The sequence below is a fragment of the Coturnix japonica genome, chromosome 4 (genome assembly GCF_054131305.1).
Source record: "Coturnix japonica strain WE chromosome 4, WE-NBRP24, whole genome shotgun sequence".
Taxonomy (NCBI): domain Eukaryota; kingdom Metazoa; phylum Chordata; class Aves; order Galliformes; family Phasianidae; genus Coturnix; species Coturnix japonica.
This window is the reverse complement of record NC_140666.1, coordinates 48,221,532-48,505,723: the sequence shown is the minus strand read 5'-3', so window position 1 is coordinate 48,505,723 and position 284,192 is coordinate 48,221,532. Positions and strand designations below refer to the sequence as shown.

The 284,192-nt window shown below is 41.7% G+C and overlaps 5 protein-coding genes and 2 long non-coding RNA genes across 26 annotated transcripts; 3 read left to right on the top strand and 4 right to left on the bottom strand.

Annotated features, from left to right (window-relative positions):
• Positions 1–32,597: 32,597 nt before the first annotated feature.
• Positions 32,598–56,794, bottom strand: G3BP2 (G3BP stress granule assembly factor 2). 3 transcript variants are annotated; one of them, XM_085545149.1, is made up of 12 exons: positions 56,627–56,794; positions 49,405–49,523; positions 45,712–45,793; positions 45,078–45,251; positions 44,859–44,949; positions 43,830–43,932; positions 42,831–43,011; positions 41,817–41,915; positions 38,231–38,333; positions 36,692–36,820; positions 36,408–36,526; positions 32,598–35,500 (listed from the first exon to the last, which is right to left on the bottom strand). In XM_085545149.1, the coding sequence occupies exons 2-12, from the start codon at positions 49,497–49,499 to the stop codon at positions 35,228–35,230; spliced, it is 1,449 nt and encodes a 482-aa protein (XP_085401275.1). In that variant the 5' UTR covers positions 49,500–49,523; positions 56,627–56,794; the 3' UTR covers positions 32,598–35,227. The 3 variants fall into 3 exon arrangements, with proteins under 3 accessions (XP_085401275.1, XP_015717274.1, XP_015717275.1); XM_015861788.2 differs by having other exon boundaries at positions 56,643–56,794; XM_015861789.2 differs by lacking the exon at positions 41,817–41,915 and having other exon boundaries at positions 56,643–56,794.
• A 231-nt stretch (positions 56,795–57,025) lies between these two features.
• On the top strand, positions 57,026–79,973 carry USO1 (USO1 vesicle transport factor). 12 transcript variants are annotated; one of them, XM_085545138.1, is made up of 26 exons: positions 57,026–57,168; positions 57,568–57,654; positions 57,868–57,932; positions 62,795–62,874; positions 63,897–63,908; positions 66,553–66,653; positions 68,185–68,287; positions 68,440–68,495; positions 68,676–68,796; positions 69,719–69,897; positions 70,334–70,474; positions 70,609–70,697; positions 70,939–71,093; positions 71,358–71,563; positions 71,860–71,880; positions 73,839–73,949; positions 74,158–74,276; positions 74,766–74,947; positions 75,210–75,331; positions 75,936–76,074; positions 76,361–76,524; positions 76,836–76,922; positions 77,445–77,531; positions 78,213–78,311; positions 78,485–78,700; positions 79,075–79,973. In XM_085545138.1, the coding sequence occupies exons 1-26, from the start codon at positions 57,103–57,105 to the stop codon at positions 79,150–79,152; spliced, it is 2,886 nt and encodes a 961-aa protein (XP_085401264.1). In that variant the 5' UTR covers positions 57,026–57,102; the 3' UTR covers positions 79,153–79,973. The 12 variants fall into 12 exon arrangements, with proteins under 12 accessions (XP_085401264.1, XP_085401263.1, XP_085401271.1 ...); XM_085545137.1 differs by having other exon boundaries at positions 71,352–71,563; XM_085545145.1 differs by having other exon boundaries at positions 57,467–57,654; positions 71,352–71,563.
• Positions 79,974–113,123: 33,150 nt separating this feature from the next.
• On the bottom strand, positions 113,124–119,889 carry AREG (amphiregulin). 2 transcript variants are annotated; one of them, XM_015861842.3, is made up of 6 exons: positions 119,741–119,889; positions 119,496–119,654; positions 117,241–117,424; positions 116,634–116,792; positions 114,915–115,017; positions 113,124–114,368 (listed from the first exon to the last, which is right to left on the bottom strand). In XM_015861842.3, exons 1-5 carry the CDS (start codon positions 119,781–119,783, stop codon positions 114,930–114,932), a joined length of 633 nt encoding a protein of 210 aa, XP_015717328.1. In that variant the 5' UTR covers positions 119,784–119,889; the 3' UTR covers positions 113,124–114,368; positions 114,915–114,929. The 2 variants fall into 2 exon arrangements, with proteins under 2 accessions (XP_015717328.1, XP_015717327.1); XM_015861841.3 differs by lacking the exon at positions 119,741–119,889 and having other exon boundaries at positions 119,496–119,734.
• LOC107313519 (uncharacterized) lies at positions 119,587–121,882 on the top strand. Its single transcript, XR_001555021.3, has 3 exons — positions 119,587–119,676; positions 121,514–121,571; positions 121,653–121,882. It is a non-coding gene; the product is annotated as an uncharacterized LOC107313519 (long non-coding RNA).
• Positions 121,883–131,028: 9,146 nt separating this feature from the next.
• EREG (epiregulin) lies at positions 131,029–139,220 on the bottom strand. The gene is made up of 5 exons (XM_015861843.3): positions 138,960–139,220; positions 133,864–133,947; positions 133,316–133,439; positions 132,617–132,763; positions 131,029–131,435 (listed from the first exon to the last, which is right to left on the bottom strand). Exons 1-5 carry the CDS (start codon positions 139,003–139,005, stop codon positions 131,375–131,377), a joined length of 462 nt encoding a protein of 153 aa, XP_015717329.1. The 5' UTR covers positions 139,006–139,220; the 3' UTR covers positions 131,029–131,374.
• Positions 139,221–152,398: 13,178 nt separating this feature from the next.
• Positions 152,399–187,152, bottom strand: LOC107313487 (methylenetetrahydrofolate dehydrogenase (NADP+ dependent) 2 like). 5 transcript variants are annotated; one of them, XM_085545136.1, is made up of 10 exons: positions 186,985–187,151; positions 184,732–184,916; positions 183,684–183,806; positions 180,241–180,393; positions 179,382–179,489; positions 174,689–174,781; positions 171,317–171,442; positions 155,590–155,710; positions 154,793–154,945; positions 152,399–154,521 (listed from the first exon to the last, which is right to left on the bottom strand). In XM_085545136.1, the coding sequence occupies exons 1-10, from the start codon at positions 187,110–187,112 to the stop codon at positions 154,467–154,469; spliced, it is 1,245 nt and encodes a 414-aa protein (XP_085401262.1). In that variant the 5' UTR covers positions 187,113–187,151; the 3' UTR covers positions 152,399–154,466. The 5 variants fall into 5 exon arrangements, with proteins under 5 accessions (XP_085401262.1, XP_032300452.2, XP_085401261.1 ...); XM_085545135.1 differs by lacking the exons at positions 152,399–154,521; positions 154,793–154,945; positions 155,590–155,710 and adding an exon at positions 163,494–164,621 and having other exon boundaries at positions 184,754–184,916; positions 186,985–187,152; XM_015861800.3 differs by lacking the exons at positions 152,399–154,521; positions 154,793–154,945; positions 155,590–155,710 and adding an exon at positions 163,494–164,621.
• A 9,267-nt stretch (positions 187,153–196,419) lies between these two features.
• Positions 196,420–282,786, top strand: LOC107313364 (uncharacterized). 2 transcript variants are annotated; one of them, XR_014945360.1, is made up of 4 exons: positions 196,420–196,512; positions 248,294–248,406; positions 280,642–280,681; positions 282,558–282,786. It is a non-coding gene; the product is annotated as an uncharacterized LOC107313364 (long non-coding RNA). The 2 variants fall into 2 exon arrangements; XR_001554963.3 differs by lacking the exons at positions 280,642–280,681; positions 282,558–282,786 and adding an exon at positions 250,783–250,926.
• The last annotated feature ends 1,406 nt before the right edge of the window (positions 282,787–284,192 follow it).

The window sequence follows — 284,192 nt, the reverse complement described above, 5'->3', positions numbered from 1 at the left end:
GTGGAGAAGAAAACAATCAGCTGTGGGTTTAATGTGAAACATGGTGTTGCTGGACATCTCCATAGACACTGAGGGAGAAAAAGTGTGATTTCACCAGCACAAGTGGAGTTTTGAGGGAGGTTTTTATAAAGAAACAGCTTGTGGCCCATAGGAAGCATGGGCAGTGTCAGCAGGGTTTGTCACAGTTCCCTATAAACAGCATTGGGGAAGTACCCATTTCCCAATAGCTTGTCTCAGATGTCGAGTTCAGCCTGAAAACAGATGTCAGTCTGACATGGTTTTCGTTCTGAAACACAGTCTGCGCTCCTCCCAAAATAGTCACACAGGAGTCGTTACAAGAAACATTTGTCATAGATTACAAAAGACCAACCACAAACCCGTCCCCACCATGCCCACTGACCACATCCCTCAGTGCCACATCTCCCTGGTTCCTGAACACCTCCATGGACAGTGATTCCACCACCTCCCCGGGCAGCCTGTGCCACTGCATCACATCTCTTTCTAAAGGGATGAAATTGTTCCTAATACTCAACCTTAGCATCTCCGCAACCTGAGGCCATCACCTCTCATCCTATCACTGTTACCTGGGAGAAGAGGCTAACCCCCCACCTTACCACAATCTCCTTTGTATCCCTGAAGTCTTCCCATCTCAAGAAACAAATTAGTTTTGGCTTAATCACACGGATGTACTCCATTTAATACCATGATTTAATGACAGTATTTCTCTGTTGAAGTAACAGCATCATACCTTGAAAGCACAGACACAACTATTCCCACTATAGTTCCTTTCTTCAGTTGTTCCCATCCCTCTTTGTAATTGGAGATCAATTTTTCAGCAGCACACAGAGAATCTAATCCACAGTTTCCCTTAGAAGATAAAGGCACTTTGGCTGCAGATGAAAAGAGCAGAGTACTGAGGAGAATGGCGCATCCTCACAGTGATGTGTGCCTGTGCTCCTTAGAAATAAACTTTTAATTGTCTTTGAAAGAAGAAGCAAAGCTGACTTAAAAGTACATATGTTTAGTGACAGTGATGAGTACAACTTTGTTTATCCTCAACTAAAAGTGAAACGTTTTCTAACCATTGCTCTGAGAGGGTTGGATTAAGTTTTTGTTTGGCTCATTACTTTTATTGATGTCAGAGGCTCCTACCCCCATACGCTTCTGTGCTTTTTAAGGTAGGAGATTCAATTATTGCCAGAGTTATTTAAAGGCTGGGCAAACGAGCACTCTTGTTATACAGGGATTAACATTGCTAATCTCTGTCTTTGCACATGAGAAGATATAGAGGTCAGCATAGCCAGCAGATTCGTGCATCATCATTGCTTGAGGAGCTGCAGTGATGGACATGGCAAGTCTCTTGCCAATAACTCCAAAGAGCTGCAACACAGCTAAGCTGCAAAGCTCCACAGCTGTTTAATTGGAAACTCAGCACCCAAATGATCTATTTCTATGAGAAAACAGCTTGTTACGATGAGATTGTATGCCAAGAAATATAGTTGCTTTGACTGGGTGTTTAAACAAAACAAAAAAAAGCTTCCAATCCTCCAAATGGCTAAATAAGTGATAATCTGAACACAGAACTAGGCCACTGACTTTGATTTAATTCTTTGTCTGAGCAGAACTGCATTTTGTTATTTCTACAAACTATTTTGATTTCAAGAAAGGAAGAGCTGGGTGAAGAAACACAATGACACAGGGAGTCACTGTCCCTGAAGGTGTTCAAGAACTATGGTTAGTGGACATGGTGGGGTTGGACTTGGTGACCTTAGAGGTCTTTTGTAACCTTAATGATTCTGTGCAGTCTTTCACTCAGAGCATGAAGCACAAAATAAACTCTATTCTCCCTTAGTGAAATGAAACTTCTATTTTGTTTCAGGCAGAGCAGAGATGGTTCAATCTTCCACAGCTGCAAGTAATGCAGCAAAACCAATCTACATACTGCAACATCTGCTCAACACAGGGACAGTACAACAAGGACTTTGCACTAATTACCACAAGTAAAGAAACTGAAAATATTTAAGTCATTGAAAACACACACAATCACAGAATCACAGAATGACCCGGGTTGGAAGGGACCTCAAGGATCATGTAGTTCCAACCCCCCTTGCCTGGCAGGGCCACCAAACACACACCTTTACTAGATCAGGTTGCCCAGGGCCCCGTCCAAGCTGGTCTTGAACACCTCCAAGGACGGGGCATCCACAACCTCCCTGGGCAGCCTGTTCCAGGGCCTAACCACTCTCCTAGTGAAGAACTTCCCCCTAACATCCAACCTAAATCTTCCTTCTTTCAAGTAGAGTTAAGTTCTGCGTAGATGTGAAGTAATGGATGGTCTGAAGGGGAAACTAACAGAAAATCAGAAAGTCAGGAGAGATCCACTACAGAGGGAGAGAAATAGGGGAGGGGTGTTACTAAAGAGGCTGTGTCAAAGCTGTGAAATCAGTTATCATAGTTTGTTTGTAACGTTTGAGTTTGTTGCTTTTTTTTCTCTCTCTCTCTCTTTTTTTCATTTTTTTTTTTATTTTTCCTCTTTTTTTTTTCCATACTAAGTAATGGTTAGCCCAGGTAGCCCAGAAAGAAAGATCATCTTTTTGGTTGCAAGTGAACAGTCTGTGCTGATGCACACAAACATGGAAATCATGTAATAAGCACAAGAACTGTATCATATCTGATGGACTTGTACCTGTAAAAGCTCAAGTAAATTCAGAATTGTTGCTCATAATTCGGAAAGATTTTGCAACAGATAACTTCCTTCTGCACAGTTGTCTGATAGTTCATTTTAAGTAGGATTGATTAAGAACTCTAATTCCATTTCTGGTTAGATAAATCAAGGCTTCTGGCATGTTGTTTATCCAATATCATGTGCATCCAAGCTTAAGAAAGGAAGTAATTTGATTTACTGCTTATGTAGTAGGAGTTCCATACCACAATATAAACAGTGAAAAGTAGAGAGGAAAATAGGAAAAGAATTGGTTGTTTAGGTCAAATTTAGATAGGCACAGAAAAACTGCATTATTTCTCTTAATTTTTCAGTATTTCTCAAAACACAATTGGTTGTCAATTTTACCACTACATACAAAGAGGGAATCAGTGTTATCTCATATCTTAATTACTTACTTAATGCTCCATATGAAATGGGACAGAATAGTCTTTGGCAACAGAACTGGCTATATTTCTGTTTTGAAAAAGAATTACTAGAGGAAGAACTGTTTTAGATCTGAATTTGAATTATATGCTGAAGGTAGTAAATCTAGAGGCAAAAAGTGCTTTGAATGAGAGGTAAAAAAGCAGTGAAGTTCACTACATGAACAAAAGGAATAAGAACAGCAAAGGAGGGGCAAATGACTTCATAAAACCTTGCTAAATATTCTCATATTTACAGAGGGGAACTTGGAGCATTAACCTAATTAATAAAGGAGGAGTCCTGGTGCAAGATGTCAGAATCATCATTCCAGAGACTAAGCAGCAAGGTACTGATGTAGAGGGATAATGGGCAGCTTAAGGAAATTATTTAAAAGTCTAAGATGGAAACATTTTACAAGCTTATGTAAGTATAAAACAAATGCATGTTAAGGCTGCCACTGCCATTTTGACTGAACTGGGGCACTGCAGCAGCCTTCCCTGGAGCGGATTTTATTTGAGATTACTGTTAATTGCCTGCATAGTAGAATAGTGTACACTTCCAGACTGTCTGGATTGCACAATACCTGAAATGAGCTGAAAGTAGTTTGGAAGGGAGAATTTTGCATTGGAGAGCACTTCAGAAATAGAGAAATGGTCTGAACATACACAGATTAAATTCAATAAATTTGAAGGCATTAACTAAGCGCAGAAGAAAAAAGAAATTCTAAGTAGAAAATTAGAAGTATCTAACAGCAGCAAAAAGGGTCTGAGGGCTACAGGAGCTCAGTAGATTCTTCTCAGATCTGTAGTATCTGTTAAAGACATGGTTCCAGCCAGCAATGCACTGACTCCTTTTATTTATTCCTGGTCATGGTGAGCTTAAGATAGCTATAATTTTTATCTTTCTTTATCAACTAAGGCAGGTATCCAGTTTTTTAATGGCCTTCAGCAGTACAGACTGGCTTTCAAAAGCCATGAAAAGCAGCTAAAACAGCTTTAGCAGTATTGTATGGCACAAACCACTATAGGCCAACAATAAATATAGACTTACATCCAAATGTGCTTGCAGGGAGAAGCTCTGAGCTAAATTGAGCGGAAGTATAAAACACGTTTCAAGGGTTTTTTTTGTTTGTTTGTTTTTAAGCTGGCTAGCAAATTGAAAGATGATTGAAACAATCTGACTCACTTTCAGGACACACATCCTTTTCAGGTCAAGCATTGGCTTTCCAATTCCAATAAAAGCGTGTAATCCATGAAAAAAGAATCACTTCTATGTTTTTCTTCATTTCTTACCCTGCCTGAAATTGCAGTGATTTTTCTGTACGACCTTGGCCCATCGCTTACTTCCAGCCTTCTACTAGCCTTTAGAAAATGCCTACCTAGTCATTATTGTTTAGTTGGAGTGTCAGTGACTAATAGCAATGCTTTTAATCTTCACAAAGCTCAGTGAATTAAGACTTGCAGTGTCCTTGAGGAGAGATGAGTAAAAGCAATCTGACAAGCCATGAACAAAACCCGGGCACTGCCCATGTAAGCTTAGATACTGCTGACAAAAGTAGAAAGACACAAACACTCTAGATACCAGCTACTGAAGCCTCCAGCAGTGTGTGGTTCATCATTTGGAGCTGATTCCTACTCATTTCTAGGTCTTCAAAGAGGCCAAGCGCACATTTAACTCTTTAATTCTACCTTTTTGTTTTGTTTTGTTTGTCCCCTTACAGGCAGATTTGTCAAGAGTTACTTTAGCATGATGACAGTATGTGTCACCACTGCTCCAGACTTCCTGCATTGCAAGGTTATCTCCAGTTCATTTTACGCACAGTTATAAAGCTGTTCACTTCTGACCATTTATGAAAACATGGAATCAGACAAAAAGATGCCAGCTACCTGAGAACATTCATCACAGTCATCTGTAACAGCATGCTTCAGCAAGGAAAAGGGAATCTCTATTCTCTGCACCATTGGACAGCAACTCTTCTCATCATCAGCAGGAAAGGCATGCTGGAAAGCAGATAAAACAGAAGAGATTTGGTGTTGACTGTGCTCCTGAATGCATGTACCATCTTTGAAGCATCAGAAGCATGAAGTGGTTAAGGGAAAAGGGAGCAAGGTCTGGCATGGTGATTCATTCCATGGGAACAAGAGGAAAAGTCATGTTTGGTCTGTAGCTTGCTTTTCAGGATAGCTCAGCTCTGCATTTTGCAAAGTCCAGGTGTGACCATAGTTTTTTACTTAATACAGGTTTTCTGAATTAGCTGATGGTTGAAACGTTTGCCACTGCCTGTAGTGGCTGAATTCTAGGGGCTCACAGTCACTCATGTAGCAGCACTGGCTTAGACATTAACCTAATTAAATCACTGCAGCATGCATGCTGCTTAAGCAGTTCCTATACTGATTTAATTAAAAGCAACTGAAATCATTATTCAAACTCTTCCTTAAGCAGTTCATCTGTGATTGAAGAGAATATTCCCTGTTCCCTGCGCAGTGTTATACCGAGGCTACCTGGGCATTCATGCTTATTTGTAGCTATCCTGCCACCTTGCATCGCATTGAGGTAACTGGAAAACAGGGCAGTGAAGTGCCACACCCAGTGTCTAAAACAATCATATCGTTATCAACTGCCTTTGCTGCTGTATCAGCATTATGGTAAGAAACACCACAGAAACCTCACTATGCAAATTAAGGTTATAAAGGTTGGATTTGGCAATGTTGGCAAGACTCTGATGCTAGTATTGTGCAAAACAGTGAGTAATGTGAGAATATTGGATCAAATGTTCTGTATTTATATTCCAAAATTATGAGGGTAGAATCAATGAAACCAAAAAGCAAAAAGTTTAAAACTATGGAAAAACCTGTAGGCAGATATGTGTTTGTGTGAATATAAATATATATGTATATGTATATATAAATAATATTATGTATGCACATGCTACTGGACTAACCTGTAGAACTCTGCCATCAAGGGTATGGATATTAAGAAGTGAATTTAAAGGAGGTATCTATTCTGATCAAGAAAAAAGATCACAATTATCTCAAGCAGCTTGACATATAAATCCATCCTTAATGAGTACTACTAGTTTTCATGCTTCGTTCCAGATAATTGGAAAAGTGTCTTTGTTACCTGTAAGTATATTTTGATCTTTACCTCCATCTTAAAATCTGGTATGGTTAACTGTGCAAGTCTAGATAAACTGCTGTCACTTACCCCATTTTCTTTCATATAACAATATTAGAATACTTACCTAAACAGCTCATGTGTCTTCAGAACACATCTCTGTGCTGGAAGTAATGAGATGTAAACATTTTCTTTCAGAAGATGACCTATTTAAAAGTAAAATGTGCTGGGGGAGGAACGGGGATTTGTCTTCTAGCGAGGAACCTGACATCTTTTTACTAGCTTTGTTATAACACATGCAGTTTGAGAAATGAGAAAAAGCATTTGTACTGAAGTTGGCTCTTTCTGTGAGTTTCCAAAATCATTTTCAAGCCTCCTCATCTGTGGTGTTGAAGTGAATAAAGTGGGATGTGTTGTACACTTCAGTCACCACTGCCTCCTTCTAGGGATTATTTTTTCTTCCTTTTTGTGTTACTTTGCACATGTATGATAGTAAATCACACCTGAGATGCTAACTTAAAGTTTGTGCAATGATGTGAACTCAGCTGTTCAATAAAAGGGCGGACACAGCACAGCAGCTCATCAACCTGAGCATTCTCATATCTATGGAGAACATATGTGCATATTCAGGACAGTCAGAAGTCAGTACTAGCATGTACTAAAAGCCTGCATGACAGGAAGCCAGTGAGAGCAGCTGCAGTTCAAGTTTCTTTTTTCCCTACAACCATGTCTGAGGCTCAGAGTTACAATCTATTATCAAATACAAACGTTGCTCATCTGAGATGGGAGTCACCTTGCTTAACTTGGAGACCCATGACATGGTTTTGCTGTTCAGAATCAAATGCTAATCACTATAATAGAAAGCAACCATAGTTTGCTTTCCCTTCCACTCCCACCTTGAAAAAAGCACATGAATAGTGTTTGTCCACAACTCACCTTGAAGGTTTTTGTCACAGAGCAAAACTGGTGTTTGTATGCGTTGGCATTTAGGCACAGAGACAAGAGCAAGTGTACTCCTCACAGGCAATCTATGCCCTTTCCAGGCTGTAGCTTACCCTATGAAGGGTCTTACCAGCTCTGCTTATTGTATACATCTACAAATACTGAAATATTTCCATACACAAATGCTAAGCCTGAGTACTATGAAAGACACCAAGAGACAGAACAGCAGTGGTAACTGAGAAACTAAGTTGATGGTGGCAGCCTTCCCCACACTAAGGGCAGAGCACATTCTACACACATACCCATCCATCTCTGAGCTCTCTGCCATCTCACCTCCCTGTGTCCCAGGGAAGGGAAGAGAGAGAATTAAGCATGTCAGTGCCCTAATCTGATGGGAGCATGAGTCTTCTGCAAAACTCTGCTCTGCAGTTCTTTCTGAATGTGCTTTGTGTCTTCTGTAAAAACTTGAGGCATCGTGAGAGCAGGATGCAAGTTTGCTGTCATTGATGAAGTGGATAAAGAATAGCTTTATGTTCTTTGAAGTACAGAACACACAGCATATCTAAGAGCATAGAATAAATTGCTCAATATATTGGAGATGAGAAAGAGTGTCATTAACTTAACACACTAATGCACACACACAAAAATCCCAACAAGGTTAAAGGGACAGGAAATTTAGCAGAATCATTTATTCAATTTTCCCCCCACCACGAAGTGGCAAATAGAACTGTATTATTGCTGCAGAACACCATGGGAATTTTGATGCTGACTTCATGATTTATAGAGTAAATATTAATAATACACCATTATTATTAGAAAATAATGAACTTGAACCATCCCTACCCAGTAGCTCCATGACCTTTGTTCATTTACCTCAAAAATAGCTGGTTTAATTTATAGAAAGTTAGGAGAAAGTTTCAAATCTGCATAAGGCAAGCAAATGTGCAGCATAATTTTAAGACAGAAATTGCTATTTGAACTCCTGTGAACCATTCATACTTGGAAGAATGCTGAGTGATTGTTCTGGTGTCTCTGCTAGCAAGTACCATTACACAAGCTAGCTTCTGTCTTATTATTTTCTGTTTCTGTAATTGCTATCCTAGTAACAAGCCAAGCAGTCTTCGCCCAGCCTTGCTCACAATGATTTAACCAGGCAGCACATCGCTGAGTTCGTCTCTTCCCCCACTGCATGTTGAAGAATTAAGTCACGTTCACAGATCTAATTCCAGCTATTTGTTTTGTAACCCTACACAGCACTCAATGTCAGGCAGCTACAGAAAAAAAATGCCCAAACAATAAAACAAAAGTACAAAGAACAGCTTAATACTACAGCAAGCAATTAAAATGGCTCACTCGCTTTCTCACTTTCATTCCTCAGCAACCATCTCACCAGATTCCAAAGAGAAAATTAAACCTTTGTTACTGCCTAGTCATCAGGCAGGGCTGGATAAAGGGGACAAACATTTCTTCACTTATTTCCCATTTAAAATTTAATGGGAAGGATTTATGTTTATTTGCCTTATAAAAAGTAAACATGGTAGCTAAGAAGCTGACACTTCTAATTTGCAGGAATTAATTCTATCAAGCACATGACATTCAAATAGGAGTTCCTTCAACTGAAGATGAATGAAATACAGTAGATGTGCATGCAAGAACTCTACCCTGGCCATACTCAAATCTGCCCTAGAGACTGAGTCTAGCTTGCTGAAACTTGTCCAACACCTTCTGTTTATTTTTCTCTCACCCCTAACTTCCATTTCACAGTCTTTGCCTTGTTTGATAAACTCCTTTATAGAAGGAACACGAGCCCTCCTATGGGGAAAGCACTTAGTGCACTGAGTCATTCTGTAAACGGATGTATGACAACAGCACTTACACAGCTGAAAGTCAGAAAGACCATGGGGTTATCAGAACTAATATTTCCAAAACTTGATCCCTGTTGTAAGAGTTCAGTCCAAACAGCTTTCACTAAAAATATGGGATAAAAAAAAATAAATAAATAAAGTTGGGAAGGAGTGCACACAATGCATTGCCTCAAAGAGAGGCTAAGGCTCCCATTGGGCTTCACACTGCTTTGGTTATTTCCAAATCTGATATTAAGATACAAGTATTCTACTTGCAGTTCTGCCTCCTAAGGCATATCCCTTCTGCCTGACTTGTCAGTGAACCCCAGCTGGGAAAGCAGCACTGTGGTTGTGGTTGCACTTCTGAGATGCTCTGCACACTGACACAAGCCTAAACATGACTCCCTGGGTTGGGTGGAGAGGGAGCGACCAAGTTACAAAACACACCCACAGATAAATGTTCGGAATATGTTGATCTTCATGCAACTTTTTCTCAAGAGAAGGTGATAGTAGAGAATTAGGAGTCTTCAAACCCACCTTGAGCCCATGTCCACCATACTGGATGCACAGCCCACCATACTGGTGCACTGCTCCACAAGGCCCCTGCAGTACTGAAATTAAGTTAGCATTCAGCATAACACATCAAAAGACAGAGCCAAGGAGCATCTCTTCCCCTATAAGCTGCATGAAATGTGAATCAAGGGGTGATAGAAAACCAGCTCTCTAAATCTGATCTGTAGCTTCCATTGAATTATCTTACCCCACTAATTTCCGCAGCCTTTGTTTCTTTAAAAAGGTACCACGAGGAATGCACATACTTTGCATCACAAAATGGAATCCCAGAGAAGCTATTACAGTATTAATGAGGACTGGGTTTACTTAGCCTACAAAGTTTTCCCTCTAAATAGATAGTTCCCAAAATAACCACATTTCAAAGGCTTTAAAAGAAATGCATCCATAGAAGTTGTTCTGAAAAAGATGAGCCAAACCATTCTCTTCATCCTCATGTCCCTTCCAGAACTGGATATTTTCCATGCCACCCTCTCATTTAAACGCATTTACTTTATTTTTAAAGTGGAATGTTTGAAGGTGCATCTCTTCAGCCACAACAACCTCAGTGCTGGCACAAGGTATCAAAATCCTCTATGGGATACTGTTGTGGGATATTAGTGCTACGATAAGCATTCTTCCATGATGCTTTGGTCCAGGACTTCCTCAGCTATTTAATTTCAGCTTTTTAAAAATTGAGTGCCCTGTAGAAGGAAACTGAATTAGAGTGAATGCAATAAATGCATTCATTCATCGTGCTTGGCCAAAATAGCACACAGAGATTTAGAATAAAATGACCCTTGTCTGTAGCAGACCATTACAAGCACAGGCAGAATGGTTTTGCCTAGAAGGATAAAATGCCTTTTAACACTAGGAAAGGGGTGAGGGGAATATCTTGATGGGCATGGAAATCAGTTTGATCAGAGAAAATAATTAAAATGCTTCTCCTAATAGGAAGCAGGGAGAAAATGGGAAGTCAGAAGCGTATGGAGGCAAGAGCAAAGTGAGCTTTTATCATAAGTAAAACACTTAGTGCTCTTCCCTTCCTGTCTCCCTTAAGAAGAGTTCAAATAATTCATCGCAGAAGGAATCTGAGAGGAAAAAAAGCATCACGTATCTTCTTCCTCATCCTCCACTGTCCCCAGTTGTACCTCCTTGAATGATAACACACCACTCCAGCCCTTATCAATTTCATCCTTTCAGCACTTTTATAATGTACACTGCTTTTCTTCCTCCCCTCCCCTTAAAAATAACTCTGAATTTGGTCTTCAGATGGACCAAGCTGACAAGGTTTGTCAGCTGCCACATGCAGAGCCAAGATTTGCAGCCAGAAGACCAAGTGTGTTCTGGTCTGCATTAAAAAAGGGATGGCCAGCAGGGAGGTGACTGTCCCTCTCTACTCAGCTCTTGTGAGGCCTCATCAGAAGTACAACGTCCAGGTCTGGGGGGCCCAGTACAGGAAGGGCATGGAGCAATTAGAGCAGGTCCTGGAGGGCCACTAAGATGATCAGAGGGCTGGAGCACTTCTCTATGAAGAAATATTGAGGGAACTGGGATTGTTTAGCCTGGAAAGGAGAAGGCTCTGGGAAGACCTCATTGCAGCCTTCCAATATTTGAAAGAAGCGTATAAACAGGAGGGGCTTGACTGTTACATGGGTTGATAGTGATAGGACAAGGGAGAATGGTTGTAAACTGAGACAGGGGAGGTTTAGGTTAGATATTAGGAGGAAGTTTTTCACCTAAAGGGTGGTGATGAATTGGAACAGGCTGCCCAAGGAGGCTGTGGATGCCCCATCCTTGGAGGCATTCAAGGCCAGGCTGGATGTGGCTCTGGGCAGCCTGGTCTGGTGGTTGGTGATCCTGCACACAGCAGGGGGGTTGAAACTACATGATCATTATGTTCCTTTTCAACCCAGGCCATTCTATGATTCTATTCTGATAATGAACCCATGGGAAAACAAAGAAGGTTTTTGGTGAGACTGTAGATTCAGAGCAGCTGTCACATCCAGGAAATGCTACTCTGCACATCGGCAATTAACTTCTCCTGAAATTAACTTTCAGATGTCACAGCTACTCTGTCCCTTCAGGGAATGTTTCTTTCTGTTCTTCCCTTGATCACAAGTTCTCTGACAGGACTGCATTAAAAAGTTATGTGTGCTTTTTCAGACTGTTTTTTCCATGCCCAAGATCACTAGACTGCTGACATCTTATATACACCCCACCTAGCAGAATGCAGGAAATGTAAGGTAGAGATGCACATGAGATGTATTGAGCTGTGCATGCGGCTCCCCGTGAGCAAACCCAGGTGCCTGTCCTTAGGCAACCTGCAGAGATGTGCTAGTATGGAACCTGGGATCCTTCTCCATGCTCTGAAGAAAGAGAGTGTTTTAGCTAAAAGTGTTTCTAAGCATTACAAAACCAGCCAGCAAATTGAGGAATCATGTATTTTAGTAGGAGCTGATCTCCCATCTCCTGCCACAGGAGCAGCATTTCAGAGGACACTTCACTTCCATAGCCCTCTGCTTTTGAGAGCAATAGGATGTAATGCATTTCAGGGCAAAGTGCTTTCTGAAGAGGCTGTGGCATGCTTTCCAGATGGGCTGTGCATTATGCCTCCATGCTGTTAGCATACACTTCAGCAGCCCTGCCAGCTACAGGAAGCTGCTGATGTGCTCACTTGCATGTTTTAAGATGTCTTACGCTGAGCTGCCAGATTTCAGACAGAGGTTTTTGTTCTGTGTGCCAAATATTCCTTAAAGAACACATACTCCATTTTTTCTCATCTGATTCTTGTACTACTTACAGGAAATTATGTTCTAGTCCGCTGCAGAGGAAGATTACAGTTGCTGCTTTTTCCTGAATAGAATGCAAAGTTAGACAAACATCTGGTTAAATCGCATCTTCACATCAAACACTCGCTTCCCATGTTTGTCTGTTGGTACTCTGTAAGCTGCTACAGATAATTATCTATCTGCAGATGTCAGAAGCATGCACTGACCTTGTTTCCAACAGCAGGTTGTCATGGCACATGCCAACTTGGTCTTACACCACTGTCTAGACACAGCCAAAATTAATCTCAGCCTTTTCTGACGCTGTTATGGGAACAGTGAGTCTGTAATACAGCTCTTCAACCCATCCAACCCAGGGCAAAAGAATTGCTTCAGCCTGAACTAAAAATGAACCCAGACAACAGAAGCATGTCACCATCTTGGGCTGCTGCTGCCAAGTACAATTATTTTTGCCTTCACATGTCAAAATGATAAGTGTGGGACTGTTGTTTTTATATTGTAAATAGAAGTGTGCTCAAGACTAAAAATGCAAAAAGCCACAGACAAGAGTATTCTCCATCTCCTCCTTCCCCATAGCCAAGAGCCATTGAAGTTTAGTCATATATATAGGTATATCTGCTTAATTTGATCTTTCTTACAGCTTTAATTCCCACCATTTGTACAGTCAAATCTCCATCCTGCTAGTCACAGAGTACAAACACAGTACCAAGATCCCATTTCCCAGTATTGTCTGTGCTCGGAGCTTCTGAGCTAAGCCTCAAGTTGAGCAGTACAAGAATTGCGAAAGCAAAAACAACAGAACATGTAGTCAGCTTTTGTGCTCCTGTCCTGAGTTTAGTTCTCACATAACCCATCACCATATACAGAAAAACTACATTCAAGACCAAAGCATTTAAGAATTGCTTGAAGACTATTCATTAATTTGATTTTCCTTCCAACACACATAGCATATTTGTAGTAAAAAATTGCCTTTAATTGCCTTTAAGGTTTTTCCTTCCCTCTAGTCTGCTTACGTACATACACATGGAAGAAAAGCTAGATCTGTAACACCAGTTTACCAGAGAATTTGAAACAAATACTCAAACCCACATATTGTGTGCTGAAACTCCAACAACGCACCTGAGTGCAGCACACATGGTGCTTACATCAGACACAGCTGATGTGTCTGATGACCACAGGCTGACCTGGTCTCTGCTGCCAGTTCACTAGGTGACACTGGAGTTCTTTGTGCAAGAAAGGGACATTTCCCTCTTCATAGGATGAAAAAAGATGTACATTTCTAGAGTCCTTACTGAGTTCAGTAGGGATTTTGCTCAATAACAACTTGAATGAGTGAATGATCCATTTCTGTTTGTCATACGATATACAAGTGATCTTATACATAGGTATATATTCTTGATTCACCCGTTGCTCAAAACATCTCTTTAAAATCCCTATAGTATCCCTTTAAGATTACATGAGATCTGTATCATAAAGCAGCTCATTTCACTCCCTCAGCATTTTCTCTTCCATACCATACATTTGGCATCCCAGACCAGGTGGTTCCTAAGTACAAACCTGCAAAGAGCAAAGTTTGAGGCACCAATGCTGAGCTCTCATGAGCATCAAGCCAAAGACAAAGATAACAGTTAATGTAGATTCCCATAGGACAGGAGGGATGAGATACCAATACCAAGTCACCTGCAGCATTGCTGCACAAAGGATTAATCCACCACATTTTTATAAGACAAGAAATCTTTCTATCAAGGTAATGAAGAACATTCAACTATCCATCAGCTGCACCATCAGACATTTTGAGCTCACTGATGTTGGAATGAGCGGTATAAGGAGCGCACACCTTAGCAAAATAAATCAAAGCTTTCCCAAAGCTGGAAACTGGCTTCTCATCATTCCCCTCTCTCACCCAGTGGAGGGGAAGTAGAGCTTTATCAAAAATGGTAATTCATTACACTTGGGCTGAAGCATGATGCAGTGCAAGAGCACAGCTTTTCCCCTACTGTTCTAGGCTTGCTTTCAGAGGAGTTGTGCCTGTTTTACATCAGTCAGAACGCGACGAGAATCGGGAATTCCATCCTTACTGCTTTTGTTGCTGAGATAAATGGCCACGGTTTGCTGCTTTCCCCATGGCTTACTGCAGATATCTGCTGCCAGTTCAGGCTGGCTCAGCACCAAGACCTGACACACAGCAAAAACACTTGATAAATAGCAACGCTGCAACTAATCAGCTAACTTAAAAGGTTTTTTGTGCTCAGAACTGTAAGCAATTGGGAAGGTAGCAGCCCCAAAGCACATTGGGATGCCTCTTTCTATTAGTGCTTTGCAACATTTTACTCTGCAGCTTTTAAACAGGAAGGAGATGACTTGAGAAACTGAAGCAATGAAAGGAAAGGAGGGGGTAAGGGAGGGAGAAAGAAGAGAAACAGCTAATTGCTGTAGAATGCGTAAACTTCAGTAGGCAGCCAAGCAAGACACATCAACATGTCACATTTACACAGGAGATCTGGTGGCAGTCAGCTATAGAAGAGCTGCAAATACATCATTGGCATGCAATTGAACTCTTTCATAAAGAACAGTCCAGTTGCAGTGTTTGAACCTTCATAAGGATTCACAGTTTTATGACTACTCCCAAGAAAGTCATTTGGGCCTTTTTCTGCTCATTCATCAGAGAAGCATCTCCATAAACATTTCATACATATTAGTCAAAACATCACAAATCAAATACACATCCCCATAGGGAAATGTTATTTTCCATTGATACCAGCGTGGGCAGTACAATTCACTTCCTAAGAGTGTATAGACATGGAATAAAGTCGTGAAAGAAAGTTTGGAAGAATGAATATACCAGAAATACTTTCTCAAACTATAAAGCGTGGGAGGCAAAAGCATTCGGTCCTAGCCAGAAACACATCAGCTGTTCATGTCATGTTGGGAAGCATGTAACTTGAGAAGATGATTTTGGCCCCAGACCTGAGCTTCAGCTTAAAGCCTGCTTCCATGTGAAAACGCAGATTCACAGAATCACTCCATACTTTGCCTAAGCAGCTCTAAGTGAAAGCTTCCCCTTGAGAAGCAAGTCTGTGTAACTAAACTTTTTCCCTTCCACATTTCTTTTTCTTCTTTTTGTGAGCATACAGAATCACTGGCTGATCAAAAGCAGATTCTCCTCTTGGAGTGGGAGAGAAAATACATTAACAGGAGGAGCGAGACTTCATCTCATGCCATCGAGGCAAGGTGTGCAGTGTGGGTACTTGCAGCATGCAGAGCTTCATTCTGCTGTCAGCTCACCTGGGAGAAATGCTCATTAATTTTCAGGAGGACGCTTCATCTTTGGGATGCACACAAACTTGGCTCAGGTGGCAGCCTCCACTTCTCAACACTGGCAGTTAGAAAAAACAAAAGCAAACTTCCTGCTTGTCAGCTGCTGGGGTTTGCTTCAGGGAGACACAAAGGGAATTGCTTTGATTTCACTTTTCTTTTTTTAAGCTGTCTTTTAGGACCAGAACTGCATTTTAAAATACTTGGAACAAGTGCCTGACTAAAAATAGGCTTTTTGAGAAACTGCTCTATAAAGCATGAGTGCCAGAGTCCTATTGCGAATGAGAACACCAGCATGTTAGGAGCCTTAGGCCTGTTGTGACAGAGACATTCCTTGGCCACTCAGCTGCCACTGGAGATGGCATGAGAATGCCTCTCCTTAAGGGACAGCTGGAAGCAGCTGTGGGAGAGGGGAGCACTGCCACAGAGCAGTAACTCAGCCTAGAGCCCAGCCCCAGCTGTGTGAGTTAGGATTTTCCTAATGGATGGGCAGCATTTTCTATGGTGGAAGGAGAAGCGTTACAACCGACAGATGGATCAATTCACTGTATTAGAGTGACTTTTTCAGCCATGGTTATGAGAGCACCTCAACAGACACCTCTTTTCTTTCAATAAATTGTTTACCCTACATGAAAACCTTGATGCTACCAACCACTGAAGAACTAATGTGACTTCTCTGTTTAAAAATGCTCTTTTCTACAAGCTCAGTGGTACCTACTAGCAGTGACTGCCAGCAAAATATCAAAGTCTGACAGCTCTGACATGCACAAACTTTTATTATCAACTGAAAGGAGTGGTTTCTCAACTAGACTGCACACTGATGGACTGATCCGTGGGCAAACAGCAATCCATATCAGAGGTCTTCATTTAGTACCGCATTTCCCTCCTCCTCTCTTTCTGGAATGCTCACATCCTCACTTCAGTGAAGGGAGCATTCTTTTATAAACATCCAGACCACATATTTAAGTAGCTGTTTAACCAGGGCTGTGCTAGTTCCTAAGTCAACAGCATCTCATTGGTGCATGCAGAAAACTAGGAAGACTATGATAAACCTTATAGGTGTAAAATCCAGAAGCATCACAAAAAAGATGCAACACAGAGGTGTAACAAATCGCTTTCTTACAGAATGGAAAGAGACATTTCTGTTGAAATACACATTTCATTTGGGTTCTGAGTTCAGTGCTTCAGAAGAGCATCAAGTTGTTTCTTACCTAGAACCCCAATTTGGAAGAGGTCTAAGGACAACTGCAGCCATATTTATTGGGATCATAATAATCACAATAACGGGATACCAAACACATACAAATATTCCCTTAGTAAAACTGAAAGGCTGGGGATAATTTTCTTCTAAAGAAGAAAACAAAACAAACTTACAGAGAAGTTGGTTATGAACCACTTTCTAACTCTTATGGACACAAATGGTAGAAGACAGCGGGTGTCACAATGAAGAAACCAGAGCCACTACAGTGACAAAGGGGAATGGCATGAGACTCCACCTCTCCAGGTGCACAGATTCTATCACATAAATTGATCAAAACTCGTTTAGTTTTTGGGCTTCTGTTATCTTCTTGCTTTAGATGTGCTCATAAGGTCTTCTCTCTCATTGACAGACTGCTAGAAAAAAGAATTCCCTTCCAGAGGAGCTTGAGACACTGGTGAAGAAACACTCCCTGGGTTCTGTAAGACGCTAAGCCTATTACTCAGCAGCCATGAAAAGAACTCAGTCTCAGATCCCGCTGCTGAAATAATGCTGTAAGCAAAATGATGTTGTCATTTAATTGGGCCAGTCACACAGTGGTTTTTTTGTTCTGAGCCTTAGACAAAGAGTAATAACATCACAGCCCAGCAAGAATTCAAACAACTCTCTTCCTCCTTTTGCACCTCAGAAAAACCTCGAGGGGCCAAAGTCCATGGGCATGTGAGGGTCAATCAGTTCATTGCCGCCTGGAGAGCAGCAGCTGATTTGATTCATGCCCTAGGAACCCCATAGGGAGGGCAGGGACAAGTGGGAACTGATTAGGAATATATTTAGCAAGAGAGAAGGACACAGAGGTGTGAAGTAACCCTTCCCTTGCATTCCATATCCACAGGAGTGCTGTGTCTAGTTGGCATACCACACTTCAAAACATGCTGTGGACAGACAGGATCTACTCCAGAGGAAGTCCACGATAACATCAGTCTGGAAACCACACTGCATGTGAGCATGGATGGAATAGAGAGGTAAGTTCAGCCTAGAGAAGACAGGCAGGACTTAGCTTTGTAGTTACATAGAGCAAGAGGGCAGGAACAGCCTATGTACTCATGTTCCCTTTAATCAGGGCAGATAAAGGTGCACCTAAATCACAGCAAGTGAAATTTAGGTTGAACATCAGACAGATTTTGTAGCTGCAAAAATAATGAAGTATCAAATGAACTGCCCGGGGAGATGTCTGTGCTTTCAGAACAAGTTAGGCTTATAGGTGGAGCTAATTCTGCTCTGGGGTAGGAGAAAAAACAGGATTGAGCTTGTAAGATCTCTCTGAGACTTATCACGCAGTCTGGAGGTAGCACTGAGCAGCTTCAATCCCACCTTTCTTCTACAACAGAAAAGGGTCCAGCTATGTTTTTAGAACATAGCTCTTTTCACCAGCCCTATATCTGCTGTTGCATGTCTAATCCATCCTCTGCCTTTCCACTACCTCCAGAGCACAGACATCAGTTTTAGGCCCTTACACATGCTGCACATAGTCACTGTTCCCACTGCTTAGTTTCTCCTTAACTTGGAACTCAGCTACTCCAACAGCTAAGGGGCATCAGCTCACTTATGAGACCCCAACAGGTTACACAGCCCATTCAACTAGTGGCCGCTTGCGTGGCTTTGTCCTTTATTGCTTCCATTTCAGATTAGAGGAAAACCTTGTGCACTGTCGCTGTTGTTGTCCGCTGAAATTAGCAGACATAAATATGCAGCCTATCCTGCACCACACTGCTAAGCTAGATATCAGCCCATCAACACCATCAGGGCTACCTGCTGTCCTCCCACTGATGCTCCCACCACAATCAGGTCAAACGCCACACAGCTTTTTCTTTTAATAAAAAATAAAAGGGATTGGGAAGCAGATGTTTCTTTGCCTGGGAGACAAGAGCTGGTGTGCAGAGCTTTGCCCAAGGGCAGCTTCCTCTTTGCTAAGCAAGTTGCATTATTATCAGTTGGTGGTATGAAGCATTTCTGTTCCTGCTCTGGAAGTTGCCCTTCCTCAGCACTCTGTGGTTGGGCTGTGTCTGGTGGCTGATAACAGCCTCACAGACAGCTGCTACAGGAGCAGGAGGAAGCACATTAACAATATGGTTGCGTTTTCTCAACAGCTGCTTTCTGGAGCAGAACGTATAGGAAATACCCTGTACCCAGCTGTAGACTTTCTGTCCCCACAAGCTTTGGAAACTTGTTTGAAGTCAGCTTTACTGATGGATTATGGGCGACCAAACATACATATCTGCCAGTCCCACCAAATCATTCTGTTGCTTCTGGTCTTGTTTCTTCTTGAAATTTCAGATCTGGGAATCCTAATCCTCCCGGAAAAAAATAAATTGGACCGGCTAATATGTGCATAAGCATATATCACCTTTAAGGCAGACAATGCACTCTCCAGACAAAAAATAAAATAATAATAAAGCACTTGGATCTGCAAGCATGAAGCCTGCAAGACAGGTTTTCCTTTAACCCACTACCTGATAAGTGGAGAGCTTCACCACTGCTGTCAGAGCTCCCTACAGCAATGGCTATAAAGAACCGGGATTTGGCAACAGCTTTGTCATCTGCAAGACTACCTCTTTGATCCTCCTTAGCCTCTGTAAAGATGCCAGCATCTCTGCAAAACAGAGCGGAGCTGCTGCATAAGGGCAATCTCTTTCTCACTTCCTTTCTGACTGCACTAGATTTTTTTATTATTATTATTTTTGCTTGGTGGCATTTAATGAAACTCTTGTTGCAATCACTACCTCTGCATATCTCCTGGACTACATGAAAGCAAAGAGTGCAAGTAAAGAGCAACATTGCATTTCTAATGTACACACACCAGAGCAGACACTGGTTGCTCCATGCCCTATCACAGATATTTCCTTTTACTGCTCACTGCATTTTCAGTACTAAATAACATTGCACAACAGCTGGAAGAAAAAAATAAGAAATCCCCTTGTTCTTTATGCTTCTCTTAACAGGTTTTAAAAGGAAAAGCCATGTCCAAACTACTGAGCTATACTTATCTGGAGAACATGAAATCAAAGCTTCCCAACATGAGACCTTACAGTTAACATCCACCACATAATTAGCCCTTTCTTTAAGGACATGTGTTTTTAAGTGGGAGCATCTTTGGAACTTCTGAATAGGTATTTTTAGCTTCAAAAACAGTTTGGCCACACAAAGAGATGCCTTTGTTCTGTTTTGGTATAGCAGCCAGCTCAAGGGGTTCTGGGACACAACCAAAGCTCTCTCCTGTAACTGCCACAGGATTTGTCCTCAAACAAACCAAACTCTTTTGTTGTTAATGACTTGTGTGGGAATGCATCCCTTAGTTGATAGCACATTATACATGACTCTGAGTATTCCTTTCTTAGGGACAAATGAAGCCTCTTTGCCTAGCAGTGTTTAAAAGATGGCATTTAGAGAAGACAACATTAGGCTCCCTTGCACCCAATGCCAGTGGTAGTTTTGTATGTGGAAGTTGGCTGCATATTCTTTAACAGAAATTAAGTGAGAGGAAGTTACTTACAGAATTCATTGTAAACATATCACAAATTAATTGGCGCAGACTTAGCATGTGACCTTAACTACCAGGCTCCCATTGCTATCTGTACTTATTTTTTACTGTTTTTATTCATTATATATAACTAAGGGGAACATAAAGCAGCCCCGCAGCATTGTAGTCTTGGCTGAAGTAACAGCACAAGGTGCAGTGGAAGCTCTGGCATACAGCACAGTCTATAGCTGGATAGAAATGCCATCAACTGGATTGCAGTGTGCACACCTGCCCTATGAATGAGGACAAACACTGAGCAGATTGACATGGAGATCAAGTGTTGTTCAATATTTAACTACATGGTAGCAAACAGCAGAGGAGCCAGAAGAACTGTTCTGTCCCTCCCCTCCCCCCAATACTGCAGGTAAAGAACAGTTCACCTCATATTTGAGTAACAGGAATTTCCATAGGGAAATTAGATGTCTAATATGTTTTTCATGTTGAGATGCTCTTCACACCAATGCTGTGAAACCAGAAGGAGATAAAGGGAAGCCTTCTGTTCATTTTTTGAACTAAAAAAAATCATATCTTTCCAATTTGGAGAGAAGGATGTTGTAGCAGAACCAAGTTTACCATAAGAGGATCTCAGCAGCAGCTAAATGCTGGGCATATATACCCCAGCATCAGAGCAGGCTGTCAACAATAGGACTCCTTTGGCACTATAGAGCAGCTCATCATTGGAGCGCTACAAGCTGCATGATACAGCACTTAATTTCAGACAGGTGGCAGAGCTGAGAAACCCCAAATCTTCCAGGAATGACTCTAATTAACTTCTGAGTATTTCCAAAGTGAACTGTCATTTCCCTGCTGGGTGAGTGCTCATCTGGGCTGCTGCAGACAAGGCATCAAGCACTCAGCCACTTCCTTGCACATAACCAGTGATAGGACCAGCAGGGATCTGGTAAGGCTTTTGGCCTCCTACTGTGCTTAAATTATGATTTAATGCTGAAAAGTTGGTATGGCAACCAAATGCTTGGCAACCAACTACCACAGCCAAGGAACAGGCTCCAGAACTGGGCCAAATAAAAGCATTGCCCAGTTTTCTGCGGGCAGACCCGTGCCCTACATACAGTTCTGTCAGTGCTTTTCTGTGAGTGAGAATGACATCATAAGGAAGCATTATTAATAACCTGGGCAGGTCTGCAGGGAGTGCATAGCCAAAGTTCTCTGGAATACTCCAAATGGACCCTGGCGCCTCATCCAGGCTCCTTTTGCTCCATCCACCAATTGCTGGAGGTTGCCAGGAGACAGCCGTGCTCCGCACTAGGGCTTGCCATTAACTGCCATTGTGCTTCCCCTGTCTCCCTCCTGCTCCCTCAATGACAGGAGCCTGGCAATGCCCCACTTCTCCTTCCTGACACAATAACTTCTTTTGATTTGAGAGTTCTCAAAAGACTTTTGCTTTTTCCACAGCAAACTGCTGAGCAAAACCCCAAACCCACACCAGTGCAAACTTGTATGCACAGTGTGGAAAAACAATGCAAGTGCTTTAAAGATAGAGGTGACCTGAGCGGAAGCTGGGGAGATAAACAGAAGTACCATATCAGATGGAGTGACAGCTCCTCCTTCCTCTATAAGCACAGTGTCTGCATCTCCTGAAATCTGATGTATTTAATTGCTTTCTTTATAACCCTGTATGGGAAACTTGGATATGGACTCAGTGTCAGCCAATACAGTGCGACCTTCCCAAGTCCACAGGCACTGGTGCCAGTGTCTTAGTTCAGAGCTGGGCTGTTATGCAGGTAAGAGAAGCTAATCAGTTACAGGGCTGCTATGCCAAGTACTGTGAACCAGCGATCAGACCGTACTGCCATTCAGCACAGCCTTTCACAGTCAGAGCAGAAATGAAAAGATGCAGAACTACCTACAGAAATCTTCCAGACACACAAGAAGCATAGCACAGGTCCAGCACAGCTAAACTGGTCTCCTGGTGTATGGATGGGGATGTTTATCTGTTCCTCTCCCTCTACCTTTAAGGAAAGATCCAAGCTACAGAGAAATCAGCACATGGACAGCAGTAAAGTGAAGAAGCATAAGGAGGTCCGCAAGCACAGAGACACACAGCCGAGGCTTTGTTCTGCTTGTGTTTACTAGCAGGGCAAACACTTCAGCATTGTTTCTGTTGGACAAACTGTAACTGTCCAGCCAGGGAAGATCTAGTTCCAGCTGGTCAGAGCTGTTTTCATTCCTTACCTCTTCCCCCTCCCTCCTCAATAATCTATGGATCCAGGAAAAACAAAGCAATGACAAGCTGCCCATTGACTTCTTTCCCCGCCTCACATTGATACTGAGCTAACAAGTCTGTACCTCTATTTCAAGTAGAACTGATATGCTTTATGAAGTGTAGCTTGAAAGGTCAACTCAGAATTGACTGACTCAAAGCCATTAAGGGCCTTCTGCTCAGTAACATTAGGAGCAGTGGAGAGTGCAATGCCCTTTTGAAATCCCCACCGAAGCGCTCTCAGGCTGCGCTGCTCATGCAGCAGTTTGATACTGCTGGAGCACAGCTACACAAATCTCAGAGCTACCAACTAACACCAGTTTTGCCTTTTACAGCATCTGAGGAACAAGTAGTGCTCAGCCACTCACCACTCAGTACCTGGGTATTGAGAGATGACTGGGAGAGAACTTCCATCTCAACAATTTCCCATTAGCTGCATTGTTCTGATAATGTGGCAGTTTCAGAATCTCTCCCACTAACCCCAGTGCTGTCTGGGGTGCTGGCCCTTCTTCAAGGGCCGAACTCAACCATCAGTTCCTATTGGTAGCCTTAGTTAATTAGAACAGAATTCATCTAGATCAGTGCCACTTGTGATCTATAGTTCATTGGTAACTAACTCTTCCAATTGCCCTTCAGGTGTTCAGGCCCTCTCAGTGTAGTGAAATGAAGAGGACTGGAGGAAAAAAATAATATGCAAGTGCAGAGAACTTCACTGGGGAAAAAGACCCGTGCATACAGAACCAGCAATCGGATCTGTCCCCAAAGGCAGACCCAGAATCCTGAGAGCATAGGCAGCCCACCCCACCAGAACCACACCCCAAAATGCATTTTCCAAATCATCTTCATTTTGCCATATGGCATTTTGCAACTTTTTTCATTCATCCCTTGTCGGTAAGTTGGTTTCTCCCCTACCAAAATGTCTCCAGAGAGCCAGAGAAACACACAAGCTTTGCAGAGTGTGGATTAAAACTCAGTTCATGATGTCACCCTGAACCTTGACTTTTGGTTCCTGGTCACACAATAGGACTGGAAGCTGAGTGCACAGTTCACATACATACAGATTGAGCTTACAGATGTTGCTAAGGAAGCACATTTCCAGGACTACAAAGCAGATCACGGAATCCAAACCAACAAGCACAACACAAACCCTAGAGTTTCTTATTTACTGTCTTCACTCCTGCATCACTGTTCAAATAGAGTCAGAGAAAACAGGCTTAAAACACCTTGCATTTTGTGTGCAGAAATTTCGTGACCCAGAAATCCATTTTTCCCCCCGTTTTCCCTGTGAGTGCTGAACAGGGATGGCAAGCACAACCAGGAGATGTGTGAGGTGAGCTCACACCAGCAGGGCACTGCCTGCCCTCCCTGCTTGTTCCTCCCTTTAGCAAGAACACTACAGATAAGCTTCAGTTGATCTGAAGGGAGGAAGTTACTGCCGGATGCAGAGTCAGGAAGGACAGCAGCCTATTGCACAGAGAAACAGCTCTAGTGGAACAGTTCTCTTCCCATGAAGATGAGAAAACAAGGCTGTTAACCCTCTGAGTGCTGTCTGTGCTAGGTTCTCCACCTCAGTCATTTCAATGGTAAGGGAAGAGGCCTTCCCTTTCAATGGAGAAAACAACGGAAGCTCTCTGATGGCCTGAGCTGACAGCAAAGAGAAGTCCCCAAAACCTGAAGCAGGGATTTTATACCTCAGTGTGGCAGGTACTGAGCCCTTCCCTCTGCCCTTGGCTTCCAATGTAACCTTAATTGATACCTTTAACAGATATCACATACAAAGTGTTGAGGGGTCAAGACCAGGAAGCCAGTGCAGACAGAACAGCCTTGGTTCAGTCATTAAGCAAAAGATAGGGGCAGGGGAACAGGAAGAAAAAAAGAAAGCAAAGGACAGGGCAGTACTCTTTGTGTGTCCCAGAGCAGGCCTTTGCCTTATTCACTTACATCTGCTGTTTGCTTGGTGGGAGCTGCACCTTGTGATTGGCCTCTATTTTTTGTTAGTATTGTTTTATTTTACTTTCTTAACACTATGGGTCTGAAGTTCTCTGGGACTTGCTCACCATAAGGAACTCATGCTCACTGACCAACTTCACACAACCAGCCACTTGTTACCTGATGAGACACTTCACAGTTAAACATTCTGATAAGATAAGGGTACATCAAAGGTGTGACTCACTACAACAGCCTTTCCATGCTCCTTTGGCCTTGTCCCTGAAGCACTGCTGCTTTGAAGTATAGGTACTTACAGGAGTCCTTCAGGGAAATCTCCATCTTGTGTTACATTCCTTTATCTATGCCTGTACCAGAGATAAGGTACAGCACCAGCATGGGCTGAAACATGCTGCAGTGACTTAGCAGCACCAACAGCCACACCTCTGTGAGGTTCAGGTCACCCCATGAGACAGGTACAATGCCCCAACAAACACAGTGACAGCCTAAGCAAACACCTGCCACATGGTCACGTGCCCCAGAGCTTTCTGTTTATTCATGCAATTTATTACCTCTGCTGAAGGCTACACTCCTCATCCCTTCATAAAAACAACACTGCACACAAACATCAGCTGTTGCAGGATGAAGGGCAGCATTTCTCAAGGGCTGAGTGCAAGTAGGGCAAGCCAAACCTCCTGATTCCCTTCCCCCCATTGCTTGCAAGTGCACTTAGACATCAGTTCAGTGGGAAGGACAATGAGCACCAGCTGCCATCAGTCACAGAAACATCTCCTACCTGGATTTGCTCCTGAAGAAAGTATAGGACTTGAGGACCGTGGCACAGAGTTACCAGCACTTACACTACTTCAAGATCAAAAGAAGTATTTTTTTTTACAAGCAGATTCCAAGGACAAAGCAGCAAACATAACACATAGCCTGGGAACATCACACAAGTATAAATCTACAGTAAAGAATGCATTAGATAATACAATTACCTTGAAGGAGAACAGCACAACCGAGGTCACAAAAACACACCATCTCCTATCACTGGAGACCAAGCACACCTATCTGTCCTTTGCCCTTTTATGCTGTTTGCAGTCAGATGGGATGCACCTGCTGTGAGAACCCATCTGTCATGATAGGTCAATGCCCTAGAGGAAGATGGGCATTAGAGAGATGCTCACACCATTATACTGCAGTTTTTGTAACATTGGTTGCTGGTTTCGTAGAATCATAGAATCATCAAGGTTGAGAAGACCACTAAGATCACCAAGGCCAACCCTCCTCACCACACCACTAACCATGTCCCTCAGTGCCACATCTACCCTGGCATGCCAGGTGAAAAAGAGTGGAATCCCACACACTTCCCATTTGAAAGCTCAAACCAAATGGTGTTATCTCCATTCTCATAGTCTGTGCCACACAGACTCAATCTATACCAAATGGTATTTTTTAATAATGTAAAATAGATCTGGACTGAAACACATCACCGAGCCCCATTTTTTTTGTGCCAGAGGTTCAATCTGAGCAGCAGAGTCATTTTGCAGCTATTAGCAAGTCTTCCCTTCTCTGGCCTTGATATGCTTTCTGAACAGGCCGTGGCTAATTAAATAAGGTGATCTGTCCAGCTTTCAGGTGGCAGAGCTGGTGGCATCTCCTGGTCATGGAGGTTGAATGGTATGCATCATCCCATGTTGTGCAAGCTTTATTATTCTAAAAGCCAAGTCACCCATGTAAGAAACCAGCCCAAAGCAAAGGTGAAGGATGTTTCATGCTTCCTGAGCTCAAAGTCGCCCCACACATCTCTACCCAGGAGACTGAAAGACCTCTCATTGCCGGTGGTTTGGCAGAGACTGGAAGCTACAGGTTAGAAAACAAACAAACAGCAAAATAATCCTTTGAAATAACATCCATATTCAGTGATGCAGAGAATGCAGTGGTTGAGAGGTTTATTTCTTGGGTAATGGAGAGGAAGGTGCAGTTCCCTTCTTGCACTGAGCACATTGATACAAGAGGTGCAAAAAGCAAGAGCTGCTTCACTTGGAGAAAGGAAGGAGGGGGGAAGTGCAAAGCACGGAGACAGATCACGTAGGCAGAACAGGAAGCTCCGCCAAAGAGGAAATACTGGAACGCCATCTTACAATTATTTTTTCTGTGAAAGTTTGGGCAGTTCAAAGAGGTGAAACAAAGGCAGTTTTCTGCTGAGTCAGCGACCCAAGCCCATGTTCTGCAGCACGTGAGCTCTTGCATCTTTCCCCAGTGAGCAGCCACTATGTGCAGCAGCTCTGTGCCACTGCAGGGACTGAGGCACTCCTGAAAACATGCCCCACACACAGCTCCTTCCACTTCATACCCAAGGCACTAATAACCTGGAGTAATCACAGGCACATAACTCCTTCCTTCTGTGAATTAAAATCATGACAGACATTCAACTGTAGCCTTTCTTCAAGCATTCATGGCTACTGACTGTGAATGAATGACAAGGGGAGGATCAATAAGCACTTTCTAACCCAGACAACTGAAGTAACTGTAGCTTCATGGGCCTCGGTGGCAAGTGTCCATTTTGTTTGTTCAGTGCCAGGGGATCTGTAGTGCAAAAGCAAATGGCCTCCCTAAAGCTAATTTGGATAATCCCATGATCCCTGCAACAACAAAGAGACCATATTTCCAAGCACAAAGATGGCCCTGTAGTCAGAAGCTCTGAAGCTGAAAGACTCTTTGTTTTGTGCAATCAGCATCATCTCTGAGTTTCCTTAGAGCCAATGCAGAGAAGACCTCGCAGCAGCCTCTATATTGCTGAGCGTGAACCTTCGTTGTCCAACGTGTGGGGCTCCTCCAGTACAGAGCGTGGTTGTTGTAGGACACAAACAGCTCACATACACACATGCACAATCCAGCCAACCTGCTTTTATTTGCTGTGGGGCTTCAGGGAAGTCTATTATCCATTTTTGCTGAGTGGACGGTTGTTCCACTGCTGGTGAAAGGCAGTTTTCAGATGGCCATCAGTGGTGATCTCAATCTGATGGGCCAGCAAAACATTGCATGAACCACAAAAGAGTTTGCTTTCCTTGGCAGCACGCCCAATTCTGTCATATTAGTGCTCTGCCAACAGCCATTGTCCTTGACAAGTGACTCTGCACAGGCAGAACAGGATCCACTGCAGCAAAAAATCTTCCCATGTCCTACATTGCTGGCATCTCTGGAGCCTGCAGAAAAGTTCCAATATCTGCCAGGGCCAGAGAATTCATGTTCCCTGGAATGCAGAGCTTTTCAAAGCTTGATGGCAATGATTTGGTATTGGAAAAAGCCCCATCTAGGAGAAATTAGCCATGAAATATAAGCGAGAGGGGCCTAGGCAGGCTGTGTGGAGGCAACAAATGTGATGTGCTGCAAAGCGGTTGGCCAGCTCGAGCTGAGGCCCCGTCAGACTGCTTAAATATTGACAGCGAGTGTTTTTCTTTTAAGAAAGGAAGTGAAAGAACATTGCGTGAGTCACAGAAAAGTTCCCCTATGCAAAATCAGAGCTGAAGGGGAATTTCTGGGAGGCAGTGAGAGCAGACAGCGCAGAAGTGGCATGGTGGTCCATCCGCCCCCTGGCTCCTGTATGGGGCATTCAGCCTTTGGGTAGTGATCTGCTTCTATAGACAGACTCTATCTCAAAAATGGGCTGAGGAGCTCTGTAAGTACCAATTTTCACAAGGGAATGTGATTACCTGGGGGCATTCAGGTTGTGTTTGAAGGAGGTGACTTTCCACAGCAGCGTTAATGGCTGCTGCCTGGGAACATGCAACTGCTCAGCCCCAAAGAGGTGCCCTGGTGCACAACACCCCACACTTCTTTGGTAGTCTCTTGAGCTACCTTGAAGGTTTTCTCATAAAGCAAGAAGATAACAGAGAAGCCCAGGAACTGGTTTTGCTCCATTTATGTGACAGAATCTGTGCACCAGAACAGGGTGCTCATGAAGGAGACCTGAGTGCCACAGAAACACATTACACTTGTAGGTCTCAAATATAAATCTATTGTTGCTGTGCTCTGATATCTGCGGTTTCTGCTGGTCTTCACCTTGATATTTCCACTTCTCTTACTCACATGTCTGTGCTTCCTCTTCCACCCCAGCAGACGGCCAGCGAGTTTTGCACTGTGTAACTGCTCCTTATAAACTGAGAAAGCATTGTCCTCTTTGGAGCTGAGAGTCACCCATGCCTGAAACAAAGGTACAATTTCCAGAGGCCACTTGGGATTTGACTGTTCAGTTAAACAAACAAATGGAACATCCCAGTCCTTTAAGGTGTTTAGGAGAAATTCCTCTCTAAATGCAGCAGCTTAGTGAAGTACAGAGGCACATTATTAGAATCATAGAATCACAAGGTTGGAAAGGACCTGTAAGATCAGCTAGCCCAACCGTCCTCCCTTTACCATCCCTACAGCAAACCACTAAACCATATCTCCTAGCTCCCTATCCAGAGGCCTCTTGAACACTGCCAGGGATGGCGACTCCCTGGGCAGCCATTCCACTGCCTGACCACTCTCTGAGTGGTCTCAATATATTTTCATGTGGGTTTTTTTTCCTATTTTTTTCTGGAAAACCTCAAGATACTAAGTATGTTAGATTGGTAGAAACTTGACAGGTGTTAAACATAATACTGTTTCCCACTGAGGGAAGGTATGCCATTGGTTTGAATGGTGCTAGGTTCTCCAGCTATCCTGGTGCTTTGAGGTGGATGTCATAATTGTGTCACTGCTGTAGGCCCATCTGGCAAAGGATTGTGACTGAGTGTGGTTGCTGCCATGGGACCTGCTATGTCTGCAGTACTTCAGAACTGTCAGACTTTGCCCCTTGGTGCTGTGAGTGAGTGGTCCTGGCTTGTTCTGCTCACTGATAGCCACTATTTTCCTTAACAGTGTATAAAAAGTAGGTAACTTGCTTGGAAGAAAGGTTTAATGGAAGATGAACGACGCTGCCTATTTTGAAGTTCTCTAGGATATTCTTCAACAGTTCAAGGAATGATTTGCACAGCTTTGAGGTTCACTCAGTAGCCTGGGATTGTACAATACATCTGTCTGGTCATTCCATGCTGTTTCCTTAGACTCTGCAAAGCTGTCTGGTTTACATGATAACTCCATCCAGATGCTGGCCTACAAGGAGCACTCACTAGGCAGAACAACCCTCTGGTCTTCTGGATGCTAAATTCCTCAGATCCATTTTGCAAGGAAGGAACATAGTACCCCAAACAGTAGCGATTCTGCAGGAAGTTCCACATCTTATCAAGCAGCTCCCTTAGAGCTGCTGACACCCACCCAGCAGTGACATCAGGCTTTGTTTGTGCCAAGTATTCATGGTGTGGGAAAGGGGCAGTTTGGACTCGCTCTACATTAGGAAATTTTCCTGCATTCTCATGCATGCACTCAGCAGGATGCAGCTTGGGGTGATTCTCCATGAGAGGTCATAAATTTGCCAGCGGTCACGTGCCGGAGGCCAGCAGGAGCACTGGGATTTCTGCAGGAGTGGGAGATTTCTGTAGTAGTCTGAAACTTGCTATGAAGCTATTTTTATATTGACCCCTTGTTTTCCCTGCAGCCGAATGCACAGCTCCCCTTCCTGTCTCCTTGCTGAGCTTAACAATCTCCTCTGGCTCTGAGGCCGGAGGCTGCCTGTGCTGATAGCCATAAATGCTGCCCCAGAGGGAGAACTGCCTATAGTTCTCCACACAGGCTTACAAAGCTGCTGCATCAATAATGTAGCTTTCATTAGGATCATCTCCTGTGGTTTCTCAGCAGAATTTGGAGGACATCAGGCTAAGCAAGGAAGGTGCACAACTGGAAGGTGTGCTGTAAGCCCGATACCTTATATATAGGCATAAAGATGTCTTCTCTCTAATGCAGTTTTCTAGCACAGTGGAAGTATTTCAAAGCAGGAACATTTGTCAGCGAGCCTTCAGCTGAGAGTATGTTCTTAAACTGTGATGTGGGGCATCCACGCTGTGGTTCCAGTGTCATTGCTTTGGCTTTTTCTTTGAGTTGGCAGATAATGACAGTGCTGATGTGATTTCCTACCTGAACTGAAGGACAGGCACATGTCCTTGGGAGCAGCTCTCTTAGAAGACAACTAGAATTTGGAACTAGGAGCGATTGCTCTGCCAGACAGCTGCTCGTAGCAGCCCGCTGGTTTCCGCACGCTGCATTTCCTAGGGAGGTGACACCACCTGCTGCCAGCCTGTAGAGCTGCTGCTTCTCTTCCCATCGCTACGGCCATCTGCCGCTAAAATTCCAGCAGAAAATGCCAGACAAAGCATCACGGGCTCTGCTTTCTCCCATAATATTGCCAAGTTGGCAACATCCCCAAAGCATCCCGATTAATTTTCCCTTCAAGGCCTTCTGGCTCTGGGGAATCTCTGGTTAAGGAAACAAAGAATTTGTTGTTCTGACACCTAATACAATGGTAGCTCAGTCTATTGGCTCTGGGATGGATGTCCTTGGTTAAGGATACTAAGTATTTGTTCTTCTGATACCCAATGCAATGGTAGCTTTGTTTAGAGCTTTGTTTAGAGTTGGCGTTTGATAATAGTAAGAAGAACAGAACTGGCCAGAGAGATGCATCACTGTGTGCTGACCAGTAATTTCTACCTTCAGTTTTAGAACTTACAGCTAAAATCTCTTTAAAAGGCCCAATGTCTCTTATCAGGATGGCCCTAAAACATAGCTTCATGACATAACATAGCTCCAGAAGAAGCATCACCATTAAGTTTTGAGAGGCTCCAAAGACGTTTGTGATCTACATTAGCTCAGCATCCCACTTCTAAACAGGAATGCTTATATATGGATAACATTGATGCATTATTTAGCTAAGGGAAAGTACTGGGTAAAGACAGCTTTCCTCCTATGTCTGCAGCTGAAACTGAATTAGAAAACATCAGCTAAGAGCGTTGTGTCATCAGCTGCAGAAGCCATCCTCATCTTTAAGTCCTGTACACACGTGCTTTATGTTGCTCCAGCCACTCAGAATGAGTGCAAGGTACACCCCAAATGGCTGTTCCTCCCTTTGCAGGAAGCCAAACTGTAGCGCTGGTGGTACTCTGCCTTTGACAGCCATCAACAGCTCCTACACTCCCTTGCAGCAGTACCACCCAGGACCCATCCAACAAATGCTTTCACACAGATAACTTTGTATGCTTCCTTATCCATTGAAACCTATCAACCATGAGATGCATGTGGATTTGTGACTTCATTTCAGCCACATGAATACCAAAACATTGGTAAGCGCATAAGTACCTGTCACAGGTACAACCAGCTCCTGGTTATCCTTGTTGGTTTCCAGGTACCACCATCTCTATCAACTCCTTCCCAAGCCTTTGCACTCTACCTTATAATCCAGTGTGAAGGTCTGGGTGGTTCTGGGCCTTGGGAGGCAGCACGGAAAGGACTGTGTCTCTTTGACCATCTCTGACCCAGCAGCTCTTGTGGTGCTTAGGGCTGCTCTCAGAGGTTTTAGCGATGTGGACTGGTGCTCTCTTCAGGTTCTCCTTTTTCATTCTGCTATTGCAACTCGTGCAACTCTGTAACACTTATAAAACCTCAGAGCTGCTATAGATAGCAGGCAATATTCCACCAAGACAAGTACTTGGCAGCAGACACAGCACACAGCAGCAATCAGAACCTCATCCAGACCACAGCTGCTCCATAGGGGTCCCATGTATTATACATTGCTTACCAACAGCACTGTGAGAACGACATTTTCACCAGCCTTCCTGGGCAAATGCTGGCATGACCAAGCCACCCAACACAAGAAAGGGTTTAGCAGATCACTTCCAGCACAAGAATCAGTTCCTCAGCATCACGAATAAGTAACGCTGCTGACCAGAACAGCAACTATAGATTTGTTTCTTGAAAGCACGCAGCACCCATTCGTCTCAGGAAGGTGTTTTCTGTTCAGCAAGGATTGAAGCAGTGCTCCATGGCAACCTACAAGAGAATCTTCAAGAGAACTCGGGACATGGGTCAATGCTGCAGACATCAGTAGTTTATTGGTATGTTCAGTCAAAACACATTCAGAATGGAAACTTAAGAATACTTTCCACCTGCAACAATTAAACTAGAATCTACGAGCATATAATGCTTGACACATTACAGCAAAAAGGATGGTAATCCACTGTTGTAGAACTATGAAGCCAGAATGGTCAGCCAAGTTGGTCAAAATAGAACTGTAATGACAAAACACTCCCACTACCCACAAACCAGCAACAAACAGCAATGGTCAAATCCCTTCCTTTGCTCAACGAGGTACATTTACTAAAAGAGGGTCAAGAACATGTAAGAGTCCACAGTACAGCGATGAACTGTCACCATGTAAACTTGTCCAGATGATGTTCCAATCATTGCTCATGTCACTTACACAAGAAGCAAGCCAGAAAATGGGGTGGCTCTTAATACTTTTTGTTGTCGTTGTTCGGATTATCCCCAGTGCTATTTGCCATACAAATGAAATGGGTGGCAGCAAAACACCATTGTGCTACAAAAGGAAAAAGAAAAAAACATCCCTACACAAAACACAGCATTGACAAACTGCTAAGTGAAGGCAGCAATTTGTCCAAAGGCTTCGAACACAAGTAGAGCTGTGTGCTGAGCAGTTCAAGTACTACAGGTTTCCAGGTAACAGCTGAACACGTCAAAGACTTTCAATGAAATACTGAAATACAAGAAAAAAAGGAGACAAAAAGAAACGTGCCTCAGAAGAAAGAAATGTTTATCAACATAGCGCAAGACTTATCATTGCGCACAGAAGACCCTGGGTCTGGGAGAAAACAGACGCCACTTCACTTTGCCTGATGTAGAAGTAAAATATGTGCAAAATCTCCCAGCTGACTTGAAAACAGCAAGGGAACGCAGAATCCAGAGACAGACGAATGCTACGTCCCTTCTGCTTTTGCTTCTGATTGGAGTTTTTGAGGTCTTCCATGTTTAGAAGCAGCTTTAAGTGGTCACGCTGTCACACAGATTCGCATCAAACACACACCCATCTCTTTCACTCTGACGCACCAGAGCCTAGTGCTCACTGCCCACCCCAGCATGGAGCCCAAACACACTGCCTGCTGTAGCTGATAGGAATGCGCTCCAGAATGGCATCCAGAAACAGACCTCTCAACCTAGAAAACTCACACTTGAAACTGAAGATGATGTCTCCTTCCTACCCTTTAGTCCCGGAGCTACAGCGTCAACTTCAGCTGAGAGTTATGTGCAAAATGAGTTATAAAAAAAGTGTAACTGGAAAATGCGAATACTCAAGAGCTGCAGTGCTGTTGTCTGAAAATTGCAGTAACCGCATTGATATGCTCACCAGTACAAGGGACACTCAGTTTTACTGATCATGAGCTGGCCAAAAACGTTCATCATTCCAAACTGGCTTCTGAAACGTCCCAGAGAGATCTCACTCCGTTTTCCTTAAGTTTGACATTGATTAAAGAGAAGAGACAACCTGGAGACTATTAGATGCCTTCTTCCTCCCTTCCCCCCCGCTGCAAAAGAACAGACGAGCTTGTTAATTGAAGAGCAAGGTGGATGGTAATTTCAGCAATGTTTACTGATTGACAGATACTGTAATTTTTAATACATTTTTTTCCATGATTTTTTCAGATGCGTTGCAGCCGATCGGCTTTGCAGGACAGTAGTTCATACACTACACTGTACAAAATCACCAGCGAGACTGGAATGATGTATTCATAGAAGGCACCATCATGCTTGTTACATTACCAGAGAACTCAAATACAGTCAAGACAATTTTCACCGTACAATGCTTATCGAAGGGGAAAGGGGAAGGAGGAGTGTGTTGAGCAGCCATCCCTGTATGAAGAGGGGCAGATAGAAAAATCTGACGTGAGCTATCAAACTCATTAAGTACTCAGGACTACGGCTTTGAAACTCTAGGTTCTGTTTAGTTAACGGTTAAATGGATTCCTTCTGGAATGAACTCGTAGTCTTGTTAAGGTTTGTGTGTGTGCATATGTTGGTCACAGCAAGCAGGTTGGATGCCCGCACCATTTCACAAGCTATTCTGTCTGAGTAAGAGAAAGAAGGGTTTTTGTTTTTCCTCCGATGCCTCCTGCAGATGTCAATACACGAGTTCAGAGTTACCCAGTAGTGCATTCTGATGAGTGCGTAAACAAGAGTTTGTTTGGAGCCAAGTGTTCTAAAAAAAACAAAACAAAACAAAAAGGCAAGCTTCTCCGATTGCACAAATTGCACTATTTGTGTTTCCAACAGTAACAGGCAGAAACAGTAACACTTACACAAAATGTGCAGCAGAGGGCTTTGACTGTAAGGACCTGAATTTTATTGGGCATGTCCTTCAGTTCACTTTTGTTGCAGACAGTTTACTGTTGTGTTGTTTGTTTGTTTTAATCTTTCCAGTCCTCAATTCTCCAAGTCAACATTTATAAATTAACAGTGTGACTTCTGTTGTGAAACTGGGGAAACAACATCCGCTTTAATTTAAACTGGAAACCAAAGGATGCTTTCACATCAAAGAAATGATCAGAAGGGCGGTGTCACATTCCAAAGCCAAAAGAAATGAACAAGAATGCAAACACGATGGATGATGTACCACTGCCGGGACCGTCTGCTTGCGGTGGAGTTCAGCGACGCTGTCCCGTGAAGCGCCCTTCCATCTGCCCGCTGCCTCGTCCAGAGCCGAGCTTCTGCGCCATGCCACCTCTTGGAGGGGGTCCTCGGCCATCGCGGTCGCGCATCATGCCACCACCCACTATTCCACGGGGACCCCCGGGGCCTCTATCATTGCGCCGAATATCCCTACGGTCATCACCTCCGCCTCGGGTCTCTCTCTCACGAGCGGCTCTTGTTTTTTTCTCTTCTACGTTCAAGCGAACCTCACCCCGGAACATAATGGGCTTACAGAGAAAATATTCAAGGCACACATTAGTCACCAGTTCACAGCATCCATTTACACAACGAATAGAAAACACCACATCCACTGCATGCCTCTGGCTACCTTAACATGTCACACACAAATACTAACAGTTGCCTGCAACACATAACCTCAGCCCTAACTGTCACCAAGATTAACAGAGGGCTGGAGCAGCTCTCCTGTGAAGAAAGGCTGAGGGAACTGGGCTTGTTTAGCTTGGAAAAGAGAAGGCTGTGGGGAGACCTCATCGTGGCCTTCCAATATTTGAAAAGAGCATATAAACAGGAGGGAAAATGACTGTTTACAAGGGTTGATGGTGATAGAACAAGGGGGAATGGTTGTAAACTGAGCCAGGGGAGGTTTAGGTTAGATATTAGGAGGAAGTTTTTCACATAGAGGGTGGTGATGCACTGGAACACGTTGCCCAAGGAGGCTGTAGATGCCCCATCCCTGGATGCATTCAAGGTCAGGCTGGATGTGGCTCTGGGCAGCCTGGTCTAGTGACTGACAACCCTGCACATAGCAAGGGGGTCAAAGCTAGATGATCTTTGAGGTCCTTTTCAGCCCAGGCCATTCTATGATTCTAAGAAACGGAACACAATTTTTAATTCATAAGCAAGAAACAAGGAATTAAAATTAAAAGAACAGGGGTTGTCTTTGGTCTTTTAACTTCTGGCTTTTGCCTTTCCATCTCAAAGCTCAAGAACCTGGCAGACCAGTTTAGCTCCCGAATGCCAGAAAGAAGAACCGCTGTGTTCTCTTTACCAGTTCCTCAAGTCACATCTACAAGTAACCATGCTCCTTTTTCTCAGCCCCAGGAACAGATCACACTACATGGGTGTTAGGGCATTCAGCCTATCCTTTGATGGATATTCGGTGCCAATACTTACTTTTGCAACCAAAATTCTCTGGACTGGCTCAGAATCATCAAATACCACAAAGCCAAAGTTGGGCAGTTTTCCTCCAACTCCTTTTGTGTTGATGCGGAGTTCAACTACATTTCCAAAGCCTGTGGAAGGGAAAAGCCACATGAAGAAAACCCATGATTTACCAACTTCTGCTTCTCCTCAGCCAATGCCACATACAAGTTCCTTTGTGAGGCTATAGGTGAATGCTACACGCCTCTCTGACACAGCACATCTGTTTTGTTTGTTAGTCTGATGTTGGTACTTACTCATGAAGAACTCCTTCAGTTCGCTCTCGTCAATGTCATGTGGCAGGTTCCCAACAAACAGCTGATGGCTGTCTGGGTAACGGATTATTCGGCGATTGTCCGACTCATTTTGCTCCACATCCCCTCTCCCTGTGTAGGCGGAAAGAAAAAAGCAGAGACACTGCAGTTAGAATTAGTGCACAGGCTCCAACACACCCATCTGTGGTCAGCACCAAGCATGTGCACTCAAAACGTTCTCTACCTTATAGTGAAGAGGAGCATTGTACCTATCATAATGTATTAAAATAATAATAAAAAAAAAGATTTAAGTCACCTCTTATCAATTACTTCACATAACAACAGAACCTTTATTTTGTCATGCTTCTAGACCTCTCTCTTATCTTTCAACTTCTACCTTTTTATCCCAAGCAGAAGTGAGAGTTCATAACCACTTTGGCTGAAGTACTTTTAGCAGCAGAAAAGGCTGCTCACAGACTTACTTTGAAGAGGAGATCATAGAGTAGGATCTCTACCATCGGTTAATGGAGATTTCATCTCTGTCCCATGCCACCCACCCAGTAAGATCACAATCAAAGGACTGAGGCTCTGGTACACATTGTCTGTATGATTTTTGTTATGGCTTTGTTGCCTTCACATCCAATAGTAGGAAAAATGTAAACGTGCAACTTGATTTAGCCACAACTTGCATCTTCCAGTCCCTGCTGCACATTACATATTGAGGGGGTAAAAAAAAAAAAGGGGGGGGGGGAAGGAATGTTAACTTGTAACATATGTTATGGTTCTTCTAGGTGCCTTAAATCCTTTCAGTTCAGTATTGCTTCCATGTGAGGAAATGCCTGCATTGATCAAAGCCAAAAGCAAACAGCACTTCTAAGCCTGACCTTGGTCAAGGTTTGGGGCATTCTCACTGAACGCCTCTGTTAGACCAAATGAATCTGAGCTGGTTGAAAAGCTTACAGCTGCTGAGGCTTAACCACTGCTGCAGGCAGCACTTTGCAAGCTCCTGACAACTTTTTGCTGGCACTTGGAATAGTTGTAAACATCACCCTCTTCTTTGTAACCCATGACTCATACGCACATTTTATACCTCTGTTAGCTACTCAACCATCAATGAATGATTCTGGCCCTGGGCTGAGTACTTTTTGTCCACCACTGAGCAGACGTGACCAAGTGACCAGGTCAGACTGAAGAATGCCACTCAGAAAACATTCATCTTCCAATACCAGTTCTAATATCTGCCAAGTCACAGGCAACTTTGCTAGCAAAGCCACCCTGATACTCTGTATCAGTCAGAGAATGTTAAAGTGTGACTGCTCATAGGTGAGGACAAATACAAGGCATCCAAACCCAGAACAGGCAATTAAGCAAGATGGGAAAATGCATGTATCATTCCCATCTCAGACTCAGGATCACTTGCCCTATTGCCAGTTGAAGACAGTAGGAATGGACAGTTCACGTTTAGTCAGATACAGTAGTTACAAAAAGATCCCTCAAGGAGACAGCACTCCAACCCAGCTCCACAAAGCCCCATGAGCTGACCTGGTCGAGGTCCACGGGGTGGAAATCCTGGTCGTTCCCTTGGGCGCTGCTCACGCACACGAGGAGGCTGAGATTGAGCTTCGGGTTTTGTTTCAACTCTTGGCTGAAACAGGAGGAAAACAGCTATTATTCAGTACCGCCTATTAAAGAAAAGCCCCAGCAAAAACAAAATGAAAAAGCAACACAAGACATAGGTAACTAGCATGCAGAAAATGAGCTCTGGAAGACATACAACCAAGTAAATGTGTTTGGAAATACATTTTTTCATCTCTATAAATTCCTCTGTACCAATCCAGGACTGCAGTGGTCAATATCTCTGCTAAAAGGTTCAAAGCAAACATCTCTCAATCAGAGCATTTCCCCAAAGCACATCTAATGTTTATTTTCCACATGTGACCAGGCACTCAGAGCACCCTGTGATTAACAAATCTCTTGACCTGATCGGAATAGATCAGATACGGCTTCCTCATGCCAAGCTCACACTTCACGGGCTGGAAGGGATCTCAACATAGACACAGAGATGGACAACCACATGGTCTGTCTCAGTCTCTGAGGGACTATAGTGATGAAAAACAATTAAGGAAACTACCAAAAGAGAGGGTAAAGAATAAAAGGAAACAAAAAGCAGCACCTTCTGAAACACGGTAAGGATTTACAATGCAACATAGCCACTGGATAGCAATTGGTTCAGACTGTCTGCTGAGGATGTTCTTCAACTTTCCTAATTTTGAGACCATGGTGCACAAAACACACCCTTCCAATTCTCAGGAACTAAAACACACATATCATACTTTTGCAATCAAAAAATACTTCTAAAGATATTTTGAGAGACAAAACTGCCAGAAATGTTTCTATGTGAACAGCTGGATACTGAAACAACATACAGCATTTAATTTCAGGTTGTGCACTGCAGCTGGTGCTCTGCTGGGGTCTTAAAGAAACAAATTAATCCATAGGAATATGAGGACAAGCACTGGTTTCCTAGGAAGATGATTAGAGACAAGGACAATGGCTGTAAGGCCCTGACTGCCGCAGGAAAGGAATTATATCATGAACCTCCCTTTTCCTTTGAGGACACAGAGCATTTGCCAAGTCACCAATGTCCTTCCACTAAATCCCACATACAGCCAACCTGTACTCACCTGTCCTGCATTTCACCTAACTTCTTATCTATTACATATTCTCTCACCCCTAACTGAGCTGTGCATGCCATTTGGTCCTCTATAACTGGTACCATCAGTTTTTACAGAGTTCTCTGGCACTGCTTTAAGAGGAATAAGTAAGCAGCAGTGATTTGCAACTCAACTGCACACAAAGCCACAGAACAAAGACTTCAACAGACAGTCACGATAAAGGAACCACCAACCAGCTTCTGGGCCTTTGAGAACAGTGAAGGAAAAGATGACTTCATTATCACCTGGAGCTCAAGCAAGGAGGGGAACAGACAATGGCTATGCTATAGACACGGTACTGGCAACAACAGCCAAACCAGACACTAATTTTGGAGCTGTGATGAAGAGGAGGAAGGGGCAGATAGAGCAAGAGAAGAGGAGGCTCTGGAGGCTGGGTCAATGCCATATTTCATATCTTACAAGGTTTAAAAGCTTTTCTGCAGCGAGTTGCCTCCTACAACACGAGCATATGCATACAACAAAGCAACCCGTCAAACAAAGGAAAAACAAAAAAACAAAACAAAACAAAACACTGAATGAGATCCAAAAGTCCATCACCTCACTTGCATCACAGCAGCTGGTTTAGAAGCACACTTCTGATTCCTGCTGCACCATCTCCAAGGTGAACATGGACAACAGAATGTACTGAGGGCTATTCATTCATCACTGACCTAAAGGTATTATAGATTCGGTACTATAAACATGCTAAAAGCTTGGACCATTCTAAAACACAAAAAAATAGAGCAGCTTTCAGCTCTCTCTCCTCCCCTGAATATGGGCGTTGAAAACTCACATTAGCCTTAAAAGATTTAAAGCCCAGTTCTGTTTAACACACAAGCCCTGCTGCAGGAGGGTCTATCCAAAGTCTGAACACTTCCAAGGTGATGAAGGAATGTAGCCCCTAAACAGATCCTTCCTTGCTCTCATCATTTCCCAGCCACAAGAAAGAGCCAGGGAGCACCTCCAGCACAGTCAATGAACTAATGCACATAGAGAGGCAAAACAGCTGGAAGTGCCATAAAACTTCAGCAATGAGGAATGAAGTAGAGTGACACTGGAGAAAAGAACAGAAGGAACAGTTCAAACTGCTCTGTGATATCACTGACGCTGGTAAGAACTGCATCCCAAAGGAGCTACCCACCCACTGCTGCAATCTATCGTCCCTGTTTTGTGCAAAGCATCTGACATAAGCAAATCTGAGAGGATGGGGAAGTGCTACCACTGATATGTAACTCCTTGATCAGAGCTAAAGTAATAAAAAGGTGCAGAACACAACAAATTGCAGAGGGAGCAGAAGGATTTAGGGGACATCTATGACTTGTAGTCTAGTTTCTTGTACTGTTTCTTGTCCATTCTGTATGAGAACAAACACTTCTTTTATTACTCCAAAATCACCTGAACAACTCAAAGCTCTGCTGAAGCTGATAAGACAGGTTTCCCTACAGCCATTGCTTGTTTTCTACAACAGCCCTGGAGGAGCAAAAGCAGCACCACATAAGCAGGGATTTGCCTTTGTGTTTTCTGTTTTAAACATGCACTTAGCTTAAGGGTTCTCCCAGAAAGATCCTTCTCTGTCAGTAACAGAGAAGAACTCAGAGCAAAAACTGCAGCTGCCATAAAACAAACCAGCTGCTCTACTGAAATTACAGTCTTTGTACAGCATTAGACGAAAGTACCACAACATACAGTGCTTCTGGAATATGGCATTGGTAGGAAAGATTAAAGCATGTTGTTTATTTGGGGAGTTTTGTATGCATGGAGGCAGCTCAGATTCTCAGAGCATGTCACCAACTTGACACGTGCAGAACATAAACTATTGTCCAGTCAAAGTTTATCTTCTCTCCCCTCCTTTGCAGATCAGCCTAGGAATGGGAAGACAGGATTGTCCTGTCTTGTACCCTTCTATCCCCCACACAGTCATAAGTTGGTACAGGGTTCTGTGACATATTAAGTATGTACGGATAATGGAGTCCAACATACTTCCGTAGACAATACCTCTTTCAAGGCAAACTTGCACCTTCTCAGCAAGGATGCACTCTCTTTGAATGCTGGGGCACTTCTGCCAAACAAATTCTCCTTTCACACATACTTTAGGAAAGGGCTGCTATGGGAATAGTTGCTTAAGGGTTTTTTGTTTGTTTTCAAATCATATCCCAGTAAGGTAGATCAAAAAACAAAAAAGGAACATCAAGTGACTGACTGTTTCCACATGAGCAGTTTTTAACGTTACCATGGTCACACCAAAGTTACACCTGTTACGTGCACGTGCCTTCCACTTACAACAAGGTGAATGCATTCACATTTAAGACAATTAATTTGTGCAATGAAAGTCAAACAAATCGATCTGTTAATTGAAAAACGGAAGCAGTTTGTAGAAGTAATGAGACAATCCAAGGTGTTCACAGATGGGTTACCTGTGAGACCGGTGCTTTAACATGGGGCGGAATTCCAGAGGAGGAAACAGTACCACTAGGAGGCAGGTTTTTACTGGTCACTGAAGCCCAAGAGAAAGCCTGCAGGAAATGCAACAAACCTAGGCTACTAATCATGGCAAACCACTGACATTCCTACAGGGAAACTTGTCTGCTGAAAACATACTTTTGGTTCATAGCTGACTATTTAATGTTACAAACACATAGCAGGATTTGCAGTTCAAGCCATTTGGAGACTCCAACAGTAACAGAGCAGGGTGTGCAGCTCTCACTGCCACCACTGAAACAAGCTGGGCTCGCTCAGCATCCCCAGCTCACTGCTTCCCTAGCACTGACAGTCCTGCAACGTTCAGTGTCTTCTGCCCAAAGGAAGAGAGCAGATGCCAGAAGTTAGAAATAAAAACAGCAAAGAGAAATAGTTTTGAAAAGATACGGGAGACTGATGTCGGAGCTAGAGAATGACCTCTCTCCAGCTGTCATCCACTCCTCCCATCTCTTTCAGCTACCTCCACGTTAATATATCAGATGGCGCATGGCATTTCTTAAAATTAGGCATCCTGCTTCTAAGGGAGACAATGAAAGCCTTCAGGCTTTTTTAAAAACTATACTATGGGTCATTTTCCAAGTGCCAAAGCATCATGGGTTTGGTTTTTATTTTTAATTTTTTAAAAGGAAGAGCAGTGGTTCCCATTGCATGAGTTTTTTTCATTGGTGGTGGTCTGGGTTGTTTTTCTAGTATACCTTAACTACACATTTAAAAGGGTTAACACATGCATAAAATCACACACGCACAGAACATTTCATTTATAATACATAACTTGAACAGCATTGAAAAAGAACTGGTTTTTGTGACATTTCACAATTTAAGTTGAAGATTTAAATCTAGACAGTTTCAGATACTGAAAAGTGTTTGGCCACTCAAAATGACTAAGATCAGAGCCAAACCTTCTGCCTTACCATCTACACAAAGAAACACAGATACGTATTTTAACTGACCTTTGGTGGTTCTTGGGGTAGTGAAACAGGTTCTACAGGAGGTGGAGAAGGAGACTTCTCTTCCAGCTCCTCAAGAGCCTTTTCTTCTACCTCAGTCTTCAGCTCTTCAGGTTTTGTTTCCGATTCCAATTCCTGCTCAGGCTCATGAGATGATTCTTCCAGTGTCTCCTCTATACCATTGCTACAATAGTCAAATACATTTTATGCAGCTTTTCAATTGCTTCCCTCTTATGGCTTTTTCTTAAAGTTATACAGCAGTAATGATTGATGTTACAATGATTGATTTTCTAGTTGCTACCATATGGTACCTTTGTATATGATATTGTATTAAGTTAAGCTGTAATCTTATAGTTGCACACTAAGCCAGACTTTATTTCTACTAATGTGAGGACATTTTACAGTTTTCTGCAAAAAAAAATAATATCTGAAAATTAGACACAGAAACCCTTGAACGAATAGATGATTAACTCAAGAACTGTTTCTCTTCATAAGGAAACCAGACAGCCAGTTCTGGCTCTTTAAAAGCAATGCCAATGTGCTTCAAAAAGCACTTAAAAAAAACAGTATATTCTTTCAGGGCAGCTTCTCAAAAATTACTTTTCCCTTTCAACTTCAAGCACCAGCTAAACTGAGGAGTAACCTACCATTAACCACCCTCACATTAAAACACTTGTTCCTACAGATTATAACAAATCACTACTGTGAGCTCACATAATGAAGACGACATTAAGTATGTACATAAACACACTTATTGCCTTTTCATCTAGTTTCATGTTTGAAACTAGAACTGAAAAGTAGTAACAGACATGAAACCTCCCCTCCTTTCTCTCTCCAGTCACAAAATCAGTATTTCAAATGTGATGCTGACACAGCATAGATCATAGCAGTTTAAGTGCAGTTTCCTAGACTACCCAATAAATCACATCCAAAGTCTAAACCCAAAACAATTCTATTGTTTTTATTATAGAAAACAATGCTACAATGAAATGGCCTTCTTACGTGACAGGATGATTTTCATAGTAGGTACTGCTTGCATTTTCTTGCACAGGTTCAGGTGATGGTTGTCTTTCCTCCTGTTCTTCCTCCACCTCCTCTTCAGACTCTGCCATGAAAGAAAGAATCCCTTGAGCACCTCTGCAAGCATACACAAGCCTCACATACAGTACAAGCACTCTGAACTAGTAGTAAAACAAAATCACACATCATCAACAAAATAAGGCAAAATGAGCTGAGAAGAAAACTGAAAGCTCCTTCTGTTCTTTTAAAAGGCTTTGATTTTACTGTTTTTATGAAAAGGATACCCCAGAGATATACCACTACTACTACTGTGAGGAGGGGTTAAAGACCTTTTAGAACAGTAGGACACTTTCATATGTTGTCCATAGAAAAGAAACATTATTGCCCCTTAAGATCACAGTACCTAAAGCTAATAAAGTAAACCTCAAACACAAGAAGAATTATTTGTCTAAGATGTTCTGTTCCATGCTGTTGAGATTAAATAAATCCCTGAAGTTGCCCAGTACATCCCGGTTGTACACTCCTTTGATTTGTTTTGGCTCAGCAGACTAGGCAAGAAAAAAAAAATCACCCAGAACAATAAAGTCAAGTTCAGCTTGAGGACAGAAATGAACCACTGACCATGATGATGATATGGGAGTGAACTACATTTCAGGTTTGAAACATCAGTTACATTTTATTTGATTGACCACAGAAATCTAGTCTACTAAACAACACTCAGATGTAGCAAAACTACTACTGCTCACTACAACCCTTCTTCTCCAAGTCTTGTCCACCCCAAAAGCCAGTGTAGTCTCCAAAGAAATAAAGTGTTAACGTAAGACCTCCGTTTTCCAGTGTTGAAGACAGCAGATAGTCTCAATATTATCACCTGCACTCTCCCTTAGCCACATACTACACTACATGAGAATGGACCAATTCGCATCTTTCCATGTCCTCCAAACACTCTGAAAGATAGGCAAAGTTAGAGGAACAAGACCAACTCTACACCACAAATACAGTTCTTCTCACCTTCATCAAGTTCTCCTTCAGAATCCCCAAATACTTCATCTTCATATCTGAAGATATCGTTATGTACATAGAACTTGTTTGGAACAGACCCCTGTAAAAGAGCAACACACACTTTGTTGCATATACAATGCATCAGCACTCAGCAATGTGAATGGATTGGAGATTTAAGCTTTGGGGCACACGCCATTTGAAGTTAAACATGATCTTACAGCTACTTACCTCTGGAGCAAGTACAAAGGTCTGCATGAACTTCCTCATGGGCTGCCCATTGTTGGACAGCTCCCCCATGACTTGCACCACCACCCCATCGCTCAGAGTGGCATGAGCATCCACATGACGAATCTTGGTGTGGCACTCACTGAACTGCAATGACATCACCTTCTTGTGTATCTCCTGGAAACAGACAGTTATATTTTAGCTACACTGAGCTCTATATAGCTTTGCACCCAAGTCTCAACAAACAGAAAAAGCCCCCCCACTGAAGCTCAAAAGGAAAATGCAGGAAGCCAGAAACATCTTTCACTGCAAAGGATCTACCTGAGCTCAGGGAACTGTTATTGCAAAGTTTTTCATCATGATTCAAATAATGTTCAGAGCAGTCAAAAAGGTTACCCTTCCTAAATATATTTTCTGCATCTGGATGAAAAGCTGATATATCAAACATAACCCACAGCAACAGCAGCAGCAATCAAGAAAAAAAAGCCATAAAAGATCCATATAGGTGTCTAAACAGGAGGCACTATTGCAATGTGCTATTTCCCAAATAGGAGAGGCAAACAAATTGTTTAAAAATTAAAAACTACATTAAGTTCTGAACATTATTAAGGACTCCAGGCCCAGTGTTGATACGTACAGCTTGGCCATACACTGCTTCTTGTGGCTTCCCGCTAGCATCCAGTCCTCCATGGACATAAGAAGAATTCCTGCCATAAAACCTGCAAATTAAAAGATAGTAAATATCAATGAAGGAAAAAAGAAAGAAAAAAAGAAAGAAAAAACAAAAGCCAAGACCAACAAGTATTTTGGCCACCAGTTACAGATATCAATGTATTTGGAATTTCAGCAAAATTCAAGATCAATTCCAAGATTACAGAAGGAAACAGAGTTAAGCATTCAGCAGTCTTGTTTGCCCACTATAACTGAGCTGGCTACTTGGTCTTGGAGTTCCCTGAACATTAAAACCATCCACCTGTGGGAAAGTAAATTCTTACAGTTAGATAGGAAATGTTACATTATTTGCACTCGCTGCACAATAATATACAAAATTTGAAGCATCACTTCTTACCACCTCTCCACTGTTAAACTTTTAGCACAAAGCTCGCATTCCATGTTTATGCCACCCAGCTGACAGCAGTGGCTTTTTCACCTTGCACAGAGCACATGCCTACTGAGCTCTTAAACCAATAAAAAACAAAAATGAAAACCATTTCTTGACCCAATTTTGGACTTGTTTTCAAAACCACTTTCCCCTGCCCTCTGCATCATACACTTGCTTCCAATATTTTTCTTACATTTCAGGGATATTTTTGCACCCTCTTTCCACTTTCAAGTTCTGAGTCTTGAAATGCCTAAGTCACATTTTGCATTTTTACTACCAGTTTAAAAAACATGTGACAAATGCATAATACTCTGTAAGTTAACATTAATATTAGAGAAGGCAACAACATAATGTTGTGTTTCATTTCAAATCAAGCTTTGCCTCAGGAATGACCGTGATGAGGTCTCAATCCCGATATTTCACCACTTCAAAGGATTCTGCTAATACCCACACCTTGATGCTGCTTGGTTTATGAAATAACATTTCCTTTTTGTATTTCCATGAACTATTTATCACACATATAGCAAGAATACGAAATGTTTGTCTCTGGCTAAGCAAGTTGTGCACAACATCAGCATTAAGACAAGGAATCAAACATGGGAATGTGTTTATCTGCCATTTCTTTTTTTATCCCACTAAACCCAAAAAACTCCTTCCAGTTCCAATTTCCTACAAATATCAAGCCAAGACTACAACTGTCCTTAAGTGTCCAACAAGTAATTAGAACATATCAGACTATTTCCTCTGGTACCAGCTGCATAACCGTGGCTTTAAGCATGCTCTAGGACTCTTTAACATAAATAAGGTTCAGTTGAAGCAGCATGCAGGCAGGTGGGAAACCACCCTTTAACTCTCTGATGGTCAGTGTATCCCACCAAGTACCTCCACAGGGAGACCAGTAGTTCTAACTTGCTTTTAAGGAACTGCTCAAATTCTCTGTCAGGCAGAAAACGTAACAAATGGGAATTACAGATCAGGAAAGGAGGCTCTACTGAGTCCCCAGATACATAGAAATATGCACTCTCTGCATGTCCCTTGATAAGCTTTGGAAAACAACAGGTGACAGACACTTGGTGCATTTCCCTTGAAGGATAAATCAAGAGCATTAACACTTGCTGCCAAAATCTCTTGCTCACTGCAAGAATTAATCCTTTGCTTTCACCATCAGGTTCTGGGAAGCCATGAATTCAAAATGTTTCTATGGCAATGTGCAAATTGTTGCTTGAACTCACAGCAGGAGGAAGATCAGAGAGAAGGTACCCTCTCAGAAGAGCATCACACAGACACAAGGTGTGGCCAATGAACACAAGAGGCAAATGCCCTCAACACGCTGAGTGTCTCTACTCACTATAGTGACACCCTTTTGCCTCATGTGCAGCCTGCTACAAATTTTATGCCACCCTAAACTGGAAGTATCAGCCCACATCTAATACATACCAGGAATGCCATCTCTACGATGGTCATGTAGCAGGTGTTAATGTCAATGCAATGGAATTAATGTTGCATTAAAGGGGAAGCAGGGGCAAGGCAAATCTGAAATAGCTGCCTGCTCTTTGGCTGAAGCAGCCAGAGGACAAACACACCAGCATTATTTTGCTTTCTAAAACAAAACACATGCTCTCCTCTTCCAAGTCCTGCTAAGGTTACAGTTGCTATCATTACAGGTAAATGCTTTTGCAAACAAAACAGACTACTTTCCATAGTGAGTTTGAGGTACGGGTGATTTATCCCTATATTCAACCATCATTGAAACAAATGTTACAGAAATATAAGGGCAACCTCCCAGCACAATCAATAAAATTCCCCTTACACCTGTCATACTAAGCTGTAAAACACCATATAAACATCTCATCATCTCTTTTCTGTCTCTTTATGCAAATACTTTTTGGGTTTAAAGGGAAATGACAGCACACTTCACAATAAACTTGTCTGATCAACTTGGAGGTTTCTACCCTTCAGCAATTACCTGGCTGTTCAGCTATCACGAGTTCAATTGCATTCTTCGATGAGGGTTTAATTGTTGGTGTTATCACACCCTTTCTAAGTCTCTTAGAAGAATTTCAACTGCCTGATCTTCACAGGCAACTGATGTTTAGGTATATGGATAAGATCTTAACTGCTGACAGAGACTACAAGACAACAGTCCTTTCCCAGGCCATCTGGGGAGATGCTCCAGAAATGACACATAAGGAACACAACTCTTGGATAAGAGAAAACTGCAAGTCTATACACAGGTACCAGTGTGTTACATGGATATATTTGTTAGCTGCTGTCTAACTCTTTTGTTCAAGGGTTGGGGCAAGGAACAAACCTGCGACTAATGAAAATGCTGCTTGTGTCTCCAGTTAAGACTACAAAGCATAGCACTTGGAAACATGCTGCTCGGGCAATCCTACACCTTAAGATCTACATTTAAACTAAGAAAAAAAAGGAAACACTGCTCCACAGCAGCTCAGTGATTTAAGTAAAAATGATAGCATCCATTTTCCCTATCTCACTGCTCCAGATGAAAAGAGACATTATTCACAAGTCTGAAGGCTTCAGCTTCCCATCAGGGAGCTCTAACTTCTTCAACAGTTCCACTTCTCCACAATCAACCTGATGTTCTAAGAGAAGAGAGATCCAAACAGTAATTGCTCTAAAAACAGCAGCAATAACAAACACTGGCAAAGCTAACTTCACCTTTATCAGAAGTCTGTGTTGCTCTGAATCCAAATGTGGAAATGCAAAATCTTAAGTGGCAAAATGTACATAGGCAATAAGAACCATAAAAAGAAGGAACACATCTGGAGCAGCACAGGTAAATAAGATTTCTGTATGTATCAATGCCTTGTCCAGGCTCTGACTTCTATACTTAGATCTCCAATCATGACCTAGGCAAAAACTCCAAGGGACAATACAACATTCAGTATACTGAAACAGAGCACGTTTGTCTCAAGTGCAGCATGCAGGTGCTTCACCTGTAACTTTCCTACCTCCACATTACCATCTTAAAGCTGAGAAACAGCTCACTTATCCAGGCAGGAAATACCTTGAGAACAACCATACATCTTTATAAATACATCTTGTTCTGGAATCTAAAGGGTTTTTCTGTAACGTGTTTTCCAAGAACCCAGAAGTTAATCAGGTCAATTTCCTGCCACACTCAGAAACCACTGAGTATCAGATTTTTGATAAAGAGCATGTGCTTCTGTTCAAAACCATTGGTTACTGTTGTGTCAGAGTTACCTGTGCAGGAAATCAGGAGCTTTATTGAGCAGAGTGTAGTACTGTCTGACGAACTCCCGCCCTACAAGCAGGGGACTGGGCTTCTCCATCACCATTTCTTTGGTACACAGGGTCGAATGCTGCAATTAAAAATATTCCTGTTAGCTTGAAGACAACTCTATATACCATAATGGCCTTATAAAAGAATGACCGTAGTGATATTAGAAGTCAAACAATTACATGAATGAATTCAAAATCCGCCCCCAAAGTTTGGATTAAATATACAACATATGCTGGAGTAAATGTTAACAGGCAGGAATCTTTACATCTTATACTCACTGAGAAGAAACAGGGAAAACAAATGAAGTTTTTGCTCAGCCCCTTGTAAAAGGGGCACTTCCTACCCTGTCCTAAGATAAAGCTGCCATCACACACATAAAACAAAGACAGCAGCACTGATGTTCTGAAGCTATGCAGGCTGAAGCACATGCCCCAAAGAGTGGAAAAAGAAACCACTACATGCTAAGGGTGACCAAAGCATTACGTATGAGTGGTCCAGGACGACCACATTTTGTATCTGTCATAGAATAATCATGAAGGTCGGAATGGATCCTAATGTGATGAGGGAGAACTGGGGAAACAAACAAACCAACCAACCAACAATGCAACAGAACACATGCACTGAGATAAAAACTATTTACTAAGACTGAAAAGGAAGAAATAGCAGTAATGATAATCTTATATAAACAAAACAAGCAATTGCTCAACACCCGCCAACCAATGCGCAGTCAGTCTCCAAGCAGCGGCAGCACCCCTTGACCAACTCTCCACTGGTTTCAAGCATTTTCTGCTACACATACAGCACAAAATATCCCTTTGGCCAGTCAGGGCCAGCTGTTCTAATTCCGACTCCTCCCAGCTCCTTGTGCCTCCCAGCCACCTTATTGGACACGACAGTACAAGTAGCCAAAATGTCCTTGGCTCTGTGCAGCACTGCTCTGCAATGACCAAAACATCACTGTGATATCAACTCTGTTTTTCTCCTAATGCCATAACAGAGAATCCTACCAGACACTATGAAGAAAATAATCTCTGTCCCAGATGAAACTAGGACATATGTGAGTAGACCTTCCACCTGCAATTCCTGCACACCGGCTGCTATTTTCTACCTGGAGGCATGATCTTATCATGGTACACAGTGGTAATGTATCTCCCACCCCAGTCCTCTGCTCTGCAGGCTTCAGAGTCCAGCACTCTCAGTTCTCTCTCTCTAGATATTCCAGTCCCCATGAACCTAAAATAAGATTTGTTTTCTTATGAAAATAACCTCAGCTCAGCAATCAAATCTACGGGCCATGTAAAAGGTTGTTCACTCCACAGCTTGCCAAAGGCAGAAAGCACACAAGGAGAAATTTAGAAATCAACTTCAGCTCAAAAGAGCCCGTAATTAAAGGTGAAATGCACACAGGAGTATCACAAACGCATCAGATTTGGCATCAACAGGACCTGATGAAAAACAAAACACCCAAGTACTTTTGCTGATGGACTATTAGAATAACCTCAACCAAGCCACAAACAGTACCTCAAACTGTTACCAAACAACACGAGTCAGAATTGCCCTCAAAGCAATGTTCTCAAAACTCACAGGCAGCAGGCAAGGTCTGGAACACCAGTTCTGAACATGGAGATAAGAAATCAAGAAATTTATGTGGGCTTATCCAGAATTTTGAAGACAATCCTCCAAGAATCGGGAACATGGAATTAACTGGGACTTGTGGGAATTCCCAAACGACATTTATTTTTTAGGTATAATTACCAAAATTATTTCCAAGAATACAACTGAGTGCCACAGGCTTGAGCCATGACCATACTCAAAGTAGCATCTAGAGAAACTCAATGTGAACTGTGTGATGATCTAGCTGACCTGACTCATACAACAGCAACGGCTTGCACATGGATGTTCTACTTAAAGGCCAACCTTAAAAGAGTAAAGAAACAGGTGACACAACCCTTTTCTGCTGCCATGTCCCCAAGGAGGTAAGAGCACAGTGCCACAATCACCACAAGCACTTGAGAGAAAACACAGGGACGGAACTTCCTAATTTCTTTTCTAAAAACCAGAACCTATTAAAGAGCCAATCACAGCCAGCACACATCCCTATGAATACAGCATTCAGCACTGTACATATGTTAACAAATTGCTGCATACCGCATAGAGAGCTGAAAATGCCTCTGGGTACAAAACACAATAACCTGGGAGGGAGTTCTTACACCACACCAGATCCATATCACAACACAAATTTTTCCTCACTGAAAGCTGTGCTATTTCAGGAAAGGCTACTGAAACCTTGCAGAAAACCCGAGAAAGACAACTGCAAAATGATCACACACAGCAAACTCTTCCTGTACAACACAGAAAAATGGGATCATATGTTGCTGAGAGAGACGTGTTCAGTCCATCCCTGCCCATGTTTCAAGTGAAAGGATTTTTACATCACAGAATACCACTGTTCAACACGATCCATCTGTATAACTCTTCACCTGTTTCAGCATTATTCCCTGCACCAGCTCTTCAAAGATTCTTATAGACATAGAAGAGGCTTAATGAACCTCTAAGCCATTAGAAGGCAACCACTGCTCGTTATCAACCAACACGGGTCCCATGAACCCTGGTCTACTGAAGATTTACACCTTGGTTGTACCCAAGTAGTGCTGCACCTCCTCAAGGCCCTGGACCCAAGTCCTAGCAGGCCTGGCCATTTGGGAGCTGAATGTATCTAGGACATTGAAGCCAAAACATAAACTGCCTAAGTGCCAACAAAGGCGATTGCTGATCTGCACCAACGTTAACAGACAGGGCTGAAACCAGCAGTTAACTCTATGTTCTGCCGGGCACTAACAGAAGCCACAAACATAAACACACTCTACAGGAGCTCTTTTTCTAGTTTTCGGATAAATACTTGCAAATCAAGGAGTAACAATCTGAGCAATCCAGACTGTAGGACAAGGATCCGCCAAAACAAAGGATATTTTCTTCTGAAAAGCAACACCAACTACAAATGAAGGATGGCGCTGAAATAAGTATTATCTCTGTGACAGCAGCAGAGCTACATCTGGTCACATTCCTGCACAGGGTTACTGCAGACTTCCCTCAGCTCTGCGAAAAGCGCCCTTTGATGACACTGTTAACAGATAAAGGAATGAGACATAGCTCAGTTAGAACAATTGTGCTCAAGTGGTTGGCTATCGAGTGTAGCAATAATTGCTCAAGGGCACGCTGAATTAATGGCATGCATTCAGACTGTCATCATCTTTCAGCACAAAAGTTCAGTTTCTTAAACTGTGTTTGTTAATCCTTCATTTAGGAATGGAAAACAAAACAAAACATCAAAACAAAGACCGTACCATCCATCCATTTGCAAGGGAAGGCAGCGACAATTTGTTTCTGAAGAAGTACAGTGGGACACAAAGTGCAGAGCAGTCACAACATCCACCAACACACATCTTACCTATCACATCTCCCATATTAGGGAAGCTTTTGTTTTTCCTCAAAGCAAAGTTTCTGTTACAATTTTCCTTAGCACGTAGAGGCAGCAGTGTGACCAGGTACATGTGACAAGGCACTGGGGTAGGTTGGAGACCTTATAGCTCTCTATAACTTCCTGAAGGGAGGTTGTAGTGAGATGGGTGTTGGCCTCTTCTCTCGTGTAATCAGTGACAGAACTAGAGGGAATGGTTTTAAGCTGCATCAGGGGAGATTCAGGCTGGACATTAGGAAGTATTACTTCTCAGAAAGGGTAGTCAGGCATTGGAATGCACTGCCCAGGGAGGTGGTGGAGTCACCGACCATGGGAGCGTTCAAGAAACGTTTGGATGTTGTGTTGATGAATATGATTTAGCTGGGAAGTATTGGTAACAGTTGGACTAGATGATCTTCTAGGTCTTTTTCAACCTTGATAATTCTGTGATTCTGTTATGAAGGTGACATAGTAAGGAGATGCAGGCTTTGCTTTATTTTATATATTTATTTATATATATATATATATAATGTGTGTGTGTATATATATATATATATATATATATATATATATAATAGATAGATAGATAGATATAAGCAAATTAATGTTTTTGATGCACTGACAGGCAAGTTTCATCTTCCATACTCTGACAGCAGCAATTCTCCCATGGCTAAAGGTACAAGGACCTACAGCTTCACAAATATCTGCAGCAGCGAGGCTTGTTCTTGCATTCTTGTGTAAAGATTGATTACTGTGTTGGAACATACCATTTAAATTGAAAATAACATTTGGCAAAACACTCTTGAAAATCAGATGTTACCTATGCAGAGAGCAAAGTTCCAGAAGGTATCACACTGCTTTGCACCCAGCAGCAGTAAAGGTAAAAAAGAAGGAGAGAGATGTTTTCTCCATCTTGGACAGGTTTCTCCTAAACCCAAACCATCATAAGAGGTAAAACTGGGGCTTCCAGAAGGCCGAGAACCAACCACAGTTATGAACTGCTTTTCCTAACATAGACAACCAAATAATGCCTTAAAGAACATGCTTGCTGCTGTGATCCATGTGATACCCTACTGCTGCAATACAGTGCGTGAGCAGCCACACCTTGAATAAAGCAAAAAACTTTGCTGCAATGGTCAGCCCAGCTGGCACACACAGCCCTGCAATACTGGGAATATTGCAGGCAAAAGCAAAATAAGCACTGACCAAAACAATACTGAGAACACAACTGAAGGTCCCTGCCAGCCCTGTTCATTCCTGAAAGCAACTTCTCCCTTCCTTGCTCTGCAAGGTAAGTACGCATATCACCCCCCATCTGCAAGTAAGTCTCAGTGAACCTCAATAATAACTCAGATAATTACTTTGCTTTATTATCTCCTTTATCAAATCCAATAGGATCTGAATTGGCTGAGCCCCAGGGCAAGGCATGCGGCTCTTTCCAATCAAGCTGTTCTGCGGTGAGTTTTGTTTTATGTTGCTTTTTTCTTTCATGGTTTTTTGAGAGGAGCTTGATGGCGCTGTGTATTTTAAGCATATGACTATCAAGACCATCCAAAAGAGCCTACATTCACCCAAATAACAGCAACAACAGCACCTGCAGTCACTGCCACCTCCCCCCCAGGAAGCCCCTTCAGCTCCCTCTCTTTGGACACTACCATCCAGCAACAGTTTCTGTGCCTTCCTCCTGGTTTGTCACCAGATACATCCATCAGCCCAATATGTTGCTCTTCTCACAGAATCACAGAATGACCTGGGTTGGAAGGGACATCAAGGATCATGTAGTTCCAACCCCCCTGCCTGGCAGGGCCACCAAACATACACAATTACTAGATCAGGTTGCCCAGGGCCCCGTCCAACCTGGTCTTGAACACCTCCAAGGACGGGGCATCCACAACCTCCCTGGGCAGCCTGTTCCAGGACCTCACCACTCTAAATAATTCTCACATAATCCCTCAGTTGCAAAGATCTTCATTTGTCAAATGCTCTCAAAAGAAATGACATCCAGTGTCACAATTGCTACAAAGAGAGGGAATAATCAAATTCAACATTGAGTGTTAAGATGCTGTTTGTTCAGTGTATGATCAGTACCCTACTATACTCTCTAAGCTCGTCTGTAGATGTATAATTTGAAACCTCAGTTTTATGCAGAACAACATAGCTATAAAGCCATAAAGACATCAGTAAGATCAGTATATTGAATGGTTCGCTCCCTGTGCTCTCTCTCCAGTTTAAGCTGTGCTAAAACAGAAGAGATTTTATGCTGCTAATGAAAAATTCATACAAAACAGATCATAGTTCCCTACAATGAGCCAAAATCTGCCAGCTGGAGTATTACAAGAACATTTCCAATGGTAAACAAGGATTACACTCAAGCTACCAGAGCCCCGAACAAGTCTGGAAGCAGGATGGTGTTCCCTTAGGAATAAGAAAGCTTCCTCAAGCCAGGTACGACCCTGCAGACACATAAATGGTCACAATGAACACAGAATGCCTTTTTAAGTATCAATTAACTCCATCAGTCAAAGCAAGACCAGTTTGGCAGTAACATCTTCTGAGCTAGGAATGTAAAGTCGAGAATGTGGTACCTGTTCATCACAGCATAACACAGATCTTCTGCCAGGGGCTTGTTATGCTAACACAGCTCTCCTAAAAGGGTTGTGCATGTCCATAGGAGGGCTCACTTCGTGACTGCATTGCACTGTGCCACACAGCACTGAGCAGGGCAGCATGGCTACACTGCAGAAAAACCGCTGTCACTGAGGTGGAGACTGACCTTATTCTGCTCCTGCTCCCAAATTTACAGCATAAAGAAGGGAAACAGAAAGACCCTAAGACAGCTGAAAGCACTTTATATGAACAAGAAAAGCATACTAGGAGTTCTCTTTGCCTTCACATCCCTCCACCACTGTAGGTCAGAGAACAGAACACTGTAGGCACATAGGTTGCACATCAAGAGCCTGCACAACAGCTGAGCTAAGAAGAAAGTACTGCACCCTGTGTCTTAGCAGATCAGAACCACTTCAGGCATCTTCACGCTTCACTCTGCAACAAAACAGAATGCTGGCACACTGAATTGCATGTATAAAAGGCTCAAAGACTGCCAAAAATCACAGAATGACCCGGGTTGGAAGGGACCTCAAGGATCATGTAGTTCCAACCCCCCTGCCTGGCAGGGCCACCAAACATACACCTTTACTAGATCAGGTTGCCCAGGGCCCCGTCCAACCTGGTCTTGAACACCTCCAAGGACGGGGCATCCACAACCTCCCTGGGCAGCAATCATAAAAGCCATAAAATGAAATAATGTTTCCTGGGTGAAATGAAGCCATGGCCGCATCTTCCCCCCTCCCTCCCCTCTATCGCACAGGCTCTTCTGGTGCCTGGCACCCCACCACCGTAGCAACGCCAAATCTCCGTTTTAAGGATGCTGCTGCGCACCCACGGAGCTGCGTGATGCAGCTCTCCGAGGTGAAGGGCAACAAAACCCTCGAACACACCGCGCTCTGCATAGGAACAAAACAAGAGGCCCTCATAAACCCACTGGGGGCGTAGGGATCTTCCCCTAGAAGCCACCCATAGGGCTGGAGAACAGAGAGGCACCCCCTAGCCATTAGAAGAAACGAAAACTCCAGCCCCGCCGCACGGCCGAGGCCCGAAGGCGTCGCATCGCGAAGGACAGAGCGGCCCCAGAAGCGCTGCGGACCCCGCGCTCCGTTCACCCCCACCTCGCACGATGCTCACCCGGGGAAAGAGACTTCGGCGTGCGCGGGACCGCGTCGCTCCCCCCGGGGCCTGCTCGGGGCCGGCAGCGGTGTCACAGGGCGGAGGGAGGGGCCGTGCGACGTGACGTCCGCGGGGCGCGGGTCGGATCTGCGCTTCCGCCGGAAGTCTGTGCGCTAAGATCACCGACGGCACGGGGTGCTGCCGTACTTCCGGCGGAAGTCTCGTCTGTAGGATAGGAGGGGTCATTGGGGGGGCGGTGCTTCCGGCGGAAGTGCCTTGGAGTGGGCGGGGATATGGGGATGATCGCTGCGCGGTGGAGGTGCCGCCATTGTGGTCCCGCCCCCGCCGGAGGACACGTCGGCGCCACGTCCCGACGCATGCGCAGTGGCCGCTTCCGGCGCGGGGGTGGCGGCGGGGCTGGGAACGGTGGAGCGGGGCAGGGGGTGTGCGGGGCCGGGGGGATCGCGGCCGAACCGCCATGAACTTCCTGCGGGGCGTTATGGGGGGGCCCAGCGCCGGGCCGCAGCCATCGGGAGCCGATACGGTGAGGGACATAGGAAGAGGGCGGGGACGGGGATCGGGCCTGGAGGGGCCAGAAGGGGAGTAAACTCTTGGAAAGGGCTGACAATAGCAGGACACGGGGAAATGGTTTTAAGTTAATAAGAGGGAAGATTTAGGTTGGATGTTAGGGGGAAGTTCTTCACTAGGAGAGTGGTTAGGCCCTGGAACAGGCTGCCCAGGGAGGTTGTGGATGCCCCGTCCTTGGAGGTGTTCGAGACCAGCTTGGACGGGGCCCTGGGCAACCTGATCTAGTAAATGTGTATGTTTGGTGGCCCTGCCAGGCAGGGGGGTTGGAACTACATGATCCTTGATGTCCCTTCCAACCCGGGTCATTCTGTGATTCTGTGGGGCCGCGCTGTGACCTACGCCCGGTGCTTTCCAGATCCAGAAGCTGTGCGACCGGGTGGCCTCTTCTACTCTGCTAGATGACCGACGAGACGCCGTACGCGCCCTTAAAGCGCTGTCAAAGGTGAGCAGCGGGGATCTCAAGGCGGGCCTGGAGTTCCTTGGGGGTGTTCGTGGGAGGAGATCTTGGGAAGGTCCCTTGACGGACTCTTAGAGGGGCTTCCTAAGGGAAACCTTCTGGGCAGCAGCTTGTTTACATAGATGCTTGGTTGTGGTGCTGATAGCGTTGTTTGGGCTTAGAGCTGCCTGTTGCCAACCCCATGTTTTCCCCTTGCAGAAGTACCGGCTGGAGGTGGGCATCCAAGCCATGGAGCACCTAGTACACGTCCTGCAGACTGACCGGTAAGTAATACTGCTGTGGGTAGGGCTCCCATTGGGTGCCTTCCTTCTGCTGATAGAGATAAATTCAAACCTTTTCCTGCATGGTTACACAGCTGGAAGGGAATTGGGCTCTTGGGGGCTTTGTGGTGACTGTTTATGGTGAACAGTGTGATGAGAGTGTACCTGAACAGAACAGAATGGGTGGGACTGTTAGGGATGGGAGGAGCAGTTCTGGGTCAAACAGCAGCAAACTGCATCTCCGTGTTTCAAAAGTGTTTGTCTCACTCTATAAAAGGGGTAAGTGTAGGGTAAAACTAAAGTTACAGTATTAATTAAAGGATTTGAAACAGCCCAAACCAACCTGCTCTTGGACAGTTGGTAGAATTTAAGAGTGAGTAATTATGTCAGCAAATATGGTTTTATTTTTCCCCCACGTTTATGCTATTGATTGAATCACTACGAAGATTCTGTTATAAGGAATATTATTTGTAAAGGTTCAAATAAGAGATTTGTGCCCCCTTCACATAGAATGGATAGCTACTAATATAGTTATTCTAGTGTAAATACTAGAGGTGAATTAGAATATAGCTTTGCAAAATAGAATATGCTGTTTGGAACTTAATTTGTTTTACTGTCCATCTCAGTTTTGTACACTGCTGTATGTGACAGCACCCACATGGTGTAACTTCAGAGCTCTCTGTGCTACTGTGATTGGGGCCTCAACTGTTGCATACTTAGGGTGGCTGCATTGTGATGCTGTCAGTCTGAACTTGAGCATAAAGCTCCTTTTTTTTTCTTCACTTATTTGTTTTTAAAATGTCATAAAGGCATGTATGGGATACTTGCACGTGTATGCATGAAAAGGAGAAGTGCTACAACAAACAGAAATCAGGAAAGCAGTGATTTGGTATCTGGAAGGAGTCCTCGAGAACCTACCTGACAGTGGCATCCTGCTTTGCTTAAGCAGAAACCCTCCAGTTCTCTCTGAGGGCTGCTGGCAGCCAGGCTCACCTGGCAGGTTCCACCAGCTGGGAAGGAGCTATGGGCCGGTCTAAGAATGGTGCCTTGCTACTGCTGTTCCCTTGGCTGTCTACAGCTCATGCCTTCAGCTTTAGCTCTACAGCTTGTCGGATCAAACAGTACCAGCAGAGATCACGAGAGCAGCAGTTGCACAGAGGAGAAGTCCTTCAGAAAATGAGGCCAAGGAGCTGCCTTCATCCCCTGAGCTGCTCATCAGGCCGGATCTGAGCTGTGAGGCGGAGTCAGAACGCTACTGAGCTCCTTGCTGTGGAGGTGTTGGACAGAACTCTCCTGGGTACAGACATGGAGATTGTCTGGACTTTGTAGGGCTCCAATTGCTCCTCCAGGATCAGTGCTTGCTAGGTTTCTGCTGGGATGTGTTGTGTGACTCAGGCAGCAGTTTAAAAAGCAGTGAATATGTCTTCATTTTGGGGGTTTTCAGATGGGGAAAAAAAATTCTGCTTACCACAGAACTTTGATTGAACGTGTAATAGGAAATTAATCTATAGAGGACCATCTGGCCTGTAGGTTGTGTTTTGTTTGAGAGAAGCTCACTGTGGCTTTGTGTCTTGACATGTTCTGGTGTGTGCTGGGGTGCAGAATGCAGCAGAGCTCTGTGGTGTGTGTGGGATAGAGCTGATCTGCAGAGTGCTGCAATGTGAGAGCAGTGACAGGTGCGCCTGTGCTTTCCTATTGGGTGTTTAAAAAGAATGAATGGAATGGTTCAAGATGCACAACTGCTGTATTGCCAGCAGCATTTGTCTTGCTGTCATATATCATATGCCAACATATCAACAACTTATCAGTAACATATCAATAGCAACGTATAAGTTGCTCCTTCTCTTGAAACATGTAGTGGGGGCTGCATCAGATTTGTGTAGTTTCTCTTTCGTTTGCAGCTGTTGGCAGCTTCCATTGTTTCACAGCCTTTATCCTGGAATAGATACTGCACCACTTTCCTTAGTTTAGTAGAGGTGTTGTTCTACTTGTTACACCGTTTCTTGTAGATTGCCTTAAGCTCTGTCTCCTGCTTGGGCTGAGATCTTAAGTATTTAAACTCATTCTATAGAAAACAGACTTCTTGGGCTGGTTCTTCAGCTTTGTGCATTGGCCATGTGGGAACGTGGTAACATTCGAGGCATGTTCCAGGCTCCTTCACAAATGAGAGTTCTTTTTGCAGTGTGAGTTAGGTGCTATGATCAGCTGGAGAACCTTCTCCTTGGTGCCTGTTTGGGCATTGCTACATCCCACCAGGGACTGTTAGGAAAGAAGTTTGGCACCGTCTGTTGAGCAGAGCAGCTCCACTTAACTCCTGGTGTGTAAGAGGACAGCAGAGCACAAAATTAACTTGGAATTTCATTCTTTTTGTTCTATTTATACAAAAATCTTATTTTTTTAAAATTCACCATGATAATTCTAACTGGTTGAAACCTAATACCTGAAAGTATTCTCTATTTACATAGGGTATGAACCTCTGTTATTTATGTGCTTTAATTTCCTAATGTTCAGAGTTGTGGTATGCATTTTATTAAAGTGGCTGTAAGAAGGAATATGTTTGTTGTTAGTCCTCTCCTGGCATGCTGTCATCGGTGACAAGACAGAAGCACTCTGCTTCCTTCTACTCCATGTGAGACAGGGTGGAAATTCATGGAAGGAAATGCCTTTGTTTTAGAAGAGGAAGTAAAAGCTTTTGGAGGTACCCTCCATTGGCAGCACACCATATGGACACCTACACTGCCATGTGGTTCTTTGCTGTAATTTGCGAATTCATGGGGAACTGAGCTGACATTGTAGTCAAGTGCCACATAGAAGCCCCTAGAACAAAGGGAGAGTGCTCCAGTGGCTTGTTCTGGATTGGTGCTTTGCAGAAGGGCTGTGTCTTCTGTGGATGCTTGAGACAGTGGAGGTCAATTTATTGACTGAAGATTTTCACTGCAGTGCAAAAACTGTACAGTTTCAGTGTGAACAGAACGATCAAGGGAATACAGATATATGTGATGAACAGCAGATGGAAGCAAGGCAGTGAATAGCAAAGATGTGATGCTACCATCCCAGTTTTGTTCTTCCAGCAAGAAAAATGAGGCTAACTTCTTCCATATCTGTATGATATTTGATTATTCTTTTGTAGCTGCTGTGTTCTCTCTCCTGTGTGAGAAAAGGAAAGCAAAAGCAAGGCTGACACTGCTTTTTATTTCCCCACGAGTCTCCAGGAAGTAATTTCCATGTTTTTTTGCAAATGTGGAATTGTTTCAGTCACAGGAAAAAGAAACCATGGGCTTTGTTATACTGTGTTGAACTGAAATGTCAGTAAAGGTGAAAGAGGAAACAAGCAGCCAGGCAATGGAAGTGTACCTGCTGGTTGAGGCTGCTTACAGAGACCAAACCTTCCTATATGTGCTTTGACAGAAGAGATGCTGCTGTTTCTCTTCTTGATTCCACTACAGCCCAGCTTAAAAACTATTGGTGTGAGTTGCGTGACACTAATGGCAAGCCAAAATTGCACATGTCACCTGAGGATGACAGCAGGGCAAGGTTTCATTCACAACTTAATGTCATTGGACAAACAATGCTGAGAGTTGATGGTTTCTGGCTTTTGGTTTAGTATGAGTGAAATGTAAAGGGAGGTGATTTGTGTCTTTGAGAACCCACTAAAGCCTTCACTGTAGTGATGCAAGCAGTATTGTTATGGATTGCTTCATTCCATCATCTTTCAGCTGGTGGGTCACCTTAGGTGTGCTGTAAATGTCATTCTTAATTAGTGGCTTAGCAAAGATAGCTGACCTCAATTAGGACTGGCTTTTAAGGCTGCTGGTTGGACAGGTTGTTTGTAGAGTATGCTGCAAGCTGGCACTGCAGCTTCTTAAAATGCAAATACCACCTTGGTGGTGCAGAAGCCTTATATTGTATGTTTTGCAGATTAGTGGAAACAATATGTGAAAGTTTCAGTGAGATCATGTTGTGACAGTACTCTCCTGATACTATGTGAGACATGGAAATAGCTGTTGGGTTTGTCCTGATGTACCCTCAGGTGCCTTCCTGTGTGTGTCATTGTTTCAGTTTGTTTGGACCAGCCATGCTTCAATGCTGTTTGACTGTTCGAGCAACAAAGCAAATGGCAAAAATGGTTACTCCCTCTTCTGCCCCTCAGTTCTGTTCATGTTTGTTGTAGCTCTGGATTTACAGATTGTTTGGATGCAGAAGAAAAAGGACTCTACTGAAGAATCACAGAATCACAGAATTGTAGGGGTGGAAGGGACCTCTAGAGATCATCGAGTCCAACCCCCTTGCTAAAGCAGGTTCCCTACACCACGGAGGACTTAGTAAGAAAAACACGTTGGTGTCAGAAAGTGAGTTGATGGCTGGAGATGATGGATGGGCAGCCCAGCAGCTTCCTGAGCATGTTAAGAGCTTGCAGACCTGTAATGACTGAGGTGGGCTGAGTTGGTGATCCTGGTACAGCCTGTTTGGGAGATGCTTGGAACTGAATGATGTTTGAGGTCCCTTCCAACCCAAGCTATTTGATTCATTCTGCACTATTCTTTGATTTCATTCTATGAATTCCTATCAGGGGTTTCTCCCAATGTACAGAGGAGTAAGTTGGAAGGGAGGCTCAGGATGGAATATGTGCTTCTAGTGACAGCTTCTGTGATTGTCCTGAGGGTTTGACTCCATCTAAGGTCTGGACAGCTCATGGTTGGTAAAAATGTAGTATTACAAAATAGCTGTCATCATCAGCTCTTCTTGCTTTCAGTAATGCTGTTAGGGGGACTGCCTGAGCAGAAAAACAATGCTGTAGAGAAGAAACAGTAAGAGATGTTGGAAATGAGTAAGTTATTAAAGAAAAGTGGTTCTTTTCTTCCCAGTTCAGATTCTGAAATAATTGGATATGCCTTGGACACGCTCTACAATGTCATATCGAATGACCTAGAAGAGGAGGAACAAGGTAAGCTGTGGCAGTAACAGCTGTACTCACTCTGAGGATGCTGTGTTACCGTGTAGCTGTTACGGCAATGCAAAACATCTTTGAGCAGGGATTGCATTAAAAGTAACGTTGGAATTCCTGCTGATTAATTTTAAGATCAATGTTACATAAACACCAGCCAGGCTGGAATGGGCCCACAGAGTTGGTCAAGGCTGGAGTACGTGTGGTCCCCGTCCATCCAGCCTTCATTTTCAAAGGTCCTTCTTGATCAGCCTACAAAGCTGTGAGGCCAGTAAGCATGGGAAGTAACTCCTTGTTCTACAGATCCATCTGTGCTTTGCAGAAGATGATATTAGTGAAAAAATCATCGTAAAATTAAACACGTAGACTGGAGCTGCGAGTGCCCAAAGTGAGGAAGACCCAGATAGCTTGTAACATCTGCATTTGCCACAGCCTTCTTGGGTTCCAGTCACCTGTTTTCTGTGTTCACTCTGAGTCATTTTTTCAAAGGGCCTTTAACCAAATGATAAATATTCTGATGGCAGTAGATGAGAATTGTCCAATGTGCACGGACTTCTGCCAGCGTACTGGCATCATGTTATGCCATGTGTCCTTTTGCGGTGCCTTCTACAATATGTTATCTCTTGGCTTAGGTAGCTGCAGGATGTGTGCAAACTGAAGTATTTCATGTGACATATTATTGCAAACTCTCTCTCCAGTTGTCAGTTTTCTTTGCTTTCCTGCCCTTCTTTTCCTGCTCCTGGTAGTGCTTTGCTGCTGAGCTCCTTTGGAGAATATTACAGCATTCTCAGTAAGGGCTAAAAACTTAATAAATTTGGGTTTCATATGTGGCAACATCAGTACTGGGAAGAGTGTGGGATGGTTCTTTCTAACTCCAGCTGAGAGCACTCCTGGATCATTCATCTTTGATGTAGGAGGGGGGGCTATTCCAAACATCAGTGTTGTGCTGCTGTTGGTTGTGCTGTTGGAATGCTGCTCAACTTGTGAACCTCTCTCTCTTTTCCCTTTATCTGCACTGACAGACGATTCTGAAGGTAAAGGAACCTTTACTTCTATAAATGTAGCACTTGGCTTGTAGCTTTAGTGCTGCTCACACCATAATACTCTATGCTGTTAGAAAGGACACTGCAAGGACCTGCTTTGAGGTTTGGTGCTTTTTGCACTCTGCTCTGCAACACAAGCCTGCCTTGGAGCCAAAGCGTGTTCCCAGTTTGATTTCTTATGCAATTGGGGTATGTCAAATGTCAGCAGACTTCTCGAGATTGGAATAATGACAAATTATTGTTCAGGATGTCACAAAAGTGCACAGACATGCAGTTTCTTTTTCCAGGAAGCCTCAAAGTTTGGCACAGATCCTTCCCAGTGTCCCTTTTAAGTGATGCATGGTGAAATAGTGCTCACCTCTGTCACAAACTGACCTCTAACGCTTTGTAGGATGCACCTGGGTTTTGCTTGGTGCTATGTGTCTGGGCTGGAGGTATTTTTGCATGCAGTCTGTCCTCCCTTTTGTTACTTTGTTCATATTGCATCCACCCCAGAATGTGCAGCAGAGCGTTGCTGCTTTTCTGTCCCTATTGTAAGCAAATTGCTTGTGTATGCTTCCTGGTAGGAATACAGCTAAACTAATCAGAAAAATGGTCAGCTCAGCCTAATGACAGACCAAATAGGAATTTCTTACCCATACTGGAGTCCATAGGAATAGATACTAGTGTCCTGAATCACTGTTTCAACCCAAAGGAAATGGGGTTGACTGGATTAAAATTATTTTCTTGGCACCAGTAGAAAAACACTGTCCTCTGGTTTCTGCTTTGCTGTTCCCCTAAGGAGTGCAGAGCTCCAAGGTCACTTGCAAACTTTGACCCTATATATAGCCACTCAGCTGCCAACGACTTATTGGCAGCCATGAATGCTACAGCTGAAATGAGAGGGGAAAAAAAAACCAACTCCTTTTGCCTTCAGCTACCTCAGTCAGCCCTTTGGATTTAGTCAGAAACGTGGTGGCTTTGCTGCATTTCTTCCTATGCTTGCTGCTTTCAGCTGTGCTGCACCATGGTTACATCCACAGGCACAGGGCAGTGCTATAGTGCAGGATGCATAGCAGTGTGGTTTTAGGGTAAAACATTCAAGAGCTGAGTAGCAGTGCCTTTGCTTAGCCTGAGTTGGGATTGTATGTGGGTGTGTCCCTGTGTTGCTCCCCAGCAGTTACTTCACATGTGCTTAGCCCAAGTTTTCTATGCCCCTGAGAGTGCAACAAGCAACAAGGCCTTCTGTTGTTAAACCCAACAGAACGCTCAGTTCTTAGAGGTGGTCACTGGTGTCGCATGCAGCTGAATGCCCATCCCTTTTTGGTGTGACTACTGCTGTCTTTGCTAGAAAGCTGGAGTCCCAGAAACAGTACTGGAGTTGAATTAAATATATTTTCCCCATCTAAAATAAAAACAGAATCATAGAATGGCCTGGGTTGAAAAGGACCACAGTGATCATCTAGTTGCAACCCCCTGCTATGTGCAGGGTCACCAACCACCAGACCAGGCTGCCCAGAGCCACATCCAGCCTGGCCTTGGATGCCTCCAGGGATGGGGCATCCACAGCCTCCTTGGGCAACCTGCTCCAGTGTGTCACCACCCTCTGTGTGAAAAACTTCCTCCTAATATCTAACCTAAGCCTCTCCTGTCTTAGTTTAAAACTGTTCCCCCTTGCCCTATCACTGTCTACCCTCATAAACAGCCATTCCCCCTCCTGTTTATATGCTCCCATCAAGCATTGGAAGGCCATGATGAAGTCTCTCCTGAGCTTTTTCTTCTCTAAGCTAAACAAGCCCAGTTCCCTCAACCTTTCCTAATAGGAGAGGTACTTCATCATTTTAGTGGCTCTCCTCTGGACCCCACTCCAAGGGCTCCACATCCTTCCTGTACTGGGGGCCTCAGGCCTGATCACGGTACTCCAGATGGGACCTTGCAAAAGCTGTGTAGAGGGGGACATTCACCTCTCTCTCCCTGCTGGCCACCCCTTTTTTAATGCAGCCAGATAATCTAAAATTCTCTTTGAATTTGAATGTGGTTCCCAAAGTGGAAACTGCTGAACTTGCCCACTAGTAGCACCATAAAAAGGTTTTTGGATGGATGGCATTCATCACACTGGCTAGAACTCTCTCCACGTGACATATGCTTTGCCTTTCCCATTCAGTGCTGAAAGATCCCTACAAGGAGTCCTCTCCCAGATCCCTGGAGCCTTGTGGAACCATTGGCACTTCATTTTCCCTGTCTGCTCTCAGAACTCCAAGTTCTCAGAACACCCAAAAGTGTGTTTGGTTTTAGCTCTATCAAGAGACTATAGGGCTGAGAACTGTGAATTTGGATAAACAGAGATGGGATTTTTTTTCCCTCCCCTCTATCTTTCTACTGAAAGTAGTTACTTTCTGGTAGACTGCTTTCTTCCTTGCTTTAAAACAAAATAGCTCTCAAAACTTGTTAAGAGCAAGACAGGCCCCATCTCTTTTTATGCACAGCTGTTGCTCTGTCTGCTCCAAAAGTTACTTAAGTGTACCAACATTAGTACTAGAGAAGTGACTCAAAGCCTTGTTTGTAGTTCATGGCTCTGTTTTGTAGACAGAGCAAAACCCACGGCTGCCTGAAGTTCCTCTAATTGCATGTTGTAATGCATTGTTGGTGATTGCAGAGGAGAACTCGCCAAAACAAGGTGATGACTTGGGGAGTCAGTTCACAGAGATCTTCATTAAGCAGCCAGAGAATGTCACACTGCTGCTGACACTCGTGGAGGTGAGTGACAAAATTACCTTTGGGATGCTGTGGGATACATGGCATTGCACAGAAAGGTGCATTCTATCATCTCCATGAATGTGATTTTGCCTCTTTTGATGAAGCTTTTGTGTCAAATGTACAGCACTGTTTGACCTCACAGCAAATGTGGGGTTGCAGGTGAGTGAGATATGTGACTCAAATAAAAATCATTCCAGATTTAAAGATTAATAACATGGAAAGCTTTTTAATTATTTGATGAGAAATAGTAAAGACTGTTGGTCCACAACCAGCTACTGCTGTAGCTTGTGCCAGGATATTATTTGAGCTGATCAGTAAATAACCAGGAGCTGATGGCTATGAGTGCTGGGATATGGTTCCAACTCACATCCCACTGAATTCATGCTCAATGACTGTTTTCTTACTCTTAATTGTTTTTTTTTTAAAAAAAAAGTTCTAAACTAAGTTTATCATAGTATCACCAAGGTTGGAAAAGACCTACAGGATCATCCCATCCAACTGTCCACGTATCACCAGTAATTCTCACCAAACCACTTTCCTTGGACACCTCCAGGGTCAGTGACTCCACCTCCTCCCTGGGCAGATCAGCACTTTCAGCCAACATGGTGTCATCTGCAAACTTACTGAGAGTGCACTCAGTGCCCTCATCCAAGTCATCAATAAAGATATTGAACAGAACAGGCCCCAGTACCAACCCCAAGGGAGCAGCACTTGTGACCAGTCACAAGCTGAATTTAACTCCATTCAGGATCACTGTCTGGGCTCAGCCCTCCAGCCAGTTTTTTTTTTACACAGCAAAATTTGTACCTGTCCAAGCCACGGGCTGCCAGCTTCTTCAGGAGAATACTGTGGGAGACTGTGTCAAAGGCTTTGCTGAAGTCTAGGTAGCCCATTATCAACAGCCTTTCCCTCACCCACTAAGTGAGTTGTCTGTTCATGGCAAGAGATGAGGCTGGTCAAGTGGGACCTGCCCTTTGTAAATCCATGCTGTTTGGGTCTGATCCCCTCATTGTCCTTTGGCTGACCAGGGCTACTGTTTAAAAAAAACAAAACACAAATAAATAAATAGGAAAGAAAAACCACATAGGTAGAGGTTATAGTTGGAGCTTGCCGGTTTCAATTTGTGCGGTGTACAATGGCACATATAGCTGACACACGGTGAAAATACATCATATGATGGTGGAGATCTGGAAGTTGGCATTAGGGTTAAGTCATTGATTATTTTTCTCTGCAGTTGTCATAGTTGAGCGTCCTCTATACTAGCAGTACTATGCTGGCAAAATAAGGCTGCTTGTCTCAGTTAGTGATCCAGTGGCTGACCTTAAAGTGAAGTTGTAACACTAACAGAGAAGCACAATATGCTCAGTGAGGTGACCCATTGGAGTGTAGGGCTGGTCACTGGCTGTGGGAGTGTGAATTGACCTGGGGAGCTCAGCATTGTGGTGACGGCTAGAGCACTCATTAGTTCTTGAGCTTTCTCATTTTGATTAGACCTAGCTTTGACATAATGTACTCTTCTCAATCTGCAAAGGAATTTGATTTCCATGTCCGTTGGCCTGGAGTGAAGCTCCTCACCTCTCTCCTAAAGCAGCAAGGGCCTCAGGTACAGCAGATCATCCTCGTCAGTCCCATGGGTGAGTGCTGCAGTGTTCTACTGCTGAGCTTTAAGCTGGAAACTCATCAAATGTGGTGGAGGGTTAGAGGAATCTGAAGTGTGGAGGTACTAAAGACCTTTAGCAAGAAAAATCCACAACTTTTGCACTCATTTCTAATGTGTTTCTTGCAGGTGTGTCCAGACTGATGGATTTACTAGCAGACTCCAGAGAGGTTATACGCAATGATGTAAGTACAGAGCAGCAGCCATTTAGCCTTCATCATCAAAAGCTGTTAATTATATGGCCATGGTGGGTGGGATGCAGTTCTGTCCTGTGATCCTGTCTTGCTGTAAGTTGTAAAAAGTGATGTTCTATAGTAAACTTGGTAAAACTTCAGTGTAATCACTTCTCCCCTCTGCCCACAAAGGGAGTCTTATTGTTACAGCAGCTGACAAAAAGCAATGCAGCCATACAGAAGATCGTTGCCTTTGAAAATGCCTTCGAGAGACTTCTGGATATTGTAACAGAAGAAGGAAACAGTGATGGAGGTATAGAAATATCTGAAGCTTTTACACAGGCCTGTGTTTCTGCCTGAGTTCACAGCCAAATCTGTTATGTAGGGGGAGAGAAAAAAAGGGTTAGAAGAATGAGCAGCAGAGATGCAGCATATGGGTATTGCTTTGTTTTTCTTCACAACGCATGATTTTGCCATGAATTGTGGTTTGCTGCAGGATCTGTTTCAGTACAAAGCTATGTCTCTGCTCAGTGATATTCTGCAGAAGATTGCGTACCTCTTCTCTCCCAGCTGAAATATTGCAGCTATGTTGGTATGGAAGGACTGAGCAAATCAAAGTTGTTGTTTCTGGGCAGCTAATAATTGCAGGAAACTTGGTATGTCAACTCCTTTGCATTGAGAGCTTGCTGCTTTCCCCCTCCCACATGTGTGCTCCTCCCGCTTGTGCCTTAATGAGGGCAGATTCCCAGCTGTGCTCTGCAACAGCAGTGGGAGGGGTGGAATGTGGCAGCTGCTCTGTGTCACCCACTCTTAGGTTTGATACTGCCATGTTCTCTAACACCTGCAAAGGCCAAACCTTTGTCCTTTTTATGAAATCCAGACTGGAAGGCATCCTAGCAGATTGACACTATTAGTGTTGTCTTCCAGACGGAATTCTCTGAGAGTTTATCAGTGTGGTCTCTTTGGTAAAACAATTTTTTGCTTCAGCCTTGCAGAAGAGCCAGAGTTATAGTTTCATGTAAAGTATGCCAGATCAATATTGATATATTTCCTATAGTGATCTTTGATTATTTGTTAATACATGTGATTCAGTTCTTGATCAAAATGGGATGCTCCTGAGAATGAAGAGTTCAGAAGTGTGGGCTCTGTTCCTTCTGGAACGTACCAACAAGTGGAGAAACAAGTCATTGCTCTGCTTCATCTTGGATTAATCTTTTCCTTTGTTGTCTCACCAGGAATAGTGGTGGAAGACTGTCTCCTCCTTCTACAAAACTTACTGAAGAATAACAATTCCAATCAGAACTTCTTTAAAGAAGGTTCCTACATTCAGCGCATGAAGCCGTGGTTTGAAGTTGGCGATGACAACTGCGGTTGGTCTGCACAGAAAGTAACGAATCTCCATCTCATGCTGCAGGTAAAACACTACACTTTGCTTCTGCTACCAGTATCAACAGATGTTTTCTCTGCATTTCTGTAACAGTGTACCCATATCAGTGAGATACCCCTTCCGCTGCAGGTGCTGTTTCCAAATTGTGACCTTGCAGTGGGTAGCGTGTCAAATAACTTCATTACATGTAACTTATGATACAACAGTGATTGGAGTTAAGTGTATCACCAGGGGTGTTTTATACAGAATCCTCCTTTATGAGTTCATATGCAATTACGATGAGCTAAGTAGTCGAGCAGCTACAGCCTCACTTCTTATTACTGAATTGCAACATCTGCGCTGAGGTCACATACTTCAGAATTTTGGAGAGCAACACCAAACCCAGAATCAAACAAGTGAATTTAGTTCTGTTTTGGAAGCTCTTGGGCTTTCCTCACATATGCACCTTTCTTTTTCCCCCCAGCTTGTTCGAGTGCTTGTGTCCCCCACAAACCCCCCAGGTGCTACCACCAGCTGCCAGAAGGCCATGTTTCACTGTGGGTTGCTACAGCAGCTCTGTACCATCCTGATGGCAACCGGAGTTCCTGCTGATATCCTGACAGAGGTAAAAGGGAGCAAATTTTTCCAATACCAAGATGTCAGGCTGAATAATGGTGTTGTGTGTAGATCATTGCTTTTACTGAACTACAAAATATGGAGCTATTGACCTGTTTCATTTTTTCTCTGCCCTTTTTGCAGACCATTAACACTGTGTCAGAGGTCATCCGAGGGTGCCAGATGAACCAGGACTACTTTGCCTCTGTGAATGCACCTTCAAACCCACCAAGGTAAGGGAAGAAATGTGTGTAACTGCTGGGTAATGATGTGTTGCACAGGCATTGGTGATGTCCTGCAAAGGACTTGTACATTCAAGACAAGACAATAGCCAGGTCATTTGGGGGCTAGAACTGGATAACCTTTAAGGTCGCTTCCACCTTGAGCAATTCTATAGTTCTAAGACACTCATTCCTCAGCCATTGTTTCCACACAAAGTTCTGTCCTGATGGTTTTCTTTTCCATTACCAACAGGCCTGCCATCGTGGTGCTGCTGATGTCTATGGTGAATGAGAGGCAGCCCTTTGTGCTCCGCTGTGCTGTGCTCTATTGCTTCCAGTGCTTTTTGTACAAAAACCACAAAGGACAAGGGGAAATTGTCTCAACGCTTCTGCCATCTACCATTGACGGTATGCAGACGATCACCTCTGCAGTGAAAGTTGTGATCTAGAAGAACTTATTACTGAATCAGCTGTTATGTTGTGCAGAATTATTTCCTTGCAATTGAGCGTCAGATCCAAGCACAATGATTTGGTTATGATTTCTCTAAAACTTGAAATACGTGGCCTTTAATTTTTCTGTGTATTAACCTTAGGGTTATGTTGTATATACTGAGCTGATTATCTGGCTTATGCTAATCTGCTGTGTGCCTCTGGCCTCTCTGGCAGCCACAGGGAGCTCTGTGTCAGCTGGACAACTGCTCTGTGGGGGCCTCTTCTCCACGGACTCACTCTCCAACTGGTGTGCTGCTGTGGCCCTGGCCCACGCACTGCAGGAGAACGCCGCTTTGAAGGAGCAGCTCCTGCGGGTGCAGCTGGCAACAAGCATTGGCAACCCACCTGTGTCGCTGCTGCAACAGTGTACCAACATACTCTCACAGGTACAGCACTTTCCAGCCTGGCCTTGGGCTGAAACTCCACATGTTCAGGAAAAACATTCTTCCTGAGAAGGTGCATTGCAGGAAGGGTTAGTGTCAGCCTGATGGGAGGGAGGTCTCTCTCCTTCTGATTTTAGGACTTGCTTGAAGCCCCCTATACTCATGGGTGGGGAGAAGAGACATATTCTGCTTTTCCATCAGCAGAGCCTGGCTGGTGGTGCAGGGGATTCAGACTTTGGTGAATGTTTCTGCAATGTGTTTTGCTCCTAGTTCCTGAGTAACATATGTGTAACTTGCAGGGCGATAAGATCGACAGACGGGTATGTATCTGTTGGCACAACTGTGGCACTTCCTTGCCCAAAGTGGCCTTTTCTTTTGCCTTGGGTTTGCTGGGAGGTTTCCCTAACTGCTCCTCCATGTGTTCCCACTCACAGCTCTGTGTTGCAGTTGGATTTGGTGTTTCCTGGCATAGTCATAACCATTTCTTTCTGTGTCTTCTGGGGTTGCTCCACAACACTCTGGGATAAAGATCTTGGGATACATGGGTGCTTTCTTTCCACGGGGCGTACTCATTCACCACCTATCCACCTCATAGATGGACTTGGAAGACAAATTACAGCTATTACACAAATCACAGTCAAAAATGCTGTGTGCTCAGGCTGGCTGCAGCCAGCAGTTAGTGCCATCCAAGTTGAGAATGTGCTGCTGATCTCCTGGCTTCTAAAGCAAACTTGTGCTCAACCTGCACTGAATCTACCTTCTATATTGTACATAGATGTATGCTGTAGTGTTTTCTATAGGGCAGGAACTCTGGGGAAAGGAGTTTTCAGCTGTTTTGGGCCACTCTGAGGTGCAAGGAACACCTAATAGGGAAAAATGAACAGTCTGCCTCTCCATTAGTTAGTGGAGCTTGCAGGTTGGGAGCATTAGGGCATGTTCTTCACAGGGGTTTCTGTACCATTCTGAGTTACACAGTCGGCTGTGCCATGGGGCTGTTAATGCATCTAATCAGTATGTATCAGTACAGGAATGGGGGCTGAGATGATGAAAAGGAGCTCTGTGGAGAAGGACCTGCGGGTCCTGGTGGCCAACAGTGTGCCCTTGTGGCCAGTAGTGCCAGTGGCATCCTGGTTGACCAACAGCTGAGTAGCAGTTGACCTTGAGACAGCAGTGTGCCCTTGTAGCCAAGAAGGCCAATGGGACCCTGGGACACATTACAAAGAATGTGGCCAACAGGTTGAAGGAGGTGATCCTCCCCCTTTGCACTGTGAGGCCACAGCTGGAATGCTGTGTCCAGTTATGGGTTCCCTAGCTCAAAAAAGAAAGGGAACTGCTTGAGAGAGTTCAGCAGGGGGCCACAAAAGTGGTTAGGGGCCTGGAGCATCTCTGTTATGAGGAAAGGCTGAGAGACCTGAGGCTGTTCAGCCTGGAGAAGGCTGAGAGGGGATCTTTTCGCTGTTTATTAATATCTAGAATGCAGTAGTCAAGTGGACGAGGCCAGGCTCTTTTCAGTAGTGTGCAGTGACAGAGCAAGGGACAATGCGCAAAGCTGCAGTACATTTCCATACAGACGTGAGGAAGAACTTATTTATTATGACAATGACAGAGCACTAAAACAGGCTGCCTGGAGAAGTAGAGTTGTCTCCTTCCCTGGAGATAATTAAAACCTGCCTGGATGCTTTCCTGCTCAACCTGCTGTAGGGAATGGGCTTTAGCAGTGGATTGGACTAGGTGATCTGCTTATTATGTACACCAAGCAGGCGGGTGCTGTGCAGTGCCGGTGGCTGCATTCTGTATTGTTCTGACATGACTCACCTGCATCTCTGGAAGTCAGGGGGAAGACGATGAAGTCTGTTCCAAATGTTCTCCTGCCCTTGTGCACAGTGTTATGGACAGTGCTTCTTACATTGAATCCTCAGCTGAGGTTTTGCACCTCGTTCTTTCCTTACAGAGCTGTGTGTGTGTTCCTTCATGTTACCCTGGTATTAATATAAATGCAGAACTAATTGGTTATGGTTTTCTCTTGATGCTAATTTGTATTGAGTCACATTTGACATTTGTGTTGCTTGTTGGTTTGCACTGAGAACAGCTAAAATGAATGAGTTCATACTTGTGTCATAGAGCTGTGCTCAGCAGAACTAACAAATGGGGATTGTCAAAGGTGTGCCTTGTGTTTTTTTACATAACTGAAAAGGTGAGTTGTGAATTGTTGCAGCTCTTTGCGCAATAGGAGCCTTTCATTGTGGGAAGAGAGTGATAGGGATTTTGTTCCTTTCAGGGCAGCAAAGTGCAGACCCGGGTTGGACTGCTGATGCTGCTCTGCACGTGGCTAAGCAACTGCTCCATTGCTGTCACTCACTTCCTGCACAACCCAGCCAACGTGCCCTTTGTATCCTTGACCTGTCTGCAGGTTAGCATCACTTGCCTGAAAGACACTTGGATTATTGCTGTTAAATGTTTAAGTCAGTGAGTTTACAGGGATACTTGATATAAAAGCAAATGCACTGGGGCAGGAGCTAGAAGCAAACTTTGGAACAAAGTACTGTGTATGCACTGTGCTTATGGAATGTCTCCAGCATCCTTAACGAGAGCTGCAGCTGACGGGACAGATTGCTGAGAACCTGGGAGAGGAGGAGCAGCTGGTGCAGGGCCTCTGTGCATTGCTGCTCGGCATCTCCATCTACTACAACGACAACTCTCTGGAAAACTACAGGAAGTGAGTGTGGTATGGGAATAAAAGCAGGATGTCAATGAGGGGCAGATGGTGCTTTAAGGGTTAGGAATGTTTGGGTGACTGTTTGCCATCCGTGTTCATGCAGATTAGTGGGCTCAGTTTGGAGGAGGTCATTGCTCTGCCTCATAGCTGTGTGCTCTTCAGCTGTGAGCAAGTGGCACACTGAGCAATGTCGACTGTTGAATGCTACTGTGGATAGTCACAGTTGTTACTGGAGAAACAACTGTTCTGTTTTATTGTTTCTCTCAAGAGTAGCGCTATAGAGTAGAATCATAGACTCCATGAAAAGGTTTGAGAAGACCTCTAAGATCACCAAGTCTAATTGCCAACCCATCTCCACCATGCCCACCAACGCAGCCCCTCAGTACACATCTCTATGGTTCTTGAACAACTCCAGGGACAGTGACTCTACAAGCTCCCTGAGCAGCCTGTGCCAGTGCCTCACCACTGTGACGTGTCTCCTCTTTTCAGAGAGAAGCTGAAGCAGCTCATTGAGAAGAGGATTGGGCGGGAGAACTTTGTTGAGAAGCTTGGCTTCATCAGCAAGCATGAGCTGTATTCCAGAGCTGCACAGAAGCCACAGCCTGGCTTCTCCAGCCCTGAGCAGATGATGTTTGATCATGAATTCACCAAACTGGTGAAGGAACTGGAAGGTGAGAGACACTGCTGATTTCTGTATTCTTCATTATGGCTCAACTGCTGTGTGTCCCATTAGCAGCAGTGTGATGGAGTTAAAATGCAGTATCTTCTCTTCTGTTTTTTAAGAGTGTGTGATGTGACCACTGTGTTTTCTCCAAAGTACACACTGTGTTTATCATTTCCTGAGCTGAGTTACACTGGGGGAGGCTGGAACTGCTATGAGGACAAAACAGATGAATGAAGCAGGCTGTGGCTGACGGCAGCTGTTGTTGGCAGGTGTCATAAGTAAAGCTATCTACAAGTCCAGTGAAGAAGATAAAAAAGAGGAGGAGGTCAAGAAGACCCTGGAGCAGCATGACAACATAGTGACCCACTACAAGAAGGTTATCAGAGAACAGGTGAGGAGCAATGGCACCATGCTCTATGCTCTCGCCTTTCAAAAGGTGATGGCTAAGGTGTGGCTGAAAGAGGGAATAGTTGAGAAGTAGAGCTAAGTAACTTCTCTTTAATGGGGACTGCAGTAGCTCCCCGTAGCTCAGGGACCTGACATGGCTGCAACCTGCAGCAGTGTGGTTGGGGTTAAGTAACACCTTCAGACCTCCACTGAGGTTTATTGAGCTTATTCTAGCTGCAGATACTTCTGCTGCTTCTGAGGCTTAGTGAGCCAAAAATGTGTAGGCTACAGTGGGTGCAAAGAAAAACCCAAGGGCAAGATTTCTTATCTCCTTTCCCTGTCCCTGGTGTCCATGGTATGGGGATGCTGGAGCACTCTTCCAGAGGTCTGGAAGGAGTTAAGCCCTATAGCAAACTGCTGCTGTATACCCCCAGCCCTTTACCCCAAGAATCCTGTCTGGATTGGCATGGAGTCCTCCTTTTCATTATAGGCAGCACTAGCATCCCCACTGAACAGTGCTTTGCATTCTGGGAAAGGGTTTGCTCTTCTTTTCCTTCCTACAGTGCTATATTCCAGTAATACTGCAAGTGCTCTCTTTTCTTTTCCAGGATCAGGAGCTTGAGGAGTTAAAACAACAAGTTAGCACATTAAAATCTCAAAACGAGCAGCTTCAGGTGACAGTCACGCAGCAAGTGTCGCAGATCCAGCAGCATAAGGACCAATACAACCTCCTTAAAGTGCAGCTAGGTATGCTTCAGGAGGAATAATGAACAGTGGCCTCACTGTTACTGGAGATCTTGTGTAGGTTGTGGCAAGCTATGAAACAAATACATCCGTCAAGGGTTGACAGTGACAAGTGAGAGCTCTGTATAGGGCTTCTGGCAGCACTTAACAATTTGCTGTTGCTGCGTTCTGCACTTAGGATGGCTTATGTAGCTCTGTGAGGGGGAAGGAGGAGGGAAATGAGTCCATTCATTTCTGGGACAAACACTTTAAATGATGTCACTGACTTTTGTTACAAACTTTCTGCTAGGAAAGGACACGCAGCACCACAGTTCCCATGGTGACACAGTGCAGGTGAATGGCATTCAGCTGGAAGAAGTGAGCAAATTGCGAGAGGAGCTGGAGGACTGGAGGAACAGGCATGAGCAGCTACAGGGGCAGCTCAAGGAGAAGGATGCTGTGATTGAGAACCTGGTGAGAGCCAAAAAGCTGTCAAGAGCCAGTAATCCCAGCAGAACTGGTAGACAGGGCTGTACTATGTTTTTTCCATCTTTTTTTTTTGGCTTTATACAGTGAAGGCCATCTCTGTAATGGCATCGTGCAGCCATAGCTGATGATAACAAATATGGTGAGGGATGGCTCGAACAGAGACTTCTTTTTGTTTCACACTGTTCCTGAGAGTAACCTGTGAGCTGTGGTGCTGTAGGATCTCACTTAGTGTTCAGACAACAGAACTGTGTTTAGTCTGTGTAGCTTTATGTTTAAAATTCCTGTTGCTATTACAGAAGTCTTTGCAGCTGGAAACGGGGACAGAACAGTCCTCACAGCTGAGCAGCTCTGGAGGCATGGAACACAGTGCTGAATTGCAAAAGGTGAGTGGTGTGCTTTCAGCAGAGCTATGTGAGCAGAAGTAGCTCAGGATTGGACAGAAGCTGTGTCTGGCTGCAGAGCTAAGGATGGAGTGCTGAGCACCATGGTGCCACTGATGGCCCTCTTTTTGGTGGTGATGCCAATCTCAGAGCATTGAGATGGCGTACCTAAAAATCAAGTAACTTTGGCCAAGCAGCTTCATGCCATCAACAGAAATTCAGCTTGCACGCAGGACTCAGGAGAATCTTTTGTTTTCCACTGTGAAATATTGTCAGGTATTTAAAGGAAAGTTTCCAAGTGTGAGATTCACAATAGAAAGTAAGTTCCTGCATGCCTGTGGGCTCCATGATTTCAGGTAGCTGCTCCTCAGCAAATACCTGGCAGTGTTTCAAAAGTGGACTGGACATTCTGATTGGGAAACCAAGGCTGGGAAGCAATTGCCCTGGTAGATTTAAATTAACAGGAGCCTGGTGTGAAGAACTACTATCTGAAATGAAACATGTATTTCTTTTTGTTTCCCAAAGGAATTGGAGATGCTCAGGACTCAGATCCAATTGCAGGCTGCAGAGATCTCGAAGCTTCAGACTGAGAACCAGAAGCTACAAGCCATGGTACCAGTGACATACCACTTTATTTTTCCTTTGGGGACAAAACGTTCCTGGTAGCTCTTCTCCTACACCAGCCTTGTGACAACACGCATCAGCAAGGAATTTCAGTAGTGTTAAATGAAGCAATGGATGATCTAGAGAAATCCTGAGGTGGGAGGAGACCTGACTGCAGTCAGTGCTCTGTGAGGGTGTTGCTGCTAGTGGTTTTAATACAGGAATCAGTTATTCAGTGCTTCGAGTTTATACCATGACCAAAACACCAAAATTCTCCCATTACATTTTTGTACGGATATTCTCTCAAATATCTGAGGATATGAGTTTGGAAATGGACACATGACAGTTTGGCCAACAGCAGCTGCATCTGCCTGTCTGTGCAGACCTGCAACTGCTTCAGAACTTATGTAGTTGTCTGTTTATTGAAAAGATTTCCCACTAAAGCTGTAGAGAATAGCTTAGAACAAAGTGATTGTGTCCTTAGCACCAGCCTATGACATCACAAGATGGGTGCTGAAGCTGAACACTCATTAGCACACTGCATGAACACACTGCTGCCATGATTCCCATCATATCCAATAGCTAAAGCTATAGGTCCATGGGCATGTGCAAAACTGGAAGGATGGTATTGTGGTGGTTGTGCTCGAGCACAGTGTGAGGGTGCTTCTGATTCCATCTTCCTTTCTGCAGCGCACAGCCGTAGATCCTTCGTTGGGTGCCAGCAGTGCAGTGGCATCGAGGAGCTCAGAGAAGGAGGGCCGGCTGCTACAGGAGCTGGGGGAGCTGCAGGTCAGTCGTGAGCGCAGAGCCATCCTTGGGCCTCAGCTCACTGCCATGGCCATGTAGAAGGAGGGGCTGGGGCTGGGGGATTGTACCACCACCGTTGTGCTTAGGGCAATACATGGGAGGTGTACACCTCTCCTCCGTGGGGAATTTCAACGTGGTGGTTGTCCTATTTCCAGAGTGAAGTCAAAGCCCTTTCAGAGGAAAAAGCATCACTACAGCAGCAGTTGGACTCTTCTAGCAGCACGGTAGCCATCCTTCAGGATGAGAAGAGCAAACTGCAGCAGGAGGTGGCTGAAGCCAAGAAGGAGCAGGATGACCTGCTGGTGCTGCTCGCTGACCAGGACCAGAAGCTGTCTGCCCTCAGGAGCAAGCTGAAGGACCTGGGGATGCCGGTGAGCAAACAAGGGAGTTGAGTAAGATCTCAGGCAGCCTGGGCATGGCAATACTTTAACCAGTCCTTTTTGGTGCCTTTTTGCTTTTGGGGAGGTAGCAGTTGATCTGCTTTGGCTCCAGCTGTATGAATGAGATGTCAGTCTGAGGAATATCTGTGGCAAGTGCAGAGCTATCACTGTAGCTGAGGAAATTTTCCAGATATAGGACAGATAGAGGAAAGCCACCCCAGCAAACACTGAACAGTTGCATTGGTGACACTGCAAAGCACTGCACAGAACTGCATGGAAAGCTGGAGTGCTCGTGGCACTCATTGTTAAATGTGAAGGGTAGCAGGGGGGATGTCATTGCTCACCACAGATCACCTTAATTTCAGGTGGAGGATGAAGATGACATTGAATCTGGAGATCAAGCAGATGAAGATGAGGATGGAGATGAAGAGGAGCAGGACTGACGTTCCGTTGTGTGTCACCATGGACATAGGATGGCCTTGTTAGTGGGGGGAAATCTGTTATTGGTGTACAGAGCAAAATATCTACGTGCAGGGAGCAGAGGGCAAGTGGCAACTGCTGGGCTGAGCGATGTTACCGAGGTGTTGGGAACCTCTGCGGAGTGAAGCAAATAGACACCGCTGTTCAGTTCTACATGAGCACCCCATGTTGTTCATGTTTAGGAGTTGCTATGGGCAGTGCTTGAGGCATGGGATGGCGATGGTGCTGCACAGCGAGTTGTCATGGGCAGAGCTCTGTGCATTTGTCTGCGTTCTGAGCTTCTGGAACTGTTAATTAAATACAGAAGTGTTTGGTTTAACTGCTGTCCCCTGGAGTTATTGCCTCTGCCCTCAGCATGGAGCTCCAGAGTAGTTCATGGCTTCCTTTGGAGAGATGGAAGGATCAGGGCAGCTGCAATATGCACTGCCCACAGCCATCCCCAGGACTGGGTCTGCAGATCCAGGGTTGTGGCTCCAAATGGTTGTTGATAGTGTGGTGCCTCGGCATGTAACATGGCTGCGTTTGGTACCTATATGGGAGAGGTTCCATGGAAATCCACACCAGAAGGGTAGTAGCACTGGTAAGGAGAATGTCTCTGGAAAAACCAAGAGCAATATACTTGTCTAACGATCTGATGTGCTGCCACATCGGCATGAACGTCAGTAGACATTCTGTTGGCTGCTTCAGGAAGGAGATGAGAAGTGCTCTGATTGCTATAACTAATGGACTCTTCAAGAGCTAATAAAAGATGAAATTAAAAAAGAAAAAATTAATATTGAATAGATCAAACGTATCAGTTTCATTTTTGGTAACAACTGTCAGTGTGGCCACTTGGAGTTCATTGAATGCTCTTGTCCTGTTTTAATAAAATATATTGTAACACATGTATAAAATAGTCTAAGATGCAGTCAGGCATTAAGATGAAAATAATATAAGGCACTGAACTAAGGTATCTCTCAGCAAATGAGCACCCAGTGGCAATGGCTCAGCTTTGGCTTTTTCCAGTCATATGTGCTGCTGAAAACGTCTCTTTGGGACACTCACAGCAGCTCCTTAAGCATAGGATGGTTTGATGTAGAACAGAGACAGGCAGATATGTGACTTACTATTAATACATCCTGTTTGTGTGACATGAGATGTTCAGAAGGAGGGTTCTGAAGGTGGATACTTCCTTTGTGCTTGCTGGAGGAAGCACCAACTGCAGAAGGACCACAGATGAGGTGCTGCAGTGCTGCAGCTCAGCGTGGGACAGCGTTCTGGGCACAGTGATGCTGAAGGAATTATGGCCCAGCAGTGTGCTTAGGGATGGGCCAGTATCTCCACTGTCTGCTGAGAGTTCTGAATGGGCCTGGTGCTCTCCAAAGTTCTACAGCAGTCATGACTCCAGACTGCACAGAGCTCATGGGGTGGTTGCTCGCTGCTCCTGCTGGTACTTATCACGAAGGTGAATGCTTACCCAGCGTGGCCGCCAGAGGTCCCGGTGTTCCCACACACAGCGCAGTGCCCACAGCTGGAGGAGCCCCGGGTTGGTGCTGAGAACTCCTGAGATGGAGCTCCAAAGATTCCATGGATGTCAGCACTCCAGAGCTTAATCGGTGTCGACTTTTGGATTTAAACAAAGCCTGGCTGCAAAAGCAACTCAAAATCCCAAACTTAAACCCTGCTGCCCAAGGCAGGATAAGGACATGTTCCTGCACACACAGCTGACCTTGGGCATCTCTCGGCTCCAGTGCATATGGAGGAGATCAGAAATGTCTGCATTTCTGATGTGTTTGCATCACAGACTGCAGTGAGGCGGTCCCTGAGCACAGCACTGGGTGCAGCTCCACTCACATCATACAGGCCTCTGGTGTGGATGATCTATGCTTCTGGCCATGACAAGGAGAGCTTCAAATCCTGTGGGATGGAGATCACTCCTGTTGCTCCAATAGAGGCACTACTAGTGGCTCCAGGAACATAGTGCCATGCAGGACCATGTCAAAAGCCTTATATAGGTCCAGGTAGAACTGTATCTTTGTGGCAAAGGACTGTAGTGTGTCCTGGAGATGCACTTATAACTTAAAGAATGTGACTGAAACACTGCACCTCGGAGATGATTTTGTGTGTGTGGATACACATATCCATGACTGCACCTTTAATCTGTCTCTAATTAACATTTATTGCTATGGCTTCAGGTCAAAGGAAACACCTCCACGGTACCTTCGTGCTAAGGAAATGTGTTCACAGTGCACAAGGGATCGCCAGGAACAAACCCAATATTGCAGCAGGAGGCTGGAGCAGCAGTCACCAGGCAGAGCCTGGAGGAGAGTGACCCAGGTCCCAGGAGTGGTGTCACGAGTCTGCTCTGTGTCCTACAGCACTGCTTTGTGCCACCTCTCCACATGGGTGCCACGTGTGTCAGAGCTGACCCAGGTCTGAAGAGCATAATTAACTGAAACAAAGGGCTGTCATCAGATGGTGTTCAGGTATACCCAGGGCTTTTCCCATGGCCCAGTATTGGGTTGAGGGCACATTTAGTGTAACTGTGCACCTAGTGTCATTACAGAAACATTCATCTTTGGGAAACATAATTGACGCTTTGGAGCTGATGCGCCATGAAGGTGAAATTAAGGAGAGGAATAACACACTGGAAATGTTTGGGCAACTTCCTTCTGGCACAGAACCACGTTTTGTGACCTAAAAGCAGTGTTCCCAATAGCCCTGCATGGGGCTGTGGGCCAGTTACATTATTGATAGTTTGATCCAATTATCTTGTTCCACCCCCGTTGTGTGGGGACCTGTCCTGATGCTGACACAGAATGAGTACAGCACCTTATTTCCAGGCATGGGAGATCTCAGGTGCTCCTTCCATCCAGAAGGGTTCTGCATTGTTGAGATGGACCTGGATGATCCATACTCACTGACTGATGTCTGCAGTCACTGGAGTTGTCTGCAAAGCAAAGGGTCAGCAGTGACCTACAGCATCTGTCAAGGTCAAACAGGAGAATGCCAAACGAGTCCCTTTTTCTGTTAGCACAAAGGAGAAGAGTTACAATGATGTAAGATAACTTCTTACTCTGTTGGAACTGTACTGTGCAGTGGCCTTTTAGGAGCAGTCCCTGAGCTTGCATGTCCTGACAGCAGCACAGAACATCAACCGTCCGTCAGTAATTACAGCAACAGAGGGATTGAGATCAAAGGATGTTTGGGAATGATGTGGCACAGCAAACGTATGGAAATCAGAGGGTTTATCTCTGCATCTGTCTGTAAAGCTGACTGCTCTCTGGCTGTAACATGCCCTGGGAAAGCAACTCTGCCTCATTGCCACTGGTCATTGCTTCCAGGGTATGTTCCATCCTCCACCTGTCAATATTATCCTATCAGCTTCCATCATGGGTTTATCTCATGTTTTCTCATTAGTTAATCACTTTACCCATGGTGCCAAGCTCTGGCTGCAGCCCATGCCACGTGCACTCTCTGTGCCATCACTCCATAGGCTTCCTGTGGCAATGTCTCCTGCCCTGGAGAACCCCACTCGTGGCCAGGGAGGTCCCTCCAAGCCCTAACCTGCACCAATTCTCCTTCTGATCATGGACCACATCTTCCCGATGCAGAACAGTGAAAGCGTCCTGCAGTGAAACACAGGGTTATTGTTCATGAAACCTGTGCTTCTCCAGACCTTTAATTAAGTGCTGAAATGTTTGCCTGACTTAGGGCATATGAGCACTCACCTTTGTGCTACAGCACCCACCAGCACTCTTCTTCCAGTGCCGAGAAGCGTTAAGTGTTAAAAACACATTAAGAACGTGTTTGATCCTTCACTATCCTTGGTTCCTCTCATATCCAAGTCCAAATGCCTTATCACAAAGCACTCACCATTCCTTTGAAACTACAGATCTTCTCTAATCGCCTCTTTCTTTCCCGTAGTCTTGCTGGTAGCTATGTCTGAACGTTGCCAATACAGTAACCATCCACTTGGATTTGTTTGCCATGTTGAGGTGGGATCTGTCACATCTGGAACAATTTATAGAGCAGAGAGGGCTGAAGATGAGCTCTGGGCCTTCCTTACACTGTGCTCATCCTTGAGGCATTTTTGCTATGAGCATTTCTTGGAGGTATAAGCCTGGTAGAGGAGCAGCACAAAGAACTTGGGTTGATTGAGTTTCTCATAATGGGGAATGTCAGATTTTACAGTTGCTGTGTCCTGACTGCTATGTTCAGATTCATCACATTCTGTGCATGTGTGTGTGGGGGGGGGGGGTGGGGTGGGGGTGTTAATTCTATGCCTACCTAATGAAGAGTTTCTGAGTCTATAATAAACCAGTGGTGTGGATGTGAAATGTGTGCCAAATGCCCAACTTGTACCAGTAGAGCAGCAGAACAGAGTCAAAAGTGTGCAGACACAGCAGGGATGCATTGCTGATGTTCTCCTGTGGCCTTTCAGTAAGCAGAGCTGGGCCAGGACACCCAGCTATGTAGTTCTCCTGTAGGCTCATCTGCTTTGTGTGTCCACTAAAGCAGAAGAGCTCTTGTGTTGCAGTTTGTTGGCAGGAGATTGCTCCAACAAGGTCTCCAGTTTAGCCATTTCCTCACTAGATACCCAGTTGTCCAGGAAAGCGGCTGCTCCAAATACAGAAAGGCACCGGGAGAGTTGAGCAATGTGCCCTATAGACCTGTGTGCCCTGTTATCACGAGGCTGTCCCTATGACTTCATCCAGTTACCGCCTCCTGCTATATGTGTGGCACTTTGGACTGACTGTCCAGTTCAGTCCTGGAAAAGTACTGTGAGCAGAGCTGTGGTACAGACCATGCTCCAGGGTGGAGACTTTTCTCCCAAAGCAGATGCAACTGTTTGTTGTGTAACGATGCCTATGAGGTTGTGCAACTCCCTCACATCCTGGGAGGACTCGCTTGATGGCCAGGGTCATTTCACTTTCTGACATCTATCAGGAATTCCAGGCCAGGGCTCTAACAAGCAGCAAGTGACCTGGGATCTCGTGGCTGCTGAATACCAAAATATCAGTAGGAGGTCTCAGTCCTCCTCCTCAGAGCAGTATCTGAACCACGGGTTGCTCCAAAAGCATGAGACTGTGACCTGGAGCCAATGCTTGTGCAACATAAGTCACGAGATCATCTTCTGAATCAAAACATTAGCTCTAGCCCCCAGGTGACAATCCCTGCCTCAGACCTTAGGGAACACACACAACATTCCTTCAGCAGTTGGGCATGGGCATGAGGGGCACCTCATTCACCTCATGTGGGACCACTGAGGGCCACTACGTGCATCCAAACATGGGTGACTCCTCCAGGGAAACAGCTGTGTAGCTCCAGAACCTCTTCATGGAGGTGATGGGCTGATGGTTGGACTTGATGATCTTAGTGGTCTTTTCCAACCATAATGATTCTCTCTTTCCATGATTCAGCAGAACTGACCTTGCTTGGATGATGTCGCTGGGCGAAGTGAACACAGGGGAGCCTGGTGACTGTACCTTATAGGTACAGTTCTGTAGCTAAGATACAAAACAGCATCTCACCTTCCCTGAACCCATCCTCACCTCTGCCCTACACTGATCCCCAACAAAGTGGTACCTGCACCAGTCCCACCCAAGCCTACAATCTGTAGTGACTCATTGTCATCTAATCGTATTTATGCACTTATTGACCAGATAACTCTCCATTAGACTAATGAGTCATTCCTTTACGCCCACCAAATGCATAGCTGGGAGGATGCTGCATTCTGCTATTTGGAAATTAAGAGGAGAAGGAGAACATCATCAATCCACAAAATATTTCCTCCAAAGAAGCATCAGGGTTCTGCCATCCCCTATAGATGTCTGTGACCACCACAAGGAGAAGAGCCTAAAGTCACCATCCCCTCCTTCTCTACATTAATGGGAAGTTCCCAGCCGAGCTCTGTGTCGCTGGCTTCTGCTTGTGGTGGCAGCTCCATGTTCCACATCCAGGGAGTTGGGGTTTCTGTGTGCTATAGGGAAAAACAGAGGCTCCAATGACTGCTGAAGAGCTGCTACCACGATGTGGTATGTTTCAAGTGGGCCAACAGAAAAATGCTTGGTGTAATGTAGCTGTATGTGTGCACAATCCATGCAAGCATCTCTGATATATGACATGGGGCGCTGTTGGTACTTTCTGGCTTGGCAATACTTTGAGAGCTCCTCAGAATCCCAGAAGATGGAGATTTCTGACCATGGGATGAATCACTGTTTTTTTCCTTAATACAGCTTTCATTTCCCTGAGGCTCAGAGCAAAAACTTAAATCAGTTTTCAGTAAGGAAGTGTCTCTAGGATAACATTTGCTGAGAAAAAAATGTGGTTTCTCACCTGAGACCCAGGTGTTCTGCTTTTTACATGCTTGATGTGGTCTACAACAAAAGGCTGTAGCTGAACGTTCTTTTGATCTCTTGCAGTTGTGCTCTGTGGCCAGGGAGTTGCAAACAACCAGTGCCCTGGCGACAGAGGGGAAAGTGATGGGAGAATTTCTGCTGTCATTCTCTCTAGTGCGTTCTGCTGATGGGTCCGGAATGTTACATCAGAGCATAGTTTCACACTGACCATAGCTTCACACTGACCACTGTGCACAGCAGCTGCTTCCCATAGGCAGGCAGCCCCAGGCTCCTCCAATTGGTGTCCGGAGCAACAGCCTCTGGGCTCGTTGGGGCGATGCTGCGTTGCTGTACTGCATGTGGGCCCTTAGGGGGTGCTGTTCTTTCTTCAGTGAGAAGCAAGGTCCTAGTAAATCCAGCCCCTAGTACGGATCGTGTGAGACCATGCAGCTGCTAAATAGCTGCTGCTATATACGTTCAGTTTATCCACTGTGGTTTTCTGCACTTCGGTGGGCTCTGAAGTACTGAGTTATCTACAGAGATGGACGCCAAAGTGACCTACGTTCCTGTATGGAGCAGATGGTTCCAGGTTTATGTTTATTTTGGGATAGTAGAGAAGGTGTCTTCTTGGAGATACTCATTTAAAAGGAGATTTCTGAAACAATTCAGATGAATCCAGCCCTGGGGATGCTGCTTGCTCTTCCTACCGTGTGTGAAGAAGGGCAGGCAGAAGCACTGTGCTTTGAGTTTGAGCTGTGCCACTGCATCCCTCTTCCCACAGGTCTGAGAGCTCCAGGTGCTGTCAAGAGCAATTTTTTTTTCCTGTGAACTGTTCACCTGGAAATGAAAGGAGGAACCATTGCTAATGGGGGAAACCACCTCAGGTGCTGCAACGCCCACCCCACTGCTGGGCACTGTGCCTGCCCTTCTCTCTGCCCTCCAACAAGCTGGGACAAATGCCAGGCATATTTTCTCCTCCTATTGAGGGAGCACACACAGCATCTACCCGGACATGGCTTCCCCATGTGTCTGACACTGTAATCCCCCCTTGAGAGCTCTACCAGCGGCTTTGCTTCCTGCAGAGCACAGCTCCCCCAACACTTCCACTGCCTCCAAAGCAAACAAGAAACCCGCACAGCTGTGCCCAGTGATCATCATCGAAGAGAAGACACAAGAGGCGCAGCAGAGGAATGTGCTGTATGCAGACCTGGAAAAGTGAGTCCGTGACCAAATGCACGGATCTTCAAACACTTTCAGTCCAACATCACAGCCCATTGCTCAGTCATCTGCAGTGGCACTGCCTTTGTCTCTATGGCAGCTGTGTGCTGTGGGAGAAGTCACACTTAAATGCAAAAGTCACAGCTAATCCCTGAATCTTCATAGAATTAGAATAATAAACTGACCTGAGTACTGCTTAGATTGGCTGTGTGGGTGCTAGCACCCAATTTGCTGTGATGGGAGCAGGCAGAGATGGCAATGATGCGCTAGAGGACATTCAGTTCAGATGTCAGGAAATAATAATTCTCTGACAGAGTGGTCAGGTTCTGGAATGGGCTGCTCAGGGACACTTAGAGTCACTGTCCATGGAGATGTTCAAGAAATGTTTCGATGCCATACTAAGTGACATGGTTTAATGAGAAATATTGGTGATAGGCGGATGGCTGGACTGGACAATCTTAAAGGTCTTTTCCATCCTTGGCAATTCTATGATTCTGCGATGCACACAAAAGGCCTCTGTGTGCCCTTAATGTAAGTTGGATCCTTGAGCCAGGATCCCCATTACATGTGCATCTGCAAGCTTAGATAAACTCACAGCATCACTGTACCAAGGCAGGACGGCACACAAACCTGCCATGGTGGCTTTGTGAGAGCTGGGCAGAGCTGAGATGAAAGATTGCCATGGTCATGCACTTCTGACTACACAGGACCAGAGCTGAGCTGCCCGATGCCTTTTGGCTCCGTTTATGCTCTTTTTGCTCATGAGCTTTGAAGGAGAAAATGGAATGCAACCCCCCTGACCTAACTCTTGCATAGACAGAGCTGTGCAGAGACAGCTGGTTGTGCTCTTGCAGCCCAGCCATGGGAAGCAGTACTGCTCAGGCTTGCAAAGCAGCGTGAGAATGTGTACGTGCAGTCTGCAGCCTTCTTCCTCATTCCCAGTTTCCTCCGGTGCAATGGTTTGCTGTAGTTGGCCTCTTCCTGCTCCATACCTGCGATCACCCAGCGATGCGCTGATGCCAATCGCTGCCTTTGATCCGTTCTCCTTTCAACTCACACTGCCATCTTCTCCCTTGTCTTCCTGCAGGCTCTGCTCCAAGCAGAGCCCATGCAGCTGCCACATCACTCATTAGTGCTAATGGCCATTGCACAATGCCCAGCTGCAATGTGGCTGTACAGTGTGCTAGGAGTATATCTCACCTAATACAGTGCAGGATTGCCACCAATGTGTTTAAATGGTCATCCCTTGATGCAGCCTAGGGACTGGCTCATTCACAGAAGCCATCAAGAAGTCAAAATAGGAAAAAGTCTTTGTGGTGTCTCTCTGAGCTCTGTCTGCATCTGAGCTGAATCTGCATCCCTTCTTGCAGGAAGCTTTGCTTCCCCACAGCCAGCCACTGCTGTAAGGGTGCTGGTGTGAGGCAGTTCTCACTGATGAGGGCACACTGGGGAACGTGTCCTGAATGTGGCTGAGTGAAATGAGTGCTGGGCTGAGTGATGAAGGCACAGGGCTGTGAGAGTCTGATGAATGCTACTGTGACTTGGAAACAATGGAAAGTATTAAATAAGCCCTAATTCCCTGCTGGCACATGGACACACTATAAATAAACATTGCAGGCACGCAAATAGCGCACAGCTCCCAGGAGCTGGATCACCCTGCTGAAATAGCAGAGGTGTCTGCTGCTCAACAATGGAGGGATTATGTAGGGCCAAATGATGCAATTCATCTAGATGCACACTGTACGGCAACATAATTGTTGGAAACCATAGTGTTTGCTCCTTCGCAGCCATTCCCAGAAGTAATTCCTGCAAGGAGCACACACCCAAGGCAGTCAGAAGTTCTGGAATGGCATTCTTGTTGCTCAACACCTGGTTATGCAGATAGAGGAGAAAACAGAGTGACACCTCAGCTGGTAGAGCAGATAAGGGTGTGAGAATCCACTTGCTGGCTAGCACATGAAAGCATGATGACCTCGCCCCATGTCCAGGATTGCTCAAGCCAAAAGAGATGGCAGTGTTGATACATACATGTTCGTTTATAGTCAGAGGGTAACGCTCTTTCCAGTGTATGCTGCTGCCTTCAGACTTTAAGCCATGAATGGAGAGAGAGTGCAGTGCCTGTTGAGCAAAGCGCTAGTAAACTTGTTCACAGCTGCTGGCAGAGCAGGGTCACCAAAGTTCTGTCTTTCATTATTCCATCCAATGGAAGACTTTCAGATAAACCCACATGCAATTACAGAAGGTTGAAGTAACAGGTTTTCTTCAGACTGAGATTGGTGGCTTTGCTGTATTACTCTCCTACAGAGTGAGTGGATGATCATCCCTGCATTACATCGAAAGGAGAACCTCCGGGTCATTGGATCAATGTATGTATTCAGGCTCTTCCTAATAAAGTAAAGCTTGAATCAAACAGCATTTTGTGCGTGCCCTCAATATTTACCAGGAATGGTCTCTGGAGTTCTTATTTTGGTCCACAACCAGAAGAAATACCAGTGAGTTAATTTACTGACCAGCAGATGTTGACATCTGTGGCTCAGGAATTGGAAAGGGGACAAGGGAGATGGCACAGCGCTCCTTCCTCCTTATCCTAGCTGAAGTGCAGAGATCACCTTGAAAATATGAGGTGCAAAAAAATAGGTGGAGGATAGAAGCTGGGACAGGTGATAGAAGGGGCACCCAAACCCTTGTACCAGCGAAACACAGTGAGGTTTTGGAGCTGATACCAAGTCAAGCCTCCCCCAGGAAGGAAAGACGCTTGCAACAAGTGCTGGTATTTGTCCCAAAGCATCAAGGAGTCCCTAGGCTGTAGGCTGGCCTGCTGCTCCAGATTTTATATTCTTTATTAGCAATGAATCAAAACCTTAATTCCCAATCCTGGCACATGTATTTCAAGTTACTTGTCTGTGCTCTGAGGAAGAGACAGTAAAGGTGATGAATGAAGAAAGCAATCTTTGACTGATTTTTCCCTTTCTGATTATTTTTAGCCATTCTAATTGCTGCACTTTAACTGGCCAACGTAAAATTATATAGGGGTCCCCTGTCAGTTATAACGTGAGGCTATAACTGAACACTGCTGGATGCCTCCAAACTGTAGAAGATGGACTGGAGCCCCAGAGATAATGAGGTTCTTAATTTCTGATGGAAGAAAAAGATCTTCAGGTATCTGGATCTGGCTTTCCAATGTCTTCATTTCAAATGTATTAACAAATTGAGTCAGGGGCCACATCAGATCACATCCAGACTTTTCTATTGTGGATTTGCTTCAAGTGAAATCAATGGCACTGTCTGGTAAGCAGATGTTCTTTGGTGATGTGCACAGAGGTGTTCAGTGAGAGGGCATTTCAGCATGCAAGCAAGTGTGCGTTGGTGGGTGTAAGCAGCACTGGGTTCCTTCAGAATGTTACCTATCCATTAGCCAAGATAACGAGAGAGTAAAGGAATTATTTAAGACATCATGACATTGTGAAGGAAGATATTCATTGCAAGCTGGCTGAAGTATGGACAGGAATCCCTGACATACCCACTTGGAGACACCTTCAGTGCAGTAGATTAAACAAGCAGTTTCTCCCTCGCTGTTAGAAGTGTTATGGAGGCTACTAGAGCACAGTCTGGGTAGCAGTGATTCAGAGGTTTGATTCAGGACAAGCACTGCTCCTACTTCAAACAGCTGCAGATGGGTGCATGGTTATTCAGACCAAGCAGCCAGGGGCTGTTGACATCCATCTCCTGTCCAGGGCAAAAAATCCCCATCTATAGCTTTTTAATGCTTATTGTCCAGCTCTACTCAAAAGGCAGAGCATGGCACAAGTGTCCAAGGATATTCATTTCATCAGAAAAAGCTGTTTCAGTGAGAATATAGATTTTAAATAGTCCTTTGATTTAAAAATAATAAGATATATTAAATCAGTGGGAATGTTTGGGTTTACCCCCAAAACGTTGCTCTGCTTGTGAGGCTCCACCCTGGTATCACTATGGTTGTAGATGCTCTCTGTGCACTCTGGGAACAGCAGAGGTTTCTAGGGCCATTAAATATTTCTGTGCGTGACTGATGTGCACTTTCTTCTGCTTACCTGCACTGCTAACGCACTTTCCCCAGGAGATGGAATGTTTGCTGTACCAAAATAGCAACAGGATGAATGAAAGTTCAGGCAAAGCTATATATAGAAAGGGCACCAGGTTTCACCGTGCGTACATGAGCTGCCTCACACCCACTTCCTCATCTGCCATTAACCTGGAGAGCTGAATGAAATCGCCTTTCTGCACTTCAGAAGAACAAATAGCAGAACAATAAAGAGACCAAATTGCTACAGAAAGTCACTGAAGTTCTGTGTAGGGAGGATGGAGAGACATATATTATACATACATGGAGTGCTGTGCTCCAAAACTAAGGTTGCCAAATGGTATAAATATCAGCAACGCTCACTTGCGAACCTGAGGGCAGAAGAATGAAAATACCTCGGGTAGATTTTCACCTTTCCCATTCCTCTTTATCAGTCCCTCTGGCGCATGGTGTGGGGCAGAGCCAGCTGCAGCCAATCTCTGCTGCATGGTGCAACAGCCGCCATAAAGTCTCATAAACCCTCTGACGACATCACACTTCCTGGTGTTTCCTCCAGACTGGCACCGTCCAGGAGATCTTTCGTGGAAGGATGTCAATAGTCAAGAGCTGACATCTAGATAAAAAACAAATAAAGCTGAAGGATGTGGTTGAGTCAGGCCAGATGAGATGGGGTGGAATTTACTACTTTTAGTCTTGGTTGTTGGAAATGGAAACCAGACAAAATCTCACAGAGAAGAAGCTCCTGTCCAAAACACAGGCTTATGAAAATGTAACAACGAGCCAATAGGTTGGTTTTGTTATTGTCTCTGCATGCGGTCTGACATCTGCATGTGCAATGGGTTGTCCTTTTCTCTCTTTATTGAGGTTATTTGGAGGCTGGCATGTATAAAACTAGGCCCAGTTGGAGTTTTGTGCAGTTTCCAGGTGCAAATGTGATAATGAGTAACAGGAGGCAGCACCACAACGTGTCTCAATGTGTCTCGCCTGCCGATGGGAACCACACACCATTTGTGCACAGCTGTCTGAGCAGAGCTCCCTCTGATCCTTATCATCTCACTCCCAGCGATGGAAGTAGCTGTACGCAGAGGTTGGTGGAGTTTTTTTCTTTTTCTTTTTTTGACTTGAATAATGTTGAGGAAATCAACTGGGAATGCTGACAAAACAGCTTCCTGCCTCCTCTCTGAGCAACACCAGGTATTTGTTCAGCCTCCTTCCCATCTGTGTGTATGGCACCAAGGCTGGGTGGAGGTGTGCTGCTGCACTGCTGCTAGGATTGAATGTGCTGGGTCAGAGGGTCACTGCCAGGCACTTTTCTCCCTCCTCCATCCCAAAACTTTGCCACAGGGAAATTGTCAGATCGAGAAAAGAACGGTAGCAGTATTTATAAAAGTGCTGCAGTGCAAAGCTGCTTATCCAGGGCTTGCACTGCTGCATTCAGTGTGAGCAAGGAAATAATCTGTCTGAGAAGGTGCTGCTGTACATGAAAGCATCTGCCTGCAGCTAGATCCATCAAAGAGGAGATCTGTGGATTGATCTTTCCAGTATGACATCTCCCATCTGCAGAGCATTCCGAGGTTCTTTGATTGGCCCTGCTGTTGAGCATGACTCCTGCAACATGATGAAACAGTGCATTGCAAGGCACAGCTCCACCAGCACTGCCCCACAAGCAGTGCAGAAAGTCCTGAGGTGGAGTGGTAGCAAAAGTAGAGCTCTAGTAACAGGGACAAGGGAGGAGCACGTGGAATGCTATGAGCAAAGGTAATGTGTGTGGTGACATCCAGCACTGGGAGCAGCATTTCCCACTCTGCTTTTAGTGGGAATCCCATCTATCTGTCAGGGACAAAGGCTAGGAGTCAACCTGTGCCCGCAAAGCAAACAATGCCACAAATACTGTGACTTCTGCCAGTGGAAATGTGAACTCTTATTTATCATTTCTGCCTCTCCATTTTGGTTCTCTGCATGCATGGGCACGTTTCTGCATGTTTTTCTTGCATTTGCAGTGGTGTCGTGGACAATCTTTTGCTAACTTATGATCCACAATAAACTGAGCTCTGCTGGCTCATAAACAATGGAGATGGAAATCAGTAAGGATGTAGGAATAAGATTAATTGAATGAAGTCAGCTAGCAAAAGGACAGCAGTGACATGTTGGATTCAAGTTGGATACTGGGAAAAATTTCTTCACAGAAAGAGTAGTGAGGCATTGATACAGCCTGCCCAGGGAGGTGTTGGTGTCACTGTCCCTGGAGGTGTTCAAAAAAAGGGTAGATCACAGAATCACAGAATTATCAAGGTTGGAAAAGACCTAGAAGATCATCTAGTCCAACCATTACCAATAATTCCGAGCTAAATCATATTCATCAACACAACATCCAAACATTTCTTGAATGCTCCCATGGTCGGTGACTCCACCACCTCCCTGGGCAGTGCATTCCAATGCCTGACTACCCTTTCCGAGAAGTAATACTTCCTAATGTACTGACTGATGTAGCACTGAGGGACATGGTCAGTGGGAATGGTGGGGATGGGCTGTGGGTTGGACTGATCTTAGAGGCTTTTTTTCAACCTTAATGATTCTGTGTAATTTCCACGGTGACCTGCCATGGCTATGTCAGTAGTCAATGGATAGTAGAGGATGTCAAAGATATGGACACTGCAAAACACATTCCCTAGGGCTGAGTCTCTGAAGGCTGAACAGCCACATCAAACAACTTGGGACACGGTATGCAGCATGTCAGTTTGCTGGGGACTGGGCTTTGCCACAGGACATGCTAATACCTTACTAGAGGTCTGAAAACCCTTGGAGCAACCACAACAATCTGCATATCCTCCTCCAGGAGTGGATTTTATTTGATGTCTAAGGACATTTATTTAGCGCCATTATACTCAGCCTCTCAGAAAGCTCCACTCAATCATTATGCTATCACAATATGACCTCTTGTGTCACGGCAAAGACGTACCGAGACATTCCCTGTGTCTTTAATTTATGGGAGGGGAACACGTTGTTTCCTACAGATCCACTTCTTCTTATCACCCAGTTTACTTACAGGTCTGATCTTGACTCCTCACCACGCCCAGGTTCCCATTGACTTCAAGGAGCAGGATGCTGTGGGGGCAGTGTGGAAGTCACCCAGTAGAGGTCTTGAAGAGGAAACTGCTGAATTCATCAGCAGCAGCATTTACATAGATCCCGAAGATGCTAACAGATCTGCAATGGTAAGCACAATGTGCTGCACCAACAACAGTGCTATGACCAAAGAAAGAAGGACCATTCATTCATTCAAGAAGAGCCCTGAGCTGGCAGACAGTGCCCTGGCCATTGGCTGAAAGCTTGTACCTCACGATGCCCACATCGTGGGCAATGCATGTAATGATTTGATGGAGAGACAAGACTCCACCTGAGTGTGCAGTACCAGTCTTCTGTGCCAGGGCACTGCTTCCCAGCAGAACTCCCAGTGGTGCCAGCATCATCTGCCTTGAGTGCCCTGAGACAGACCTCAGAATTCATTCTTGGTTGCCAATGTCCAGTCCTGTGGGACACTGCCTGCTGTGGGACAACCTGACTATGGTGAATGCTACATGAGTACACACAGAGAAACCACTTAGTGTGCTACTTCATGGTTGTGAATTCTGATTCATCCTAAGGCACATGGATGGTCCCGAAGAGCTCCTTTCCTTCAGACCCCCAAAGATAAATGTACTGAGGTGGTATCAAGCACAAGGGAATATAGAGGTGACTGTGAGACCAGTCAAACTGAAAAATCCATCCCAGGCAACGGCTTTTGGACAGGCCATGCCAACCGAGGCTGTCTTCTAACACCAGTCCCCAGACCTTGTCTTCCTGCTCCCTATCAGGAAGGATATCCAGACATTACTCTGTCACGAAACGATGTACAGCAAATAATGATATAAGGTCATTTGGTGCAACTTGTGCAATCGTGGCTTGCAGAATGTCTGCATGACAGTGAAATCCTTTCAACTCATGGATTGCAAAGCATTTCAAGGAGAAATAGAGAGAAACTGATCCTTGAGGTATTCCTGTAAAGGTCACACGTGCAGATCTCCACCAGCCTTGTCTCATTCCAACTTCCTCTCATCCACAATGGTGTCTGGTTCAAAGGAGAACCTTCTCCCTATCCCACCCAGAGTAACAGGCTCCTGCTGTGTAGGGATCACACAGCTTGCAGGAGGCAGCAGAGCTGGTGCTGTTCTCACAGCTGGCTTGCCCTTCTGCATTCCTTTTGGCCCAACAGTCTTTTGGCCCAATGCATTTTGCCTCTTTTCCTACAATGGAGAGAAAGATGGTATCACTGTGCCAAAGAGAAGAGCTGCGGGTGGGAGGGAGGAAGGGGGACCACGACCAGGAGGTCAGCAGCTCCATCACTCAGAGACAGCTCTGAGAGACAGGAATCACTGAAACCAGCAGAGCAGGCCTGGAAGCAGTGCTTTATCTCAGGCAGGTACCCAGACTGACCGGCTGCAGGTTGGAGCACTTTGCTCTCTGTTTCTCTTCACTAATATAAAGAATTTGAGCCAAGGGTAAGAATTCAGATGTGTGTAGCCCAGGACTGAGATACTGCCATACGGAGTGACCCTGAGCATCACTCCGATCTCACACAGCTGGAAAAACCTATGAGGAAGTATGGAGAAGAGGAAGAATGGGAGATGCAGAAGGCTTAATAATCTACTGACAAATGTGTTATCAGAGCACATCTAATTTGCAGCACAAAGTTAGGGCACAGGTGCTCTGCCAGTTGCTAGGAATGCTGAGGAGGCTCCAAAGGCAGATCAGTATAACCATTCTCACACACTGAGCTCACTGCCATGCTGCACAGGCTGCCAGGTGGTGGAGTTCACCCAGAGCTGGTTGGGTCACACATTTCTTCAAATAGAGCCACTGTGGAGGAAGTGGGATGCTTCCTGTATTTGGGTACCTTTGGAAGTAGCATGTCTGTACAGCACTCATTTGGCTGCCTTATGTGTATGCATGATGACAGAGCCTCATTACACACACGGGCAACATTTTATTTCTGCCTCCTTTCCTTCACAGGACGGGGCCTGCTCCAAGGATGAATCAGAGGGGGACTATTGTCTAGAGCATCCCATCTTCCACATCTGGCTTGGAGCACCCTTCTTGCACTGCAGCTTCCTCCCTCCTACTGGTGAATGTTTCCAGGGTCTGGTAGAGGATATAAAGAACATCCACACTGTAACCTGGCCATCAGGAGAGCTCAAAGCTGGAGGTTGTCTTCCCTTCTCTGATCTGGAAACTGGGCACAGGGAGGTGAAAGCCAAATCAACAAAATGCACAATTGGCATCCAATACATTTGGATGTTATGGTCATACAGCGACCACAGGCTGCTGATGTCTCCTTCTCTCAGAGGCAACTGCAGGACACCGGATGGTCTCTCTGGACAGAGACAGGGCTGAGCTTGAATCCGCAGGAAAATCCCTTTGATCTCTGAGCCCAGAAGGTTGGCTGCAGCACTGCAGGTGCTCAGTAGAGCTGGAACTGTCCCCAGTGTGGGTCACCACAGCAGCTACAGGAGTGTTTTGTTTCACTGTAGCCATGGTTGCAGCAGCCCATAAATGTGAACATTTCCATTCTGGAGCACCCATGGAGTGATATAGATGTCCCTGGTGCCGCAGGGCTATTACCACGCAGCATGGTTATTTGGTACAGCAGTGACACACCACTGCTGGGTATGCCAGGCTGTGTGTGCAAAGCAAGGTGTCATCCAAGGTTTATGAGAGGAAGGAGTGTTCTCACCTACTCAGGAAGGAAATTAGGTGAAAGGTGGAGGTTCCTCCATTTTCTCAGGGCACAGAAACCTGGGGTTTGTGCTGGAGTGAACTGTGAAGTGCAGAGTGAGGGATTCCATAATTTATCACATTAATGATACATGCAGGCAGTGGTCTCAAGAAGTATTACTCAGCATCTGTAAAGGAGGACTCCTATACCAGGAGTAAGAGTGAGGGTACAGCCTTTGCCCACTGATGTTAGTGAGAGCACAGGAGCCTTTGGAGCACCTTTGATCTGGCAATGCTCCTCTGCCCCTCTTCTCTCTGGTTCTCAGGATCCAGAGCTGCAGAGATGACACTGACACAGTGCCGGATGGCAGAGCTTCCTGCACTGACCCTGTCTGGGAGGAGATCCTATCTCCTGACAAGTTTGTCTAGCCGGATAATGACAGTAATTAGCCAGGAGGCAAGGGGGCGGATCCGAGTGTTCTGCATGAGTAAGAGGGATGTTTTATGGCATGGAATTAGGAGGAGAATGGAAACTGTTAATATTCTCAAGAAAAGGAACTGGAATAGCACAGAGGATTGAACCTGGCAGATTCCCCAATCCACAGAGTGGACAGCTTGGAAAGAAAGGTAATTTTGTTCAGAAGAAGCCCATACTAAGCCAGAACCAGCACTGAGCAGCAGCATGGTGACCCTTATCAGTACCCTGCAGTTATGGAGCAGCTCAGTGGGGCATGACTCCCACTGCACCAGTAGATCATCACCTATCCTTATCTCATGTTGTTTCCAGTCAAATATTTGCAAAGTGCTCACATACCAGGCAGATAACAGCCCACAGACATGGAGAAAAGAAAATGTTTAATTCAAAAGGGCACAACTACTCTTCCTGCAGAAAAATGCCTTTCTCTATAAAGCAAAGGTGAGACATTCCTTGCAAACAGGTAGCCCTGGTGGCAAGGCGATGCAGTTTTGTCTCCTTGGGGTGCTGCCAGACACAGCGAAATGATAGTGTGGAAAGGAGGAATGTGAGATTTCCCCTTTCATCATAATGGCTGCTTTGAAGCCTAATTATAGCCATTTGAGCACTAAACCATTCTCCATGATGTTGCTGATCGCTGGATTGAAATGCACAGCCAGTCAGGGTAGTCCTCTGCTGGAACTGGTGGTGTGGCTCACACCTTACAAAGGAGTTTGGAAAGGGCATGGAGCAGTGGTGGGAGTCCTGTGCCCAACATCCTCACTGTGCCGAGATGCACCATGGCAGTGTGGCCACTGCATGGTGGTGCTTGGCATGTAGACTCTTGTTCATCACTGGCAAAAATGCGTAGCTGACAGTGGTGCTTTGTTGAAAAATAGAGTTTTGGAGCTGAAAATTTGCTCTATCAAATAGTATTACTGTGGCCTTTGTATCTGTTGTATTTTCCATGGAAATAAATGGGGAGCATAACTTTCAAGCAACCTTTCTATGTGGCCCAAGATTCACTTACTGTGGTCTGAGCAAGCCAAAAGGTTGGACATCCATGCACATGATCACGCTGTAACATTTGAGAAAGCAGCATAGGTTTACTTCCTCAGCTTATTTGGATATACATACACTATGGCAATGCAGCTGCTCTGGGACCAGCTGAGCCACCTCTGTAGAGGTGGTGTCCTCTGAGGGCTGGAGCAGGAACAACAACTGCTGTCCTAACGTGTTCCCGCTGCTGAACCAAAGCCCTCACCGAGATCATGTCCTGTCCAGACATGTCTGATATTTGTTCATGCAGGCAGGGATCCATCCTTTCTCAAGTGCATCTTTATTTTCCTTCTGCAACAGGAGAGGAGCACAAACTGAGACGTGCACTTGCTGAAAGGTTGGGAACAGGAAGTGCTGATTAATTTTCACAGTCACTGGTTTTGATGAAAAGTAGGAAATGTGAATAACAGCCTTTTGCTGCAATTTTGGCATTAAAAAAATGCCTTCAGGCTAATGCCAGACTTCATGCTGCTTGGAATGAAGCCGATGGCATTCAGTGGAATGTACAAGACAAAGGCTTGGTTCTGGGAGTGCTTCATTTTGTTACATTTCCCCCTTCAAAACTAAGCTTTGAGAAACCACAGAAACAGCAGCACCATTAATTTAATAACTAATGACTATTAATATTTTCACATCAATCTTACCTTTAAAAGGCATCTTACCTCTTCCTTCTCGACATCTTCTAAATGTTTAGGAAAAGACCTTAATTGAAAATGTTTTGAGGAATAGAATCAAGATTATTTTTCCAACCATAGTTTTCCCCTCTATTCGTTTCCTACTCTTATTTCATCGGACTATATACTCGTGGAATCTTTAAGGTTGGAAGAGATCTCTAAGGTCATTCAGTCCAACCATCCACCTACCACCAATATTACCCACTAAACCATAACCCGTAGTACCGCAGCTTTTCCTTTCCTACCCTTTCCCTGAAAACTCCCAGAGATGGTGACTCCATCACCTCCCTGGGCAGCCCATTCCAGTGCCTGGCCACTCCTTCCAAGAAGAAGTTCTTCCTAGTATGCAACCAATTCCTTTGGCCTTGTTTTTCATCTTCTCTGATCTGCTACTGCTTCCATGGAGGAATGTGCCTGGTTGTACCGAAACTCTGAACAGCAACACCTGACCTCAAGAGAATGCAGATGAATAGCTGGACACAAAAACACCTGAGTGTGAGTGAATCTGGTGGCACTTTGCATATGTATGTGCATATGCATGTGCATGTGCACTGCTCCTGCCACCTGAAGTTCAGTCTTGGCTTTAACCCTTGTGGGTTACAGACCCAACACCTATATAATGATATGGAGTGATTGGAGCTAATATAAAAATGTGATGGTATGACCCCAAACATGCTACACTAGCGTTGAAAAATAAGGACAAATTTCTCTGTTTTCACTTCATACAACAAATCTATGTTGTGTATTTGAGCATCTGTGATGTTGCAGAAAGGGGGCCTGATAGTCCACTGTCATGGCATGACCTCAGGGTTGCGAGATACTGAAGTGTTCAAAATGAGCTGTTCTTTTAGAAGTGGAATTAATGAATCTCAGTTCTGTGGATCCCTCTACTCCATCCAAGGAATGGAACACTTTCCCTATGAGGACAGGCTGAGAAAGCTGGAGCCATTCAGCCTGGAAAAGAGAAGGCTCCAGGGAGATCTGAGAGTGTCCTTTCAGTATCTAATGAGGGCTATAGGAAAGAAGGGAGCAGACTCTTTAGTAGGGTCTGTTGTGACAGAGCAAGGGAAAAGGGTTTCAAGCTAGAAGAGGGGAGATTTAGACTGGGCATAAGGAAGCAGTTATTTACAGCGAGGGTGGAGGGTCACTGGCACAGGCTGCCCAGAGAGGCCCGTCCATGGAGGAATTCAAGGTCAGGCTGGCTGGGGCTCTGAGCACCCTCATGTAGCTGTAGGTGTCCCTGTTCATTGCATAGGAGTTGGTCTGGATGACCTGTATGGGTACCTTTCAACTCAGATAATTCTGTGGTTCTATGATTCTATGATTCTGTCCTTAGTTGTCCCACCGCCACGAAACCTCTACTCCTGTGTAAAACTGAGATGAAATTAGTCAATGTATTCAACAGTTATGCTGAAGAGACTGACAAAGGATGAGACATGTAATGCACTCATAGCAGCCTGAGCTCCTTTGGAATCTGAGCTGAGAATGACCCAGACAGCCTCTGCCCAGCCCAGTAATTATCACTGCCAGCAGTAAATAGAAACACAATATAAACAACTTGAGTTCATCTCCATGCAAATATTACATTGGTATTCCATGTACAAGCATAATGAATGTTGTTGGGGATATACAGTTCTGAGATTGATTTTATTAACCATTCCTGTGGGTGATAATGAGTCTATTGATACCTGCATTGTTAAAGACAGTAAAGATCATGTACAGAGTGGAAATAGTGACACAGGTTTCAGAATCACAAGGGAGAGATCCTATGTCACTCCTAAATGTATCTGAAGAAGCTTGCCCTCACAGTGATGCCACCTCCCAAATAAGACAATGCTTTATGTTTCTTTTCTCGTGGTAATTGTTCTGAGATCTTGGTTTTAAAGACCCATGTACTAATACTCTGCCGTTTTTACAGGTATCTGTTCGTTCTCATGAACACATCACTGTGGAATTGGTACAAAAAGAGAAGAGTGACTTCAAGAAGGGAGTAAGTGTGAGTAGATGACCATCACTCGATGTCCACAATCATTACTCAGAAAAAAAAAATCTAAGAATTTTGGTGTGGTTTGGGACCTCAGACCTGGGTTTTTGTAGCTGATGTTGCTGAATGGTGCACTTCTGCTCTTAGCTCCACAGATACAGAAAATATTCCCCTCTGGCATTCAGTTCACAGGAGGACCTCGGGCTTTTGTTCTGTAGGGATCTACCACAAAGTCTGGCTTTGCTGAGCACCTCTCTGCTGCTCACATCAGCAGAAGCTTCTGCCCACACCTAAGTACAGGCAAACCTGGGGGCTTTGAGGTTGGTTTAGGTGCTGTAATTCTGTGTCACCTGTGGAAACTTTGATTCTGATGGCTTACACAGAAGCATGCCATAATAAAGGGGCTGCTTACATGAGCAATGCTTTGTTCCTCTGTATGGTGCAGCGTGGGAACATGATTTGGGTACCTTATAGAATCATAGAATCATTAAGGTTGAGGAAGACCTTGAGGATCATACAGTCCAACTGTCCACATACTAACAATATTTCCCACTAAATCATGTCCTTCAGTGCCACATCTCCACTGTTCTTTAACACCTCCCAGGATGGTGACTCCACCACCTCCTTGGGTAGTTTGTGCCAGTGTCTTAAAGCTCTTTCTGAGAGGAAGTTTTTCCTAATATCCAAACTAAACCTCCTCTGGTGCAATTCAAGGACATTCCCTCTCATCCTGTGGCTGATATGGCCATGTGGTGTAGTGCAGAGAGATGACAAGGAGGCAAGCAACTCTCATAAAGTTATGTGCTAGGGTAGGAAAATCTGCCTTAATGTTGGCCTGAAATTTCTGTTCAGTGAATAAAGGGCAGCTGTTGGACTTGGGGTGGGACAAGGAAAGTGCCATGATTTTTGGAAGAAAGAAAGACCTACTTATCCCAATGTTACATCTGCAGAGGCCCAGGAGGACCAGAACAGCCACACCAGTCTGCTCCAACTCAGGATATAGTTCTGGATCTCTGGAAGTCAATGTTGAATGTCAGTGCCTGGGCTACTCAAGGCATTATTGTCCATTTCCACACGATTTTTTTTTTCCCTCAAGGAGCCCAGCACCAGTGTTTCTGCTGACCTTCTGTGTTAATGCACCTGGCATGGTAAGCTCTCTGAATGTACTAGCAGCAGGTTGTGTCTTGCTGGCATCATTCTGTAGGGATATGAGAGCTGATAAAAAAGCTTAGAATGGAAAAATAGGATTTCTTCAGGCTGAATGGGAGAGAACTCACTCTCATCTTCACTGTGCAAACAGTGCAGATCTGTGCCTTGCAGCATATCCCCACTGCGTGGCCATGAAGCAGCTCCACAGCATGTTCAACCAGCTCTTCTACCATACCTCTAGGCTGCAGCATGCTGTCATTATTATATCATGCGTGCCTGAAACGTCTCAGCAGAACTAGAAGATAGGAACCGAAAGATGTGTTGCTGACTTTGCTCCCACCAACCAGCAGCAGAAATATGTGGTTCCTGGGTGGCTCTTTGAAGGCCATGAGGAGAGTCAGACTGAGACCTCAGGAGCATCAGAATCTTCCTGCAGTACTTCTTTAGGAGTTCTCTGCTGGAGAGCTGAGCAATCCCAAAGCAAGAAAGTGTGCAGAAGTTATTGTGCATACTAAGTCTTTCATCAAGTGAGTTCAGCCCGTGCCACAGACGAGTTTTGTCTGCTTTACATGTGTGGGAGAGCACATGCATGCACACTGAGGTACACATGTACCATTGCTGAATACACTTCTGGTTAGATTTCAGATTCAGAAGGAAAAAGAAACAAGAAAAAAAAAAATGAAGCCTGGACAAATGCAATAATAAACACAACATATTCTCCAAGAGTCCACACAGCCGCCTTCATGGGAGAGCAGGAATCTGTCTATAGGATGGGCCCTGTCATTTCTATTAGGAGATAATTTCTTGCACTTTCCTCATTCCTTTCTCCTGAGTAATACCTTCTCCTGTAAATAGAGGAGAGAGGGAGGGAAAAGGAAACCAAGCAGCTTCTTCACTGCCTCACTAAACATGAATATCCCCAGATGTCATGGGCACAGGTAAATCTAGGTAACGCATGACAGATTTGGATTCACTGGACCATGACCAAAGCCTATTAATCCCCTATTTGCAGGTCACCCAGCTCACATAGCTCACTGTGGCATAAGGAGGAACGTGGCCCATGGAGCAAAGAGAAGTCAGGAGGCACAGCATCAGCCCTGCCACATCCACATGAATCCAGTAGAAACTGAATGCTTTGGCATTTCCAAGTGGAAATCCCTGGTGCAGAAAGCACTGTTCTTCTTCTCTTTCTCCAGGTCAAAGCTAACATCAAAGAAGAACTTAGAGGATTACATAGGACTAGAGGGAATGGCCTCAAGTTGTGCCAGGGGAGGTTCAATTTGGATATTAGGAAAAACTTCTTCTCAGAAAAAGTGGTTGGGCACTGGAATGGGTAGCCCAGGGAACTGGTGGAGTCACCATCCCTGAAGGCATTCAAGAACAGTAGAAATGTGGCACCAAGAGACATGATTTAGTGGGCAATTTGGTGGTGGGTGGGTGTTCGGACTGTATGAGCTTAAAGTCTTTTCCAACCTTAATGATTCTGTGATTCTATGACTGCCATCAGCAGCAGAGCAACACTGTGCTGATATGCAGAGGGATTGTTTCTGGACTGCCCACCTCGTGAGTGTCTTCTCATCATCAATCAAGTTCAGAGCTTTACCATCTTACCTCCATACCCAGACCTGCAGTAGTTCTTTATTACCTCCTGCTGAAATCAAAAGCCCACTAGTATCCTGCTGGTGTCCTTCAAGTAGGTCCCGCTCCTCACACCCACCCCATTCCTGGAATGCATCCTAAGAGACAACCCTAGGGATCTGCATACAGACACAGTCATGGGTGAAGCAACAACCAAACAAAACAACACAGCTCAGTGCAGTGCAAACCTGAGTAAACTCTCACATTAAGAACTGAGGCTGGAGATGAGTGGAGCTGTCAGACCTTGCTGCTTCTCACAGCAGTGACACATTTCTGACTGTACCAGAGGTGAGAGGATTGCATCACAACTGCTGAGAGTTTTCGGAAATCTTCAACATGGCCTCCAGCTTTGGCCCTGTTGGAATCAGTGGGAAAATGCTGCAGGTACCAACCTTAGGGTGTGCTCCAGGCTTCTGAAGACTGAGCAAGTATTTCAGTAGGACTTCTACTGTCGTCTGTGAGACTTGTACTAAATGATGTGGTTATTTTTGGAATAAATAAAATATGTTTGATTTGAAAAGGCTGCGATCAGACATTTCTACATTTCTTTATTCCCAGGCCAGTTTCATAGGGCTCCCAAAGAGGTGTTCTGAGCAGAAGAGGGAAAAGTAGCCTGCTCCCTGTGATGCCTCCCAGCTGGAATCATGGTCAGAGATGAACAGCAAGCACTTTACAAGCAACCCTGCCTGCTGGTCCTAGGACAGATTTCCCCTTGCACAGCCCCTGGTTTTGCAAACCCCCAGTGAGGAGCCTTCACCCTGAGAAGTGCCCCAATCCAATGGCAGAAGTCAGCTGAAATGGAATGGCAATGACAACTCAGAGGCTATGCACATAAGGGCAAGTTCCTGCTCACATCAACTCAGGTCATGGTTCCTCACTGTTCAGCTAGAAGCTTACAAATTCCAGATCAGACTTAACTTCCCTCTATCTGACTTACATCCCTCTGTCTTCAGCATCTGGATAGCTGCTCCTAAAACAAATCCCATTCAAAGGCATACAGATGTCAGACACTGTGATATGACAAAGGAGAGAGGTCCCGCAAAGCATGTGGGTTTCCTTAGTTTTTTCTTGTTTTCTGCTGGAACCATCCACCTCTGGGTCTTGGGGAGGGTAGGACCTGGTTTATTCATGTGGCTCTTGTCTGTGTGTTAAGCTCCTTAAGTAAGGCAGACTGCTCTGCCATGTGGGCACACAGCTGGACCCCAAAGAAGGAAAGGATTTTGCTATTCCTTTAGGCAGTTCTCCTTTCACTGGCTCTTTAATTTCAAGGCCATTCATATTCCAAGCCAATCTGAACTAAAAATAGGATTCCTTGCTCAGAATGGCAGTGGCATGGCTCACCTACTGCTGCATTCCCATCTCACACTGCATCGTCACACCTCCGGCTAGGGGAGTGTGCTGCAGCAATCATCCACAACTATGTGCTCTTCGAGCAGGTTTTGAAGCTGTGCTACCCCTTGGAAGCTCCCACTGCTTTTTCTTTCATGTGCTAATGCACTTTGCTGTCTTATCTCCTCTCACATCCTTGGGGCACACCTCTTTGCAAGGCTGTACACCAGCAACCCAGCTAAGTGGGAAAAATCACAGAGATTCGGCTGTCCTGCTTCACCTGTACACTTCAGTCCAACCTGCAGCTCTCAACTGAACAGTGTGCTGTTTTCACTTGCATTCAGGAAGAAACTATTTGCCGCTGGAAGGTGTTGCATCCTTTGGCTTCCACCAACAGCCGCTCCTCTTCAACGCCTCACAAAATGCAGAGGTGTGGGTGGCAGACAGACCTCCTGCCAGCTCTAGTTCAGTGGATCCTACATGAGGTTTAGTTTTCTTTTTCAGTGCTCTTTTGCATTTTTGCGCACCACTTTCTAGTTCATGGATGTCTTTCCTCCTGCTGGCCGTGTATTGCAGCTGACTGTCATTTATTTGCTCTGATAAGGGGTTAAATATGCACAGGTACACCTGGGCGTGTGTTTGTGATGGAGGTGGCAGAGATACTTTAAAGGAAGCACCTTCCTTTGTTCCCTTAATGATTCATTCATTGGGAGTGTGGGAATTAACCTATATAAATTTTTTGCTACTAGGTAGATACACCTAGATCCTGAAATAGCGGATGGGTGAGAACCGGGTACAGAGACTGTGTATTGCCTTGGTAGCAGAGAAGGAAATAAACCCATGTGGCAGGCTGGGAAGCACTGACTGCACAGTATTTCTCACGGCGTGGTCTCATCACTTCGTTTTCCGGTGACTCACCAAATATCCTACAGGGCTGTGAAAGATCCTCTGAGAAATATCTGGCTTTGCACGACATCCTCAGGCCCTCATCTGGGGGGCTGAAACTGCTCAAGGTATATCTAACTGAGAGGATTCAGGTTCAGCAGTGAGCATGGCAGCTGTTCTTTGGCTGCACAGCACTGGGAGGTGGGGTTGAGACTGCAGCAGAAGCCCAAATAAGAAAAGGATGGGCTAGCCCTGGTTTACTCACTGGAACTCAGGGTACTTCCACATCTGAGGAGAAGTGCAGGCTGACAGAAACACAAGGCACGGGCTGAGAGTTGAGGTTCCTGGGGAATGCATTACAACTGGCAGCCCAGAAGGGTACGTGTGTAAGAGGGAACACGCAGAGAGAAACCAGACAGGACAGAAACTACAGTGGAGAAGAATCAGAGAATCATTATGTCTGGAAAAAGACCTCTAAGATCACAAGCACAGCTCCAACCCATCCCCACCATACCCCCTAACCACGTCCCCCAGTACCACATACACATGTCTCTTGAAGACCTCCAGGGACAGTGACTCCACCACCTCCCTGAGCAGTGTGTGCCAGTGTATCACCTCTCTTTCTGAGAAGAAATTGTTCCTAATATCCAACCTGAACCTCCACTGGTTGAAGCTATTCCCACACATTCTGTCACTGTTACCTGGGAGAAGAGGCTGACACCCACCTTGCCACAACTTCCTTTTGAGGAGTGTATGGGAGACATAAGGTCTTTCCTGAGCTTCCTTTTCTTGAATTGAATTATCCTGTCATTCCTCGTTAGGCTTGTGCTCCGGACCCATCACAGCTCTGTTGCCCTGGACATGCTCCAGGGCCTCCATATATTTCTTATAGTGAGGAGCTGAAGAAGTACTGGGATGCTGGGCTCAGGTGGGATGAGCCCTTCCTGGCAGACTGTTGCCAAGAAACAAATGCCTCCAGTGTCTCTGCTCCCATGGCCCTGTATTTGTGCTCAGCAGCCCCAACCACACCAGCTAGGCCTCCGAGCTGCAGTCGACCACATTCAACCAAACAGCGTACCTGTGGGCTGCAAGCGCCCTTTGGCACACATCAGGTCATGGCAGGAGGCGTGTGGGCACAGCAAGCCAATGCAAAGTGCTCTTCTATGTGGCATATCCTGCTTCACCCCAAGACATGTACGAGGTCACCGTCTGCTCACCAGTGTGCATGGGTGATACCATCTGTTTAAGCAATGCTCTCCTTGCTGTGAAGCCAGCCCAGGTGCTTTGCATTGGAGACAGTTTTTCCAACAGTAATTAGCAGGGTGAAGGAGGAAGCAATTGCCAGGCATCTTTTTGCATGGGTCGTGGCATTAGCAGCAAGAGGCCTCATCCCTGCTTCCTCCTCCCCCAACAGCTGTGGGCCTCCCCACACCTCACTTTGGTGGCTGCTGCACAAAGCCATGTCACTAACAGGACCTAGGCTCTGTCTGCTGCCCCCTCTCCTTCCCATCAGAGGAAGGACATGCAAGAACCAGGAAGGAGGGTCTGCTCACTGCTCCTCCTCGACACCAGGCAGATGGGGACGCTTAGATCTGATGCACACGCATATGAAGTACTGACATCTTTAGGGTTCCTGAAGAGCTGCACTCTGAAACACAGCTATAAGACCAGTGTCTACAGTGATTTCCTCCCTGCTGTGATGGGAAGGTTCACAGCACAGAGATGAGTGTGATAACCTTGCAGCCGATCCGTCACAGCCACTCTGAAGGAAGGGCTGCAGTGCCTCCTGTTGTGTTATCGGTGCCATCAGCACAAAGCAGGTGAGTTCAGCTCTCACGAAACAAGAGCCTGGCTTGTCTGTGTTTTGGCAGATGTTGACCGTGATAGTTCTGCAGCTGTGATGGTGACAAGATAGCGGCTGGGAGCACCGTCATCACTGTTCCACTGATATCTCCCTTTGTCCTGCTGCAGCCCAATGAAGGGCTGACCCCTCGTTGGGTCCCCAAGGAGCAGCTGTTCTATCTCGGGACCCACAGATCACCCAGTGCCATGCTTCTGATGCGTGAAGTGGCTGTCCTGCAGGAGCTGTGCAGGAGGAGCTGTGGGAAGAGCAGCCAGAACTGGTCCCACCAGCCCCGGAGCATTCCTGCCCTGTGCTGATGCAACTGGATCCCATCTGGCAGAACAGCACTGCTTTCCAAAGAGCTCCCTCCATGTGGAGCTGAACCTGGAGATGGCAGTGACGAAATGTGGGCCAAGGGATGGAAGGCCCTCGCCAAACGATAAAGCTGGGAGTGTCTGATGGAAACAGTGCTTGCTATCAAGTTTTCTGCTCCCAGGACTTCATTTTGCTTCAGGTTTACCATTCAGTGCATTCAGTCCCTATGTTGAGACCATGGGTTTTGAATCACAGTGTTGAACCATATGCAACCACTTGGGACACAGAATTGGGAATTGTTGGAGAGTGTTGTGCAACACAGAAGTGAGACAGGAAAGCACTGAGCTATTTCAGTGGCAATGCTCATCCCACTCCCACTCAGGATTTAGTGCATGGCAGCTTTACACGACACGCTCTGCAACTGAGGATGGACTAAAATGTGTCCTGAAGATGAAGCAGCTGAACTGTGAGCACTGTGTATGTGTGCTTCAACACCAGGCAAAGAGAGAATTAGATCAGATGGTGTGGGTGGCTGAGAGCTCCCTCCATCACTGCCCACCATCCCTCCCCAATTGTTCTTGCACTGTCTTTGCTACCAGGCACACACTGTCAAACCTTGTGCTGTGTGTTTATTAGCACTGCAGTGATTTCTTATGTAAATTATACCAGCCCACAGTAAAACCAGTTCAGTTCCAGTCTGCACTGCTGGGATGGACACAGAACAGAGAAGAACCAAGATGCTAATGATGCTTGTGGTAGGCTTTTTCTTTCAAAACATTAAAGCCAAGGACCCTGTGTAAAGACATACAGCAAGATGTATCCCCAGCAAGCAGAATCGCCCTTCTATCTGCAGAGACCTCTTCAAATACCAAATTCCAAGGGCTACCTATTTGCAGGTGCCATCACACAGCTTGTACACACAACAGCACCTAATTAGAGGTTTGAAACTGAGGAGCAATTTTATCTGTGGATCTCGTAACTCTCAAATCTCTCTTTGAAAGGCATGGTTATGTAGCTGATGGTAACACTGCTTTTCCATGAAGAATATCACAAACAAAAAGACTGCAAACGTGATCAAGAGACATAAGCAAGGAGCCGTAGTTTAAAACTAAAGGGATGTTACTGTGTCTCATGGCAGGAGTATTTGCTGGAGAATAAAAATGCAAAATCCTGTACTCATGGCCTGTTTTTCCTAGGTCTGACATTGTTTCTCATCTCACCCCTTTCCAGCTGACATCCCAGGTGCTGCTGCCTTGTTCAGGCAATGTGTGAGTGCTTGTGCAGGACACCCCAGCAGGATTAAACGCACAGCTACTGTTCTTGAAAAGCTTTCATCACAAATGAGAGGGACTGGGCCCTGGGAGGACACTATTGCCTGAGCTCTGCTGTGGTTTTACTCCGTTCCGCTCCACCCAGGAGCTGTCTGCCTTTCATCCCCAACAGTAATCATCTCTGGGCGTAAGACAGGAAAGTGCCTTTTGGCTGGGAGAGCAGCCAGATCCACGGCAGGCAGATCCTGCATGAAAGCAACACAGACAGATAGCAGCGGGAGCCGCACTGACTCTCTGCCTATGGAAATCACATCTGAAAGTTGCATTTGCAACTCTTTCTTTGCATTTTCCGTGTGCGCCTTTAATCATTTCAGAACATAAATCACGCTACTTAGAGATGCAAGGGCAGAGGATGCACAAGGAAGGACAGTCTTGTGACTGAGATGTGGGAGAGCTGCCGGGTGCATTTCAGGTTCGACCACCACCACTGCATCTTATCATCCCAGTGGTGAAACAGGGAGTGCAAGGCAGATCTGGCAATGCTTTGTACAGTTTGGGATGGTTTGGAGGTGCTCAGACCGTACGCTGATCAGAGCTGTTTAATTGGATAATCTACCAGAAACACTTCAAAATACATCCATTGCTTTGGACACCTCAAAAATCACTCCTGGTTCTGCTGTTTGTACCTCACTACCTGCAGTACTAGAGTGATCCGTGTGGTGGATTGTGAGGAGTCTGAAGTGCAAGACTTAGGAGGGAGCTTGGATAGTTCTGAGATAGTCTGAGAAGAGGAGGTTCAGAGGAGACCTTATGGCTCTCTAAAAGGAATTTGGGGTGAGGTGGATGTCAGCCTCTTCCCCCAGGTAACAGTGATAGAACGAATGAGAAGGGCCTCAAGTTGTGCCAGGGAAGGCTCAGATTGGATATTAGGAACAATTCCTTTTCAGTAAGAGCAGTGAGGCACTGGCACAGGCTGCTCAAGGAGGTGGTGGAGTTACTATTCCTGGAGGAGTTCAAGAACCATGGAGACATGGCTCTGGGGGACACGGTTGTTGAGCAATATTGGTGATAGGCGGACAGTTGGACTAGACGGCCTTAGAGGTCTTTCCGAGACATGATGATTCTATGATCTCCTTTCCTAAGCAGGAAGAACCTGATACCAAACACATCCTTGCTGAGCTCTTACAAACAACAGGTTTGCCTACGAATCGATTGAATCTGCTAGTGACTGCAGTCTGATATCTAGATAGAAACCTACCTCCAACTTGGTAAGGAAAGCTACACTGAGACAAAGAAGCTGTACTTCAAAGTCTTCACCAAAGCATCCATAGGCGGGAGCCTACCAGCAGATAGAGGTAATGACGGTGTTACCTGGCTCAGCATGCCCAGAAAGATAGTTTGACATTTACACTGCAGAAGACACAAACCCTGCTTTTTGGCGTTAGCCCAGAGCATAGCGAGCCAACAAGAGCAGCTCCCTCTGACACTCACAGACACAGCTGCCACAGCTGAGCTACTTCCCCAGTCCTAAGCAAAGCCAGACCTGCACTGAAAGGGGATTACTCACCGGAGGAAGGTGTAACCAGCAGAGGAACGATAGGTATGCAGAGCTTTATTTGCAAAATGAGAAGGAATCACACTTTGCTTATTAAAGGATGTCTGACCCTTCTGTCAATGATTTCTCTCATGTGAAGGGCCTCTGCTAAGCACAGTTCCCTTGCTCCAGAAGCATGCTCACTTACTGCACTGACTTGTCAACAGGAGCTCAAAGCAGCTCAGAAGATGGAACTGCTGGAAGGAGGGCTGCAAAGCTCACGGGTAGGCAGAAAGCAGTTCAGCTCATAGACAATCACAAAGCATGAAAGAACTCCCCAAATCCACACCAGGGAAAAAACAGTGTGATGAGCTACTCAGTTTTCTAAAAGATCACAGAGAATACGACACACAGGAAAGGAGAAGGTGGTGCGCAAGCAGACATGGTCCTCACTGTACCAGAATTCCAGGATGCTGAGCTAGATACAAAAAATGCTTTGCAAAAGCAGCCACGTGCACAGAAAATAGTGCAAGAAACATCAGGCAGCTGCTCCAGGTCTCACAGGGGGCAGCTACAAAGATGGGTATTCAAGGCCAGGTTGGATGGGGCTCTAGGCAACCTGACTCAATGATTGGCAACCAGCCCACAGCAGTGGGTCAGAACCAGCTGATCTTTAAAACCCCCTCCAACCTAAGCCATTCAACTATTTTACAACTTGGGTATAAATGCTCTCCAGGCAGAGTAACATCACCACCAAAAGGCAAAAAATAAATAAAATAAAATAAAATAATAAAATAAAATAAGTAATAACACGGGGGAAAAGCCTACTGATAAAATGTGGGACCAACAACCCATGCTTTCTGCAACAAAAGGAACTGCAAGCTGAGAGAAGCAAGTTGAGAGCCAAATGGCACCAATCCTAAAGAAAAGACCTGGCTGGGCAGGAGCAGGGAACACAGAAACTGATCGTGCACAGCAGTAGAGTATGGGAGCAGAGCTGTCTGTGTAAGCGCTACAACAGTGCTGGATGGGACTGACACACAGCAAAAGGCTTATCTCAGACACAGCTGCCCAACTAACAGAGAATCAGAACATAACCCAGATCTTAAGAGATGAACAGGAAATTCACATGTTGCACTACAGTGGCCACACTGGTGTTAAGCATTAGAAGTGGGGAGGGAAGAAGGAAAGCACATCTCTCTTGTGACAGTCTTGATTTCACCTATTGAGTAGCAAACCCAGTATTTGCACTAGAAAGAAAACAGAAGGCAGAAATGATGGGGGAAGAAGATCCTCACGGCTTTCAGGTGAGAGGTGTAATCCATTCCCAGGCTCACTGTGCTATTGCTCAGCCACCACCGAGATTAGGCTTGTTTACAGAAAGCAAGAAGCTTGGCATGACTTATAGCAACAGCTTTCCTTGCCAGAGCCCTAATACCAAATGTCTGCGGAAAAGCTGTTCGGAGAAGTGCTATTTACTTTGGTAATGAGGTGAGTTCCCTGGAATGTAGCATTGCAGTGTTCCCAGAAGATGTTGCAATCCACTTACCTGTGCCTCAGCTATGCACCATACCACACAGGCACTCAGAGCATGAGAACTTCTCAGCTGAGCCAGGAGACCAAGGACTGATGCTCAGATCTTCCTTATAGCACTGTACCCCACACTCACAACAAGTACACAAACTGGGTCTCCATTGAAAATTTACCTGGTGTTTGGTTTCTTTATAAAGTTTTCCTAGCTACCACGGGCTAAGATGTAGAAATTAACTCCAACAAGAGACCGCTTATAGGAGACAGACCCTACAAGAAGGCCCTCATAAATCCACTAAGACCATGAATTTTATGAACTCATCCCCTAGCACCTATTTTTGGGCAGCACTGACCTCAGAACCAGAGCTCTCTCCTGGTAGCACCTAACAGGAATATCAGCTTGCAGTTGGACTAATGATCACCTGCAGAAAAATTAGAGGTAGACTTTAGAGACCAAGGCTTTCTTGCCTCTCAGAGTCATGGGCCCGGGGCTACTCTACTCTTCCTCTTTTAGGATGGAATCCCAAGCTGCTGCTCCAATCCTTTGACCACACAGATGAAAGACTCTCTCCTACTCAACAATCCCAGCTCTCCACTCATTTGCTGAAACTTCCATTTGAAATTTTGCTCCCAATAAGTTAGTTCACCAAACCCCTCCCTGGAGTCCAATACCTGGAGGATTCCTTTGTAGTTGAATTAAATGGACTTCCTACTGAAACAAGTACTGGTATCTGCACATTTTGTTTACAAACAACCTGCATTCCCATGAGAGCACTGAGCTCTACTTTACACACTGTAGTTCTTCATAACCTTGTTTCATGCTCTTAGAAGTGTTGAAACTCACACTTAAAGGAGAAACCAATCTCTAATTAGAAGTGTTTACATGTAATCCTGAGAGCAAGAACGAACTCTTACCACGGTTAGATTATGTAAAAAGTTTAATTATAAAATAAATAAGTTTGTTATAGAAGCATTAAATATTAAATACAATAATAAATATTTACACATTTACAGATATGTCTTAACAATTAATGGTGTTGCTCTGCTACCAGAAGAATTCTGCTCTGTTTATACAGAACATTCACTCTTCCAAGAAGAAACTGAACTCAAACACTACTCTGTGCTCCAAATTTCACTGACATTAAGAAACTGAGGATAGCTGGGTCAGAAAGGTTTGAGGTAAGTCAAGTTCTTCGTATCATAATGAAGAGCATAGGAGATCATCGCATGCTGAGTAACAATGCCTGAATTTAGTTCTTCAAAAGAACTGATTTTTGGTCAAGTTCTCATATTGTCAGATCTGATTAAACTTCTCAACTTCAAGTGCTGCTCAAAGCAGCACCAAACTTCTAGATAACAGAAGCATTGCATTTCGGCCAATGGATAGATGCTGTAACATTAGTGTCCAGACTTATCAGCTTGTTTGAGCACATGTATTCCTTCAGAGACAGAGTGTCAGACCTCACATCTGTTGTCTCAGCATCTTGAGATGAGTTTTAACTCTGCATCACAGACACACACACACAAATTGATAGCTCCATTCACACAGTAAATCCTACTGGATTCAGAGGGAATACCTTCCACACATACAGTAACAGAACCCAGGTGTGGTTGACAGACCTGTCACCAACACCCTGCAAGTCAGAATTAGATATGAAATTCTTTGAAGCAGATATCAACAGGGAGCACAACAACAGCAGAATTTGGTTTTGTCCACTGAGGTCTAGTGAGATGAGCTCTTCCCTTTTCTGCCAGGAATCTTCTCTCCTCTGTCTTGCTCTCCTGGGAGCCACAACTTCTGCCCCTGTGAGCTAGAGCTGCCAAAGGAGACTTGCTAGCAGAAGAAAGTCCATCCACATACAAGCAGAGTCTGGAGGTCCAGCACCAATAGAGAAAGCTCAGGAGTAGTCTCCAGCAGGTCTTGATAGCAGCCCTCTACCATTACAGTGGCAGCTCCTTCCACATTGTTGTACCAAGCTGTAGCAGTTAACTGTCCTCCCCAGCAAGTGATTCAGCAGCAAATGACACATTGGGCATCTCCCTGCAGCAGCCTCTGTTTTGATGAACCAAGGCTTAGTGGCAACAGCTCCAGCCCAGTGTCCAGGTAGATGTGTCAGGCAGCCAGAGGTCCCCTGAAGCTTGGCAGTGGCCACATCAGAGTTGTTCTGTAAGGGGAAGACCAGGCACGTCAACTATCACCCAAGACATGAGCACTCTGCACATAAACAGGAGCAAGCCTATACCCAAGGCAGGCAGCTTTGCCTTCGTCTGCAGTCTCTACACACCAGAAGCTCCCTAATGCCTTGAGGTGTGGAAATGCTGGGTACTTCTCTTATGAAGGTGACAGTCCATCTGTTGCTGCACCATCTCATGATGGAAGGCTGCCTTGGTTTCTTACACTAATTGACCCTGGTCTAGAGATTAGTTTTGATTCCCCAAAAGGGGACTCATTTCAATAGAGCTTTCCATTACTGGAATGGATTACTTCTCCTTTGGTTTTTTGGCTGTTGTCTTAAAGAGTGCTGTTCAATTCACACACTTAAAATCCAGTCATTTTGGGTCATACACATGTAACCTACATGTTTCAAGGCAATTTGAGTGCTAGACAAGAAGAGAAAGATAATGCTAGCTTTGCTAAACACACATGGAACTCTTGCACAGGCAGTTCCAGCCTGGAAAAAACAAAACAAGTTGGAAGTTGGCTCACATACCTGCTTTCTCCTCATTTACACACCAATATGGCCATTTCTGTTCTCTTGTCGAAGTTTTTTCCTTTCTTCTTTCTCTTCATACTGAGGACACTTTTTCCTGACCCTGTGGAATTGAAGCGCATAAGATATGATCATTTTAAAGCCTGATATCCATCCATCCCATGCTCTGTAGCTAAGTCCTTTGGATCCTCAAGCAGCTCCCAGGCACCAGGAAGCTTTGAGCACATCAGTGTGAATGTTTAACTACTCAGCTACAAGATGTATCCAATAGCTTGAAAACATCAAGGAGCCTTGGGTTAAGCACAAAGCTTTGCCACGCATAGCTGGGGCTTCCTGATGCAAGAACCATCAGGTAGCAAGAGGCTGGGAGTGTGCAAAGCACAGGGAGACTTTCTGGGGGCCAGATTTCCTGAAGGCTAGAGCAAACAGCTGCAACATGCAGAGCACTTTGCCCCTTCCCACAGCAGGGCCCTGGGAACTTCAAGGGGACAGGAATTCAAATGCACGTGTCTCATGGATAGATCAAAAGCCAGCTGCTACCAGCATTTCTCATTGTTATGTCTTTACTGGTGTTCCCAATTGACCACCCAGCTTCTCTAGAGGAAGGTATAGTAACATCCATCTCACTGTTTAAGCTTGTGAGTGTTTAGATCATGAAGAACCAGAACCACTATCCTACTGCATGGCTTGCTTCAGCAGAGAGCAATATGCTCATTCTCACTGCACTACAGAACTGGTTCTTTCTCATAGCAGAGTGGAATGAGAGTGTTCCTCCCAGTGTGCCTCAAGTTTAGATCTAAATATGAAGCAGCAAAACAAATGCACACCTTGTTTCCTGAAATGCAGGGACGGGTACAGCATGTACCAAATTCTGTCAGTGTACTTTGAGATCTAAAATTAGACTGCACTTCTGAGTTCCACCTGTACTACCCAAGCCCTGCTGCAGTGCCAGACCTGGAGGATCTGCACAAATCCTGGAGAACCAACTGAAAAGCTGCAGAGGCACAGGTGATCAGAAGCTGCTGGATACTGAATGTCAGCAGGTAAAAGAGTTTGATGCAATGCTTGAAGCATGCACTCAAAGTTTTGGATTTTTACTTCTTTCACAGCAGGACCTTAGGTTATCTACCATGCTGCAGCTGTAAATCAGACAGTTGCTTCCTTATTCTTAGCAGCAAGCAGTACAGCACTTCAGACTGGCAGCACTTACTCCCCCCATGTGATACCCCCACAGTGCAAGTATTTAAGCTCAGCAGCCTCCATTAATTAGTGGTCAGCTGGAGCACTCCTTCCTTCCAGCTGCGCAGCCAGGTGTTGGATCACAGCCACACACTGAGCAGCTACATTCCTGCTGGCAGGCCTCTTCTGCAGAAGGGTTGGTAAATGCACTGCTGTATCAGCATGAATGCTCCTCCTCCAGCTCCTGCTGATGTTCTATAGCACTAAGTGCTCTGGTTGTAGTGGGAGCAGGAAGACTTGTTTTAGAACTCAGCATTCACAGGTTGGCCATAGCAAAAAAGGAGGAAATATGAACACTCAGCAGCTTACAGACTTCTCAGACCTTCTGCTCTCAAGACACATGCAAGCCAGAATAAGAACTCATGCTTCTGGAGGTCTTCCACACAGGAAATTCAGATAAGCCACGCATATTTTGCAACTGCTGGACAAAAGTCCTGCTCATGTTTGAGCCAGACATATACTAAAGAGCATAATACTTACTGCACTATCACAATGATAACTACAGCAAGAAAGCTGATGCTGGAGAGCAGGACAGCTACCACGACCAACACAGTCTTTGAGTAGTCTGCCACATCATTCTTCCTTTGAGTCTTCATGAACTGTTCACCACAGCGCTCACCAAAATAATCCTGATAACACCTGCAACAAACATAAACACAAGTTCTTATCAGCTCCTATGCTGTCTGGAGCCAAGGATGCCCACACACAGTCAAGTCTGACTTAGACATCCTCACAGTTGCAGATGAATCTCAAGATGCTCACTTGGAGCATGCTCATGGAACACAGTCACTGCTCTAGCAGAAGGTTTGTCAGTATTTCAACAAGTTGAGATTAGTTTGGGCGTGATGTCCCAGCAGGACACACCTTTCCATTCTTTAGGTTCAAGTTTATGACCAACCGATGAGTTCAGTGGCTTGTTATGCATCTCAGATTCCATCAGCGCTTAATTTACATGGCAGAAGATTCTCAGTCAAAATACTGTAGGAGATGTATCTAGGCCAAGCTGACACCAATGTTTCCCTCTAAGCCTTTCTATGCCACCAGCACATGCAAACCACACCTCAGTCACACACTGCACAGAACTTACTTGCAGGTTGCCATCTGAAGATGATGTAAGTACACACATTCACCGTGGATGCAGAAGTTTTTGTACTCCATTTCACAAGGAGTCCCTTTCTTTTTGTTCTTCCCTTTATTCTTCCTCCTCCTCGGTTTGCCAGCATTCTTTTCATTCCCCCTCTTCACCGGCTTGGGTTTAACCACAGGTTCCACTGAAAAGGACAAGGTTGCTCAGTCTAGTATTGCAGAAAAGCTAGATGCTGTGAAAATGCTATTACAGCATTTGGGAATCATTGCAGGAGAGCCTCTGAGCAGGAAGCAGGGGAAACAAGTGAACAAAAGCAGATTGCGTCACATCCAGAACAGAGACAACGGGCTTCAAGGCTCATGGAGCTCAACTCTGTCACCACATCCTGAGCAATGCAGACAGAGCAATGTGAGAAGATGGGCTGGGAAGGCCACCAGAGACAGAGTGAAACTGTATAGGTTCAAGCAAGGACCTGCGCTGGATATTATGAGGTTGCACTGAGCCAAACCATCCCCTCATTTTATATCGACTCAGACACAAGGCTAACCCACTCCATTGCTCTAAACTCTCTATTTGCATCAGTGATGAAAGGCATTGTGAGCTGCTAGATAGTCCTGGGCACTTGTAGAGGCACGACAGCCTGCTATCCCACTTATCAGACTTGTTTCTCCCAAATAACCTGCAGTGCTATCCTCAGCAGAAGAGATACTTCATTTCCAGTTCTCCTACTTTGAGAGAGATGCCAAGTGCACCAAAGGGTGAAAGCAGGATCATCCACAAGAGAGAGGTTATTTGTTCTGCCACTTGCTGTTGCCCCTCATTATCTCAATTAAATTTCCAGAAGAGTGTGGTTTAAAGACTGGTGGTGATTCAGTAGTCTGTGGATTTAAGGAAGGGCAATCATCTTCCTTGTAGATAGAGAACAAGGCAATCACCAACTAAAGAATATAAGCTACATAGCAACACAGCTCTGCAGCATCATTATGGAGCAGTTGGGCCCATAAGCAAGTTATCTCTTTACTGCTACCCATAAGGCAAGATCTCCCAGAGGGATGCCACACTACTCGAGAGTGGCAGTTAACCAGGTAAGTTTCAACAGGTCTCAGAAATAGCAGACAGCTGAAACAGTCTTCCCAGCTGCTTCCTTCTCCATTGTGCTACAGAGATAAGCATAATGGTTTCTAACTACTTCATAGGCCTATTTGTGTAGTGACAAGAAGAGATCCTGCAAAAAGAAACAAGGTGTAGCTCACTACTGTCTAGACAGCAATCATTTTAAGTTCTAGAGCAACAAGCTTGGCTTGAAGTCACTTAAAAGCAGAACTGCCTTTAGCAACCAGAAGTCTGATTCAAATGGTATAAGCTATATTAATATGCAAACCAGGAGCACTGCTCCTGCAGCAAGGTTTCCTATCCCTAGGACTGTGAATTCACAGCAGAGTCCTCTCCTCTGTCCTGTTCAACCTGATGCTGAGGTTCATACTTGGATAATTGAGGTTGTTCCCATTCCCCTCTTCAAGGCTCAGGTTGTCAGTTTGATCTGTGCCCTGTATGTAAGCTGCACAGCAAAGAAAGCCATCCACAGCTGAATCATAACTCGAAGGATGTACAGATAAACCTCCTGCCAAGTAGAAGAGCTGGTCTACAAACCAACCACCTTGCTAGCAAGTCTGGTTTCTGTGCAGTTATACAACACAAGTCACCGCACCAGTAGTTCTGCTGGCCTAACTGCTCTCTGATCAGATATTCCTGCTCCCCTTGGAGGCTTCACACTCCCAAAAAACTGGAGCGAGCATCCACGATTCCAAGTCAGCATCTGGAGCAAAATCCCTCTGGTCTCATCCACATTTCAGGGTGTTCCTCCAGCAGCTGAAGCCCATCCCTGAGGGCAGCAGTACCTACCTACAGAGCTCTGCAGAAGAACAAATCCCTTGGAGGCTGAGGCTCAAGAAGCACCTTCATGGCTCACTTTACAGCCACGCATCCAACCAGACCCTCCTATCCCTGCCACATCACTGCTTGGGGAGCTGTTCAGGCATCCTCGTCATTCACGAGCAGCTCACGACACACGCACACATTTTTGCATGGCCTAAAGGACGCTTTATGAGCTCATTTAAACCCCAAATTTGGGACCGAGCAGCACGCGGAACCCCTGCCGGTGCCTCCAGCCCGGCTGACAGGATTAGCGTGGAGCAGCGGCACGCTCAGCCCACGCGCAGCCCTCACGCACCTCCACGCCCCTTCCCGAGGCTCACCTCGGACCAGGTCCCCCACCAAGTACTGGTGCGCAAGCGGTGCCTCTTCGTACTCCTCCTCCTCGTAGTCGGAGCCCGGCACGGGCTCAGGCTCCCTCGGGCCCCCGCGCCGCTCGGGCTCGGTGCCGTTGGGCTCGGAAGCGGCGGCGATTCGGCAGGCTGCGGGGACACAGACAGAGCGGTGAGCGCTCCGCAAACACATCGCCATCCCCCCTTCCTCCTCCTCCCCGCCCTCAGCCACACACCTGCGAGCACGGCCAGCGCGGCCAGTAGCGCCGCGGCACGCATTGGGGCTCCGGGGGCGGCGGAGACGCGGAGAGGACGCGGGAGGAGCGAGGACCCGGCGGTGCACAGCGCTCCATAAGGGCCGCCCGCCGTCGCCACCCGCTTTATAGGCGCCGAGGCCGCGTCACGGGGCGGAGTGGGCAGGTGAGGGCGGAGTGCAGGTGAGGGCGGGTGAGCAGAGATGGAGTGTATCTTTCCAAAGGCGGAGATGTGGACCTGGGGTTTGCTTTGCCCACGTGTGGGGTTTGCTCTGTGGGTATGGCCAATGAGTGGTCCGCAAGACCTTCTTTCCTGAGACCTTCCTGCCTCATGATGTGCTTTCAGGATGGGGAGAGTCAGCCTGCCCAGTCAGTTTTCTGTTTTCCCATCCTTTGGCCAGAAAGAGATTGAACAGAAACAGGCGCAACGGTGCCTGTTGTGAAAGGATGGGGAAAATGGTTCCAAACTAAAAGAGGGGAGATTTTGATTGGGCATAAGGAAGAAGCTTTCTGTGATAAGGGTAGTGAGGCACTGGCACAGGTTGCCCAGGGAGGTGGGGGAAGCCCCATCCCTGGAGACATTCAAGGTCAGACTGGAGGTTCTCCGAGCACCTGATGTAGCTGTAGGTGTCCCTGTTCATTGCAGGGTAGTTGGACTAGGTGGCCTTCAAGGGTCCCTTTGAACTCAAATGATTCTAAGGTTATATAAATTTCACATAATTTTTATCCAGATCAACATAAGAAGCACCGCAGCTTTCAGCCCGGCATTGTGCTTGGCATGCTGCTAAGCAACAGAAAATAGCACCCAAAGTGGGGGAAAGGTTGAGTGACCCAAGTGCAAGTGGCCGTTAGCTGCAGTGTTTGGAGAGCAAACATGGCATATCCCGTGCCTGACTCATTCTACTCTCCTCCAATCTCTAACCAATGGCTCTGCTATGCTGGCAGGCAGTGGCAAGGAGTTTGGCTCAGCACGCTCTGAATTTCTCCAGCATTTCCCCTACTTCCTCTTGCAGTTTATCCTCTGTAGCTTCTCCTGGGAGGGGACACCCCCCCAAAGGTCACCCCTTCTGGGGACATGCAAGGTAGGGTCCCTCAGAGCCTCAGTGCTCTGCCACACATCACCTATACAGCTTCCATTGACTGCAGAGGGACCCAAAGAAAGAAGAAGATTCTGGAAACTGTGTTGGGTTTTGCCCCCGGCTGAGCTGCTGGAGGACATCCCCAGGAGTGGTGGAAGGAGAAGAAGCCATGAAGGAATGCAGGACTCTCCCCATGGGCTGTCCTGCTGCGATGGTGCAAGGGCTTGCCTTCAGAAGAGTGCTGGTTCCCTGTGGGTGCAGAGTGCCACCTACTGAGCCACTGCCTGAGATGATCCGAGTGGAAGTACATGCCCAGGGTGTGAAGTTATGCATGTTCAGCCGTCAGACAGGCAGAATACATAGATGACATTTCCCTTGTCCTGACCCCACTACTGGGGGAGCCACCCTGCTCCCACCCTTCTCTGCCCCTGTCCCTCACCACCATGCAGCAGCCCTTGGGGTGTGGGCAGGACTTGCCCAGTGACACCAATTCTGACGGCTGCTCAGCCCTGATGGGGCATCATGTCCTCCAGAAGTGTCCATGTGACAACTGCGATCTCATTATTCACTTTCTTTGCTTTTGATAAAATCCCAGAGAAATGCGTGAAGGGAAAGGAAGTTGCTGCAATTGCTGCCCATTAATTTTCTCTACTGACATCAAATGTTTGTTCTGTAGGGGCGGGCACAGCTGAGCTGGGTGTTTGAACATGAGTTATCCTTTCCCATGCATCCAGGTGAGAACAGGTGGAAGGGGGATGACTCAAGCGGTGTCTGTCTGGGCAGCTCATGACTTTCTCTCGACTTCTGATCTGCAGATGCCATATCTTCTGCTATCAGCAGCCACCTCACAAGCTGGGAGAGGGCTTTGAAGTGTGCTGTGCGTGACTCTAGTTCCTGCTGATGCAAGCCAGGAGTGCCATAATAAAGGGAACGTGGAAGCCCAGCCCGGATGCTGAGGAGGAGGGAAGGGGAAGGGCCCGGATGCTGCACCTCTGCAAATCAGCACAGATCATGCTCCCCTTTGCAATACACAGGCATTCAGATGGCTGTGCATTCCTGCTCTGAAAATCTTTAACAACAGTGTTGCCCCTGAGATGGTGACAGTTCCACAATGCACCCTTCCTTTCCCAGACACCTGTGCTGGAGCAGAGCTTGAATGGATAAAACCTGTCCAGAATGGGAATAATATTATAACTCATGTGATGGAAGTCTTGCACAGTGCTGAGAGGATGTTTGGAAGCTGCCTGCTGTGAGCACTCTGCTACCAGCTCTGACTGCTCCATTTTCCACCCAGCGTGCACCCAGCAGCTCTTATCTGACCCAACACATCCTCCAGTTTGTGTGCAATTACTCAGCAAATCCTTTGGGCAGATTCTGACCCTAGCAATCACTTTAAGGGCCAAAGCAGCGAGCTGGATGAAGCAGCATGGATTTACACCAGAACAGCTAGCCATCCTATGGGGGGAGCACTAGAACTCGCTGTCCGTTCCTCCATCTCCTTGGGTGATCCACTCACTGGAACCTTCCCTAGCAATCTCAGGCTGTCCTGCCCACATCCTCCCGGAGACACCTCTCCATGATACCACAGCACAGCGCCACTTCCTGACCACGCTGCTCCAGGGGAGGCACAACAAGGGGTAGAGGTGTTAGACAGGAATCCTAAAAGGAACTTGGACCTCAGCTGTTGTCGTCAGCATGAGCTGATGCACCAGTGTCCCTTTGGCCCTTCACTTTGCACATCAGTGTTTTACCTGCATCCTGCATGCAGTTCAATAGGACAAGAGGTAGAGACTTCAGGTTGTGCCAGGGGAGGTTCAGATTGCGTATTAGGAAACATTTATTCTCAGAAAGAGTGGTGATACACTGGCACAGGCTGCCCAGGGAAGTGGTGAAGTCAATGCCCCTGTAAGTGTTCAAGAACAATGGAGATGTTGCTCTGAGAGACATGGTTGGTGGGCAGTATTGCTGGTAGGTGGACAGCTGGACTGTTTGACCTTAGAGATCTTTTTTCCACCTTAATGATTCTATGATTCCATGATTATTATATATTGAGAACACCATGTCACTGGTAAATGAGCATCCAGTCTCAGCTCGGACAATATGTGTAACTATGTGCACTGAGGCTGTTGAAGAATTAATGTCTATTGTTGGGAAAACACAGGTTTTTTCTTTCTCTAGTGTCTTACAGATTGAGCTGGAAAAGGCTGGAGAACAAAAAGTCAGATAAAAAAGCCATACCACAAACATGCAAAGAAACAAATAAAACCCCAAAGTCCTGCAACACTGCATTTTTAAAAGCTAAAACACAGTTGCCTCTATACTTGCAATATTAGTTACGTATCTTCTGATTTCTTTATCCCATGCAACTTTTGCACAATATCACTTTTTTGCACACTGTAACTTTCTGTCAGCAAAAGCCCTTAGGTGGTTACTAATTATTTCACGTTGAGTGCAGCCCCTTCTTTGTAAGGAGTACTGTGTGGCACAATCAGAGTTAAACTCAGATGCTGGTTTTCACAGCAGAAGGGCAACATCTTGTAGCCACAGCCATCACTTGGGATAGGTGTCAGGATGCACTAGAAGAACCCTGGCTGTGAGAAATCCATCCCAGATGGAGCACACTGGTGCCAAAGCAAGCTGCAAGGGATGGATTGGATAAGTGAGTCTGTTAATGGGGTGAGTACTGCATCCCATTTCTCACTTCAGTGACTTGAGCATGAAGTCACCATGAGGTTATCAACCTCTTTGAAAGCACACAGCATGTGAGTGAATTGCATGGTGCTTAGCATTTTGGGGGACTCCCACCTCACATGAGGGCTGGGAACATGTGACCAAAATAGACAATGTTTTGCTTCTGTGTCATGAGTTATTTCCATTAGAGAAATAAAGTACATCATTTGGGAATTCTCCTTTGGAGATGCAGCAGAACTTTCAACTTTTTACTTGAATCACCTGAATTACCCAAACCACAGCGCTGCTGGGAAGGGGATGGCATCGGTAGCGTCACGCCACAGCTGAGTGTTTCCCAGTGCCCTCCCACCGGTGCATCAGTGGTGAATTTTCTTTACCTATGTGAAGTCATTTTGTATGTGAAAAAACAATGAATCACAAAGAGAAGCCCAAAGCAATTAGAAATTCCTTTCCTCTCACCTATGCCAAAGTGGGATTTTTTCCCCAGAACTAAGCCTGGGCAAGCCTCCTTACGCACAGCAATGATTACGTAGGTTGCTCTGGATTTTGTTTTGGTTTCTCTTTTTTACAGACCATGAGTAAGCAAAGAAGCTCAGGAGAACACTCTACTTCATGAGCACTTTGTTATGCTTCCTTGGAAATTCCATTGTGCTGGCAGTGCCTGAATTAGCTGCAGCTCCCGTGCCCCGTGACGCTGGCTGCCTCCAGCTGCACACATCCATCTGTCAGCAGTGCTCCTCATGTCCCTTCTTCCTTCACGCTGCATTGGTCGCCAGCAGGCTGGAGCGTGGAGCCAGTGCCTTCCCAGCAGAGGACTGCTGAGACACCGTGTGAGTAAGGCCTTGTTTGCATAAAGATGGCACAATCATGCACGAAGGAGGTTTCCAAAGCACAGTCTCATTTCCTTTTGCTTTTGTTTTGGAAAAGCCTGTATTCTTGAAAGTTCTTGTACTTGTTGGCATTGGTGTGTTACAGAGTTGTCCTGTAATGCTTGAGCTTTGGTGAAAGATTTTCCCCCCACCCTGAGAGGTGTCTTCTGACATCTTCGTTCACAGTGTACCTGCTTCAATGGTAATGAATGGTCTCTTCCATTCTTAACACCAAAAAGTAATTCCCAACCTTGCTGAAGTTGTTTGAAATAAACATATTTCTGTAGAAAAAGAGAGAATTTAATGAAATTTGTCTAAATTTAAAATGTTTTAGAATTTAAATATTTAGAATCATTGAGTAATAGAATCACAGAATCACTTGAGTTGGAAGGGATCTGCCTAATTCAACTCCGCTGCAATGAGCAGGGATACCTACAACTACACTACAACAGGTACCCAGAGTCCCATCCAGCTTGGCACTGAATGTCTCCAGGGTTGGGGCTTCCATCACCTCTATGGACAACCTGTGCCAGTGCCTCAACACCCAGACTGTAAAAAATATCTTCCTTACATCCACTCTGAACCCACCCTCTTTTAGTTTGAAACAGGTTCCCTAGTACTACGAGGATTTAACGGTCCTCATTTAACAATCCTATTAGGAATTAACAATAGACTCTGTAGAGCACTGCAGCCAGAAGGACATTTCTCCCCACATCAGTAGAATGCTGGAAAATAAAGCTAAAAGCACTTAAAAGAATTAGATGAACTGGAAAACATGCACAAGGCTTCATATGGAAACTCAGGAATGGCCATACGGTTTCCATTCAAGAGTCATGTTTCAATATACAGACCCACACCGGTGCCAGGTACTCCATTCTGCAGGTGTCATGTATTGCACACCGTGTGCTGTGGTAAGCAAACAAATTAAGAGTGTTGGAGGGAACTGAACAGACTTGAATCCAGGCTCCCTAGGGCCTTACAGACTTCCAGTCACAGCAGCCTTGCACAGAATATTAGAAATGCCTCTACTGGAACAGGCTGCCCAGGGGGGTGGTGGAGTCTCCTTCTCTGGAGATATTCAAGACCCGCCTGGATGCCTACCTGTGTGACATGGTGTAGGGAGCCTGCTTTGGCAGGGGGGTTGGACTTGATGATCTCTAGAGGTCCCTTCCAACCCCTACAATTCTGTGATTCTGTGATGCTATTTGCACACAAGCTCCATCCCATTCCCACTGCTAAATAGGAGGTCTACATTTTCCTGGCATGTTCCCACAGAGGCAGAGATGTAGTCCTATGCCATTGGCCCTGCTGGGTGGTTGCTCTCACCCCCTGCTCTAGGCTAAGCTTGTATGGGAGGCATCTCTCCATCAGTGAAGAGAGGAGACTCAGCACTGTCACTATTTGAGTGCCACCAATGGACTGAGCGACTTCTGGCTGAGCTCATCACCGAATCCTGAGAGGACACAGTGACTCCCACATTTTCAGACTGTGAGCTCGAGCCGTTTGTTTTGAAGTGGATGAATTTGCAGGAGGGTTGGCTGTGAGGTGCCCAAAATCTATCATTCTGCTTGGCATCACTGTCAGACTCTGCTGAGGATGAGCTGAGTTTTGATATACTTGCAGTGTTCAGGAACAAGCCCTTGGTGGCTGCACAGATCTGCTGCCAGGCCCAGGCTTGGGAAGACAAGACTTATCTGGGTTATATCAGGAACCCAAACCCTGCAGCAACAATTGGGTTGGGAGGCCATAGGAAATAAATAGGGAGGCCATTGGAGATGCATGTCAGATAAGGATGGACAGCAGGCCCATATCTTCACCTATGGGGTAGTCTGACTTTCCAACTTCCATTTCCATTTTGTGTAACACTGAAATTTTGGAATTATTTTTTCCATGTGGGGTTGGTAATGTTGCAAATTTTGCATTGACATAATGCACAGATTGATGAACATTAATGAACAGAATGTTCTCTGCTGTTTGGGGGCACAAAATGCTCCTTTTCAACAAGACATTTCTGCATGTTGTTCCTTTCTGCCAGCTGGCTCCCGGTGGCAGGACAGGACCTGGTGCACAGCATGATGCCGCATGCCAAGAGATTAGGATCTGCAATGGGAAATGTCAGTCTGCGATGTGACCACTAGGTGGGAACAGAACCAGAGGCAGAAGATTGGTGGGTCTCAGCTGTTCGGGAATACTGATTAAGGAAAGCCTTTTCCTTTTGTTTGTCTGATTTGACATCATTAGAACCTTTCTGGTTGAGCCTCCCAGCTGCTGAGGGTCTGCAGTACCCTTGGTTGCAGTGTTCTCTTCCCATTCCAAAACATGTTATGAGGGAGAAGGCTCTTGGAGCAGGCTTGGGAAAGGTTTGTGAGCGTCTCTCAGCACTCCATGGAAAATGATGGCTTGCATTCCCTCTGCCCAGACTTCCCTGCTGGTGTAAATCTGATCAGATCCTCCAGCATTTGACCTTGCTCACAAAAGTGCTACTGTCTTCCTGGCATCTTCCTACAAGGGCTGGAACTTGCTGCCTTTTGCACCACTGTTTTAAAAATGCTTGTTATTGGTATGGATGGGCCAACTGGGAAGGCCAAAGGTGCATAAATTTTGAGAGGCACTGAGTCCTCCCATTTGATATTGACTTTATTATGATGTCCTTTTCACAATAAGATGTCCCACCAACTTTTCTTGCCCTTATTTAAACCCTGTTCTTTCCTGATTTTCTGACACCTTATTATAATGTTCTGGGCTGGTTTCCACTGTCTCCCTCTCAGAAGCAAGCTGACAGTTTACTCACTTCTTGTTTCATGCATCCCAATGGAGATCCATCTACCATTAGCTAGCTTATCTGCTTAAATAAGCCCTGTTTCCCCCTCCTCTCCTGTCTAAGTGGCAGCAGTTCCAGAAGAGGCAGCTAAACTGGCTTTTCTTCCTCATTCATGTGTGGCTTATACAACTATCTCAGTTTCCCGTTATGATAAAAAGCACTGACCGTCAGCCTGAAAAACCAGAAGAGAAAGAGCCACCATCACAGGACCACTGTCTAACATCCATGTTGAATCTGCTGCTGGACCATTACTGCATTTCTTCTTCTAAATTCCTGCTGCTTTTCATACTAACATCTTGATGCACTCTGCTGACTGGATCAGAAGGATCAGACCAGCAGCCACCAGGGTGGGGCAGAGAGATTTCCCAATATTTTTTGGTCAATTGTTTTAATCTCTCAGTTTGCTGGGAAAGCTTTTAATCACACTGGATGGAATTATGTAATGGGAGTGTTAGAGTAATTTAGGTTTGGCACCAGCTTTATTAAAAGAACAATGACTATTTTTGCAAGATGAAACTTACACACTTTTCCTTCCTTCCTTCCTTCCTTCCTTCCTTCCTTCCTTCCTTCCTTCCTTCCTTCCTTCCTTCCTTCCTTCCTTCCTTCCTTCCTTCCTTCCTTCCTTCCTTCCTTCCTTCCTTCCTTCCTTCCTTCCTTCCTTCCTTCCTTCCTTCCTTCCTTCCTTCCTTCCTTCCTTCCTTCCTTCCTTCCTTCCTTCCTTCCTTCCTTCCTTCCTTCCTTCCTTCCTTCCTTCCCTCCTTCCCTCCTTCCCTCCTTCCCTCCTTCCCTCCTTCCCTCCTTCCCTCCTTCCCTCCTTCCCTCCTTCCCTCCTTCCCTCCTTCCCTCCTTCCCTCCTTCCCTCCTTCCCTCCTTCCCTCCTTCCCTCCTTCCCTCCTTCCCTCCTTCCCTCCTTCCCTCCTTCCCTCCTTCCTTCCCTCCTTCCCTCCTTCCTTCCCTCCTTCCCTCCTTCCTTCCCTCCTTCCTTCCTTCCCTCCTTCCTTCCTTCCCTCCTTCCTTCCTTCCCTCCTTCCTTCCTTCCCTCCTTCCTTCCTTCCCTCCTTCCTTCCTTCCCTCTTTCCTTTCTTCCCTCCTTCCTTTCTTCCCTCCTTCCTTTCTTCCCTCCTTCCTTTCTTCCCTCCTTCCTTTCTTCCCTCCTTCCTTTCTTCCCTCCTTCCTTTCTTCCCTCCTTCCTTTCTTCCCTCCTTCCTTTCTTCCCTCCTTCCTTTCTTCCCTCCTTCCTTTCTTCCCTCCTTCCTTTCTTCCCTCCTTCCTTCCTCCCTCCCTCCCTTCCTCCCTTCCTCCCTTCCTTCCACCCTCCCTCTCTCCCTTCCACCCACCTACCCCTTCCTTCATCCATTCCTCCATCCATCCATGCCTTCCTCCATCCATCGTTCCATCCATCCATCCATCCATCCATCGTTCCATCCATCCATCCATCCATCCATCCATCCATCCATCCATCCATCCATCCTTTCCTCCATCCATCCATTCCTTCCTTCCCTCCTTCCTTCCCTCCTTTCTTCCCTCCTTCCTTTTTTCCCTCCTTCCTTTCTTCCCTCCTTCCTTCCTCCCTCCCTCCCTTCCTCCCTTCCTCCCTTCCTCCCTTCCTTCCACCCTCCCTCTCTCCCTTCCACCCACCTACCCCTTCCTTCATCCATTCCTCCATCCATCCATGCCTTCCTCCATCCATCGTTCCATCCATCGTTCCATCCATCCATCCATCCATCCATCCATCCATCCATCCATCCATCCATCCTTTCCTCCATCCATCCATCCCTTCCTCCATCCATCCATCCCTTCCTCTCTCCCTCCATCTCTCACCCCCTCCCTCCATTCATCCACCCACCCATTCTTCCATCCATCCACCCACCCATCCATCCTTTCTTCATCACAAACAAAGATGATTGCAGCTGACCCAGCCCAGGTGTGCAATGAGTGCATGACCTGCAAGCCTTTCCAGCCCATTTCAGCTCCCTTCCTCCCTGTGCCCCAAATCTGCCCTTCTCACGAGCAGTGCTGAGGTGAGGCACTCTGTACAATCAGACTTGCCTCTGTGCAGCTGACAACCAGCCCTCCAAATATCCTCCGGCCCTGTGATGTAATCCAGGATCACCACTGAGTCTTCCTCTGGCTCTCAGCACACTGGTGGCATTGCTGGCTGACACACTGCAAGGAAACCCACTGGGGGGACACATGATTCACAGAGGCTTCAGATGCCGAAGCACCTCCAGTGACATTACCATGAAGTACGCAAGGCCAGACAGTCCCTGGCCAGAGAGAGGTCGGCCTCCTGAGCTGCTTGCCTGCACTGGAGAGATGGAGGTGGTGCCAGCAGAAACCATGGGAGGAATGAGGGAGGTTCACTCTCAGAGAGAAATTACCTGGGTGTGTCAGAGGACCAGCCACGCGGTTGTGGGACTGGTAGCCGCAGTCCAGCTGGCACGCCGTGAGCTGGCAGCCCGGTATGCAACCTCGAGCTCACTGCTTACTCAATCATATGCAGGAGGGAAGAAAATGCAGGATTTGAAGAGCTGCTATGGGCTGGGATTGAAATGAGCAACAGGTAGGTGGGGAAAGCCCAAGCCAAACTAAGGCAGTCAGCTCAAAGTTGGACATTAAAAAATAGTTCCCACCAGGGAAGGCTGTGCAAGCATGGGGCTGTGCCTGCCATCAGCTGTCACCCGGCAGAACAGGTTTCTCTGTGACATTACAAGAGGAGAGAGGAAGTGAAAAGCTGAGGGGCAAATAATGAGAGCTTGCGACATATCACCCAACTAGCAGGGATTGACCTGAAGTGCTCTTCTAACTGGGTACCAGGGAGACATGTACTGCCTTGACACAAAGGCTCCAGGAGTTGTTGGTACCTCTGCTGGAGGGACTATCAGTGCTGGAAGGTGAACAAAGCACACACAAAAAGTGCCTTAGTGCCAGGCACAGCACTGAAGGCCATCAGGGCTGCTCTCCTGCTATGCACTGCCAGAGGGATCTGCCATAAGTAATGTCAGACTGTGCACAAATTGCATCTTTGTGTTGCTAAGCAGACTTCTTTCCTCCTCATCGCTGCATGCACTGCCCACTGAGGCACCAGGGGAGGAGAAGCACAACAAAAGCAGGCAGAACCTGGGCAGAGCTGTTCCATCAGGGCAGAGCTGTTCCATCAGGGCAGAGCTGTTCCACTGCAGCCTGGCTCTGCCCTACCACACCTTTACTTTGGTGCTCATCAGTGGGAAGATAACAGAGAAAGTAAGGCAAGGTCAGGAAGTGAGTACTAAGCTGGGGAGCAGCAGAGCTGTCATTTCAATGACTCATCTTTTCCAAAGGAAAAGGTTTCGTCACATGTCAGGACACTGGGAAAACCCATCCCACATTGCCTCCCAAGTTCCTTGGACCACTTGAACAAGAGCTCAAGGCCTTGATACAATTTCCCTCCTTCTGTTGGTTTGCTGTGTGTAAAAGAGCTTGTGGGTCTCTTCAGTGGCAGTCAGCGACTGGCTGACACAGAAATGGGATGACACAAGACAGGCCTAAGTCCTGATGTCTCCAAGTTCACATAGAACTGGACACCATCACAAAAAACAACAACAACAACAAAAAAAAAAACCAACAAAGACAGGCACCCCCTTTTCATTTGCTTGACCTTAACAGCAATTAAGACAGGACAGCATTTAAGATGATAGAGAAAGAGGTGGCTCTGTGATCAACTGGGCAAGCATCAGCTCTACCTACAGGCACAGCACCTTCTACAGTAGCATCCTTGCTTTGCAGCATCTCACCCAAGCCAAGCTTCACTTTGATCAAAACACACAGACATTCTGACTTTGTCAAGAGCTTTTATTTACAGGTGTAAAATTGTTCTGAGCATATTCACAAGAATAAATATAAAATTACTCTTCAGAGTAAGAAGACGACTTTTTACAAAAATATATCTCTTTTGCACAGAAACACTGATGCAGGGTTCTTATTAAGAAATATTATTTAATAAAAAAATAAAACACTGAAAACAAAATGCTTGACCTATACTGATTGGAACACCAAACAATTGAAATTTGTAAAAGGATATAAATATCGTAAATATCATTAATAAAAATAACATTTAAATAGATGTGGACTGAGTCCATTCAGACGAACAGAATGCTGCAGGAAGTCACATTTTCTTCTACAGGGCACCAACCTCCTTGTAGTCACTAGCATTGGTGCGTCTCTTCTTGTTTCGGTACCTGAGAACAGAGAGAAGTGTCACTTCTGGAAAGCCTGTCATCCCAAGGGGTTTTTTAAGGAACAAATGGAGGGAAGGAGGGAGACAGAACTCAACATGACCTCTTTGTGTTTGTTCCAATTCTAGCATATGGGCTATGCCTGTTCTGAGATAACTTGCATGCAGAGACTCACGTCTAAGCTTAGCCCTGAAGATTTTACACCTATGTTGAAATCTTGCTGCTGGTAGTGGGCTGTGAAATCCTGCTGCATCCTTGCCTGCACTAGGGCTGAGTGCCCCAACCAACATTGCCATTTTCTCTGAGGTGTGATGTGCCATGGAGACTTCAGGCAAGGAGGATGAATTTAGGCAGCTACCACCTACCTAACAGATTTGTAAGTTGTAGACTTCCCTCTAGAGCTGTTCTGCCTTGCAGTTAGTTATTAGCACAAAGAACAATTCTTGTTGCCCTTGTGTCTGTTGGTAGAACAGATTGTTGTCCTATGTGCTCTGCAGCTGGCAAAACAATGCTTGTCATATGGCACAGTCACCACAGCACAGCAGATAGCGTTAGCTATGATAGAATGGGAGGGAATGGCATCAAATTACACCGGGGAAGGTTCAGGATGGATAATAGGAATAATCTCTTAGATTATTACCACTCTTAGAGAGTGGTGAGGCATTGGAATGGGGCTGCCCAAGGAGGTGGTGGTGTCACCGTCCCTGGAAGTGTTTAGTGGAAGGACAGACATAGTACTTTTGGACTTGATTTAGTAGGCAGTACTGATGGTAGGTGGATGGTTGGACTGCATGATCTTAGAGATCTTTTCCAACCTTGATGATCCCACAATTCTATCCAGCTGATCTACAGTTCCCAATGACCAAGGAAATGGCATTACCAAGAGAAGAAACTAGAGCTTTCCCACTCCCTGCCTGCTCTCTCATCTACTCCAGCACGCTCTCTAAGACAGGAGAATCAACCTGCTCAGTGATCCAGCAGGGTCAGAGAGCATTAGCAGGTACTTGTGCCCCATCATGACCTAGCCTTCTATTTGGGTTACGCAGTCAGTACATGGTTTTTTTGGATCATGCCAGCAGGTTTGCTTAAACTATTCTCAATTGATTGCATGGAGATAAGTACTTCTGTCCAACTGAACATCTTATTATATGCACACTGCTGAACTACAAAGAAAATGCTCTTACCTCCTGCAGATGTAGTAGCCTGCGATAGAGCTGGCGACGAGGAAAAGCAAAACGAGGATGACTGTCAGTGCCACATACTCCGTACTGAGGGGCTGACGGACAAGTTCTGAATGCACACATCTGACACCAGAGAAACCTACATCGCACCTGAGGACAAGAGAGACAGAAATGGAGAAATTGCCACAGAGTTACATTTCAGCACTCCACAATGTATGCTCTGCTGCTGGATGTTTCCTTAGGGACAAGCAATTCCAACTTCTATGGCCAAACTCCTTGTGGGTCTAGGAATGCAAATCCTTCAGGTAAGTGAAGAATACCCTTAAAGTGCCCAGAGGGTCATTTTTTAGGAGACACCTCACTGCCTTGTATGCAATCTGGACCTCTCACTATTGTAAATGAAGATGAACAATAGCAGGAACATCACAATGAGTGTGCCATGCCTATGGTGGGTTGGTGACTAACCTCACCTTTCTCAGACTCTCACTCTGGTTTCACTGCAGCCAGCTCATATGCTCCATACTTGCTTAAATCCAGCTGCGGTTTGTTAGAGATACACTGCTTCTCTTTAAGTTCTTGTGAGCATTTAAACTCTTTGCTGGGCTACTGATCGCCTAAACATCAGCAAGATCAGAATCACAAGCAGTTCATCCCAAAGACTACGTCAGGGAGGCCACAGGGCATGCTGTGCTCAGTCCTTACCTGCAGTAGTGCTCATCTAGGTCCACTATGTACACACACTGTCCATGGAAACAGTAGTCCTTCATTTCAGGCTTGCATCTGGTTATCCCAACTTGAGCCACACGAGGACTGTTCTCTGTCTGGACTGCAAAAAGATTTGGTTAGCATCTCATCAGCTTCATTTTCCCTTTCCCAAACAACATGCAAGCATTACACGTCCAACAAGGCTACCAACAGAGCTGCAATGCAGTGGGTACTGCAGCAGATGAGCCTTTTGGATAGAGTTATACTTAAACTGACTTCTCCCTTACAAACCCCACATCAGCTATTACTGCTTTCACAGCAGTTCTCATCTAAGACACAGATACTACACTGAAAAGCGATACTCAAGAGCATGCAGGCTTTAAGAAAGTTCATGTTCAACATCAGCAAATGCTGTGTGGATGTTGGGAATGTGGTTCAACAGTAATCTATGGGTAGAGCTGAAGTGTTTTCCAAGGGTCACCAGCTCAAGGAAGATGGCAACCAAACACTTGCTATTTGCAAAGAGGGCTGTGGTGTACACTTACCTAATGCTGTTGTGCAGTTTTCCATTTCACCAGGTGCACATAACGGGATCACTGTTGTGCCCATGACTGCTTGCAATAGGTAACCTATGAGAAAACAAAATCGGAATAAGGTTCCTATTGACTACAGTTATGAATAGGCATGACAAGTCTGCATTCATCACAGGAAGTAATCAACATGGAGAACTCCCGGAGTCATGGCTGACCCCAGGCAGAGGACTTCCCAGGACCCAGCAGTCAGCATGGTAGTGCTGCAGCATACACTGAGGGTCAGTACTTGGCCAGGCTCAGCGCCCACCATGGTCTGTCCAAAGGAAGATCAATGCAAAGCTACTCTTCTGCAGGAGACAGCTTTCTCAGCCTTGCTGCACCCTACCTGAAACCCTGGCCAGTTCCTGCACTCACTCCTCTCCGCTATTCAAATGAAAGTCCACTTAGAGAGAGATACCATGAGACCTCAAAATCCCTCTATCTGCTCAATGGATTCAAAAGATGTCAATCCAGTCACAGGTGCTGGGCCACTGTCTCTCATCTGGGGAGGGCCCTGGGCAGAAATGAGGACATTGCTGTCCTTCCTCCACCACCCACACTACAGCAAGAAGAGGATGAGAGGCAATAGCCTTAGGTTGCACCAGGGGAGGTTCAGGCTGGATGTTAGGAAACATTTCTTCTCAAGAAGAGTGATGAGGCAATTGGAATGGGCTGCCCACGGAGGCAGTGGAGTCACTGCCCCTGGAGATGCTCAAGAACTGCAGAGATGTGGCAGTGAGGATTGTGGTCACTGGGCATGGAGGGGATGGGTTGGGGCTGTACTTGGTGATCTTAGAGGTCTTCTGTGATCATTATGGTTCTGTGATTCTAAGAACTGCAGCTCAGCAGGCCTGGTGTATGTACCCACCACACTAGGAGGGCCTGCACCATGCAGGCAGAGGAATCTTGCTGCATTTCCCTTCCCAGGCCCCTGCTCCCCTTCTCCCACAGATGCACCTATAATGTATTTTGACATCTTTTGGACTGTCCTGTGATGCTGCACAGGACAAGCTTTCCAGTACTTGAATGAACATTTCCAAGAACCATCTAAAGGCTCCAAGGCTAGCCCACAAGAAACAATGAATGCTTGTCCCAGCTGAGCATGAATCCACTTTGGGGACATCTCTGTTGTGGTCACAAACCAACCCATTCAGTCACCAGCCCCATGCCAGAGCAGCCTGCAGTTAGTGTCTTTGGGCTGTTTGCCTCCATTAACTTGTCAGCTCATGCATGCCTAATAGATGGAATGTGCCTTCATAGTTTCTTGATCACTCCAATTATTAGAAAGTTTCATTACCCCTCAGTGCTAGATCTACAGTGATTTAGGAATTTCCTACAGCTCATCCATTTCTGGGTGACTGGCAGGGCATCCCTTAAGATGTAGTTCAGTTAGATGCCAGAAACACAGAACATCCGCCTCAGATGGACAGAGCCTTTTTTTTGTTCTAAGCATTATTTCCTGCACAGCCAGGTTACCACAGGGCTTTAGAGAAAGGATGCAGGCTGGGTGCACCCAACCAGAGCCACATCAAGAGAGCAGTGACATGAGGGACCATAGATGAGCATGCCGGAGACAGCTGCTTCTGTTGCATGACTAAGCAGGAGCTGCCTTGCACTCCAACAGGGCAGGACCTGAAAGTTTACTTTCAGGGTGGGATTTTATTATTATTATTCTTTTAATTTTTATGTATTTATTTTCACAGCACTTTGTGTTCAGTACAGATTTTACCAGGAGAAGAAGGTAGCTGGGTAGATGGGTTTTAAGCCAGCAGGTCTCTGTTTAGCCTACACACTTCTGCTTTGCCTTGCATGCTTCCTCCATCTGAGTATGATCTGAGCAGTACCTTTTTAGTCTAAAGTTCTCTGTCGGACAGATACCAGAACATAGATGAGAAACCGCAATCAAGGTGGACTAGAAGTACAACTGAGAGGCAGGTCAGCCCCTCTCTGTGCTCAGAGCACCAACAGAGACAAAACACTAGACTACATAATCAACAGACTAAGGCACACCTGCTCACACAAAGCTGAGCAATGCCTGCCCCATCCCAGCAGCCAATAACCTCCACCTGACTGTGGGTATAGGCCAGAGGCTGGAGCACAGGTGTGGTATTTGCTGACACCCAGCAGTATTTTCGGCATTTGGGCAAAGTCCTTCCTGCTCTGCACCATTACATTTTGCCCTTTCCCCCATGCACATATTTTTCCTCTGACATCAGTGGGAGGGGGATCCTGCTGGAGGATTAGGGCTCCACATGCTGCAGTAACAGAGGAATACCTTTCCTAGAATAGTTATCAAGTGATGTATATCAAACGTAGGACCTGGGAGAGGTATTTATATTTTTATTCCTTCACTGTTCACTAAGTAAATACTGCACAGGGTACAAGATAACAGTAATGAGGTTGTTGGTATTTATTAATGCCTCTCAGGAATGCCAGTGCTGTGCCGCCAGCACGCAACACCTGGTCAGGTCCTGTGGGTATCACTCTAAGATTAACTCTGTTTCTGGAATGGGGGTATTGCTGCTGTTTGCTGGACCCTTCATGAAGGATGAAGGAGAGACAGAGAGTGGAACCTCAGCTTCCTGAAGCCTTTACCAGAGGTGATGTGCTATACGGTAATTACCAGGTCAGCCACTATGGCTTCCAGCTACAGGATGAGGGACATACGTACAGGACTTACAGAATAAAGAACTAGTCTCTCTGCAAGATTCACACCACTTTAACAGGGAATTGTTAGGTTCCTGAGAGGTGCTAGGTCCCTACCATCACTTGATTTGGCTTCATTCACCCCACAAGATCACTGGCCATGTATTGATTCACTTGCAGAAAATTCCCTAATGCTATTTCACATTTGGCACCTCTGCGCTCCCCTCAAACACATGTCACTTGGGTTGCACTACCAAAGAAGCGCCAGGCACAGCGGTACCCAGGTGACATCCCCCTGGTGGGTCTCAGCCCATTTAACTTGGGGGACGGATCCAGATGGATTGCCATTATCTGGTTTCACACACTCAGAGCTCACCTGACTGCCTAAGGCCTTCTTTGTGCAGAGTGAGCAATGAACGAAGGTCAGCCTGTCCCACAGCCTCTGTGAGCACCACTACTACCACCACCCAAATTAGGTGCATCACCTTCCGTCTCTTTCTGCAGTGAACCACTGTGCCCTACCCCACAACTCTCCAGGCCATGTCAAACCAAGCAATTCCTTCTGGCAGCGAAGGCCAGGTGGGGTGGCTGTGCTCCAGGTGAGGATTACAGAGCCATAGGGCTGGCAATGAAAGCCTTGCTAATGGCTTGCTCTGCTTCAACATGCATCTGTGCAACTCTGCCCTTGCAACAGCATCTCTGGAGTTTGGGTTATCTGTGTACGCTGAACACATGCCCTGGGAAAGGGGAAGCAGTCATTTGAAATAATTTTAACCACTGCAGAGAGAGCACACCTCCCCATCTTCATGCTTGGGATATAACACTTTGCTTCTGCTTAGCGCCCAAGCTGGGATGTAACTGTACTGTATGGCCATGGTCAGCAAACACATGCCTAGCACTCCTCTTCCTGGTATGAGAAATGCCAGTGGCACAGGCATGTCCCACCATGTAAAGATGTTGTTTGCCCTCTCTGCCTCCCACTTCTCCATACTCTGTGTACACATGGTGGTAAGGAGAGATCCAAATAAATCCCCCCCCCCTACAGCAATGAGCTGAAGCACCTGTGCATGTCACTGGGAAGCAGTGTCTGCACTGCATATTGCACCCACAACTTCAGAACTGCTGACTCAGAACCACGGATGCCCTAAAGCAGCCCTGCAGACAGCAGCCTGCATGGGAGTACCATCACTCCAGCAAAGCCCCCATAATCACCTTGTACTCTGTGCCAGAACTTACCCTTATGAAGAGACAATTCAGATAATTACTTATTATGTGCACCAGTCATTTCAGCACCACTTCCACTCCCGTGCAGACCTGCACACCAATGACTGGATTCACTCACCACCCTTGCTCCCAGCATGGGACAGAGGGCCCTACACTGCAGGGGAAGGAGAAATCCTCTATTGCTTCTTGTCAGACACACCACCTGCTGCCATCTTCTGTATCTTCAGGTTCAGACACCTCTGCAGTCAGTTCAGACATGGCATAAGAAACCACAAAGTTCCCCTGAGCCAGTGACAGCCTGGATACGGAGCTGATGATGGCCACTGGAATTAAGTCCTGCCTTGGGGCAGTGAAGCTCTGCAGCCTGACAGAACAGCAGCCATCAGCTGGAGACAGACTTCCCAGCTGCATCACAGAGTTCTGCTTGGACTGCTGACCTGGGATAGAAAGGTAGTGAAGTGCTCCCAGCACTTGCTATGAGGCCACCTCGCTGTGACTAATCTGTCCCCTACCATTAGATTCTGTGCCTGCCCCGGAAATACATCAATCTGTACACAAATCCATGAAGACATACCAGTTCCTTCCAGTACCAGCTGTGCGCAAAGCACGGCTGAGTCACAGGTTAAAAGAGGTTTAACCTGCTGTCACTGCAGCAGCTGAGGCATGAGCCCTATGGAAACACCTGGCCAAGAGGAAAGACAGAAACTCCTGCTGCAATTGATCTTGGAATTGGCCTTGGGAGCTGACTGACCCATTGCCTCAGACTCTGAGCCCAACACTGCAGGCATGAGAATGTGCTTTATGATGAGAGCAGAGTGAGTGCTGCAGGTCTCAGCCCTGCCTCAAGTGTTGCTGCATGCAGCGTGTGTCACCGTAAAGGGTCACTGCTTCACAGCCCCAGTGGGGCTGTAGGATGGAAGTCAGCTGTGTGCTCTGGGACTCTGGGTGCTACAAGGATGCGCTTTTCGGAGGAGCTTGCTCCAGGTAAGGATGTAAGAAGCGGCAAGGCAAGGGGCCCACAGCCTGCTCTGTGGCAAGCAGAGGCCCCTCTATTTGTCCCCAGCACTGAGCTCACCCAGAACAGTAGGACAGGACGAGAGGAAAAAGCAGCTCCTGCTGCCGGGCAGGGAAAAGGGAACGAGCACACACCTTCCCCCATCACATCGCACCCCTGTACACGCAAGATTCCAGGCACTCACCGAAGAAGAGCATCAGACTGCGGGATCGAGGACCGCCGGCGTCCATCGCTGTCACTGTCTGAGAGAAGGAGGAAGAGGAGAAGAGGGAGGAAGGCGGCGGCGACAGAGCTGCGGAGCGCTGTGGGGCAGCAGCGCCGTCCCGGTCTTTATGTGCGGCGGAGAGGCGGGGCGGCGAAGTGATGAAACCCTGCAGGGCTCGGAGCAGGTGCTCCTCCACACCAGCTTCCTCCCGCGGCGCATTCCGCCGCCTCCTCCCGTCCCCCCGTGCCCGGAGGCGATGCCCCGAGGAGGATGGGGGCACCGTCGACCCGGACCCCGCCCCCTGGTGCACGTGCTGCCTTTATCCCTCTTTCGGCAAACATTGCTGCGGTGGCACACCTGGCTGTAAAACGGGCTGCCAAGCGGGCCCAGGGACTCATAGCCACCGCTGAGGGCAGCGTTGCTGGGGCCGGGTACAATGGTGTGGGTGCCAGAGCAGGTGGGTGCAGAACCACTTGGATGGGGCCTGGGGATGCAGCATACCCCCAACACTGCCGAATGTTGACCAACAGTGTTGGGAAGGCAGCCACAAACTCGCTGCCCTCCCCAGTCTCCCACCTGCTGGCATTTCCTGTCACCCCTCAGCCCACGCGTGCCATAAGCCTGGGCGGTAGGCACAGAAATGGTCCATTAGGTTCCAGAATAGGCCGTAGGAATGTAGCACCTCACCTCCTCCTGCTGGGATGGCTGAAGGGCACCGTGCCCCTCCAGTGCTTGGCAGCGTGGGCAGCTGCTGTGCCAACTGACCAGCACTTGGCTGGATCTAGTTCTTCCTGCATTCTGCTGAGGGCAGTTGCTGCACTCCATTGGTAGGTGAAGCATGGTCTCATTGTCTGCGTCATCAGAGTTGGGGGATACGCCACCCCACATCTCTCTGTACACGTGTCTGACAGATGAAACACTTTTTGCCTGAACTGCTCAGCTGTGGGAGCTGTTTCGTTTCCTTTTAAAGCCACACCATTACCTTTTACATCAAAAAAGGTAAGGTTATACCCTATTTATTGTGGAACTGATAAGCCTACCTCATAGTGTAAGGAATGTGACTGTTGATAGCAAGGTGCAATTAAATAGCTGATAACTCTGCTATTCATAGTTTTTCTACTGCACAAGTGTTACTGATACAACAGAGTTCACTACAGAAGATACTGGAGAACATGACAGAGCATGTCTCCATACTCAGATTCCAGTTCTAAGAAATAAACACATTAATTTTGGGAGTTTGGGAACAAACCTGGTACTTACAAGTCACTCTTCTGCTTATCTTGGGAACACTTTCTTAGATCCACAGAAGCGTGGAGATGCTGAAAGTAAAAAGCTCAGTGTGTTACTACTGCATTACGTCAGCACGGCCTGTTAACTATGCAAACATAAGAGTTGGCAAGATTGGGTACCAAAAGCTCTGCATGGAACCAAAGTTCACTCTGTGAGGAAATGGGACATAATGTAACCTGAATCATTTCCCAAGTCCATTTTTGTCCCTGCAGTGCTATGGCCCCAATTCGATCACTTCATTGCATTAAGTTGAGCAGGTGGTAGCTTTTCTGATGCCACATGACTGCTTTTGTTGCTTCTTTAATTGGGGCTGATCCCTTTTATTAAGCACTTTATTGTCTGCTCTTTTGGGGCTTGCAGTGAGTAAAGGAAGTAATTGCAATCATAGGAAAACGTTTCTGCATGTGGGCATTTTCCAGGATGCTTTAAAAGCAACATAATTGCAGAACTTCCACTTTATAATTAATTTCACCCTTAAATTCCTGTGTGATTTATCCTCTGAAAAGAGAGCATTTAATTATAGTTCTGTACCGGTATCCAGATACCAGGTAACGCTGACACCACTGAAGCCATTCATTGGAATTTCCTCTTTCAGATTTGAATCTGTGGGCAACAAGTACCACATACAGATCTTTGCTTCACCTTTCTGTAATTTTCTCTGTCTTGTGGTTTATGTTTCCACATCAGCCATCCCCACTTGAATGATTCACCATCCTCTTCCCCTGTGTGGAGGTGCCTCTTTGGATACTGACTGTACACACTCTTAAGAGCCAATGTTCCAGTTGCTACTCTTCACACTGAGTAGTACCTTTCTACACCAATGGATCCATTGTAAAGCAGATTTGTTACATCCCATGGATCCAAGGAAAAAAGCAGAAGTTAGATGTACATTTTCCTTTGCTTGAGAATGCATTTCTTCATGGTGATTGGCTGTAGAAGAATACGGGTGCATTCCTAATAGTGAACTGTCACTTTATGTATGTGTTCTTGCATAACCAAACCCATATATGACAGATGACTCCTACTTTCTGTAAAACCCACATCCAGTTTTAGGCACTGCCATTCTGGGTACTGATCTGCATTGCTTTTTGTCTGTCAAGAATACAACCTATTTCTAAAAGCAATGTATTTTTGTTAGAAAGTGTTTTTGAAAATGGAAGAAAATCATAACCTTGCCTTGAAGCACTGCATAACTCTACATGAGAAATAAAAAGGTGAAAAACACGACCACAAATGCTGTAAGAAGTCATATACCTAATTGGGATCCATACTTGAGATAGGCTGCAGGAAATGGAGTAAGGAAAAAGCCTTGAGCCAGACTTACTCTACAGAGAGGTCAGACTCAAATCTACGTCTGTGATGAATCATTTAGGGCCAGTGTACTTAACCAAGCTCTCCAATAAACGATGAGAGTTCAAAATGCTAACCCAAGGCTGCAAGTAGCTCTTCCTGGAAATGCAGGGTGAGGTCAAAGCTCCCGGACAAAAGACATTTTGCTGTTATTAAAATAACAATCACCCCAAATTCAGTGGTGTCTTGGGCAACTTCTTGGCTCAGCATTAAGCAGAAACTGAAACAGAAGCAACAAAGAAAAGAGTTCTAAATCCTGTCAATCTTGATGCATCTCAGAAGATGGAAAGGTAAAGGCAAAGGCAGGTATTCACTCTGCTGGCATATAGGAAATTTCCATTCCTCTGAGCAGCTCCTGAGTGTCCCAACACATGCCGCCGGCAGGAAGAGCTCCTTAGTGCTCATCTGCTGTTTTCCCTTTCCTAATTATAGCTCTCTGCAAAGTAGTTCCTTCATCTCGAAGGAGGTGGCAGCTTCTTTCATTCACAGGATCTTTTCATGGTTTCTGTCTTGACTTGCTGCTAAGCAAACCTTTATTTGTACCCATGAGAAGGGTGCACCAAACCAGGTCTCATCCATGCATTCAGTCAGTTTGGACCCTTGCTCCTAATTATTTGTTAAGACTCTAATTAGGACCAAGGTGGAAGAGGAGTGGTTTCCCCACATTGGGTGGCAAGAATGAAGCTACAAGCCATTCAGGTTTCTGCCTTTCCCCCCTTCATTTGGACTCACAGCTGATACTTTCTTACATGCATTCAGCAAAGACTCAGAGAAGCATGATGCCACACTTCTGAATTGCCTTCCTTGTGATCTAAATGCATTTTATTGTTAGCAAACAGCAAGCACACCATGAAATGACAGTGTGTTGCTGTCAGCCAACCTCGTGGCACTTCTGCTTGATGGCTCTGAGCACAGTAACACTCTGGGGACTGAGAAATGGCAGCGAGAGCCACTGCTGCAAGGTTGTGTGACTCAGCTGCACTCACTGTCTCCCGTTGGCTTTCACCACAGCACTCAGCCCAAGCTGTGGGCTCTGCATTGCTGCCCTCCTTTTCTCTCCTGTATCCTCGCCACGGACAGCCTAGGGAAGGCATAGGGCAAGGAGATGCTCCGTGTGAGTGTTACCATCAGAGGGTAGGAGACAGCTTGCTGTGGCCTCTTCATTTTGTCTGTGACTCAGTAGTGAGTGCCACTCGCACGCTTGGCCATGTGCATGGAGATGGGTACTCTCAGCATGAGGTGTGGTGCTGGGGATGATGAAGTAAACAGCAATTCACTGGAACCAGATCAGCCAGCACACATTCCCAACGCAGAACCTAGGAAAGAGGTACAGGTCCATGGTGTATTTGTTTGGCCCAGTGATGGCTGCTAGGCACGAGAGCAGATGTGCTTAGTGGAATTCCCCCATCCACTGGCATTAAGGGACACTCCTATTACTGTTCTTATAATTACTGTTAATCATTACTATTACTGCAGTGACCAAAAAGAAAGCAGTCAGGATCAGGCCGTCATTGGAGCAGCATTGTCATGGAGGGATGATGAGACAGCCCGCCCCAGGGAACCCATAAACATGGTGCCCAATTTATCATCACAGTCACATTGCTAAGTAGGACACTGTAGTGCCCAATGAAGCTCTTCTACAACCTGAGCAAAAACAAACCACAACATTCCCTTGGGCTGAGCTACAGCAGCCTCGTTCGTGTCTGCTTGGAGCCAGGTTGCTGGCATCATGCTCTGACCAAGTGTGGCTGGAGGGTAAAGGAGCTGGCCAGGAACATCTCTGGATCTCAGCACTCAACAAGATGTTTCCCTTCTGTATTTTCACTCTGCTGGTGCAATCTGCAATAGAACCCCATATTCTTTGGTCTTTGTGAATTTCACATCACCAGCTCCAAGAGCCAGTTGTGAGTCACATGGTATGTGGGAAGGTCCAGGGTTTGGGTAGGAATGAGCAAGAGTAACTGAAATAATCTTCCAGTCACCTTCCCCTCCCATCCACAGTCTGAACACAACCTCAGGTATCCAGCTTCCCTGGAGATGATCTCTAGGTGATGTACAGAAGGAAGGGATGAGAAAGCTGGGTCACGGGCTGGGTACCAATGGGGAGAAGCTGCTGGCATCTGTACAACTGAGAAGGGTGGAGAGCTCCATCCCACACAGGATCTCTTTGCTCCGACATTGATTTCCTTCCATTGCATTCCATTCCAATGTTAACTGAAGCTAAGAATGAAATGCACTCTGGGAAACACTGGACAAAACTACAGAACACAGTTTTCTGAATCCAGTTCAATTCCTCAGCAAAGATGGTCCCTCTGAAGGGTATTCAGAGAACACAGGCATCCCCCAAAAAAACCTTTTTGTCCTTTTTAAAAAATTTCTTTTAAGTTTTGTAGGATTCCAAATAGAGGCTGTGCATTGGATGCTCTGGATGAGACAATCTCAGCCACCAACTTGCAGCATGCTTACAGTGGCGGTCACCCCTTCATACATAACACATGTTCCAGCTCCACACCCAGATTAATCCACCTTGCCCAACCAGGTGTACAGGCAGCCTGACATCAATCACAACACAGAGCATTAAGCTAGCACCAGAGATGGCCTGTGCTCAGGTGGAACATGCCAGGCAGCAGAGCTCATGCAGAAAACAGCCCAACTTTTTGCTCCATCCACACCTCCCAGCCCTCCCTGCTTTGTTCTCGTAACATTCCCCTGCGTGGACCAAGGAGAGCAATTTCCAGGAAGGACTACGGTATGCAAAACTAATTGCCTGTCTTTCCAAATCAACCCCTTTAAAGGGCACGTGGGTTAGCTACATCGGAAAAGAGGTCTCTGCGCAATTCTCTCTCCTCTCTCATAGAGCACTCTTACACAATGCACTGCACACGGTGGCATGCATCTGATTACACTGGAGCAACTCTGATGACCATGTGCAGTAACCATGTGACGTGCCAGCATCGCTGACTGCATTGCAAATGTGGGAATCGTCCTTTACGTAGATCTAAATAAGGCTGGAGCCTCTAGGCAATGGCCTTCGATTGTTTACAGTTTTCATAAACAGGATGCTAACAATTTGTAAATATCCATTGGAAATCCATCAGCTGTGGATTTCCAAATTCACAATGGACCAGTTTAGTATGTGCTCATCTGCAATAAATCTATCTCTACTAAAAAAACTTCACTGTTAACATTGTACGACCATTTCTGGCCACAACAAACTGCTACTAATGGACCTGTTAGAGCACGTCCAGAGGAGGGACACTAAAATGACAGCAGGGATGCAACATGGAACACCTTCCCTATACGAATAGACTGAGAGAGCCAGGGCTATTCAGCCTGGAGAAGAGAAGGCTCTGGGGAGACCTGAAAGCAGCATTTCAATATCTAATGACAGGTAATAGGAAAGAAGGGGACAGACACTTTAGTAGGGTCTGTTTTGACAGAACACAGGGAATTGCTTTTAAACTAAAAGAGGAGAGATTTAGATTGGATGTAAGGAAGAAGTTTTTTACAGTGATGGCAGAGAGGCACTGGCACAGGTTGCCTAGAGGGGTGATGGATGCCCCATCCCTGGAGACATTCAGGGTTAGGCTGGAGGGGATCTGAGCACCCAATCTACTTGCAGGTGACCCTGTGCATTGCAGAGGAGTTGGACTGGATGGCCTTTAAGGGTCCTTTCCAAGTCAAATGATTCTATGATTCTAATTGCATGTATCAATAACTGTACTTCCTAGGTTCCACACATTGATTCTGGAGTTGGTACATTTTCAGAACATTTCCTGGGGAACACAAAATGAAAGAAATAAAGCCCAATTTTTGTCATCATTTTCCATATTCAGCAATAGCAAGGGAATTACATAGCTCTAAACTCCCATTGCTATACCTTACCTAGAGGGTTTGTTTGTTGCATTACCTTTTGCTCTTCACAGAAACTTCCCTTCGGCAGAACAGAGATGGGGACACGTGAGTGTCCAAACTAGCACATACACATGGAAAAAGTCTGTTGCTCTAAAATTTTCTTGGGACTTTCTTGAGTGTTGCAGAATAGGACATTTGGGTGGTCAGTGAGTCAGGATCTGCCTGTAAACTGGTACACTGTCATTTCTAGCACAAGCATGACTAGCCTACTGCTGGGTTTGCATTGATACAGGGCAGCCTGACAGCACATCCTCAGCTCCAACACTAGTGCCCTCAGGAACTGTAACTCCAGGCAGCAGCTGTGATCAGTTAAGATCAGGTAAAAACAAAGCATTCAAGAAATAATAATTGATGTAACATTCAATGTTACTTGAGTGCATGAGCGAGTCCCAAGAATATACTGTTGTGAAGCCCTGATGACACTTGTTCTGCGTATTGCACTATGAACTCACCTAGGCTTCTGATAGCTTTGCAGATAAATCAGGGGGAAACTATCTTACATGCACTATGAATGTATCTCCAGCTAAGAGATGAGATAATAATTCAGTGCCCTTGGAGAGATATGAGAAGCATTTAAAGCATAAAAATAGCTCACCTTTCCCTTACCTGGTAAACTGATAAACAGAAACAGTACTGCTCAATAGTGCCTAAAAGTCTGACGTAAGCCTCTAAAAGCAAAGGAGACTGGAAGTTGGAGCAACCATGGTGGGAGGGTGTACAGCTCCAGTAACAGAACATTGCAAATCAGCGTCCACCAGGTGATAACATAACACAGTGCATGTGATGAAAACTGCAGAGGGGAAAAGCATTCTTAAAACCACTTGTTTCAAATTACTAACACCTGAAACTTTCCCTCAGCTGTTTGCAGGTGGGAGAGATGAAGGAGGTAGGCAGCAAAGCAAAGGCAGATGGTGTGGCGTATGTGAAGGGGGGTTCTAATTGTAGCCACCACTCTGTCCCTTGGATGCACTCACTGCCTGCTGAGAGTTGTCATGGCTCTCTCAAAGAACCAAGCTTTGCTTTCTTCCAATGCCTGCTTCCTCCCCCTTATCACAGGCAGGTAAGCCTGTACCTCGTGCCACAAACCCTGAACCTTGGTAGCCTGTTGCCTTACAAGAGATGGGAGAGCTGGGAGGTCTACATGGGTAGACTGATGTTGGAGCTACTACCCAAATCCTCATGAGATGTGGAAATCCTTGTCTGGATCTTCATTGTATCATATGGAATTGTAGTTCTGTCTTATTTGTATGACAGTATTATTTTGCATAAGGCTATAATCCTCTGGGAAGTTTAATTTGTGGGCTCAGGTTTTGTGTAGGGCATGAAAAAGCTCTGTGTGTCACTGACTTCCGTTCTGGCTGAAAACAGAGGTTTTACCTCTGCATGCAGCAGTCAGCAGTCATTAATTAGGAGGCATTTGGGGCTCTGTACTGCATCCTTTGCTACAGCTGTTACACACACAAGAGCAGAACTCTGCACACTGGACCAACCCATTGCTGGCAGCCAAAGGCAGGAACCAGACCAAAGCATGTATGAGGCTTTCAGGACTCTGGTCTCCCAGGAGGTGTTCCTTACATTATTTTTTTGAGGATAATGCTATGCTTTCTGCAGAGCTTTCTGTTTGAAACCAAACTCTTCATGGACAGGCATTTTTGCAAGAAACTAAAGACAAACTTGCTGTTCAACATTATCAAAATCCTTGGGGTGTAAGTCAGCACCTCAGCTTTGAACCAGCACAGCGTATGTATAGACATTAAAACTGAAATTGCTCTATCTTACATATGGATAGAACATTAGACTTTGTGAATATTTGACTGTATATTTCCATGTCAATTCTGTAGGAACAGGAGAGGCAGAATCAACACACACAGCAGATTTCCCTCTAGATTCTCCATCATTACAGCCACCACCTGCCTGCTCCAAAGCCTAGTGAAGCTGATAGAAAAATGACCAGCATTTTGCCAGGCTTGTCCAAACTATCCCCGTATTTAGGAAAATACTTGAGTTCTGTCTTCTACATGGGGGTTTCTAACCTTCCAAGAATACGGCGAACATGGTTCCACCTCTGAGGTGGCGGCTGCACCTCTTATCATGCTCCTCCTGTGTTCCATGGGGCTTCATAATTGAAAAAAGGAAAAACATACGCATTAATAATCCGATAGCACTCAAAAGACAGAAATGCCCGAACACCCAAGGATGCAGACAGTGCAGGTAGCCCAAGTCTCCACCCACTGAAGTGAGCAGAGTTTTGCTGCAGCAGCACTGGGAGCCAAGCCAGAGCTAAAAGGGGAATCCCAGATGCCCACCTAATGATTATTTCTCTTAATAATATTCTCTCTAAGAAGTCTTCCAGTGGAGACATTCAATTTCTACATTTCAGAAACGCTTAATGGTTCAAAAATCAACCACTGTCTAAGTGGTGCCTAAATACCCTTTTCAGAACTTTCCAGGCTGCAGTTTGAAAATGGCATCTGAATTACAAGAGTGCACCGGAGCAGTTTATAGCTGTTTCCCACACAGGTGTATCTTTCCTCTGCCTCAGTGAACTGAGAGGTCAACCCTGCACAAACACGGACCAGCCCAGCTACCCCCAGACTCCGTATGGTTTTGCTGAGGTCATGGGCACTTCTGTGCTGATTCCAAAGCACGTGTACATATGTGTGCAAGGTCGTGCCCCCAGACTGCGTCACTGCCCATTCTTACTTGGAACAATCAGGAAGAAACTCCTGGTGTTTCTTGGCTCCTGCACATATTTTTCATGCACAGGGGAGCACCCAGCCCATAGAGAACATTTTTTTGCTGCTGTAATCTTGATGGAAAAAGCAGTTGGTGATGGAGGAAGGCATTCAGATGGCTGAGAATTGCCCAAGGGAAGAGAACATTCAAACATATTTGCACATGAGAAATCACGAACGTGCCACCAAAAAAGTCAGGAGAAGCATTAACAAGGTGAGGGGAAAGGGCAGGAGAATTTCCAGTCCCACAGCTCCCTGAGAGTCTGCCACTTTGTAATATACCATCCAGTTTCTCCTGATTTGTTTTGCAGGTTGGAAATTACAAATCTCAAAGGTCCGTTAAGCTCAGTGCCTTTTGCCAGGCTTACATTGCCTTCATCATCACATTCATGTTTATCTTGAAGTTCACAGTTCTGCCTCTTGCCATGAGGGCTGTGAAAGAAACCAGCAGGAATTCCTACTTGGAGATTTCCACAGCCACTACTCTACCTGTCACAGCCATCACTGGACTAGTTTCTGTGTGTAGACCCAGATCTGAACTGATGTTAGACAAAAGGATTGAATGTCACGGCACAGCCACCAGACACTCAGCTGGGAACTGCAGCTGCAGATATTTTCCTCACTGGAAAAACAAAACAGTATTAATGCAGGCTGGATATTCTTTTAGATCTGTGTTATTCAGCATAAGGGCTTGCATACCAACACCAACACTGCATGAGGTGCTGTGCCAGAGCTGCAGCAACTACACTCAACAAACCAACATGTGAGATGCTGAGAGTTTCCAAAAAGAACAAATGCAGATAAGGCCATGTGGCACCTTCTTCATGTTTCGCTGGCTGAACACCATCCTTCATACAGACATTACTTCAACCTTTTCAGGTTGGATATTAGGAAATATTTCCTCTCTGAAAGAGTGGTGAGGCACTGGCACGGGCTGCCCAGAAAGGTGGCGGAGTCACTGTCCCTGGTGGAGTGTTTTAGATCTGTGGAGATGTGACATTGAGGGACATGGTCAATGGCTACAGTGGGGATGGGCTGGTAGTTGTACCTGGTGATTTTAGAAGTATTTTCCTACCTTAATGATACTGTAGTTCTATGATTCTATGATATATATAATGCCATAGTCTTGAAGGGGGAAAAAAGGCACAAGAACTGTTAATCAAAAACAGCATGATCTGGTTGTTTGTAGGTTAGCAAACCAGGGATACACTGAACACACCAGGTCCTCCCTGTTATGCAAAGACACCACAGCACCTGCTGAGCCTATGGGTTGGCCCATAGCCTTCCAAATTGAGATTGGTATTTATTGGACAGCTTCCTGGAGCAATGCTCATTCACATCTGCCACTGGGCTCTGTCAAACAGCTGGCAGAAGTCAATGACATGTGGTTCATCAGGGGATTTTTCATAACAATGAGACACAGACAGACTTAGCCTTATGTACAGAATTTACATGTCAAACAAATTAGCTTTGCCTGAATTAGTCAGATGCTCTCACAAAGCATGGAGCTGTGCGCTTATGTCGTAGCCTTGGCTGTGCTGTTTCTCAGAAGGAGCTACAGAGAGGCATCTGCACAGCTGCAATGAGTAGTGCAGAAAGATCCCAGAGCTCCTTGTTAATTAGACTTGTTGTCACAGTGGGGGGGGAAAAAAAAAAGAGACCAAAAACTCCCAGAAGATGGAACTCCAGAGCCAAACTGTATAGTGAGCATTTCGAACTGCTTTTGCCCTGCTTTGTGAAATTCTCAAGCAAATTTTTAATTTTCTTTCTTCCCTAAATTGAAATGTTAACTTGTCTGATTCAGTCCATATAGCAGTCTTTTGAGACTGGCTATGCAACAGCCTCAGGGTGGCTGAGGAAACTGCTGCTCCTACGCAGGTGTAACAGCCAGACACAGACCATAACCAACATTTACAAATGAGCTGCAAGGAGGACTCCATGACAGGGGGTATTAGATTGACATTTTTCTGTGCTACTTTCTGACTATATTTTTACTTCCTTTCCTATGAGATTATTTATCCAACTGATGTAAGGAAGGCAAAAGATCTAAACTTTGGTCTATGAAAATGTGACCAAAAGTGCTAACAGATTTCCATCCTTTCACTAATGAGAAACACAGCAGATGGCAGCCCTGCCACAGGTAAACTCTTTTTCAGTCTCTTTCAGGCCCTACACCTCTGCTGTTTCCCTTACCAGGTCCAGGGTGGGTGGCCTGAGGGCCCAGGATCTATACATGTGCCTTGCCTTGTGGGACTTAGGTATAGTAACTTCGCTTTTCCAGGACTGTTTCCTCCCTCTTGTTCCATCTGACTTCCTCCAGAAGAGGCATTCTCTTCTCCCTGTGGTTATCCAACCTCACCTTTCTTGTAAGGGTCCATCTGCCTACATGGCCATGAGCACATGAACCAAGTGAAACACAGCTCTCCATCCAGGAGTCTGTGTCAGACCTCCAGTGGGTGGGTGCTCCTTCTATCTGCAAAGCAGCTCCAACTTGAGCTAGGAAGAACAGTGCTCCAAGCAATGGCACAATCAACATCTTCATCTTCTGCTCAAACAAGAGGCATCAGCAGCGCTGTGACATGTTCTTGTCAAAATCTGCTTCTCACAGAGCCTTCTCGCTCCCATGCAATTCAGCGAGAGTAGGAGCAGCCAGTCTTGTCATAGTACAAGATTTTATTGCTGTCATGATAATTAACGACTACTTACAATGAGCTTTTAATGAGTACCTGCACTCTTTTTTTCCCTCTGTTTGTTTGTTAACTGGGTCATAGAGGTGTTCCAAATGATTTCCTGGATTTACAGTACAATGGAGACCTCTACAGGTGCTTCCCTCCTCAGAGCCAGGCTAACATAACGTGTACACACATCACTGCAGGTGCCATCAGTGCTCCACTGCTCAGAGTTGTGCAAACAACACTTCCAGTCTCTCTTTTGTCAGGTCCACAAATTCAATCACAGCTTAGGGCCACCTAACACTTTGAGATGCTAGCAATAACCTCTACATTCCCTCTGTGCATTCCTTGTTTGTCAAGCTGACCTTTCTAAAGGCAGCCATGAAGCTGTTCTGCTCTGAGTCAGGAGCTCCCAAGGAGCAGGACCATTAGAAACTCCACATGCAATAGGCTCAGACTGCAGACAGTGTTCTAGGACACAACCCAGTATTATATAGCTCAGAGTTGACACCAGGTGGCTTCTGCCATGCACATCAGCGCTCTTCAGGTGAGTTATTTTATATGCACAATAAGAAGTTGTTTTGCCTCAATAAATATTATTTTGCAAGGACAGTAATTTTTCCCACAAGCTTGTACCCCATTCTTCTAAGGGGACCTTGCTGGGGTCAGGGAACTGCAGGCTACATAGATGTTTTAGATGGAAATAAGTGCTGGATACTGGACAGGTACCCGAGCCCCAGCATTAGTGGCAGCAAACACACAGATGCTGAGAGCAGGCACCTGTGCAGGAGCTGATGGCCTGAGGACAGACAGGCTGGAGTGATGTACCACCAGAAAATGTGGTGTGTTTCCAGCAGTCAGGATCATACATGATATAGATGCTGTGTCCTTTGGGAAGGCAGTCTCAGCCTTTAGTGTCCGTCTGTTAGCTCTACTGAGCTGCTGCCCCCAACAAGCCAGACAAGACTGCCCAGGAGCCACATAATCACAGGGTCTCCTGACAAAGAGGAGAGTATTCTTGGCACGTGCAGCTTCCAACTGTGCACCATTGCAGAAGGAGTCTGATAAACGAGGCAGGAAGGATGGCCCCACTCCTCTGCCAGGCCAGTTCTGCAGGAAATTCTGCACAGTAAGCAGCAGTGGGCAATACCAGCCAGGCAGCATCTGTCACTGATGGAGGCAGGGCTGAGCGCAGTCGACTCCACAGAGTGATCTGATGCAGCACGAATTTCCTCAGCGTGGTCACTGCCTTGAGCCACCACTCAATGGTGAGTCATTCCTGCAGCAATGCCTGAGACCCAGCTAACCAGATGAAAACCTCATGGCTGCAGCAATGACTCTTCTCCCACATAGGCTACAGCCTGTGAACACTCTGCAGACCAACAGAAAGCATCATCTGGGTGGGTGCAACCTCTGAGCAGGTAAGATGCTGGAAGCCTGCTCCCAGTTTGGGCTTAGGCGCATATGGCACCCAGGTGGGGAGTAACCCACTTTCGGAAGCCTGAACACGATTTGGAAAAATAGAAGATATAAAGCAAAGATATCCTTTCCCTTCCATCTCCGTGCCTTTGTCTCTAAGTTTTCCTCTCCCTGCACTTTCAGTTTCATTTTGCATAGCAGGGGCCCATCTGGTGGCTTTTCTTCCATTAGCTTAAAACCCCAATCAGCTTTCACAGACTGCCCTTACAGAGCTGCCTCAGTCCACAAAGCAACCAGAAGAAAACACTGCACAGTTGCACTTTCTCCTAAACTGAAATACACCTTCCTTTCCAGTTAGCTGACATATTTATCAAACCTAAAAAGTCGCTAGGCCTTTCTCTAGGTACAGAGCATCTCACTTAGACAAGTAAATTTCTTTCAAGAAGTACTACTGGATAGTCAAATACATCAATGAGAGGATTCACAAATGGTCAAAACACATACACAAAAATCCATCACTCTCTGACAGCAGGAAGAGACGTTCTGGAGAAGATGAACCTGCATGACAAATGTTTTGCGGCTTTTCCTCCTTTGGACTGACCAGAAATTACAGCTTTCTCAGAGGAGATATCTCACTTGTGCTTTCCTGATGATATGCAGTTTTTAATAGGCATTTCATCAGGATTCAGCTCCTGACCAGGAACCCACATGGGAAAAGTCACCAACTTCAGACCAGCCAAGTGCTAAAGCACATTTACCCTTTCAAAACCTATTCTTTCATATACATTTCAGCACTACCACTGTATTACTTATAAATACGAATAAATAGCACATCTGTGTTATTTATAAATACAGGGTTTTTGTTTGTTTGTTGTGTTTTTTGTTTTGTTTTAATAAAGGAATCATATTCATCATTTGGTAAAGACAAACTCACGGAAAAAGAAATGAAACTTCCCAGCAATTCACTTAAATTAGGAGCCTGTATCATTCTATAACAGTCACAAAGATTGCCGAGGTACCTAACTGTCTTTTCCTTGTAGGTGACTGAGCATGGAAGATGTGTCTACAATGTGCAACAGCTGAAATGAAAAAGTATATGAGAGCCATCTCCAGTCCCACTAGCATTGGCAGGTAACTCCAAATGTCAGTGAGAAATCACAGTTAGGGTCATCATCATTGGAAACAATTTTCTTCCCCTCTCCTTGAAAAAAATCTTCTTTTCTTGCCTTTGCACTTCTCTTCAGGGAAGATGAAGCAAAACAAGCACCTGATAATAAATAATCTGTCTGGGTGGGGTGGAACAAAATCTCTATGCTCATTTCTTTCTTATTTGAGTGACCACATTGTGTGTGTAATATATGAGAAAGGAGCGAAGCGGTTCTGCTTCCTTGGCAAAGCTCTACTAAATGTCATAACATAATTCCAGCTTCTGTAGCAACTAGAGTCTCGCTCTGAAATCACAGTGCAGCAAGGCAAGGTTTGCTTTAGGTTTCAGGAATGTAATGAGCCACCCTATGATGTTTGGGAGGAGTTGTGTTCTTTGTTGTGAGTGCACTCAGTAATCCATTGGAAGAAAGATGTCCAGTTCCTTTTGAAAGGCAGTCAACGTTGTGACAGCAGAATCCAGACAGCTTCTCATCAGCACGTGATGCTCAGAATACAGTTCCATTGTGAAACAAGGTTGTTGTTCTCCTCCAGAGCAGAAAGGGGAAGGAAATAAAAACAAAAAAAGACAGAAAAGAGCAGAGCAGAATACTCTGAAATGGGGGCTCGAAATGACTGAAAATAGGTGAAAGAAGTCAGTCCTCCCCCTCAGCAAATCTGAAGCACAGGAGAACGTTGAGAAGGCTCGAGAAGGCTACAATTATTCTCCGCTGTTCTGACCCGCTCATCTAGCAACCTTTTCTAAAAACAGTAAGTCTTTCTTCAGAAGCAAATGGAGCCCATCAGTTCTGCAGGAGCTCCATTCATGCTCTCACTCTGTCATTCCCTTTATTTCATCCCCTCAGCGAGGCTGGGGCACTGCTAGACTGCGTGGAGTGGCCCTCCAAACAGAACTGCCTCTTGTTTACAGACACACTGGTAAGCATCTTGATGCCAGGGCTTCACAGCGCTGTCTCTCCCATGCAGACTTTGTAGGGAGATTTCAATTTCCTGCATCTAAAATAGAAGATATCATTTTAATCAGACAAATCTAAAACCACAGTAGTCTGAGCAGAACTCAATCAAATTGCTCAACTTATTGAAGCAGCCCCAGTGAAAGCCACTTTTAGTAAACTTGTACAGTGCCATACAAATGGCAGAACAGACAGCAGAAATATTGAGTGTCAGTGCCTTTAAGATCACACATACTCCCAATGCTCTTGTACAACTCTGCTCTCCTCCCAACCATAAATCAGATCAATGCAACGAGGTTACATATTTCCCATACCTCTTTCTTACATAGCAGTAGATGATTGCAAGTATCCCACTTGTGAGTATCCCTATGCCAATTCCCACAGCAATGTAGCGCTCATAAGAATTATGCGCATAGGAATTCAGTGTTAAATGTTCACACCTCTCTCCATTGTAACCTGCAAGGCACCTGAAAAATAAAGATACGCCATGTAAAAACTATTCAGAACTTCTACTCTCTATTTCAGAAATACATGCTAGTTTTAAGTAGTTTTAAACAATGTAGAATGAGTCTGAACTAGGAAGGGCTGAATGTAGTGCTTGGTCAGAGCCTCTTCCTCAAGACTACCAGTTGTCCCAGTCCATCTAGTTTAAAGCAAGCTCCAGTACTGCAGTCACAGCACCAAATGCCATCTAAACATACCCTCATAGCAGAGGGTGTGGACGAAGAGCTGTGTGCCCTGCTGATCCTCAGCTGCTGTGATCTCCAAAGTCGTTCAGTACTTTAGAGATACTCAAGCACATCACAGTTCTAATCGGCATGGAATACATGTGGAGTGTTGGAGCTTCAGCTGACATCTTCAAATATCTTGCCCCTTTCACAGTTCTGATGTGAGACACCATCGAGTCAGCACCTTTCCCTCCCCTTTTCTTGGTATCAGAATAGCACTCCAGACTTTGCCAAGCTTGAAGCCTCGAAAAACTTCACTGGCACATGTAAGTTTTGCTGTGCTGAAAATTAGTCACTTTGAAACACTAACTTGTGGCAGACAAAGAAACAATGCCACTGTTGGCAATTCTCTAAGAAGGGTACTTAAACTCAATGCTCTTTACTTGCATATGGGTTTCCTCAGTTCACTGTGGAAAGCACAGAGCCCGTTGATGCAGTAACTGTGGTGTTCCTCCAGACAGGTCTGCATGAGCTTCAGGAGCCTTGGTTGCTCTGCATACTCTGCTGTGAACACAGAAAAGGTACAAAAATGAAAGTATTTGAAAGTATTTTCACAACTCAAGATGAACAGACATCTCCCGCAGAAACCAGACTTAATGTATGTTTGCTATGATGTGTCTTTCAAGAAGGTTTTCATAATGTTCATCAGAACAAACTTCTGCAATTTGGCTTTGTAGGAAGAACAAGTTGTTAATAAATTACTTCCTAACCAGGGGCATGTATAACAACGATTATGGAAGATACACCGTGGCTAACACCAGCATTATCCAAAATGCAGCCTATCAGAAAAAAATATCCTAAAACATCAGGGGTTAAGGATACAATGGCAGCATGGAACTATTCTCAGTATGTTTCCCTGCTAGAATTCATTTTTTTTCTTCCAATCCCAAGACAAATCATTGCATTCCTATCCATCAGTGCTGCAGCTACAACTGAGTGATGAATGGTTCTCCATGGTCCTGTGTTAGCAGAATGTCCAGTTATGGTTTTAAGTAATCAGTACTCCCCACATGGTCTTTCTGTCTGAGAGGAAGTCAGGGCAACAACTGCTCAGTGTTTAAACTTGAGTGTCTTAGTATTCCAAGGGACTGTCCTAGAGATGACTGATAGCGATTTCCTAACTTAGCATATGCCAACACCAGGTTTCAGTGATGACCACAAGCAAAATAACACCATGCAGGAAGGTGACAAGGTCTGCTCAGTGATGAAGCAATGGGGCAGCAGCAGAAACCCTCCTTCTGACTAAGCGCTGAATCAAGCTTCGGAGATGGTACACTGAAGAACATACTGTCATATATGTATGCCTCCAGCCCTTCTGCGGTCAACTTGAGATGTCAAGACAGATTTTTCAGGAGCAATACGACCAATTCCCCCATTTCCTGAACAAACTCCAGTCTGAGTCATTCTTTAGTGATGATCCAACTGTTCACTCAGCTTGGTGACTTTTTGTCCTTTGTGCAGCTGCATCCCAAACATGGCAAGTGACGGTCAACAGCTGCTCTACGCTATGACATGCTGAGGCACTTTACAACTTCAGCCATGAAGTTGGTTGGGATATCGAAGAGGTTTGATGCTACTACTGCTAATCCAATTGAACATCACTGCTTTGAAAATAGTGTCGTCTAAAATCTCTCATCTGTTTGGCAGGGGAGCACTGCAGACATACTCTAGAGACACCAGCCAAGACACTGGGCTCACTGAGCAAGAGCACAATCAGGAGAGGACCAGGTCTTGGAGGAAGAGATCTAAGGAAGACGAGGTTGATCTCATGAAAGAGATTCATGATGCTACTCAGTCCACAGGACAGTATTGTGTGCCCCCGGTGGCGCAAGTGGTAGGAATGCCACGTTGCAACACCGGAGGCTCTGGATTTGAATCCCCTGTGGCGCAAGTGGTAGAAGTGCTGCTCTGCTACACAGAGGCTCGAATCCCGGGGGGTTGGACTCGATGATCTCTAAGGTGCCTTCCAACCCGCACGAGACTATGATACTATGATACTATGATGGTGATGAGTATGATGCTTGTTGCTGGAAAAGTACGAGACAAAACACATGGCAAGAACATCTGCAAGGAGCAGCACGCTGAGGAGATCCAGGATGCAGGAGAACTGCAAAGGCTGATTTTCACGATGTTGCAAGTGAGAGATTCAAGGAACAACCCATTCACACTCATTCATGGCTCTCTGTGAGCTTCCAGCACAACAGGGCCAAACCACACAGTATGAAGCAGTTCAATCTGACCCTCAAGTAAAACCCTTCACTGCCCAGCCCTGCTGCTCAACGTGTTGCTCTTCTGCCAGGCTCTGGGAAGGCATCTACTGCATAGTCACAGTCACACACTGCCCTTAGGTCTCTGCCACAAAGAAAAAATACGGAAAAGGTGTAAATACAAGCATCAGACGTGTGGGATGAGCAGCTGCCTCTGCTCAGACCTCAGCTCAATATCTCTCGTGGTTTACACCATTTCTGCCAGGAGATGGCAGCCTCCCATCCACTTGTCACTGAGGCAAGCTGCCTTCCTGTGAGCAGGAAAACCTCTTTCTCTTGCATACAGTTGTGGTTAAGATTGTCGCTAGAAACAAAGGTAAGCCCAGAACAGAAGCCTGCCTAAAAAGTGCTTATTGCACAGGCCACAGTCTCCATCATTGTCAGTAGCAAGAGCTTTGTCTACAGTTGGTTGCAAGACCTGATCTTATGTGTACACAAACAAATCTTGTGTTAATTATTCTGACACTGCAAAAGTACAAATGATGACCTTCAAAAGAATGATGAGTCTCAAAACCAAAGATTTTCTAACCCATCCCAGAGCATGATGCTAACTCCTATCACGTTACCCACCTCGATACTAAGCAAGCTGTTGAACAAACACATGTGCCTTTCAAGTCCCGTGAGGAAAGACAGACAAGCATGCTGTGTAAGCACCTGACAGCTGCCTGCAATTGAGTCACTCAAAAAGATCCACCTGGCAAGATATGACACGAAGTTAAAACCTGCAGGTACCTGAAAGCTGAGGCACGTCAACACAGACCAAGTGGCAACAAGAAGAGCAAGCCACCAAGGCCATGGCAGCTTAGCCTTCAGTATGGTACTTAGAGAAGAATGAGAGCATCAGATGGGGAGGGAAAAAGTCAGCTCCAGGGTCAGAAACTCCCCTATAGTTCATAGGCCGCAAAGGGCTACAAAGACCTCCCTTCAGCTGAAGCTGTGCCTGAAATTCCCTATTCCTGCTTAGCCAGCTCCCAGCCAAGCATCCTCTTCACCATCATTTTCCCAAGCGACTGATCCACCTTGCACCTCTGTTTGGTTTTGGGCCCCTCACTACAAGAAAGACATCAAGGCCCTGGAGTGCATCCAGAAAAGGTGTGCAGTGCCTGGAGCACAAGTCTTCTGGGGAGTGGATAAGGGAACTGAGATTGTTCTGTCTGAGAAGAGGAGGCTCAGGGAATCCCTTATGACTTTCTACAAATGCCATAAGGAGGTTGTACTGAGGTGGGGATTGGCTTCTCCTGCTGTATAACTAGCAATAGGATGAGAGGGAACAGCCTCAAGCTGCACCATGGGAGATTCAGGTTGGATGTTAAGAAAAATTTATTCTCCACAAGAGTGATGAAGTGCTGGAATAAGCTGCACATGGAGGTGGTTGAGGTGCTGTCCCTGGGAGTGTTCAAGGAAAGCATAGACGCTGTACTGAGTTTAGTGGGAACTACTGGTGATAGCTGGATGGTTGGATTGGATGGTCTTAGAGGTCCTTACCAACCTTGGTGATTCTATGACTCTTTGACCATGGAGCCTTGCGTTTCCTAGCCCCAGCTCAGCTACATAGGCCCACCTGAGGTATAAAACAAGGAAACAGGACATGATCTTGTAGGAGGGATGCAAATGGACTTGTTCTTCCTTGAGCAGAAATGAACCTCCCACAGAAAACTCCCAGTTCCTCCAGATCATCCTACCCATTCAATTTCTCTGGTAATTCTTTAGGCATTTCTTTCTCATCTTCTTGCCAGAAATACCATTTTCTGGTTTTTCAAGGGCTGTAGATAAGGTCCACCTACACATACCTTTAACTACCTGTGCAAACTTATGCTTGATAGCTTATACATTTGCATTATTACTTCCAAGGGAAACATTCTCTAACTAGAAGCATGGGTATATAGTTAATTTGCACAAATGTAACTAGCGTAAATATACATGGAACAACTGCAGTCATGGTTGTGCTCCTGTAAACAAAAATCTCTTATTTGTTAAAATCTGACCCATAATTCCTGCTTTCTAGAAATACTACTGGGTACTTCTGAAGTAACAACACATATTGCTAGTTCCTTAAATTCCTGTGTGCTCTGGAAGAACCATATCACAGACAAAACCAGCATGCAAGTGTCGTACTGCCAAGTCAAACTACTGTTGTCAAAAATCAACAGCACCTCGACTTCTGTAAGTCTGTATATATATATATGTATGTATGAGCATGTGCACATCCATTACGCAAAATTATAGTGTAACATTTATAGCATACATATGAACGCACATGTATCTGTAAAACTGTACCACTGTGAGAAACTAGATACAAGAGAACAAAGCACAGCAGCTTGACTTGTCATGAGAAAAATAAAAAGCATGTGGATCTGCTAAGAAAGCTTGCAAGACAGATGACCTAAAATTAGCACAAGATGATTCGTGTGCAATATGCTCTTTTAAAAGTACAAAGACATTAATAAGTATCACAGTTCAAATCCTTTCCTCCTTTACTGACCTGCCAAAACCTCAGGTCCAGATTGCACAGCTCTCCCAAAGCAATGACATCATTAGCACCTGAAGTCACATCAAGAATGCAGCTGGCAGGATAAACACAGCGCTCTGGGCTCAGAGGTTGGCAAGTAAATAGCTTGAGTTCACATTTCAGTCAGAATAGAAAGAGAAAAGAGAGCTTACACTCTGAGAAGGGCTGCAGAAGCTGTGATAGCCAAGAGCAAAACTGCAACAAAGAAAAACTCCTGAGTAACAGCAATGAACGTGTCATCACTTTATGTTGGTTTGCTGCATTCCCACTTGAGTGCATAAAGATTCAGACTGAAGGCAGATGGAAACTGGGCATTATTGAAAACAAAAATGACCATCAAAAGTGCAGGCAATCTGTCACAAACAGCCTCAAAACATCTCCTTTTACTCAGTGATTAATAAACAGAACAAAGCACAAATACCTTCAGTGTTGTTTTTCGTCCAGCTATTCCACAGTTCTGTGCTGAGGGATGAAGCAGTGAGAGCCGCCTCCTCACTCAGTGCCCCCATTGCTGTGTAATGCAAACAGATGCTGACTGAAACAGAAAACTCAGCATGGCTATTCAAGGTTCATTTCATCCAGATAACATTCACTCACTTCATGCACTTCTGATGCAATGCAGAAATGCACAGTTTAGGAAGTACTTGCCCCAAACCTTCTTTTGTTACAGAGCAACTATTATGATTGTAGGGAAAACAGACGCTTGTAGAATCCCCAAACACGCATCCATTCTATTCTCCATTCTATTATCTATGTAACTTATGGCAAAGATACCTGCAATTTAGTACCAGAAAACACTACACCTACGTACCAAAGAAATACCAAAAAAATTTCTTTTAGCGGGGTCTTGGTTCCATTCTATCCTTTAAAACCTTGCCCAGTTTCAAAAGAACTGAAACGAATCTGCTTCACATTGCCATGGTTCCCACCCCTACAGCTTATTTCAGAAAGACTAAACTTCTCCTCAGGAAAGCCCAGTGTACCATGACATGGAAAAGCCCCTCCAAACCCACCTTTCAGCAAAATGTAGATGAGCATTCCAAAAGCCATGGCAAGCAGCTGCTTTAGCACCTTTGCAACTCTCCTCTGCCGCTGCTCGTTGGATCCACTTATCCGTGCTGCCGTGTTTTCTCTTGCACTTATATGCCACGAAGCGTCATTTGCTGCTCTCACCAATCAGAAAAAGGTGCATCTGGCAGCAAGCTCAGCCCTTGGGGCAACCACACATTTATTTAGGAAACTGCTATTATCTAGCACTGGGATCGGGTTTTCTCTTGAAACCCCAGTTTCCTATTACCCGTGGGCATTGTTGTGTATGCAGAGATGTAGTTTTAGAGAGACCTGGCATCTGCCAGAGCAGATCGATGATATATGGCAAAACCAGAAGGTAGCAAAACAAACTAACGAGATCTATTGTGAAAAATGAGATCTTTGGTCCCTTGGTGATAAAGTCTTATGCTACTTCCAGGGGGGCGGTCAGCATGCAGTGTGCTGCTCCAGATGCCAGGAGCCAGGGTCCAGATCCTGCTGTGCTCTGGTTCCTCCTGCACTTCAACTCCTCCTCATTCAGAAAAGGAATGGTGAGAACAGCCGTGCTGAGATTGGGAAGTGATCAGACAGAGATAACGGTGATATCCCCTATCTGTGGCTGCCAGCAAAAGGCCTTTGATCACAGCTGGAGCTGTGCAGACACACAGTGAGAGTGATCATGCTTTTTACCTTAAGTATCTGTAGGTCTTTATTACCTGATATACACATTTCTTAACGCCACTCTCCATAGCCCTAAATGCTGTCAATTCCTTTGTCGCAGGCAGCTCAGATCAAGCAGGACTGGTCCCCCTGCAGTGTTGTTATGTAGCACTGGGGCAGATCACCAGGAAGGCCCAGCTCAGTAATGGAAAAACAGATCAACAGCCCCCAAACTCTTCACTCTCACCCCAAAAGAGCTGCTATCTTCATTCACCCCAAGTTTCAGTTTCCCCACAGTGAGCTTCAGAAAATAAAAAACTTTTCACAACTTAATCTTTTCTTCAGCCAAAACCTAATGACAGATGCTCTAGCAACTCCGGTCAGCCTGAGTTCTCCCTCTGCACCAAGCTCTTGGTGATGTATGGGATTCAGTGTAACCACTTCATAAGCTCGGGGAAAAACACAAGCTGGTTATGCACACTTTAATTATGTGTTCTGCTGCTAATGGGCTGTGTTCCAGGAGGCTTTTCCCTTCCTTCAGTATCCTGAATGGCTGCATGCCTGCACATTGATTGAGTGTAGCTTGAGCACTCCCCACTTGCCAGGGGAGTTTGTGCTACCTGCAGAACCTTTGCTATCAGTCCCAAGCAGGGAGCTTCCATTCAGTATACTTTTACACAATAGGAGTTTAATCCAGCGTGAATGTGAGTAGTGGCTCTGTCATTGGGCAATGCAGTGGGTGTGGCAAGAAGAGGGCAGTAGATGAGGCTGTGGCTGTCCCCACCTTTCCTGGTCCTGGCACACGAACACACTTTGGAAGTAAGAGTCATAACCTTTCTGCAGGTTGCAATGGAGAACAGATGCATCTGGCAGCTCTGAAAACAACATGCCAGTGAGCGAAACCTTGGTCCTGCTGGCTTTATGTCATACTAACTCACTCGTGGGAGGTGAAAAGAGAAAAAGCTGAGGATGCACCATAAGCTGCTGGGAGGATATGACAGAGGCAGACTCATTCCAATGACATAAGCAAAGTGCCTCGAGTTGTTTTTCTGTCAAAAATGCAGACTTGATTTTTAGCTAAAGCAAAGTAAACAAACACGGGTTTGGAAAAGCAATGCAAATAGGTGAAATAAAGGCAACGAATGAACAAGCAAAAGGTTGCTGTTCTTCCACTTTAGATAGAAAGGATCCAATCAAAAAATCCAACCCAAACTGTATCAAAGTATCTCATAGAAAGGTTAGCAGAATGGGCAAATTTTATTCCATCTGAGTCAGTGATGGGTTGAATGATCTGAGCATTATCTCCACATGCAGGTAGATACCTCTAACATTCTCATAACACTTTGTTTCATACAGATATGTGGGTGTCTGCACTACTGGCTCCACACACTTAGTAATGGATCTGTCAAGCTCTTCTGCAAAAAATGCGTTTATGCAATACTCTTATAAAGAGCACCAGCAGAAACAAGCAGCACAGAAGCAATGCTCCATCTGTTTCTTTTTATTTAGTCATTGTTTTTGGTACGCACTTTAGCCACGCCATTTTGTTTTCTTCCTTTTTCAAGTAGTCTTGAACCTACTGGCAAACATTAAAGGCTCTTGATTAAAATAAACTTATCCCAACCAAGATAAAAATACAGAGATAGCAGCCCAAAGTGACTCCCACTTACTTTAGTAGGAACCAGGGTAGACTCTTCAAGTCAGTATTTGCATATTAAAAGTGGTATCCAAGCAGTAACACACTTCTGACTCTTACATTGCATGAGACTATTCTGCATCCATCTTTGGAACTCAAAATTTAGGGTACAGAAACACACTGATAATCATTTCTCTCCCGTTTATTTTTATGATTTCTATTTCCTTTTACAGCAAGCATCTTATTATCTCACATAGCCCTCTCAAAGAAGGAAAATATTGTCAACAAATACTCACAGGGCTCAGCCTTATACAAGGAATTAAGAACCCTTCATGCTGCTTCAGAAGACAAGAGAATAAACAAATGGCTTATATTCCAATACAAGTATTTCTGACATGGGTAAACTTTTGATTTCCTCTTCCCCTCCATCTTATACAAAAAATACATACGGAGCAGCTTTAATGACATTCTATCCAACTGAAGTCCAATCCAACCACATCACCCACTTGTAACCTTTTTGTGGCATTATGCAGGAAAACATTTTCAACCAAATTCAGACATGGAAAGAAAACAATTCTGGCCTCACAACTGTGAGTACTTCACGTGCACCTCTTGCATACATTTCAGAGGTAAGAGTTTTGCCAATACTGAAGTATACAGGACAGCTTTAAATGTGTACTAAGCATTTGTATTCAGCACCAGCACTATCTGGCAGCTGAAACAAATTCCATCCTTTTGTTCCTTTCAAACTCCAGATGACTGCTATCTAAATGTTTTCCAGCTTCAAACTACACCTGGAACATTCTATGTTTTCAACAGATATTCACCATGTTCAAACCTAGTTTTGATAGAGACTGAGCATAGCTAATGGTTAAATAATCTCAGCAATAGCATCCCATCTCAAAATATACATAAGCATATTCAGTCTTTGGAATTCAAGTTTAGTTCTTCACTTCCACGCACACAGTTGACCAACAACACGGTACCAACAAAACCTGCACCATTCAGTTCAGTGTTGCTCACAGTAAGTCAGCAGGAAGTAACATAAAGTATCGTAATGTTTTGTAAACCATCAAGTTCAATATAGTTTACATGAAAAAATAAATACAATGTAGAAATAAATATCTTTCTAGTAAAAAATAAAGGTTTTGTATAACAATAAATAGAACTTGCATTCTTCTTCTGAGACAGCCTGCTTCCTCTAGTAAATGAGCTTCTTAGCAACTGTCAGCGTGTTCTTCAGAAGCATTGCGACTGTCATAGGTCCCACTCCTCCTGGCACTGGAGTGATGAAGCCAGCCTTCTTCTTCACTTCTAAGAGAAAAGAGAGAAAGTGGACACGGTGGTGATGTGCTGACAGTTGGATTAGATTATTTTAGTAACCTTTTCCAATCTTAATGATTCTATGATTCTGTGATAGGATACAGTCAGGACCAGGGTTGAAAGGTAGTGCTTTTCTCATGAACATCATAACCCAGGCACCAGATCTGGGGTATGGTTTCCCCATGAGCTTAAAGCAGTCTGCCTGCAGAAGGCTGCCTTCTCCCCATAGGAGCACACACCTTCACCCAACCTGCAGTCAGTCATCTAAACTGCACATTTCAGAGGAGTTGCAAGAAGAGCAGGAGTCCATCAAAAAGCTGAGCATTAGCACAGTGAGGTTGCCTCTTCAGCCTTCTTCCCCCACTGCAACCTGAAGCTTCTAATGAAGACGCTCTACCATCAGAAAAGGGAACTTCAGAAGACCACAGCAGGAGAAAGTACAACTTCCTGGTTGGTTTGTTTTCTGTTTCTCAAGATGGGCAAGGGACAAAACAGAGTTGAGTTTATGGAAAAACAAATTCGCATTACAACAGCAGCCATAAATGTTCTGCTCCTTCAGAGAAGGTGTGGTTTTATTGTTGTTGTTTAACAAACAAACAAATAAGAACAAAATAAACCAAACCACAAAACAGCCTTACTATGGTGCCTACACCAAACTTGGACTGGTCTTACTGAAGTGCCAAAGAAACAACTCTGACAACTTTTTATTATTAATTAGCTGCAACTACCCATGCTATGAGGCCGTCCAAAGTTAGCACGTACCTTGTATGCTTATGCTAAGAGATAGGTAGACCTTTTCTCTTATTTTTTAAAGCATTTAGGTAACAGCTGTCAAGTTACTTCTTTGTATGACAAACTACTACCACAGAACAATACAACCTGAGTTGATATTCGTATCTACTCTGTAAAATGTAATCAACTGAAATTTTAAGTTACTTCTGCATGAGCTATATGCATCTGGATGGGAATTGGTTGCATGACAAACTGTAACAAGCAGCCATTTACTAATAGTGGTTAGCACAAGTGACATATTACTGATTGCTGTAAAGATTTTCACCCTGTTGCCAACAAGTGTCTGAAATAAGGAGGGGAAAGTAACTGCCAGCATGTCATATAGACGCACTCTAAGGTGAGTGTTACTATTTGAAAAACAGCTGAGAAGAGATGTTAATTACACTGGGGCGGGCTTTACTTACTCTGCTCTCTGTACCACCAGATATACTATTAAAATACCTGGAAACCTTAACAAATTGCAACTTGCATTGCTTTGTGTTGTTCATGCAAGTTGTAAGAAATAAATTAAGGTCTCATATGACAGTTATTCTTAATATTCTCGCTTTTATTAGTTACTCTGAACTCCCTGCTCTTTGAGATTGGTGTTTATGGTTAGTAGTTACTGCAAATCCCTAACTCAATGTCATAATTATTGAAATGCACCCACATCTGAAGTGAACACCATCATAATTGCTGTACAAATTGTTTCATCTATTTAAAATTGAAATAAGTCTATTTCCATGGCAATGTTACATGCTTCTCTTTGTGGTGTTATTGGAATACTCTTATCTTAGTTACAAAGTGCTGCAGCTCACAGCTGCACCTAAGGAAAGCCTTCCAATGCACAACATCATTGCCTCTCATGTTAGGTGCTGTACTGAGGAGCACAGGCACAGTGTGCTGCTCTTACAGGTTGTGGAGGACTTTCTCTCCACATACTCTATCATTATGGAAATCGCTGTGGCCTCAGTGTGGCAGAAACCATAGTTTATATCTGTTTGCATACAACCACCTGGATACCTTATTCACAAAAGCTGATCCAGCTATATACAAAGGCTGCTCCAAAAGTAATGCCTCCTGTTTTATTGTGTTGGCCCACAACATGAGAGGTGGATGTTAGTTGTATGGCAGCAGAGGTTGAACCTTCCCACGACTACTACACATGCGGGTTCTTATTCATCAGTAAACAAAATGCATAGCTAACAGTGGTAACTATGTGTTATTGCACTCCTTGTACCTGCTATGGCTTCCATGGAAACAAACAGGAGGCATTACTTTTGGAGCAGCCTACGTAAATGAGTGACAGGCATCTATGTTTAGGATCTACCATCTGATACATCTCCACCTAGAAGAGTAAACATAGATCAGACGAATGCATTTCTGTAAGAGGAACATTAGTGAGTGAAGGGGTAAACATAACCTCATAAATGTGAACGGATTTTCCTTCTCTTGTGAAGTGTAGAAAGCCAAAGCAGTCCTAAGGCAGCACTTCGGTGTGACCCACCTCATGTCAGCAAATCAGGTGCCGCAACTTTGCTTCCTTCAGGAGCTCTTGTTTCTGCTTCCCAGCAACGGTAAAGCTCTAACCTAGCTTCTGGAGACCAGCAATTTGTAAAATGTTGGTACACAAATGAGGTGCCTATGGGGAAGGAGCTGCTATTTTGCAGCTTCTTTAGAATCTTCAAATCTTCCTTTGATTCTTCAGAAGAAATGAAATGTAGATTATTTCCTTGATGAACAGGCTCAGCTGCTTTGGAAGCAGCCCTTCATTCCTCTGTTCCTTTAAAGCAGGAACATCAGACACGGAATAGGGTTCATCATACAAACCCAGGGCAAGTCTCAACCTGAAGGTGGTTCTGAGTCTGGTGCATCTGCATTGAGTGATGCAGAATAATTCCTGCCTAAGCATTGTTTGCACATGGCTTTATTAGTCCCTGTACAGCTTCTCCAGGATCACCGTATTCATGCGGCACCACACAAGTGTGAATCACGTGCTCAGCAATTGTAGCAGATATCCCATGATCTGCTTGGGATTTTTCTCACTGTGCACTGTGGGACAGCAACCTGAAAACAATGATCCCATTTCTCAAAATCCCTTCTGTTTGATATTATCCCTCTAATGCTCCCCAGAAGAAAATTAAGCAGCACAGCTATTTCAGATGCAGCTAATTAGCACAGACAAGTGGGTGGGATATTGCAATAGCCTTGGGATAATGAGCAGTGGCAGCAGAAATTAAAGATCCCAGTGAACGTTTTCTTAGACCCCCACATGACATGTGGCCTCCTTTGTGAGAAAGGACCTCGACTTCTCCATCCCAAAGCTCAGTGTCACCAGGCAGTGGTACTCCACAGCCTCCTGTCAGCCACCACCCGGAGCTAGCAGTCCCATTTAGCAAATGTACTGTCCACAGCCCACTTTAGAAACTCAAGTATGCTGTCACTGCAGCTGGGATCCTACTTAACTACAAAAGTAGCCTCCAAGCCACCATTTCAAAATGTAAGGAATGAATAGAAAGCCTTTGGAATTTGTAAAATAAAAAAAAACACCTCATTTATTGCATTGGCAGAGCATGCCAACAGGCAGAGACTCCCCTAAACTCTTCCAAGCAACAACACAGTGACACTATTACACAGTTTGGACTTCAATTTCTTAGACAATGAATGTCACTTCTTCTACATGAACAAAAAAGAAAAGATCAAGTAGTAGTGAAAGCAGGTGGAATACCTGCTGCTGTTTGGATAAGCAGCATCAAGGAACTGCTTGAAAAGGATTCAGAAGCTTGAGAAAAAATTGCTCACAGCTCAGAAAGTAATGCACTGAATGTGGAACAGCAGCAAACTACTGTCAGAAAGAACTGTTTCCACAACACCTGTGTTTCTACATCCCACCACACTTGTCCGCTCATCCAATCGATTGGTAGGAGTTAGTGCTGTTATTAATAGGAACAGGATGCATTTCCCTGGTTCTTACTAAACTTATGTGCTTTTTGGTATGCTTGCTCCATCCAGAAGTGAGCCTGATCCATTCTGTACACTTCAACTTCATGGGCCTCTCTAGCTCATTTCCAGCTATCAGTAGCCAGCTTCATTTCTAACAACATTTTTGCTTTACATTTGATATCACAAAGATTTGTGTGTCCCATGAACAGTGAACCACAATTCAGCAACAGTGCCACCTTCTCACAAGCTGTGAAAATTACAGTGACAACTGAAGTGCAAAGCTCCTCCCTTTTTTTAATACAGCCCTTCATGTCCACATTGCCAGAACCCTTAAGAAGGCAAACCTCAGCCAGCTGCTTCCAGCAGCACCAGAACATGGGCAGGTGCACCACTACCACTACACAGATAGGGTGGGAACAGAATGAGGTGAGCAACTCTGTGTCCTGGAACATGGGTAGGTCCACCACTGTCACTGGGCAGGTCGGGCAGGAGCAGCACAGTGGTGAGCAGCTCTGAACACTTCCATATCAAGGATCAGCTCTAGCAGTGCTGTGCCGCCACCCTGCTATACAGTGACTCTTGGAAACAGTGCTCCACCCGTAAGAGCTGTTCCAGTTGCATCCTCTGTGCAAGTTGCATAGCCGACCTCCAAATGCAGTGTTTTCCTGTCTTTCTCCTCTGGATATCTTGGAATCACATATAATAGCACTCTGGGCACCTTTAACCACTTACAGCCCAATAGGACATGGCTCACACTAATGCCCAATTTATAACACAGATCTCAGAACATCAAAACTCATCTTGAATAGCTATTCAATCCTCTTGGCCCATGCTAAGAATATTTTCCCCCAGGTATTTCTTACTTTGAGTTTATGAATGAAGAGTATTAAAAAGATATATATTTGAAATGTCATCTTCTTGTTATTTGAGATGAAAATAAAGTTCTGTTTCAAACCCACTCCCTAGAGATCAGAGGATAGCATCCAAGTATTGCTAGGATATGACAACCAAATCATAACAGTTCCCACCCACTTACTAAAGCTTATTTGCACTCCCAGAGGTTCTCAGCCAAATGACCTTGTTAGGTCAGCCATTCCCATCCATTTCTTACAATAAAGGTTTGACATGGGATTGCCCAGTCTAATCTCTCACACATCCCGCAGCTCCCATCCCAAATATTTCCCAACTTCAGGAAAGAGATGATGAAAGAACATACACTGGTGGGCTATTTTAAATTATACAGCTGATGTATGCCTTGCCAGCTTACGTACTGCAAAAAACATTTTGACATAGGCATACATTCAGACAAGTGATCAAAAGGAAGAAAAGGATAAAATGATTTGGTACGTGAATAGCATAGCTTGTTCCATTTCCTAAGTGGCAAATAAAAGATTTGGCACAGGTGACATGGTCTGAAGTATTTCCAACTCCATACACAGGGACAGTTTTTTTTGCTGTTAGAGATTTAGTGAAACTTTCACCGATACCAATAAACCAACAACAATTTCCCTTTGGCAATGCACAGCGAAATGCTACTTGGAGTTGCAGTGGCATAATCGAGGTTGAAGTTCCTCCCTCCTTTTTGGATCTTCCCTCCCCCCAGGTAAAATCCTGAGAGCAACCCACAGCAGACATGACAAGACACATACGGTGCATCGCTGAAACTCTGAGTCATGGCACGGACACTGAATCAAGCCCTACACTGCATTCAGAAGGTTATGTATTTAAAGAAAACAAACAGAAAGGAGGCATCAAGTTTCTGAAAGTCATATTCAAACATGCTAAAACAAACAATCAAAACAAAAAAAGAAAAGAAATTCCTGGAACTCCTCTCTATACTTCATTTTAGCTCAGTTCTGAATATGGAAAACCATCTTTTACTTCCGATGGCACATGGAAGATAACCACACAAAAAACTGTCCTGTAGAAATAGATTTCTACTGGAACTATTTTATGAATGCAGCTATATAATTCCAAATGCACTCTCAAAGCATTACTGAGCTCATGCAGGTCATTCCATAGACTTCAGCAGACAGATAAAATGTTCACTGAGTAAAACAGGCAAGAATGAAGCAAATGATATAATTTCAAATACATCCAGCGGGCTAGAAACATGAATACAATTAAGCTTTGAGACATTGTGCCAGCTAAGATGTTAATAACTATGGAAAAAAAAAAAAAACAACAAAAAATGGTGGCTGATTTTCATACTTATCAAAATAAGGAACTATTGAGAACCATTAATAATGTGGGTGAATGCTGTCTGAGCTTCCCACACTCAGCTGTGCCAATAAGCTTTAATTTTCAGCTGCAACAATCCTGCTATTCCAGTCTGGAGCTCCTCCAGAGCAGAGAGATTTAATCCAATTACACTATGAACTCGCTCTGCAACACATTCAACATGAAAAGATCAATATGTAACATCATACATTATCTCAGGCTTGCCTGGACCAGGATTTTCAAGAGCTCGAGATGAACCCACCTTAATCCTCAGCCTGAAGTATAATTTCTGAAGCAGAAGTGAATATTTTCAAATACAAGTTAAGAGGAAGTGTGAAAGCATGCTTGAGAAATTATGGCATAACAGTGTTTGCTATGACCAGTGAGAAACATACTCACGAAAAGGTAGAAACTGTAGATTGCTTTTGCGCATGCACATGTGCAAATACTTTTAAGAAGCCTTAGAGATTCTCAGAGGATGAAAGAAGTCTGGAGACAAGCGCCTCTAGAACTGCTGCAGTATGGTGACAGTGCCATAAAAGCTCATCTGTATCTCTCAAAGGTTGCTCCTATCTGTAATTAGAAGTAGCACTGCCTCTCCTAATAATTTATCATTTCTTAAGAGCAGGCATATAAACAAACTGCTTGTTGAGAACAAGCACTTCTGTCAGTGCTCTCTGAGACACATAAGCCATTCAAAGTATGTATCACCAATGAATCCAATAGGTTCACTTAAGGAGTGTTTCACTGACCTTCAAAGTCCACATCCCCAACTACTCTGGTCTTCCCAGTTAGAGGATCGTGGATATGATTGATGCCTACATCTATCACAGCTGCACCTTCTTTGACCATATCGGTTGTAATCAACTTCGGGATACCTGGAATCATCAAGATATTTGATTAAAATGGCCAAATAATCTTGGGCCATCAGTTCCAAATTATAAGTTTGCATGCACCCCCCACCCACCCCCACTAAAAAAAAAATACGTATTTTACTCAGTAATTAAGCATAGAACCTGATCTATGCCACCTGCTTATTTTTCATTCTTGTAATTTACAGATTAGATAGCTAACAGGAAAAAAGCATCCAACGCAGACCTACCCACAGCAAACAGCGTTAGCCCAGGTTTCAAGACAGAAGCAAAGCCTTGCAAGCACAAAACCTCGAAGTTAATTCCTGGACAGATTCAGAAAAACAAAGTATCTCCTCAAGTATATAAGCAAAGAAGTATCTGAGTCCATAGTCACTACATACTATCAGAGAGTGGAGAATATAAAGCCATCAGCCAGCAGCTGCATGATGTTAGACCATCACATTCTAAACGCAACTGCAGTCTTGTCTGTGCACCTGCTTTAAACGACCTCCTAAATTTATTTTCTTCTATGCAGCCTCCAGCTCTGAATGACAGGAGATTTGAACTTGGAAACAAACCCAATTTTTGCCTTGCTTCTTGGGCAAGCAGCAAGCTCTGTGTTCTGTGAATGTCTGCCACAGTAACAGAGCATCTCCAAAGGGGGATTCTGAGCTTGCCCTTCCACCCTTCCCACGAGGGAACCTTCTCTGAGGTGCAAAAAACCAAAAACACATTAAAAAAAATAAAGAAAAGGAAAAGAAAGCAAAACTGTATGTTTTGAGACCAGTGTTACTGGAGGCAAGCACTAGCATATGAGTGCTATGACTCTGCTTGAAGAGCTGGACCTTGGCCAGCTTGTCATTTGAATCCAGGCAATACAGGAGCATTTTTTTTGCTCTCCATTTCTCACTCCCCCATAGCACACAGCCTTGAAACTCTGATTTTAATGTTGAGCAAACCACAACCTCATTTATTTATTTATTTATTCCTATTCTGATGATAAGATCTGGCTACATCTCCTTCATCACACTCTTGTGCAATCAATTGCAGGCCGACTGCTAACTGGATAATGCCTCCGTCTGATGGGGTTAACGATCTGTGCACGATAGGAATGGGAGCATATTAACGGAAGTTGCACAGTTACACCCTTTGTAAAATGGCTTGATAACAGGCCAAATATTTAAGAGCAACAAATAAACTAACCCCCAAAGCAAATGAACAGATCCATTTACTTAAGCCTGCTTTGCATACCAAGCAGGGAAAGATAAGCGTTGGAACAGCAATTCCTAAAATGCAGAGACTGAAATATGTGGGAATTTTTTTCCTTTCTAGTTTTGTAGAAAACAGTGAAGTATAAGTCCTACATAATCCCAGTTTAGGTACAAGGACTGTAAAATAGTAAAATACCGAGAAAGCAAACCAGCCACGGGCTGAATCAAACAGTCCAGGAATTTAGCGGTTTCCATACAGAAGGGCCACAGGTCATGCCATGAGGGATGGCAAGAGAAGGAAACATTATACCTTAGCCAAAAAAGCAAAGCTGTGTGGCATCTCTGGCTGAAAGCAGAAACACTCATTTATGGAGAGATGGCTTTATGATGCAACAAGTTGGGAGGGAACGAGAGGGAAGGAAGGAATTGCCACAATAGCTATAAAGAAGAAAAGCCGCATAGCCATGTCTCAAGGATGGAAGTAAACTAGAGACAACTTCTACAGACAGGCATTCGCAAAGTCCAGAGTAAAAACACAAACACACGATTTGACTTATTTGACAGCCATGGATGAAAGTGAATAGGAATTCCTCATAGGCAGAGAATAGGAATTGTGCTATTACATACAGTGCACAGAGCAAGGTATGTAGTTTATGTAGCAAGGTTTAGGTAGTGAGGGGCTTTTCCATCGTATTTTCTGTCTCTCTTCTTTTGAGAAGAGATAGAGTGGCAGTGGGCAGGGCTGCATGCTGTTTGAGAAAATACCAGAGCTGGATTGTGCATCACTTCAAGCCTATCTCACATTGTGTAATAACTATTGTATCATGCTCCTCTTACAAAAGATGCTGGGAGAATGAATGAATGTGAAGAATGAACACTGCTAAATTGCTACTGAAGTGTTTTAACTACAAGCATAACTGACGACAAACTGTTCAGCATGTAAAAAACCTTGAACTATGATTAATTCAGCAGCAGTGAATGTTGATATTACTGGTTTACTTTCAATTAGTGCACATATTATTTTTCATTCACAGCATGTGAATTCTGGTCTGACCCACGGTTGGCTAATCACATGTGGGAGAACTGAGCCATTTCTTATTCCCAACCTGGCACAAGAAACAGATGACAATGCAATGAAGCCCTGAAGGAATGGACATCTTGCTTCAACAGGAAGCAAGGAGATCCAGACATGTGCCTATCTGTCTTCATCTGGAAAATAACTTCCCAAGATTATGTTTTGATGGTGGTGAGGAGGGAGGTAAGGAGCAGAAAAGAGTAAATATGATCATATTTATCCTTATTTGTGGTCCTCCAAAGCAGTACAAGAGTTGCACAGGACACAGAATTTTTCCAAAGGCTGGCTTGTTTTTAAGTTAAATTTTTATTTCCATTAATAGATATCAGTAAAATAAAACCAAAGATTGCTCACTCAGAAGAAGCACTGCTTATTTCTTTATCCTAGAAAATCCAAAATATTTCACAGATCTTTCAGAGCCCCTCCTTTTGGCACTTAACCATTCTCTTCCTCTTGACATGATAATAGTAAACAAACAAAAAAATCAGCCATGAATAACACATACGTGTTACTAAAATTTCCATTTAATTTGCTACGTTTGCCCTTAATTCTAACAGTAAGAGAAAGATACCATTGTTTTTTATGAATGGCACCTCCAGCTGATTTAAAGAAAACCTCCTGCCAAAAATTAGATGACTCATGGTTTTTTGCACAGTACAGAGACTGTCTTAATTTACATAATTATACCTGTATAAACTACACACCAACTGGTTCCCAATCCGGAGTTCACTCTGAAGTCTCCCTAAGGGAAAGGTGTCACACGTGATGAGAAACAGTTTATGAGTCTACAAATATGAAGGACGGGAACCAAGTGCCAGATCATCTGTTCGTCTTAGAAGAAATCCTGCACACTATGACACCCTTGGCAAGCACAAGCACCACTTATTTGGTAAAACACATGATAATAGCAAGTAGTGCCACTAACTGACTCCAAGCTTTTCTTTTTGGGTTTTAAACATTGATTGGTTGCATTAACCACATTACCTGCAGCTACAATGACAATGTCAGCAAGTTGAGTATGGATCTTGAGCTGTTCCTTTGGTGTGTGCCTATGTGCAATGGTCACTGTTGCATCTCCTGAAACATAAAGATTGATAATTAATAGATAGAGAAGGCCTATATAGCAATTACTTTCAAGTACAAAGTGACTCATTTTGGTACACAAAGGACAGTGAAAATGACCACCAGGTTTGTCTAGTGCTGCATCACTTGTTTCAGCATAGGCAGAATGCTCACAGCATTTGCATTTTACACATATGAAAAAGCACTTACTTTAGAAATTGGCATAGGATTAATTAATACATATACTGTGGACTGACATTATTTCTTACTGATACTCCCCCTTGCAAGAATGAGCATGGCTGATAATATGGTCAACAAGAGAAGACAACTAGGGCTCTCCTTGGCCTGAACTCTGAGGTTAGGATCTACGACAGCAGTGAGACTCTGGGGCCAAGAGTCTTTCACAGAATCATAGAATCACAGAATGGTTATGGGAAGGAAGAGAAAAAAACCCCAGAGCCTTCACTTCTCCAGCCTAAAAAGCCCCAGCTCTCTCAACCTGTACTCAAAAGGGAGGTGCTCCAGCCCTCTGATCATATCTGTGGCCCTCCTCTGGACTTCCTCCAACAGCTCCATGTTCTTCTTATGTTGGGGGCCCCAGAACTGGACACAGTACTTCAGGTGGGATCTCATGAAAGCAGAGTAGAAGGCATAATCAGCTCCCTTGCACTGCTGGTCACGCTTCTCTTGGTGCAACCCAGGATATGGTTGGCCTTCTGGGCTGCAACCGCACATTGCTGACTCATGTTGAATAGCTAATCAATCAACTCTCCCATCTAAACAACAATTGCACACGATGGTCAGACAGCCAAATCTTTCTGTTGACTGGAACATCAACAGATTTCATAGAGAAGAAATGTTCTTGAACCCACATGCGTAACACAATCAAAAGCAGCGTCAATATTTATATGACCTGTACAATTTCAGTTGGCTGAGAATGTTTATCATTGTTACCACTTCAGGAAAATACATCTAATGTTTTATTTCCCCACACGCTCAAAACATTCTGAGTAATCATTTTATTTAGGTCAAATGCAACACCAGGAATGGAAAAAAATGAAAAAGGTACTGGGATTTCACAGATGCCCAACCAGCTCTTCTATCTCCTGATAAAGCAAAAACTGCTGAACCTGTACTTTATACCAGAGCAGGAAGTGTTTGAAGTTATCACAGGTATAAGACCACATCCTTTTGGGTAAACTCAAAAGCTCTGGGGCCTGCTCCTGCATGCATCCACATTGCTTGGCAAGAAGCTACAAATAAACCCTGCCAGCAAGACATGAAAAGCCTCGTGCAGATCAATTGAGATGCTGAGGAAAGACCACTATACACGAAATAAAACGTCATTGGCTTAGGGACTAAGATATCATATAGAGACCAGCAGCAAGGGTGGCACTCTCTCTGAGTTTGCTCAAAAAATGCAAAGATAAAAGCTATTGAAGGAAATTGTTTCCAGATTCTGATTCTCCATCAACTATTTGTTCTACTCTATGCTTTTGTGTTCATCTTCACATTCCATCCATCAAGGACTCATAAGCCACATTATTAACCATTAAATAAAGATTTTTGCCATCTAAGACATTACCACCACAGATGCTTCCTCTGGAATGTGTCCGACTGTCTAATCTGTGCCTCTTATCTCATTAACTCTCTTCCTCAAGAATCTCATCTTCAATCTGTCTGCACTCTGAATTCACTGCTCTTTTCCCTTATCTCTCATCACTCTTCTTCTGTTATCACCATTTTTTCTCCAGTCTCTGCACTCATGGAGAGGCAGATGAAGACATTTGCAGTTAATGTCAACAGAGAAGCACATATGTGCATAAGCAATTTCTTGACATAAGTGGAATTCCTAGAAGTCAGAAGTCTTTCACCAATTTTCTATAACTTCCCATGCAATTAAGTCCATCTAAAGCTTGGAATAAACAACTGCCTTCAAACTAACTCGGCATACTCTTGTGGCAGAAACATCCCAAGCAGTACATAAAGCCTGCATGTCTAGTTTCCTTCTTTCTTCCCTCCTCCCCTTTTCTTTAATATCACCTATTGATCCCCAAAGTTGCTACTAATAATAGAAAATAAAAATAAAACAACAAAACTCAAGGGGAGCAGGACAAAGAAATGGAATAAGGATGGAATAAAAAGGAGAAATCTTCTGTTACTCACTTTAAGCAAAAGATAAGAAAGATGTCCTGCCTCAAACTACAACCCTTGCTATCAAAACCATACATTATGAGGTTCTTTTGACCTCTTAGACCATGAAAGAGAGAAAACAATGTGGAAATTCCAAAGCTATGAATATTCACAGCTTCTAAGCAGCACAATCAGTACTATTTTCCTCTCCAAAGCTTAAGGATAAATGCGTCTGTGGTCAGCTCCTGAAGCCAAAGAATTGCTCTCATCACTATTAAGGAGAGGCTGAAAATATAAGGATGGTCCCTACCCTCGAAATAGCTGTTCACCTCAGAAAGAGTGGGCTTTCCATTTAGTTGTGACCATGCCAGAACAAAGAATAAGTAACTTGGCAACTCTGACAATGCTACTGACAATGATAGAAATTAAGAGGTTATTAGCAAATAAGGCCTAGCACCATATTGCTATATTAAGGCACTAGTTTATAAAATAAAAATAGTATCTTGATTTGTCTGTGGACAATACACTGTTTAGTAAGGAACCTTTTCGTACCTAATCAGATATTGCCACCTGCAGGACGTTGCAATTGCTACATACAAAACATCACAGATGAAGACAGATCACAGCTTTTCATCTTTGCTTATCATCTCCAAAAAACTCAAAACCTATCCAAAAACATACCCGCATACCTCACCTCATCATGCAATAGAAGTTACTTTACAACATCAGTCCCAGCTGCCAATAATATCCCATTCTGACTGATAGGAAATATCTTTTTCAGCACTTGAAATGTATTGTCTGGTCATCATCCCCATGAAAAAAATATTAAAAGAGGAACAAGGAAAAAGTTTCTTCTTCATCTCTATTAACAGGGCTAAAACATTTTAAACATGCAAGCAGAGGAAAGCTGTCTTTGCTAGGTAACTAACCAGGCTTCTGCTCAGAGTAGAAGCCAAGAGAAGAGAGAGCTATATGGAAAAGACTAAGCAGATCTGCAGAGGAACCCAATACACAGGTCACAAACAAAAGACGAGTCCCCAACTTCGAAAAGATGCATTATCACATTCACAACAAACATACACTCATCGTTTGGCCTTTGTGAAAGAACAGCAAATATTCCTTTGGTTTCTCATTATCAGCTGCCATATCCCATATACTACCACCTCGCAGGTTGGAAAACAAGAAAGACAGCTCTATAAACAAGTCAATTTCTTCAGAATAAGCAAAGATAACATTGTTAGATAACAAGAATGGGATAACTCTTTTTACATCTGGATCCCTGAATGGGTATGGGAATATCTGAATGTTTTTATGTTCTTGCATAGGATACCCAACATGTACATCCCTAATGCCTACTCCACTAAATAAGTCATGTGCATTATTTCAGAAATCAGAACCCAGGCATATTATTGTGAAACAGAACAATGATCACTCATAGCCTAGCAGACCCCTGGATTTGCTTTCAAGATCAAAGTCACATTACCGCAAAGAACAGCCTCAGTCCTGGTATCTGACAATGGAGCTGAGCCTCAGATCTAACTAAATCACAAGATGGAAGTTAAAATAGCAGTTATGGCAAGAAAAGTCACTGAAATGCACTGCCAGTGCTTTATGGAGCCCAGGATCTGCAGTAAATGGCAAAAATCCCACTGACAGAGGAATGGGGATGAGACCAAACTTATGTGCTGATGGTCATTACAATTCCAACACCGAGACAAGTTTCAAACAGTAGCTTTCCCACAGAGTCTGAATGGACAAACTAACTCTGTGAGTAGTAAGAGGCTTCCAGTATTTCACTGTATTAATAATGGATTTCACTCCACTCCTATTAAATACATCTAGGATTAAACATCAGCATTTACCTCATTTGCACACACCACTGTGGCAGTTTCTGACATCAAAATGAAGCTGTAAAGTGACAGTATTGTATTTACATTTTATTTGTAACACAGTTACAGCAGCACATTCACAGTTCTGCAATTAAAATTACTCAAAAATATTTCACTGCGGCATCCAGCATCCAGGGGGTATAAACTGCACTGCAGGTACTGCCCTCACAGTTCAATGCTAACAATATTTATAACCACTGAATGGTTTGGGATCCAAGGAATCATTAAGATTATCTAGTTCCAAAGTCCTTCCCATATGCAGGGACACCATCCACTGAATGAGACTGTGCAAGCTCCCAGTCATAGAATCAATCAGGCTGGAAAAGATCTTTAAATTTATACAGAAGTTGTTTCAAAAGTAGGATGAAATAATGACATCATATCAGAAAAAGCCCAGCCCAGAAACTGACCTTTTCTGCTGAGAAATCATCAGGAAATGCATTAGTTATTAATCTCCTTGCTCCAGTTGTTAATATCATACAAGTGAAAGGCTTTCTCTTTATCCGAATGCTCTGGTGAGCTTTATTCTAACTATTTCATCAATTGTTAAAATGGAAACACTAAGACTAACATGACAACACTCACAGACTTACCCCCAGGCCTTTCATGCTCTCCATCAGTATGCAGAAGCATTGAAATGGGCATTCCAACATTCTTAGATCTTCCAGCTACAACAATATTTTTCCCAAATGTTTGTATTCCTTGTAAGAAACCAAAACAGAAGACAACATCTTATTCTGCTATTTTGAGATACCAAAACCCTTCCTCTCAATGCCAGAATAATAGCAATTATTTGTTATTGTGGTCTGCTGACATCAGTGTGACTTGGAAACCCACAAGGCTGAATTTTAAGTATGAACCCACAAAATAACATTCAGCTTTCACAGCAGAAAAACAAAATAGACAAGTAATTGAGTTTTTCTGAATCATCCTTTGTAGACTCAGAAATTCTCTTTTCTGACCACAAAGTGAAATGAAAGCTCTCTTATGCACTGGTAGGAGCATACTGTACTTAGAAAATGGCATCTATTTAATGCATCTTTTCCCTTTCTAGTAACCAACAGAATGTTCTGCATTTCTGTTCTGCATTTTTCCCTTTACCCTACAGGGACTTACACATTGCATTTGATAATTAAACAGGAAGTGAGCACAATTCCTTAAAACTCCTTGCAAAACTAAACAGAACAAAATAAGTTACCATTCAAAATGCTCAAAGTCTTTGATACGAACTACCATCTACATTTAGTTAATATAAAATAATATAATAATACTGGCAAAATATCCCATCCTCTTTGGCATCTCCTTATTATTTAGACTGATCCTCTAAATATTGGTTCTTCAACACATTAAGACAGCCCAAAACTTTTAACCCATAACCGATGGCATCCTTCATTCCTTCTGTGTTTTAAGAAATAAAAAAAGAATAAAATTAAATGCAGAGGAATTTCTTACCTGTCCGCTTTATGATTTCCCAGACAGCAGCAGCAGTGGCAGGTATTATAGAAGGCTGATCGAGACACAGACGTCCAACATTAATGATATGAAATCCATCCACATCCTTTTCAGGTGCGATAGCATTACAAACTGTCCGCTCATCTATATGGTCTGGGAAACATTGCTTTTCAATTACACTTCTTTCAATTGTCAAAGGTCATCACTCCTATCTGAATCACTACACAGAGAAACACACGAGTTCCATCTAGCTAGAGTAACCATCTCCCCTCAAAGACAGTAGTTGCAACCTCAACCTTTAAAGTCTACTGAAAACTAAATGATCTCATTTATAACGCTGCTAATGCTACAGATCTGGTCCAAATTAGATGCTGACACTAAGTTGTGAACGATGACAATAACTATAAAAGTTCAAGCAAGAGCTCTCTTGTATGTTCTGCAAGCGTTATCATCACTTACTTGGCTCAAAAATGATTTAAAAAGTCATAGGAAAAATTTTCTTTTAGCACATATTACCCATGCCAAACAGCACGAAGGATCTATGTCCTAAGTTTTAATCAAATATAATGAAATCATAAACTCATTTGTTTTTTTTCTTTCAGTCTTGCTTTCGGCTTCCATTTTACAACACAAGTGGTTTTAAGAATCTGTTAATCAGCAGGATCTAGCTATGTCCTACTAAACAAAACGGACAACACAAATAATTGTTTGAAACTGTTGAACTCAAAACATCAAATGTGGCTGAAATAGTGATACCCGAAAATAAAAAAGATATGAATTAGCAAGTTTCACCTCTGAAAAGTTACAAAATCAAGTTTAAGGCGTGCACAGATTTGGACGCTCCAGAGGAATAATGCTGTAAACCATGTCCCCATATTGACCTACAAAGGCAATTCTATTTGACAGATATATTTATCTCGTGATACTTCAGTCAATTTTAGTCTACTGCTTCATTGTCTAATAACTTCCCAAACCTTTACCAGAATTACACTCAAGGTTCAGTACCATCTCAGAATTATTATTTAATTCTTTTATATAATGACAGAATGTCCATTCTGGCTAAGAGCTTGACGAATCTATGCATTGAGGAAGGTTCAGTCTCTACTGTCATACCACCATTATCTGCCTGTGATATCATTAGCCAACACAATAAAAACAGGAACCATTATTTTCGAAGAAGCTCTTGTTAACCAAGCTTGCACGATGACACTGGCCATCACTTGCCTAGCTACTCCAACATGCTCTTATTTATACAATATGCACTAGAAATGAAGTCTGGTTCTCAAAAGAGAAGATTGATGAAAACAAAAACATGGAACAAAAAAAGATTCTGAGAAGTATAGACAGGGAACAAAGAATAAACTGTTCTGAAGCACAGAAGGATATGATGTTTATCCTAATTTATCCCACATTTTATTGCTGCTTACAATTAAGAAAATGTCAAGCTTTTCACATTTTATCTCAAATAAACTTCGAACACGTCTTCCTATCTTCCAGGCAATTTAAAAGATAGAGCGAAGTCTCCAAGAAGCCATTACCACATCAGAAGTACAGTGCTCCAAAGGGGCACAGAAAGGAAGTTTTCCTCGGGCAAAGATGGTAATCCTCAAAGTTAAGTTGCTGCAGCTCACAGGACTGAAGGAACAAAGCCATCCTCTGCTTCTATTTTTATCCCAGTGTTAATCAAAAGCTAGACCTGTGTGTGGCTTCTTGTGAAAAAATAAATAAATATCCAATACTCCATACAACAACCCCAACTGTGGGATGAGCAGCCACTGCTGATTAGGTTTTCACAACTTCTGGGCTTTGCATCCTTCTGACACAGGACAAGCCAAAAGGATTTTGGAAAAGGAGTTACATCACTTTTCTGCCCATTTCTCACTCAAGTTGCTTGGAGGGAACACAGTGTTTTAGCAGCAATAGTAATTCAGCAATCAAAGTTACATCCAGCATCAATTGTAGAAGGTTTTCAGTTCATGATGGCTTGGATATTTTCCTTTACTAGATATCTATACAAACAATGTAAAGCTGAAAACATTGTACTATTGATCAAATGTCCCTAAGGTTTTAGTAAGGTAGACAGCAGCCAGCCCCAAAACAACAAGTTTCACAGGCTGAAGAAAGCCTATTTATTCTTAACGTGGTTATGGTGACAGACACACCATTGTTTGTAGGGAAGCTCAGCCAGCTGAGAATTTAAAACATTCAAACATAACAGCAACAGATATTTAAACTGACACACAACTAGAGTTATGTTCTGATCCTGCCTTGTTAAATGTTCAACAAGCTTAAAAATGACCAAGTTGCAAGGCTCAAGTCCATTACAGAACTATTAAAGCACGAACCCAACTATTTGATTCAGGAAATCCAAATGGAGAGCCTGTGAACTATACTAAACACAGAGAGGAAGACTTCCTACCTAGGCTGTCAGCACTTAACCTTTTGTATAAGTGATTAATATCGAGGACAATTTGCAAAACCACCTGTTTGTCCTAATCTGTTATTGCAGGGAGAGATGTTTCCCACACCAGATCACCTTTTCAAGTTGTTCCCAACTTTGTGTCCAGGCTTTCCTTCTCCTTCTTTGTGTTCTACTTCCACCTAATGGCCAACTCACTGCAGCAGAAGGCAAACATCCACAACCATAAGTTCTCTCATGAAATACAAATGACAGAACTTACTGGTAATGAACACTGGTTGTTATTAGAAATGTGAACAAAGCACATCCTTCAGTTCCTCTATGTACTCAAAAAAAAGGACAGTTCGTGCCCTTCAGAGCCCATGGTCTAAATATGTGATAAAAGACAACATTTGGACATAAAAAAGGGGGAAACTCAACATGCCACCAAGACTATTACAATGACTTTCCTAGCTTAGGCAAATCCCTGTGAGAAAGCATATGCTGGTTTAATGAAGTTAGAGATGGATATGAAGAGTTGCAAATCCTAGCACTGACCATATTGCCAGATGCTGCTAACTGATTCACTAGAGTGAAATTATAGTACAGAACAGGAGCGGGAAAACAATCATCAGGAGCATGTTAAAGTCTTTCAGGTCTTTATCACAATGTTCATCACAAATACTGGCAAAAGCACGCAACAGGCAAACAAACATACAGGGCACAAGCAAGAGCCACTCTGAGAAAGACTAGCGCTACCAGCTAAGCAATGTATCTTGGTACAATGCAGGGGATGAACACATGGCAAAGGCTTTGGTATTCAAGACAAAGCACTGCAGCATGGTAGGAAAAAATAAAATCAGAAAAGTTATATTGACTTGCTGTTTATACAACAACAGAAAAAGGCATCTCCTTATCATTATATATTTGCCCTCTTTCTCGAGCCTTTGATGTCACCATGATACACTTGCAACAACGGAAGTTGTCAAACATTTTCCTCTTACATAAACCGCATGTAGGGAGTGAAATAAGAGATAACACCTACCTGGGAGAGGCAGCTGAACTAATACACCACTAACTGCTGAGTCCTTGTTGAGTTTTAACGTCATATCCAAGAGTTCTTCCTGAGAAATATATTTAGGCCTCAGTATGACCTCACTAGAAATTCCTGACAGAAAAAATAAAGACACTTATTCATATCAGGAAATTAAGAGACAGCTTACTCACATTGTACAAAAATCTATTCAATGTTCAACAACCATCTCGAATAAGACTCTCTGGTCTTTAATGCTTTATTTCCAGTTATCAAATGCAATCTCACAACAAAGTCAGTAATTTGACACAGCAGCTTCAAAATTAAAACAAAGACAAAAAATATTTGGAAATCAATGCATACAATAATTTGTCTATATCTGTGCTCTTAAGAATTATGAGTAAAGCCAAACGGACCTAGCTCTGCTAGTAACGCTGGTACCATCTGCAGGACCAAACTTACAACAGATTTTTCAAGTCACAGGACAAAACTGCAGCTCCACCAAAAGCAACAAAACAGCTTTCTGCTTAAGCTGTGGTGCTCTTCCATTCTGAGGTAATTGAGTCATGTTCCAATCAGTCCCTCAGCTTTACTATTTGATTTACATCTGAAATTCTGCCCTTCACATATACGGCTGTGAAACTTTGGTTTTGGATGAGATTGCCTGGCTTTACTGCAGATCTACAGTATCCAACAAGCCAGAAATTCCATGAGATGTACCCCATACAGATGAAGGTAAATATTATTAATGACGTTATGAAAAAAAATGTTATTCTCCAGCACTCACCTCTCGTTTGCAGTTTCTAAAAGTAATAATGCAAACTACCTCCCAATAACATTTCAAGGTGCACCATTAAATTTATGCCTACCATGCCCATGACATAAGAATTACTTCCTTTTGCATATCACTGCAACTTTTTCACCTTAGGTAAATCAGGGAAGGTGAAGAACAAAAATGTGTAACATGAGATAAAGGGGTTCTTTTTCCCACTTCTAGAACTTTTTTAAAGAACAGCATCCTGTGCTCACCAAAGGAACACTTATATTACCTAGTACATACCTACAGCTGCTGCTGCTTTTACCTTATTTCTGACATAGATATGACTAGCTGGGTTGTCTCCTACTAATATGACAGTGAGATGAGGTCTCTTGTTCCCACAGGATATCCACGATTCCACATCTCTTTGAACTTCCTTCAAGACTTGCTTAGCAAGCTTTGTCCCTGAGATAACGGCTGCTTCATCGCTAAAAAGACAAAAGTACACATATAGTCACATCATGTCCTGTCACATCAGGACAGTCCATAACCATGGCACTTCTGAGCACATCACCTACTGCATTAAACACCTGCATATGCTCTGATGCATGAATTTGACAGTAATTCCAATAGTACTTGAAAAATACTCATACAGCTTCCTGCATACAATAAATATTACATTACTTAGAATACAAAGATTATGTTCTTGTACACAGACACAGAAGTTCACGTACTACAACTCTGCTATTTGGTCAAATGCAACAGAAAAGACCACCAGTACCACCTTGTGTTTATCATTAACCATATGTATTTCAATTACACAAACCCAGATCTCTACCAGCACTCAAATAGCTGCATCAAATGAGTACCACCAAGAGATGCCCCAAGATTAGTTGTATTGATAATAAATTATCTCGTCTGATTGTCATGACAGCAAACTAACATACTATTCTTAAGAAAGACTCCAATAAGCAATTAAAGCAATTAGTTCTGGCAATTACATTTATTTTTACAGCTTGTCCTCAATTACCTTGATATCCGTTACTTGAACTTTGCCTGACACATCAAATAAGGGAAGTACCTGTGCTGGCACTTTGCCTCTGCTTTCTAGGAAGGCAGCAGTATTTATTATTTCTTATCATTATTATTAATTTCCAGCAGGTTCAGGATTTCATCTAGAGTTCTAAGACAAATGCACAAATTCAGACTGTGTGGAAATGTGCACTATGTTTTGTCTACCAGAAGTGTGTTTTCAGCTTTTAATAAAAATCACTCTGGGAGAAAAAAGATAAGAAGTTGTACAAGGCGAGGTTGGATGGGGCCCTGAAAACCTGATCTAGTACATGTGAAAGTTTGGTGGCCCTGCCAGGCAGGGGGGTTGGAACTTCATGATCTTTGAGGTCCCTTCCAACCCAGGTCATTCTGTGATTCTGTTGGAAGGTAGCTTGTAAAAGCAATAAAACCTCCTGGTTCAGTTTAAGACTGGAATGACTTCCCACCTGTACAAGACTGATCGGCATTTGGTTTCCCTCCTGTCTATGCCATATTCTTTGGGGGAAAACAAGGCTGCGCTTTCAGAACATGCAGACCAAAGAAAAAAGTTTTGCACTCTATATTGTCTCTACTGTAAGAAACTACGGGCAATAACTTGCAATTAACAACTAGTTCACATCTGTATATGTTTAAGCGCACAGCTAAGCAAGGAAAAAGGCAATTCCGCAACATATGGGGAGAATGTCAGTTTGGACATTAGAAAAAATTTTACTCTTAGAAAGAGTAGTGGTGGATTGACACAGGCTGTCCAGGAAGGTGGTGGGGTCACAGTCCTGGGGGGGCACTCAAACACCACGGAGACATGATGCTGAGGGATATGGCTAGTGGGCATAGTGGGAATGGGCTGATGGTTGGATTTAGAGGCCTCTTCCAATCATAATGGTTCCATGCCAGTGCTTCTCAGGCTTAAAATCTCATTTAACTCCTTGAACAGAGACAAGGCACCAGAAATACAGCGAATAGTAAGGCATCAGGTGCAGAGGAAGATTGCAGTGCAGCAAGCCAGTCCAGGCAATGCAATCAACACACCCCTATTGAAAACGTCTCCGTGTAGCCCCTGAGCGGTGGGACAGCAGCCAGCACTGTCACTGTGCCCTCCACCCCACTACATGCACGGTTCACGTTCTGCATCCTTCTCGCTTGCACTGCGGGGCATCACACAACGGCGCCAGCTGCTAACTTAGATCCGCATCTCCATGACAAGCCTAAAAGAACGAGCTGTCAAAACAGGACCTTCCCAAGCCTGGTCACGCTTTATTTCCCAACGAAAACATCCCTAACGCTGACCCGATGCGAGCACACGCTGGGATATGAGCTGGAAAGAAGCAATTCCCTGCAGGAGAGCACAGCAAGCGTTCTTCCAGAAATACCGACACCGTGCCCAAAATAGAGCCCTACCCGCCCCGGAACACGAACATCGGCAGGGCCGGGCCGAGCCTCCCTTCAGGCAGCGCAAGGAGGAGGAGCAGGGAGGACGAGGAGGAGGAAGGCGGCGTGCCGTACCTGGCGGCGCTGCGGGGGACGCTGCCGGCGCGGCGGGACGCGGGGCGAGGCAGGGCTCGCCATCGGCACAGCGGGGCCAGGCCCGGCCGCAGCGCGGAGCACGGGGAGCAGAAGGCGGCCGTGGCCATTGCGATGCGCCCAGCGGAAGCGCCGCCGCCGCCGGGAGGGGCTGGGGAGGGCGGTGCCGGTCGCCGTGACGTCCGGGAAGTCCATAACCGTGTGTGCTATCCACTATATCAATAATTTGCACGTGCTTTGATGTGTGGATTTGATAGTTGTTCCAATATTATTTGTAAAAAATAGTCATGCAGCACAAACATGCCGAGGCAAAAAGGGTTTCCCCCCTCCCAGACCTGCAGAACACTCAAGGGCCACCAACACATACATGAGGATCTTGTCCATCACTCCCTGCCTTCCCAAAGCAGTCACCATACTGCTTTGACATCTATCACGTGTAGCCTGTCTGCATGCATATCTGCCAGATCGGTCTTTGTAACAGATGTGAGAACGTTCTGGCACCTTTGAGGTTTTATGTCTTAAGGAAAATTTCCACTCACACTCTTTGCAGATATCTTCATCTGCCCCTCAACTGATGTACAAACACCAAATCAAATCCGTGGTTGGTATAACGTGAGCACAACCAGCACACAGTCGTAAAGGGAAATTAGTTATTTTAGCTCTTAAAGATACACTTCTAATGCCTTCAAACACCGGAATAGAGACCACAGGCTCCCTTTTGTTCCCTAAAACAGCTTTGCAAACACATCTTTTTGTAGGACGAACTTGATGCACAAGGGGAAGCTAATTTTCACTCTAATGGAGTCAGTATTTAAGAGGCTTACAGCCAGTTCAAGTCTGTTTACACATTAAAACGTTCTTTTTCCTGCTGTCCTTTACATAAGAATGAACATAATAAGCTCCACAAGCTTAACAAAATACTCAAGGTCCTTAGGATCAAAGGTAGAGCACTGGATGCCATTTCCTAACATGCACCTCATGAGGCGTTCACAAGTGTCTCTGTGATGATTATTTCTTGCATAAACAGACCATACCCAGTCTTCTATCAAGGCTCAGGTCTTGATAGAGCTGTGCAGTTCCTGAAAGGATGATGCTTTTTCCCTTAAAGGACATGTCTAAGTGTGGTTAATTAAGTTGGCTGAAATAATAATGGAAATTCAGATGTGTCACTAAACAGCTTTACTATATGCTACTATATAAGTAGGATATGCCACTAAACGTCGGCCCATTCCATCTCTTTTTCCTTCCCTCCTTCCCTCCTTCCTTCCTTCTTTTCTTCCTTCCCTCCTTCCCTCCCCTCCCCTCCCCTCTGGCTACCCATTTATTCTATAATTACAACTGTACCCTTGTCTTATTCCAACGATACAGATATGAACAGTAGATCTCACTGAAGCCTGATATTTTTTGAATACATACAGACAACCTACCCAGCAGCTTAAGAGTAGCACTCATAACTGCTGCACCTTGGGACACTGGTGCTAGCAGGACTTTTGTTGTTGTTGACTGATACCAGCTCCTGCCAAATGAAGTGGAAGTTACTGCCTTTGTCTGGATGAGGAAGGACAATGTTTAAAACTTGCAGTACTTCTTTCAAAGAGTGAATCCTTGAAGATATTTAAGGAAAAGCCCATCAGTACCCCTGTGCTATCTACATACTAAAGCAGACAGTACGAAAAAGAGAAAATTGGTGGTTGGAGAGAGGCAGAAATGTTCTTTGTAGCTTTCTTGCATTGCATGCGTACACACAGTGCTGTGAGGTGCATTCTTTTAGTGTGGATATTGACTTTTAAAAGTAACATCATGAGCAAAGATAAGAGAAAATGATCATGGGATGAAGAGCTTCCCACCTTCAGATTTATGTTGTACTATAATGTTATCTTTAAAACATTAGGAATATTTGTTTTAAAACGATCCCTTGGAGCTTTAAAAAACAGAACTAAGCAAGCAAAGATCGTAGTAAAAAGTGCAATGAGGGCTGTAGTGGAAACTGTTAGGTCATAGCCTGAGCTGATGATTAAGCATCTGGTGGAGGGTTGTGACTGGCCTGGGAAGCACAGGTGCAAACAATTTACCCGTGCTTCTGATGTGACCAGGATAGGTGGACCCAGGGTATGCCTCCCCCAGGGTTTGTATAAAAGTTAGTCTCTGAAAGGAGAATGTCTTCTGGATGGAGGTTACTTCCTGAGGTGGCAAGCTCTGCAGGCAGAGATTCTTATAATCAGCTGTGAGACAACTTTTTTCATGTATGAGGACTGTTGGGTCACAGCCTGAACCACTGATTGAGCACCTGAGGAAAGGACCTGGTCAGCTCTGTGAGCACAGGTGAAGGCAATCCAGCTGTGAGACTGGAAGGGGTGAAGCCTGGCTCCACCTCTCCTAGACCCCATTTAAGGGCTGACCACTACTGCAGAAGGGTCTCTTTCTGGTTGTCCCTTCTTTGTGGAGTTTTTCCTGCAAGCTGGGCTCATCGGTGATGGGTGAGCACTCCTTTTTTTCCTTATTTTGTAATGCTTTTCTCTTGTGTTCCTTTGTCATTACGCCTCTTGTGTCAATTTTCCATTGTGTTTATTGTTCTGATTGTTTTGATGTGACTATTTCACTTTATTGAAATTCACTTGCTTGAAAGTTGAAGAGAGGCTTGGAATGTGGAGAAGGACCTACCATAATTAATTTTTTTCCCCTTAGGGGCTAGGAAGTAGTAGGAAGCAGACAGAATGGAAAAAAAAGTTCATCCTCAAGGACTAGATGGCTAGATGTCAGAGTGGATGTTTGTAAAGTATTCACGTAGGGTAATTTGTAGCACTGTAAAAACTCAAACAGAAGGTTGGGCTTACAAAGGAGCTTCTTTTACAAAGCCAGTCCAGTACCTTAATTTCTGAGCAGCTCTGCAGGACTGGGTATACGGGGGTGTGGTAGATTACAGAGAGTGAGCCAGCTGTGTGCTTGTGGCAAGGCCAGTGAACAGCATTTAGTGTTGTGCTGGAAGGAAGATAGTCATCAGGTCAAGGGAAGTGATTATTTCTCTTTGCCTGGGGGATGTGAAACTTTATCTGGACTGAATCTGTGCAATTCCGTATTCTTGACTACATGAAGGTATTCTCAAATTATAGAGAGACCAACCGAGCTCTGACAGTGTGTTTGGGGGCTGGAGTATGCAATGACCTTGGCTGAGAGCAGGGTTTACTTAGCAGAAGAGAAGGGTAAGACTTCCTACACTGTTTCAATTGCTGTTTCTGCTTAAGGAGGGGCAAACTTAAGGAAGCAGTGGCTCTTTGGAGAGGTGCACAGCAAAAGGGAGAGGGACAACTCAGCATGCTCAGCAGAGGGAATTTTGACTGCATATATGAAGAAAAAATCTTGAAGAGAACGCGCATAAATGAGTTGTCCAGGGTGTATGTGAAACATCAGGAATATTCTCTAAGGATGGAAGATGCTGGGGTATAGCTCTCACATGCAATTTGGCTTAGCTTAGCAGGTTGGACTAGGTGAATGTGTTTCTATGCATTTGAGATTCACACTGCTTGTCAGCTACATTTCTCCAGCTATTTTTGAATTCTGTGCAAGATTCTTCATGTCACTTAACTGAATTTCAAATTTAGTTTTGCATATGCTTCAGCTCATTTTTTTCTCCTTCTGATGCTGAAATATTTTTAAGAGGTGGTGACAGAGAGCTATCAATATAGGGTTGCTGATTTGATTGCTTTGGCAGTAGGAGATGAGCTTCTGTGTAATAAGTTTTTCCATGATTTGTGGAGAAAATGTTCTTTGGCAGCAAGTTATTTGGCAGTGTATAACATGATAGAGAAGTTGTTTGATAGGAGTACTGGCAAGCTTAAACCTTGCTTTTTGGATACATTTATTCAGTTTAATAGCTGGTAATACTGCAATACAAGTAATTATGTATTCCTCTTGCCTTTGGGTATTTCGAATGCTTTTTACTGTGTTTCAACCTTTGCTTTGAGTTTCCCTCATACAGACTACATAAATGATTAAAATTTTGTATAGTAGACCGGCCCATCTCAGGCTAAGGGAAAAGCATTTGAGAAAGCTGTGTACTGTTCTCCTACCTATCTACACTAGTGTGACTGTAATATGCTCCCTACGGTTAACTCAGCTAAGTGGGTGGGCAGCCTCCTTTTTCATCATCTGTATCTTCAAAACAAAAGATATGATGAATTATGTTGTGAAGAGAGGGGTCTGCCAAGGCACCATGGGATTACTGCTTGAATTGGTCTTAGTTGATGCCTTCATTAATGACCTGGAAGAGGGACTAAGCAAACCATTAATTAAGCTGTCAGATATTACATAGAAACAGTTTTAAGGTTCTAGCTGGACTATAAGATATCTGGACTAAAAGCAAAGACTGGTTTTAGGAAAACAAAAATAGATTGGGGAAAATCAGTTTCTCTTTGCATCTGGTTACATCTGAATCATTAAATTTATATCATCTGTGCAATCAAACTGTTTGTTTTTTGAGTGGACATTCATCAGCTACACAAGGATTTCCTTGGCCTTAGCTGCGTATTTGGATTTATGACTTGGTAATCAAACTTGTTTGGTAAGATTTATGGAAGACTGTTTTTTTTTTTCTTCCATTAGTTATACTTTAAATCTCTCTTTTTTTTTTTTTGTATTATGTGTGTTATGTGGGCTGTATGCTTTTCCTTTAGGGATACCAGTTGGTTGTGTGAACTGGGAGTTATGCTGGAAATAAGTTGTGTCCTTTGGATACATAATGTTACAGCTCTTGTAATGTTTGGAAGTCTTCTGTAGTTCTGCTTACAAGCATAAGAAGAGGCTTATGATTCAGCAGTGCTCTCAGAGGGAAGCTGGCATCATAGCATAATTTGAATAAGGCAAGAATTAGAGAAGCATTCCTGCAAATGCATCCCTCAAACTATGAGGTGCAGGTGAAAATGAGGTGACAGGTTGGACAGAAAGAAATAGCATAAGACTAAACAAGTTGGTGATGCCAGCAGTTTTTAGTAGCTGAGAAAGTAAGGGTTGCAAGGGTGTGGTGGCACTACATGATTAATGTGTAAAAGGCAGCACAAGTGATACTTTACAATGTATGTTTTAAGTTGCTAAGGTGAGTTTTTATGTTCAATTTCAATGTTGTCCAGGATGAACACTAAGTAGAAAATCTGTTGCTGTACTTAGCAAGTTTTTTAATGGTCTACTGTATTTTATGATCCAGCCAAAATGGAATGACATGCTGTTTAGAAGTATTTATTGAGAACCAAGGGTTTTTTTCTTATGCTAATTATATGCTGAAATGGTCCATTAATTTCAATTAGTGACTCCTGACTTTCATTAGTAAAAGTATTTATTATCAAATTTAAATTTCAGACAATTGTGATTCAACCTGAATTCAAATGATGATTAGAGGTAATCAGTTGATTTCCAAGTTATGTAGAGATGTGTTGGGATAGACAAGCCATTAGTGAAGAGGGCAGCAGAAATATGTATGTGAACAGCTACCCCATCTCCATATCTTGGGTGAGGAATAATTAACAGCTGAGAAGTGGTTATCTCCATCTGAGCTATAACAGCATTCACAGATCATTTCAGAAAGGATTATAGTGTATAGGACCTAATTAAAAAAAAAAGCACAACAGAACAGTTTAAATTTGTTTTCTACAGAGCAGTTAATGCAGTACAGCTAGACTCATAAAATTAGTTCAGAGCAGGGAAAATGGGGGTCAAATACTTGTCTGCAATAAATAGAACCTTACCTCCCTTGACTTTATTAGGTTTACAGTAGGGATGAACTTGACCCACTTTCTCTGAAACAAACCTCCAGTTGTTGATGCTGTTATTAAGTTAATTGTTTGGAACATCAGTCCATGTCAACAAAGCTTTTGGAGTGCTCAATGGGATTTCAAGCATCAAGCTGTGAAGCATTAAAAAAATGGTGAGTTTACATTCAGGTAAAACAGTGCCCTTCATCTATAATAATGAATCACTACTTTGTTTACAGATGGGCATTCATCGTGGTATGTAGCATGTGTAGACACTTTTGAAGGGGGAAAAGCATTAGGACAGTAAATGATCATTGCAACTAAAGCTGGATGTGCTGCAAAGTGGGGGGGGGGGGGGGGGGGGAAGGAGAGCATGTCGAATTATCTTTTCAGAAAGGAATTATGAATGTAAACTCACACTGTTGCTTGACCTGTATTTAAATATGAACAAAAGATACAGTTCAGTGTTAATATGTCATTCTTCTGTAAAGACAAATCAGCACAATACAAAGTTTCATTATCTATTTGAATTGCTTGTTATACGGTTTTAGACTTTGAAGAAAATATTTTATAATGAAGTCTACATTGTCTAATATGCAGCAGGTGCCAACGGTCTATTTCCCTCTGTTAACTAAGGAAGATTCAGCTGTCTGCTGTTCTTCTCTGTACTTCTACAATTTCTTGGGAAGACTGATGTTATTTTATTAGACCTGTCTGCTCAAATAACTGTGTGATCAGATGATGAGTAAATGTATTGAAATTAGTCTCACAAAGGTAGTAAAAATACAAATGCACAGGCTTAAGCAATCCAAAAATGTGCATGGAATTATCAGAACTTACATTGTGGTTGCCACTGAATTACCATTACTAGCCATATTATATTTATTAGCTGTGTGCTCACCTGTCTTGCAGTCATACCTGTCTTGTGCCTTGCAAGTCTGTTTCTGGAATCTAATTTTTGTAGTTGTTTCATCTCCAGAGTGGTCGGTACTATCTGGAGAAGTATTTTTATTGTTATTCTCCTAACATATCATCAGTTGTCTAGAAAAACCTCAGGAGTTGAAGGGAGTTTTTCAGATGAGCAGTTTTGAGCCAACATTGAGTAGTGAGAATGTGTAAATGTGGAGAGTTTCACAAAGCACTTGATTCGCAAAAACAAGATCCCACTTTTATGTTTTTGTTGTGTTTTCTTCAGATTTTATTAAAAAATATTTTAAAAATGAAGTGATCTAGTCAAGCCAAAAGGTTGAACACATATGCTTTAGATAGAGAAGGAAGTCAGCCAAGAATGGTATAACTTTACTGCTGCAGTCAGACAGCAGTAGTAACAAGCTTCCTCAGGTGTTTCTTAGTAGTTTGGTTTATCTTCTAGGAAAGAATAGGTGCTTGTGTGTCAGAACCTTGGTTTAATTCATCTGGAATCTTGGCCTTTTACTTTCTGTGGTTCTTTACTATCAACTTATTTAGAATTAGAATGCTTATATTCTTAGGTTTCATTAAAATTATAGAGAACAATTATAAAAATCAATTACAGGAGAATGATTTTCTGTGTATTTTGCTTGTTTTCTTCTGTGTATCATTTACTTGCACAGTAGTACTTTTAATATCTGAGTAGCCTTTATAACAAAATAATGAGGAGTAATGCATCCAGAGTTACGCAGAGGGAGCTCTTGCTTTATTTTTCCAAGACAGAAGGTCAAAAAATATTTCTAGGTAATTTATCATTTTGAGTCATCATGAAAGTCATTTGTTTTAGGCTAATGCAATAACTGACTTTATCATTATCTGCTGCTTAGTAATTCACTTAAAATACCAATGCTTTCAGCTGCTAATTGTTTCTTTTGAAGACGTTAAAAGAAAAAACTGTGTGGCACTGAGTTTTCATGATACTTCTGTACTCAAAGGAGAAATTTCTTACTCTACTTTGTATAAAATAAGAACAATAACCCTGCATGATTAACTGTGAAAGTGTTAGTGCTTGTCATGGATTATGTGTAGCTTGGTTCCCTTCTTTATCTTGAATTTGTAACCCTGGGTTTTGTTCCCATCATTGTTAACCTGTTACGTAATCTGTAGATGCAGTTAAGAACCTTTCATCTGCTCAGTGTGCTCGCTGTGTTTCAATTTGCCTTTTCCTGGAGTTGTTTGCTTTTTAGAGAATGTTTGAAGTCTAGCTGCTAAACAAATGCTAGAAAGAATGAGATTTCCTTCCTTGTTACCTATATGGAAACTAAAATTCATTTTTATCACAGATAATGTAAAAGCTTTTTCTTCTGTAGGACTCGGAAAGAACATGATTCATAAACCTTTGGGTGGCAGTCAGAGTTCTGTGTGAGGAAAAAGATAAATATGAATCGGCACCTTAGGCTGCATGTAACTAATAAACCACACCAATTAGAGTACTTTTTTTTCTAAAAGTGGCTCATTTCTTATGTACAGATTTTTCTATCCATCATTGTATTCATTTTATAGTTGTTTACAGTCTGCAAGTTAGGTTAAGTAGTATTTCAAAAAGGTGTTACATACACAGGTTTTTAGAAAATATTTCACATTAAATACAACATTGTTTATCAAACAAGGTGGAATATCTCTGTAAGCTTTGGCATTCTTTACAGTTCAGTGTGCTTTGTTTTTGAGAAGATAAGATAGTTGCATGAACTGCTTGACTGTCAATCCCAAAGGGATGAGTAGGCTGGCTGCTCAGGCAGGATGCTGTGCTGTCATACTAGATGTGTTGTGAGGTTCAGGTGCATAGCGTTGACTCACGTCACTATTCTCCCTGAGTGATTTCAGTAAATCTGAAAAGCATATAAGACTTAATACATAACTAGAAACAAAATTAATTTTAGCAAAGTGCATGGTTTATAGATATGTAAGCCTATTTGTAATGGTTTTTGAAATGCTTTAGTGAGCAAAATTCTTGTCATGCTAAAGGGTTTTAAATCCCTGGAACACAGAGTCACTATATCTGTTTACATAAATTTACAGTAAATGTGTTTGCAATTAGGTGTTTACTGTAATAGCAACAATCTGAACCTTTAATGAGTCCTGCAGCACCAGTTGCAAGAATTGGTGGTCTTGAAAGTCAAATGCTGTTTACTGACAGCCATAGCTGAAGAGGCTTCTTCTAGTGTTATTTGTATTAGAGTGTCTTCATCTTCTGGGAACAAGAGCACAATACTACTAAGCCACCTAACTGAAGAATGTTTCAGGCTGGGACAAGAGACAGAATCCCTTTGTCCAGGTTACTGTTTGGCTATCTGGGGGGAATGCAGGGTACTGTGACATAAGCTGAAGAATTTCTTCCCACGTTTCCTTGCAAATGGCATATTCTGTTCCCCTGTGGTATTAAGTTTTGTGGAGTCCAGGTTTGTACAAATTTTGAATGATCTCTCTGGAATTTGCTAATTTGCATGAAAAATATAAAGGTGAAGATTGTGTTTATCCTTCACATACACATAGTTGGTGTGTCTTTGTCATTCATTAAGAAAAATCCAGTAGAAGTAGGCTCATGTCCACAAAAGATGCTATAAAAATAATTTGTTAGGTACCCAGTGCCCCAGCACTTTCTTATTCAAAACTGAACAATGACTGGAATCTATCCAAGAGTGGACGAATACTAAATGTTGCCAGTATACTGCCAGTATAAAACTGGTCTCTCTTGCTAGTATTCAGTGTCCCTAAGGGAGTAGTGACCTGTACACTTCCATCCCTAATAGCTACTTTCCCAGGAACAGAAGGGAAAAGAATGTTTGTACAGTCCTCTTTGGTGAGTTGAATTGCTTTTTCTTCATATTTTGTTGTGGTCCAGTGGCAGCCAAGGGGCCCCCCAAGAAAGGACTGTATTGCTATATGAGGTTTCATGAGGAGAAGAAGCAGAAGAATCAGTAGAATCAGAGGAAGTTTTAACTCTCTACTCGTCTATTATGACATCTTTTCTAGTCTGTTTTTATTATGTCCAGTAAAGGTTGTCTCATTGTTCCTTTGGTTTTGCTGTAGCCTAAATCTTTTCAACAACTTATTTGGAATATCACTGCACAGTTGGAGTTTGGTCTTATTGAGCAATGAAATATGAAAGGCCTTACTGCAACTGCACAAGAGCACAGATTGTATATGGGAGACAAAAAAAAAAAGAGTCCAGGAAGTCTTAAATTAGGATTTTTCCCCATTTCAGGCAATGCCTACAGGATGAAGCCACCCCCATAGTTCTTAACAGACGAGGATGTTTCTGATAGTAATCATCTGATTCAGACAAATTCTTAAATAGGGTTAAGCAACATAATTCATTAAGCTAAGCAGTCTTCCCCTTTGACACAAGTTCCACATTCTATCCAGAGTTTATGACCATGGGAAAGGAAGTAAGAATGTTCCCAGACCATTATGGGCTAGACAGGCAGAATCTGAGCTATTCCAGAGGAGCCTTATCTTCCTCTTCCATGTCACAGTTCTGTCCTCAAGTTCATGAAGACAGAGCTATTCATAGCATGTCTAGAAAGATTCAAGAGCTGAAGAAAGATCCTGTGCGTTGTGAGAATGCTGCTAAATCAGCAGGGCCTCTTTCACTTTAAAGAGCAGGAAAGGACTTTTTGTCTTTAAGTACAATAGAACTGTGTTCATTGATGGAAGAAAGTTGTCAGAATTTGTGTTAGTGGAGCAAGATCTCACCAATACTTCAGTTTTTTCATTTTTGATTAATTGTTGTTTAATAAATCCAGTTTGCAACCTGAAGAGCATTCCTTCCTATTTTGTGTATACATGATATTGACAGTCTTAGAGTGATAGGCACAAAGGTTTCGTAGTGGGGTTTGACACTGGTAGCGTGTATTGCCTTAAGTTCATTAATGAAGTTAATTCAAGTAAGAGTGCAGCAGGTGGTGATTATGAAGTGAAGATAGTGACAAGCATTATACACCATTCTGTTTCCTAGTACTAAGTTTTTGTGAGGGTTTGCTCAAGATCCCTGTTGTTTGCTCTTGCTTCTGATGGTATTAGCAATGACTGGAGTATGATAAATAGGTGCAAATGTTGAGCTTTGGTTACTGATGTTATTGGGAAATATTTCCTGAATATTTAAGAATCTATTAACTACTGTGTTGTACCCTATGTTTTGATTTTTCTCTAAAGCTAACTGCAATTTTGAAAATGAGATGAGTAATAAGAAGGGAAGCAATGGTGGTAGGGAAGCAATGGTGGTTCTCTTGCCAGTGGTAGTTTATTCCCACGAGTGTCTCCCATAGAATTTGATGGCAACTAGGCTGAAATTTTCAGCTGAGATTCCTCTGAACAAAAAGAGAAACTTTGATTTGATGCAAGGCATGGTAAGTGGGAAGACTCATGTGAATGGTGTACTGCAGATCTAAAATAAAACCTTAGTGCAGATCTCTGAGGAGCACCCTGGTGGTACAGAGACAAGGGGAAAACCAGAGGGTATTAGAGCAGGTAGTGATCTCAAAGGATCGTTAACTGAGTAACTGAAGTTGCAGACCATGGTTTCCTTCCTTTTGGTGTGGGAAGACTGTAGCTGTATTCCTGCTGTTTTCCTCTACAAATATGGTCATAGCAGTTAGAATGAAGCTTGGAAGTAAGTTATTTTCATTGGTGTGTGCTTGGCATGACCTGAAAATGCCTGATAGCTGGTGACTCTGCTTTTTAATATTTACTGTATGTCATGTATTACACTGATTATATGGGAAATAGGGTTTAATTTAGCAGACTAAACAGACTGGTAGTCAATATATTTGTTTTTAACTCAGACATTGCAATTATTTCTCTGTGTCTGGTATTTTTGTAGGGAAATCATTCTGATGTTTATAATCATAATTAAGGAGCTACCCTATTAAGGGCTGTACAGAAATAACTGAGAGATATGGCTTTGAAAAATATAGTACCAGAATAGCAAAAGGGAAATACCTTACTTTATTTCAGTGGTGGAACAAGAGTATGAGTGTTTCATTAGTGTAGAGGTGATTGACTTCATGTTGTTTTTCGTCCACGTAGAGTTATTTACTCCCTTCTCTGCTGCAGGGAGGTGACGATGGTGTCCTGATGTGATTTAGCTGTGTAACTTTGTATGTTTTCTACTTTTTTTGCAAAGTATCTGTCTTGTTTTCAAATATACTCTTATTGCAACAATTTTCTGACCCTTCTTTCATTCTGAGAGCTATGAAGATCACTGATTCTGGCCTGATTCTCTAAAATACTCAGTCCCCATTACCTTTAGTAACTCAAATATTAGCTCACCAAAGGATCAGAAGTAGTCTAACTGAAAAGTACATTATCTAAATTAAAGACTGTAACAGAACAATTGAATTACTTGTTGCTGAGTCAATGAGATTGCTATTTGAGAAGTATCCATCAGTTCAGAATATCCAGTCTTTATAGATTATAAATTTTGTTGACCACACTGCAATACTGTATTTTCATAATCTGCTTTCTGAAGTCATCCCATCCTTCTCATAATATAATATTTTCAGTCTTTATATATGTACCTTAGAAGTTTGTAAATATAGACTGCGGATACTGGAAAGTGTTGCCAAGACCTTATGATAAGAAATGGAGAGTAGAAGACCATCAAGAGAATATGTTTACACAGATACTCAGCAGGAAAGTTTGGACACATCAGCTGTATTAGTGAAGTTAATTGTTGAGCATGACCCAGTGTCCTTTCAGTCTAATTGCACTAATTTCTGAATGCCTTGAAAACCAACAATTGAGCAATACACAGCTGGAGGAAGGGTTTCAAATACAGATGTTTTTCCCTTTTTAACAGCAATTTAGAAAGTTGTTATTCGAGAGATCATCATAATAAACAGAAATCTTTCCTTCATGTAAACTGTGGGGACAGTCTGCCTGCACTGTGCTTTCTCATGAGAGTTCAGTGATAACAAGAAAATGCAAATCTTTGCTCTAACGAACATATGTAAGGCAAAAACTGGCCTGTTAACTGATCATAATGGCTTTGTGCCTGAGTGTTAATAGTTGAATGAATTCAACGCTGTACTAGTGACTCTGGCTGAAAGAGCAAATCTATTCCTTTGTCATGTCAGAATATTTCTTCTTCAGAATTGTTATTTTTTTCAAATGTTTCCTACAAGCATTTTGTAATTCTCCTTCAAAATGGATAAAAAATAATTGGTTACATATTTAAAAAATACATTTCAACTAACTTTGCATGCAAGGTTCAGGGTTAATAACTTTGAGAACATTTTATGGACTGATCTGAATGACTTGCAAATGTATCTGTTTGATATAAGTTGATATTAAAAACAGCATGTCACCTATGCTTGGCAGTGTTTTCTACTTTTTCATGATATATTCAACCAGTATGAGTGATTCTAGCTCACTGGAATTTTTCTCTTCTCTATGTAAAAATATATAAATATGATAAATATATGTTAATCACTCCAAAATATGTATTGCGGAAGAAAGAGTTCTGTTGCCATGAGGAAAAATATTAATCTTCTATCTGTCAGCATTTCTTTGTGTTGAGATTTCTTTTTTTAGTGTGTAAATACTATGTGTATTGTACAGATATCCGGTACTGAAGTGGAACTGAGAGTACAGTTCACAAAGAACTGAGTTTTGCTCTTTTTGTATTCAGAAGTTTAAGGTTAAAGCACTAGTCAGAATGTAACGTGGCCTTTAAATAAAAATCAGTGCTAAATATCTATAGTCAACTTAGGAAAATCTGACAGAATTCCAAGCATCTTGCTTTTGCCTGATGAACAGTTTTCAATCCAAACTACCATAGTTAGTAATCTACTTCACAGGACTGTACTTGGCAAAGGATTAATGCATCAGTTGAAATGCAGAGCTGGTGCAGCATTCAAGAGAGAAGTCTGAACATAAATTTTCTTTAACTTCCTATGTAAATTCTTAAAGTCTCTGTGTGAGACTTCCTTTTTTTTTTTTTATTTATTCTTTTGCTTGACCCCATATTGCAATACGGTAGATTGGATTTAACTTAATAAATGTGTGTAACCACATGTTGTCTCTCTTTAAACATGGCTTTGTATTTCCATCTTGCTCAAAACCTTGTGGTTAATTCTCATTCGCAACTTGAAATACATCTTAACACATTCCAGGTACAGTCAACTCTCATGGAGAACTAGAATAAAATGAAAGATTCTTGGTAGCACAGTTTACTGTAGGAGTCATGTTGTTAAGTGGTTATTTAGTGATAATTTTCAGTTTATACTTTGGTTGATCTACCGTGTTCAAATATGATCCAGCTAGAAGTTTCTAATGTATTTTCTTCTTAGGAAGTGCCAAAGTCTAAATGTTTGAGACTACACAGTATACCTCTTCGAATTTAGATAATAAAATATTGGAATGATTTGAATATCAAATATCACTTTCACCTTTAATTCATTTAAAGTAGCAGCCTTGAAATGGAATACATAATTATTTATTAGAAATGCATCAGCAGGATGTGCAGTATCATAACTGACTACCAATTAATGGCAGGAAGCCTTTCTAAAATAGGAATATTGTTTAATTTATAGTATGATAATTCTATTTACTTGTAATATCAAAATGTGATATTCTTGTGGTCCTAAATGCAAGTATAAAAGTTATCTATTTAAAAAAAGGAAATAGCATCCCTTCTCTGGGACAAAAGTGTCAGTTACGTTAGATTTCCAGGAGTCCAGTTTGCTTTAATGCAAACTGTGTGCTACTGCTGATCCTTCAAGACTCTGGGAGGCACTTTTTTTTTCCCTCCCATGTAGTCAACATGTTGACTTATTTGAATTCATGGTTTTAGGAAACCTTGCAATTTTTATTTTTTTTCTTGTCAAGAGTTGGTAAAGAACGAGTTTATAACTTTGAATAGAAACTAGAGGCTTCTGAAAAAGTATGGCTTGAAGTTTTTCAAATGATTCCAAGGTGTGTTTAATTTGAAGACTTAGAAAAAATCTGTAGTAAATATTTGTAGGATTTATTTCTGTTATGTTCAAATATTTGACTTGAGAAAAATATTGTAATCTAATAAGCTTATTCAAGTCATAGAATGGCCTGGGCTGAAAAAGACAATAATGGTAATCTAATTTCAATGCCCCTGCTAAGTGCAGGGTCACCAATCACTAGATCAGGCTGCTCAGAGCAATAGTCCACTTTCTTATGGAACCAGTAAGATTTGTAAAGCACATTCCTTATTAGCACTGAAATCTGCTACTGACTTGATATTCCATATTGTTATTCCAGTGATCCAATATTTCACCTAAAAGCTTTGTTTTACTGCAGCTCAAATCTGAAAAATACTTATCTTAAATTGACTCCTTCATGAATAGGAGTGCTACATGTAAAGAGTGTAGTTTCTTGCCGTCATGTCACGTCAATTTTGATTATGAATAATGCAATTCTTTCTATCTAATTAACACCTTAATGCATCTCTGGGTGTTCTCCTTTTCTCCATTATTGTATCTCTTTAAGTTGAGATGCTCTACAAGCACAGTCAATTAGAAGTCAGACAAATGCATGCATTTCTCCAGTAATACTAAGAAAAAGTAGTAGCAAAAGAATGCATTCTATAGAAGACAACCTTCAATTTTTGACAGTTGTTTGCTTCCAAACAAAATAAAAGGCTTGGCAAGCATTTAAAAAAAAAAAAACCCACAAACACAACAATGAACAAAATCAGTAACAGAATACTTTATATTCAATAGCCATGCTTCAGACTGAAGTGAAATTATAGATTGTCCTTTTGCTTTGTTACATAGTGAAAATCATTAAGCCAATGTGAATCTGTTCAGAAACTTATGTGCATTAATGTACAGCATGTTGTATTAGATGTAAATTATACCTGATCTGGAAAAATAAACATCTTAAAGGAGCAGATTTTCACCTGCTGAACTTAAATGCTTACTCTCAAGGTGACCTCTGAAAACTTAGCAAATGTACATTGGAACAGGCAGAAATTTTCAGTTTTACTAATGAATATGTTGTGACTACAGCCAGTGCCTCTGAATTTTATAGGCACTGTTGAGACTCCCTTATCACAATGCTAAATAAAATATGCTTTTTTTTTTTTAGATAAAATACAATTATCACAGGAAATAATCTGGTACAAAACTCTAGTAGGTGTAGGTTTGCATATGCTTGTTTATCTTCATTCAGATCCTGGCCTTTATCTACTATGCTGTGAAAGAAGGCAAGCTGATTGATTTCAGTGAGAAGAAAATAGCAGTTTTTCTCCTTGTACAGAACAGATATGTAAATTAACTGTTAGGAATGATACTCACTAATTAGGATTAGTGAGATCAAGATAATGATCTGATGCTGTTCACATATTATGCAGGCATTCAAATATGTGGTCTGCAGATTCATTGTCATTATGAGAATGCCAAGCAAGCTGTAACTATACTGATTACCTCTTGCATGTGTTGTAACATATAAATTGTCCAGCAAGTGTTATAATATCATATTTCAGAGGTTTTGATTGCCCACTAACAACATACTGAGACAGACATCTGCCTTCTTTCAGTGATTATTTCTAATAAAATGTAAAACTAGTCTGAACTAAGCGAAAACTTTTTATGTTGGATAATGAGATGGTTTTTAGTAAAGCTTGATTAGTTCTAGTCAATGGAACCTTTTGCTGACTTTGTGAGGGCTGAGAAAGGAACTCTGTCACATCCATCAGAGTTACATGAAGAAAGAGAGATTATTATCTCTTTGGACTCTGTTTTTGGCTTTTGCTCTTGTTTCCCAAACTTTTGTTTGAAACTAAGATGGAAGAAATAATTGATTTAACTGAACAAAAGGAGGCCAATATTAAATACGGCGAAGTGTGTGATTGCCAGTTTTCCTGGGAGCTTGATTGTTGTAGGTGATGAGAGCATAACTGGACATTTGAGCCACTACTCCCACAAAGGGAATACTAGTAAGGAGTTTTCTTCACATTCTTGGTTGAAACAACAGATTCTATTCCAGCTTTGGAAAGCCCACAGGCACGCAAAGTTCCCTTGCACAGAGGTCTGCATCTTGCTGTTATTCTTTGTGTGCATATTTCTGGTGAGTGCATTTTGGTGTAAAAATTCTTTCTTTTAAGAAGCATTTTTATATTGTGAAAAACAGATTTTGCAATATAAGCACTTCAACTAACATTGCACTTTAACTTACCTAATAATAATTAATTAGACTCATGAAAGCATAGTGGTTAGTGGTTTTGAAGAAGAAAGGGACCTGGGGGTGTTGGTTGATGCTTGGCTGAACATGAGCTGAAAGTTTGCCCAGGTGGCCAAGAGGACCAATGCCATCCTGGCCTGCATTAGAAATAGTGTGGCCAGCAGGAGCAGAGAGGTGATCATCCCCCTGTACTCAGCATTGGTGAGGCTGCACCTTTAGTGTTGTGTTCAGTTTTGGGCTCCTTGCTACAAGAAAGACATTGAGGCCCTGGAAAATATTCAGAGAAGGGCAACAAAACTGGTGAGGGATCTGGAGCATGAATCTTAGGAGGAGTGACTGAGTGAGCTGGGATTGTTTAGTCTGGAGAAGAGGAGGCTCGTGGAAGACCTCATTACACTCTGCAGCTTCCTGAAGGAAGGTTGTGATGAGGAGGATTTTGGCCTCTTCTCCCAGGCAACAGACAGAACCTGAGGAAGTGGCCTCAGGTTGTACCAGAAGAGGTTTAGACTAGACATAAGGAAAAACTTTTTCTCTCAGAGAGTGTTCAGGCACTGGAATGGCTGCTCAGGGAGCTGGTGGAATCCCCATCCCTGGCAGTGTTCGAGAGGCGTCTGGATGAGGAACTATGAGATCTGATTTAGTGGCTTGTGGCACTGGTTATGGGAGGATGGTTGGAATAGGTGATTTTGTATGTCCTTTCCAACCTTGTGATTCTATGTTTAGTACACTCTCAGAATCCACAGGGCTTTCTTCAAAGTACCATCTCTGGTTGAGAATTGTAACTAATAGTGTAACAGCACTCTCCCTAGATTTCGTGTCTGAGGCTAATTTGTATACATATACACTGACTGGGTGAATTATTTGTCACAGATTTCAGAAGCACCTCTCTGTTATTTCTAAGAGTGAGTCAGACATGATAGAAAATGGTGTTTTAAGCTGAATGACAGAGGAGGGTGTAAGACTGATTGGAGATGGAGACTGCAGTTATATAAAAATATTTATATTTCAGCTTTGAAAAGTGTTATTTAAAAAAATGTATTCTGCAACTGCATATACTATTTCAGCCATGAAAAATATTCTGAAGAAAAATACTTCTTGTAGGATTATTACTTTCTTTAAAGTTAGAGTATTTTTAGGCAGACATGTTTTTACTTAATGTAGCAACCTTTGTAGTAAGTTCTCATACTTTTGGCAATTGAGGAATGAGGGCATCTGCCCTCCAACTGCTTGGAGACTGAATGGCACAAAGGCTATTAATAGCAATTCTTTTTTAGCGTGTGTCCTATAAATAGAGGCTTTGAGCAATCTTATTTTATATGTCCCTAATAAGGTTACCTCTGTTGCTTGTAGCTGTGTGTGTATGCATATATGTACTTGTATGTATTTCAGTTTAGAATTTGATTTTCTTTTAAGAGCAGGAAAGGTGGTTTTCATGTGCCAAATAGTAACTTCATGTGCACAACTAATTGTAATGAAATGTGAAAATGTAAACTTGTCTCATACTATAGTTAAAAATAACTTAAGGCGCTTTCCTTTTCATTTACTCAATTTAGCTCAATATCATGAAGCTCTACAAATAGCGAATGTTATTTAGGTGTATTGTTGCATCTAGCTTGGTTTCCCAACTTGATAAATGCTTCTGTATTTTCACCAATTATTATAGCTGACCAAAATTCATCCAAAACACAGAGGAACTGTGGGAATACAGCTAATAATCAGGTCACAGTAGAAGTATTTTTCAAGTAAACAGTTTCGCTCATCTCTCTGGGTGGGAAACCTGATAGGACTTCAACTTTCTAGGTGTTCACACGGTAGATTCATTTTACTTAGGTGTCTAATTTACTGGCTGCTAATTTTAATTTGTGCGTTGTAAAGTAAATAGGCTGAGTAGAGAGTGTAAAATTACTCAGAGTAACAGAAGAATAACAGAAGTGTTAACTAGAAGAATATCCTGTTAAATTCTTTTTGGAATTGATATATCTAGGAAAATATTGTTTTGAAGGTTACCTTATGTTTGACTGGTATGAACTTAGCCAGTTCTTATTATTATAGAAAATAAGATTGAAGATACAGAGCATGACATTTAGGAGAGAGAGCTCTGCAGAACTCACCTGTAGCATGAAGCAAATGTCTTTTGTTAGATGCAACAAACAGAAGTCAACATCCATACATTCAGAAGTCAGATATATTTCATTTCTTTTGATAGAAATAAAATGACTTAGTATTATAGTCCGTTTACTTAACATTGACAACTGTTAGTCAAAGCCAGGCTGTGTGTGGCTCTGGGCAGCCTGGTTTAGTGGGTGGTTGAAACGAGGTGAACGTTATGGTCCTTTTCAACCCAGGCCATTTGATGATTGTCAATACAATAACTGCAGAATACTGCAGTGTTTCTCTGCTGGCTCTGAGCTATGAACTGTTTATGTTTCAGGCTGCAAATACAAACAAACCAAAAAAAAAAATAAAAATCTGTGAAGCTGCATGCAGTTATATTAGCAAATTCAGTTTACGGGAGTATGGTGATTACTGAGAGACTCTTTCAGCCTAATTCAGAATAATTTATTTGTCCATCTCCGGTATTTTACAACAAAACATTAAGCATCATTAACTAGAATGTGTAATATCTGCTAATAGTAGATGTGATATATGACTGCTGAGAGGTGCTGCAGACACAGTTACCTATTTTCCTGCCACTTGTGGCTTGATCAGAAACAAAAGGGAGTAGTAGGAAAAAGGAAAAAATTCCAATCTTTGTGTCTTCCATATTGCAGGAGGTCAGCTGTTTGCAAAGTCCACTGAGACCAAATTTTTGTGGCATTTTCTGAATGCAAACATAAACTTTAAGTCATCTCTACATTTACTAGTGATGTATTGGTTTTGCACTCTGAAAAGGTTTAGATAAAAGATCTTAATAGAATGCTTTGCAACTGAAGGAGCAAGTTAGTAAATTTAAAATACGGATTGTGAAGAGGTCACTGAGAAGTATCACGTAGACTACACTGAAATATAATTTATGTTCCTACTTCTTTATTTGTCCCTTACCTTAAGCATTCCTTCTCCCCAAAGTGAACAAAGTATTTGTAGGCACATAGCAAATACTTCATATCTATCCTGTTTCTCCTTGCTTGAATTCTGTGATGACTTTATACAGACTCTACTGATTGTCACCTTTTAACATTCAGTTAAAACTACGCAGAACAGATGCAGGCACTAGAGGGAGATGTGAGCACATGATCTTAACCAGTGTATTGTCATTGTGATTTTTGAGCGTTGTGAGAAACTGCTGTGTAGAACGGATGAAATGTTAGTTCAGAAGGAAGGCTTTAGATGGGACTGTAAAGATTTAATATATATGATCAGTAATTTTGAGAGCTCTAAAAAGCATTTTTAGATTCCTCCAAAATCCAAGCCAAATTATGCATCAACTGACTTGTTTCCAGTAACATATCAACAGTTAATACCTTTTCATATACACTTAAGTGCAATATTTGTCAACTAAAACTTATAAAAGTGCAAAGCAGAAGAGAACATACCACAAGGTTCTTTGCAACTTCATCTGTACAATTCTGCTGGTATTTCTGTATTAAGACTTATTTTGGGGCAAACAATTTTTGAGGAGTGATACACTTGTCTGGAAGGTTGCTAGGCAAATATACAGTGTTCTTGCTGAGATGTACAGGTCAGATAGTCTGTCATAGTCAGCAGGCTGGGAGTAATACACTACTTCCTGTTTTCTTTAATTCCATTCACTGTGGTGGTTTGTGCATATAGAACATTGTTCTTACACAACAATTTAAAAACATAATGTGTTTATTTGACATCTTTAATAATTTTTACAATAGTTACCCAATGTTTTTTCAGGGTGACAAAATATATTTTGCTGACATATTACACATTTCTTTTTTTTTTTAAAATAAAATAATGGAGGCAACATTGCCTACTGAAATACTGTGGTTTGGGAACTGCAGCCTTAAAGATGAATTTAACTCTTCCTGCCAGCTCTAACTTAGGGTAAATTCTTAATGGTCTATCAGGACATATCATGATACTGCTAACTTCTTTTTCAAGGAGCAAGTTTTGTGTTCTCTCTGGATAATGTTAGTTTACCTCTTGAGATAACACTCCTGAAGCCTAAAGGTTATTATATACAGAAAGTAGTACTTAGTCACTAACTATGTGACGGCCTTCACTAAGCAAAATAATAAAACAAAGAAAATAAGAAGAGGGGTGAGGAGGGGAAGCGTAGGTGATGAGATGAGCTTTTCCAAACTATCCCAGCTACTTTTATCTGTAGGCATGTGGCGTTTTCATGTGTTTAATTAATCTTATGGTAAGATGTTTTGTTAACATATTATAGTATGAGAAAGCTGTGAGTTTTTCAACAAGTAAGTAAAATGACTAGATTCCCACTTCTGTCTTACCTCTGTATGCACTGCTTGCTATGTGCCAGGGAAGAAATTTTCAAGGACTCTCACTACAATACTGACAAGACCTCTTGCCTCTATTTTTGTAATGGTAAAGTGGAGCTAATAGTGGCCACTGAGAAGTTATAGTTGAATTGAGAAATAGATTAGAACGACATATAGAGAACTCAGTGACATAGAAAAATCATTTTTAATTTGAAATATAAACAGGTGCACTTATGTACATATTCTTATATAAGGTAGTTGCTAGAAAGGTCAACAAAACATCCATTATGCTGGTGATTAAAATGGGCAGTCTATCTGTCCTCTCTTAATTAGAAACTTCTATAGCATCAACAGTTCTTCCTATGACAGGTTTTGTTTGTAGTAGGATGAACACTAGGATCCTACTATGTTTTATTAGAAGATGCATACACACTGAAGTTATAAAGTCCCTGTTACTAGCAAGTTCATTAATGCAATTAAGATTCTGCTATGCACTAGTGCAGTGTGAATCTCTCTAAAATGCCCTAGGAGCTCTGTGAAATTCTGGTAACACTGCAAATATCTTGCCCAGCTGCCTCTGAGCACTCACTGGTTGTTCAGGTGACTTGGTTTCAGTCTTTGGTTAACTAACTAGACTTTGTATATACTTTTATGTAGTTAAAGTGACTGGAAAGGTGCAACAGAATTTCTTTCAAAAATATAACTATTTAGCACTTAAATGGTGCTGGGAACATTTTGTGAAGTTAGACAATTTTAATGTAGCTCATGCTACTTAGTTTAACGTGGATCCCTTATAAACTAATGTCAGAAAAACTAGATGTTCAACTTGCCTTACAGTATTGCTCTATGTAGGTTCAATTTTAAGTCATGAGGACTGACTGAATTAGGTAAACTCTTGGAAGGATTACATGCATATTCTGGACACTTCTTCACCAGAAGAAAATTGCTTTGAAATCTGAGATCTGCAAAGCTGCAGAGAAGCCAAATACAGGCTCTTGTATATCTTCAGCAGGTTGGATAGAGTGGTTCTACTAAAACACTTTATAATTTCTTTAAGGCTATTTTTGAACATTTGTTTAAAATGCTAATCAGCTAGTAGTTGCCTAAGCTGCTATTTGGGCCTTTTTAGGATTCTTTTACTATTTTTAATTACTGCTAAAACTATTTAAAAATCAGGTTGTGTATCACATGCAGGGAATTGTATTAAGCGATCCAGGTATAATGAAAAGTTTTTTCAACCTTATGAAAGGAATTCAGCTGTTGTGAATGTACTCAAATAAGAAACTTTGCTAATGTCTGTTCCTTTTGTTACAGTGCCTTCATAATTACATTGCAAGTTAATAATTGGAGTGAATTTTTAGGAGGCAAGATAAATGAAGATTGCAGTAATGGAGATCTTTGTTCATAGCAATCTAACTTTCAGAAATAAAACTTCCATGTTTTAAAAATCAACATCTTCAACAAAAATAGGATTTTGTGAGGTTAATCGGTCAAAAGCCGAACATTCATTCTTCCTTCATTTTGTAACTGGCTAGTTACATAACTACTCATATTGCCATCTTTAGGAACATTAAAACAAAGACAGGTCTTCCAGAGTTGAGATCATCTTCTAAATGTCTTTGAATGTTCTGTTTACCCATGCTGATTTTTAACTTCAGAGAATCATGTTTTAACCCTAGAATAATAGGTATGAACTTAAAAATAGGTTATTTTTAAAACGTTGTCTTTCTAATATTTCTTATTATGGGAGTTAATGTTTCAAGCTACTTAACAGACTTTGTATCTATTAATTTGTCAGGAGTCCTTTTGAAAATCTGCAGTGTATTGTGTTCAGATATAGGAAAGAAGAACTTGTTTTTATTTCTTACAGTCCAGGTCAAGTATTTGTTTGTGAGTACAAGTTAGGTGGAATGTAGACGAACAGTATTTAATTGCTAAGTCATTGTGCAATTATGGAGTTGTCTAACAGAATAAATAAGTAAATAGTTTAGAAGTATGAGAAATGAAGTGAAAAATCAGATCACCCATATGTGTAAGTGGTGTGATAAAGGGACACAGTGGCAGAGTGACAATAAGGACCATTTCAGTTGAAGTTATCACCTAGCTATCAAAGTCAGTTACTTCATTTTCTCAGAAAATGAACTGGATGTGAAGCTGGACATGAGCCAGCAGTGTGTACTTGCAGCCTGCCAGGCCAACTGTGTTCTGGGCTGCATTAAAAAAGGGGTGGCCAGCAGGAAGAGGGAGGTGATTGTCTCCCTCTACTCAGCTCTTGTGAGGCCCCATCTTGAGTACTACAATCCAGGCCTGGGGACCCCAGTACAGGAAAGACATGGTGCTCTTGGAGTGGGTACAGATGAGGGCTGCTAAGATGGTCGGGGGCTGGAGCACCTCTCATATAAGGGAAGGTGAGGGAACTGGGCTTGTTTAGCTTGAAGAGGAGAAGGCTCTGGGGAGACTTCATTGTGATCCTCCAGTACTCGAAGGGAACGTATAAACAGGAGAGGGAACATCTGTTTATGAGGGTGGATAGCAATAGGACAGGAGGGAATGGTTTTAAACAGACAGGGGAGGACTAGGTTAGATACTAGGAGGAAATTTTTTTCACACAGAGGGTGGTGAGACACTGGAACAGGTTGCCCAAGGAGACTGTGGATGCCCCATCCCTGGAGCCATTCAAGGCCAGTCTGGATGTGGCTATGGGCAACCTGGTCCAGTGTTTGGCAGCCCTGCATATGGTGGGAGGGGGTTGAAATTTGATGGTCACTGTGGTCCTTTTCAACACAAGCCAATCTATGCTTCTATGAAAATTCAGTTTTCTTTGAGTTTGGTGTTGAGTGACTTTCTGATATTTGGTTTATGTACTCAAAACAGAAGTTAGACAAAGGAAAATTACTATAACATTGAAAAATATTTGCTATTTTCTGATGTCATTGGCTTTCTTCAATGCCAGCTTATTTTATCTGGCCAAAAGAGACTCATCTATTTAAAACATATGTGCATTGTTTCAGCCAGGCAGACAAAGAGCGATGTTTATCTAGAAATTCTACTGAGAGTTCATATTGGCATGGACAAGCCATTACCAATAGTCTGGCTGTGAATACAATGGGCCATCTCACTGAAGCAAAAATCAGAACTGGAAGAGGAGAATATTTACACAGTTAAGTGGCAAGTGCACCTATTATTTCTCAGTGGACAAAAGACTCTTGCTCCTCAAATGTGAAACTAGCATGTGAGATATGAAGTTCCAAGTAATCAGGAGTACTACCTGGTGGTGGTAAAAAGTAATATTTATTCACATTATTTAGTGGGTTTTAACAAACTGTTGTGACGTAAGAAGTCATAGAAATATTTGTATGCCATGTGGTTTGTGCATTATTTAGGTTATCACATTGTAGGTTAAACTGCCATTTGCTAATATTTGCAGTTCTTCAGTATGTGGGAAATATTAGTTGGACAGTATAATTCCAGTCATTTTAGTACTCCTCAGGAGATGCAATTCATGTGATGTCCAGAATAATGTAACCTATTATATAAGTGTGTGTGTATAGATATAGGTTACTCTGAAAGCAATGCACCCTTTTTATTTCTGTGGAAACTACAATGAATAAGTTTTTATAATCAAAATCTACTCCACTGTTGTAGTCAATTGGATTTCTTCCAGTGAGAAGATATTAAGTATATTTTAAATTCCTTCTTAACCGTACTGCTTTATTTTTGTGTGGTTTAGTGACTGTAAGTAACTTTGTAAATCAAATACTGAAAAAATAAACTAGAATGCACTTGTATCCCTTTAGAGTTTGTACTTGCTTGTGTATTGTCTTGATAAGATTATGCTGTGTCCCATAAAATTCAGTTTGTTTCCATATCTTTGCATGAAGAGGTAGATGTTAAATTTTCTTCCCTCCCTCCTCCCCCCCTCCCCCCCAATTTGTAGTAAAGTTTAGTTTTGTAAACTTAACATTTGTAGTAAAGGCTTCTGCTAGTGAAGTCACTGTGTGCTTTAGTAACTTTGGCATCAGACAAGAACCATTCCTTTTTTTCTTTTTAGTTCAGATTTGTGGCATTTCACATTTTTTTGACAGTCTTAGAATACACACTACTTTTTCTTCTACACAATTCTATATAAAGATGCTGATTATCTTTGGCATACTTTCTTGTGTGATATCATTCATTTAATTCCGATCTTCTTTACTACATCTGTCATTCATTGAAAGCTTGACCAACTGTGCTAACAGTTTTGACTTTGATGGATCACAAGTTCTGTATGGTCAAATAGGGACAAACATTCCACTTCCTAAATTCCCTTAAGAATTTATAGTTTAAAATTTGCTGGATCACAACACTACCGCCTAAAATAAACTTTAGAATGTTACCTGGTGGTTTTTGTTAACTTTTGATAAGATTAATTTAAAAACTATACATCTAGGAGTTAGGTAAAATGTATCTTCGGGAATAAGAATGTGAAGAATTTGAGAGAATTCATCCATAGTAAGAGCTAGATGAACTTATTATCTGATTCTTCTTTCTTTGCCTATGTTACTATACTGGCTTTTCAACTAATTGAAAAATCATATTGATAGATGAGTGTCTGAAAAATGTTGCATAACCTCTTCTGTAGCTCTACTCCCCAAATCCCTATTATTTGATATTCATTTTTTCTGAACTTAAGCAAAGACAAATACTTGCCTAATGTTCTTGTGATTGTAGCCAATAAACACATTTCATCACTATGGTTGCAAAAAAACAAATACCCACTATTACAATGTATCTGATAGGCACAAAAGAATTCATTGACATGAAAGAACTTATTCTCTGATACTATGTTAAAAACTGAATTCTTAGAGGAGAGAGTGCAAGTGAAGTGAACAGATTAGATCAGATCTTAAATGTGATATTTTATTCTTTGCATGGGTTTGTATTTGGTGAGGATATTTTCCTTTAAGAAAAATATCTGGTCGTAGTCCCTTCTTTTGAGTATAAGTGATAAATGTTTTAATGGTAGATGATCTCTTTTATGACATTTATTACTGGCATAATTATTCCTTTTATGAAAAGTAAAAGAATATATGGTAAAAAGATGAGATCTGTAATACCTATCATGAAGAATATCATTAGAGAGTTGATTAGAGAGGTTAATCTGATAATTTGAAACTCACAACTATAGAAATATTCATGTTGTGAACTTGAGAATTCGAAGTCTATTTTTGAGTTTGTTGTGCAATGTTGATTGAATTGCTTATACATTATTGTACAGATTTTAAGGGAAATTGTCTAAGGTTCTATAATTAAAAGCAAAATCCCATATCTCAGTATACAAATCATATTTGTTTAAACCTTGTCTTTAAAAATGGTCTGCAGTACCTTATTTGTTAAATTCACTTATATGCCACAGGCTGCGTTAGGTAAGGTGATACACTGTTCCCATTTCATGGAAATTGAGTTGCACGGAATCTCAATGGAAAGTACCCTCTGATACTTGTTGCCAAGTTAGAAACATCAGAGACCTGAATAAGCAGTGTGTGCAGCGGTGTAGTACTCTGGCTTCTGGAAACAAAAAAACTTCTTAAATGCAGTTTTACTGAAAGATATTTTGTTTGTACCTGGTACTTTGGAAGGGGCAAGTACATTCAAAAATGTACCAAGAGGACAATTCTAGAACAACTTACACTCCAGCTTTCCTCCAATCTTATACTATAATTTCTGTGCAGAAGTTTCAGTAATTTAGTAACTTAAAGTGACTTTTCTGTTTTGTTACCTGAAACTGCAGGTAGCATTTCTCTTATATCTCTATTTAATGTTCTCTAACATTTTCTACATATTTTTCTTTGTCCGTGGGTAAGATGCTGTCAGCATAACTGGGCTGCTTTTTTATGAAATGAAAAGAGCATGGAGTGAAGACTGAAACCTGAAAAGACTTTCATGGGTACAGTGGGGAAAAATATTTGTATGGTACTAAATTATTCATAAGGATGAGTACTTGTCTATAATGTTGCCCCTCTTCTTTCACCTCAGCTAGTGCAGAAGTCTAAATGCTTCCTAGATACGTATGTTTTTGTCATTACGTTACTTTCCAAATCAATACAGTTAGTAGATTATGTTCCAACTGCCTAGAATAGAACAGAGCAGAACATTATTTGGACTTCCCTCACATCTCACCCCTGACACTGCTGTTCTACTCTTTAGTTAGCATGTGGATGAGCTTTTATCATAACAAGGCCCAGCACAGGTCTTAGCTGTCCTGTTTATGATCATAGTTTTCCTTTATGGTTTTTGAATCATTGCTGCAGACAGAAAACATTTGTCTCATTAGGTGTAAGTCTGTGTCTTGGGTATGTTTTTGGTACAGTACTCAAACCTCTTAGTTGGGGTGGGGGGAGGGAAGGGAAGGCCATCTAGAAGCTTTTGCAGTGGCTAATATTTTCCTTGGCTCAATTTAGGGGTACCACATTCTAGAACTCATTTCAGCATGTAGGTGCCAGCATTTTCTAGAGGCTATGCTCTCTGTTGTATTTCTAATGCTACTGAGTTGTGCTTGAGACAAGTTTGAACATATGTATTTTTGAAAGTGGGATTTATTTTTTTCAGACAGACAAAGCAGGCATTTAAATTAAATTTCTTATTTATTTTCTGGCTACTGCAATCATCTCCCTTTAAGGTTTGATACTTTCACCCATTGACAGTGTGTGAGATTAAAATCCATTTAATGAAAGAATCATCCTTTTGAAAACTGGTTATTTTATATACAAATGCAGTTCAAATAGGGTGGCACTGGTTGATGACTAAGACGAGATAGAATCAACTGCACAATAAGCATGAAACATCTGTTCAAATAATGAATTGTTAATGAAAACATGTTATGAGAAGCAAGAGCACAACGTACACGGCATGTGAAATAAACTTCTGGGTAAGTAAACTTGCAGAGTTCTGGTCCCACACACAAAGCAGGGCTGGAGGTACTGTGTTCAGAGGACATGATTATCATTTTGAACAGCAAGAGAAAGATGGTATAACTATCTAATTCCAGAAACAGTGTGAAAACGGTTTTTACAATCTGTGGTACAGATGAATGTGCCTAAGGAAGTCTTCTCTATTGTTTTCACATATGAAAGCACCTCAGCTGCTGTAATGTGATTCATAGCATTCAAGTATGAAGATAAAATTGTAATACATGGCTATATTCCATCCTACTATTTGCTGCCACCTTCCCCCCACACACACTTTAAAGCCAGGTAGTTCTTGTTTTAACAAGATTGTTGCTTGTAGTCATTTAAAACATCCCTAGTTTTGTCATTACAATTCTGTAGAATTCTGAGAAGTTAAGCAAAATTAAAAGGAAGATATTTTGGATTGATAGGAAAACTCTGTTGATAAAGCAGTATGCTTCTTATCTATTGATTTTTAAAAGATCAAATTAGTTACTCAAATTACATTTCTGTTTTGGTTAAGTGAGGTCAAATAACCTTCACCTCTGTACTCTCACCTTACAATTTTTAAATGATTGTGATAAATTAGTTGTTGATAGAGATGAGTCTTACTGAAAGTGTAACTTGAAATCTTTCAGAATGTGAAGATAATTTTGTTATTACTGCTTACTATCAGTGCAAGTGGGAAAAGGGACACATTTATTGTGTAAATACCACATACAATTGATCCAAATATTGAATTGCCAGTAGTCACAATAAAGCCCTGTACTCCTCCACTCTAATACAGTACCAAAGTTCACAATTTCCATTGAACTTCCAGGTATTATTAAAAATAAGATGGGTGATTTTTATTGTTCAACACCTACTCAGAGCCCTTTTCAGAAACACTGCTACATGAGAGCAGTGTTTGAAATATTTTAATTCACAAACTCTGGAATATATCTGCAGAAGGATATCCATGCAGTAGTGCTGTGGATTGTACCACTTCTGATTTGGGTACCTACTCTGCAACCCTGTCCACAGTGAGTTAGATGCTAGGCCTCCTGTCTTGAAATAGACAGAATCGGATGTCTCAAAATTGAGTCAGTCCATCTTGGGCAGCCAAGTTACTCACCTCTTAACATAAATATACCCTGATCAGATCTCTCCACTTGAGTAGGTATCCTATCCAAGGGATATGGATTAAATGTTTAGACAGTGTAAATGCCTCCCTCTGTGCAACAGTCACAGGCTGCAGTTTTTTCCTGGTAACAAGTGTTCATGTCCTGTGTCAGTGATTTATGGGCAGGTTTGGCCCAGTTCTGTACTAGCGTTGTGAGAGGACCCAAAGACCCACATCCAATGCAGGGGAAAAGGATAGAAAAATGCACTTAAAGAACAAAAACAGAAGCAAAAAATCTGAGGAGAAACAAACTGATTTACTAAATAAGATGTCAGAATGCGAGATAACACCGTATAATACTCTATGTAGTACAATATAATTACAATTGAAGCTAATAAATCAAATAAAATGAGAGTGTCTGATAACTAAAGAGCTTCCTCTAATGGTGGTGAGACATGTTGATGGGTTGAACAGAAGTGCCATGGGTTAATGACAAGAAGAGAAATGAGAAGGTAGTCTTTTGACGTGCCAGGAGTTTCATCTTCCCTCTGAATGCAGGGTACCGATAACCAAAAATCATAAAACCATGACATTCTACCCCTTATTCCACATCACTATATCATGCTTAATATATATAAACAAGAATTAACAAGCATTAAACTTTTGCCATTGCCCTTCCCCTCAGTGAGGTTTCATCCTCTTGGATTGTTTAATTGTAACACATACGTCACATCAATAACCTGTGCAATAGCATCCATATGTAAGTCCACCACTTGGTCTCTAGCCCACTTACAAGTTGTATCTTTTCCTTCATGGCCTTAGGTTTTGTTGGCCCGCTGAACTATAAATAATTCACACTTTTGTTGCCAGTCCAAATCTATTTGAGCCACCTTAATTTTGTTAATTTTGGCAGCTTGACCTACTTGATGGTTATTTTGTTATCCTTCAGTAGCCCAACTCTTAGGCACATGAGCATCTATATGGTGAGCCTTTACATCCATATTCATTATTTGGGCAGCAATGTCTTTCCACAGTTCAGAAGCCCAAGTAGGTTTACCCCTTCTTTGCCACTTATGCTGTTCCCACTGCTGTAAGCACCCCCCATGAGGTATTTGCCACCATCCACGTGTCAGTATAAAGATAAAGCACTGGCCATCTCTCCTGTTCAGCAACATTGAATGCTGTTGATGCGTGTTTCATTTTCCATCCTTTTACAGAGGCAACTGACATTGATTCTGACGCCTCCTGCTAATAATCGTGTTGGTCAGTTTTGATGCTCTTACTCTCCAGCTTGGCTCAGAGGCTGTTTTATTCAGTTAGGAGGTCGCATTCAGCTTGGAGGATGTCTTGTTGAGATTGAAGTTTACTTGTTTGGTTTAGAGACTGTTTAGTTTGGATTGGAGGGTGTTTCATTTGGTTCAGAGGGTATCAAACTTGGACTGGAAGGTGTCTCGCTTGGTTTGGAGGGTGTCTCACTTGGATTGGAAGGTGTCTTGTTCATTTTTAAGGGTGTCTCTTTCAGGGAGTCTTTAATCTCAGATTGAAGAGTCTCTCTCTTGGAGATTTTCCTTCTCAACTCAGAATCTCTCTCGCTCAGATGTGGAGAATTCTTTTCCTTTTACTCTCTTTCTTCCCTTTCCTGTCTAGGAGACGCTTTTTCTTGACTAGGATATTATTGACTAAGGCCTGAAAAGCATAAGCCAGGCCCGAGATATTTTGTGCATCCACAGATCTGCCTGAACCATGTCCCTTTCTGAAATGTTCGCTTAGGCTCTCGGGATCTTGCAGGTGTTCAGGAGTGAAGTTACGTGACACAAAGAATGTTCCTCTCCCTAAAGATTTTCCCAAGTCCCTCCACACTCTCTGCCACTTGTTATCCTCTAGCTCTGAGGGAAGCTCACTAACGAATGGAATCAGTAAACTGACGATGGCTAGTATAATTATGGCCATTATAGACATGGTCAGAAAAGCATTCAAAAAATGCATAAAGGCTACAATGGAGAGAATGAGAGACTGTATAGACAGCTGAAGAAGCAGAACAAGAGGCTGTAGAGACTGTTCAAAAAGCAGAAGTTCTGCTAATTCTGTAGAATTAGCATCTATGTCTGGAAACTGGTCTAGAAGAGGAGGTGGGTCCATATTTCCACTCCCCCCCCCCCCCCCCTGTTTACAAATGCAGGCTAGCAGTGCCTAGAAGAATATCAACAGTTTACAGGCTGGTTTGGTCCATTTCTGTGACTGGCAAGGTGGAGGGATCCACAGATGTGCACCCCAGGAAAGGAAAAAATGGTAGAAGTTAAAAAGGATAGAGAGATGGGCCTAAAAACAAAACAGCGGCAATGATCTGAGGAGAAACAAACTAATTTACTAAATATGATAATTATTCTACTAAATCTAGAATGCTAGATTGCACACTATAATACTATACAGTACAATATAATTACAATTGAAGCTAATAAATCAAATAAAATGAAAGAGTGTCTGAAAACTGAAGTCCTTACGCTAATGTTGGAGAGACGTGCAGTCAGGTCAAGCAGAAGAGAAAAGAGAAGGTGAACTCATGACTTGCCAGAAGTTTTATCTTCCCTCAGAATGCAAAGTCCTCTGGGGGTATGTAGTAGTTCTCTTCTGGGAACCAGGTACCCGGAACTGGAACATTAACTCATTAACTGCCAGTGCACTACATGATGTTATGGTGTGGAATACCGATAATGAAAAATCATAAAACTATGAAAGCCTCCTAGTAAGCGGTGGCTAGCCAATGTAGGATAGGTAAATTCATACTCAGGAAAAGAGACTGACAAAGTTTCCAAGACCATCTCCTAAATTCCCACACATTAAATAATATGATTAAATGAAATAGGCACTAAGGTATCCAGTACTACAAGAACAGCAAAGATTCCATTGTGAAAGTAGATAACAAGGTGGATGCCAAGGTGAATTAATGGACTTCTCAGCAGGCTGCAGCTGAACAGTTCCTGTGTCCAGCTTCTATAATTGAAGCCTATTAGGTCACAGCTATGTTTTTTTGTGTGTGTGCAGGAACAGGAGCATTTGCTAACTGTTAATATTGAGTCAAGCACTATCTCTTGCAAAACTTAATTTCTTGCCCCATTAATCCTGTTATGGAAAAGGGAAAACTGTACCGTTAATCTGATGAGCAGAATGTTCTTTTCTAGAAGGTAAGATTCCCAAGTACACGTGTATATATTTGTGAACTGGTGGTTATGGCACTTTGCAGTCTGCAGAGCTTAACAATTAAGGGAGTAGACGTGGAAATGTAATGGTACTTAAAAAAAGATTTCCAGAATTGCATTTGTGACTTGGTATTTCCAAATGATTTTTGAAGTCTGAATTTTTTTTCTTTGTCAAAAATCTACATTCCATCCAGCTATGAAATCCTAGTTAAATTCAGATCTAACATCTTGTATTTCTGTATTTCTTGGCTAATTCTCAGATTTGCTTGACACTTATGCTTCATAATTTATTTCAAGCAGAGTTTCCATCATGAACTCTGAAACGTGTGCCACATCTACTACTCTTTTTGGATTAAAATCTATATCCATTCATTTTTTTTTCCAACTCCTTATGCATACTCTAACATCACCACCCAACTTATTATGATAGAATGTGAACTGCTTGTTTTTTTTTTTTTTTTTTTTTTTTTTTTTTTTCCCTTGAGCTTTCCTTCTTTTCTTCATTAGGAAAAAAATAACCCTCTTCTAAGATTGTCATCTAAAAGTTTTACTTGAATATCTACCCTTAAATCTGAATTCACACAAGAATGTTATTTTCTTTGCAATATTAGGTTTCTTTCTTTATGAAACAAATATATGAAGAGTTTTCTGCTGCCAAAATGGTTGGTAAGCAATCATTTGAAGTCTCTATTTTGCCCACTACTATGATATTTGGTACATAAACTACATAAAATAGTTTCAATCATGCCTTTATTCCTTGATTGTAAATGATTTCTGGTAACTTATTTGTGTTCAATAAGAGCTGCCACAAAGATTTTGCAAACTGTTGAATAGAAATCTGTATTTCTCATGTTCGAGATAAAATATGCCTCTCTGACCTTTTTGTTCTGTAAGGCAAAGGAATAGTCCCACAATTTGATATTACAAATGTGTCCACCCCTTGACAGAGTGGATGCATTAGACATTATCAAACCTATATAAATTCAGACATTCACATTTTCAACATTGTTCAAGTTATCCATGTAAAATTTACACTCTACTGTGCAACTGCTGAGAATTTTCTGTGTGTTTGTGACTAGACTATTTAGACAACTGATAGTCTGAAGAAACTGAACCTCAGAATATTTCATTGTGCTATTAATTTTTATCAACAATTGTTTTTTTGTTTGTTTGTGTATGGCAATACAAAAATGCCATTATGTCAAAATGCTGTTTAGTTAACCTGAAAAACAAATAAGATCACTTACTCAATATCTTGTCAAAATTGTCTGGTTCAGGAACTGGAGGACTTTCCAGGACATAGGTTTGGCAGTCAAGGTCTGACTTCTGATTCTTGTTTGAACTGTGTTGGTGTCCAAGGAAAATTTGATTTTTTTTTTTTCTTTTTAATCTGTAAAGTGAGAATAAACATAACATAACGTTTTGTTTTTTGTGAGACAATACATGATCTTCAGGTGGAGAGTACAGCGTAAAAGCTGCATAACTGCTAGTTAGATTGTATGTAACTTAAGAGGAGGAGTTGTATTCTTCATCTCATATTCCTTTGCATTCAAGCTAATAGCACAATCTCCTCTGACTAGTTTGCAGGACAGCAGAAATCCCACAGTCTTTCTGATTGTTTTTGGCTCAGAGGAGGAGTAAAAGTTCATGGCTAAAGCAAGAAAATAGGCTGGAGGGCAGCATGTGCTGCAAAGGAAACATCCTGTGATCAGCGGCCCCCTAAAGGACTCTGGACACTGTGGCAAAGCAGAGGTCATGGAGCCCTGCAAAGATTTCCCAACATAGAGTGGAAATTGCAGAAATCATTTTCTGTTTAGAAACTGAGGTAGAATTTAAGAATTTCCATGTAGTATATCCAACAAATTTTACTTTATATGCTTGTGAAGCTCTACAGTGTTTGTCAAAGCAGCTGCTAAAAATGATGGAAATACAAATCTTCTTGTTAGAGGATTATATTCTTTATTTTACATACATACACATACATATATATGAAACTTATTTTTAGGAATCAATCATTTAGTTCTAAGCCATGCTGATGATGGGACAAGGACTGCATCTTGGATGCTGTCCTCAGATATGCTGGCTTTTATTGACAATTAATCAATATAGAAATATGATGAGTAGTAATGTCATTACTGCAGTGCATGGCAGTGGGCAGACAGGAGTGGTGGGTGTTGCTGAATAGCAACAACTGACAGGCAAGTCTATTCCTGTTGCAGTGAATAAACTACATATTACTTTATGCACTTTGCAACACATGCCAAGTTTCAATTTTTTCACACGTGCTCCAGTGATTTATAATTAGATTTAAAAAAAATCCAAAACTTTGGCTTCAGTTTTCTTGTAGTAGAATAGGCTAATGAAACATGATGTATGTTTCAGAGTTAGAGCATGAGTGATAGATTTGGCTGCTTACTTTCATTTGTTTTGAAATGGCAGCAAGTGCAGGTTGCCTGGCTAATATATAAAAACCAAATCCCTAAAACCAATATACTCAATCCCATTCATTGCAAAGTTGGTGGCTTTGTATTCCAAGCAGCTTAAATCACTTAGAAAAATTCTGATGAATTAGCTGTCTCTAAACCATTTTTCTTCTTTTTGTTGTTGCTATTTTTCCTATGTATCATTATCTGCACCTACTCTTTGTGTTTTAGGCAATTCTTTTTCTTTACTGTGCTGACAATGGCACATATGATAATTTAATTGTTTGTGAATGCTCTTCCGTAACATTTTTTGTCTTTCTTTTTCAGTGTTTTATATGTCAGACACAAAAATATCTAGTTACCCTTTGCAGTATAAGCCATTGCAGTCTATAAGAGTCTATAGACAAATCATGTAAATATGGAACTATAAGAAGGCAAATTCAGAGTCAATCAAGGATTTCCAGAACATAATTAAAGGAATCTAATGTGTACTCCACAGTGTCACAGCAGGCATTTTGTACTGGGGTAATGAGTCTGAATGACTGAAGAAAAAAGAGATGCAGGACTGCCTGTATATTAATACAGGATTGTGCAGCCCACACTAATTTATTTATCATTCCCATCAGTTAATCAAACTGGATATTATGCAATAAAATTAGGACTGAATAGATGATTGAAAAACTTAATGCAGTTGCTTGGAAACAGTGTCATGAGTTAATGTGTGCTTAGGTCACTTTTCAGCCTGCAGAGAACTTTCTGCACAAAGATATATATATATATATACACACACACACACATATATACATATATATATGCTTTTTTTGATAATTTGACATGACGTGTGTGTGTGTGTGTATATATATATATATATATATATATGTCAAATTATCAAAACAAGCTGTTTTCTCTGGCCATTATATCCCTAAACATGTCAAGTTTAGGGTTCTATTATTCAAACAAAATATCAGCCAGTCGTGTGCACCTCTTTCTATTGGCAATGGCTAGTAATCAACATAGTCAGGAGAATCTGAGTCCACTTGACTTTACCACAAGTTGGCATCTTAATTTGTGTAGGTAATGCACAAGTGCCCATTTCCCTCTGTGGCACACAAACCAAGTTGTGACTGATGAGAACAGATGTCTTCTGTGCTGTAGATGCCTGTGCTGCAGGGAGAAAATACCTGTTTTGGCCCAAATCAGAATTCAGTGTATACATGTTAAGTGTTGACTCAGCAGAGGTTCTACAAAACTTGTATGTTTTAAATGTACAGTACATGTCCTGTCCAATTGATCAGAGAATTTTCAGTATCACATATATCCAGAACAACTACACTTTGTGATTATAATCCTCTTAGAGATAAAAGGTGTTAGTTACTGTTGTCATTACCTCATAGTCCTCAGAGTCATCTCCTGGGTATAAAAAAAATCTGGATCTTGAGTGTGAAAACTTAACTGCTTGCATTTGATTTTGAAGTTTGTTTCATGAAACCAGGACATTTAGAAAGGGAATAAAGGAAACACATTACCTCCTCTTTTATATACTAAAAAAAGATATCTAAAATTTTCCTTCCAAATGCTATTTGTGGTTGTTTTAGGCAAAGTATATATTCACTATATTTAGTTTATTGCATCCCAGGAAGATTTGAACTTGTGTGAAATACTAAATAGAGCATAAATGGTGAGGAAATGTAGATATCAGTGAGGATCTTAGATTTATTTACCAAATTTCTACCTATCTATTACACTTCAAACTAATCCTACGTTAAATCCAAGCTCTTTGAAAATTGTAAGATGGATTAGTATCCAAATCTTGCTTATCTAGTCATTGTACCTTTCCTGATACATGCTTCACATATGCATTGTTGAGTGTTACCAGGATATCACCAGTACTGAATGGTATGGATGAATTAACATTTTTATGAAGTCTCCTTTACATATGTAACTCAAGTTCTAAAAGCTTGGGGGCAGAATACTTCTTCACGCGTCCCACTTAGAGTTCATGTGACTTAATGCTAAATTTCTTTGGTAGTTCTTATGAGGAAGATAGTATTGAAGACATACACAAATGTGCTCATATACACGTACATGTATATGGTAAGTGTGCCAGGAAAAATAGTGAAAATTAATTGAAAAACAAATAGTAACAAATGCAGACTGTTTTAAGAGATCAAGGAATGTAAAGTGTCTTTTTGCTATATTTTTACTTTGTGTAGATTACTCCAAGTAAATGTTGCCAAAGATTGCTATTATTGGGAATTACTCTTCACAACAGTAGCTACAGCTTTTCTCTCTATTAGATATGAAAACATCTAGTGATAATACAGGGATAAGACCAATCTAATCATGGCAGTTTGATCGTTCATTGTTTGGCCCTTCTGGAAATTTCTTATGCCTATAAGACTGTCCATCACCCCCATTGCATCTCACAAGGGTCATAGTCTGCCTTCCTAAAAGTAACAACATTTAAATACAGGAAGCAATATCAGTAGTGTGAAATTTTCACTACCATGCTAGGAGGTTTGAAGGAAAAGAGATGTGGGGAGCCAAGTTCCAGCACTATACTGTCTCAAGAACAATAAAGTGCATTTCATAACAGGTATATAGGAAATAGGAAAACTTAGAGGTGTATATGTATGTGTGTATATATATATATCTTCAAACAACAGAGTTCTTTCTGTTGCTTTTTCCTTTTCCTGCTAGCTGTGTTGACACCAACATGGAAAGAGTTAATTAAATATTCTGCAGATTTTTTATTTTATTTTATTTTTTCATTAACAGAGAAATCTGTTAATAATGTCAAATCTGGAGATGTTTGTATCTTGGAGTTTAGTTAAGATACATTGTCAAGGAAACAAACAATGCTGTGTTATAATAGAAGATGTAGAAGATATTGTCTTTACAAGGCTGTGTAAATAGGAGCCAAAGATATACCAGAAGGATCTGTAATTGCTGAGTCTCTCACAAGAAAACAGAACAGTATGTGGAGATCCTAGGTTTTTATGTGGAAATTCTATTTGTAAATGCTTGAGTTTTCAAGGAACATTAGAAATGATAGGTGGCAAAGACAATTCTGACATAATGCAGAAAGGAGTACAGCCATTCTCTAAAATGTGTTCCAGATATCTGCTTGGGTCTTTTCTACACGCATTAAAGATTTTAAAAGCAATAGTGTCATATAAAGAACTTAGTTTCAGTCCAAACTGTAATATGATGAGATCACGTGGAAATTCAGTGAAAGCCATCTGAATTAATTCAATGGGAAAGGAACTTATATTTTATCTTACTGATGGATATTTTCCAGAAGATCATTAGTTTCTCAGAGAAGGTCACTGTCTAATCACATCGGAATTTATTATATGATTATTTCATATAGCAGGATTCAAATATTTAACAAAGCAAACAATGTAGCATGGTACAAAGAGAACTTGGAAGTATATCCCTCTTTATTTTTCCTGAACTGTTCTTGCATAGTAGCGTGAGTTTATTTAGTAGCTTATTTAGCAGTTCTGGACAAGAAATTTTTGATTTGTTTTGTTTTAATGCTTATCAAAAGAAGTAATGATAAGCTAAAGAACTAAGAAATACCACCTCCTTTGTACTGAGCAGAATGGAACCCATATCTTCAAAATGACAGCCAACATTCTGCTACTATAGAATACAAGAGCCCTAGTAAGGGCTCTGTGTGTGTGTACACGCATATCAGTTATAGTTCATGAAAGTGAAGAACAGCTTCAACAGAGGAAATAGGTTCTGATGGAAGCCAACATATAAAAATTAAGAGGAAAAAATAATGTGATGCCAAACAATATTTGCAGCAGACTTCTAGTCCTTAGCTCAGTGATCAAGTACCTAATAAAAATGTTTTAGAAAGGATAAAAATTCATAATGGAAAACAAGATCTTCATAGCTAAGCAGGGTTTTTATACATGGCCTGCAATCCAGAGGGGAACTTCACCAATTTTCGGATATGGACCACGCAGACCAAGTGTTCTGAGTTAGACAGTGAAGTCTTACATTTTGCTGTCATTCCAAAGACTTGAAAAAGACAACGTGATGATGCCTGGATACTTCATGTATCCCTGCATCCGCCCACCCTTTTAGATCCACCTAGTCACAAGCTTTATAGCTGGTGTTGTCAGGAAAGTTGCGGTACAATGTTAGCAACTTCAATCAGCTTTCATTTGTCACCTGCCTTGAATGAACTAAAAGCCTCAAGGTCTTGACAATTCACAGCTCAGGTTCTTATCTTTGTGAAAGTTTTCATATGGGATGTAAGTTAAATAAACAGTCTTCAGAAGAAGCTTTGTCTTTTGTGGAATTGTAGGTATTCATTTAATACTAAAGAGGAAAACTGGAGAAAGCAGAATCTAGAGTACCAGAAAACTGCATCAACAAGTTATTTTTTTTTTACCATCACTGCGGTAGAACTAGCATTAGTCTTGGTATTGAAGTGTGGCATTATAATGGTTTGGAAGCCACTAGGAGGGGAGCGTGATCCCTCTAAGAACTGTTGTATGGAGCAGTGGTTGTGCCAGCTGCTACAGATCACAGAAACAGAAGTGTACTAGAATCTGGCTGTAGTATCAGGCTGAACTAGGTCTTATCTGCATAAGGGTTTGTTCATTACCTTATAGCTTTGCTAACTTGTTTTTATAATTGATAATTGTGAATTTTCATTTTTTCTTTAATTTGAAAGATGGGGCTGAAAGCTTTATGAATGATGATATTCTTGCTTAAGGATGCTGACTTTGCTCACACTCAAACAACTAAAAAGCTGCTTTTCTTTTCGTATAGTTAAAAAAAAAAAAAAAAAGGAAAAAGACAGGTGTTGCCATCTCTTATTAACAGACAGAAACTCAGAATGATTAGCTGCTTGGATAGTCTTGGATGGAAGCCTTTTCCTAGGCAAATACAGTAGTTGCACAGGTGAGGGTATATTACAGCTACTACAGATGCTTTTCTGTTAGACTGTCAAGGTGCCATGCAGAAGCTGAAACTAAAGCAAAGTCTTCAAGATACAGACTTCCTCTTCCATGACAGTAAGGCCACCTAGGTGCCAAAAGACTTCACAGTGACTTCCATTTTTAGGTAAAAATCAAAGTAATGTTTAAAAATTGAGAGAGAATATGAATGCAATTAAATGAAAAACTTATTTTACTTTTCAAGTGCATTTGGTGTAATGACATAGCTTATATATATTCTATATATTTATATATAAACTTAAATGTAAAATCACTATTTCCTGTTGTGGTGTCTGCAATTGTTTATCTTCAAGAAGACTTGAAAGATTTGGCTTTAAACAGGCAAATCATCTATAGATCTCACAATGGAATAGAAAAAGGAATAATTCAGAATTCCTAGTGGCAACACTTGAGACAAGATTACTTAGAGAAAACCTATGAAGTGTGTGAATAGACTGACTGTTTCTGACCCTAGATATTCTTTGGAAAACCCAAATGACCAAGTATGAGGTATTGGATTCCAAACTCTTCTGATATATCCATCCCTCATCTAGTATTTCCAATGGAGTCACTGTCACCAAAAGCTTGGCTGCAATCTTTTATAGGCAGTGAAATGAATTCAAGCTAATTCCCACTGCAATTCAAAATTCTCCTCCAAGCACTTAATGTGACCTTAGCTGCTGTACGCAGAATTATAGCTGCCATGTTTTTTATCCTGCCAAAATTCCACTTAATTTTTTTATAGATAGTATTCTGTTTAATTGTGTTTTCTTCAACAGAACTATCCCTTTTATTTTATTGTGGTCTTGTAAATGAGGTGCTAAGTTTTATGCTGTGCGCAATAGTACTAAATAAAAATTTCAGTAAGCTTAAAATTTCTGATATGATCTTCAATGTGAAAGTGGCTGTGTGTTTGGAACCCAGGCCTATTGCTGGGCTATCTTGAAAAACTCACTGATAATATTAAGAAAAAATAAGAGTATTCTAGATTTTCCTTTTTAATACGAACTGATAAAAATGTGTTTCAGAGTAGAAATGTTGCAAAAAAGTTTCACCGGGGGGCAGTGTTGTGTAAATCTCCCAAGTTCATTGAGATTTATAAGCAAACAGCATTTTAGAAATATACTGTTGCTTTAGCCTGTTTTATGCAAGGCTCTGAAACCTTAGTAGCATATTTGATAGAAGCAGAGGACTACCAAATACATACCACCTCCTCAGCCTCTGGTTGAAATTCACTGAGGCAGACCTGGATACTGATGGCTAAATGGTGTTTCCTTAACTGTGTGAATGGAAAGCTTACATTATACTCTATAACCTATTTGAGTTACACAACACAGTTTTAACACTCTCAAATGACCTTTAAACTGGATTGATGGAAAGAATTTCTCCGAGGTAGAAAAACCCTTAACATAGATATAGTTTTACTTGCATGAAGAAATTTTCAAAGTGTGAAGAAAATATTAGGACTCTTATGTTACAGTAGAGATACCTCAGAAGGTAAAAGCAATTTTGGAGTATGTTCTTATAGCATTTTGCCAAAAGCTAGTAGCAACAATACATTTGATCTGCTGCTGCAGCAGCAAGAACAAATGTTTACTTAGTGTTTCATGTTCCCAATTAAAAAAGACTTAAATGATTTCAAGTAAGAAGGACATACCTCATACTTTACAAAGAATGCCATCCCTGCTCTGTGAATTATGGTTATTTATTGGATCCATGCAGTGATATTTATGATACAAAGAATAAACTTTAGGATTTTTTTTTTTCCCCATGTAACTAATTGGAAAACATATCTGAAACTGTCATGCTTCCTTAATGGTATGAAGCAGAAGCAAGAAGTATTTAATGTCTGTCTTCATCCAAGAATTTAAACTTCATCTTGTATTTTTAAAGTGGCTATTACTCTAGCTTTTACATATGAAATAATGAAAACCACCATAGTGTACTAGATTTAGAACAATGAATTTGTGTCCAACAGTGTTGAGATATTTCTGGTTATTTTCAGCCCATTATCAACCTTTTTTTTCATTCTTCAAACATCATTGAGCAGTTCACAAGGAAAGTGATACTAATTATATTGTACATCTTATAATAAAGCATTCTCAAATGCTTTTGAAAACAGCAGCATAGAAAAAGCTGCTCTGATTTAACATCATTTTGTGGGAAACATGGATGGTAGTAAAATGGCTTCTGAATAAACTCATTCTGTTTCAACAGTGAATCCTATGGCAGGTTGGCTAATTCAGGCTAATGAAAAGTTTATTCATTTACTTCAGTGCTGCAGCTGACTTTAAGTAATAAGAGCAAATAAATCCATTCACAAAGGAGATAGAGAAACCCTGGATCCAAGTGTAGCCCCATGATTGTTCTGCTACACTTTGGTGTGGCCACAGGAACCACTTTCACTTTGTAGAATGCTGTTTCAGTCTCTCTTTACTGGGAGAGGCCAGAGGATTCTGGGGTTTGCATTCAGACACTGGGGATCCTCAAATTTCTAACTGGATGTCAGGAGCAATCATAAATCCTGAATTATGTTCGGTACTCCTACCACCAACAATTTTAAGTAAGCAGTTGCTGCTACTATACCTACAGCAATTTTCAGCCTTTACTACTAACTCTATGTTTGTCTTTCACAGTACAACTGTTCAACACATTGTTTTTACTTTTGTACAATGTGGTATTCCTGCAGAAGTGGAAGTTTCAGACTATTCAATACGCAGTAAAATTCTAAGTAATCCTAAATTTCCTCCTGTAGTTTTCTTTCAAGAAACTTCTTTTTTTAATACCCCTGCCCCCATAAACACTCCTAAGTGTCACCTATCTGCAAATAGCTTGTACATGAATAGGGATCGGAGTTTCACTGTTAGACAATTCACAGTCCTCTAGCAGATGGAAATCATAAGGGTAGTATGTCTACTAACGAGAGTTTCCAAAGGTAGAAATGGGAATTTTTGGTGAATATATATTATATTTGATCTACATATGCTATGTAGATGCACTCTAATTGTCATACAAAGATGGCTGTTCATTTTAGAAATTGACATTTTTATTTGTCAAGTTATGTTCTCAGGGAAAAAAAAAATATCATAGAAGGGTGAAGAAACTGGACAGATTAGCATAGTGGGAAAAGGTGCTTCACTAGGGACATAACAATAGAAGGATCAGCATGATGGAAAGGTGCTATAAGGGAAAGGAAAAAAATTGCTTACCTATATCAGAGTATTCCAGATTTGTAGTGAAAAGCTGCACCAGGGAGGAATCTCCAGAAAGAGATCCTCCCTCCGTGTTAGTCAGCCCTTAAATGAGGTCTAAGAGGTGCAGCCAGGCTCCACCTCTTCTGGTATCACATCTGAATTGTCTTCACCTGTGCTCCCCAGGATGACCAGCTCCTTTTCCCAGGTGCTCAATCAGTGGCTCAGGTTCAACTCAACAGTTCCCATACAAAGGGAAAAATAAATTCAGTTTTTAATGATAGGCATTCCATGACTTTTATATAACAATCAGTTTATTTTTGGTGTACATATCTGTCTATACTGAACTGCGGAGCCAGAAGTGTTGTAAAGAAATCATGTTGGTTTTCAACAAAACCCAGCAATATTAACTTGTTAACTTACTGTGTGTAATGTAAAGAAGTTTCAGAATTTCAGAGCAATGGTTATTTTCTTTCTCTCTCTCTTTTTTTTTTTTTTAACTACTAATAATTTATTCAACTATAATGTATATTTATTAAGTTTGCATTTTTTTATTGAGTGGAAATCTGTTCGTTTTCTTTTCCTGGATAAGCAAGCAGTGACTTCCATTCAGGTTGTTCATACAGGCCCACAATAATGCAGGTTTTGGTAACTGTCACCTACAGATATATATATATGCATAATTAAAGTAAGAACGTATTTATTAGCAGCTTGCGGGGAAAAAGAAGAAAGGGTATTGTGCTGGAATATAACAGTGAATCCTAATAACAACATTAGGACAGGAAAAAGCAGGTCACCCATAGTACCTTCCTTTGAGGGATATTTTTGTCTTCAAGTTAACATGTGAAGCTATAGCAAATATGAATTTGTTTCTGATTTTTACTACCACAGTTTTCTTATTGCATGAAATTTTGAAATACAGCATTTTTTATTTTTTTTTTCTAAATAATGGTAAAATTGTCATTTTAATACCAAAGCTTCTGTGTTCTGTAACAAACAGAGTAGGACAGTTTGCATACAACATAAGTATTTCCTGTTTTACTGGATCTTTTGACTTCTTATGTTTTTTGCTAAGTGCCTGTTGCTTCAAAATTATTATTTTTTGTTGTTTTTCAGGAAATAAACTGAATTATTTCATTATAATCACAGAAACACAGTTCTACACATTTTAGTTTAATTATCTGAAGTGAAATATATTGTTGCCACATATTTTTATTTACCTAACCTCCTGAATGAGCTATGAGGCTTGTTATTCTGTCTGAGTCACTGTATTTTGCTGGATTGTTCAAAATAAGGTTTTCTCTTTTAAATAACTGCTTGTGCTAACTGAGATTTCTCTAATGTTTCCACAGGCAATTTTTGTTTTATTATCTGAAAAGACAGTATTTCACATTAACATTATCAGAGCAAAACTTCAGTGTTCACAGGCACACACAAGTGACTTCACACTCAGAAAAGTGTCAGCATATTTTCATAACTGTCATTGATCTGAAGCTTTTGACTGAAAGTCACCTCCGGTATTATAATATCTCTACCAATTTCCTGTGTAAGTTACCTGTGCAACATGTTCACTATTATCAAGATTCTGATATAGAAAAATAAATGAATGTATAATGTCTTAATTTAACTGAGCACTTAATTGAAAATGAACTAGTGTAAAAAACTTGGATGAATAGATATGGACATATTTTTTGTAGGAAAAAAAATAATGAAACTACTAAATGATGATAACTTAGAACAAAACAATTATTAATATTATCCAGTGCTTTACATAGCTATTTACAGTTTCATAAAGGTAAACATAATCAGAACAGCAGTAGTTTGCATTCAGTTCACAAAAGGATAAAATCTCTCCCACTCTCATTATAAATTATGCAGAGTGGGAGTGAAGCTTATCCACTGTTATTGGACCAGCTACTATAAGTCTAAAATGCACTGTACGTATTTTGCCCTTAAAAGAATTACATAGAAAATATTCTCTGTAAGTGAACTTCATGAACTGGTACATATCTCTTTAGTTACAATTGATATATATAGATATGTACGTACAAATTGCTGCATTAAGTAGTGTTCATAACTAGCCAAAAATATAATTAAAGTTTTACTTTCTAAATTTTTTATTGGATGCCATGCAAAGGAGAACAAATATTACTGGTAGTGAATTGTATTAGTAAGTCTTTAAAGAGCTGTCAAAGCTGGAACAACAGTTAACTGTCTCTGACCTTGGCACAAGGAAGGAATTAAAGTGCACATTTGTCACAATATGTAAAAAGTTCTCGCTGAAGTTTGAAAGCTGGTAGAAGAAAAGGTTTCTGCCAAAAGACAGTGATAGATATAGCAGTACATGGCAGAGATCCCAAGGTTAAGAAACCAGATGTGAGTTATATAATTTGGGAGAGGAAAGATGTTTAATGCGACTGTACAGTCAGTGCAAAGTAATGCTTGAACAAATCAACTGTTGTTTACATAGGAGACTAAAAAGTGATAGCATTAAGTATATATACTTTGCTGAAAAATATTTATTACTCTCTGTGGTGGACTGAAGTGAATAAATTCAGTACAAATCACTATGTGCTCCTGGGAATAATACCAAACAGATCTTCAAGGCAGCAGGAGAGCACAGAGTTGATTTTTGGATAACTTGTACAGTGCTTGTCTCGACTGTAGGGAAGCATGTTTTCAGTTAGCCAAGAACCAAGAGTAACTAGAATTGTGAGATAACCTATAACAGAAGAAAACTTCTGCCAAGCAACCCATTCCCTGTTATCCTAAGTAAGAGCCAAGAAATGAACAGTTTAAGAAGTGGAAAACATGTTTATTAAATATGAAATCAATATTTTGTGTGTGGTTGGGGGGGGGGGGGGGGAAGAGTAGGCAACGATTTGATTATATGCACTTATTCAGCTTTTATTTTTCTGTTTTACTTTTGTTATTTGTGCTTCTCTCTTGCTACATTACGTTTTAGGCAAAATTATTTTACTGTCTCATAAAGAAACTTGGTGAAAAATTATTAGTCCACTGCCAAGAAATAATTTTTGGTCCCCCAAAGAAAACTTGTTAAATCCTAACTAGCAGGTTCTATAATGGATGCCTATAAGGGATTTAAATGATTTTCAAGCATATAAATAAATAAATACAAAACAATATTAAAACATTTTAATCACTAAGTAGGTGAGGAATGCACGTATGCAGTAACGTGAGGAAAGCAATTCATTATCGTGCAAATAACTTGTTAATTGCTTTTTATAAGTACTTATTTTCTCATCTACAGAATACAGAATTTTGAAATTAAACTGATGTAAGGAAAATTGTTGATCACAGCCTGAACCTTTGATTAACCATCTGAGGCAAGCGATGAGTCAGCTGTGGGAGCACAGGTGAGGGTAATTCAGTTGTGCTCCTGGAAGGGGGTGGAGCTTGACTCCATCTCTCCCAGATCCCATTTAAGGGCTGACAACCACTAAAGTAGCATCTCTTTCTGGAGGTTGTTCCTTTGTAGAGTTCTGGTGGGGAGCTTTGATATTGGTGAGCGCCTGTCTTGAAGGTCTCAGAGTTGGTGAGTCTTTTCTGGCTGTTTATTTCCAGCTGTATTTTTATTATTCCATATACTTGTATTATTTTAAACATGCAACTGAATGATGTTTAGGAAAAACCAAATTAATATTGAAGGTCTTTAGATGTATGTACTTTGGAAAATGCCTTGGAAATGCCACTGGGAATTTACTGCTCAATGTGCAAAGATTGTTGGAGACTAGTTTTTAGACTTTCTACTTCTGTATTTTTTTGCTGTGCAGTTTTGAGTGTGAATGTTAAGCCATTTCTTGTGAGTTAGAAAAGAAACATTTTCACTTCCATTTTCACAGGAATTTTGTGAAGCTTGACTTCAGAATTTATGGGCCAGAGGGAGCAATGTACTGGATTCTAATACTCATCTAAGTAAAATGGTGGGCATACCATTAGTTTCCAATACATTAATGTCTTGTAGCTGCTACTCCTGGCTTCGCATCATCCAAATTCACTGGTTATTCCTTGTAATACCCCAAGTCTTTGTAGTTACTCTCATTAAATTCTAGTAGGTCTATCTTCTTCCATTTTTATTGCTTTTTAAGTTGCTTGTTAGATTAAAAGAACAATGCACCCAATTAGCAGGAGCAGTTTAGGCAAGCACAATAGCACCAGCAAGTCTCACTAGGAGTCAAGAGGATAAACAGCATTTTGGTTTGCTTTACTTGCTGTATGGGCAGCTAGTCAAAATATGAGATTAATGCACTGTATTCAGAATGGGTGAATCCAATCCTGGAGGATTTCATACAGCTCTGGGGTTCACAATACAGGAGGAGGAGTTGATTTGATTCTTGAATACTAGCTACCTATGCCACTTCTTAGTCATCAGACTGTTTGGTCTTGATCATCTTTCCATGTAATTCCTTCAGTTTTCTTTAGGGTTAATGCTCTGAACTAACTGTTCTAATACTTTTGTTTCCTATTTATAACATTAAAAAACAAACAAAAATCACTTTATCCCAGGCTGTTTTCCACACTTGTATTTAGTCTTACTTTCCCAGCTTTTCTTGAAGGTCAGGCTGAATGGAGCTCTGACCAACCTGAACTAACTGTAGATGTCCCTGTTCATTGTAGGGGAGCTGGACTTAGATGACCTTTAAAGGTTCTTTCTAACTTGAATCTTATTCACATATATGTGCTTGAGCCATTCTTCATCCTCTGTTTCTACTTTCTTACTTTCTTGCTCTGATCAGTTTGCCTAGCTATCTTCAAATTCCCGTACTGCTCACTGATTCCTTGTCAAATATTTTTCATTTTGCCCCCTGTGGCGCAAGTGGTAGGAGTGCCGCTCTGCTACACAGAGGCTCGAATCCCGGGGGTTGGACTCGATGATCTCTAAGGTCCCTTCCAACCCGCACGAAACTATGAAACTATGAAATTTCCTTAATATCCTCTAAAAACATTTTATATCCAACTCATATTTTATCTCAGTCTGCATACAACTTAAGATCTTTCAGTGGGATAAGAATTTGTATGCTTTCAAAAATGTACAGATTTTCTGTTCCTGCATGTAGAGTCTGTCAGAGTAATCTGTAAATCTTTACATGTTATTTAAACCTCTTCCATTTTTCAGTAAAGAAGGAAATGCAGCACATGTCATGCTGGTAGATCCCACATCACAGTCTGAGGCAAAGTCTACAGCAGAGAACTTAAGCAATTTTCTTTGCAACACAGTCTTGTCTCTTCATGGCCTAACAGTACACTTTCCTTTTCTGGTAAACAGCAATGATTCTGTCATTGGAGAAATTTGCAGTATGGCAAGGTTATTATGGTAGAATTCACTAATTTGTAGCTGACAGCGAAATATATTTTAGAGTTCAAAGAATGCTATTAATATTGAAGTTATGCACTCAAAGCTTTCAGTGCTCCCCTAGTCAAGGCAATTTACCAGAAATGAACTAAATTTCATATAGAAAATATTTATAAAGTGATATGGTGCAAACTCCCAGATGCTACACTGCTAATATTTCATAGAATAGTTATTGTCCTAATGGATTTTATTTGGTGGAAAATGTACTTGGTGTCATATAAAACATAAAATAAGACTATTCTATAATTTGTACATGAAAAATGGCCAGAAGGAATATTTTTGTATATTGTCATTAAAAGACAACAAATTTTCATACACAACATAAGATTCATAAGTACACAACCCTTTATCATTTGTCATTACCATATTGACAGCCTACAGAAGAACAGTGCTGTCCTGATCATATTGTCAGGCCATTTGTTAAAGTGCTAGTGGTGTTCAGTAACAGCTTTCTGATAAAATAATTTAATAGAAATAAAACAGCTAAATTATTGTTCTGACCCAAGACTTCTTCCCTAGAGACCCTGTACATTCAATCGTGACTCTCCACTAACTATGAATTTGAGTATTTACATCTGATTATCAAACAACCATAAGATTCCCAGTATTTCTGAGAAACAATCTCTTCTTAGAAGGATCGTACACACATATGGAAGAGAATAACTAACTTTGTCTATCTGTGCATTCTGAGGTCAATTTGAGTAAAATGTAATGCAAAATTGCCATCAAAGACATTCCTTAACTTCTCATGCAATAGCAAAAGATGAATTATATCAGTAAAGAAAAAATGTTGAAAGCAAAATGGTTCTGAAATCCAGTGACACAGGTACTGAAGTGGTAAGATGCTAGTTCCCTGTTGTCTGAGCAAATGCTTTCAACAGTACATTGTTAACTAAAATTTCCTGCTGTGATCAGTTTGTACTATGAAGAATGCATGACTACATTTACATTGGAACCAGATCAGGCATCCCCAGAAATACACAACACTCTATCTACTTGCTATGTCCCAGACAGGCTCAAGTGGGATAAAAGTGTCTAGATGCTCAGTCAAGTTTGGTATTTTATACTACATTTTTGGATGTAGATTTTAGATGTCAAAATCCTTTTTCAGATACGGCCTCTGAACTCTTGTCATGTGTGATTGAACTTATCCACAATTGGCAGTCATACAGCTAAATAAATTGTGGTCCTAATTTAAAGTGACCAGGCTGAATTACTAGGAAGAATTCCTGCACTGTTCTGTGAATAGATGCTTCTGAAGTGGTCTGTGACTTGTGCCAAATGCTTATGGTTGTTACAGACTGAAAGCTGCAAACAATTGTTTCTGCAGCTTTTCAGTAGGTCCTTAAATTGAACTTCTTTCTATTGTTTTTCATTCAAGTTCACTGCATTCATCACACAACAAAATTCAAAAACAATTTGCCTGATGTCTGTTGGTGAGTAATACTACGGTTTTAGAGTCTACTAGGTTTATTTGTTTGAGGAATACTATATTGACGTACGCAATATTCATTGCACAAAATTCACAGCATTTTCAAATATGTCTTTTGAATAGTGACAAAAAAGATACTCTTCTGATATAACGTCCGTGCATTCCTTCATTCCTGACAATGTACAATAGAATCTTAAAGGTGCTTGTAATTGATACTTTTCAGAAAATCTAGTCAAATATGCCTATAATGGCACCATGCTCTAAGAGAAGACAAGAAAATTGTACTGTTTTCTACAAGAAAACAAAAAGGTGAGCAGCCAATCAGTTAAAATAAATAACAGTGTCATTTTACCTTGAACAAGTCTTATTTTCTCCTAACCGAATGCTTGCTGTACACAATTTCCTTAGATGTCATCCAAACATAGACAATATTGTAGATACTAGATTTTTACTCTTGTGTATTTCTGAAACATACGCTTCCATTCTGTGTTCTTTTAAGTTTGTTAATGCCCTTCATAAACATATTACCCAAAGAATTTAGACAGTATGTACTATAATTTTTCATGGATATTTTGATTATTTTTATTGTTTTTTTTATTCTATATCTAGACATAGGCAATTATTTTTGGAAACACTTAATAATTTTAGATGCTTGCATTTCTTTGGAACTAACTTGAAAGAGTTTCAGTGCTCATGAATCCAGTCTGCTGTGGATGATTCAGCTAATGTTCAGAAACAAAAATAACCACAGTCAGCCTCAAATCCTAGATCATAGAATGGCTTGGGTTGAAAGGGACCCAAGGGTAATCAAGTTCCAACCCCCCCCACCACAGGCAGGACTACGAATCTCCACATTTAATACTAGACCAGGCTGTCCAGGGTCCCATCCAATCTGGTCATGAGTACTTCCAGGGTTGGAGCACTCACAGCCTCTCTGGGCAACCTGTTCCAATACCTCACCACTCTCTGTATAAAGAACTTCATCCTGACATCCAGGAAATCCCTGGGGGAAAAAAAAAATAAAAAAAAAATAATCTTGAATTATACAGTAATCTTCATCATCTGCTACAAGCATGTTGTAGCTGTAGTAGACATAAATATCTGGTTGGAAATGATGAGATTGAAAGATGAATAACAAAATGCTACCAAAATAAAAAGGGCAAGAAATCTCTCACTTTTTGCCCCCCTCTACAGTCGCTGGAGTTCAGAGATCTTAAATTAGCCAGATAGTCATGATAAACTGAACAAATTAGATACAATTTTTCTATCTGTGATTTTCTATGTGATTAGAAAATGCTGGTGTAGGAAATGTCAGCCTAATATTTATAATTTTACAGGGTAAAATAGTAATGATTTTTGAAATTATAACTGTAATAATTGAGAGAAAAACAATAGCAGCAGCAGTACAGCTAAAAGAATAAAAATATCTATTGATACAGGAGTCTCTAGGCTTTTGGGAGTAGTGACTAGCAAGGACAAGAGTTTTGTTGTTGTTTTCTTGCTTTTCAATTGACAAAATGTGCAATAGCAATGATAATCCATGCTTCAAGTAGCACTGTGGGAGTGGAAATAAATTAAGCTGTACTCCTAAACTACTGATTGGCATATGATCGTGTTGCCAATAACATAGAAATATTTTTAAACTGAATTTACCACCTTTGTGCAACACGAGGTGTTAAGCTGTGCATCACACTGAACTGATATTTCAGAACTAACTTTGAGTCTTTCCCTCTGAAAGCGGCAAGCTGGGATTTAAATTGTTAGATGTCATTCTTCTTTGCTCTAAGAGCTTTTCAGTCAAGATAATACCATGGTTCTAAGCACCCTAATAGTTCTTAATGGCCCTGACCAGCCTCACCCAATTCCCTGTCTCATTGGCGGAGAGCCACTTTGGTCGACACTGAGTCTGCTTTTCCTTCTTACTGCCCTTGCAGTATGCTACCTTAAATGGCATTTTTTGTAACTCCATGGGTGCTCGTCATCTTAACTTTTTTTTTGGCTATTTTGTCATGTATTCCCTAATACAATTCAACTGCACTTATAATGTCATTGAAAGAAATTGAAGTAACAAGCTTTTTTTTTTTTTTCTTTGATTACACTGAGGTTTCTTACTCATCAAGTCCTTCCTAGAATTTATTCGAACTTCTTTCCTGCAAGCCTAGAGTGGGAATTCACTTTGATCTTAATAAGAGATTTTTTTGTTTGTTGTGCTTGCAGCACCTGACAATCTAGCATATGACATGTTACTGCTATCCATACATTTATATCTTTTCTTTGCCAGCTATGTAGGAAGTTTTGCTTGAAAGAGACTTCAAAGTTTTTCTGGCAAAGCCTAGCTTCTTTCTGATTTTTCAGTTTGTGGGCATATTAAAAGACTTGTTGTTATGCTACTAAATGTGGTAACAAAAATAAAGAGTTATATTAAATTGTATTTCCTATTTCAGTTTAGTCTTTCTTTTGTAAGCTGCTTATGTCCATAGATTGAATTTTGCTGAACAAAGAGTTCAGAATCATTGTCTCTGGCACAAAGTTCAGTAGTGCTGGACAGGCACCAATACCAATGACATACAGTGCTTTTCAAAATAAACTTCAGTCTTCCAGTAGATCTTTTATGGTGTTTTTTTTTTTTTCCCTGTAATGTTGGAATAAATTAGTCAGTACATGGCAGTTTGAATTCCTTGATGGATTTGAAAGGTGATCAAAGGTAAACTAGCTCAAGCACAGCTGTATACTGTGCTCTGGGCTATAACAGCTAAGTTCTAACTGTGCTCCAGTTGCTCAGCTGAAAGACAGTGCAGGTACCTCATGTACTTCATGCAGACCTCAGCCATGCAAATAGCCTCTGGGAAATTAGGTGGCTTTTGCTGGTTCAGTAATAATTGCTATAAATATAAAACAGAGTTTCAATTTTCAGAGTTGTAAAGGAATCCAAAATAATTTGGTTGTGTCTCTATTCAGCTTTTTGTGTAATATAAAAGTTGTGCAACCCAGAGCAAAGTGCTTAACGTTCATGTGCTGAAACGGTAAAATGAACCAGGCAGGATGGGAAGGGACATGACTCCCCTTTCTCTGGTAGCTCAGGCATTCTGACTGAGGCTGGCTTTAAGCTTTTTTCTTGGATTTCTTCCCACTGTAAACTCTAGTGTCTCTTCAGACGGACTAGATCTAATTTGGAGTAATTTTTCATCAAATACACTGTGCTGTTCTAACATCTGATTTATGCACAACTCTGAACAGATTGTCTGCTATCTTTAGGACTTCTCACCCTACCCCAGTACTAAAGAGAAAATGTAAACTTATCTACTGGAGTTGTTATGCCTGTTCAAGCTTTCAGCTCTTAGCTTTATTAGATGCTCTGAAATTTCTCAAGTAACAGAAGGCAGAATTATCTTTGGTGTGTTTTAGACAGATGTTCTGGTCTGCTGATGTATTTAGAACTATATCTTATGTCCAGAGATAAAACTTTCATATTTAATAACTTTATTTAAAAATTCTTTATTTATAAATCACTTAAGAACTGATCTTTGGGAATTAGTCTTCTAAAATAATAGTTGGAGGGCCAAATTTGAGTCAGAAATTCATACTTTCTTTTGCTATGACTTCATGGTTGCAACCATAAAAGCTTGTTACGCTGTTTGTTGCGTAGGTACTTGTATGTTTGCTCTATTAATGAGATTATCATAGCATCATTCTCAGCAGTTATGGTTTGCAAAATTTAATACAAAGATATAGTCATAAATATCCAGTAGCTGCAAGGAATGTTTCTTACAAGGTACAGTGGTATTATTTCATCCAGTGATATGCTCAGAAGTCTTTGTTCTGTTATCCACATATTCAGACATAGGAAGGGGCTGTTTTTTGGAGTTTGTTTGGAAGTTTTATTTCTGCTGTGTTTTTTGGTATTGATTTTGTTTATTTTTAAGAAGTTCCTCATCTATACTTATTGATGCATCCAATATTTCTATCTAGCTGGTTCTCATGAGCTGTTGCTAGCCTCCATTAGCACCCAGGTGTTGCAAGGGAGCCTCTCTATAGAATATCATCAGTACTGTGCTTCTCTATAGACACACCTTACATTAACCACCATCCAGACTGAGAGTACAGTCACACTCCTACAGTTTATGAAAACTAAGACACTCCATTTTCTTGAATAGCTTAACCTACATTAACAATAAGATAAAAGTAAAGAATTTGTTTACTTGATGAGGCTATAGGGAATTTGGTGATAACTATTATTTTCTCTTTATTTCTATTGTTACTCTACTGATGTTCAAACTGTGAGGTTTTTCCCTGCATGTCTGAGCTGTCTAGAGACTCAAAAAATGAAATGCCTATATGCTCAGACATTCCCTTATGAAATAAGGTAAAGATTTGGAGATACGAAAGAATTATTCACGAATCTCGCCTCAGCTTCCAATCAGGCAAAACCCCCTCTGCTTCCTCACCTCAGACTTCTGTGGATCAAAAGTTAAAATCCTACTACAGATAATATTTTCCTGCAGAATTGTCTCTTGCCTCAGCCAAACATCTACAGATGGTGCATTGGCATGTGGAGTAGTTTCCTACTTGTGTAAGGTGTAATATTTGCCTTTGAAACAATTTGTACTGTAAGGAAGACCAAATTGGATTCAGCTCTTCTTTTGCAGTTTCTTTGTGCAATTAAAATATCAATGACAGAAAATATCAAGGACAAAACTATTTTTTTTTTTTAAATTTTCACAAATTAAAATGTCAAGGATAATTAAAACTATCAGGATAATAGTGCATCTGGGAAGAAAAAGTTAATTTCACCCAAACATTTATGAATACTATGATAATATTACAGTAGAGATGCTCAGAATCTTATTTAGGCATTACCAGAAGGATACAGGGGACTCTTTAAAGCTTCTATATTCAGCGAAAACTTATTTACACTGACTAGCTTCAGAGACCTAAGGATACTATTTCTGAATAAGTGTATGATTTTCATCTCATTTTTAATATACAGAATCATAAGTTATTTTAACTTCTGTTCAAATGCACTAAAATATGAGCCACACCCTCTCTTAGACAAAGACACTGCATATTTCTGCAGTCAGCTTTCTAGTTTCAAGATATGTGTGGCAACAGTATGTTCAATGGTAACACATAGAAGTGTGATGCTTCTCACATGTGTAATGCTTTTCTCATTAATCAATCATCATATTTTCTCTATTCACGAAATCTAATCAACATACAGAAATACCTGAAAGGAGGATGCAAAGAGGGCAGAGTCAGATTCCTCTCAGTAGTGCCCAGGCAGTAGGCACTGATTGAAACACTGAAAACACTATTTTACCATGAGGGTGACAGAGAACTGGCACAGGTTGTCCAGAATGACTGGAGTCACCACCTTGGAGTTATTTAAAAAGTTGTCTGGACATGGTCTTGAACAACTGACAGCCCTGCTTAAGCAGTTTGAACCAGATAATGTCCTGACCATTTTCTGGTTCATGGAATCACCAACCCAGATGTGTGAAATTTCTGATAGAGTGTAGGATGAGCTGTCTGTGGCTACAGTATTCAAGATTGATGAGCTGCCATTTTCCATTCAAATTATATTTCCTCAGAAGTATTTAAGCCAGACTTGCTGATGAGCTAAGATATGAGGAAACATTGAAATCACGCCACTGAAGTTATCTTTTCAGCAGTTCTAAAAGTACTGTCTGGACTGCTGACACCTTGGGAGCAGGCAGGCAAAAGATACAGATGTAAGACACAGAGACACAAATAAGCAAGATCTAGGAAACCTGGCAAATAACTGCTAGAAATCTCTAATGCTGTCAAAGTTTTATCAGAAACAATTCTGGTATCTGCTGACTTTAAGAAAAATGATCCAGTTTTTCACAGACTGCTTTAATCTCGTACCATGAAAGCACTGTACATCTCAGCACTATATACTCCCTGTAGAGAGTCTTTCATGAACTGGAAACCATTCCTCAGTATTTTCTCTCCTCAGACATATGATTTCTCCAGTAGAAATATATCTTGTTCCACATCTCTCCTATAAATATTTAGAAAAGTTTTCCATTTTTAATGTATACCAAAACAAATAGAAGTTTTCTGCTGTGTTGGAAAATGAAACCACAATAACATTCTCTGGATAATGTGTAGCCAAATGAAGCAACAGCTGGATGAAGTGGAAAGCTATGGCTTCCTGTTGAATGGAAAGAATTTAAATCAGAATTTGTAAAAAATTACAGTATTGGACAGGATCATAGGAGTGAGAGAAAGCCAAATACAAGCAAAAATAGGTATATCTTCAAATATTTCTGGAAGACCCCTACTCTGCAACTGTCCTTTACGAAATTATTCCCCCCAGTCCAAGATGGCCTATATAATTATGCTTCAATGCTGGAGGAAGCCTGCCAAAGTTCAGTTCAGAGGAAAAAAGAAATAAGGAATACAATTCTTGCTACAACTTAAGATTGCAGAAACAGAAAGGGATCCTTAGCAGCAGCCAGGAACAAAAAGACATAATATTGGAAGAAAACAATGTTCCATAATTTTCCTAAATTTTGATCCAGTCTTCTTATGCTATGAATTACAACAGTAATGAGCACTTTCCAAAAGTAGATAATCGTCATTGTATGTTCTGTCCTTCAAAATACCATATAAAATTTATTGTAACTGACGTTTTGCAGAAGATTAAAAATGGACGTCTTAACTAAGTTAAAAGTAGGTAATAATTTGTAAGTTTTGATGTAATAAGATATCCAAGGGAAAAGCAGATTTTGATATAAATGCTTCTAATTTTTACAATACCTTCACATGAGATTTTCTTCTGACTGAATGTATTCTGATTCTGCAATTCCAGAAATAAATATAAATGCACATTTAAGTCTGTGATATACTGTGAGTACTGTCCAATTAACTAATGAACATATATGTCTGAATGAAGCATCATATTAATAACAAGTAAGAATATACTTGGAGAGGCTATTTATTAGAAGTAACATTTTGTTTGGTATCTCAACCACTTAACACTTCTGGTCTTTTAGAACTAATCAATCTATATTTTTCCTATGTCTTTTCTTCAGTGTATGAGACTATTTATAAGCATGGGAAATGGGATGGGGTGGATTTGACCTGTTGTGAATGTAACAGATGCACAAACAATGACAGGAGTGGCATTAATCTTGAGTCTGTTATGCACCTTTCAATTAAAAGAAAGTTAATAGGTACGTTCTTTTAACTCTATTAGCAGTAAGAATTATCCACTCCTCATACAGGGCTCCTTGAAATGAAAGCAACTGGATTCATGTCCAGTAAGAAACTCCCTTCCCAGAACAGAGTGATAAAGGTATATAACATATATTTAATAGACAGCTGGTAGTGGCAATGGGAGGCAAGGTAACACAGATGCATGAAAATATGTCCTTATTTATTTTAACCACAAGTCTATTTTGTAGATTTAAGAATCAGGTAGGTACTTCAAAATATCAAACTTTATTTTGTTTGAAATACAGAACCATGTGGATTAGTAGAAATCTGTTATGAGAAAATATAACCTTCATAGTGGTGAAAGAGTAGCTTTTCTTGGGAATAATCTGCAGTCAAAAACCTTTCAACTGTATCTTTAATGATTTGCCAGATATTAGAATATTTTACTAATAAGCAATTTATTACCTTGGAAGTCTTGGAAACTTGTAGAAGTATAAATCACGTGCAGTTTATCTTCCCTGGAAGATACTTTATGAAAACACTTTTTTATGTCTTTGACTAGGAAAATTGTTTGTACTTCTATGTAGGAATGATAAATTAAATTTAGCATATTTTCTAGGCAACAAAGAAAACAAAGACTTTAAGTCAGCATCCTGAGTTATCTGGAGCAGCACTATTTAATTTACTTATTGATGCAAGCTGTGCTGTTTTCTTCTTTGACCGTTCTATCTGATATGTGAAACACAGATGTATCTATTTTCTTTATAACCACTGTGGATTGTAACATCTCCCCAGGCACAGTGAAGGAAATATATTTCCTGCAGTGACCAGGTTGTACATCTTATTTATAATTTGTTGAAGTGAAGCTGTAATCTTGGATTATACAAAAATAGGATCTCCATGTGAGACAAAGGAGTGGCTCATAGCATAATACAAGTACTGACCTGGCAAAGTAATTGCACTGTGATAAACTTCAACTATGCTGATAATTATATGGATTCCATGGAGAGTTTCCATATATTTGGATATAAAGGCCAAGTAGTTCATTGCCATAAATCTAACTGGCTACATAAACTACTAAAATAATACACTGTACATACAGCTACAATTTTTCATAATTAATATAAATATAATTCAGATTTTTTTACTCATATCTTACACACACAGTCTGCAACTGAAGGTAAATAATTCATATTCAGCAGTGAAAGGAATCTGTAATTTTCCTTTTGGTTCTAGGAGAATGCAACACAATCTCATAAAATCAGTAAAATCATTTACACTCCTCAGTGGTGTCATTATGGATTACAATGGATTTATTAAGCAAACAAACAACACAGTGAAGCCATGGGAGATAGCCAGTAATAGAAAACATTTGATTTCAGCACAACGTTTATCCATTATTTATTTGGCATTGATTTGTAGTTTCCCTAGTAAGAATTCATGCTCTAAAGATTCTTGATATGAAGCCACTGAGATATGTTCATACTAAGATTTAGGAGGAAAAAAAAAAAACAAACCATAGAAAGTTTAAGAGTTAGTTCTATTTATTTATTTATTTATTTGCAATTTGCATTTGTTGCATCACAAATTCGGAATGTTCCTACCATAATGCTCAAACAAATTCTAAAGTAAACTTTACATTTATTATATTAACAAGATAAAAATAAAGAAAATAAATTAAACTTATGAAACATTTGTAAGCCGGTAAATCAGTAATATATTTTATTATATTACTGTAAATCAGTAAGATATTTTAACATAGTATCTGAAATTGCTTTTTCTTTTTTTTTCTTCCCAAATGCTCACAGATAAGTGCAACAATTTAAAGAAAAATTGATATGTTCTGAAACATTTAGAAACCAAATTCCTAGTTCTCCTAAAGAAACACTACATTCTTGCATATATTCGACTTTTACCTGAGCCTAGTACAGTGTTTTAATATTGAACGCACTCTAGTAGTCAAAATAATTACTGTTTAAAGTTGTTTTCTGTAAATAAGCAGCCCCATTTTATGCGAACTTCTTGGTAGTTTAAGACTTTCTAGGAACCCTTTTGGTGTATTTGGCAATCTTTCTAATTGTTTAAATGCTTAAATGTGCAGTGTAAAACAGTAATTCCTTAGGAAGATGCATAAGCAGGCTAAATTGGTTAGAGGTATACGGGTTTCAGTTACACAGCTTTTTCTTACTGTGACAGCCAGTGTCACTTGACATAGAACAAAAAATAAAGAAAGGAATAAATTCTGACAATCTGATCATCAAATCAGATCTCCACATTTTGTATTATTTTTCTTCCTCTTCAGCCTCAAAAAAACTGTTTGTTGACTTCAGGGGTCAAAATTTGTTGGCTGTTTTTTTCAGAGAATGTCACATTTTAGGGGTACTATATCTTAAACACGGGGATTTTCTGTTCTGTATTGTGACTACTATGAGTTTGTACAACACAGTTCTCTTGACGTTTATGCTAAACTAGTAGTTTCTTGTCTCCTTCAAGCTTCTGAAACAACTCTGTCTATATTTTTAGGCACTCCAAACCACTTAACAATTTGGAATCTTCAAGCTTTCAAAGAAAGACTCTTACTTTTTATCTCAACACTGTAATATAAATCTAGGTGTAGGTATAAATAAGTACATTGAACTTAGAATTATTTACTCACTATCTGAATCGGAAAAGTTCTCACCTATTTCAGTGTTGGTAAGGGTGAACTTTGCATTTTACTGTTCCTGTTTTATTTCCACGACTTTTATGTAATTGATGCTTAAATCATAATAGATATTTTGAAATGATCTGTAGTACTTAAGCATAATAGAGATAGTGGATACAAAATAAAAAAATCCTAAGTGCCTCTCATTATCACTGACATTAAAATACATCTTCTCATTTTCAGAAACGAATTTCTTAATACACCAAAACTTGAGTAAGAAATCTCTGCCCTAACTGTTTGTGTCATATATTCATGTGCTTCTGTGGCATGGAAAGATGCACGGAAAGATTTTTATTAAAGCACTTTGCTCTTTGATAGTTTGATTCATCCACATTTTATTAAAGCATTTGAATTTTATAATTCATCTCTAGATTTTTTTCATATGTATGTTTTACTCTTGCGATTTATATGCTGTGTAATCTAATTTTTATTACTTACATAACATTTAAATTGCCCTATAAAATTCCTCATCAGACACAACTTCTCAGAATAAACACTAAAATGGATAAAGAATTTTTAATAATGCTTGTGTAAGGAAGCACAGAGGAAAGGAAAATGGAACTTCTATGAAGCTTACATAAATAATTTATATTTAGTGGGATGAAATGCATTTTAATTGTCGAGCTCCTAAAAATATGTGCCAAGCTGAGATATGGTTAATATTGGAACCTCTCATCAGAATGGATATTTCAGGCTGCTTTGTAGTGGATTTGGTGTTGGTATATCACTGTTGGGAACAGTACTAATAGCTGTTTTCTCACATTTCAGATTATGTTAAGAAACAGAAGATGTATTTTAAGATGTTATAAAAAATATTTAATTACAGAATTTCCAAATGCCGGCTTATGCTATTTACCAAAATACAAGATTTTCTGAAAACTATGAATATGTATGACGTGGCTGTATCCAGCACATTGCTCAAGCACAAAGAAAATAAAATAAGCAATAACGTTAAGAATGAATTTTGAAGTACAATATTAATGAGACAGAGGCAGAAGAAGGATCAAATATTTGATATACAATGTATTGCCTCTATTTTTATTTATTTATTTTTTTACCCTGGCCCACAACCTCAGAGGTGGTGGTACAGTAGTAGAGGCTGAACCTTCCTACCACTATTCCATTATATTTTGTTGTCATGTGACAGGTGATGACAGAGGAACGATCTGACAGAACAGTATCTGGCAAGGAAGTGCATATGAAAGAAGCAAAGATGTGTAATTGAATTCTTCCATGTTGAAAGAAATGGAACACACTGACATTCACTGCTTGCTGAACATTTACTGAAACCAAACAGTGGATGTGAGCACATTGAGGTAGCGCGTGGTGCGTTTTAGCAGTCATGACATGAACAGTGGGTCAAATCCAGTGGTGTAGATTTTTATGAGCATTGCATGCAAACTCTTGTTCATTGCTGGCTAAAATGTATAGTAATGGTGGTGTTTCTGTTGAAAAATAGTTTTTTGCAAATGAGAACATACTATATCAAATAGTGTTATTTTGCTCTTTGTATCTTTTGTAGTTTCCTTGGAACTAAAGAGAAGGTATTACTTTTGGAGCAACCCACATAGGTTATCTTCAGTCAGATGATTTCTGTGGTTTTTCACTGATGTGTGCCAGCTGAAGTACTAGTTGGTAAGTGAGTTTCCAAATTCATAGCTGGCTTATTAAAAGCATTTATTTTTCCTTATTCAATTGTAGCTCTTTTGTATATTCATGATGATGAAATTCAGTGGTATGTTCTCACATTTCACCATTTCTAATTTAGATGTCAAACCAATTAAGTGCAAAACTCATATTGGTGAAGGAAATCCTAATAATAAGAAAAGTTTAATCATGATAGAGTTTACAGTGCATCACTAGTGTTTATCTCAAACCGGCAGACTATTTGTATGTGCCAGAAGATCATAAATGGACAACCTCATTAGAGGTCACATCACTTTTGTTATTTAGAATTGTGTATACGATATTCTATAATGTCCCAGTGGTTACAGAAAATAAAAATTAAACAAATGTATTGCAGAATAAAAATCCTTTAGACTCAAAATTATACCAAATATCAGACTCCAACCCATGTAATTACATGTGATAAATACACATGATAAATAACTGGAGTTTTAGAAGCTAGCAGGAGGTCTCCCATTAGCTGAAATGATGCCAGAACTTCATCCCAGTATCAATGATGTATCAGAATGCATGAAAATGTATCTTATGCCATAATAAAATGGCTTGGATTTCTGTGCTTAAAAGGTTTATGAGGTTTGTTCAGGAATGATCGACTGTGCTATGTAAATATTACTTATGTGTGATAAGTTAATCTTATACTCTCAGGTTAATGGAAGTCAAGTTGAGAATACATACAGCAATTATACATATAGTGTAAATATGTTTGAGAGTGATTGATTGACGTGTATTTGAACATTGTTCAGTAGCCCTGAAATACCAGTTCCCAAGCCAAATTATACTTCATTAACTGTCCATTTCCTTAACACAGTTTGTTTTCTTATCATTCCTCTGGTACAGTCAGAAGCAAAGTTAAAGTTTTTTCCAGTTCTTATCTCATACTACCTTTAATTGTTAAAGTCATGTGCATAGTCTTGGTTTTGTTCATTTTTATAAACTTTGTCAGAGCCTCAGAAGCTGTATATGGTAGAACAATCCACAAGGATAGTCTGCTAATTGGTGAATTTCATTCAATACTGTTTCATGATGGTAAGAAATATTGTGCCAGTCTCTAAATATTTCTGAAATAAAGGTTTTCAACATTCAGCTGCTCAAGAAAGTTAACTAAAGGACTCATGTTTATCTTGCAGTATAAGTGCAGCTTATTGCCATGAATCATCTACAAAACTGTTTGGGAACTTGTTCATATTTTTCCCTTAAGAAAAGGTTATTTTGGCAAAAATAAAACCTTTTGGAGGGATGTTTTCACTGGAAAAATGTTTCTTAGATCCAGACTACAATTTCTAGCCAAAACTGCAGAAAAGTAGGCATATTTCCTAATTCTCTATAGGACTCAAATTAAGCCATTAAAATCCTAGGCTCTTGTATGGCAAAAGCTACAAAAGCTGGACTTGCTGCTGTTTGGGGATGTCTACATTCTGTTATCATCCTTTGTCACATGCTATGAATAATTATTTGTTCACTGGCCCAAAGTAACACAGTAACATATGTCTGTAAGGCTCATCACCCGATTACTTATATTCAACTTTCCGATGTTACTCAGTTTATGGAACACAACAAAGATTATCCTTAGACATTAAGAATATATTTAATTTTGATTCTAAATATACATTTAAATGATTTAACAGATTTTCAAACACCTTTTGAACATGGCAGGATATTCCTACAAACAAGTTAAAAACTTTATGAACTTTAAAGGACATCCATTTGCTATGCGTAACACTTAGATGTGACTGGAATATCAGGCTGTTTTTCTACTTTCTGACTTAGTGACAAATTCTTTTAAGCATCTATATATTCCACCAAGCTTTCATTTTGTGTTCATACTACACCATAAATATTTGAGAATGTCAGGCACATTGAAATTATTTGCCAGTAATAATCAAAGTAGTCAGGCAACAAAATAATTTCCACCTGTTGTTCATTAAGTGTGTGAGCGAGGTTTGTTCCTATTGCTCTACTTGTTAGAAATCCATTATTTCTTAACCAAGCATAGATCTAGAAAAATGTTTGACTAATGTTATTACACAGATGCCAAAATACTACTAAATATTGACAGGAAGTTTTAGACTCAGCTACAGTGAGAGAGATGCAGGAAAACAAGTACTGGTATCAGCTACATTCCAAGTAGGTTGTGACTGCACCGTATAGATCTCCAGGAAGAAACATAATGATATAAATGATATATGACTAGATTATATAAATGTAAAATTGATTGCTTTTTCTTTAAGCAGCTATATGTCAACAAAATCATAGAATTATTAACTTCAGTTTGTTGGTGTCATGGTTTTGTAATTTTGTAATTTTTTATTTATTTTTTTTTTTTAGCTGATGGAGGCATCTGCCTGGTACTTATATGCGATGTGGTATGGAATTTTGGCATCTACATCCCAGATGGAATAGCTAATCTTACAAACACTTGCATCCCAGATGGAATAGGCAATTTTATAAACACCACCATGTTCAATCCAGTGTACAGGCTATACTCTCAGATTTCTGCACGCTTTTCAATAGCCGAGACAGGGTTTGTACTTGTATCCATGTTATCAATATAAATGAATGTATATGGAATCCTATACATTCGTTCTATGCGGAAGTCTCCTCCAGAGCCAGAGAATGCTGACTGGCAGAGAATATGGAAAGGTTTAGGAAAAATCATAGAAGCATGGGGACCCGCAGTGTCATGGCATTTCACTCTTGAACACCTAAGGGACCCTGAGAAATTAAGTGAGTATTTGGGTCAGAGATCTAAGGAGGTAAACCTTATTTGGGGTTTGGCTTATGCATACCATGCTCTGTATCATACTATTCTGGAGAGAGAGAGTTTCCAATCTAAGATTCAAGCTAAAAAAGAAAAATCCCAAGTTAACTCTGATCAGTCACAGGAGGCATCAGTAGCAATATCAGTTGCCCCTTTGGAAGGCAAGAAATGGAAACGGGTCTCCATGCATCTAGAATGAAAAGAAGGAGAAGCAGGGTGGGGGGGGGGGCAGCAGATGATCCAGGTGCCGGGCATGGATCAGTACCAAAAAAGGCAAAAGGAAAAACCAAGAGGCATGAAGAAGAGACTGATGAGGAGGAGGAAATTACTTATTGTCGACCTCTGGAGCTGAATGAAATCCAAGGCTCAAGAAAGGAGTTTACACAGCGTCAAGATGAAGGTATCCTTGCTTGGTTGCTTCGCTGCTGGGACAACGGGGCCAACAGCTTGTCTCTAGATGGTAATGAAGCTCGCCAACTAGGAAGCATTGCCCAAGATGCAGGTGTCGACAGAGGGATTAGCAGATGTTCGGATGGAGCTGCCACTCTCTGGAGCCGGCTGTTAGAAGCCGTGAGAGAAAGGTACCCCTACAGGGATGCTTTGAAGCCTAAAATTACTTGTTGGGATACAGTCCAAAAAGGTATCCAGTACCTGAGGGAAATGGCGATGATGGAAATGTTGTACAACCCTGATCCAAACGAACGTGATTCTGAGAGAGTGAGGACCGATCCTGACATGTGGCAGAAAATCACAAGTACAGCACCAGAGAGAACTGCACAGTCATTGGTAACAGCATCTAGAGGATTCGAGGACAGATGGCCCTGAGTTATTGAAATGATTATAATACTTCAAACCGTCGATCAGCAGCTCCCCCCACTGCGTGCCGCAGTTTCTGCCATCTCACGGCTAGAAGACCGACTAGATGAAATGTACAAGAAATTGTTTCTATCAACTAATCATAATGATCCCATAATAGTATCAGAAACGACTGATGAAAGCCAGTCCTCGTACGGGCCACCAGGTCTAATGAAGGATCTGCTCCTTTAAAGTAGGCGTTAACAGATTCAGTAAGGGCTACTGCAACAGGCAAGGTGTCCTGGTTTCCCACCAGAGTCTCATTACACTCCTGTAACGAAGCTAATGAAGCTCTTTGAGAGCAAAGAGAGAGTTGTTCTAAAAGCTAAAAAAAAAAAAAAAAAAAAAAAAAAAAAGCAGAAACTCTATGCCCGCATCCTCCACCAAAAATCTGTCACGGGTTACCTAGATTTACCTATGCCAATGACAGGGGGGAGCCACCCCGTCGGGCCCCTGGGGCCCGGAAAGGAGGGGGAAAAGGGAAATGGGATAAAAACAGCAGCAATCTAAGGAGAAAAAACTTATTTTCCTAAATATGATATCAGAATACAAGTTAACACAATATAATATAATTGAGGCTAATAAATCGAACGAAACAGAGAGAGAGAGTCCCTGAAAACCGTGAGGCCTACTGTGAACTCTAGGCGACACAGCTGGAATGCTTCCCACTCTCTGAGAGTCCGAGAGAGAGAGAACTCCAGCCTGGGAATGAGATTATATAGCGTTATGGTCCCCTGACTTATCCCTGACCGTGATGTTCTCTGGGTTATGTAGTCTTCTTCTGTGAACTGCACATTCGATATAAGTATCTATACTTTACATGATGTTATGTGTAATACTGATAACAAAATTACAAAACCATGACAGTTGGAAAACAATATTTCTGTTGTTCACATTAATGAAATCAAAAATTCAACTTTCTGAATGTAGTAACTAAGACAAATATTTCCCATGCCATGGCTGTTTAATATTAGATGGAAAAATGTATTTGCTTTTTTCTTCTCTAAATGTGGGCTCTCTAGCAAGATAATTTCCATTTTAATTCATTGTGGCTTTCTCTAGTAATTTTTCTCAAAAATAATTATCTTGGTACATAAAGGAGAATGGAAAAGTTGAAATTTAATTACATCTTTTATCACTGTGTACAATAGTGTATTGTACGTAAAAATACTTTGCAATTTGGTTTGCATGTATTTATTTTTAACTAAGTAAAGGCTCTGTTTTTCAACAATTCTAGGTTACCATGGAGAAGAGAAACTTTAGGAAATAGTTTCAATATTGTGTTTTCCATCAAGACACAATGATAAAAATATTTTTTTTTCTAAAAATAATTCTATTTTGAACATCTGTTTTTTCTAATTTATTTTTATCCCTTTTATATAAAAATCACAGTTTCAAAGCGTGAAAAATTTCTGTCCTCAGTCAAAATTTCTGCCTAGACAAGGGGCATTTCCAGGCCTTTTGTACCACACCTTATCTGATATCTACATCAGATACCTAAGGGGACTTGCCAAAGTGTTGTAACTAGTGTCTCCTTTGCAATAAAAATTGAGATTTGTATTAAGTCTCTAAGGGCCATGTACCTTTAACTTGTGTGGTTACCACTCTCCCTTCTTCTAATAGCTTCCCCCATGGTCCAAGTTGACTGCACCACTTTGGTCCCGCTTGCACTTCCCAAGGCCACTTCACCTTGTGGGTCACTGGCTCTAGGTTCTCATGGGCAGGGAGCAAAATGTTATTCACTGTCCCAACTTGGGGTTTTAAAAATGTGTCATTTGCTTTAATTTGAATCCTAAGTGGGGAAGCCCACATGGTTTGTAATAGATGCAGGGCGCTGGGTCGTCCATTTTTGGGTCTTTCTTTTAAGTCTCTCAGGATCTCATGTAGTCTCTTTGTGCTATTTATACAGCTCTATAATACCTGCTTCTGTCAGATTATAAAACAAATGAATCTGCCTTCAGTATTTTCTTCAAAAATTACTACCACTATCTTACTAACTGCCAATCACAAGTTCATATTGTGACCTAGCAGTTCCCCTACATAGTTTAACAGAGATATCCTCCATTTCCCATAGTTCTGTCTAGAAGCTTTATCTGTAGAACACCACCTATTTCTTGACTGTTCTTTAGCATTTCAAACTTTTTAGTCATTTCCTTGGTGGATGGTTGTCCAGGATGTTCTACTGTCTGGCAGATAAGTCTTACTTTGTAAGTACAATTCAGCCTGTGAATTCAATGAATTCCAAGCACAATATGGCTATAAATAATAATCAAAAAAGATATATATGTTTTTCTGGCATTCTTGTCAAGGACACCATATAATTTCTTCCTTGGTGTATCTCTAATTCCAACAACCAAATAACAATCTAGAAATAATTGTAGATAATGTTTGGCACTGTTAAAGAATGGATCACTCATGTTTGCCAGTGGGAAGCTGAAAAAGCAATATGTATGTGAACAGTTCCGTATAAAATATATAAAAAAATAAATTCTTGTCATGGCAATCTTTTCTCCATTGTGACAGGAAGGAAATATGGGGATGAGAAACATGTGCAGTAAAAAATGTAAAACTTAAACTAGGCACAAGAGAAATTTGAGAATAGAATGACCAGTGTATTCTGCTCAGCTAATCACATGAATTGCCAGATTAGTCTTTCTTTCTCTCTCGGTCCTTTAATGAAATCTCATGTGGTTTTGAGAGAGATATTTTTTGTGTGTGAAACGATTTCCCATCAAGCTTGAAACAAAGCCAATGGTGAATAAAAGCTTTAGACATGAAGAACAAGTGAAAGAAGGTTCCATTTTACAAATTTCAGCCAATATCAATCTTGCCAACCCTTTCCCTTCAGTCTTCAGTTTGTATTTTTTCATTATGTTCATACTAAGTCATAGTGTTAGCACACGTGTTGTAGAAGTGAGACACACTGAGACATTTTTATCTTGATAGAGTTTTGGATGATATTTGTGAACACAAAAATTAAGAATTCTACACTTTTACGCCTTTCCAGTTTCAGTGTTTCACTTCAATTAAGTTTCACATAAACCTCAGTAGTTCAAAATCAGTTGTATCATTCCAGCACACTTGCTAGTAAATCAGACCACACAAGCCAAATTTATTCTATAAATAAGAACAACGAAGCAAAGTTTGGGATAAACAGCTTGGTAGCTGTAATGAGTAGGCACAAGTTCATCCTCTTATTTTCCAGGAAATGTTTTAAAGGTTACTGAAGTACATATGCGTACATACATATCTCTTTTACATTTCGTGACTTGTTTGGTGAGGGATGCCTAGGAGGAACTGCAGTGCTATTGTTGTTAAAATGATAAAAAATTATAAATTGTTGACCTCCTCTACTTGATTTTTTTCTTACTGTCTAAAAGCGCAAGAGAAATGCCAGAAACCAAGAATTCCTAATCCTGTGCTCAATTATTGCAAAGTGTAATGGCAGTGTTGGAACATGAATAAGACAGAAATAGAAGTTATATAAACAACACAGCTAAACTCTTTTTTATCAGAGTTTACTAGAACAAATACCGTGCCTGAGAAGAGAACAGATAAAGTCAAAATGTGACCAAAATAAAACTGCCATGAATCAATGGTTCAGTTAGAAGATACCTGGAGATATATGTGTAGCTGGATTTTCACTGAGCTGGTTTTCTCAAAAGTACTTTAGTGATAATATACACCACTTTAGGCACTTAGCTGCCCATTTAGGCATCACTGATATCTTTAGCTGCCACCTCTATCCAGAGGCAGGTACATTCTGTATGTGTTTTAGTTTCTGCCTATGACTTTGTGTTCATTGGAATAAGATTCCAGATCTCCATTAGCTGATGTCTTACTTGAAGCTCAGTCCCAAAGGAAGACTCCCAACCTAAGCACCTTCTTCCTCAGTTGAATCAATTTCATAGGTATGCCGGGACCACAAATATGAAGATTAAAATAAAATTGTTCCAGTTATTAGTCATTTACAATTTTAACCACATTGTAAGTCCTGTGCATTAGTCAGTCTGACAGTAAAGATTTCTGTAGGATAAGTGACTTCAGATGATATTCCTGTGTTAAGACAGGTAAGGTATGGGTTTGGATTTTAAAGCATTTTAAACTGACCTTTAAGCCACTAGGCTATTTGTTCCACAACAGCTGTATGTTTCTGCTTATTCCTTCTTTCTTGGATCCTCCCTGTGCTCTTACAAACACAACTTAGGAAAGCTGGAACTTATTAACTCACTCCCTGAATAAAATTGTACAGGTTTGGGATTGCATCCTACCTCTAGGCCAGTTTAAGAGACAATCTGTTCAGATAGTTTTGATGATCCTTTTCAATGCATGTAACTCTGTGAAATGCCACAGCTATTGATTTTGCTAGGTGACAATATCTGCACCAAAATCTGTGGACAACAGTGCAACAATTTCTTAAAGATTTTACATGGAAATATTATGTTTGGTTGCTTATTTTGTAAACCAGATATCTTCCGTTGAAAGTGGGAATAGGAATGGGGGATTGGGGAATTGATGTCATCAAGCATGCAAGATGAACAAAGAAATTAGATTCAAAGTCATTAGTTCCTTGTGTACAGGCAGGAACTGAGATTATGATTATCTGCAGTGTGTTTTGATGGTCATCTCTCCTGATGGAAAAGAGAAGACAATGTCTGTGTTTTCAAATGCAATTTATTGCTTTTGGATTATGTTGGATAAAATAGAATTGAAGTCATCTGTCTGTTTACCATTCTTTTCTTACACTTGTCTGTAATGATTTTAAAGACAGTCACAACTCAGCCAGAGTCTCAGTATTAAATAACTAATCTTTTATAGACTCCAGTTTTACAAAGTGAATAATGTCAACTTTAGTAAATTACACAGCCATTTTTCCTTTAATTATCTCACTGCTCTTTACATTTCCCACCCACCCACCCTACATTCTACGTATCAACTTCCTTCTGTTTTTGAGTGGGATTTTTTTTTTTTTTTAATTCTTATTATTTCTCTGTTCAGTGTATTCCATACTGGAGCCTTCATTCATTAAAAAAAAATAGTTTGGTCTTAGAGTGATAATAAATAGCCATGCAATCTATCCATAGTGCTGCCAGGCTTATTCTCCAGTATAATAATATTGCCTTAAATACTGAAGAATTACTTCATTTAGTATGTTCTGGAACTGTTCTAAACAAGAATTTCAGATGCTATCACAAAGTGAAAAGAAAAAGACCTCACACAAGTGGGTAGCATCCAATGCCAGCATTTGCCAGGTGCATAACATACAATCCACTGAAAATCCAGATATGTGGTTTACTTCATATGTGAGTTTCTTTCTAATTATTTTCATGTTTAATCCACCCTCCTTCCTTCAGGAAGAAAAAATAAAATGCTTTTAAAATAGCTTCTTAAAACTGTTCACAGAGATTGTTGTTTGTAGTTCCCAGTTTTGGAGCTTACCAATAATCACTGGAGATAGAGTGGTGTGAAAGGATTTTCTGTTCAGTAAAGAATTAGAAAAGCTCCTAAACTCTGTAGGAGAAGATCCTGTAACACTGGCTGAACTACTGAAAAACTCTGGCTTTGCATTTATGACCCAGACAGAAAGCAAAAATTAATCAAGAATATAATTTTGGGAAAATAATTTATGTGCTTCATATTTCTGCCACTGACATCTATGCCATTTCTGCTATTGTTCCAGCCTAATAATATGCAGAATACCTCCTAGCACTGACAGAGGTTTAGTATGTCTGCAATTCCCAGCTGATAACTAAATTCCATACTGGTGTACTGGTAAGAGTCAGATATGGATGTGACAGGAAATTATTTAGTTGTCTTCAAAAAGATCTTATTTTAGAAACAACTGATGCTTTGAAAGGAGCATGGAAACAGCCTAGAGTATAGGAAAGGATTTGTCTTGTTTAAAATCACTAAATATTTAGATACTTAGGCATGCTAAATAGAGGAATGTTTAAGGCAGTGCTAACTAGTTTAAAATCATTTGCTCCTCCATATATTCCAAAAAGTGAAAAAGAAATGCCATCCTGTAAAGGAGAATACAAAACATTCATTTGTGTTGTCTAAAGAAGTAGGAATACTGTAAAGTGACATGTTGCTACATTTGTGATTTAGATAAATGGTTAAATTCTAAAAAATATTTTTCTTTTTTTTTGTTTGTTTTTGCTTTTGTTTTTCTTTTAGAAGAAATAATCTCTATTCTTGTATGCTAATACTGAGATGTTTTCAGCACAACTTGTCATTTGTTAGTGTGTAGCGTACAAGTATTATTCCAACACATTTCACATATTACATTTCAGAGAACACAGTAACATAATGTTTTAATGTTGTGTCACAATGATTCAGAGATACTTGCTGGAGATAATGATAATCTCGTATTCTGCCCATTTTTTTTTTTATTGCTCATGCACAAATAATGAGGAGAGGTTTTGGCTAATCTGACTGGCTTTTCCAGATTCTAGTACCTTTGGTAAAGATATTATTTTCCACTTTTGTTCAGCTCTATTTTCTTTAAAATGATTATTTTTCATTTACCATAGCAATTGATTATCACAATAATGGGAACACACTCCCACACTGCTGTTGTCTGATATTCCCTAAGTTTTAGGTTTGCCTTCTACATGGGAAATTAAGATACCTAAAAATAAATATGTAGATGTCAAATTCTCTCTGTAGAGAATTTAAGAACAAATACTTTACACTAGATTAACAGCTGCTTACTGTGTTTTTTATCCACAAAATCTCTCAATTAGTATTTGCAGAAGCAAATTGGCTACTGTAAAATGCTGCCAAAGGCTACATATTGCAGATGTTTATTTGAAATTGAGAGCAGGAAATTAGTTTAAAAAAAAATCTTTGAAACATGCCAAGTACTTGCACAACAAGTTTTATTTGTGAAATTTAAACTGCAAGCCCTAGAGAATGAGGTATTTTTAAGTAAAGAAAATGAAAATGATAAAAGGAAACCTGAATTTGAAAAGATAGAAGTTCTAAATCTAGTCATAATCTGTCAATTTCCTCCACTGGTAATATAGATTGTTCTATGAGAAATGTTCCAAGATCAAATGCTTTGTTTAGATTATTCCTGTTCTTTTCTCTTAAAGAAAGCAACAAACATCTTTTTAGAAAACATTAACAACAAAAAATTAAACCAAACATCTGATAAATGTAAAATTAAAATATCCTCTGAAGTGTTAATAATTTTGTCTATTCCAGTTTCTCCATCAGAAAATAAAAGGTATGAAATACAAAAATGATTATTTTATGTTTGAGGAAATTATTTTTATTAGTGACAGAAATTCCATCCTTAAGATATTCAAGCCAGATCAGTAGAAGCCTTGATTAAATTCTTCTGTCACATAATGTTTGGGACACCCTGCTCAGAGGTTAGGGTTGTTTATTTATTTACTTTTTTTGTTCTATGAAAAGTGAAGGCTTCTATCTGGGAGGTAGCTATTTTTGTAAATGAGATGCTGTTATGAAATATATAGTCTATTCATGATGTATTTCAAACTTTGATTCGGATTACCGTGCATTTAGTTTGGAGTATGTGTGCCTTGTTTCTCTTTGCTCCCCTCACCATCTCACTGGTCCTGTAAAACATTTCAATGTTGGATAAGCCTAATTCTGCCTAACTGTTGACATAAAGATAATCCCTCTGCATTGGTTCTTTTAATCAGTTGTCCCAAAATCACACCTAGATATATTCTTTTCCTATAGAATGGCTTCACTTCACTTTAGAAGACTACTATCCAAAAGCTCCACTTTTGTACCCTCCACTGAAAACTGGAGAACTTGTAGCAACATGATAATTTTCATGGGTGAATTAAGTACAGAAATAAGCCTACATATTTTATCATGTTAAAGAATGCTAGACTGCTGACTCAGTGCACCACTGTCATTCTGGAATTCCTGACACATGGTAAATTATTCCTTGTAACTAAAGTTTCTGATAGACATGTCATAGAAGATTCAAAATGTAGGGAAATTGGTGTTTTGTCTTATACTATCAACTTTCACTTAGTGACATGAGACAGTTATGAGCTGTATAAAATCTGCTATAGTAGCACTAAGATTTTTTCTCATGGTTTTAATGTATTTTCTGACACACATTATTTACATAAATAATGAAGTAGTATCAGCAGAATGTTCAAGATTTATCAGTTCAATTTGTCAATTCTAAATTGAAGCACTCATTCTAAATGTGCATTATTAGAAAGGATCTGGTTTTTTTCTTAAATAATATACATTCAGAAGTTTGACTTGTAAGGAAATACTTTGTAAAAAAAAAAAACACGTTAGTACACAGTCTATACATGAAAAGTCTTACAGGCAACATGTCAGTGTAAATGAAGATTTTATTCAAGTATTACAAGTTCTGCCTAAACAGATCACATGCTGTGCTAAAAATGAGTTTGTACATACTCCTATTTTAACAGATACTTTGATCTGACAGAACCACTCTAATTTTCACTTAGAGAAAAATCATCCTACTCTGGGGTTTTCTTAGGTGGAAAACATCTAGTTGTTTGCCTATAGAAAACTGATTCTTCAGATCATTTTGCTATATCTATTTTTTCATCACTCATAAGAAGACAAGTTGTCAAATTTATAAATAAATTTGTTGATTATTTCTGGTCTCTAGTAAATGCCAGATGCAGTACACTCAGTCATTAAAATGTTCTGAGCAGAACAAAATTAGAGATACAGGAAGTAATTAAAGAATGCATTAGTTTTCAGCGTATGTGAAAAAATACCCTGCCTATAGAGGTTGATGTTTTCAAGAACAAATGATAAAATACATGTTAGTCTTCAATAATGACGGCATTTGGCCAAGGCACTTTTCTGTGTATGAAATCTATTTCGCAAATTCGTTTTGGAATCCTTACTTTCAGACATGTTTTGTTTTATATGCTTTTACATGTCATGTCAAGTATGAATTGAATAACCCTTTGTAAATACCATAAGAGAGAGATTAAATCATTTTTTTTAATACAGACTGAGATATTCAAAGAGGCCTGTGGCTAATTATGCGGGATATTCATCATGTAACTATGTTAAGCTCATGGATTTGGCACACCAATAGTCATAGTTTCAAGAATGCCCATTTCTCTTTCAGAAACATAATAATTTTGATAAATTTTGTCTAGATCCAAAGTCTTATAGTTTATCCACAAGTATAAACAAAATATCTTAGTTGCCTTAACTGGCTGTTTATCATGTTGCTAAGTTAAAACTTGCATTACAGGATTAGAAATCAGTTCTGAGATATATGTTATTTTACCCAATGAAACATTCTATTTGATTTGTTCATCATCAAGTGTATGTCCTAAAATAATAGGAGATGCTTGACATTCTTCAAGATTTTTTTATTTGTTGGAGGGTGCAGAAAAAGTTATTCGTTGAGAAGGAATCAAGGAAATAGTGAGAATTCCTTCTGACCTAACACATTTGGATTAGAGGCAGAAGCAAACATCGTTTGGGACTTCTCCCACAGAATCTTTATGTTGAGGTGCAGAAGAAAAGAGGCGACTGTCATGGTTGATGTTATTCCAAGCCAGTTAATGTTTCTAAGAAATAATGATTCTTTTTTTGTAATAGGAAAAGATCATTTTTCTAACTGTAAAATTCAAGGGAATTATTTTCAGGAACTTCCTTATCTGCAAGTAATAATCTAGATTCTGCTTTCCCCCTTTTTATCTGTGACTTCATCTAGTGAAATTTGGATAGAGTGTAGAGTTTGACCTACATAGCTGTGTTTTATTTTTTTCTAAGTTGTTGAAATTTTGGCCACCCACTCATAAGCAACAAGAAAAATGAAGGGAGTACTTATGTAGATAGAAACACTGAAAGCTTTGTAAATCACCTCGTATCAGTCTGTATTTTAAATTTTGGTAGTCAGACAAACTATCTTCCTATCAGGCTAAATTTAAAAATTCTTGTAAGAATGATATCCAATTATTATCTAAAAAGCACAGACTGTAACGGGATTGAGAGGACCAAGAAACTGCATGTCATCAAATTGCTGAAGATTTCAAACATCTGTGTTAGTTATGCAACATTTATCAAAAAGCAGTCTCCCAGTATAAAAAGGACAAATTCAGGAGAATGTGCTTGCTTCAGAGTAATATCTTTAGTAGAAAATACACGATCCCTTGAACTGTAAAATAGTTGTGCATCTGATACAAATTCACATTAGATTATCTCAGGACATTCTTTAAATCAGCTTTACATAGACACAGAATCAGTTATCAGGAACATTCTGAGAAGTATGAATTGATGCTGTCTTTTAAGTTATTGTCTACAAGAAAAGTCTCCTGTAATGATTTACAGCCCCCTATAACAGTTTACAGGTTTTGATTGGTGCCAAACAAAGCACACAAGGGTAGTTATCTTTCCATAATCTCTCCCCTCAAATGATGAAAAAGTCCATAAACTAATTCGGTTATTGAATGGGTTTAACGTTTATTGCTTTAAATGATCCAGCAGTGTGCTCTTGCAGCCTGGGAGGCCAACAGTACCCTGTGTTGTACCAAAACAGACATGGCAATCAGAAAGAGGGAGATGATTGTCCCCCTCTACTCTGCCCTTGTAAGGCTCTATCTGAGCACTGCATTCAAGTCTGGGGTCCCCAATACAGAAAGATTGCAGAGCTGTTGGTGTGGGTTCAGAGTAGGGCTATGAAAATAATTGTGGATGGCTGGAGCACCACTTCTATGAAGAAAGATTGAGAGAGTTGGGCTGGTTTAGACTGCAGAAGAGAAGGCTCTGAGGAGATCTCACTGCAGCTTTCCAGTGGTTGGAAGATGCTTATGAGCAGGAGAGAGACTGACTTTTTACATAGTGATAAGACAAGGTGGAATGGCTTTAACCTAAAAGATGAGAGATTTGGCTTAGATGTTATGAGGAGATTCTTCCCTCAGTGGAGAGTGATGCACTGGAACAGGCTGCCCAAAGAAGCCATAAATTTCCCATCCCTGGAGGTGCTCAAGGCCAGGCTGGATGGGGTCCTGGGCTGCCTGAGCTAGAGTAGAGCAGCTCTGCCCACCAAAGGGGGCTGGAACTAGTTGATCTCAGTGGTACATCCCAACATAAACGATTCTGTGATTCTATGATGATTCTATTACTACAAATGATTGTCTTTCTGAAACGATTATTATGGAAAGTTTTCTGAATGCTCTTAAGAAAAAGGTAGTTGTTAAGTACTAAAAGAGTTAAACCTTCCTTTAACTGTGCATATCAGAAGAATAATTCACATAGGAATTATTTCTTAACAATGGAAAAACAACACAGAAAATTTTTAAAGCTTATCTCCTCAGTAAGATGCAGAAATATAGCTAGATATATTGTGAAGGAGGGAATTATGTGCCGAGATAGGATTTAGGTACCTAAGTAATTCTGAGGGTTTGGATATTCTTCTGTGGAAATTATAGAATGTTTGTACATTAAAAGATTAAAATTCCATGCCATTTTAAGTTAAATGCTTCTGAGTACTGCTGTTGAGGCCTTGGTAAAATATTATGATATTTTTGGGCACTATCAGTCTGAGATCTATGGCAAAGTTTAAATAAAATTAGTACATATCTTTTGGAAATAAATTTAGATCTATTTTTTTTACCCCTTCATTTCTCCATCTCTTTTTACAGTTTATTAGTACACTGCATTCCTGATGTGCATTGAGCTGAAACAAATTTTAGTGCTAGACCTTACAGATTTTTCCACAACTCCAGAATGTTTCCTTTTCACATGATGAAGAAATTTATACTTACGTATTTGTCAAAGGCCACTCTGTTTTCCATCACTGCATTGGTTTAGCTGACTGTTCCCTTTTTACATGTGGAGCACTCACTACTCTTAGTGCCTGTTTTTCTTTTATCAGAAATCACAGTCCCCACAGAATAGGAAGATATTTATTCACATTACTTCTGTTTTTAAGTAGGAACATGAAGTTCAGACACTGAAATATATTTTAAAAAAAAAAAAAAAAAAGAAGTCAGAGCTGCTGTTATTAGAATGAGTTCAAGCATCTTGAAACACTGACATGAAACGTTATACTCGTGGTTATAAGATAAGGGCAGCAGTTCTGATAGAATCTGTATTACAAGTATCCTCGAAAATGAAATTGAAGAAATACTGAAAAAATATTTTTAAAGCACTTTCCTCTGTGCTCAGTTATGTTATTCATAAAAGAATAGTGGCCTCGTAGCAAAGACACAACAAAGGCACAGCTCATTTGCAGAACAGCCTTATCACTATGTGTATTAAAAAGTACAAGGAAAATGTACCTCTCTGAGATTTTACAGTCATTTCTATTCATTTTGGCCTGTTTTTACCGAGCTGCATATGACAGTGTTGCTAATGGAGTTGTATTTCCTTTTAAAGGCTAAGATCCTACCAGTAGATGATATTTCTCTTACAGGAAAACATTCAAGGATTGCAGACAAAATTCAGTCTCACATTTCTTGGAACAAGAGGGTATGTCGAATCATTGCAAGGCTTGAATTACAAACAAATTGATCATATTTGTAAATAATAAAATGTATTAATGATATCTCAGTTGGCTATTCCTAGGGAAACCAAACAACTGTAGATCTATATATGAACCAATACAGAATATTTTGGTTTCTCATTCTAAAATGTTGTATGAGTTCTTCAATAATTATATTAAATGTTTTACTTTATATTTGATAGGGAACCATTCTGAACGTGTAAAATTCTCATATTTCATTAATTTATATTGCAGTGTGCTGAAGACAGGCAACTGCCCTAATGGTTTGCTGATTTAGGGTGCTCCTGTTATGTCACAATCATAATGTTCGATAAAAATAGTGGTGAGACAAAGTGAAGTTTTCTAAGCAGCTGAGCCAACCAGCTGGTGTTTGCTTATCTAGTGCTGTGACATGACAACGCACCACACAGACTGCTCTTCTGTGGATGTGGAATGCAGTGGTACATTGCATTACCAGTTTTTCAAGTATCAACAGGCCACCTCCTCTTGGCAAAAAGTGGTTGCTTTTTCTTTTTCTTAGGTCAAAGAATAGAAGTATGTACGTTTTTGAAAATAGTGCTACAAAATTTGTAATCACTTTCAAGACTGCTATTGTTTATATCAGCAAGCAAGTTCATGCACATGTTTCTTTGAGATAATTAGTTGAAAACCATGACTAAGATAATTTTAGCAGCAACTAGGAAAAGTCTTATTAATGACTCCAAAGGTCTGAGTTGTTGGATACCATGAGCATGAGATTAATTTCACTATGTTCCGAGATTACTGTACAAGAAAGATTATCGCTTGCATTCTTTACAGTTCTATCATGAAAATGTAACCCTGCAAGCAGCTGCACAATTGCTGGTCAGCAGTACACTCAAATGTTCCTTTCCCTATAGTAACTGTTGAATATTCTGACTGATTAAATACGCTATTTGTAAGTTGTCAGCATTTCTCATTATTTTTATTTATTAATTGACTTTTGTTGAGTGAACAAAACAGTGAACTACAACAAAAAATATGTAGCTTTTAAGTGGTTGGCTTTGTCTTGAACTTGCTGGAATCCAAGTTATATTTTGCTGCCAAACATAAATTATTTGAATTTCCATGTAGCTTGAAGTATTCAATGGTAGGCACTCAGAGATTGTGGATGTTGAAGCAATGTTACACATAGCAACATTGTTATATGTATTCTGTCTTTTGTAAGGACCTTACCAACAGAATAGTTAATACTGAGGGGCAACAAAGTAGGCACAATAACAATTGTTTTGCCTGGAAATTTGCTAATAATAAGATATTAACAATTTCTTTCACCTCTGAAGTGCCTTGACAGATGGTTATTACAACTCCAGAATTGTTTATTTTCCACAACATAACTATACCAAAAGCAGAGGATGCATGCTTCGTGTAACAGAAGGGGTGCATTGATTAAACAAAAGTGATATTTTCATTAACAGATTACTGAAAATGTAGTAGACCTGCATGAGACTTTATTGAAAGTGATCATAATTTGTTCTAGTCCCTACAGTGATGAAGAGCTGATTTTTTGTCTATTGCAAGTATACACTGCTACATTTACTTGTTGAACACATTCTGTATCAAATGCAAAGACTTTTTCATGGTAAAATTTGCTTTCTGTTTTACTTACATTTTCTCAAAACATCTGTGGATGAGATCTGAAATTGGTTACAAATATATAGGATATTAATTGACTGTTTTTCAAAGCTAGTACATGACATGCTTGATAAGTCCTTTGAAGGTTACATTTGAGCTGCAAATTTGTTTCCTACTGACACAGAACCCTGGCCAGCAGAGGTCATACTGAGTCAGTGGGATTTCATCCTCTCTCATTTCTCATGGTTTCTTTCAGTACAGCTTCCACTGAAATACAAAATACTTCGAATAAATAAATAAATAGGTAGATATGTCCTACAGTTATAACAGTCATAGAATCATACAATCATTAAGGCTGGAAAAGATCTATAAGATTATCTAGTCCAATTGTCTGCCTCCAATATTGCCCTCTAAACCACGTTCCTTAGTTCCACATCTATGTGTTTCTTGAACACCTCCAGAAATGATGATTCCAACACAGTATCACACAGTCTCACAGTCTTGTGCAGGTTGGAAGGGACCTTAGCGATCATCGAGTCCAGCTCCCAGGATTCGAGCCTCCTGTGTAGCAGAGCAGCACTTCTACCACTTGTGCCACACGGGAGATTCGAACCTGGGCCTCAGGTGTTGCAAGTGGAACTTCTACCACTGTGCCACCGGGGCACACCTCCTAGAGCAGACCTTTCCAGTGCCTTCAGAGTTTTTCCTAGAAATTTCCACCTTCTCTGGTGCAAGTTGAGGCCACTGCCTCTAGTCATACAACTGCTAGCTGGGAGAAGAGGCTAACAGAGGTTTTAAGATAATGCCTCTTTGACTTCTATTATTTCAACTACCACTGTGCACCAACTTATAAAACTAAGACTTTTAGTGACCATCTGAACTGATCAATCATTTAAATGATCAAAAATTCAGGTGTTTACTTACTTTTATGGGTTATTTTATTGGTATTTATGTAGTACTTATAGATGAGCACCTATGAAAATTCAGCATGCTCTGTATATGTAAAACTGGACATCTTTGAAGTAGGAAGAAAAATGACAAACTATGAAGCATAGCTGTACAGAACAGTAAATGTTCATTTATTAATTTCTGGTCATAGATAGGTTCTTGCCTAAATTGTGAGATGCAACCTTTAGAAGTCACTGCATGTAAACAAATTTTATGCATAAGCTCAATGTTTGTATTATAAAGATTCAAAAATATGATTTTAGTTTAGCTACTTGATGGTATGTGCTTTATGTAATATTTGTGAGATAGCATAATGATGAAGTTTAAGTGTTAATGTAAGAAGTGTGAGAAACTGCTTTGTTTATTTCCGGATGTACTGTATACAACTTATAGGAAATATTTTTCTTTTGAAATAGAACTTCTTTAGCAGCTGCTCTGAAATAAACAATATGAGAGAAAAATCATATGCCAAGTAAAAACCATTGTTCATAAGTACAAATTAACATAAGTGTAGTGTGACAATTATTAAATTAGAAGGTAAAACATTACTTTGCAGAACCACAACCACAGTGACTCATGTCTGTTGTAGCTCCTTGTTAGGAATGTTGGCCTTGTGGTTATGGCAGAGAGCTGTGACTTGGCAGATGCACATTCAGCCTCTGGTTCCACTAGTTTTCCTGTGCAATATTTAGAAAGGAACTTAAGGCCAGATTAAAAATAACAAACAAGCTTGGTGAGCAGCTCTGTGCTTGAGTCTCATTTCACCCCCCCACCACAATTCCTATGTTGTGCAGAGGGAATAATCAACAACACTTGGAGCAGAGAGCTACTTTCTCCTGGCCTAACATAATCCTGAAAAGAGGAATGTGGTTTAAATCAAACTGTTGTCCTTTTCTTAAGCGCTTTTCTCAGCATTACGGAGATGTGCCTTCTTCCATTCAAGCTTCACCACCTAAATCCTGCTCTTCAGATAGCTGCCAGTATTCTTTCTTTCAAAACCTGTCTGCAAGAGGTGATAATGATGCCCTCTCACTTCTGCTTTTATACAGAATCTTACTGGTTAAAGCACACTCCTAAGATAAGACTCATTCAAATTCAGTGCATTATTTACACTGGAAAAACTGAAACTATGTTTTTTGAGTCTTAATTCGTGTCCAGATGACCAGCCTATAGGTCACAGAAAGAAAACTACAGTTTCAATCCTCCCTATTTAAACTGCTCTGTTATGGAAATACAATGGAGTTACTAGATCAGAGAAATGTCACAAAAATAAGCAGACCTTGTAGCCTTGTGGTAAAGGTCTTCAGCTAAGGGTGACAAGATAATAAGATTTAGCTATGAGTTAATCCTTAGTTATGTTGTTTTTGGAAGAATTTTCTTTCCCCATTTTCACTAAGCTGACCAATCTTGGTTAGTTCTATTATGGATAAAGTTAGAACAGAGACTACAGCAGTACACAGTGCAAGATAACAGTGGTTTTGTCATGGACTTACATTTCTCAGTCACAAGTGCCCATAGAGAACACAGTGGGAAGTACAAATAGAAACCAGATTTGGATTAGAAAGTAAGAGATAATTCATAATTCTTGCTGTGTACAAACTACTTTAAAGCTCTAGTGACAATGCTTTGTCATTTAGTTTAGGATCTCTCATGTTCATGCTACAAAAAGTATGGTGTGTCCATCAGTAAGGAGATTAAGGATAGAGAACATTTTTCAGATAGCAGTTTTAGGATAAAATGAAAAGAACTTCATCAGTTGGTGATTTTAATAAAACTTTTTTTTTTCTTTTTTTTTTTTTTTCCCCTCCAAATATTGGGAATATTTTTGTATTTCTTAAAAGTCTTGTAAAAGATTTAATCACAGTATTTTGGTTCATGCTGTCTTTAGAATTATGCAGTGTTTTGACTGCTGTATTTGTTTTCTCCTTCAGCAACAAGTATTGTCTAACAAATGTTTATTTGCTTTGTGCTGACAACTAATAATCTCCAGGAGAGCACAGCTTTACTGCTGGGAGCAGCAGACCAATCAGACAGATAAACAGTGTGATCAATAATAGCACTGAAATTGTCTTAAATGCATGTACTGAAAAAGTGTTGGCAACTATTGATGGGAATTCTACACATTACTAATTTTCTTGCTGTACAGATAATTCAGGCTGCTCCTACCACATTCAGGATGTTGCAAGTATAAAGCTTAGTATGGGGGGGGTGGGGGTGGGAAATGTCATTTTTATTCCCCTGTTTCTTTCATCTGGCTAAGAATGTAGGAGTGCCACAAAGACGTGTTTTCTACTAGTACAAGCAAAGTAGTTCAAGAGATTTCTCTTGTCCAAGTGAATTCTGTTCCCAACTATTGCATGGTCTGTAAGACTACAGTAGATGATAAAGACCATATTTCCCCTTAAAAATCTACTAGCTTTTAAATGTTTACTTTTTATATTTTGTACCTATAGAACTAAGTGTACTATGAAAATGTACATGAATGAAAAACCCTTTTAATCTAAAGTTCCTGACAAGTAACATTATGTACTTTGGTGACTCTTCATGGCATTTATCATCTTTACAAGCAGTTTTTATATATTGCATTTGAAAATCAAACACCAAATTGTTCTTGTAAAGCTTGAAGGTTAATGACGTTAGTCTGCCCCTTGGCTATAGGAAGCTGTCGATCTAATTTAAACTGACAGATGTGCTATTACAGCTGGGGCAGTAAGGAGATCTTCAAGTATTTGTCCTGTGGGTGAAACTTGTGGGTAAAAAAAAAAATGTGGGTAGCAAAAAAATGTCATTAAGCAACTCTTCTAGAAGAGACTGATCAACATTTGGAAAGAGTCCTGCCCTGAGAATCCCCAGGAATTCTCAGGATTCTCTCCAAAATGACCCTATTTATTTGCTGAATACTCAGCTGTACCAAAGAGGACAAATTTTTATTGCACAACTTTATGAAGATTATCACATATAATTCTATCCAAACAATTGCTAGTATTTCAACAGCTAGTGTGTTAGACAAATCCACAGATAAATTTCCTTTTTCTAGACAGCCTTTTTCAATTCTTTTTTTAATTTTTTTTTTTTTTACTTTTTACTTGTAGAATAATTCAAATCTTTCATATATGTAATTTTATGTAATAAGAAATATGTAGGTTTTGAGGGATGGAATTTGAAATATCCAAAATTGTCAGACAAGGTATTTTTCCAGAGAAGCCTATTTCCATAAAAGAACAAAACTAATGATTTCTGCAATTACTTCCTAATTTGTATTTCATCTAAGAATGCATGAGGTAAATTCTACTACATAATGACTTACATATTATCAGGTATGGAATCTTTTTAATCCACTTTTAAGAAGCAATGTGATTTATGTATGGAAGAAATTGTGCAGCATCTTCTGTATTGCAACGTATAATGCTCTTTGTAACCCAAGAAACTTCTTTTAGCACTATAACATACTTATTAAGTATAATAACTGTTTTGGCTTTAGAATCATTCACATCACAAAGGCTGAATTGTTGCAGATTTTTATCTTTGAAGAAATCCTTAGCAATACCAAAATTTTGCATAATTTTGGTTACTCTAGGAGAATCAATAATTTTTATATATATATATATATATATATATATATATATATATATAAAACAGTTAATTAGAGAGTCATTTCCTCATTCTTTGTAGAAGGAGAAGAAAGTGATGCAAAAAGTGCTACTGTTGATCTCCAAAGGCTAGCACTGAATTCCCCTGAGATAATACACAGATAGCATCTAAAAGTTTGTTTGGAATAGGACTGCACTGAGGTCACTGTTCAAGACAACAAACTGTCTGCTGCATTCTCTGACCCTGAAAGGTTAGAATTTAGGAATTTCCTGGAGAGATTCTGTTTGGTCTAACATTTTTATGAAAGTATCAAGGGGATAGTTAAGAGCAATAGTAAGGTTATTTTCCCCAGAGTTGTAAAACTCTTTTATCTAGCCAAAAATACTTTCAGGGAGATGCCTGTTAGGGCTGTGTGAATGCAGAGGAGAAATCAGAAAAAGGAAACTCATTCTTCTGCAAGAGTCTAAGACAACAAAGGGTTGTTTTTCTTTAAGTGGTTTTCTATGTAGCACTCTTTCATGATTGTTCCTTATAAAAAAAGATTATTTTAGAGTGTACGAATTTTGTACCTACTTTCACGTACAAATCTCTTTTAAAAATGATAGAAAACAGATAGACATTTTCACGTTAATGCAGTGAATTTGCTACTGATGTGTCCTGACAAAACAGCTGGACACAGCTGACTGGAATCTTAAAGGTACAACTGTATTCATGATAACCAAGAGGAAGTCACAGAGAACTTAGCTGTATTATAATTGTATTTGTTCAGTTTTTTTCCATGTGATTTGTGGCATATTTGTGGCATGTATTCCAAACATGAATTGCTCGTTATGTTTTATGAGATAAAACCTTCTTAATGAAGTAGTTAAATTCATGTAACTTTGTAATTCAGTCCTTAATACTGATAATATTGCACTGTGTCTTTCACAAGCATCAAAAATGATAAACTTCAGCCAAATTTCCCATGTGTTCTTCATCAGAGTCCAGGTTGGAGTGTTAGCAGTCATTGTTTGGTACATCTTCAGGCACAACATTAGTGCAAAAACTGACCAGCCAACTAAGGCAAGATCTTTGAAAAAGCCCAATGCTGGGTTCAAATGTAAACATGATGCACAAAAATTAAATTCTGACTGCAGGTAGACCTGTAAAGCCAACATACTCGAAATCAGCTCAGCCAGAATTCTGTATGGATACACTGTGAATTATCTGATGGTAAATGGGCCATCAACACAGATATTCAAAGAGCTTGAGACTCTCCAGTGGGGATATTTGTCAGTATCATCCTAAAATTATATCATAGGTTTTCAAGCTGTATTTTTACATTTACTAAGTGCAACTGCTATTCAGTAGTCTTGTGGTCTCTTCCATTTCCACTTCTTTATGATCTATTCACTGATGCAGCAACGGTTTGAATTAATATCTGCATTCAGTACTCATGTCTTGATGTCTTGATTTACTTTTTTTTTTTTTTTTTTTTTTTTTTTTTTTTTTTTTTTTAGCACTTAGCCCTTATCTCTAAGGGTCTGTTAAAGTTTCATCCAAGTATCTCTGTTCTGGTTGACTATAATACTTCCTTGTTATCCTCATTCATTCAGTCGGTTTCCCTTCTTCCACCACTTTTTCACACATTCCACATTTTCCTTAGGGCCCCACTGAAGGCTGTTCCAATTATAAATTTCTTCCCCATCCTTATCTTTCACTGCTTTTTTTTTTTCCCCTTCTGAGTCCTACAGATACAAACTCTTAATAGTAAGAATGAGCATCCTCCATATTGATTTAGTCATTTAGAGTAACAGAGTTATGTTTCATGTAAATTTACTGTTATTAGTATCTGCTTATTAGGTTGTTGCAGTTGTTTGTTTTTTATTTGTTTAGCCTGTTTTCTTTTTGTGGGTATTTGTTGTTGTGTTTTGTTTCTGTTGTTTTTGTTTGTTTGTTTCTCTGTTTTGTTTTGCTCTTTTTGTTTGTTTGTTTTTTATAAGTGGTTATTTTCACTAAAACTTTCCCTAGTAAAGAAGAACTGATCTGTATTTTTTTTTCTACAAGATTTTCAATAAGAAGACTATGTCTGATTTTTGTTTTGTCAAGAAAACCATTATGTCCTGCATCTTACAGTCCTGCAAAGGATAGCTGAGGTTGGATTTTAAATATCAGACACAATGTTCTTGCAGACAGATTCAATTTTGATTATCATAACTAAGCCAGGAACAAATACGTCTGGTCCACAATGATTCCTCACCTTACCTACCACCAAAGGCTGACTATATCAAATATATCTGATTGATACAACCCAAGAGTCCGTTCTGTTTGAATCAAAATTCTAAGTAATTTGCTATAGATAGAGAACCACTGAGCTTGAGCAGTAAGCTTTGTTTTGCTTTTAGTATTCTTATCCATTCCCAAGGAAAAACACACACTCACATCTAACATCATTACAAACTAGAAATATTTTTTCTTATGTTAGTGTAAGTTAGAGAGGCGAGGCTCTGGTGAGGCCTCACCTCAAGTACTGTGTTCAGTTTTGGGCAACTCAGTACAGAAAGGACACTGAGGTGCTAGTGCAGGTCCTAAGAAGGGCAACAAGCTTGTGAAGGGCTTGGAGAATATGCCCTATGAGGAGCAATTGAAGGAATTGAGGCTGTTTAGTCTGGGGAAGAGGAAGCTGAGGGGAGACCTTATTACACTCTTCCAATATCTGAAAGGTGCTTACAGCAAGTGTGGATTTGGTCTCTTCTCACTGGTGACAGGTGACGGGATGAGGGGAAATGACATCAAGTTGTGCCAGGGGACATTTACATTGGAAAACTTTACAGAAAGGGTTGTTAAGCACTGGAATAGGCTCCCTCAGGGAGATGTTTGAGTTACCTTGAGGTCCTTATGTAGATGTTAATGATGTATATTTACTAGCACAAGCTAATAATAAAACTAGGCACTTTGTGCATTTGAGATCTTAAAATAAAATATATTAGTGTTTGGGTACATTGGAGTATGTATTTTCACTCAAATGCTAGATTACTTGGTAAGATAAACTTTATTCTCATGCAAAAGCAGCAGTAAAAGTAGAATTAGCAATTATTCTGGCAAAGAGTTCCCTTGATTTGACAGGGATCCAAAAATATGTGAAAGGAAGATTTGACTCCGGGTCTAGAGTCAAATAATAACATAATAACTTCTAGAGTCAAAGAATAACAAGTTTGTTTGTATCAATTCATAAACTTAAAAAAGTTGCAAGTACTTTGGAATAATATCCTCCAGAAGTTTTTTCTGCTACTTTTAAAAATTTTAATCTACTAGTAAGGCTATATCAGCCACTTTTATTCTTTTATGTGTTCTTTAGAAAAGTTCCAGGTAAAGATCTTTGTCTAGTTTGCAAGGAAATAAATAAACTTCCTTTAAGCGTTCACTTGTATGTTTTGAGAAGAGGAAGAAGAGGGCAAAGGCAGATAAGGGCAACCCTTAAGCTAGTAACTGTCTGGGAGAGGCTTAGGAGAGCTTGATAACTACTGAAGGTTCACAAATGTTGTTCTTCTAATCTCTTTTGAGAAACATATTTCTCCAGTTCCTTCTGAGAAATAGATGAGGTGTTACCATCTGGTAGCAACTAAATTAAATGACACATTTTATGTCCCTGTCAGTAAGAATGGAGATAATTGCTACTTGTGTACCAAGCCAATTTTTTAAAGAAGAAAATCATGACTTATTAGAGTTCCCAGATGAATTAATCTGTAAATATATAAGTGCAAATTAAGAAAAAAAATAATAAATCAAAATTCCTCATGTTATCATGTTGCTCTCATGTCTGGAATCCAGATTATGTTGTATTGTTAACTCAGTAGTAACTGAATAGTAACACCAGGCTGCTGCACTTCAGATGTTATAGTTCTTGAAACAGGTTCTTAAAGATACCTTTCATAACAGAAGGCATAACAGCTAACTTGGAAGTTCCATGTTTTCCTAATGACCTTGCCCTTGAATAGTTACTTTTATCCTCAGAGGGCCCCAGTGGCTCTTGAGCTTAATTGCAGAAAAGTGGTTTAGAACAGGATGTAAATCCTTTGCCAATTGACACTCTGTGGTAGAAAGAGCAAGTAAATGTTATTATTTCATAACTACATCAGTTTCAACAGCTCTGTGAGGAGCTGTGTAGGGAATATGTGGAACGGAAAAGAAGATCTTTTTTCTAAAATAAGCTTGAACATGTATAAATGTTAGTCATACTTGATAATACATGTCTTTTACTAAGGTCCTGTCATTGAAATTGTTTAGCTAACATTTGTTTTTCTATACAAAATAAAAATAACATGATAAATAAAAATTATCAGCCTCAAAGATTTAAAAAAATGATTGTTTAAAAATTATGTTGCTAAAATTGTACCATAACAATGAATCTGGAGTAGAAATGAAAGTCTTTCTTGACAACATATATGCAGTTGGAGTGGGGTATAGGTTTTTTGATTATAATGTAACATGCACATGTACATTTGATCTGAAATAAAAGTAAGTTCATTTTTAAACTGAAATTTAACCTCAGGCAAAGCACACATGCATGTAAGATCTCCACTCTTAAGAGTCTGCTTACCAGCCATTTAAAGGGCAATAAAGCCTAGTTTCTGAATGCATTATACTCTATCCTGAAATTCTCAAATAATGCATTGGCATCAGGTGCTTGGAGTGAACCACACTAATTTTAGTGAGAGGAGGAGTAGTCAAGCTACTATGATTTGGAACACAAATAAACATTGTTACTTCATATCCTCTTCTCAATTCTCCTTCTCTCAGTCTCCACAGCAGTGCTGACCTATCCTGCTGGGATGCACGATGGCATACACTACAGTCCAAATCAGATACATGTTCAGGGACTCTTTTGGCTCTCATTCGAATCACAAGCCTGTGGAAAATAAGAACTGGGTCATCAGAAAAAGAAAAAACAAAGTTCAGTCTTCCTGGATTTCTTTTCTTACTCTGTGGCTGCAATAACTCAGAGTTTCCCGGTTCCTAGAGTCTTTACTCAGTCCTCCTCTGGAAGAAAACAAACAACCATCCAAATTCATGAAGTTAAAAGAGAGGAATTACTTTACCATTTGGATCAAAAAGCAATAATGGTACTTGCAACTAACATAACAGAGCAACTGCTGAAGGTTCGTTGCTTAAGTCCATCTTCCTCTTTTGTTTATTCAAGGAAACACTGATACAGATATGCTGTAGAATTGCCATTCTTTACCTAAAGTTTATACATTTCATATATTATACCTAATGCAAAGTATTTATGTACAGTGAGTAGTATCACTTCTCTTCAAAAAGATTAAAAAGCAAAAGTAACCTACACTTCAGATCCTGACCTGAAAAACAGTTTTCAGTATCCTTCTTGTTTCCTGAACTTCCCAAAATCTGACTTACCACTTAAAATTTGCATTGCAGAATTTGTTGAATACTTATGGTAAGAAATTTTGGGTAGTTTTTGCCAAGTTTATTGGTGTTTGGTGGATATATAAGCAGAGGACAATAAATTAGAACCTTTCTTGGAGAAGCAGTTTATGTTTCTCATTTTATATTTTATTTATTTTATCTCATCACAGAATCACATAATTGTAGGACTTGGAAGGGATCTCTGGAGTTCATCTAGTACGTGCATTGTATACATCAAAATAAAAATCAACTGGAGAGTTAATAGATAAAGTAATAGTTGTTTTTATTGTATTAATCATTCTGTAAAGTAATGCTCTTATATTTTACAATATACAACAAGAGGGGAGAAGGTCTTTGTTTTCCAACACTCTTGCTCCCAAGAAAAACAACAGTGCAGTCTGCATCTTCATCTCCTTTGAGTGCTGGTTGTTAAGTGAAAGTTCTAATGTGCTGCCTGGTTTCACTGTTCCCACCAATATGACATGACTTTGAAAACTCTGGAATGAAAGGCAACATGAATAAAACGTCTGACATTCCAGAGCAGGGGGTATACTCAAGAAAAGGAGGGAGGGATTGAGAGAGTAAAATTAAGGCTTTGTCTTCCAAAGCATAACAGCATGGTTATAACAGTGGAAACGCATACCCTTTTAAAACTGACTTGATTGGAAGAAAATTGCTTTTAGCCGGCTACTGAAATCCCTAAGCACATGCTGGTTTGTTTAATGGGAACCAATTTTGAAAGAATTTATGGAATGTATAGGGGGATCCTGTCTGAAAATGTATACAAGGAAGGCATACCAGCTGCAGATATTCCCTTCATCCTCACTGACGTTAGCAGTTTAAGATTTAGCCAAGCACAAAGCACCCATGACCTTCCAAGCTACACAGTCCCAAAAGAAAGCAGAGTCAAGCTCCTCAGTTAGTCAAGCCTTTATTAATAAAGATCACTGTACTGTGGAGGACTAAAACTAAATCTGCAACACTACTGAGGACTGTAAAACAGCTGAAGAATAAAAATAAAAATAAAAACCAACAAATGTGCTTTTCTTCATATGTTGCAGCAACTCTCTTTGAGGATCTTCATGCTGAGGAGGACTGTAACTCAGCATGCTTGGCTGCTACTGGTTTTTCTGCCACAAATTTTTCTGGCTTCATGAGTCATACAACAGCTAATTCTGAATCACGATTCTACCTGATTCCTGCTTGACTGTGTGGAAGAGAAAAGAAAGGAAAAGAAAAGGAAAGAAAAGGAAAGGAAAGAAAATTATCTCTAAATAAGTCCACCAATGTGGTTTCAGGGAACGGTGTAAAAAGCAAGAAAGAGAAAGATGCTGGAGGCAAACTGGGTGTGGAATTTCCTAAACCAAACCACTAATTTACAGCTCTAAAACCTATTCTAGAGACATCAGCTTGGGACATATTGTTACAACTTCCATCATTATTCTCTCAAATTCATTGAATGTTAACAAAAGAAATTCAGAACAATCCTCATAGTACATTCTTGTCTTTTAACTTTTACAGACAAAGCACTGTCTAGGAAGAGGGGATTCTTATAGGGGCTGATGTCCTTGATGAAATAGCCCAAGGAGTATCTTCCCATGTCAAAATGCTTTTTTGATATCCAAATTGTTCAGCTACTTCTGTTACAAATTCAAAAATTTGTTTAGGATAAATCGAATTGTAATTGGCAATAGAATGAAGAAAAATGTCCACCTCGACCCCTGAGTTAGGATTTCTAGACAAAGACAGGCTCATCGCAACAAAAAACTTATGTCCTTTAAATCATATGATTAAAATTGATTTTATGATCCATAAGGGTCTATAGGGCTTCTATTAAATATCCATCTTCACAATAAGATAAGATTTTCTCTTGAGAACAAGAAGGGAACTTTCCCAGATGGCTCTTGTGAGTCCTCAGCAGGCTTTTTTTATTTTATTTTATTTTATTTTATTTTATTTTATTTTATTTTATTTTATTTTATTTTATTCTACTTCCATAGGGAAAATAAAAGAAAAAATGATGATTAATGTTGCCTGCATTTTTGGCAATATTAAAAAATATCATTAGCCCTCAAGTCCATGATTCTTAATAACATTGTTATAAATATGCTTAGTTAATGATGTGCATAATATTATAAAACTTATGAATGCATCTGGAAAGTTCAAGAAGTGCCTGAGGCACATTAAAATAAACATGGGGGATGCTGGTGTAATCTTTCATCCTTACTTTAACAAGAGAAAGTACTCTTAATAAAAATGTAGTGTTAATATGCAATAACAAAACTCTATTCTCATCAGCTTTTCCAAATGTGTTCTTCACTGATTGAAACCTGAAGTCATACATTACTTACATTTCTGTTTATTATTTCTCTATCTTTTAAATATATTACTCCCTTTTATTAACTTGAATGTTTAAGTACTTTACAGTTCCATAGCATGTTAATATTGTATTTCATATAGAAACTTGGAAGAAAAAGGTCTGTCATGCCATGAGTTTTTTGATCATGTCTTCTGCAGTCTGTCATGTTTTATTTTGGTCATTTCTAGTACAAATATTTCTTTGTGATCCTAGTCATTCTCATCAGTCTCCTGGGATGTGGCTGATTATGTGTGGTTCAATTTTATTGATTCTAATGCCAGACAGTCATTCTGTCTCAACCTAGCAACAGATCTTCTTTTACAGTCTTACAATACAAGAAAAAGTATGAATACTTTGCTGCAAATAACAGCTGTTTGTTGTGGTTGGCTTATTGGAACAGAATGAAAAGCAATCTTCCTATAGACACTGCATGAGAAATGCTTGCATATGATCCTTCAGTTATGTGGTTAGTTCAATCCAAAATTTTTTGTCATATTGAGTGCATGACACTTGTCTATCTCAAAGAACATAAAATAATGTAGGCTAAGAATTTATCGTGTTAATAGTTCAGTTTTGATAGCTGGTGTTCACTGACTGGCAGTTTTCACTGGGTCTTTCACAGTGAACCTTTTGCCAATCTTTCTTTTTTTCCCTGACAGATTAAGTATCACATACTACCTATAATGTTGGAAAATGTGCACTGTGTTATTCTAATTATTTTGCACTTATAAGTGATCCCTATCTGCTGTTCACACTTGTTTTGAAGTCTAACATTCTTTAGAGCTATCATTTGTGCAAGCTCTAGTATGAACTTTTTGTAAGCCATTATGTAGGACCTCATGAGACATTATATCAGTGAGTAAGTACCTAGAAGTGGTAGACATAAGACTTTGTTTGGAGTGATTCACAATTTATAGTGCAAGAGGAAACCAATCTTAAAGAAAATTATCTGCATGGAACAAAGGAAGAGAATAAAAAGCTGAAACTTTTAGGGAATGTATAGAATATTCAGAAATATTTAGTTAGTGAGAACTGTCTCTGAGTATTGCTTTTATCTTCTTTATCCTAAACAATCACAGTTTTTGCAGTTTTTCTTTGCTAGTCATGTTTCCAAGATATCTGACAGACTCTTGCTGCATACAGAATGCTGTGTTATGTAAATCAATGAAAGGTCTATGCTAATAATGCTAACAAACAAAGAAAAGGGATAGAGAAATAAATATTTTAGCAGAAAATTTCTATAGAGAAATTGATTTTTTTGGTACTCAAAGTGATAGCTTGAGATGCTTGTTATGCAGAGATATCCAAATACCATTGTTGAAAGAAATCACAGAGTCTTGAAAAATGGAAAGAATTTGAGACTACAGTTCTGAGATTTTAAAGTTAAATACTTCCCATATTTCCACAGATGTCTAAGAATATTGGTAGTCATATTCATATAATAACTTGACTGATTACTTTCCAGATTAACACATTTAAAGTCATCAGAAAATGTAATTTCCTATGCCCATTATAGCATCAAATAGGCAATGATAATTAAAGTTCTGAAAAAGTATTTGGCCCCTAGAATTGTTGTTTCTTGGTATAAATCTTGGTCAGCTTGCTCAGGTTTCTCACATGTGTAAACAGCTGGCTCCAGTAGCTTGGATGTTTGATGCATCCGTCTCTCTTTTCTTGACTTAGTCACACTTCAAGACATATGGCAATGCAATTAAAAAGCATTGCCATACGTGATTTGTATATGAGAGGTGAAGGTAGAGCAGACCTCATTTATGGGTGTCATTCTGATTTATTTTGGACAGTTGACTGATGCCTATAATTGGATATTTAAATGCATAAATCTTCATAAAACTTTAAGACAGTGAAGAATGCAGCATCTTTATAAGTGCACGCATACACTTACCACATCTGCATACCTTCAGACACAAGTGTCTCCAAAGGAAATTCACCATAAATAATATGTCAGGGATCACCAGCAAATTGAATTTTCTCCATTCTCTTTTTCTCTTTGGGTAAAAGCTGTAAAGTATGATTTGAACTGAATTTGACAGTCCCTTCTTGAAAGTTCCACAGATGCATAAGATAAAAGTAAGAAGTAATTTTGTCTTTTTGCCACTAGAATCTTTTTCTGTGAATATCTGAGAGGACTGTTTTTGTTTTTCTTTCCAGCAGGAAACAGCTTTTGGAGCTTCTTTGCTATCAAAAGAAGGTGAGTATGGCAAATGTGAAAGGTAAGATTTATCAGACATATCAGAAAGTGAAGAGATTTCAAATTATAACTGTTTTTAAGGAGAAAAAAAAAAGGAGGGTTGAAAAGGCTATGAAATTAAGAAAGGTATAAAAAGAATGACTGCAAGTCATCCATGCTTTTTATATTGAATGTATCATGGTAACAATTGGAACGAGAAAAAACACAGGAAAATGCATTCTTTATCTTCTGATGTTTTCAAATTAAATTTCAATGCCGTCTGAATGATTCACTTACTTTAAACAAGAGCTATGGATCATACCACAAGACTGATGAAATACAGAGCTGCAGTACACTTTTAAGTGATTTAACTAGATGATCAAATGACTTCTGTTTTTAAAGTGTAGATTAGCTTGCATTATTTTTCTAAAAAGACAAATATCGGTCCAAACATGCTAACTAACCATCATGTTGGATATGAGATGAAGAGAAGTTGAAATCATAGTAATTAGATATTGCTGGAAGAAATACCTGCTATTAAGAAGTACTACTACAATTTCTCCCTTTCGTCCCCTAAAAAGCAAAATAATTTATTTCTAATTAATGGGCATGGAAGTTGTAATTTTTCCTGAAAATAAGTTGATTAGAACGAGTTTAAAAGTTGAAAATACGGTCTTGATTTTTTCTCATGTTATAGCTACTCTGAGTGTCTACACTTAAGTCAGTCTGGCTGACTTATGTAAGTCTACGCTATCAGTATGGAAACACGTACAATAACACAAGCGTAAGAAGCCATGGGTGATCAGTAAATGAGCAATTACTTCCTACATATAAATTCAAGATTTGCACAAATGGAGCTCTTTACTCCCTTTACTCCTTGTCTGCAAACAAGTTATCTTTGTACACGGTATATTAGGTTTCCTCTCCTTTCACCTTCAAGGTATTTCTAATGTAACAGTGAAAAATAACAATCTAAGTTGTTGTCACTGTAGTTCTCCACTTCCTTGTAAGTTGCTTCACCTAATGAAGGGAAATGCAGAAATGCTTTGTTTTACCACATATATGGCAAATTATATGCAGTGAGTTGTCTATTATTCAACAGCACATGACTGGAAGAGGGAGAATAACACAGTATTGAAACATTGCAAAATACTTTGGTTTTAGTTCATCTTAAAAAGGTGACAGTCAAACATGCAAATGCATGACTGAAATGGAACACTGAAGTGTCATTGTGGGACAGCTGTATTCAGCAAAAGCTAAATCCATGCCAGCAAAGCTCCTTGGTCTGAGTGCAATTCTAAGCTTGAGAACGTACCCAGTAAAGCAAATAAAACTAGGAACTTGATAAACTTATGTATACGCTTAAATGAATTCTGAAGTAAAACTAAACACAGTAATATTGGCTGAGAGCTACAGTTGCCATTATTATGGTATGAAGTGCATTCATGAGAGGATCTAACAGCTTGAGAAGCACACAGTATGCAGATAGTGATTTTTACTAAGTTAACGAAGTGCAGTGCTGCTACAGAAATTGATACTAAAAATAAAATTGAAAACTGAAAATTAGTTAAGCTCAGCAAAGAAAATGCTTTATTCAGTTGAAACAAATTCATTATGAAACAAACAAGCAAACAAACAAAACATACAAAAGGTATAAACCATAGAGGATAATTATTACCCTCTAAAGATAGAGGGTAATAATACCTTTATCCTCCTTTCCCTCACTGCATTTAGTAATTTCCACTAGAAAATTCTCTGGTTTCACTAAACAACATAAAAAGTCTTTCTACTTCTCGATATCTGTAAGAACAGCACCTTGATTCTCCCAAAGAAGATATCTATAGTGATCACTACTAGTCATTTTTCACTGATCATCAGTCTTATTTTACCCTAGTAGGATTCAAAGAACCAGCCACCCCAATCTGATCTCCTGTACCAGTCAATCAGAGCTGATCCTGAGCAGCTGGAAGAGAAAGATTCAGGTGTTGGCACTTACAGTTCCTGTGTGCTGATGGACTACTTCTGCCCAGCTGCAGGCAGTGTTTTTGTGAGTTCTTCAGGTGGCCCTTATATTTTTGTTTCTGTGTCAGCTAATAGAACAAATTCTTCTGCAGAAGCTTGGATAGGTAAGTGATAGAATATTTTCATTTCTTACAGTCTAAAGCTGCGTAAGAATTGATAATGTTCATTTAAATTGCAGGGTTAGTAATGGCTGCAAGTTGTACCAGAGGAGGTTTTTATTATGCATAAGGAAAAACTTTTTCTCTCAGAGAATAGTCAGGTACTGAAATGGCTACTACATTGATGTAGTCAATGCATGAAGAGTAAATCTTACTTTATCTGTTTTAGACTTTCCCAAAAACTCCTAACTGTGAAAGTGATTTGATTACTGTGATAAACAGATTTTGATGACGTTACTTTTGATGTCAAAAATCTATTGTGTGTTGGAAAGGAGTGTTGAGCAGTTTAAAAACAGTCTGAGGGTTGTTAAAGGAGAGCATGCGTGTTTCAGTACATAAGATCTGATTTTATTACAAGTGAAAATCTTATGTCAGAAGAAGTGTGTCTGAGTATGTGTGGGAGTTTAATGGACCTTTGTGTTCTTATCAAAGTGTTTTGTTTGCTTCCTTAAGTGAGGGAAGTGCATAAAGTAGAATGGAGGGAAAAATAAGATGATGAACAGTAAAAGTGCTGATATGGAAAAGGAAACATAATGAAGCATGTCTGGAGGGATAATGTTTCTGTAATGTGAAACTAGATCAGTAGGAGTGAAAGTATTAAGTATGTCCAGAAAGCTTGCAAGTGAAGCTGATACAGATCTGTTGATATTAAGACAAATACACCACTTTACAAATTGCTCTACATTTTTTTTTTTCTTTGCTACAACACTGAAGTCAGTTAAGCTTGTTACCTTGCTCTGTGTAATCATGTTTCAGCAGGACAGCTGTTTCTGAAAGCACTTCACCTCAGTGAATGTCTTCATATTATCTTATGTTTAACACTGCTCAACTAAATCATGGTGATTTTTTCTATAGAAAAAATATGGTTTTATAAAAGGGATAAATGGGAAGTGGTATATATTAGGGGGTCTCACAAAGCAATTTTCACCCTTCCTTTCAGTAGCTTTCTAACTAGTGAGTGAATTTCTGGGTTTAGGTGGTAAATAGAATGAGAAACAGATATTTCAGGAGCTCTGAAAAGGCACATTAATCCTTTGGGGCTCAGTGATGGGGTCAACACTCAGGCAATCATAGTACTTTCACACTATCTCCTGTAGGAGTTCTTAATAGATGTATCAGATGTTTTCTACTGCAATTTGAGTGGCACTAGTTGGTGTTCTGTTTTGCTTTAAAAGTAAGTAACAGAATTTGGATGGACAAATGAAAGAAAAGAAAATCACTATCTCAGTTGACAATTACTAACTGGAGGAAAACTAATGGAGTAAATGAAGAGGAGAAAATTAAATGAAATAAGATCTTCCTGTGAAAAAATGCCCTTCCCTCTTCTCGGGTAGAAAGTGTGGACTGAAGGA

Excerpts from the sequence above, each read along its gene's own strand:
- G3BP2 (XM_085545149.1), bottom strand. The coding sequence starts at position 49,499 with ATGGTGATGGAGAAGCCCAGTCCCCTGCTTGTAGGGCGGGAGTTCGTC. Across the intron at positions 36,821-38,230 it reads ACCCCGTGGACCTCGACCAG|GGAGAGGGGATGTGGAGCAA; the intron begins GTCAGCTCATGG and ends CCGCCTACACAG. Across the intron at positions 35,501-36,407 it reads AGAGAATTTTGGTTGCAAAA|CCCATTATGTTCCGGGGTGA; the intron begins GTAAGTATTGGC and ends TTTCTCTGTAAG.
- USO1 (XM_085545137.1), top strand. The coding sequence starts at position 57,103 with ATGAACTTCCTGCGGGGCGTTATGGGGGGGCCCAGCGCCGGGCCGCAG. Across the intron at positions 66,654-68,184 it reads TGCTGCTGACACTCGTGGAG|GAATTTGATTTCCATGTCCG; the intron begins GTGAGTGACAAA and ends CAATCTGCAAAG. Across the intron at positions 71,094-71,351 it reads TCTGCCATCTACCATTGACG|CCACAGGGAGCTCTGTGTCA; the intron begins GTATGCAGACGA and ends CCTCTCTGGCAG.
- AREG (XM_015861841.3), bottom strand. The coding sequence starts at position 119,703 with ATGGCGATGTGTTTGCGGAGCGCTCACCGCTCTGTCTGTGTCCCCGCA. Across the intron at positions 117,425-119,495 it reads GGTGGGGGACCTGGTCCGAG|TGGAACCTGTGGTTAAACCC; the intron begins GTGAGCCTCGGG and ends TGTCCTTTTCAG. Across the intron at positions 116,793-117,240 it reads CTTCAGATGGCAACCTGCAA|GTGTTATCAGGATTATTTTG; the intron begins GTAAGTTCTGTG and ends TGTTTGTTGCAG.
- EREG (XM_015861843.3), bottom strand. The coding sequence starts at position 139,005 with ATGGACGCCGGCGGTCCTCGATCCCGCAGTCTGATGCTCTTCTTCG. Across the intron at positions 133,440-133,863 it reads AAACTGCACAACAGCATTAG|TCCAGACAGAGAACAGTCCT; the intron begins GTAAGTGTACAC and ends ATCTTTTTGCAG. Across the intron at positions 132,764-133,315 it reads CTAGATGAGCACTACTGCAG|GTGCGATGTAGGTTTCTCTG; the intron begins GTAAGGACTGAG and ends TCTTGTCCTCAG.
- LOC107313487 (XM_085545136.1), bottom strand. The coding sequence starts at position 187,112 with ATGGCCACGGCCGCCTTCTGCTCCCCGTGCTCCGCGCTGCGGCCGGGC. Across the intron at positions 183,807-184,731 it reads AAAAGCAGCAGCAGCTGTAG|GAATTTCTAGTGAGGTCATA; the intron begins GTATGTACTAGG and ends TTTTTCTGTCAG. Across the intron at positions 179,490-180,240 it reads GGAAATCATAAAGCGGACAG|GAATACAAACATTTGGGAAA; the intron begins GTAAGAAATTCC and ends GTTTCTTACAAG.